At 47.7% G+C, this 270,732-nt stretch overlaps 7 protein-coding genes across 21 annotated transcripts in view; 4 read left to right on the top strand and 3 right to left on the bottom strand.

The window, feature by feature from the left end:
• Window positions 1-1,983, top strand: part of GNB1 (G protein subunit beta 1) — a 27,830-nt gene extending 25,847 nt beyond the window's left edge. Inside the window, exon 10 of one of the 4 annotated variants that reach the window (XM_084821530.1) lies at window positions 182-1,983. The gene's annotated coding sequence lies outside the window, so the exon portion shown is untranslated. Of the gene's footprint in view, window positions 1-61 lie in introns of all 4 variants that reach the window. The other 3 variants (XM_084821528.1, XM_084821527.1, XM_084821529.1) reach the window with 3 other exon arrangements.
• A 25,267-nt stretch (window positions 1,984-27,250) lies between these two features.
• NADK (NAD kinase) lies at window positions 27,251-99,462 on the top strand. Of its 5 annotated transcripts, none has more exons than XM_084821839.1 (12): window positions 27,251-27,275; window positions 49,577-49,775; window positions 63,957-64,040; window positions 74,834-74,963; window positions 78,220-78,328; window positions 78,732-78,817; window positions 79,610-79,712; window positions 83,504-83,658; window positions 84,174-84,273; window positions 85,713-85,870; window positions 87,232-87,314; window positions 88,088-88,600. In XM_084821839.1, exons 2-12 carry the CDS (start codon window positions 49,594-49,596, stop codon window positions 88,236-88,238), a joined length of 1,341 nt encoding a protein of 446 aa, XP_084677965.1. In that variant the 5' UTR covers window positions 27,251-27,275; window positions 49,577-49,593; the 3' UTR covers window positions 88,239-88,600. The 5 variants fall into 5 exon arrangements, with proteins under 5 accessions (XP_084677965.1, XP_084677966.1, XP_084677967.1 ...); XM_084821840.1 differs by having other exon boundaries at window positions 27,252-27,275; window positions 49,581-49,775; XM_084821841.1 differs by lacking the exons at window positions 27,251-27,275; window positions 88,088-88,600 and adding exons at window positions 29,627-29,817; window positions 97,085-99,462.
• On the bottom strand, window positions 96,229-120,685 carry LOC146335333 (uncharacterized). 3 transcript variants are annotated; one of them, XM_084821845.1, is made up of 9 exons: window positions 120,611-120,685; window positions 118,123-118,243; window positions 115,929-116,082; window positions 109,156-109,301; window positions 106,201-106,377; window positions 104,980-105,096; window positions 104,454-104,540; window positions 99,541-99,688; window positions 96,232-99,045 (listed from the first exon to the last, which is right to left on the bottom strand). In XM_084821845.1, exons 1-9 carry the CDS (start codon window positions 120,655-120,657, stop codon window positions 99,014-99,016), a joined length of 1,029 nt encoding a protein of 342 aa, XP_084677971.1. In that variant the 5' UTR covers window positions 120,658-120,685; the 3' UTR covers window positions 96,232-99,013. The 3 variants fall into 3 exon arrangements, with proteins under 3 accessions (XP_084677970.1, XP_084677971.1, XP_084677969.1); XM_084821844.1 differs by having other exon boundaries at window positions 96,229-99,688; XM_084821843.1 differs by lacking the exons at window positions 96,232-99,045; window positions 99,541-99,688 and having other exon boundaries at window positions 101,795-104,540.
• Window positions 120,686-121,503: 818 nt separating this feature from the next.
• On the top strand, window positions 121,504-148,688 carry SLC35E2B (solute carrier family 35 member E2B). 2 transcript variants are annotated; one of them, XM_084821846.1, is made up of 10 exons: window positions 121,504-122,079; window positions 122,217-122,320; window positions 131,040-131,551; window positions 134,881-135,016; window positions 135,966-136,093; window positions 137,499-137,619; window positions 139,922-139,975; window positions 140,987-141,059; window positions 143,065-143,210; window positions 144,262-148,688. In XM_084821846.1, the coding sequence occupies exons 3-10, from the start codon at window positions 131,209-131,211 to the stop codon at window positions 144,506-144,508; spliced, it is 1,248 nt and encodes a 415-aa protein (XP_084677972.1). In that variant the 5' UTR covers window positions 121,504-122,079; window positions 122,217-122,320; window positions 131,040-131,208; the 3' UTR covers window positions 144,509-148,688. The 2 variants fall into 2 exon arrangements, with proteins under 2 accessions (XP_084677972.1, XP_084677973.1); XM_084821847.1 differs by lacking the exons at window positions 121,504-122,079; window positions 122,217-122,320 and adding an exon at window positions 129,561-130,029.
• A 754-nt stretch (window positions 148,689-149,442) lies between these two features.
• LOC146335331 (cyclin-dependent kinase 11B) lies at window positions 149,443-184,910 on the top strand. Of its 3 annotated transcripts, none has more exons than XM_084822071.1 (20): window positions 149,443-149,517; window positions 151,652-151,779; window positions 153,732-153,847; window positions 155,203-155,327; window positions 158,332-158,470; window positions 161,560-161,696; window positions 165,993-166,109; window positions 167,435-167,530; window positions 167,638-167,793; window positions 168,927-168,992; window positions 170,006-170,175; window positions 171,571-171,661; window positions 172,554-172,675; window positions 174,591-174,696; window positions 174,813-174,934; window positions 175,489-175,596; window positions 177,045-177,161; window positions 177,586-177,734; window positions 180,229-180,418; window positions 184,418-184,910. In XM_084822071.1, exons 2-20 carry the CDS (start codon window positions 151,669-151,671, stop codon window positions 184,508-184,510), a joined length of 2,331 nt encoding a protein of 776 aa, XP_084678197.1. In that variant the 5' UTR covers window positions 149,443-149,517; window positions 151,652-151,668; the 3' UTR covers window positions 184,511-184,910. The 3 variants fall into 3 exon arrangements, with proteins under 3 accessions (XP_084678197.1, XP_084678196.1, XP_084678198.1); XM_084822070.1 differs by having other exon boundaries at window positions 170,000-170,175; XM_084822072.1 differs by lacking the exons at window positions 158,332-158,470; window positions 161,560-161,696 and having other exon boundaries at window positions 170,000-170,175.
• Window positions 184,911-187,876: 2,966 nt separating this feature from the next.
• MMP23B (matrix metallopeptidase 23B) lies at window positions 187,877-214,828 on the bottom strand. The gene is made up of 8 exons (XM_084822073.1): window positions 213,979-214,828; window positions 207,507-207,652; window positions 205,234-205,373; window positions 202,156-202,323; window positions 197,143-197,307; window positions 192,940-193,050; window positions 190,996-191,122; window positions 187,877-189,730 (listed from the first exon to the last, which is right to left on the bottom strand). The coding sequence occupies exons 1-8, from the start codon at window positions 214,147-214,149 to the stop codon at window positions 189,556-189,558; spliced, it is 1,203 nt and encodes a 400-aa protein (XP_084678199.1). The 5' UTR covers window positions 214,150-214,828; the 3' UTR covers window positions 187,877-189,555.
• A 14,457-nt stretch (window positions 214,829-229,285) lies between these two features.
• Window positions 229,286-270,732, bottom strand: part of MIB2 (MIB E3 ubiquitin protein ligase 2) — a 90,466-nt gene continuing 49,019 nt past the window's right edge. For all 3 annotated transcript variants that reach the window (XM_084822023.1, XM_084822025.1, XM_084822024.1), the window contains 16 exons: window positions 260,132-260,238; window positions 253,751-253,945; window positions 251,709-251,851; window positions 250,705-250,812; window positions 246,498-246,602; window positions 244,190-244,352; window positions 243,509-243,642; window positions 242,168-242,316; window positions 240,412-240,568; window positions 239,119-239,273; window positions 236,665-236,791; window positions 234,410-234,637; window positions 233,583-233,761; window positions 232,203-232,393; window positions 231,603-231,668; window positions 229,286-230,279 (listed from right to left, as the gene is read on the bottom strand). In XM_084822023.1, the coding sequence (XP_084678149.1) occupies window positions 230,038-230,279; window positions 231,603-231,668; window positions 232,203-232,393; window positions 233,583-233,761; window positions 234,410-234,637; window positions 236,665-236,791; window positions 239,119-239,273; window positions 240,412-240,568; window positions 242,168-242,316; window positions 243,509-243,642; window positions 244,190-244,352; window positions 246,498-246,602; window positions 250,705-250,812; window positions 251,709-251,851; window positions 253,751-253,945; window positions 260,132-260,238 (2,449 nt within the window). In that variant the 3' untranslated portion in view covers window positions 229,286-230,037. The remainder of the gene's footprint in view (window positions 230,280-231,602; window positions 231,669-232,202; window positions 232,394-233,582; window positions 233,762-234,409; window positions 234,638-236,664; window positions 236,792-239,118; window positions 239,274-240,411; window positions 240,569-242,167; window positions 242,317-243,508; window positions 243,643-244,189; window positions 244,353-246,497; window positions 246,603-250,704; window positions 250,813-251,708; window positions 251,852-253,750; window positions 253,946-260,131; window positions 260,239-270,732) is intronic.

Below are 270,732 nucleotides of genomic sequence, written 5' to 3'. Positions count from 1 at the left end.
TTGGTGGCAATTATGATGTTGTAAAGGCCTAACACACCTTTTTGTATGTGTTCTGTGTCAGAATAGCGGTGGACTCCACACTGACTGGAAGACTTTTCCAACGGTTGAAAGTTTAAAATAATGTATCCAATCCAACTATACTAACTTGGACACCCCCCACCTCTCCCCCATTCTTACCCAGCCACCAAAAGGCAAGATCTTTCAAGTCTCCTGTTGCTGAAATGAAGAGCACAATTATCTCTAAAAGAAGAATTTCCGTGGTTATATACAAAATAGCAAAAGAAGTAAAATTGTGCATTCCTTTTGGGACCACTTTCTGTCTAGAAAACTAAAGAAAAACACACTTGTGTAAGCATGTCCAGACAAAAAAAGAGGAAAAAATACATTGTGAAGCAAACAACTTTTAACTTTCACTGTAGTTTAAAAATTTCAAACCATTGATCTGGTTTTACTGACTTTATGAGTTGGGGGTGGGAGGGCCTTGTTTTAATCTCACTTTCAAACTTTGAAGTCGTGTTTGTAGCAGGATCGATATCTATTTTTTGTCCATATTTCCATTTCCTTTCCTTTTTTTTTTTTAAATGCAGTTTGCTTTTACAGTCAATTGTTGAGCCAAGACAAGGGAGTCCAAGCCCAGATACTTCTGGGATTGTTAATGCTGTAAATTTAGTCCCTGAATTCTTTTTTTATTTCTGTCTTAGTGTCACAAATTGTTGCACAAATATTGCATATATAGGATAATGTTAAGAAGTAAGATAACCAAGCACACGCTGTACATGGTATTGAATGTTTGTTTGGAAAAAAAAAAATCACCTTTTATGGGTAACGAAATGCAGACTAGGTTTTTTCCACCCCACCTCACATATCATTCTTCCATTTTTTTGCATAGTTTGGATTTCTAATGCCTAATGGGAGGCAGTTTATAGCCTAACACTACCCCAACATCTCAACAAACAAGATTCTTTGGGTTGCGGGGGGCGCGGGGAGAGAGTTGAAAAGAGAAACCTGTTCAGCGCTTGGCTATTCCATCAATTCTTTGTGTATGAAACAATGTACAAATTAATGTTTTTGAAAATAATGATCATAAACTTTCTAAGTTAAGCAAGAACAACGGAAAGAGAAAAAAATTGTTTTGGTTTGCCATACTGGGTTGGATTACTCTTTAGAATCGCATGCTGTAGAAATGCTCGAGTGCATATGAGACTAATGCGTCCTTATATGTGTTTTCTTTCAAGAAATAACCTCTTCATTTTTCTAAAAAGAAAAAGAAAAAAAAAGCTGTAACCATTGCTGATCTCATTTATTGTCGCTACTCTGTGCATAACAAAAACCTATGAAGAATGAAAAGTACCAAGCTATGCACATCTTGGAGTAGTGTGATAAGTCACTATTCTTAATTTTAAAGAAAGCAAGAAACCACCTGTTTAAACAATTGCTGTAGATTTGATTCTGGGGTGGGGAAGGGAGGGGCCTGTCACTCCTTAAATTCCTGACAGCCAGTTGGCTCTAGTCAAATGAGCCCTTTTTATCAGATTAGGTTTTTTCCCCCTAACAAGAAGCCTTTCCTGGCTTTGTGTTTTGAAAATGAAAGGAAAAAAAACCCTAAAGAGCATTTGAACAGCAAATTGTTTTGTCAAACTTTGATTCTCCCTTTCACTGTACCAGAATTTCCCCTCCTTTGCTGCAGCAGTGGCTTTTATCCATTTTGGGTTTTTTTCCCCTCTCTCTGCAACATTCTGTACAAAATGTGCTGTAATCGTGTGTTTTTAGGCCTGGATTTGGCATTTCAAATTTTTTAAAACCCTCTTCCCCACCCTACCCCTCTCATGGATCTATTCTCCATAGAGCTTTCTCCACACCCTTGTATCCTTCACCTTTTGTATTTAATTTTAAAGTCAGTGTACTTCAAGAAAGCTGGATGCAAGATAGATACTATATTAAAATGTACTGTTATTTAAGATGTAATAAAGCAGTTTGACATGACTTGTTTTTGGCCGCTTGTTGGCTTTCCAGCTTGAAGCTGGGGTGATCATGGCTCCAAGCTGGCGTGTGTGAGTGTGTTTTAAAGCATAGGGGCTTCGTTTATGTTTCGCTGTGCGCGTGGCACCAGTGGGAGCTGGGATGGGCCCTGACACCTTGGAAGGAGGGCAGGAACCTGCTCTCTGCCCCCCTCCCTCACAGCCAACGTGTTCCTTGACATCCCCTCACCCTGGTGTTTTCCTCAGGTACCTGCTTATGTTAACATATACACATTTGACCCCAAAAATGAGTGTTATACTGATGTACGTCATTAAAAGCAACTCTTGTGCATGTGTTACTCGTTGGAAATCGGTTTCCACGTGCCCACATGTAGACATGCGGGTGATAATGGAATGAGTTCATTGAAACAGGCCTTCCGTCACAGCTTCACTCTGAAGGGGGGGGGGGTTGTTAGCAGGTTTGGGCTGGCTTTGGGGAGGGAAAACTTGTTCAGGCCTGTTTTTCCCTACAGAGAAAAAGGTGTTTGCCTAAATGTTGTTTTTAACAGCCCCCCCCCCCCCCGCTATTTCATGACTTAATTGCCCTAGGAAAGTACCTCTGAACTGAATAGCGGGATTTCAAATCCTGTCACGCCAAACTTTATAAAGTTTGATATCTGAAGCTGTAGTGCACGGTTTAAGCACTTTACTGCACATCTTCCCCCAAGATTGTAGTTTCATAGATAACGGCTTTTCAAGCCCTCACAGTGCCATACATTTGCACCTTGGAAAACTTAACATTTTCTCTTGCCAAGTGCTACATTTTAAAAATTTTGGGGTTTGCTCTTATGATTTCTCTCCTCTCTACCAGCGTGGAATGTTCTTGCATGTCAAAATGGGCAACCTCTAAGTATTTTGTTGGTTATGTGACTAGCTCCCTTTCAGAGCTCTCCAGTGTACCACTTGGGCAGAGAACTCTCCCCTCACCATCTTTATTTCTTACATTTTTTGCAGTGAGATAACTGCCTTAATTCACTACCCAAGGATGCCTATTGCTAAGGTTAGCTCTGCACTCAAGAATTGCTAGTGTGCATTTCCCTAAACTCTTTGCAAGCAGGAGTCACAAATCTGAATTAAGTGATCCCTGTATAGGATCCCTATATTAAGTGATCCGGGGAGAGAGCGGAGGACAGGAAGGCCTGGCGTGCTATGGTCCATGGGGTCACGAAGAGTCGGACACGACTGAACAACAACAACAAATATAGGATTGGGATGGAAAATTCCTCCAGTTGTACTAGCCAATGATCAGGAACTAGGAGTGCATTGGGTAATCCCTCTGCATTGTCTTTGAGCCTCTGCCATAGATGCACTGTGGGCTGGCTTGGGTGGTTTGTTCTGTTGGGGGGTGGGGGCAAGGGTCATCCTGCTTGGATGATGTCTTCCTTCCAATGCCAGTTGTATGCATTTATGCCCATCACCTGCTGATACACTCACCATTCTTTTGTAGCTCTAATCAGGGTAATTTAAAGAAAAGTGTAGTTAGGGTGCAATCCTATGCATGTTTAGACAGGAAAAAGTCCTACAACTCCCAGCATGTTCCAGCAAGCATGCATGGGATTGCTCCCTTAGTGTAACTAACGTGCTAAATGAACTTGCAGATACGTTCACCGATAAAAATCCCTGCAGTTTGAGCTTGATAAAGCTGGTGCTTTTTTTTTAATCAGTGGAAGGAGAAAGTCCACCTCCTCGGGAATAGAAGTTGAGGCAATATGCAGTTCCCCCCCTGCTTGGCAGGCTGAGAGGTGGCAAGGAATAAGGCTTTGTCCCCGATTGGCACATCAGTGAGGGATTCTAACATCGGGCCACCAAACAGCATCTTGTACATGCATGCAAGCCATCACCTTGCACTCTGAATGCAGTTCACGTATCCTGTGTGTATATGTGCATGTGTGCATTCTTTGTGCGTCTGTGTGCAATTCCTGGGGGCTCTTGTCAGAGGGCCCATGCTTGGGTGTGGGCCCTTGGCAGGTGCCTGACCATGCCTGCCCTTGGCACCAGCCCTGGTTCCCCCAACAGTCAAAATTCCAAATGTGCCCCACTGACGCTAAAAGCTTTTGGGCTTCATTCGGCCTTCCAGCACCATCTTTTGGGTTTTGGAGCTCATCCCACCTCTGCCTTGTAATTAGGTTCTGGGACATGTTACTTTTCCACCAGTTCGCCTCCTGGAAAATGAGTGTGTTGCGACTGGCCGTGACCATTATGGCAGCCATTCTATGAATGGGCAAGGACCCTGTGGCAGCCATTTTGTGAGAGTGCCCTCTAGTGCCAGTTCCAGGTTTTTTGAGGGCCCTTCGGCGAGATACCCACAATGGGGCCCCTCCCTCGGTGATCTGCCTTCTCAAACAAAGCCCTATGAAGAGAGACTGAAAGAACTGGGCAAGTTTAGCCTTGAGAAGACTGAGGGGAGATAGGGGAGCGCTGTTCAAGTACTTGAAAGGTTGTCACAGAGAGGAAGGCCACTGGAAAATGAGTGTGTTGCGACTGGCCGTGACCATTATGGCAGCCATTCTATGAATGGGCAAGGACCCTGTGGCAGCCATTTTGTGAGAGTGCCCTCTAGTGCCAGTTCCAGGTTTTTTGAGGGCCCTTCGGCGAGATACCCACAATGGGGCCCCTCCCTCGGTGATCTGCCTTCTCAAACAAAGCCCTATGAAGAGAGACTGAAAGAACTGGGCAAGTTTAGCCTTGAGAAGACTGAGGGGAGATAGGGGAGCGCTGTTCAAGTACTTGAAAGGTTGTCACAGAGAGGAAGGCCACTGGAAAATGAGTGTGTTGCGACTGGCCGTGACCATTATGGCAGCCATTCTATGAATGGGCAAGGACCCTGTGGCAGCCATTTTGTGAGAGTGCCCTCTAGTGCCAGTTCCAGGTTTTTTGAGGGCCCTTCGGTGAGATACCCACAATGGGGCCCCTCCCTCGGTGATCTCCCTTCTCAAACAAAGCCCTATGAAGAGAGACTGAAAGAACTGGGCAAGTTTAGCCTTGAGAAGACTGAGGGGAGATAGGGTAGCGCTGTTCAAGTACTTGAAAGGTTGTCGCAGAGAGGAAGGCCAGGATCTCTTCTTGATCATCCCAGAGTGCAGGACACAGAATCATGGGCTCAAGTGATGGGAAGCCGGATTCCGGCTGAACATAAGGGAAAACGTCCTGACTCTTAGAGCAAGATGACAATGGAACCCATTTCCTAGGGAGGCGGTGGGCTCTCCCACCCTGGAGGCATTCAAGATGAGGCTGGACAGCCACCTGTCAGGGATGCTTTGACTTGGATTCCTGCATTGAACAGGGGATCGGACTCGATGGTCTTGTAGGCTCCTTCCAGCCCTACTCCTCTGTGATTCTACGATGGCCATTGTCACCAGCTGCTCTTCCCCTCATCCTCTTCCTTATCATTGCTACCACTTGCTTGATGGGCAGAGAGTAATGAGCAAGTAGGCAGTGGCATCTGCTCACCACCGCCACTGTTTTCTGGGCCAGAGCGAGAGGCGGGTGAACAGACCTGTTGCAGACATTTTGTGAGAGCACCCACGATACGCAATGTTCCCAATGTCCCCACCCAAACCAAAAATGTTGGGAACCCCTGGGCTACTCAGCAGACAATACTGGCATGGACAAATCGTTTGGCCTGGTGGAAGGCAGCTATTTAATTTCCCCTTTGGTTAGCGATGGAACAGCAGATCTGGTTTTCGGCAAATGCAATCAGTGGCAAACAAGGCTCTTGCTTGTGCGGTGCTCCCAGAATGCTGGATCAGCATTCGTGTCTTCCTTTTTTTGTAGACCTTTGCTTTCTCCTGTTGAGCCAGCCTCCCTTTCTTTCGCATATGATAATGACTTAACAATTGGTTCAGTTTTTAGGTTTAGGAGGTTAGACAGCACAGCGATCCTTTATAGCAGGAATGTTGAACTTCTTTCAGCCTCTTCTCCGAGATGCTCTTGGGAGCCACAGTGCAGTGGTGGGTGGAGCCAAAGGAAGAGGGGTGTGGCCAAAAGACCCAAATGACAGGCATATTTTAGCTTACAGCCCTCACTGCCAGTAATTAAGCTGTAGGAGAGGAGAGCCAGTTCAACCTTTTAGAACAGGGAAATGCACAAAAACTAGGAAACCACCCAACAGTCTTTGGTCGGGGAAAAGGGAAGTGGTGGGCATGGCTAAATGGGGAACCCCTAGTGGGGCATATTCCCCCCCCCACTTTATAAGCTATTGCCTGTGTGGCTATTCTATATCAGTCTAAAATCGAAGTTAAAAAGCATATTAATGCCCCAATGCTTACTTTGGAGTAAGCCCTGTTGTACACCATAGGACATGCTTCCTGGTCAACATGCATAGGGTTGCACAGTAAATGACCACACTGCCTTAAATATCAACAGGAATTAACAGAAGGCCACATCCTCACCTGGGGGCCGGTTGTAACACAAGAGGCTGAAATTTGCAGGCTCACCAGCCATTTTGTGCATGCACAGATTTCACCTTACTCTTCATTTGTTTTTCAGAAGAGCATGAATCGTGGTGGTGGTTTTTACACGGCCGACTCCCAAAGAGAGACAAGTCGTGTGTGTGTGTGTGTGTTTAATGCAACTGAAAACCAACATGGTGGCGCTTTCAGGGTGCAGCTTTTGGGGTGTTGGGCTGTGGGAGACAATTTCAAAACAAAAGGGCTCCTTTCATCTCCCTTTAATTATTCATCCGCCATTTGCTTCAGATTAGCGCCACCTGACATCCTTGACCCTAGAAGGTGGATCACCTGGAGAGCAGGAAGTGGAGAGCAGAGAGTGTGTTTAATGCAACGGCTCTCTCGCTGGCAGCATTCTCCTGGGAGTGCACAGGCTGGAAATTACGGGTCCAAACCTCCCACATGCCCATCGCCGCCTCATCTTCCCTCTGCAGCCTCCCTTTCAGCGTCAGAACAGGAGGTGCTAATATTACCTCTCCATCCGCACAGTGGCGAAGGGACTGCATAGCTTATTGGCAGAGCCCCCGTTTTACATGCAGCCTGCATGTCCCTGGCTCAATTCCTCGCTTCGCCAGTTCAAGGATCAAGTACCAGGGGATGGAAAGGATCATTTTCTGCCTGAGACTCTGGAGAGTGGCTGCCAGTCAGAGCAGGCGATACTGGGATGGACGATGGATGGCAGCAGAGGCTGGTGGTTATAATATCAGTGGGGCCAATCCGCTCTGGGTTTGAGTCAGAACTCTAACGGAGCTATCCAAGGTGCTGAAGCCTACCCCCCAGATAGATTCAGCACCTTGGGTAATTCCTTTGGAGTTCTGACTGGCTCTGATTGAAGCCTGGAGCGGCTTCACCGCCCCACTGACATCGGAGTCACCAGCCTCTGGGTGAGGATGGGCGCACAAGGAGTCTAAGCTGGTATAAAGCAGCTTCCAATGTTACTGCAAAGTAAACCTTGCTGCCTACGACTGAAATTTGGGGAAGGGCCACAGCTCAGTGCTGGAGCGCATGGAACGCCCCACACTCAACCCCCCACATCCGTAAGGATCAGGTGATGGGAAAGAAAGCTCCTTTGTGGCCAGAGAGCCGCTGCTGCTCAAAATGGAGGGTTGGCTCTCGACTAAAGCATACTCAGAGTAGGCCCATTTAAAACCAACAGGACTTGCGTTAGATGGGATTAACTACCGTCCTATTGATTTAAGCGGGTCTACTCTAAAAACGTCTAAGGGGGCAGCCGTATGCATGTTTAGACAGAAAAGAGTCCAACAGCTCCCAGCATGCGCCTGGTTGGGATCGGGACCTGATGAAGACGGAGCGTTCTGTGTTCAGGTTTTTAGCTGGCTGCAAATGTTTATTTTACTGACACCTCTTTGTACTGTTTACTGCAGGGGTGGGCAACATGAAACCCTCCAGGTGTTTTGGCCTGCGACCCCCATGATCGCTCACCATTGGCTATGCTGGCTAGGGCTGGTGGGAGTTGTAGGCCAAAACTTCTGGAGGGTCATAAGTTGCCTGCAGCCAGTTCAGTGCCTTATTTGCCTCGATAGTGCTAAAACAGACTTTCCAGACCCGATGCCCTCTAGAGCAGTTGGGCTACAACTCCCATCATCCCCAGCCAGCATGGCCGATGGCCCACAAGTCTTCCCAGCCCCCCCCCGCCCCCGACACATAATATTTTATTGTAAATCCTATATATTGAAAGCAAACTCAATTCTCCGAGTGTGGATCCCAGTGTAACCAAATCAGCACCATTCACAGTCAAGGTGAAGGTATCGGCCAAAAAAAAAAGTCTTTGGGGGGGAAACCCGGGGTGGGGGAAGTACCCCAAACCAGCCCAATATCAACTAGGTTCAGTGGCCATGGAATGGTGGCTGACTTGAGTTGTGGAGAGGGGCAGGATGGAATGTAACATTGTGGAAACCGGGATGGCTGGCTGGATCACAGAACTGGAGCACTTGACAGCCCTTTTTGTAGCCGGTTACATATTTCATAGCTAAGATATTCTTTAAAATATTTTCTGTCCTAAACCCTTGTGGTGGTGGGGGGGGAGGCAAATGAAATACAAAATACAAAATAAACAGCGAATGTTTATCACAAGGGCTGCATTTTACATCGTCCTTTGGGCATCTTTTCTTCCACCAGCCTGCTGTTAATAAGATGGGACCTGGTCCATCAAGAAACAGCATCCTCAGGGCAAGTTTTGCAGCTTTGGGTATCTATGTGGGGTTTGGGGGGTGGTGGGGTCGTATCCATTGTCTCTTGTGAGAAATCTAAGTCTAAAACTAAGCACCAAAGGAGAGAGGGTGAAGAACAGGACACCGAGAGAGAGCCTACGTGTATGACTGGTGATTTGCCGGTGTGAGTCATCCCTCTTCAATATGGAATTATGTGTTTTCTTATTCAAACTTCTCTCTGAGTTCTCTACAGTTCCTTAATTGGTTTCCAGAATGATTGATTTCTTTATGATAGGGCAGATGGGGTGGGGAGGGGGAAGAGAGAAAATAACTGAAAAAACAACAGCAACACAATTTGGTGCATTATGAATTCTGGATGTGCAGCTCAGTTTGGATGCTGGTGAGTTTCACGTTTGCCTTTCAAACACTTCCTTGTTAGATTATTTCAAGCCTGTTCTCCTTATAGTTTAGGAAAAATGCAGTTTGATGTGGGCAAAATTGTAACAGAAGGGTTTGAAAGTGTTTTCCACTCAGAAATTATTGCTGATTAACACGCATCCAAAATCTGCCAAAACACAAAAGCACGGGAACAACCTCAAATGTGCATTTCAAAATGGTGGAAGTATGCTAATCTGCAGGTAAGTGTAATTTCTCCTTAAACTCAGTGACTAGTAGTCAATTGCAGAGGTCTAAGAAACATGCAGGCCCAGGAACATGGTATTGCATTTATACATGATCATATTGTCTATAATAATAAAAGAGGATGTCTCTCTGTCTGTCAGTACCATAGCACCAAGACTGTACAACCTAGGCATCTGAAACTTGGCATGCATACTAAGGGGATCCTAGGCATGTGCCCCTCAGGGTTGTTTTTTTAGGTGCATTAATTTATTTAATTTTGGGCTGCATTAATGGAAGTATAGCTTCCAAATCCTGGGAAGTACTAGTTCCCCTCTACTCAGCACTGGTTAGGCCTCATCTGGAGTACTGTGTCCAGTTCTGGGCACCACACTGTGAGAAGGATGCAGACAAGCTGGAGAGGGTTCAGAGGATGACAACAAAGATGATCAGGGGGCTGGAAACAAAGCCCTGTGAGGAGAGACTGAAAGAACTGGGCATGTTTAGCCTTGAGAAGAGAAGACTGAGGGGAGATAGGATGGCGCTCTTTAAAGGTTTATGATTCTGTGATTCTAAGTCCTTGAAAGGTTGTCACAGAGAGGAAGGCCAGGATCTCTTCTCGAGATCCTGTCCTTCCTCTCACTAGTAACCTGTAATAAAGAAATACAACTGTTCACTAGTAACCCGTAATAAAGAAATACAACTGTTCGATAATGGAACGTCTTCCAGGCAAAGCACTTCCAATGAACCTATTCATCACAAGCAGCCTTCGTACTCCGCTGTCAAGCCATCGTCACGTCTGCTGACTTGGCAGTTACCAAAAGCGGCTGAACAAGGCAAGCCACCCCCAGCGCTGTCTTGGGCACCACGTGACACCTAATCATTTCCACAAGTCATGCAGGAGCTGGGGCTGGCCCAGACATTTTTGGCCAGGATCTCTGACCTTTCAGATACCAGCCAAACACTTTCAAGCGCTTGCGTTAGAACAAGGCACGTCCCGTGTTTTCCCACCCATAACCTTTCCTTGTAGGTGACGAGTGCTGAGCTTGTCCTGCTTAGCCTGGGGACAGAATGGCAAGTGTGACAGACCACAGCCGGGTCAGTTCCAGGCTTCCCGGCCTCAGGTCAAGGGTAGGCATGGTGGGGCAGCTGCCGAGGGCCCACCCCCCAGCAGGGGCCCCATGACAAGTTGCTCTTCCTTTTCACCATGGCGCCTCTCGCTCTGGCCCAGACAATGGCGGTGGCGAGGAGAAGGAGCAGGTGGTGCTGCGGCCTCCTTGCTCGCTGGTTCTGCCCGTCAAGCAAGCAAGTGGTGGCAATGACGAGGAAGAGGATGACGAGCAAGAAAAGCTGGTGACAAAGGTGGTGAGAATGTCGACTCATTGAGGGAGGAGAATCATGGAAGGTGTCTTGACCCAGGGCCCTCAAAGCCTGGAGCTGGCACTGGAGAAGGCCCTCAGCAAGGTGCTTCTGGCAGGCCCCCTCTTCTATGGCTTACCTGGCAGTGGCAACGAACAGCTGCGGCGCTCTCCATTTTAATTTCCCACAATGCCCTGGGGCAACACTGCATCAAGAGCATTGTGGGAAATTAAGATGGCAGCCGGCTCTCAGGCAAATGGAGCGTGGTCTCCTGGAGGCAAGTGTCAGTGCCTTGCCAGGGTACTGGGGGCCCTGGCAATTGCCCCAGGGTGCTGTTTGTTGGTGCCAGGCATGCCCCCTTTTGGGGAGGTCTGGCTGGGCCCCCTTGGTTTGCTGATGCTAATGCTCCCCGCTTGTCCCGTGCACGGCCAGAGTTTGCCAGCACAAGTGCATTACTGTAGCACGCAGGTGGGCCTTTGCAAATCTACAAGGGTGGATGCTTGCTTGCACAAGGCCAAAAAAGAGGCCAAAAGGAGCACCGCTCTGCATCGTATTTGCATATGCTAATTTATATGGATAGATGCAAATTTGGATGGAAGGACACTAAGTAGAAATACAATACATCTCACCATAGTTGAGAAGACCTGGACCAGGTGGCCTCTGCTTGCTCTGTCTGCTGTCCAGGTGTTAACTGTTGATGGGCCATTTCAATGCCCTTCTGTCTAGGGTTATATACAGCTCCCCGACAGGGCACTTAATGCAGGCTTAATAACATTTCTATCCCACCCTGTATCGTTAAGATCTCAGGGCGGCATACAGATAATATCACTGTAAACAGTGTAAAACAATAAATAATTTAAACACCTAAAAACATATTAAACTATTACACGAGCTAAAACCAGTTAAAATCTAAAACAAAACAGTTAAAACAATGTGCTAGGGAATGCATTTAGCTCTCAAGGGCTTTGGTAAAAAGCCACATTTTTACCTGGCGCCGAAACGAGACCAATGCCTGCACCAATCGGGCCTCCAACGGGAGGGCATTCCACAACAGGGGTGCCACAGCAGAGAAGGCCCTCTCCCACGCCCTACCATAGTGTATGTCTCGTACTGGTGGGACGCAGAGGAGGGCCCCTCCAACAGATCTCAGTTCTCGGGCAGGCATATATAGGGAGAGGGTGCTTTATTCATGATATTATTATATTTAGGGTGCAATCCTATGCATGTGTAGACAGAAAAAAGTCGTACAACTCCCAGCATGCCCCAGCCAGCTATGCTATAAATTGTAGGATTTTTTTCTGTCTAAACATGCATAGGATTGTAGGACTTTTTCTGTCTAAACATGCATAGGATTGTAGGACTTTTTCTGTCTAAACATGCATAAGTCTGTGCCCTAATACATTGTGTGCCTGAATGCAACAAAACAACATATCAGATCAAACAGCAAGTCAGATGATATACCAAGGGTGGGCACCATCTGTGCTTTGGGGATCTTCTTTGTTTTTGTTTTACTAGAACTGTGAAGTCTACTAACCAGAGCCAGATGCAGAATAGTGGCTTCTACCCTGAAAGGCGGCCTAGAAATATTTTAAATAAAATTAAATAAATTGTGAATTCCCTTGTGGGGAGCCGGATTCCAGTCACCAACCTTGGTCAGGCAACAAAGCCCCCAAGCAGAATTTCTGCTCCAAAACTGTCCAGACATTCTTGGCTTGTTAAAAATAAGGAGGAGGAGACACAGGTCGGGTAGTAGGAGCTGCAGATGGAGCAGTAGAAGCTATTTGGAAAAGGAAAGAACAAAAAAGACAGGCTGGCCCACAATGCGAAGAGGCAGATGCCAAAATTAACCCTGCGAAAAGAGAGAGAGAGAGAATGAACCTAGAGTGTGCTTTGCTCCATTCAAGCGGATTGGAGAAGGGTGCATGTGTGGGAGAAAGGTGACAGGGGATTTGAATTCTCCTCCTGAGAGCGGCCACCAGCCATGTCTCGGAGCAAGCAGAGGCTTCTAGCGCTGTCAGAACAAATGAGCATCAGATGCATCCCTGCCACCTGGTCTCAATACATTATTTAGGGACTCTTCCGTGCTTGAATGGCCAGGCAGCTCCTGGATGGGAGCAGAAGGTGAGAGCGTTTCTCCTGAGGAATATGTGTGTGTGCCTGCCTGTGTGTGATATATAGAGGGAGGGCGCTGTCTTTGCACTAAGGTTTACCTGTGTGGGACCTAAATCGCAGTCCTGTGCACATCCTGTATATTGAGATACTGCTATTACAGGTTGATGTGGGGACTGGAGCAGAATGTTACAGCGTGGCATGGTCCTGATCAAGGTTCCAGCCAGCCGCACCCTTTTCCTGGGCACTCCATTACATTTTCCTTTTCCCTGGTTTTCTGTTCTCCCCCTGCCCACCCCTCTCACAGACACTCTGCAACCTGTAGCCACTGAGCATGCTTGTTTCTCATTGGGCTGGGGGGGGGGGATGTTTTCCCCACTTTAAGGGATATTTTCCTAATTTTGTTTTACTTCTGCAAAACTTCCAATCATGCCAATACCTCCCTTTTGTTTCTCAGTCCCCCTTTTTGACTATGCAGTCATCATAACGCAGCACCTGAATTTGCCATTAGTATAAAAAGGTACAATCCTATGCATGTTTAGACAGAAAATGTCCTGCAACTCCCAGCAATGCTGGCTGAGGCATGCAGGGAACTGCAGGACTTTTTTTTTCTTTCCCCTAAACACGCATGGGATGGCACCCTAAGAATGTCTTGCAGAAATCCAAAGAGGCTTTCTCGGAGAGCAGACCCAAAGGTTTAACAGAAGTCCCCTGCTGTATTTGGGGGGTGGGTAGGAAAGGAGGAGGGGGAACTAGAAAATAGTGCAATCCTATGCATGTCTAATCAGGAGTTCGCTCCAGTGAGTTCAATGGGACTTACTCCCAAGCAAACCTACCAACGAAATGAATCAACGAAACAAAGCTGAGGATGCAAAAGAATCGTTTTACGAAATCATTTTTCCTTGCACTACCGTGTCAATTTTGCAATTTTTTTAAAAAAATCAATCACTGTTTTGTAGTCTGTGGGACTACAGTTCCCACCATCCCCATCAGCATAGTCAATGGCTGTGCTGGCTGGGAACAATGGGGTTTATAATCCAACACCAGGCTGGGGGAAGACTGAGCTATATCGCCTCTCAACATCTGCATAACTTCCTTCCTCTCCTTCCCGCCACTCTAGGCCTCCAAGGTAGCTTTTACAGCGACATAAAAAAAATATCTGTTACTGTAAAAACACACACCTACACTCAAAATGAATGCATACTGCAGCTAGTAAACAATCGCTTATACATAACACACATGAAATGCCACCAAACACTTCAGCAATTTTTTTGTGTTAAAAGTTTTTGGTGCCTAAAAAGAGAACGGTGTCGGCTGATTTGACTGACAGCAGGACGACCTGGCTGGACGTTGGCATTAGATGCACCTTTTTGATCCAATCCAGCATGGCCGTTCTCCTATCTCGAGCAGGATTTGCTAAGCCCTCCTGTTTTCTTTTGCACATGGTACCCTATTAATTACTTGGCCTTTTTGGCAATGCCTTCGCTGGTTCCTCTGGTCGGTCCTTGCCTTACGAGATCGCACGCTGGACGTTACTCCAGGAGAAAGGTTGTGATCTGGCACCGGCATGGTCTTGCTCCACGAATAGACTTTCTTATTCATACTGGAGAGGATGCTGCACGAGGAGGCTGGGCGGCAGGGAAGAGCTGACACCAACTGTAAATAGCCAAGATGTGGAACTTATGTCTTCCTGCACGGTTTCGCTTTGTGGATGGGGAGCAAATATGCCAGAGAGCCACTTCTGCCACCTGCTGCCCAGATGGGGTATAGCAGCCATGAGTTCAAAACCCCCCATCTCAAGCTAACCCTTCAACCCCAAAGAGTCTTCATACAACCATAGGGTGGGAAGGGGCCTACGAGACCATCGAGTCCAAGCCTCTGCTCAGTGCAGGAAGCCTGGTTCCCAGGCAAGTACCAACCAGGCCTGATCCTGCTTAGCTTCCGAGATCGGACAAGATCGGGCGCATCCAGCCCTTTGCTCAACGTCATAGAATCACAGGGTGGGGAGGGGCCTACAAGACCATCAACCCCCTGCTCAGTGCAGGAAGCCTGATTCCCAGGCGGTCTCCCATCCAAGGACCAACCAGGGCTGACCCTGCTTAGCTTCCGAGATCAGGCGCATCCAGCCCTTTGCTCGTACGCTTGTCATGCCTCAAAGGCTACCACATTTATTATGGCATAAACTTTCGTGGACCAGAGTGCACCTTATCAGATGGGTGAAGTGTCATCCTAAATTGGCAGGCATACGGATGTACGCACATAGTTTGGCATCCGATGTAGTGGGCTAGCTTCCAGTTCACAAACGCTGATGCCGCAATACATTTGTTAGTCTTTAAGGAGCCAAAAGATCCTCGGGGCTTGGCTTCATAGGGGATTTGCTGCAAAATGGGAGCATTTTGCAGCAAACCACGGAGTGGCTTACAACATTAAAATTACAAATAAAATCATATACTTTAAAAAAACAAATAAAAAGGAAATTGTTGTCAAGAATGGATCGTCCTTTCCCTTTGCAATCAACGCCACAAGGAGACAACGCTTCAGGCTAATACGACTTTATTTTGCTAGAGACTGGCCTTTCTACAAATGCAGATTCAAGGAAACTCTCAGACTGCCCCCAGGCCCTAACAACTAATCAACAATCTCTAAGCAGAGGAGACGAACCAGGGGATAGAGAAGTTGCTGGCAGTTTGGGTATGAACCCTACAGCCCAGCTAGGGTGGTTCCCTCCTACATTGGCTTCCAAGAGTGACTATCCTGGTGGCCCTGCCCTGCCCTGCCGCAGACTTTTCCCATTTAACTTTGCGACGCGCCCTAGTGTCTCTCAAGTCACGCCCCTCTTCCTCCTTCTCCTCGGAAACTTGAATTCCCACAGTGGAGCGAGGGGGCAGCGACTCAGCCATCTGTTTGTCAAGACCATCGGAGGAAGCCCTCCCAGCATCTTGGTGCTCTAGGGAGGGTCCCTCCCCCATGCCTTGATCTAGCAGTTCTAATTCTGACTCAGAATCGGAGCTGTCAGACATCTGAAAAGGCTGGGAGTCATCTCTGACTATAATACACTAAGAGAAAGTGGCTTCCCTAAGGTAGGGGTGGCATTCCATTTCAGAGAAGGTCTCAGGGGCCACATTCCAGTGGCGGCCAGAGACAAAATGCCAAAAAATGGCAGCGAATTTTAGCTTAAAGCTCTTGCTGACAGTCATTAAGCCTTAAGAGAGCCACAGTAGTGCACACACTGGTAACTTCCCGATTAGACTACTACAATGCACTTTGCGTGGGGCTGCCCTTGAAGACTACTCAGAAGTTGCAGCTAGTACAAAATGCAGCAGCTGGACTGCTAACTGGAACATCTCATAAAGATCACATAACACCGGTTTTAAAGGAATTGCACTGGCTGACAATATGTTTCCGGTCAGAATTCAAGGTTCTGGTGATGACATTTAAAGCCCGAAGCGGCTTGGGAGCTCAATATTTCACGGAGCACCTCCCCCTATATATGCCTGCCTGAGGACGGAGATCTGTTGGAGGGGCCCTCCTCTGTGTGAGACATACATTGTGATGGGATGTGGGAGAGGGCCTTCTCTGCTGTGGCACCCCGGTTGTGGAATGCCCTCCCCTTAGAAGCCCAACTGGCACAGACACTGGTTTCATTTCAGCACCAAGTTAAAACATGGCTTTTCACCAAAGCCTTTGAGGGTTAATTGGATTCCCTGAGTTTGCACACTGTTTTATAGTTTTAGATTTTAAATTGGTATCAGCTAGCTTAATGATTTAATATGTTTTAGCTATTTAAATAATTTATTGTTTTACACTGTATAAATTTATTTTACCTATATGCTGCCCTGAGATTGTAACGATCTAGGAAAGGAAAGGAAAGGAAAGGAAAGGAAAGGAAAGGTTCCTCCTGTGCAAGCACCGAGTCATTGCTGACTCCTAGAGGGACGCCTGCCACTGCCTTCCCCAATCATGACCACCTTTCCCCCAGCAAGCTGGGTACTCATTTTACTGACCTTGGAAGGATGGAAGGCTGAGTCGACCTGAGCCACCTACCCGAGACCCGGCTTCCGCTGGGATCGAACTCAGGTCGCGGGGAGAGTTTCGGTTGCAATACTGCCGCCTACCACTCTGCGCCACACAAGGCTCTACGATCTAGGGCAGGATACAAATGTTCTAAAAATAAATAAACAAACAAACTTCAGCCTTTTAGAATGGGGGGAAAACTGCACTGGGAAACACACCTTTGGAGGGCAGGTGTCACCACTGGGGCCTCTCCTAAACTTTAGTTACTGAGAGTGAGAGCTTTAAGCTAAAATATGCTAGTTTTGACCCCGCCCCCTTTGTCTTCAGTTCCACCCCTTTTGCATTTGCCCCCACCCACTGCTGGAATGCAGTCCCTGAAAGCGTCTCCAAAATGGAATTTCAGGCTAAAAGGGGATCAATACCCCTCTGCTCTAAGTACATGCGCTTTGGATTGAGCACGTCTCTTGGAGTCAGCCCCACTGAACTCGATGAGAATTGCAGCCATGTTGTCAATGCGTAGGGCCACATTTAAGAGGCAGAAGACAGAAAGTAGCCCCATTTCAGAAAAGCTGTAGCATACTCCTAGGGGAGCTAAAAGCAATAACTAAAACGCTCAGCATGGTTGAAAAACGAGTGGCTGTTATTACCTCTTGCGGCAGTGAGTTGCATGAGTAAATTATGTAGTGTCTGAACAAATACTTTTTTTCTTCCCTTCTGCCAAATTCACCGAGTGACCCCAAATTCTAGTATCGGAGGGAGAAAATATCTGTCTGTCTCTCTCTATCACAGCCACCCCCAACATTTAGGGTGGTTAAATAAAAAGGGATTGTGAAGAGCTCCAAAAGGATGTCTCCAAGCTGAGAGATTGGGCATCTAAATGGCAAATGCAGTTCAATGTAAGCAAGTGTAAAGTGATGCACGTGGAGCAAAAAATCCCAACTTCAAGTATAGCCTGATGGGATCTGAGCTAGCGGTGACCGACCAGGAAAGAGATCTTGGGGTTGTGGTGGACAGCTCACTGAAGATGTCAACCCAGTGTGCGGCTGTTGTAAAAAAGGCAACCTCCATGTTAGGCATAATTAGGAAAGGGATTGAGAATAAAACTGCCAACATCATACTCCCCCTATACAAATCGATGGTGTGGCCACACTTGGAATACTATGTAAAGTTCTGGTCACCACACCTAAAAAAAGAGATTGTAGAGCTGGAAAAGGTGCAGAAAAGGGCAACTAAAATGATCAGGGGGCTGGAGCATCTCCCCCATGAGGGAAGGTTACAAGAGCTGGGATTGTTTAGCTTGGGAAAAAGGTGGGTGAGGGGAGACATGATAGAGGTGTACCAAATTATGCATGGTGCGGAGAAAGTGGATAGGGAGACACTTTTCTCCCTCTCTGAAAATACTAGAACCCAGTGGGGCCATCCCATGAAGCTGACTGGTGGGAGATTCAGGACAGAGAAAAGGAAGGACATCTTCACACAGCACAGAGTTAAACTATGGAATTCACTTCCACCTGTAATGATGGCCACCAACTTGGATGGCTTTAAAAGGGGGCTGGACAAATTCCTGGAGGAGAAGACTATCAATGGCTACTAGTCCTGATGGCTCTCTGCTACCGCCAGTATTAGAGGCAGTATGTCTATGTACACCAGTGGCTGGGGAACATGGGCGGGAGGGTGCTGTAGCATTCATGTCCTGCTTGTGGGATTCCTGTGGGCAGCTGGCTGGCCACCGTGTGAACAGAATGCTGGGCTAGATGGACCCCTAGACTGATCCAGCAGGGCTCTTCTTATGTTCTTAACCTGTTGCCCTCCGGCTGGGGAAGGCTGCTTTATCATGCCCCTCATTCTTTTTTCTGTGTTGTGTAAAAAAGAGGTACAATAAAGCAAACCGAAGGATGGGATGCGTGCTGATCCATTACGTCCACAAGGGGGAGCCCCTTCAACAGTATTTCTTAGATTTGTCCAAGGAATAGATCAGCACACAAATAATTTTGGATTTTTCTTCCATTATTTCTTTGCCCCACCCCAAAGACTGAATTATTTGACAGAGCAACCCTGGCCAGGTTTACACGGAAATAAGTCCCACTGTGTTCAGTGGGTCTTGCATAGGAAGTGTGCATAAGATTGCAGCCTTACATTTAAAAGACTGAAAGTCACCAGGGATATGAAACAGGAGGGGGGGAGGTCAATGTTTGCGGTATGGCCATGATGGGGACGATGCAATGAACATGGACTTGAGCACGCTCCGGGAGAGAGCGGAGGACAGGAAGGCCTGGCGTGCTGTGGTCCACGGGGTCACGAAGAGTCGGACACGACTGAACGACAACAACATGATGAGGAAGAACTCAGTGACTTCCCCATGGGAAGTCGTAGTGTTTTAAATCACTCCTAACCACTAGACTACCATGCCTTTTGAAGAGGATTGTTTCTTGGTTTATTATTTATTTGTTGCATTTATATCCCACCTTTTTTTCCTCCAAGGAACCCAAGGTGGTGTGCATAACCCTCTCCATTTTATCCTCACAACAACCACCCTGTGAGGTAGGCTGGGCTGAGAGTCTGTGACTGGCCCAAAGTCACCCAGAGAGCTTCCATGGCCGAGCGGGGACTAGAACCCGGATCCCCCGACTCCCAGTCCAACACTCTCACCACTACGCTACGCTGCCTCTCAAAGTATAAATGGGACTATGACTAAACTTTAGGGAAAAGTTCCTGAAGGTATTAGCCAGGGATCTCCAATCGGGCGTCCGTAAGTGCCTCCGAGAGCACCTATGAAGGGGTTTCCAACATGGTGCCCCTAGGCACTCAAAACTTTTATTATTATTTGTATTTTTTTAAAAAAACAACAACAACACTCAAATCCATATCAAGGCACTCTGCTGCCTGAAGCAGCACTGCCCTCACCACCCCCAGTCATGGTGTTGGCCAACTTGTTTCGGCACCTGACGTGGAAAGTCCCCCAAGCGCCTCTTCCATCTTGTCCCATGGAGAGGTCCTTTGAGACTCACAACAGATGCTGGTAGCACCTAATAGTAGTCAGAACAAGGCAAGAAGAAAACAGAACATGGACAGTTCCACAAGGGTCCTGCTGGCTGGACTGCTGTCCTAGAAGGACAATAGGAGGATGTTATCTCAGCAGGGAGCTAAAGCCAACCGAAGCCAACTGACAAGATGTAGTGTGGTTGTCTCTGATCCTCAGGAGGCACTGCCTGGACTCTTAAAGGCCTGGTTTTGTCACCAGAGACTTCTGCGAGAGGCATTTCAGCCTTTTGGAATGAGAGAAAGTCTCTTCTGCAAAAGACTTCTGGGGACTTCTGCTAGGTCCTCATCCTCTGAGCCAGAAGGTGATGGCAGGGCAGCATCCTCTAGTCTGGCGGGCCCTCAATAAGGCACTGATTGTCCTGTTCCAGAGGAAGCAGCCTGTGCCTCGACTCTTCAGAATCCTCTGCTGCACACTGGAAGGTCCAAAGGCTGGGGGTCACAACACCCCTCCCTGTTAGTACAAAATAACACAAGAATAAATTAACTAGCCAACCATTTGCTGCCCTTTCGCAACACCTCAGACCGGTTGCCTGAGCCAGCCACCTCACTCTGCCTAATGGCAGGGCCAGACCTGCTGTTCTCACACCACAGCTTTCTCTTCCCTTTCCTCCTGCATATTGCTGAATGCTGCACGCACAGGATCCCTTTGCTCAGCATGAGCGAGCTTGCCAGCTGTGTGCCAGGAGCAAGGCGAGGCAGCAGCCTCCATTCGTCTCTCCCTCTCCCTCTTGGCAGCTGTATGGTTTGGGTCAGCCCCCCCTAAAAACCTAGAGCTGGCATTGGTCTGTGGCTGCAGTCAGGAAAAGGAAACAGCCAAGGGACTTTGAGGCTGTGACAGCATTAGCCATCCCCCTTACACAACAGAAAGGTCCAAATTTTTTAACAAACCATAAAAAGTCTTAAACATGAGAATCAAGCCTACACTACGCTCTGCATCTAAGGCCCTCCTCCGAGAGCCTCCTCCGAGGGAGGCTTGGAGGACAGCAGCAAGGGAGAGGGCCTTCTCGGTGGTGGCCCCCTGTTTCTGGAATAATCTCCCTGACGAGGCCCACCTGTTGCCAACATTGTCATCTTTTCAGTGCCAGGTTAAAACTGCCCTCTTCTCTCAGGCGTTTGGAAGCACATAACAGTCTCTTCGATTGTCTCTGGCTGATCATTTCAAATTGTTTTTGATATATGGTGCTGTTGTGAGGGCTATTTGTTCCATGCCATTACATGAATGGTTTTATACTTTATATAATGTATTGTAATTTTTTTTAAAATTTTTGTGAACCGCCCAGAGAGCTTCAGCTATGGGGCGGTATAGAAATATAACAAATGAATGAATCAATGAATCAAGCCTAAAAGAAGTTAAAATAACTGTACATTCTGGAAGTGTCACACAACGGCTATGGCCTGTGTCTTAAGGAGGGGGCTTATTTTATTAGTCAGAGCACCTAATCCCTTTCCTGTAGGCACTGTGCAACAAGAAGGATTTGGAGCAGGCTGGGCGAAGCTGCTTTGCTCGTTTTAGAAACCAGGAGGCAATAAAGGTCAGAGACTTTATTTTGTATTTCATTCTTTGGGATACTTCCCCCCCACACACACTTTTTTTGGTGGTCCTCTAAGCCTGGGAAGAGCATTTGGGTAGGATTTCAAAAACGCCTGTGATCTCAACCATCAGGGGCAGACAGGTATAAAGATAGGTAGAAATGAAAAGAATATTAATGCAATGAAGAGGAGAGGCTGAGATGAGGAGACAATGAATGATGATGTTAAATACATTTGCAGCCTCTCAGTTGTCTGTTTCTGACAGCTGACTGATGAAACCAGCACTGTTTAGCATTTCCAGAAATGAGCTCCTTTGGTGTTTGGGTGGAGTTTTCTTCCTATGTTCTTGGGGTATTCACTGAACATTGCAGGTATTTTTTTGAATATTTTCAAAATACGTGTTACCTGTATATTTGATGTTTCATATTTCATTGTTATAGATACTTGATACCGTTTAACAGCCAGCATGCAATGGCGTATAGATTTGATGGCTAGCATGCAATAGCGTTTAGTATTTGACTGTATTTGATAGTGGGCATATCATGGCATTTATAATTTCAATACAGTTCAGTTGACTTGTAAATTACCCAGGGAACTTTTGTTATTGGGCAGATCCAGACATTTTCATGCTCAGACTAGACCCACTGAAATCAAGTTGGTCATCATGACTAACATATGTTCCATTATTTTCAATGGGTCTACTCCAAGCATGACTAAGGGTGTAAGCCCATGTATGTTTAGGCAGAAAAAGTCCTATAACTCCCAGCATTCCCCAGCCAGCCATGCTGGGAGTTGGACTTTTTTTCAGTCTAAACATGCGTAGGATTCCACCCTAAGTCTGGATCCAATCCAATGAAAATAAATACTCTTTTACACAATTTAAGTAATGGCATCTGCACCTTTGACAAGTGTATCACATACTCATCACTCATTTAATTGTTTAGAATTAATTATTTGGTGTGTATGTGGAAGCATTTGTTATTATTTAGAATTGATGTGTTGGACTACAACAGCCACTCTCCCCAGCCAACATGGCCATTCTTGGGAAGCGAACAAAGCAGGGCATGAAGGCTGAGTCCTCCCTCGTTGCTTGTCTCTGACATCTGGGCATCATCTGTCTCTGTGTACGGAAGCTACGTAGAGCTGCCATGAACCCTCCTCCCTGAAATTCCCGCTCAGCTGTGAAGCTCAGCCGGTGACCTCGGGCCTGTTACTCCCTCTCAGCCTAACCTGCGTCACAGGGCTGGTGTGTGTCTGTGAGTGTGCAAGCAAGAATGTCTGCTGCCTCAAGCTCTTTGCAGGAAAGGCAGGACGTGTGTGTGCGTGTGTATGTATACACATATACTTGCCAGCTTAAGACCAGAGGTAAAGCTATCTCAATTCCAGAAAAACGTCTATTTCTGCTTCATTGACTACGCTAAAGCCTTTGATTGTGTGGATCACAACAAACTGTGGCAAATTCTGAAAGAGATGGGGGTACCAGACCACCTTACCTGTCTCCTGAGAAACCTGTACGAGGGTCAAGAAGCAACAGTAAGAACCGGACATGGAACAACCGATTGGTTCAAAATTGGGAAAGGAGTACGAGAAAGCTGCATATTGTCGCCCTGCTTATTTAATTTATATGCAGAGTACATCATGAAAAATGCCGGGTTGGATGAATCACAGGTTGGAATTAAGATTGCCGGGAGAATTATCAACAGCCTCAGATACGCGGATGATACCACCCTAATGGCAGAAAGTGAAGAGGATCTAGAGAGCCTCTTGTTGAGGGTGAAAGTGGAGAGTGCAAAAGCTGGTTTGAAACTCAACATTAACAAAACGAAGATCATGGCATCTGGCCTCATCACTTCCTGGCATATGGAAGGGGAAGAAATGGAAGCAGTGACAGATTTTATTTTCTTGGGCTCCAAGATCACCACAGATGGTGACTGTAGCCATGAAATTAAAAGACGCTTTCTCCTTGGGAGGAAAGCTATGGCACACCTAGACAGCATAGTAAGAAGCAGAGACATCACCTTGCCGACAAAGGTCCGTCTAATCAAAGCTATGGTTTTCCCAGTAGTAATGTATGGCTGTGAGAGCTGGACTATAAGGAAGGCTGAGCGCCGAAGAATTGATGCTTTCGAACTGTGGTGCTGGAGAAGACTCTTACGAGTCCCCTGGACTGCAAGGAGGTCCAATCAGTCCACCCTAAAGGAAATCAACCCTGAGTGCTCATTGGAAGGACAGATACTGAAGCTGAAGCTCAAATATTTTGGCCACCTAATGCAAAGAGAAAACTCTCTGGAAAAGACGCTGATGCTGGGAAGGACTGAAGGCAAAAGGAGAAGGGGACGGCAGAGGATGAGATGGCTAGATAGCATCACCGATGCAATGAATATGGACTTGGGCACTCTCCGGGAGAGAGCGCAGGACAGGAAGGCCTGGCGTGCTATGGTCCATGGGGTCACGAAGAGTCGGACACGACTGAACGACTGAACAACAACAAATTCCAACAACACCTGGGGGCCCAAGGTTGGGAAAGGCTGCCGTAAAGAGAAAGGAATTCACCAGAAGAAAATGTGACTTTGCTTAATTTTGGTTCAACGACCAATTACTGTGCCACTGGAATCACTACATAGCAAGCATACATAGGAATCACTACATAGCGGACACGACTGAATGACTGAACAAAAAGCTATCTCATGTTGTGAACTGCTGAGAGATTTTTTATTATATTCAGCAGTATATAAATGCCACAAATGATAGATAGATAGATAGATAGATAGATAGATAGATGTTGGCTTAAGCTCTGCAAAGCCAAGCAATTAAAAGCTAAGACTGATGTCCTAGCAGACGTGCCCCATGATTTAGTAAAGATGTTGTGCAATGTCACAAGCGGTGCTTGCTTACAACCCACCTTCCATGCACCCATACTTTTCCTGGGTCTGTCAGGACCAAATCCAGAAGGGGTGGATGGCATGCCTGGCACCAGCAAAGATGCCCCGTGTTGTCCTGGTCCTAGAGGAATTCTCCTGTGAGTTGACCCACGCCTATTTGTCGCTTGTAAGCAAGCACGATTGGTGATTTTGCTTAACATCTCACAACATTGGACTCGATGGCCTTGTAGGCCCCTTCCAACCCTACTATTCTATGATTCTAACATCATTACTGATCACAGGGCCCGTCAGTTAAGGCATCCGCCTTAGCTTCCAATTTCCTGGCTTTGTGGGCCTGGATCCAACATGAGATAGCCTTAACTCTAGTCTTAAACTGGCAGGTTTTTTTTAATCATTGAATTTCCCTGGTTTTTAAAAAGGGAATGTATTATTACAGGGTTCTTGAACCGTGGCTGAGAACTTCACCAAACTGATAAAAGACACATCTCCCCGACAAACCCGAATTAAGTACATCACTAGCTTTCACCAGCATTTGAAAGCAATATATGACATGCCGACTCTCAGCTTGGAGTAAAAAGTACAACTGTGTCAATTTTCAGCGCGTTTAGACTCTCTGTACCTGTGGCAATTTTTATCGGATCACCTTGAAATTTTGCACAACTGTAGATCTTATCGGGTAGATCATGGATGCCAAGTTTCATGTTATTAGAGAAACAGGTGTCATTTTTATATGCAGTAGAATCATGAGGCTTATAATGGCAGAACCAGCCTTAGGGGAGGCATTTTCAACCTTTTAGAAGCGGGGGAAACTGCATAAAAGCCGGAAAGCCACCAAATGGTTGGTGGTCGTGGGGTGCGTGTGGCTAGCTTGGGCCCCTAGACAAGCTGAATTTGGCCCTTGGCCAAATAAAGGTCTGGCTAAGACAATGCCCATCAGCAATCTTATGATAGTGAATATCATTTTCATTATGTAGTGGTCGGGGGGGACATGGCTAGTGTGGGCCCCTACACTGCATTAGCCACCCTAACTTCCCCCCTGCTTTATGCCGCCTTTGCCTGGCTGCCAAATCCCCATTTAAAGTGCCTTTAAGAATGTGCCCTTTGGATTAAATCCCGTCTTCACGTGGTTGAAAAGTTCCTTACCAGACTTCTTGTAAAACGTTTCTGGCATGGAACTAAGTGTAGACCCGTCTGCTGTAAATGCATCGGATCTTTCTAAGAATTGCCTTGCTCCAACAGGCCAAGGGTCTGTCCTGTTTGCAGCCAGATGCTTCCTTCCAGAAAAGCTCAAAGGTGACACACGAAGGCAACGTCTTGTCCTTCCCTACCTCAAGGTTCCAAAAACTGACGTTGGGGCAGGGGTAATCTCTTCTCCAGGGACTGGGAGCATAACTCCCAGAATCTCTGGCAGGAAACCAGCCCTCCACGCTGCTTCTATTCTGCTCGCGAGAATTCAAACCTGCATGTCAGCGTCCCTGCTCGATTTCTGACGACACCCCTAAGAGGTGGTCCCTGAGGCACAACTGGCTGATATTCTTTTAGATTAGTGGTACTCAATTGTCATCGCACCAGGTTATGGCTGGCACAGAGCCAATCCTGTCCCATAAAGTAAGGCTTCAAGAGTTCATTCCCAAGGTCACTTCTTTGGAACTGCCTAAAAACAGATTGCTGTCTGTTCAGCCGCTAGGCCTAATTGCCATTAATCAGGATAAGTGTTCATCAAACCTAGGAGTTCTCCAACCTCGGGAGACATCTGCGAGTCCCTGCACGGGCAATAAAACGCATTTCTTAGACATGTGTCTCTCCTGGAGAGGGAGGTTAGTGTCCTTTAAAATCAATAGCTGGCAGACAGCAATGTAAATATGTTTTCAGATGCCTCTTGAAGCTGCATGCTGCTGGAGAAGTGTGAGAGAGGGTGCCTTCAGTTGGAAGGTGCTACCAGTCGAAAGACCTGGTGGAGCTTTTTCCGTCTCTCTCTCCTTAACGGATTTTCTGTGCTAAGAAAAAAGACCGAGGAAGCAGTGGGAAGACTCGGGAGGGTTTCATCTGGAGGAATGTTTTCTGGACTCTTGAAATGCCGTTGAATGAGGAAGGGCAATTGCACGATAAAAGCCTCATCTGGAAGCACCCAGAGGCAGGTGGATAGACAGGCACAGAAAGAGAGAGAGAGAGCAAGAGAGAGAAAAAGGGAGAGAGAGAGGGAGAGAGATTGATCATCACTAGGATTCATTCTTCTAGGATGGGGAGTTGGCATTTCGCTTATTTGTAAAATATGAGCAACGTTTCATGAAGAGTGAGTGTATGGCATTTTGAAGTCTTGCGGCAGAAAATCCAAATGGTTCCCCCTGCCCACTCCCATGCTCATTATCATGGGGCACAAGCCAGGAAGATGCTCTCCTTCACAGATGTGATTGAAATGCACAAAGGTGCTTTCCCGCTCATTTCAACGAGACTTGCACTGATTCTGGTGGCTCAGGACCCCACATTTTTTGCTGCCCTTAATGGTTCCCCCAAATCTGCCATCTGCTGCAGCTGCCCACCTCTGATTTCACTGATCCACTTTTGGTCTCCCCCGGTCAACGAGGGGAGTATGTTCAGTGAGCACAGAATGCTGGCTGACTGATGCAGGGGGGCAGGGGATGGAACCTCCTGGAAGAGGGCATGGCTGGCTGCAACCCTGAACGGGAGCACTTCACGCTGCAACATTTTATTGCTGGTCTCACGTGCTGATGTTGTTGTTGTTAGCTTTGTTTTTTGGCAGAATTTCTGCCTTAAGATGCCCATTGTTGGAAATGTTCTACTGAAACTTCTAATGTTGCTCAACCTTTCTCTATAAGTAGTCATCACGGGAATCTATTTTCCATTTGGTCACCGTGTTTCCTTGTTGGTTAACTTCCACATTTTAATTCCCCCATCCTTCTGCAATATGTGTGTGGGGAAACACTTGACAAGCACACCCAAGTGTTTCAGAATGCCTCAGGCACTGTCCTACACACTTAAATACACAGCTACCTGTTTTTGAAGAAGCGCTTCATTTATAAAGAGGCAACAGGACCTGATGGTGCCTGGAAATCATGCCTACTTGTGAGTAACCCCCTCCACCCCCCCATATCTGAGATATATGGCCTGTGCTATTATTATTCATTGGTAAGGGGGGGGAATCACTCTGCATGTGGTCAAGGGCTCTCTTATATTAACCCCTTCACCAGCCCAGCCCCGGTTTTGAAAAATGAGCTTTTTGTCGTGAACATTTTGCTGAAGGAAAGAAATACAAGAGTGCCTCTGAGCTTGTGCAGAGTGCTCTAGAGCCCGGACACGTCTTTCTGGTGCTCCTCCTGCCTTTTCAAGTGTCACCCACGTGGCATGCGCGTCGAAGGCGCTCTCTCTTGCTCACTTTTCAGACTGGCCTTTCTCATGCGTGCGCAATAGCTCGACTAGTGCCTTGTGGGTTTCTCCGGAGAGATAAAAAAAATTTTTAGAGAGACCCACCCTCGTTGTCTTGATACGAAATTTCTGGGTTAACTTGGGGGGAGAGGTATTTTAAAATCTAGCTCAGGGCAGAAGTGAGACCTGCCCATAGAAATCAATGGAGACAATGCAGGATTTTTCCGTAGCTGTGATTGTATTTGAATGTATTTGCACTGGCAGGTTTATTTTTAACAACTTTAAAAAGCTACAATTTCCTCCCTAGAAATTAGATCGAACTTAGGAAGAGCACCAACTCTTCTCTTTGCTGTCCCTTTTGCTGGGGGTGGGGGTAGAAACGGCTGGGCTTTATGACAGCCCTGCAATGTAGACATCCCACTGTTAAAATTGCAGGTCGGCTGCGAGGGCTGAAGCTGCTTTGGATTTCCATCCCAAAATCCCATCCACAAAATTCCCCAAAGATCCTTTGAATTCCTTTCTTTCGGGATTTATTATTCTACACCTTCTTCTTCTCGCCTTTATTTTGTGAATCTTGTGTCAAAATCAAATAAAATTTCATGGTTTAAAAAAACCCATCCACAAAACTCCCCAAAGATTGCAACATGCAAATGTATGCAGAAGACTTGCACTCCCTTGACTTTTAAATTTTTTTTTTAAAAAAAATCAAAATACATATATACATAACATTTTCATTTGACCCTAAGATCGTTTGACCCATAAGACCCTAAGACTCTGTAAGACGAACAGAACAGGAATTGCGCTGTTTGGTGTAGCTCTGGTGTGCGCTCAATCACATGCTAACCCTCTGGATTTCTTCATTACTCCATCTCCATTTCTCCATTTTAGGGCACAGTCCTATGCATGTTTAGACAGAAAAAAGCCCTACAATTCTCAGCATGCCCCAGCAGCTGGGGCATGCTGGGAATTGTAGGGCTTTTTTCTGTCTAAACATGCATAGGATTGCACCTTGGTTTAATTTTAAAATATTTATATCGCGTTTTTCCTCCTTGGAGCTCAAGGCAGCTAGCTACAAAGACATTGAGGGCACAATCCTACGCATGTTTAGACAGGAAAAAAAAGTCTTACAACTCCCAGCATTCCCCAGCCAGCAAGGCTGGCTGGGGAATGCTGGGAGTTGCAAGTCTTTTTTTCTGGCTCATCATGCACAGGATGGCACCCTTAAGCATTGCTAAATGGTGATATGGTTTTATGTTGTACCTTGTGGTTTCAGTTTTTGTGAGCTGCCCAGGGAGCTTCGGCTATCGGGCGATATAGAAATGTAATAAACAAATAAACCTTTATGTATGTATGTATGTATGTATTTATTTCAATTCTATTTCTTTATTTCAATTCTATACCGCTCAATAGCCGAAGCTCCCTGGGCAGCTCAACAAAAATTAAAACCACAAGGTACAACATAAAACCATATCACCATTTAGCAATTTAATTTCACAAAAATTAAACCCCCAAAGCGCAGGGTAGAAAACTAAACTAAACTTAACATTAGAAAACCGAACACATCCTTCCCCCGTAACATAAAAACCAGCGAACATTCAGAAAGGAAAATTACAGAACAGCAGCAAAAAGAAGCAGGACTTGGTGGGGCCATCTACATTACAACTTTAAACTGGTTTCAACCCTGTTTTTAGTGGTGACGGCTACCAGGTACAGGGATTCTGAAAGTTGTAGCTCTAGGAAGAGGGGCCGCTTGGGCAGGGGATAGGGGTCTCTAGCAAAGAATTCTCAGCGGCCTCATGAAACCGCAGGGTCCCTTCAGATAAACCGGGTTGAAACCGGTTTAAAGTTGGAAGGTGGATTGGCAGACCCGGAAACCGACCCCGCGCACGAGTCTAGAGAGGCGCCGTAAGTCTATGGGCCCCCTCTCCAGCGCGGTCCAGGGACGCGCCGCGCCGACGCACACTGCGCATGCGGGGGACGCGCGCGCGCGCGCGCGCGCCTCCCCTCCTCCCCGGCTCCTCCGGGGGCCCCCCTCGGCCGCGCGCGCATGCGCAGTGCGGCCCTCCCCCTCGGGCTGCCCGCGGAGAGGCGGGGGCCGGCGGCGCCGCGCCTCTTGGCGGCGCTTGCTGGGCCGGCGGAGTTGCCGGCGGGCGGCGGGCCGGTGAGGCTTGGCAGGCGGCGGCGGCGGGCGGCGCGCGCACCTGGCGAGGGGGCGCGCGGGCGGGGGCGCCCGGCGCGCGCGGTGAGTGACGTGGCGGAGGGGCGGGGCCTCGGGGGCGGGGGCGGGGTGCGGGGGGGCGAGGTGTGGGGCAGGAGGGGGCATGGGGGGTGAGGTAGAGAGGACGTGGGGCAGGGGGGGCATGGGGGTGTGGGATAGAGAAGGTGTGTGGCAGGAGGGTGTGAGGTAGAGGGGGCGTGGGGCAGGAGGGGGTGTGGGGGTGTGAGGTAGCGGGGGCATGGGGCTGGAGAGGGCGTGGGGTAGAGGGAATGTGGGGCAGGAGGGAGCATGGGGAGTGTGGGGTAGCAGGGACATGGGGCAGGAGGGGGCATGGGGGTGTGGGATAGAGAAGGTGTGGGGCAGGAGGGTGTGCGGTAGAGGGGACATGGGGCAGGAGGGGGCATGGGGGGTGAGGTAGAGGGGGTGTGGGGCAGGAGGGTGTGAGGTAGAGGGGACGTGGGGCAGGAGGGGGTGTGGGGGTGTGGAATAGAGAAGGCGTGGGGCAGGAGGGTGTGGGATAGAAGGGACGTGGGGCAGGAGGGGGCATGGGGGGTTAGGTAGAGAGGACGTGGGGCAGGAGGAGGCATGGGGGTGTGGGATAGAGAAGGTGTGGGGCAGGAGGGTGTGAGGTAGAGGGACGTGGGGCAGGAGGGGGTGTGGGATAGAGAAGGTGTGGGGCAGGAGGGGGCATGGGGGTGTGGGATAGGGAAGGTGTGGGGCAGGAGGGGGCATGGGGGTGTGGGATAGAGAAGGTGTGGGGCAGGAGGGTGTGAGGTAGAGGGGGCGTGGGGCAGGAGGGGGTGTGGGGGTGTGAGGTAGCGGGGGCATGGGGCTGGAGAGGGCGTGGGGTAGAGGGAATGTGGGGCAGGAGGGAGCATGGGGAGTGTGGGGTAGCAGGGACATGGGGCAGGAGGGGGCATGGGGGTGTGGGATAGAGAAGGTGTGGGGCAGGAGGGTGTGCGGTAGAGGGGACATGGGGCAGGAGGGGGCATGGGGGGTGAGGTAGAGGGGGTGTGGGGCAGGAGGGTGTGAGGTAGAGGGGACGTGGGGCAGGAGGGGGTGTGGGGGTGTGGAATAGAGAAGGCGTGGGGCAGGAGGGTGTGGGATAGAAGGGACGTGGGGCAGGAGGGGGCATGGGGGGTTAGGTAGAGAGGACGTGGGGCAGGAGGAGGCATGGGGGTGTGGGATAGAGAAGGTGTGGGGCAGGAGGGTGTGAGGTAGAGGTGACGTGGGGCAGGAGGGGGTGTGGGATAGAGAAGGTGTGGGGCAGGAGGGTGTGGGATAGAGGGGACGTGGGGCAGGAGGGGGCATGGGGGGTGAGGTAGAGAGGACGTGGGGCAGGAGGGGCATGGGGGTGTGGGATAGAGAAGGTGTGGGGCAGGAGGGTGTGAGGTAGAGGGGGCGTGGGGCAGGAGGGGGTGTGGGGTGTGGGATAGAGGGGGCGTGGGGCAGGAGGGGGTGTGGGGGTGTGAGATAGAGAAGGTGTGGGGCAGGAGGCTGTGGGATAGAGGGGATGTGGGGCAGGAGGGGGCATGGGGGTGTGGGATAGAGAAGGTGTGGGGCAGGAGGGTGTGAGGTAGAGGGGGCGTGGGGCAGGAGGGGGCATGGGGGTGTGGGATAGAGAAGGTGTGGGGCAGGAGGGTGTGAGGTAGAGGGACGTGGGGCAGGAGGGGGTGTGGGATAGAGAAGGTGTGGGGCAGGAGGGGGCATGGGGGTGTGGGATAGGGAAGGTGTGGGGCAGGAGGGGGCATGGGGGTGTGGGATAGAGAAGGTGTGGGGCAGGAGGGTGTGAGGTAGAGGGGGCGTGGGGCAGGAGGGGGTGTGGGGGTGTGAGGTAGCGGGGGCATGGGGCTGGAGAGGGCGTGGGGTAGAGGGAATGTGGGGCAGGAGGGAGCATGGGGAGTGTGGGGTAGCAGGGACATGGGGCAGGAGGGGGCATGGGGGTGTGGGATAGAGAAGGTGTGGGGCAGGAGGGTGTGCGGTAGAGGGGACATGGGGCAGGAGGGGGCATGGGGGGTGAGGTAGAGGGGGTGTGGGGCAGGAGGGTGTGAGGTAGAGGGGAAGTGGGGCAGGAGGGGGTGTGGGGGTGTGGAATAGAGAAGGCGTGGGGCAGGAGGGTGTGGGATAGAAGGGACGTGGGGCAGGAGGGGGCATGGGGGGTTAGGTAGAGAGGACGTGGGGCAGGAGGAGGCATGGGGGTGTGGGATAGAGAAGGTGTGGGGCAGGAGGGTGTGAGGTAGAGGTGACGTGGGGCAGGAGGGGGTGTGGGATAGAGAAGGTGTGGGGCAGGAGGGTGTGGGATAGAGGGGACGTGGGGCAGGAGGGGGCATGGGGGGTGAGGTAGAGAGGACGTGGGGCAGGAGGGGCATGGGGGTGTGGGATAGAGAAGGTGTGGGGCAGGAGGGTGTGAGGTAGAGGGGGCGTGGGGCAGGAGGGGGTGTGGGGTGTGGGATAGAGGGGGCGTGGGGCAGGAGGGGGTGTGGGGGTGTGAGATAGAGAAGGTGTGGGGCAGGAGGCTGTGGGATAGAGGGGATGTGGGGCAGGAGGGGGCATGGGGGTGTGGGATAGAGAAGGTGTGGGGCAGGAGGGTGTGAGGTAGAGGGGGCGTGGGGCAGGAGGGGGCATGGGGGTGTGGGATAGAGAAGGTGTGGGGCAGGAGGGTGTGAGGTAGAGGGACGTGGGGCAGGAGGGGGTGTGGGATAGAGAAGGTGTGGGGCAGGAGGGGGCATGGGGGTGTGGGATAGGGAAGGTGTGGGGCAGGAGGGGGCATGGGGGTGTGGGATAGAGAAGGTGTGTGGCAGGAGGGTGTGAGGTAGAGGGGGCGTGGGGCAGGAGGGGGTGTGGGGGTGTGAGGTAGCGGGGGCATGGGGCTGGAGAGGGCGTGGGGTAGAGGGAATGTGGGGCAGGAGGGAGCATGGGGAGTGTGGGGTAGCAGGGACATGGGGCAGGAGGGGGCATGGGGGTGTGGGATAGAGAAGGTGTGGGGCAGGAGGGTGTGCGGTAGAGGGGACATGGGGCAGGAGGGGGCATGGGGGGTGAGGTAGAGGGGGTGTGGGGCAGGAGGGGGCATGGGGGTGTGGGATAGAGGAGGTGTGGGGCAGGAGGCGTCATGGAGGGTGTGAGGTAGAGGGGGCGTGGGGCAGGAGGGGGCATGGGGGGTGAGGTAGAGGGGGTGTGGGGCAGGAGGGGGCATGGGGCTGGAGGAGGCATGGGGGGTGTGAGGTAGAGGGGGCGTGGGGCAGGAGGGGGCGTGGGGTAGAGGGAATGTGGGGCAGGAGGGAGCATGGGGAGTGTGGGGTAGCAGGGACGTGGGGCAGGAGTGGGCATGGGGTAGAGGGGACGTGGGGCAGGAGGGGGCATGGGGGTGTGAGTTAGCGGAGGCGTGGGGCAGGAGGGGGCATGAGGATGTGAGGTAGAGGGGATTTGGGGCAGGAGGGGGGCATGGGGGTGAGGTAGAGGGGACGTGGGGCAGGAGGGCGTGTGGGGTGTGAGGAAAAGGAGAGGGGGCAAAAGAGGGGATTGGATGTGAGGAAAAGGAGATATGGGGCAGGAAGGTGCATGGGGTTGTGAGGAAGAGAGGATATGGGACAAAAGGGGTTGGGGAGAGGGGAGGGAGTTGGGAATAGGGCATGTGTGTGGGCTGAGGGCAAAGGAAGGAGGCAGGAGGGGGAAACAGGTATCGGGGTTGATGGATGATTATGGCAGAGAAAGGGGGATATGAGGTGTTAGGGCAGAGGGGAACAGGGGGCTGTGTGGACAAAACGATGGGTATGTGGTGGGTGCATGGGGGGCAATAATTGGAAGGGTGAATTTGGGATAGCAGGCAGAGTTTAGCTTCTAAACTGAGAAGTGTATGGGCTCAGTTTTGCTTGGATGTCATGCATCTGTCCTGGAAATGCACACGCCTAATCGAAGTATAAGTGGGGAGAGAGAAAATCACTTTGTACATGTTCAAGGCCTCAGTCTTCTTTCCCAGGTTCCAGAACTAGGCCCTGGCAATGCAGCTGTGTGGGGGTGGGCGTTAAATGGCAAGAACTGTGGAAGTGCAAGAGGGTCTGGGAGTTGTGGAGGCCCTGTGATGTCAGGCGAGGGGAGAAAGGAAGGTGAATCTCAAGAGGAGAGAGGTTCTTAAACGAAGCGGAGGTCCCGCACTTTTGTGTGGTACAGGGAGCTTGTAGGAATAATCAGTTGGAAGGCAAGGGGAGTACTTTGGGTTGTAAGGGGCCAAACGGACCTAGGATGTGTGAAGGTTGTTGTTGTTGTTCAGTCGTGTCCGACTCTTCGTGACCCCATGGACCATAGCACGCCAGGCCTTCCTGTCCTGCGCTCTCTCCCGGAGCGTGCTCAATGTGTGAAGGTACAAGGCGGTAATTTACAGGTGAACTGCAAAGGCCGCATATGAGGAAGGGTCTGCAGAGAGAAAGTGGAGTACAATGCATGAGGGAAAGGGGATGAGGAGAGATCTTGGGGTGTATGGTGGAATTGGGGTGTTATAGAGGATTGGGGAAGGGAATATGTAGTGGAGCCTAAAGATGTGCTTGGAGGTTGAAGAAACTTTTGTCTATTTTTAACTTTTGGCACAATTGAGTGGATTTCTTACATAAATCAAGAGGTGGAAAAGAGCCACACAACTACATTTATTGATGTTTTTAGTTGGCTCAGTTTCTTATGCTTTATCCCACCTCTGCTGTGGGAGTCTTACAAAGTCTGTTCTAATTTTACTTTCCTAACTGTTAGCTGTAACAACAGAGGGCTTGATAAGTTGAATTCCCTCATTGTTGCAAAAACAATGAAAAGTCCTGTGGATAAAACTCAGTTTTCATTGGTAAATATCGGTTTGATCAAAAGTTCCTTTTTCAGAAAGGTGGAAGCTTCACAGAGGTAACGTGTAAAGTCATAATACAGTATGGTCTCAGTCTAATAAAAGTTAATACAAACAGGATAAATTATGTAATAAGGATACAAATACATTCTCGAAGGAGCCAAAGCAGATTTATTTCCTAATGTGTGTTAAGGATAAAAAGTACTTAAGTAGCTTTTCAGTATTGTAGATAATCACCTAGACAGAAATATACCAGTTTCAGTGGGTCTTTTGTAGAGTTCTTAATAAAGAAAAAGAATAAAAGAAAATAAATACAAGAAAAGAATAAAATTAGCCAGCTGCTTTCTGGGCTCCTATTCAAATTGCTGTAGAAAAGAGTATGACCAACTGATTCTATCTCTCTGATTCCACAGAGACAATGGTGTTCATTAAACAGAATCTTGTTAAATTAGCCAGTTAGCAAAGCAGAGGCCAACATGTTAAAACAGCATAAATGCTCTCCTGTATTTGTAGATAGTTAATGTTTGCAAGTATGAAGCTCTGGTAATTCCATATTTTGAAAGATGATTTAAAGATATTGAGAGCAAGATTACCAGCTGCTGTTCTCAGATGGTGTAAATCTAGGGCTATTAACTTCTGAATGACAGAGAGCTGAGCCTTCTTTAGGTCATCGTTACCCAAGACCTCAGGAGAAATCCAGCAAATGAATCAGCTTATTCATAACTCACAATTTACAGAAAGGCAAAGCTAAAATTGGTGATAAATTGTCTACATTACACAGAGTGTCCAGACCGGTCCTGCTTTTGTTGTTCACTCGTGTCCGACTCTTCGTGACCCCATGGACCATAGCATGCCAGGCCTTCCTGTCCTGCGCTCTCTCCCGGAGCGTGCTCAAGTCCATATTAATTGCATCAGTGATGCTATCTAGCCATCTCATCCTCTGCCGTCCCCTTCTCCTTTGGCCTTCAGTCTTTCCCAGCATCAGGGTCTTTTCCAGGGAGTTTTCTCTTCGCATTAGGTGGCCAAGATATTTGAGCTTCAGCTTCAGTATCTGTCCTTCCATTGAGCAGTCAGGGTTGATTTCCTTTAGGAGGTCCTGCTTTAGTATTGGGAAAATAATGTTTAAATGCATATCCGGTAGCATTAAACCATGTTTTGGAGTTACGTGCACAAGTCTCTGTGAGCCTGAGCCAAAGCCTTGGGCTCTCATGCTTCTCCCTCCGCACCTCTCTTCCCATGTGGCCAAGAGGAAGAATAAATTGTGATTCAGTTTTGCTTTCCCTGATTCTCTGCTTTTCCTTACTTGTGAACCAGGAATTGTAGTTTAAAACAAACTCTTATTCAGTGGCCAAACAAACCAACAACAAACCCTGGATTGTTTTGCTGGCTTGTTTAACAAACAAGGGTTTGTTTTAAACTGTGGTTCCTGGTTGATACATAATCACAAGCCAGGAATCGTAGAAAGTGAAACCGACTCATCGTTTATTCCTCTTCCAGCCATGTTGGGAGAGGGAAGTGAGGTTAAAACCTCCCCCCGCCCCCGCGATCCTGATTGGAATAGCTATTTCCCCAGTGCTATTGGTGGTGGAGAAACAGTGATCCCAGTTGCATCAGATCAATTGCGCTTTGAAAGGGGGAATGCAGGGAGAGTCATGCCCCCACATCCTCTTCCCCAGCATAGTTGTGACACCTTGACGTGGGAGGGGGTATTGGGGGGAGTCACCTTGGGCACAGGTGGCCACTGAGGACCACATGACGTCAACAGGCCATGGGTTGCCCGCCTCTGCTCTAAATCCTGGCTTAGCTTTGTGTGAACCATCGTGTCACGTTGACAGTTTGTCACCAATTTTAAGGAAATAATTATTTGCACATGGCATAATATAAATAGGCTTAAAATAACCATTAGTATCAGCTTTTAGGAAATAATCAGGATGTTGCTAAAACTGTAGCAACCTAACTTCTGATGTAGATTCTTTATGCATACTGGTGGTGGGAAGAGTCTTAGCTGCTGCTTTGACTGTCATTATATACATCAAATATATTTAATTATATTAGAGGGGAGGGGCCATAGTTCAGTGGTAGAGCACATGCTTTGCATGCAGAAGATCCTAGGTTTGATCCCCGGTATCTCCAGGTAGGGCTGGAAAACTTCGTGTCTGAAACCCTGGAGACCTGCTGCCAGTTCTGGGCCAGATGGACCAATGTTTTTCTTTTCAGATGGACCCTTTTCTTCATGACAGTTTGGTGAGGTTGACTGAGAGATAATGCCTCGATTCAGACATTAAACTCAAGCCATGGTTAAAAAAGCTTAGTTATTAAGCCTGTCTGAAGGAACAAACTGTAGTTTGCGATCAGCCAACCAAACAGAATCAACCTGTGAGTTGTGCTACACTTTGATGTCTGAACTGACAAACTTATCTGGAGGAAACAGGAGTGCTGTAAGCTACGGTTTGCCAGTTTGTATTTTTGGAACCTCAAACCATGGTTTAGAGCTGCTCATCTGCTTCTGATTTCCATCCTCTCAGCACTCATACTGCTATGGTACAACTACATCCAGAGGTAGAGTTGTGGCTGTAACTGTAGTTTGTTGATTCAGAAATCACACCAAACCACAGTTAGCACAGACTACTAGCTCTGAAGCAGGGGTGAGCAAGAGATGGTCTTCAGCCTGCTTTCAAACGCATTCAAGCGTTCTGTTAAGATCTCGGACAAGAGCAATCTGTCCGTTCCCCAGCAGCTGGCTGGGAGGGGTGGAGGAGCGTGGGGAGAGAGAAGGGGGCAGCAGAGAGAGAGGGTACGTGCTGAACTCTCTCCACCACCCACATGCAAACCCTGATAAATTACTCCTGAGGGAATGCACCCCTTGGCTGAAAAAAGGTTCCCTACCCCTGCTCTAAATGACTAGTGCAAACCATGTGATGAGATGCCCAAATAGAGAAGGGAAGTGCAACTTGTGGGCCTCACAATATTTTGGCCTGCAGTTCTCATGATCTCTCATCACTGTCTGGGGCCAATAGGAGTTTTAGATGAGAACATCTGGAGGGCCGCAGGTTGCACGGTTTAAACCTGATTCTCCTTGTTGTTTATTCGGTCAGTCGCTTATCCAGCACACCTCTCTGACAGCTGAGAAGCAGAGGTCTGAAATGATCACAGCCATCACCAATTTTGGTACGGTTTCTGGTTTAAAAAAATGTAAGCTGAATTCCAGTAGTAGAAGAAGAAAGAATGAAAAAACCTCTTGCAGGTTTGTTTCTGTTAAATGTCATGGCTTCCTCCATAAGGACGGAGAGGCAAAATAGGTTTAAGGATGCTCTTAAGAATTAAAAAATGTAACCACAATTAAACAAATGTTAATACAATGACTAATATAACTTACAAAGTTTAAGTGCATTTTAAAAATAACTAATACATATAAAATTATAAAAGAGCAATGAATTAACAGTCCAACATTTTATGTACAAACTTAGCAAGAACAATACTAGTTTCCAAAAAAGGCTATACTGATGCAAAATATCCAATCTCAATTGCGTTTCCACCTGACAGGTCTTCATCAGTGGGAAAAAATAGAAACCATAATTATGGCCCTTAACTCAAGAATCGGTTCAAAAGATGAAATTCTCAATATGGAACCAATGAATCTTAACTGTGCAGATTCTCTGTTTCTCATCCTGCGGTTGGTATCGAGATGCATGAGGGGGGAAGGGAAGCACACCATTCCCCCCCGTACCAGAGAAAGATGGATTGCTTCTGTCTGGAGCGTCCGTATACCATTTGTTGTTTATTCGGTCAGTCGCTTCCGACTCTTCGTGACTTCATGGACCAGCCCACGCCAGAGCTTCCTGTCGGCCGTCGCCACCCCCAGCTCCCCCAAGGTCGAGTCCGGCACCTCCAGAATATCATCCATCCATCTTGCCCTTGGTCGGCCCCTCTTCCTTTGGCCTTCCACTTTCCCTAGCATCAGCATCTTCTCCAGGGTATCCTGTCTTCTCGTTATGTGGCCAAAGTACTTCAGTTTTGCCTTTCATATCATTCCCTCAAGTGAGCAGTCTGGCTTGATTTCCTGGAGTATGGACTGGTTTGATCTTCTTGCAGTCCAAGGCACTCTCAGAATTTTCCTCCAGCACCACAGTTCAAAAGCATCTATGTTCCTTCGCTCAGCCTTCCTTATGGTCCAGCTCTCGCAGCCATAGGTTACTACGGGGAATACCACTGCTTGAACTATGCGGACCTTTGTTGTCAGGGTGATGTCTCTGCTCTTAACTATTTTATCAAGATTTGTCATTGCTGTCCTCCCAAGAAGACAGCAGAAGTAAACGTCTTCTGATTTCCTGGCTGCAGTCAGCATCTGTAGTAATCTTTGCGCCTAGAAAGACAAAGTCTGTCACTGCCTCCACGTTTTCTCCCTCTATTTGCCAGTTACCCATCAGCCTGGTTGCCATAATCCTGTGGTTTTTTTTTAGGTTTAACTGCAACCCAGCTTTTGCACTTTCTTCTTTCACTTTCGTCATGAGGTTCCTCAGCTCCTCCTCGCTTTCAGCCATCGAAGTGGTATCATCTGCATATCTGAGATGGTTAATGTTTCTTCCAGCGATTTTCACTCCAGCCTTGGCTTCATCAAGCCCAGCACGTCGCATGACGTGTTCTGCATACAGGTTGAATAGGTAGGGTGAGAGTATACAACCCTGCCGTACTCCTTTCCCAATCTTTAACCAGCCCGTTGTTCCGTGGTCTGTTCTTACCGTTGCTACTTGGTCGTTATACAGATTCCTCAGGAGGCAGACAAGATGACTTGGTATCCCCATACCACCAAGAACTTGCCACAATTTGTTATGTTTAAATCTAACACTTTATCCGTTACACCACTCTGTCTTCTGGAGTTCATAAAACTTCAGTGGTTAAGTGAATTTGAAAGTTAAAGGCACTCTGGTCTGCTTACATTTCTGAATAAATAGTGCAAGGGAAGTAAATATAAAATTGGGATATGTGCTGGGAAGCTGTCTCATTTGGGGAAGGATAAGAGTGAAACTTCATTCTTGCATAATCTGAGCTATTGGCAGCAATGTTTCCTGTTTTTCCCTTCTGTGTAAATAAAAATTATGTAATTAGTAACTCGATTAAGAAACTGAGCCTGCAATGCTTTCAGCAGATCAGCCTTTACTGCTCAGTTCTAATTATGCAAACAACAGTATGCTCTAGCAGAGGGGTTCAGGGCCTTTTTTAGCCTGAGAGCCAAATTGCATTTCAGAGAAGCTTTTGGGAGCCACATTCTAACGGTGGGTGGGTGGGGCCAAAAGGAAAAGGGGGCAGGGCCAAGGTCAGGGGCGGGACCCCAAATGCCAGCAAATATTTTAGCTTAAAGCTCCTCCTGCCAGTAAGTAGGCCTTAGGAGAGGCATTCTGACCTGTTAGAATCACAAAAGAATCTGCACAAAAGCCAGGAAACCACCAAGTGATCAGTGGTTGGGAGAAAAGGGACATGGCCCTTTGAAGAACCATGGCAAGGAAGATTGGGACCCCTGGAGTGCTGGATTTTGTCTCTGGGCTTGAGGTTCTCCATCCCTGATCTAGTAGATAAAACTGAATTTGGGCCTGTAAGATCTAAATTCAAGTTCTACCTTTGCTGTAGTGTCACTGAGTGACCTTGGCTAAATCAGTGGCCGTGGCCGCACATCATTTTAAGTCATGAATTCCAGCTTAATAAACCAGAATGTCAATTTGCACTGTGATTTCTGAATCAGCAAACTATAGTTATAGCCGTAGCTCCACCTCGAAGTAGCTGTACCATAGAAGTAAGTGCACGTAGCCTATTTGCGTGTGCATGTAGTCTGTTTGTTCCCGCTTTGCCTCTTCCTTTACGTTTGCCATTAAACAAACCATCAAAGGGAGAGTGCATCTTGTGACATCCAAAGCAGGGATCCTGGTTACTAGCTTATCCCAGCTTGTCTGGGAGCAACAAACCAGGATCCCAAGTTTTAACATCACAAGAAGTCATCTCTCTTTCTTGATTGCTTTAGCTGCTGTCACAAGGAAAGGCGGAGAGAACAGGCTGTTTCCACTAGCATGCTGTGCATTCATAGTAAACCAGGATAAGCCAGGAATCCTGGTTTATTATTCTGCATGAATACAGCTACTGTGTCTTGGTTTCAGATCTCTCTTATGTGAAATTAAGCTAACAGTGGCTGAATCAGAGGATTATGAAAGAGCGAACATAGTGTAGTCGTTAAAGTGCTTTAAAGTAATTTGTCTATGATAGTGAGAAGCCAGGACAGCATAAAGTAGAATATGCATTCTAGCTATCACTTGCATTGTCTTCTCTGTGCTAGACAGAAATGCTTGGACTGAATGGTTTCTTAGAAAGTGGTATGTTCGCATGTATTATTAATTTTGTAAAATACTGAACAAAACATTTCATTTGCAAAGCGAGGGTGAGATAAAGTGCCTGGTTGTTCTGCTTTCTCAATGTACCACTGTCCTGTTGTGGTATGAGTTCTTAATAGGCTGACGTCTTATGGGGTAATCGAGTGCTTCTGGCCAATTAATGATGGCATGAACAAATGCTAGTCAGAAACACTTCAAACTCTCCACATGACGCTGTATATTGTGTGATGCTGGCACTCTACTCTGTGGACACGCAATCTGCCACATCAGATGTCCTGACAGTTTAGAATCAGAATCATACACCGTACAGCAATCTGCCATTTGCCAACTGCAATTTATAACCCTCTCCTTACGTTACAAGATGGTATGGTACACTCATGCTATATAAGGGGCTTCCTTGACCTCCTCTGGCACAATCCCTGCTTTTCTGTGATATTACTGTGTCACACAACACAGTAATTTTCTTAATGTTGTATTTAACGTTTTAACTTTGGTAAACTGCCCAGAGAGCTTCGGCTATAGGGTGGTATAGAAATGTAATTATTATTAATAATAATAACAACTACTACATCTGTAGAAAGCTACTGCTGAAAATATCTTGTGATCCAGTTCTGCCCACAGGTGTATGATGTGCAACCTGAACTGAAATTTTTTCCAGATTTTCCTTCAAATTTCAGCCCACTATTGTGAACTTTAAAATCCTTTTGGGTTGCAAGAACTCTGGACTACGCTCACCAGACCAAAGAATTTACAGAGAGAAAATGTGCCAATTGTATTTGGATGGTAGTGGAAGCACAAAAGCAGAATCTTGAGACGTTCACACCACTGCTTTAGCATAAAGTCATTTTAAGTAAATTGTCACCAAAGACAAGTGGCTACCATGTCATGCTCTTAATGTATAGCTGTTTGGGGGACACTCAAGTGCTTGCTCTTCAGTGACATGATTTAGACTGGGGTATGCATCTTTAAAACTCGATGAATGAGACTTGTTGTGAACTGCCCAGAAAGCCTTGGCTGTTGGGCAGTATATAAATGTAATAAATAAATAAATAAATAAATAAATAAATAAATAACACTTCTGGTGAGTTTTGATGCTGTTTCAGTCACATGTGTCTTCTGTAGGTTGATACCACATTCTTTGGACTTTGCATAATACTTTTGCAGATATGATCAGATGTTGCTTTTAGCGTCAGAACATCAGTCTTGCCACTTTAATCAGATATGACAATACTGAACTCATAGTGTTCTATAAGCTTGCGTTTGATGTATCTTCTTTTGTGGATCGTCACCTTCAAGGGATGAACCCATCAGTGATATGGATTTTGTAACGCTTAGCTGTTCTTCATCATTTGCTTCTAAGTAACTGCATGTTCTCAAAAATGCTACATGGTGCTGTTTGTTACTGTCATGTCCCACATTCAACTTTTTGGCCGGACGTTCATTACTTGCAAACTGTTTTGGGTGTTTTTTCCATTGCGGAAACTTGTGCTCCAGTTTTGATATAGCATGGAGGCTGGTATCTGAAAAATCAGATGTACTGGCCAAAAATGTCTGATATGGCCCCAGCTCCTGAGTGACTTGTGAAAATGATTAGGTGTAACGTGGTGCCCAAGATGGCGCTGGGGGTGGCTTGCCTTGTTCAGCCGCTTTTGGTAACTGCCAAGTCAGTGGATGTGACAATGGCTTGACAGCGGAGAACAAAGGCTGCTTGTGATGAATAGGTTCATTGGAAGTGCTTTGCCTGGAAGACGTTCCATTATTGAATTGTATTTCTTTATTACGGGTTACTAGTGAATGGACCGGGCTTCGCACAGGTTTGACTAGCCCATCGTTTGATACAGCAAAGTCCTCAAGCAAACGTTCGCAGCTGTCAGTTGGACACATCTGAGTGAAGGCATGCCCTCTGTCCCCCCTAGGCATGTCCTCTGGCCCCCCTAAGCACAGCCCCTGCCTTGGTGCAGCCCTATAGCCCACTGAGGGAGGGGTCTGTCCACTCCATTCCCCCCTGGGGGGGTCTATGCCACAGTAGGGGGAGGGAGGGAGAAGCCATATGACTTTGTCTCTTGGCCTACTAATCTCCCCTGGCGTCAAACTATCAACTGTAAACCTATGTGCTGGCTAGGGAAATTTGCCACCTAGTGACTGGAAATGTAACTGCAGGCTTTTAAATTAATTTAAATCAATGAATGCACTTAAAAAAACAAATAACCCTGAGGTGCATATACCTAAGATCCCCTTTGTATGCTCGCCAAGTTTCAGGGGTCTAGGTTTCACGGTCTTGGTGCTATGGTGCTGACAGACATACAAACATCCTCTTTTATTATTATAGATAATATGGTTATGTATAATAAATGCAATACCATGTTCCTGGGCCTGCATATTTCTTAGACCTTTGCAATTAATTACTATCACTGAGAGATTGCAAAATTGATAAAATAAAGATTTAAGGAGAAATTACACTTACCCGCAGATTAGCATGCTGCTGTGTTTTTGAACTGCAAATTTGAGGTTGTTCCCATGCTATGTTTTTGGCAGATTTGGGTATCTGTAATACCAATCAGTAACAATTTCTGAGTGGAAAACACTTTCAAATGCTTCTATTACAGTTTTGCTCATGTTCAGTGCTTTTTCCCATATCTTTCCTAGAGTATTTGCAGAGATTGTGCAGAATGTCTGCTTCTTGGTGTGTGTTTTTTTAATAAGTCCATAATAGTTATTTAATGCATGAATTTATGAGGATGAAACAGCCTAGCACAGAACTATTGACATGAGCTGGAAGAAAATAGCATCACTTCAGGGCTAAGATATATTAGGTGTGAGGGTGGGGAAGGGAGCAAATAATGAAGTAATGTACCCTTCCTTGTTCACATAATTCGGTAAATTCTACTCTTGCATAGATAGGTGTTATTTCCTGATCAGCAACCTTTGGCCCCCACCCATTCTTATTTTTTTGTAGAGTTCCTTCCTCAAAGTACTCATAAACCTGCACTTCTCAGTCTGTATTGGAGATAGATTGATCAGGGCAAGATAATTAGTTAAATGGTATTGTAGAAATGCTGTAAAAACTCAAAAGATGCCAGTTTCCATGGGACAGTGCCAGTGTTTGTGGTCAGGCACTTTCAGAAACATTAGTAGTTAAGGCCAAAATCTATGCACAACAGTGGTGAAATTTTAAAAGTCAGGATGCTTCCTTTCCTTTCATACACCTTTAGCTCACTCTTCAGCCCTGAAGGGTTCTTAGTTGATCATATATCAAAAGGTTTAGACAACAATAAGATTACTAAAGGCACAGTCCTGTGGGGATAAACGGCTGCCTCTGAACTTATTTATTTATTTATTTATTTATTTATTTATTTAATTTCATTTCTATACCGCCCAATAGCCGAAGCTCTCTGGGCGGTTCACAAAAACTAAAACCAAACAACACTCAATAAAACAATTTAAAATATATAGAACATTAAAACCACAATATAACAATACAACCACAATAAAACCTAGCAGCAGTACAGGAGTTTAAAATACAGATTTAAAACAGCAAAGATAAAAATTTAGAAAGCTAAAATGCCTGGGAAAATAAAAAGGTCTTCACCTGGCGCTGAAAAGAGTACAATGTAGGCGCCAGGCGAACCTCACTAGGGAGCTCATTCCAGAGCCGGGGTGCCACAACAGAAAAAGCCCTCCTCCTAGTAGCCACCCGCCTCACTTCCTTTGGCAGGGGCTCACGGAGAAGGGCCGCTGATGATGATCTTAAGGTCCGGGCAGGCACATATGGGAGGAGGCGATCCTTCAGGTAACCTGGCCCCAAGCCGTTAAGGGCTTTGAATGTTAACACCAGCACTTTGAATCGGGCCCGGAAATGGACTGGCAGCCAGTGCAGCTGGAAAAGTACTGGCGTAATATGAGCTCGCAGGCCAGTCCCTGTTAACAATCTTGCTGCCCTATTTTGGACCAGCTGAAGTTTCCGGACCATTTTCAAAGGCAGCCCCACGTATAACGCATTGCAGTAATCCAGACGAGAAGTTATCAGAGCATGGATAACTGTAGCTAGGCTATCTCTGTCCAGATAAGGGCGTAGTTGGTATACCAGCCTAAGCTGATAAAAAGTGCTCCGTGCCACTGAGTTCACCTGTGCCTCAAGTGACAGTTCTGGATCCAAGAGCACCCCCAAACTACGAACCTGATCCTTTAGGGGGAGTGCAACCCCCTCCAGAACAGGTTGAATATCACCTAGCCGGGCAGACGAACCACCCACTAACAGTACCTCCGTCTTGTCTGGATTGAGTTTCAGTTTATTAGCCCTCATCCAGTCCATTACCGTGCCCAGGCACTGGTTCAGAACAGCCACTGCCTCACCTGGTTTTGATAAGAAAGAGAGGTAGAGCTGGGTGTCATCCGCATATTGATGGCACCTCAGCCCACACCTCCGGATAACCTCCCCAGCGGTTTCATGTAGATGTTAAACAGCATGGGGGATAGAATAGAGCCCTGTGGAACCCCATGGCACAATTGCCATGGCACAGAGCAATAATCCCCCAGCACCACCTTCTGGAATCGGCCATCCAAGTAGGAGCGGAACCACTGTAGTGCAGTGCCTCCAACTCCCAACTCAGACAACCTATCCAGAAGGATACCATGGTCGATGGTATCGAAAGCCGCTGAGAGGTCCAGGAGAATCAACAGGGTCGCACTCCCCCTGTCCCTCTCCTTGGAGAGGCAACTGTCTATCCAATGCATGGTGGGAGGAGTGTGGAAGGGATTGTCTCCTCCGCGCTCCAGCTGCCCAGCATTTGCAGCTAGACGGCCGATTTCGGCTGTCTAGCCGCGGGACCTCGGAGCGTGGGGTAGGGAGGCTGGACGACACATAGGAAGTGTTGTACCTGCACTTCCAAACGCCCCGCCCCTGGGAATGCCCCCTTTCCCCCACTCCACACTGCCTTCCGAGCGTGGAGTGCAGGGACGATACACACTGCCTATGAGGCGGTGGGGAGGCGGTTCTCCAGGAACCGACCAATCCTGTGGCTGTCTAGCGGCCATAGGATTGTGCCCTAATATGCTCAATAACGATAAAACCTCCCCCACCCCACTTCGATAGCCCAGAATCGCAGGCTTTCAACATTAAGCCTTGAAGATAAGTTTAAGCTAGGAAATGCGGGAATATAATTTAGGGGAGATGTTTTCTCCTTTCTTTTTTAAATGACGTGTATATGACACCCCAGAGAGGAATTCCAAAGAGATGGATAAAATAAAAAACCTAAGTCAGCCTTCTTGAGCCTGGTGCAATGTTGGACTACAGCTTCTACCATCCCCAGCCATCTGAATCTTCCCCTGTCTTTCTTCCCCACACTCCTTCACTGCAGGCACATGTTGGCCCAGAACTGCCCAATAACTGGAAGTGTCTGAAGGACAGGGCAGTATTCTGCTCTCTTCAGCCATATGTTGAAAGCAAATCCCCCACCCTGCTTTGTCTTATCAGCGGCGCTTACACGTAAATTCACGTAGCTGCTTCTGTTTCCCCTAGTTTGCTCCTGAAATGAACAGGCTTCTAGTAAAGAGTAAATCCCAAGCAAGCAGAAATTAGTTCCTGCTTCCTCTGTCACCTAAGGAGATTTACCTCAGCTTGTTAAACAGCCACTTGTTTGGATACCTGGGGCAAGTTAGAATAACCCCCTGGTGACCCAGCAGAGAAATGTTTCCAAGTTTTAAAATAATTGGTGGTTCGTTGTGTTCTCAGCCGCCCCCCGGGATGTCAGAGTGCCACCGATTATTTACGTGGGTTTGTATAGCTAAGCAAGCCAGAAAAGTCTTCGTTGTCTCCTGAATTGTTCTCAGCTGCATGCTTCTCCTTGTGTAACATCTGGCCGGGCACAACCTACCTAAGATGAAAGTCCCCGAAAGCCGGAGATTGGCTTATACTTAGAGTTGCTTTTATAAGAAGTAAGTTAGACAAAAGGCTCAGAAACCATTGGGAACATCTCGTACCCTTTTCTGATCAACTGTTTTCAAAAACCCTGCGGGCTGTGTTTGGTTAAACAAGGGCTGAAATGTATGCAGAGATTTAATAAGATGCAACTGATATTAATGCAGTTGTTCATGTGGGGAGGTGGTGGGGGGAGAGGGATATATTCCAGGGAGGAAATTGATCCAGGAGTGGGCACAAGCAAAGGCACTTTTGCTGTGCAACCATCCAAATTGCTTTGCTTAAACATGGAAACTGCAGAGAGGCAAGGAAAGTGCAGGAGTTTCTGGGCCACAGCACTTCCTTGCCAGACTGGTTTTTAGGATGGGGGAACGCCTGAAATGCCCTGTTCTAGTTCTTTTCTAATGCTGCTGTTGGATTGGTACCCTAATCAATAGACCCTATGGCACACACAGCAGTAAGCTGCATGCCTGTCACTGTATGCAAGGATTTTGTGTGCTTGTGTGCCGAAGAGATGGCTGCTTGTTTGGCATGGTGGGCTTGGAAGGCTGAGAGGGTTTAGAAGAGGACCTGTTGTTGTCAAGTTTGAAAGACAGGTTTATTTCAAGATACGCCAATGGAAATTTTTTGAAAGTTTTGGTGCTCGCCCAGTGATAAGAGTAGCAAGCATGCTAGCGTAGGAACTACGGTGCCCTGCGATCATTTTATTTTTCCCTGAATTCACTGCTTACTCTTCTCCCTACCCCTACATCCATGGGTATAATAATATACCCGCACCAACTTATGATGGCGCTTTCTGCATCTGAGGAAGCAGTCTCTAGTCCACAAAAGCTTATGCCATAATACATTGGTTGTTCTTTAAGGTGCCTTCCATTTTTGCTGCAACAGACTAAAATGGCTACCCCTCTAGAAACTCCGAGAAGCACAGCTTTCATGGGGATAGGGAATAAAAAGCACTCTAGTGTTTAACTATTAAAGCATTATGTAGAGGTACTAAGATATACACTCTGTATTTTCTTTGTGTTTATATCCTGCCCCATTCTGATGGCTGGGGGTAGCTAAAATGGGTATTACTATATATAGATCCATTGTCCCCTTAAGGCAGCCTTCCCCAAGCTGTTGCCTTCCAGATGTGTCAGACTACAGCCAGGATGTGCGTCAAGGGTGGGCAAAGCTGAGGGCCTTTACCCCAGCAGGGCCCACTGGTACCAGCCCCCAGGAGTGGCTCATCTGTTTCACCATTGCATCCCACTTGTTTGCCTGCCTCTTGCTCTGGTCCAGACAATGCTGGTGGTGAGGAAGAGGCGCAGGGGATGCCGCGGCCTGCTTGCTCCCTGGCTATCTGCCTGTCCAGCAAGTAAGCGGTAGCAATGAGGAGAAAGAGGGCTAAGAGCAATAGCAGCTGGTGGCAATGGTGGTGAGAAGGTCGATTCACTGACGGAGGGTGTCTTGCCCAAGAGCTGTCAAAAATCTGCACCTGCTACAGCTCCCAGGTAACATGGCTAATGAATGATGGGATCATAGTCCAGCACGTCTGAAGGGCGGCAAGGCTGCCTTAACATCTCAAAGTAGACACAAAACTATATTCTTAAGTGATGGTCTATTGTATGGATAGTACAGGGGCAATATATCTCTGGCTATCAGGTCCTGGGAAAAACAAGGGAAGGCTCTCTGATGTGAGGCAGAAAGGTGAGAGCCAAGGTGTACCTACCTTGCTACTGCATATAGGGAGCATGTGACTGACTGAAACAGATACATTGGCTTCTAGTTTGTTTCCAGCCCAATTAAAAGTGCCAGTGACAAGACGTTGTCACAGAGAGGAAGGCCAGGATTTCTTCTCGACCATCCCAGAGTGCAGGACACGGAAGAATGGGCTCAAGTGACAGGAAGCCAGATTCCGGCTGAACACCAGGAGAAACTTCCTGACTGTTAGAGCAATACGACAATGCACCCCATTCCCTAGGGAGGTGGTGGGCTGTCCCATACTGGTGGCATTCAAGATGAAGCTGGGCAGCCATCTGTCGGGGATGCTCTGACTTGGATTCCTGCACTGAGTAGGGGGTTGAACTCGATGGTCTTTTAGGCCCCTTCCAACCCTACTATTCTATGATTCTATGATCTTTGAAAGCCCTTTATGGTTTGGGGCGTAACTGTCTTCTCCCATATGAACCTGCCCACCTGTTGAGTTCATCGTTTTTATTCATGGTTTTGTTACATTTATTGTATGGTTTTATTGTATTGTACACCGTCCAGAGGACTTGGACTGCTGGATGGTTTAAAAGTGCAATGAATAAATGAATGCCCCTGGCAGGGCATGCTGGGAGTTGGAGGACTTTTTTCTGTCTAAACATGCCTAGGATTGCACCTTAATTTTTTTTAATGTTTGCTGTACTTTTTCCCTCTCTCTGCAGTTTTTAGTGAGTTGTGGCTGCTTGTTGTATGTGTTGCCCTTCAATTGTTTTTAAAAGTGTGTTACTATTTTACCTTGCGTTGTTGGCCACCTTGGGTCTATTGAGAGGTGATCTATAAATGTTAGTGAATAAATAAACTGTAGGAAACAGACTGTTGGACTAGATGGACCTTGGCTAAGATCCAGCAAAGCAGCCCTTCTGTGCTTTTGAGCTTTTCATGATTTTAAAATTTAACACCCTCCCCTTTCTTTCCAAGGAAGTTATTTTCCCAAAATGGAGATGGAGCCAGAAGCCTTTGGCCCCGCTGGAGATGACCCGAGCTCAGAATCCAGCTGCTACCACTGCGCTGCATGTCGTGCTGATGAAGACCGGAGTTGTGCCGACTCCATGCGGGGTCGGTCAAAGACACGCAGCTTATCTGCTTCCCCAGCCCTGGGCAGCACCAAAGAGTTCAGGTATGAAATGAAGGCATGATTTTGAATCATGTAAGTCAAAGACTGCATTTGGACAATCCTACCTAGGCTTATGGTTGTGCTCTTGGCCTTTTGGCTGTACACTCTGCCGTTTTGCTCTTCTCTTTGAGCGAGTGCATGAACAAACAGAGAAGTCTTCAATTAACGATAGTTTCCTGTTTCATCCAAACTAGGAAACTCTGCTCATCGGCTTTGGAACACACAGGGTATTAAACTGGTTTGAGGTTGGTTTAATATCCTGGCTTGTTTTAACCATGGTTTCCTGGTTTGGACAATATGGGAAACTTCCTAGTTTGTTGGCTCCTGCCATGAAGGGGCTGTGTGCATGGGCAAGAGGCTCTCGTTCATATCTCATCTTATTAAGACTCAAACGAGATGTGATCGTTTGAACTCTCCCTTAGGCATCTGCTGGCAATTAGGCCGTGTTTATACAAATGCCCTGGGACAGGAAAAGTACCTTGAGAAGAGTCCCCTGAAAGTCTGAAGAGCTATTCTTATGTTTAAATCAGCTCTTCTGCGTTGCTTGCAACCTGGTTTGCCCTCTTCTTTATTCACAAGGCTGTCTATAGGCCACGATTCTGTGGAAGCACCATGTGTGATATGGGAAAGAGTTGTCATTTTCCTGAGAATTTCAGCTTTCATTGTTTAAGTTAAATACCAAGTTCTTAGCTGTTACAGTCAAGACGATGGTCTTGAGAGCGTGTGGGCAGGCTCTGGTGAAATCATTGAAGGCAGAGCTGATGCTGAATAAGATTTCCAGCGATCAGGGCGTGAGGCTTCGGTTACCTCCATATACCTCTGTGAATCTCCCCTTGATGTCAGGAGCAGAATAAATCATGTGCAGCAATAAAAATGGCAAAATTAGTTTATGCAGAGTAACTTAATTGTCATTGCTTATGCAGCTGGGAGAATTCAGTTTTTCTTGGTGCAGGACTGGCCTTAACTTTGTTGGAAAATATTGTTTATATGGTGTTATTAATGTACGAGGGGCTTTACAGAGTGACTGAATAACAGAGAAGTCCCTTTCCTGAGGAGTTCACAGTCTAAGGGCACGATCCTATGGGGATGGCCATAAGCCTCTGAACTTGAAGGCTTATGGTCATCCAATGCAGAGCGGGAAGAGCAGAGGAGACTATCACTCCTCTGTGCTCCCCACATTCTGCATTTTTGCTAGACAGGTGTTTTCACCCGTCCAGCTAAAGCATCAGGGAGTGGGAGGGAAGGAGGCTGGGGGAGCCTGGGGACATGGCATTAGCCATCCCCTCCCCGCCCACTAGCAAGCTCCTTTTCCCTTCCCTCCAAAGTCGCCTTTGAAGAGGCAGCCGCCATGGTTCTCTCTATGCCAGCGGGAATGGGGAGGGGAGCTTGGACTCCTGGGTCCGGGTTCGAAGTGGTGTGTCTGACCTCAGATCTAGCAATCTGAACTATCATATCCCCCCCAATGATGTCCAGGGGCCATAAGATTGCTCTCTAAATTTTGACAGAGCAGGGACATAGATGTTGAATAAAGGAGAGGTTTGGGGTGTGTGGAATGAATATGAGCAACTGCAGGTTAGATGTGGTTCAGCTCTGTTTGACTCGCATGGCAGCTAGACAGTCTTAAGTACCAGTTTGTCTTGCCCAGTAAATAACAGTCGTGGCGTTTGAAGTACCTTTTGCGGTTTCAGCTGTACGGTGACTAATGATGGTATAAAGGTAACTCTTTGTAAATGGAGTTGCTTCACAACATGCAAGTACTGCCCATGGTTTCATTTGTCTTGCAAGCCTAATGGCTGTGAAAGTTCATCACGTGGATAGTGCGGGCTGACAGCAACTTGCAGAGGGATTATTGCTTCAGTGCTTTAATGTCCCTGCAACAAGAAGAAAGGCACCACTTGAAGGCCGAACTATGTGCCACCTCTGTACCGCTTGAGAGTATGGAACTACTTTGCAGGTAGAATTTAATCTCATCTAGACGATGCCTGCAGTGTGTAACTTAGCGCTTTAAATAAAAGCAAGTTGAAACCTGGATCTCCTAGGCAAGTAATCTGGCTATGTTTCAACACAGCCTGGAACATATCAGTGCTCATTTTTTTTAAACACATCCACCTTTCTCCTACCTGTTTTTCCTTTTCTCTCTGTTTTGCCTTCCCCTTCGGTAATATTTTTCTTAAGATAGTTTAAAACAGGAGTGGGGAATCTCTTCTTTTTCTGTTGAGGGCTGAATTCCCTTGAGGGCAACCTGTCATTGTGCAGACCCATAGCAAGAAGTAAGACAGGTCACCCCCCCCTCTCTCTCTTCCATCCCCTTTTCTTTCTCTTTTTCTGCCATTCCTTTTTCTCTTTCACTCTCCCGCCTCCCTCTTCCTTCCTTTCCTGAAGGCAGTCAGCAGAGGGACAGATCACTCGTGCCAGAGGTCTGAATTGCTTGCTTGCAGAGGGCTTTAGAAATTAGACTGAGTGCTGCATGAATTAGGCTGAGGGATGTATGTGGCACTAGGGATTCAAACTGCCAAAAAAGAAAGAAAATGAAGTGGAGATGTGGGGTGCGCGCGCGCTGGTACCACCCACATTGGCTGCAGCCCAGTTGTCAGCCGAAACCCACTGGTTGAAGACCAGTATTATTGGGGAAGATGGTGTGTTTGTCTGTGTGCACTCTTGGACACCGCGGTGCTTGTTTATAGAAAACCTAATTCCAGCTAATGTAATTGGGCTGCTGTTTTTTAATGCAGAAGTTGACACCAGCCCATTCTTTTGTTTGCCTCAGTCTGAATCTAGCCCCTGCCCCATTTCCGAGATCACTTTCCCTACTCTATACTTCTTGAAACAAATCGAAAGGGAAAGGGAGAGAAATTGAGAAGTGAGAGAAGAAATAATATGCAGTTCAAAACAGATAAAAGGGAGTGTTGCAGTCATTGGATGTAGCAAGGCCAGAGATAAATAGACAGGAGTGAAAGCTTGTGAAAGCATAATAGAACATTATTCCTGCTTCTGTGTCAGCGCGGCAGGTGTGTCTGTGAGGGACAACAGCGCATGTTCTTAATAAGTAAAAACCGTCTAACTTCTCTTCATCAAACCAGTTTAACCACCCTTGCAACATCTAAGAACATTAAATCTAGATCAATCTTGCTAGCTGGGATCTTGCAAAAAACAAACAAACCATGGAGCCATCTCCTGTGACACTCCCTCTGGTACCCCGAATAGCACGTTGCCAAACTGTTCCTTCAAACAGTCATGAGTGATCCACCCACTTTTCCTTTGCTGTTCCTGTAGGTTCTTATCAGATCTCTCTTTTTGAGAGGGTGATTACATAATCAGGGTTCAGACAGACTCACTTTCCTCAGGCTGGTCCGTTCCAGATGTTTTGGACTTCAGCTCCCATCAGCCACACCCAGCATGGCCAGCGGTCAGGAATCCTGGAAGCTGTAGTCCAGAACATCTGGAATAGAGATATGAAGGTCTGGAGAAAATAAAAAAAAATGCAAAAATTGCTACTATTCTCAAGGATATACTTGGAGGATATACCACGATGGAATAGAATATAAATAAACCTACAAAAGTTGATAGCCTGCCAACAATATTTACTAGCCTGCTGGAGGCTGGCAAAGGAGGGACCAAGAGCTCTATTCTTCTTGCCCACTGCGTTTCTGTGCCAGCCCAAGCACCCTGTCCCTCCTCCACCAACCCACTCACTTGCCTGCATGGAATTCTTTGTTGCCTGTGGCTGCCAGGTTGGTGCTTAAATACAAGGATGGTATTCAGTGAAATAAATAGAGGTTCAGGACACTTCATTTCCTTTTCAGTCATTGTGATGCTTGTAGCCTTCTCCTGTGCAGGTTTACTCAGCCGGGCCTCATTAAATTCAGTGATGAATTGAACTGAATTTCTTAGGGCGCAATCCTGTGGGTTGCACCTTCAATGATCATTAGCCCTCGAACTCAGAGGCTTATGATCATCCTCTGCAGAGAGGGAAGAGTCAGAGAGGCGATTTTCACCTCCCCGCCCTCCCACCCTGAAATTGTCACGAGATGGGCTTTTTTGCCCATCTCGCTGGGAAGTTTCAGAGGGGGAGGGAAGGATGCTGGAGAGACCCTAAGATAAGTCATATCCTGGCCTTTCCAGTCTCCCCCCGCCCTGCCTACTGACACGCCCCCTTTCCTCATCCTCAAAGTTCCTGACCTTGGAGAGCAGCCGGTGCAGTTCTTCCCATGCTGACCCGGGGGTGGGGGGGAGCTCCGATTCCCCCCTCCGAGGTCAGAGTGCTATCTCCAACCTCGGATTGGGGAATCTGAAATATCCTGTGGCCCCTCAGACACTGTCTAGGGGCTGCAGGATTGCTCCCTGAGTCACCTTTCTCTTGAAGACAACGAAATGATCAGAACATACAAAACGTAAAATAGCTAAGCACAATTTTCATTAAAATACCAGAATATAATAAAACAATTAGAATATCAGTGCAGACCATAACCTGCAATTCCAGTCATGTTCATTCGCAAAGAAGTGCGCATAGGATTCTAGCCTTGATGATGACATAAGAAGAGCCCTGCCGGATCAGACCGAGGGTCCATCTAGTCCAGCATTCTGTTCACCCAGTGGCCAACCAGCTGCCCATGAGAAGCCCACAAGGAGGACATGAGTGCAACGGCACCCTCCCATTGGACATACTAGTAACCAAATTGATAACCACTCCTTCATTACATTATATATAGCATGGGTGGGGCATATTGTGTCCCCCCCAGAGACTGCAACACCCATGATCCTTCTCCATTGGCTATGCTGGGTAGGGCTGATGGGAGTTGTTGTCCAGGAACATCAGGAGGGACACAAATCCCCCCCCACTCTGAAACAGCCTTCCGCCACCTGGGACTCCCTCAGGTGTGTTGGATTATAACTCCCACCATCCTCCGCCAGCTGGGGATGATGGGACTCGCAGTCCAGCACATCTGGAGGGCACCAGGTTGAGGAAAGCTGCTCTAAAATTAACTAGCCGTTTCTGCTTGAAAATGCTGAGATGCCCAGGGTGTTTCTAAAATCAGGTAAGAAAACGTTGTTTACAACAGTATTGATAGTTTCCATTTTTATTAACTGTCATCAATTTACCATGCAGTGTTGAGTCCTACACATTATACAGTTCATGTTCTTAAAATCTGTAAAGTAAAGTGACGTTTGAGAAGAGAATACTACAATCCCCCTCCATTTGATTTTCCACGAAAAATGGAGGGAGGGCAGTTCCCCACCTCCCCTCCTTGGCCTCGAAATGTTTACATCCCTAGAGGTCAGCTGCTGTGGAACCACATTCACCTCTTTTTGGGCGGGTCTGCAGACTTCTTTCCTGGGCCCAGCTGGGGGGAAACACATTCTCCGGGTTTTCAGTAGAAGCTGGATTTGTGCAGTGCTGATTTGCTGGCCCTTGTGTGTCAGTCATGAAGCCGCCGCCGCCCTTCTTAGAGCACGGCTATGTAACCTGCTGATTGGCTCTTGTCTCAGTCCTGAAGTCATTCCCCCTTCTTGTTGTTCAGTCGTTCAGTCGTGTCCGACTCTTTGTGACCCCATGGACCATAGCATGCCAGGCCTTCCTGTCCTCCGCTCTCTCCCGGAGCGTGCTCAAGTCCATATTCATTGCATCGGTGATGCTATCTAGCCATCTCATCCTCTGCCATCCCCTTCTCCTTTTGCCTTCAGTCTTTCCCAGCATTAGGGTCTTTTCCAGGGAGTTTTCTGTTCGCATTAGGTGGCCGAAATATTTGAGCTTCAGCTTCAGTATCTGTCCTTCCAATGAGCAGTCAGGGGTGATTTCCTTTAGGATTGACTGATTTGACCACCTTGCTGTCCAGGGGACTCGAAAGAGTCTTCTCCAGCACCACAGGCTAAATACAGTGCTGACTGACTGGCCTTCTTGTATATTACTGACTGTAAACAGAAAAGAAGTGGAATTAATAACTAGTGCGATGAATGTGTGAACGGATAAACATGTAAAGAGCTTGAAAACAGACACAAAGTGGACAGCCTACCGGAAGTATGGAAGGTGGGCTGAAGGTGACAGCGTTTCATATGTAAGCTGCGTGTCCCTTGAGGACCAGAGCTCACCTGCACAAAGCCTTGCTTGGCCTGAGAGCATCTCAAGGCACACGTAGATGTGACATGCAGCAGTGTGTAGCATCCCCCCCCCCAGTTTAACCCAAACAAACTCAGAACTAGGAAGCTGTGAGTTTGAGAGGAGGAATTCAAGGCAAGCAAGCTGCTTAGACCTTCTTCTAGCTGCTTTATTTGCTCAATATCCCCCCCCCCGCAAGTTTTTTCTCTCTCTGTGGGGGAAAGTAGCTAGGGAGAACTTTGAACAGGGAAGCATGCATCTGGAACTCTCAGGGAAAGCAGCTACAGGAGGAGATGGTGGCAGGGGGAAAGCAGTGAGTGATGAGAAGGGTTTAGCACCTTTACTGCGAATCAACCCCTCCTGACACCACTTGGAAGTGGAACGTTGCATGAGATGAACCGTTGGGCCTGACCCTGCAAAGCAATATTCCTGTGTTTTTAAAAGCCAACCAGATGTGTTGGGACTACAGCTCTCATCATCCCGGCCAGCACAGTTGGGGAAAGCTGGCTTACATGTTGATGAAAACAGTAAACAAAATGAATGATGTGAACAAGATGGTAGGCAGAGGAACCTTCTTACATACGCAAGAGTTTGTGGCAAAGAAAGTGAGACCCTTCTCTTTAGCAGTGCCTGTTCTGAATCCCACCCCCACTCTGCCTTGCAAAATATTATCTTCATTATTTGCATTAATCACACAAGCAGTCCTTTAAGTCCAAGAAGAGTCCCATTCTTCAGTCCCACTTTTGTTGAAGTTCTGTTCCATAATAACCTGTGAACACCGAGATGAAGATGGAGGCATGTTGCTCAGGCACAGAAGCTGTCTTAGTCACTGTGACAGTACCAGTGATGATGGTGGTATAGGTATTTATATAGCTTTAACTGTGTCATCGTGTTACTTAAGGGATAATCTGTGATGATCTTCATTGCAGGATGACTAGAATAGTTATGGTATTGCTTTCATCCTCGTTTGAACAAGAATCACATCCTCTAGTTGCCGTAATGAGCATTATCTTATGACCAGATGCATATGATGGATACTACAGAAGGGCAGAAGCTGGTGTGGGATGCAGAGTCAAAATCAAAGCTTTCATTCAAGAAGCTAACAATCAACAACCCCCTCTAGGTCTTATTTATTTATATACTGCCCAACAGCCAAAGGTTCCCGGGGCAATTCACAGAAATTAAAACCACAAGGTATGGCATAAAACAATATAAAGTATGAAAGCTTAAAACTGCAGTATAAAGTACAACCAGAATAAAACCTATCATCAATGCAGAATTTAAAATACAGATTTAAAACAGTTGAACTAAAAGAATGCTAAAATCCTGGGAAAATTTAAAGCCCTTCACTGAAAGGAGTACAACATAGGCGCCAGGCGAAACTCTCGAGGGAGCTCATTCCACACCTGGGGTGCCACAGCAGAAAAGGCCCTCTTTCTGGTAGCCACCCACCTCATTTCCTTTGGCAGGGGGTCCCAGAGAAGGACCCCTGAAGATGATCTTAGAGTCTGGGCAGGTACATATGGGAGGTTTTAGAATTGTAAAGATTGGTTTTCAGGCAGACTTACCTTATGGCCACAAAAGTTACTAGCTTGCTTTTTTTTTTTTAACTAGTCTGCTAAGAGGCTAACCATACTGGCTGAGGAGGAGGGGAAGCCAGCATGGAAATGCAGGCTATTTTTTTGTTTTTGAATCTGCTACCAAGTGGACGGGTAGCAGATCCATCCCTCCTTTGTCTACCTGCTCAGTTCCCGGTGTGGAATTCTTTGTTGCCTGTGGCAGCCAGGCGAGTTGTTAAATGCAAGGCCCCAGGAACCAAGCCTCTCATGAGTGGCCAGGCTCCATGATAAAGTTGGTGCTGTCTAGGAATAAGTTTATGGTTATAGGAACATGTGGTCAATTATAGCTGAAGCATGACACTGGGAGAGTAGTAACATTAAAGCGGAGGTGCAGAGCCTATGGCCCTCGAGGTGTAGTGATGCCCACCAATTTGGATTGCTTTAAAAGGGGGTTAGACAAATTCCTGGAGGAGGCAGCTATCAATGGCTACTAGTCCTGATAGCTCTGTGCTGCCGCCAGTATTAGAGGCAGTATGGCTATGTACAGCTTAAGAAGCATTGCAGTATGGCTTAAGAAGCATTGCTAATAACAAGGCAGCAGGAGATGATGGTATCCCAGCTAAACTGTTTAAAATCTTGCAAGATGATGCTGTCAAGGTGATGCATACCATATGCCAGCAAATTTGGAAAACACAAGAAGGGCCAACAGATTGGAAAAAATCAACTTATATCCCCATACCAAAAAAGGGAAGCACCAAAGAATGTTCAAACTATCGAACAGGGGCACTTATTTCACATGCTAGTAAGGTAATGCTCAAGATCTTGCAAGTAGACTCCAGCAATTCATGGAACGAGAATTGCCAGATGTACAAGCTGGGTTTAGAAAAGGCAGAGGAACTAGAGACCAAATTGCCAATATCCGCTGGATAATGGAGAAAGCCAGGGAGTTTCAGAAAAACATCTATTTCTGTTTTATTGACTCTTCTAAAGCCTTTGACTATGTGGATCATAACAAATTGTGGCAAGTGCTTGGTGGTATGGGGATATCAAGTCATCTTGTCTGCCTCCTGAGGAATCTGTATAACGACCAAGTAGCAACGGTAAGAACAGACCACGGAACAACGGGCTGGTTAAAGATTGGGAAAGGAGTACGGCAGGGTTGTATACTCTCACCCTACCTATTCAACCTGTATGCAGAACACATCATGCGACGTGCTGGGCTTGATGAAGCCAAGGCTGGAGTGAAAATCGCTGGAAGAAACATTAACAATCTCAGATATGCAGATGATACCACTTTCATGGCTGAAAGCGAGGAGGAGCTGAGGAACCTCATGATGAAGGTGAAAGAAGAAAGTGCAAAAGCTGGGTTGTAGTTCAACCTCAAAAAACCCAAGATTATGGCAACCAGCTTGATTGATAACTGGCAAATAGAGGGAGAAAACGTGGAGGCAGTGACAGACTTTGTCTTTCTAGGCGCAAAGATTACTGCAGGCGCTGACTGCAGCCAGGAAATCAGAAGACGTTTACTTCTTGGGAGGACAGCAATGACAAATCTTGATAAAATAGTTAAGAGCAGAGACATCACCCTGACAACAAAGGTCCATATAGTGAAAGCAATGGTATTCCCCGTAGTAACCTATGGCTGCGAGAGCTGGACCATAAGGAAGGCTGAGCGAAGGAAGATAGATGCTTTTGAACTGTGGTGCTGGAGGAAAATTCTGAGAGTGCCTTGGACTGCAAGAAGATCAAACCAGTCCATACTCCAGGAAATCAAGCCAGACTGCTCACTTGAGGGAATGATATGAAAGGCAAAACTGAAGTACTTTGGCCACATAACGAGAAGACAGGATACCCTGGAGAAGATGCTGATGCTAGGGAAAGTGGAAGGCCAAAGGAAGAGGGGCCGACCAAGGGCAAGATGGATGGATGATATTCTGGAGGTGCCGGACTCGACCTTGGGGGAGCTGGGGGTGGCGACGGCCGACAGGAAGCTCTGGCGTGGGCTGGTCCATGAAGTCACGAAGAGTCGGAAGCGACTGACCGAATAAACAACAGAAAATGGCTATGTACACCAGTTGCTGGGGAACATGGGCGGGAGGATGCTGTTACACTCATGTCCTGCTTGTGGGTTTCCTGCGGGCAGCTGGTCAGCCACTGTGTGAATAGAATGCTGGATGAGATGGACCCTTGGTCTGATCCATCAGGGCTCTTATGTTGTTAGGAGTACCACTCCCCTCATCCCTTACCATTGGCTGTGCTGGCTGGGGCTGATGGGCATTGATATCCAACAACATTTGGAGGGTTCTAGGTTGAGGAAGGCTGATCTGAACTATTCTGTTGGCGTAGTTTGTGTTTCCTGATAAGTTCCATTTGGGTTTATGTATTTCTTGTATCTACATTTGTGTGCTTGCATATATATATGTGTATGCATGTGACTATGTGCGCGCGCACACTTACAGGCTTTAATTTGCTTTGCATGTTGCTTTGGGCATGTTCTCAGCGGAAAAAGCAGCATATAAATTTAATGAAAACATGTGGAGCATTCTTTGTGTGTTTAGTCTTCACAGAACAAAAAACTTGGCATAGAGGTCTCTTTGCCCGCACACCCCACCTCACGCGGTCATCTGTTTTTTACTGTGATGTGATGTGATAATGGGAAAGCGCTGTTGTCTACTTCAAACGCACAGAGAAACAAAAGATCTGTTGTCTTAGCTCTGTGCTTTGCCAGGAGAGAAAGATGTGGTTCCTTGGAATGTGTTGGGGTGGGGTTGGGGAGTTAGGGTAGCAGCTGTATGAGCTAGAGTCCTTGGGAAGGTATCTAAGGCCACCTGCTTGAAGAGATGTAATTGCATAAAATTGCTGTCATCTCCATCTGGAGTGTGGTCCTCAAAAACCAGAGCATGTGCTCCAGTGTATATTCATGCCCTTGTTCCAGGCTTACCTGGAGATAATTGTTCTTCATCAGAGGTGACACGGGAATCGCTGTTTATGTCCCTAGTCACCTGTGGTGAAGAAAAATTGCCTCCAGGTGAGGAGCCAAAGAAAATTTGCTCTCTAATTTAGGATGTTGATGTGCCACATAGTTGTGTATTGGGCTTGTAAAAATAATGCTTGTGGGCGAATAACTTGTGATTTATAGATCTGCAAGGCAGCCTTAGTCATCCGTGATTGTAGGCTGTGTTTATGACACATTTTAATGTTGTGATGTAATGCAACTTGCTGCCTTAAGGCACAGCAGTGGAGAATCTCTAGAAGGATGCCTTCTTGGTGGTATGTAAATCTTCAGAAACTCAGCACACATTGGTTCAGACTACTGAACATTTGAAGGCCAAACCAAGAAGGCTGCATACCTGGGTCTTCAATGCCCTCACTGGGTCTTTGAAAACATTATTTGCATCTTAATGTGGGAGATTCTAATCAGGATTTCCCATGGTTGTTCTTTAGTAATTAGCAGCCAGACATGGCTGTTTTGGAGGACTGGGGTGGGAGGTAGGATTCACTCTCAGGCCCCCCTCCTGAAGCTGCTAAGCTCCACACAGAAAACATTCAGGTTCCCATGTGGACTGCTGACATGTTACCAGGTTTTTACATCTCTGTTCCACTTAATGCAGGGGTGGTCAGCTTGTGGCTCTCCAGATGTTGCTGGACTACAGCTCCCATCAGCCCTACCCAGCATAGTGAGGGATCATGGGAGTTGCAGCCCAAATCTATTTCTCAGAGGGCTGGATGTATTCCACAGAACCCTGAGTGTCAGTTGGTGCCAGTGGAAGGATTTGTCTCAGATAATTAATTAATTTCATTTCTATACCGCCCAATAGCCGAAGCTCTCTGCCATGTAGAGAGGAAATTTTCAAGGGCATTAATTGCCGTGTAGGAGGAAATTTTCAAGGGGCTTCCAGCAGGGGACTGAAGGGTCAACTTTCCCTTTCCCATATGCTGCAACCCCCCCCCCCCAATTTTCCCCTGCATGGCAGTTAAGTTTAGGGGGGTGGAAACCCTTTTTCCATTGGTTTGGATGATTTGGGTCAGGGTGCAAATTAATTTATTTTATTTGAGATGATTTGGATAAGATACTAATTGCCTGGCTTTGCTTCCTGTAAAATATCAATAAATCCTAGTGTGTGTTTTCTAAAGTTGCATGCATATGCAGATTCCTGTCCTTTGGACCTGGGCCCTGATTCTTTGAAGTGCCTAGCAACGCCCCTGGAGTAGACCCATTGGGATCAGTGGGACTTTAGTTGGTCGTGACTGACATAAATCCCATTGATTTCAATAGGCCCACTCCATGTATGACTAAGTCTAGGTCCAATCTGATGTGTTTTTGTTTTACTGTGTGCTGCAGGGGCTTGTGGTGATGTGGCAGCTACAGGACTCCTATAATGTCAGTTCTGCCCTGAAATTCTGCCCCTCTGCTGTGGTCTGCTGTATGTCTGCAGCCTCCTCGTGCCTTGATTTATGTTTGTCTCTAATTTTGCTGCACTGCTTCAATTATTTTTTGTGGTGTCACGGGCTTTTCATAGCTTGCGCATGCCGAGTAACACATTTGGGAGCCTCCTAACATCCTATTCAGGGGTATACGTGCTGCAATTCCACGACAATGCAGAATTTGGTATTGGGTGCATAATTCACTTTCCTGGCCTTTCAATTAAAACAAAAGGAAGAAACACGTTTTTATCCCTTATGGCTGTGGTGACTGGCTTGCCAAGATGTGGTCAATGCCTACTGAAAGCTCAGAACAGCGAGGAGTTGTTAAATGAGCTTCCAGTGTTTGCAGAGATGATTTCAGTGTATATCAGACATCGGCCCTACCTGCAACTTATGTTATGCAAAATAAGGGCAATTATGCAGAAAGGTTCAACTTATTCGGTATGCAAAACTTAGTGCGGGGAGGGGGGCGCACAGATTTCTGATTGACTGAGGGAAGAATTTTAATTCTTCTTTTTGTAGCTTCAGAGGGCACAGCCCTGATCATATTAAATGCACCTGCCAAGCTCTAATGACATAATTGGCCCTTGTGAGTGTGTGTGTGTGTGATGATTTATTTATTCTGGGGAATGCAAGATAGCTAATGAAAAGTGTGTCTGTCAAGTCATTCAAAGTATAGTTTCTGTTATGCAATTTGTGACTTTTTAGCATGAATCCTGATAAGGCTGTATATGGACTATTTAGTGGCATAACAGGAATAACATCCCCATTCCTCCTACAGGGGTACCAGCCCTGATCCTGCACCAGGAACTTGATTTGATCCAGTTCAGTTTGCTGTATTTCACAGAGCTGGGACTGTGAATCCATTAAATGAAATAAATATCCAAATGTAAAGCTTGAACGTTGAGCGGATAGCGGTTTGTTTTTCCCCAATAGCTCTCATTCAGCAACTCCTTGTGGCTTCTGAGGTTTCAGCAGCCATTGAGATCGTAAAGTTGTGGGAAGGGTTCTTTGTGTCTCTTCAATATTGTGTACAAAATCTAGTGAACTTTGCACGCTTAACATTATGAGAGCGATCCAACCGGAAGGATGCCATTTGAATCCCATTTATTTCAGTGTGGAAAGTATCGGTGGAAGTAAGCATTGGCTTTGTGTCTTTGCACATGTAGTCCAACACATTTGGAGGGCAACAGGCTGGGAAAAGCCCTAGTGTATCTGCTTAAAAGACTCTCCAGTAACAGTACTGGGGGAGACCTCTGCTACAGACCTTGGAAAGCTATTGCCAGTTGGAATAGACCATGGGCGAGCAGAAAACACATTGGGATCTACTGGTTTCTCATTCCCAACTGTTTAACAATGGCAGCAGCGAATTATTTTTCCCCACCTAAATTAGGCTGCTGCAAAGAAGAAAGCTTGGGGTTGCCAGGCATGGGCTTTTGTTTGAAAGGACTGCACGCTCAACTCAGTTCTGATATTGAAACAAATGTCTAAACTCGGAATGTGCTCAGAGGCACCCTGTTCTTTAGTTCCAAGCGTAAGTCTTTGGTACCCGGCTCTGGTTGGTGTGTCTTGGGGCGGGTTCTAGTGACAATGAAGGTAGATCTCACACACCTGAAGTCTGCCCGCTCCTGGAATTGCCAATACTGGATTAGTGGTTTGAATCAGTATAATGCAGCTACATATGTTCATACATTTGACTCTCCTGTTGAAATCACACCCACTTAAAATTGCTTAATTTGGAGCTGAATTGTGCCTTTACATTTTTACAATTATTTTAATTGATTTGTTACATTTATATCCCACATTTCCTCCAAGGACCCCAAGGTGGCATACATGATCCCCCTCACAACAACCCTGTGAGGGAGGTTAGGCTGAGAGCCAGTGACTGGCCCAAAGCCCCCCAGTGAGCTTCGTGGCCAGGTGGGGTCTAGAACCTGGATCTCCCAAGTCCCGGTCTGACACTCTAACCACTATACCACATTGGGTCTTATAATGCTTTTGTGCAGTATAGGCTGACACTGTCTTTTTTTAAATGTCACATTTGAAAATGTATTTACAAGAACTTTTAGATAATACAGGAACTAAGTTGTTTCCTTTTTCTTTCAGGAGGACTCGCTCCTTGCACGGACCATGTCCGGTGACTACATTTGGACCAAAAGCCTGCATGCTACAGAATCCCCAAACCATCATGTAAGTGGGAATGTTCCTGGTCCTGTTAATCTGATTCATCTCCTGCTGAACAATGAAGCCTAATCATTCATTCCTGTACATATGTACACGTACTGCCAACCTGCTCAGTTGAATTCATTCATAAATTTGGCTGCCCGTTTATGGCAATACTTCATGCTGCGTTGAAATGGGGTAGGTCTGTGAGCTTGCTTGTTTGAGTTTTTATCATTTAGTGGTTGCCATGTCTCTGCCATAAAATCCCTTATTTCCTGAACTCACAGTAAGGCTTTGTGAGTAAGCAGTGTGGTTTATGGCATCTTTATTGCTTTGTAAACTATGAACGATTCGTAGGCTTCCCCCATTTCTGTGGGGCACAGTGCATTGCCGTAAATGGGCAGTCAAGTTGCAAGCCTTTGGATACCACCATGTTCTGAACCAATGGAGGGAAACTATCTCTCTGAAGCTAGCAGGAGTGGATTGTTAGAGAGAAATTACTGTCTGATACTAGATCAGATATAAATGTACTTCTGTACTGTTTTAGGACAACAGAGGACAGGGATACAATCGAGGCTTTTGCTAAATTCTTCTTGAATGCTGTGAGAATAAGATCTCTTCAGAACTGATATTACTGTATATTTCCCAAATGTGTTTATAGACTCTTTGTATTTTTGTATGTTCGAAGTCTGCTCAAAGACTGTAATAAAGATGGTGATGACGAGGTGTGGCTTGTGAACAGGCAGTGACTACTTATATTGTGACTGTCATGGAATGCTGTGCTGTTATCCCAGTTCAGAAAGTGTTCTGGACACGTCAATCCAATTTTTGCCTTCTCTTGCACTCCAAGAAAGGTAGAATGATCTGCCTTTGAGTCTTAAATATAGGCTGTGTACTATCAAACTGTATCAGAAAATGCTGTCTTTGAGCATCTCAAATCTGATGTGTGTGTGTGTGTGTGTTATCTTTGTACACCCGCTCTGCTCGCTATGTAGTGATTCCAGCGGCACAGTAATTGGTCGTTGAACCGAAATTAAGCAAAGTCACATTTTCTTCTGGTGAATTCCTTTCTCTTTACGGCAGCCTTTCCCAACCTTGGGCCCACAGGTGTTGTTGGAATTTGTTGTTGTTCAGTCATTCAGTCGTGTCCGACTCTTCGTGACCCCATGGATCATAGCACGCCAGGCCTTCCTGTCCCGCGCTCTCTCCCGGAGCGTGCTCAAGTCCATATTCATTGCATCGGTGATGCTATCTAGCCATCTCATCCTCTGCCGTCCCCTTCTCCTTTTGCCTTCAGTCTTTCCCAGCATCAGGGTCTTTTCCAGAGAGTTTTCTCTTCGCATTAGGTGGCCAAAATATTTGAGCTTCAGCTTCAGTATCTGTCCTTCCAATGAGCACTCAGGGTTGATTTCCTTTAGGATGGACTGATTTGACCTCCTTGCAGTCCAGGGGACTCGTAAGAGACTTCTCCAGCACCACAGTTCGAAAGCATCAATTCTTCGGCGCTCAGCCTTCCTTATAGTCCAGCTCTCACAGCCATACATTACTACTGGGAAAACCATAGCTTTGATTAGACGGACCTTTGTCGGCAAGGTGATGTCTCTGCTTCTTACTATGCTGTCTAGGTTTGCCATAGCTTTCCTCCCAAGGAGCAAGCGTCTTTTAATTTCATGGCTACATTCACCATCTGCGGTGATCTTGGAGCCCAAGAAAGTAAAATCTGTCACTGCTTCCATTTCTTCCCCTTCTATATGCCAGGAAGTGATGGGGCCAGATGCCATGATCTTCGTTTTGTTAATGTTGAGTTTCAAACCAGCTTTTGCACTCCCTCTTTCACCCTCAACAAGAGGCTCTTTAGATCCTCTTCGCTTTCTGCCATTAGGGTGGTATCGTCTGCATATCGGAGGTTGTTGATAATTCTTCCAGCAATCTTAATTCCGACCTGTGATTCATCCAACCCGGCGTTTCTCATGATGTACTCTGCATGTAAGTTAAATAAGCAGGGTGACAATATGCAGCCTTGTCGTACTCCTTTCCCAATTTTGAACCAATCGGTTGTTCCATGTCTGGTTCTTACTGTTGCTTCTTGACCCTCGTACAGGTTTCTCAGGAGACAGGTAAGGTGGTCTGGTACTCCCATCACTTTAAGAATTTGCCACAGTTTGTTGTGATCCACACAATCAAAGGCTTTAGCGTAGTCAATGAAGCAGAAATAGACGTTTTTCTGGAATTCTCTTGCTTTCTCCATGATCCAGCGAATGTTGGCGATATGATCTCTAGTTCCTCTGCCTCTTCGAAACCCAGCTTGTACTTCCGGTAGTTCTCGGTTCGCATACTGCTGAAGCCTAGCTTGTAGGATTTTGAGCATCACCTTGCTGGCATGTGAAATGAGCGCAATTGTACGGTAGTTTGAACACTCTTTGGCGTTGCCCTTCTTTGGAACTGGAATGTAAACTGACCTTTTCCAGTCTTGCGGCCATTGTTGAGTGTTCCAAATTTGTTGGCATATTGAATGCAGCACTTTAACAGCATCATCTTTTAGGATTTTAAATAGCTCAGCTGGAATACTGTCATCTCCGCTAGCTTTGTTGTTAGTAATGCTTCCTAAGGCCCACTTGACTTCACTCTCGAGGATGTCCGGCTCAAGTTCAGTGACCGCACTATCCTGGCTATCAGGGACATTCAGATCTTTCCTGTATAGTTCTTCTGTGTATTCTTGCCACCTCTTCTTAATCTCATCTGCTTCTGTTAGGTCCCTGCCTTCTTTGTCCTTTATCATGCCCGTCTTTGCACTAAACGTTCCCTTGAGATCTCCAATTTTCTTGAAGAGATCTCTAGTCTTTCCCATTTTGTTGTTTTCCTCGATTTCTTTGCATTGTTCATTTAAGAAGGCCTTCTTGTCTCTCCTTGCTTTTCTCTCTGCATTCAGTTGGATATATCTTCCCCTTTCTCCCTTGCTTTTTGCTTCCCTTCTTTCCTCAGCTACTTGTAAAGCCTCATCAGACAGCCACTTTGCTTTCTTCCATTTCTTTTTCTTTGGGATGGATTGAGTTGCTGCCTCCTGAACAATGTTACGGACCTCCGTCCATAGTTCCTCAGGCACTCTGTCTATCAGGTCTAATCCCTGAAATCTATTCCTCACCTCCACTGTATATTCATAAGGGATATGATTTAGGTCATACCTGAATGGTTTAGTGGTTTTCCCTACGTTCTTCAATTTAAGCTGAAATTTTGCAACAAGAAGCTCATGATCTGAGCCACAGTCAGCTCCAGGTCTTGTTTTTACTGACTGTATAGAGCTTCTCCATCTTTGGCTGCAAAGGACATAATCAATCTGATTTCGATATTGACCATCTGGTGATGTCCATGTGTAGAGTCGCCTCTTGTGCTGTTGGAAAAGAGCGTTTGCTATGATCAGCCTGTTCTCTTGGCAAAACTCTATTAGCCTTTGTCCTGCTTCATTTTGTACACCAAGGCCATGCCTGCCTGTTATCCCGGTGATTTCTTGACTTCCTACTTTAGCATTCCAATCCCCTATGATGAAGAGGACATCTTTTTTTGGTGTTAGTACAACTTCCATAATCCCTGACCACTGGCCCTGCTGGCTGGGGAAGATGGGAGTTGTCATCCAACAACATCTGGGGCCGCAAGGTGGGGCAAGGCTTAAATTAAGTTTTCATTCTTGAATGTACAGGTGAGATTTGTCCGCTAGGTGTTCACTGAAATTCAGAACAGTTTCCCAGGGAAGAAGAAGCTTAGAGACTGGCTTATCCTTGCCTGAGAAGGTTGGGGGGAGCGAGGGGAGAAGCCCAGCCTCAATAGCTGCAGCTATACGTTGAAAGCACCAGTTCCTCATTTGTTCTGTCAGCAGCTATCTTTGTCTAGTCTGGGGAACTCAGCTGTTGCAGAAGCAAATGAGGAACGGAGCATTCAAGCCATAGCTACTGAAGAAGAGAGGCTTGTGTGGGCTAACAACAGCAGCTCCTACTCCTTCCTTCTCCCTCTCTTGCAGGCGCTAGCGAGATCAAGTTAAGTCTGTCCCCAGTTCCTTTCTTCTCCCTCTCTTGAGGGCGCTAGTCTGTCCCCAAAGCCTTTCCTGCCTTGGGAGACTGATTTGAACATTGATCGATGAGACCTGCCTCTCTTCCAAACAGCCAGAGGAAAGGTGTGAAATGAAGCTGAAGTCGCATTTGTCACTTTCAGCATTGTAAACCTTTGTCCAATGACTGTGTCATCAAACTTGTTGCCTGTTGCTTTAAAGAGAGGTTTATACCGAAATTTAGCTGGTCTAAGCTGTACAGCAGAGTTGTTGGTAAGGATATTCAGCCCTGTTTTTATCATCGCTTTTGGCTCGTGGATATCTTTCAAGGTATAAAAACATTCTGTTAATGTTCTCTCCCATGATATTTGCACTCTAATCTTTGAGTTAATAAACGTGAGTTAATCTTTCATGTAGTGGGAAGCCAATGGCATTGTATCTGTGTTCTAAAGCTCCTTTTAAAGTGTGCTTACGGCTTTTGACTTGGCAAATGGGTGAACTCTGCAGGCAGGATGTCAAGGAACAGCAAAGCATGCACTAGGAGAAGGACTGTAGCTCAGTGGTAGAGTACCAGCTTTGCTTGCAGAACGTCCCAGGTTCAATCCCTGGCATCTTCAGGTAGGGATGGGAAAGTTCCCTGTCTGGAGCCCTGGGGTGTTGCTACCACTCAGAGTAGACGGCATTGAGCTGGATGGATTAATGGTCTGAAGGCAGCTTCCTACGTTCCTATGTATCACTTGATGAAAGGTTATTTTTAAGCTAATGGAAGTAGCTGTTCACATACAGTCCAGGGTCTGACAGGAATTATAATTCTGTAGCAGTTGTATTTGAACTGGTGTGAGTTGTTCAGGGTATGGAAGTTGGCCTGAAATCACCCTTTGAGTTCATAGCTTAGGTGAGATTTAAACTAGGAACATCCCTTCTCTGCTTGTTGGAGAACGGGACCACTTAGAAAAGCAGTGTTAACAGGGCTGGGGGGAAAAAATCCCATGCACTCCTTAAAAAAATAAATCGGCCATAGAACCGATATTTGAGATAACTTCTTAATTGTGTGTATTTGACGTTGACTCCTTCAGTTAGTCATTTATTACGGTCGAGAACCAGGGAGACAATAGGGGCTCAAGAATGAGGTTTCTTGTAGGTGAGAAATTCTGAGAAACAGGCTGGAGAAAGAGAGCCTTGCTAGAGATCTGGAGACTTGATATACCAAGACGTTCCCATTTGAAGCTTTAAACACCCACAGGCATCATGATCTTTCCCCCAGCCTGTCCTGTTGACGTCAGGTCTCTGCTCTGGCAGAACTCCAGGACTTGCAAGGAAGACTCTTTTTTCTTTAGAAGCCAGGCTACAAACCTCTGAATGGGGCACTTCCCTGCCTCTGCCCTGGTGAAGGTGGTGATCAGGAGAGCTATGGTGGCAACCTGAGGGAGCTAGCTGGGGAATCCTTCAGTGGCACCTTGTCTGTTGCACAGCTGTGGTCTGGGTGATGTTTCTCGTAGTCCAAAGCCCCATCTGGATCCATGGGTTGTTCTTGGATGAACTCTTCACTGCCCCCTGTGGGCTGGAGGGCCCGCAGCTGCCATTTTACCTCCGAGCTGGGCTTGTAAGCACCTAGATCGACTCAGATTGGGTCTGGTTCTGATATCAGCATTTGAAACATTATTCGTCCCCATGAGATGTTGGCCTCCAGAAGACAAGGGCGCAACCCCCTCACCCTCCGCTTTACTAATTCTGGTCCAGAGAAAAGACAGAGAGGAACGTAATACAATGGGATTAAGCAACTTGGTCAATGCCACCTCGAACATAGAATGACGAGAGGCATTGTTAATATTTGATTAACGAAAGCACTTATTGATTGAAGCAACCTGTGTTCTTGAATTTTTCGGATACTTGTTTTCCTCCTCTTCAGTGTGCTTTAGGTGTGGTTTAACTTTCTAGAACAAAAAGGTGTGGGAGGTGTGGACGTGGGTCACTGCCCTTCTTCTGCCAGTTGCTTGGAGAAGTGATTGAGGTAGTGATTCCAAAGAGGTTGGCCCTTTCTTCCAAAATTGGTCTACTTCCTGCTTACCCCTACTCCACACTAGTAGCCAAGAGACAGATATTGGTCAATGGGTGACCACACAGATATTCTAGTACAGCATTCCTCAACCTGCTGCCCTCCATATATGTTGAACTACAACTCCCATAAGCCCCCCAGCCAGCATAGCTGTTGCTTGGCTACATCTGGAGGGCACCAGGTTGGGGAAGGCTGTTCTAGTATCTGTGCTTGCAGCTGTGCGTGGGAATCTGTGGATTGTGATGAAGAGACAGCAAAGGGTTGGGTTTTTTTAGCAGGGACGCACACGCACGCACCCCTCTCTTGCCTGCCCCAGTTCGCACTCACCCGCCCACTAATTTTGGCTCACAAGAGTGTGAGGAAATTATGCCAGGTGAGGAATCAGTAATGCTGCTCATCTGGAACATCTGGCAGGTGGGTGGAGGAAGACGTTGCCCCATCCAGAAAAATGGGTCTGCAAGGCTTGAGTTGAAGAACATAAGAAGAGCCCTGCTGGACCAGACCAAGAGTCCATCTAGTCCAGCATTCTGTTCACACAGTGGCCAACCAGCTGTTGACTGGGAACCCACAAGCAGGGCATGAGCGCAACAGCACCCTCCCGTCCATGTTCCCCAGCAACTGGTATACATAGGCTCACTGCTTCTGGTCCTGGAGGTAGCACATAGCCATCAAGACTAGTAGCCGTGGATAGCCTTTTCCTCCAGGAATTTGTCCAGCCCCCTTTTAAAGCCATCCAAATCGGTGGCCATCACTACATCCTGTGGGAGCGAATTCCATAGTTTATGCGCTGTGTGAAGAAGGACTTCCATTTATCTGTCCTGAATCTCCCACCAATCAGCTTCGTGGGAGGACCCCGGCTTCTGTTATTTTGAGAGAGGGAGAAAAGTGTCTCCCTACTCACATTCTCCACACCATGCATAATTTTGTATGGGGCTTTGGGGCTGCTTTAAAGCCGTGATGCTCGAGGGGCAGGACCTGAGTCGCTTCTTCCCCCAAGCCCTGTCTGCTGAGTTCCTGCACCACCTATCTTGCCACCCCTGAAGAGCAGGCCTGCCTACCGCTGGGGAACCTGTGGGTTAAGAGATTATCGCTGCTTATTCAACTTTGGACTTACATCATGTATTTTATCATCAGACTTTGGCAGCTGAGCAGCTTTTGCTCCTCCCTCTGGGCCGAGCTGGGACTGTACAATATAATGACAGCGTGTGGAGATTAGACCAACCCAGAGGCTTTTCAGGAGACTCCTAGAGCTTAGACGGCAAACGTAACCGGCACCCAGAACATCCAGTGAGACGGGCAAGTTCTTCTCACTTTGGAGAGGAAAGCAGCTGAGCATTTACATTTCCCAGGAGAGCTTCGACCTTCTTTAAAAACTTGTTTTTAATTGCATGTAGAGTCCGAAAATTATATTATTTCCCTCCAGTAAATGAAAGCTGCCTGTTCAAGCTGCTGGCACTCGCTTTTCTTTTAATAAGAGGAATTTAACAAAATCCAAGATTAAACTCGGGATGACAGCCGTTTGTCGCGTGATGGCGCACCAAGGCGTCTGGTGTTGATTAAAGCTTTTTGTAAACTGTTGTTATGCAAAAGGAACAACAGTAATATTTAAAAAAAAAACGTGTGTGTGCTCCTCCTTTCTAATCTGGTAGTTTCCGCATCAGTTTGTTAGAAATGTTTAGCTTCCTTTTACAGTGGACTTCTCGGTGAAATGGCAAAGTTTGTGTTCTTGTTAATTGGAGCAATTTGAAACAGGCTATCTGATTTGCGGGTGCAATGTTTTGTCTAAGGTAGCGGTTTGGCTTTTTAAAAGATTGTTTCGAAGCCTTTTCTGGTGTTGAGTGTGCTGTGTACCTTACTTGTGAAGAACACGATGAAGATTTTTCAACACATTAGTGATCGCCCATTCAGCAGTGCTGCTTGGAAGTGGTGAGTAGTGTGTGCAGAAACAAAGAGAGTTCATGTACCATGTATGTTGCAAGTAAACTTTTTTGTTAGTTTAGATATGGTTTTGGATATGGATTTGGATCACGGAATGACCTGTGGTTCTAAAATCTGACCCAAAGGCTGGGCAGATTGTGTTGAAATCCTACATACCTGTCCTGGTTCCAGGTATGAGGAAGGGGTGGTTTCTCTTCTGAAACCCCCTTTATTGCAAAAATACAAGTCCCTTGCTGGGCAAACAAGACTCTGAAATGGCAGAGTCCTGTCAGAGTGGCATTTTTTCTTTCAAAGTGCTTTTTCCCCCAGCAATTATAAATGAATCCCCAAAGGATTCCAGTGAGTTTCTCCTTAATTCCCCCCCTTAATGTATGCATTTTGCACTAGGATTAAATTTATTTTAAAACCTCTTCCTCTGGATTTCCCCTTTCACCTGTGCTGTTGATTCTCTAGCATTCTGCATGGAAGTATTCAGTAGTGCATATTATAGGAGCATAAAAAGACAAAATCAAGCTTGCTTTTTCTGCCCTAAGGCCATCCTGTCAGTTTCTTGGAGCGATGGGTGGTGGTGGTAAAGAATTTGTCCTGAGTCTTCCCACATCCAACACTTACTGGCTTTTTAGCTTTTGCAGAGCTAAAGTGGTGCTTCAGCTCAGTCCGCTACTTGTTTGCATTGCCAGAGGTGGGCGTAGAATTGGACATTTGACCCATGAAATATTGGTCAAATCATGGTCAAGTATTTTTAAAGCTTTAACTTGATTAGAACGACAAATATAATACTTTATCATCATTGACAGGGTTTGATACTTACGCTGCATTACGAAATCAAATTTCTTAACTGTTTTTAAAAAGTGGCAATGCATTTACTGTAAATGTTTACCACCACACAGTAAGGTTTCTAGAAATATTGATGATTTGCTAAGAAGTTTTTCTCTGTGGCTCGTGTTCCGGAACCACCGGTATTTTTATTTTTTTAAAAAAAGGAAATGAAAACAGAAATAAAGCAAAGCAACCACAACTATTAAAACCAAAGAGTCAATGACCTGCTTCACGTGCAGAGGAACAGAATAGCATTGATACATGGGCCAGTTTGAGGACACTTAGATGGCTCAGCTGAACTGAGTTTCTAAACTGTTTTTTTTTATTGTGTTTGTGAAAGAGCACCTGTTCAGATCCAGCTCATCAACCAAACCAGTCAGCGGTTGCCCAGGGCAAGTAATCCGTTCTTCTGAAGCCATAGCTGTACTGCTTAGGCTGTCCAGTGACACACTGCTGAGCGGGCAGGCAGTTGTGAGTGGCAAATCCTTTTGTTCGTATCTGGAAGATTACAAACAAATATATGACCTCTATATGGCCGTGGCAAGACTGTGCCTGCATCGTCCCAATTACCTGTAGAGCAGGAGTGACGTCATAAGGAGCCGTCCTTGTGAGCGTCGTCCATGCGCGTCTGGAAGACGTTGTCCCTGTTCTCACAGGGGTTCTGGGCTGCCGCTTGAGACACCGCTCTAGAAGTGGCGTTCCCCTCCTCTTGTGCAGAAGGATCCACACCCATCTCCCCCCAAAGGGCCCAGCTGCTCTTAGTCTTCCGGGGTGGGCTGCGCGTCTATGTTACTTGTCTCTGGGAGCTCCAGCTCTTCCCCTGAAGAGGATTCCTCCAGTGTGGGCATGACAAAGGGAGGGTTCAGTCCCCCTGCCTTCCTGCTCATGCGATACTGTAAAATCCCTACCACGATCTCTCAGCTTTAGGGAGAAATGGCCTGCTTTCTGATGACTCAGCAGCAGATCCAATTCTGCACCAGAAATCTGGTGGTGCCCCATCTAGTTAGAACCTAAACTCTGTTCCCAAGAGCCCTGGGTTCCCTCTGAAGCTTTCACGGATTCTGTGCTGGCAAGGTCAGTATGGGCAGATTTGCTTCACTAAAAGATGGCTTGTCCACTGTTGCTGATCTTCTCCTGTAATGCACAGCCAAAGAAGAGCTTGTGGGGAACTTCGAGGTCAGGCCAGCACCCTGCATGAACTGAGAGGGCAGCCTAGGATCCTTTGCATTGCCAAGGGGTTGCAGAGCAGATATGCAAGCAGGGGTTGTTCAGGAATGTGCAAAGGGCTTCCTGAGGACAGGATTTTTTTTTTTTAAAAGCCATGGTTCCTAAGCAAATAATCTTTGAACTGCAGCCTTCATGTTAGTATCAAAGTAATCTTAGCGAGATGCTTTCTGAATTGTTCTGTTTTGGTATGCCAGAAGAAGAGGAAATCTAAAACAGATTTTAACACTACAAACTTCCTACATTGCAGCAAAATGGGGAGTGGAAGGGAAAACAAAGAAACACATCGTAGTCTTCATTGCACAATTTTGGAATGTTGAAATGCCAATATAAGTTCATCAGTCCAGAGAATTTCATTGGTTATACCTCTGGCTCTTGAGCAGAATCAAATTTATAAAAGCCTTTCCTGGAATATACCAGTTTGGGCTGCCAGTGAGGAATTCCATGTTTACATTTTTTTTTTCCTGGGAAATCAATTCCCTGCTCAGCACATCAAGACAATGGCTACACTGAACATTTTCTCCCCATTGTGCTAGTTTTGCACGGTCAAGGAGTTGTTTTTTTACGTGATGGGTGGTAGTAATTTAAACGTATGTGACCTGCAGCTAAATCGGTGCACTACAGCAAAACCTTGACCCCTTTATCTGAGAAATGTGTAAAAACTGGCCCACAATGCTCTCCTGAGGTGTGTTAACTTGTCAGTCTCAAAAATTGCAACCTGTTCTCCTGGCTCTGTGTTTGCAGGCACATTCAGGACCCAGCAAGCCAGCGGTTGACATGGAACAAACCTCCAAAGAGTGTCCTTGTTATCAAAAAAATCCGGGATGCCAGCCTCCTGCAGCCCTTCAAAGACCTCTGCATCTATCTCACAGAGGTAAGCTGAATGTCTCTGCCTTGAGAACCTAGTGCCAGGACTTCCCTAAGAATCTTAGTTTTTTCTTTAAAGAAAAAAGAAAAGCGTCTTGCTCTTATGGTTGCAAAGATGTAACTGGAAGCTCATGGACAATGCTGAAGAAAGCTTCTTCAGTGGCAGGGCTTCCAAGGTCTTGTGAGTTCCTTGCCTCTTCCTATGATAGTAAAAGCAGAAGAAACTATGCAAAGAAGAGATATCGTACGTATTTATTTAACTTGCATAGTTTATACAGAATACAGGACTCAGATTGTTGTAGAACATGTTTTTCAAATGGGTGCCAAATTGTAACTTTTATTTGCATAGAGTATGCCCAGCCTAGCTTTCTTCCCTTGCTGCCCCATTGAAGCCTAAACGGGCAGCATCTTGGGAAGGCATTTTGTTTGTTTGTTTGTTTGTTTGTTCAATGACATGGTTCTCTGGGCAGTTCACAAGCATAAAAGTAACAAAATACAATATTAAAATACAACATCCTAAAACAAGAAATTGCAGCATAAAAATTTTCAGCAGAGAGAAATGAAACTGGTTTCACAGCATGACGAAAAACCACACTGAACATAAAACAATAGATTAACATTCAAGATGTTAAAGTCACGGATTTTAGAAGGGATGGAACAATTTTTTAAAACGTCTTCATCTGGCACTGAAAGGACCGCTGGGAAGGCACCAGGTGAGCCTCTCTAGGGTGAGCATTCCATAACTGAGGTGCCACCACTGAGAAGGCTTTCTCCCGGGTAGCCGCCTGCCTCACTTCACTGGGGGAAGGCACACCCTGCAAGGAGATCTCAAGGTTCAGGAATATGCGGGAAAGTGTGATCCTTCAGGTACTCTGACCTCAGTCTGTTTAGGCCAGGGACGGGAACTTGAGGCCCTTCAGATGTGGGTGAACTGCGACTCCATCATCCCTCACCATTGGCCAGGCTGGCTGGGGCTGATGGGAATCGGAGTCAAGGAACATCTGGAGGGCCACAGGCTCCCAAGCCCTGGTTTCGGGCTTTGAAGGTCAAAACCAGTGCTTTGAATTGCAAAACATTTTCTTTGCACGTACCAGGTTTCGCTTTTCTTTGTTAGAACAGCCTGTTCTGCTCCCCAGCCTGTCTCTCATACACGTGGCGGGTCTACATCACAAGTGGGTTTGTCCTAGGGATTCCTGGGAAATCTTGCTCCCAGCAAAAGAAGGAAAGAAGCAGGGAAAAGGGGAGACATACAGACACCTCTGTTTTTTGGTTGTTTAAAACCAAGGTGGAGGGAAACCACCATATTGGGTTGGTTTGCATGACATGACAGTCGTGTCATGTGAACAGTGGTCTGCTGTAGTTATTTAACCCACAGTGGACTGTCATGCCATGCAAATCATGGTCTGTTCTAGGGTTATGCGTGGGTCATTTAACCCAGGGTGGGCTGTTGTGTTGTACGAACTGTGGTCTGTTCTAGGGTTATATGAGGGTTCTTTAACCCTCTCATATTTCACATTTGCTAGCTTCACATGACGTGACAAAGCCTGAGTGGGGACTGGATATGCAAAATGGCAGCCACACGCACTTCAGCCTCACTGTGGGTTAAATAACCCGCACATAACCTTAGATAACTTCATGTGACACAACAGCCCATCTTGGGTTAAATAGCCCACGGTGAGGCTGCAGTGTGTGTGGGGCACATGCAGGCACTATTTTGCCTATCCATTTCGCGCTCGGGTTGTCGTGTCATGTGAACCCAGCAAGCATGGGCTATGTGAGGATTAAACTGTAGAACAGACCATGGGTTATGCAAGGGTTGCTTAACCCTCCCATAACCCATGCTTGCCAGGTTCACACAACTTTGGATATGCGCAGCGGCACCTGCAGCTGCCGCAGCTCGTCATGGGTTAAATAACCCACGATGAGCCCTGCTGTGTCATCCGAACCAGGTCATTGTGTTTTGCACATGTGGATTCTTTTAAGTAGTAACAAACCAATGACCAAGTAAAAGAATTAGTGCCATTTATTCCCTACTTTTCTAGCCTAGGAAGCATTTGTAGGAAAATGTAAAACAATTTCTTAAATTAATTCCAAGCTGCCTTGAGTGCCATTTTTCTTTGCAGAAAGTCAGGGTACAAATCAAATCACTCATTAAAAATAAAATCTGTCAAGGCTCAACTACATATCCTGTCAAGATGAGTTTGGGGTGGTCATCAGGAGCCCTTAGCTATCACAGTAGAACTGATCCACACTGGAAATTAATGTTAGGTGCCTGTGTGGGTGTACGCGTAATCAATAGACATGTGTGCAAATGCGATAGAGTTATGAGCTGCTAAATGCCAAATCACTTTTTTTCTAAACGAGAGGGCCTGGCTTTGAGATGGCATGGACGGCAAGCTTCGGTTCTACTTTGGAAAGCACGGTGCTGTCAAAACACTGCATATTGTACTTTGCTTACTATATGTAGCCATCACCTTTAAGTCAGTACGACAGGACAGGTGTTTTCAGAGTGTGTGAATGAATGAATACACCACACAGTAGGCAGAGAAGATCCTTGAGCAATGTATAATAATGGGAGTGGTGAAGAAGAGAGTGAGAATTCGAGGTATGCAAATACGTAAGTGTCCTTGTTTTCATCTGGCAAATGTGGAAGAGCTAAGAGATCCTTCCACCCTAAAGGTTAAGTGCCCTTTGACAAATTCTCATATGGGGGTGGGCAGGTGACTTCACTTCTCTGTTTCCCATTCTCCAGATACTGCTTCCAAGGCCAGAAAGATTCTGACCTCCTAGTGGAAATAATACTTGTGTTAAGCACCGGCCCAGTAGCCATAGGCAACAAGGAAAGCCATCCCATGTGTGAGTGGGCTGGATGAGACAGGATGGGGTGCTCTATTCGCCCTCTTTTGTCCCCAGCAGTGGGTTGCTGCAAGAGAGACGTAGCTCTGCCAGGCCTCAGCAGGCTAGTAAACATTTTTTGCAGGCTAGTAGCTTTCGTGGGCTTATTTTTAAGGCTAATTTATAATAGTTGCCAAGGCCTTACAGGGCATCTGGGGCATGGATTGGTATGAGATTGTCGGTTTGATGCAGATGGGTTGCAGAACCACCATGTGGTTCTGAAGGATCCCCTCAAGATCCTCGTTGCCTTATGAAACGGCAATATGGCCACAGTATTACAGGAGATCTTCATGGAGACTGTGGTCATCAGGCCTGTTTCCATTGCGTTACGGTACTTCACAATATTTCGGTGTCTTCTTCCCCTTCAGGTGAACAACATGATTGTTTATGTAGAGAAAAAGGTTCTGGAAGACCCAGCCATCATGAACGATGATAGTTTTGGATCAGTGAAGAAGAAATTTTGCACTTTCAGTGAAGGTAGGTACCATGTCCATATCTAAATCTTAAATCTTTCTGCTTTAAGAGGTGTGCTGCTGGTCAGACCTAAGAGGAAGACCTGTCGTATGCCTTGGAAGGCTGTCCTCCTGCAATCTAAATGTGTAGTTACAGGCTGCAGTGGCTCAGTGGTGGGTCAAAGGCATTCAGTACGTGTATGGAAGTACTCTTCTTTTTTAAATATCCTGTTCTGTCATACTACTTTAAGAAAAGTATGGCCCCAAATGGTAAGGTTGGTGCTAAACGGGCATGGTTCAAGGAAAGGATCGAGCGGAAAGACCCTGTGATGGATCTTTTTTTCTGTTTACACCACTGCCTGTTAAACTGATAGAATTGGAATTTAAAATAACCTCCTGTTTGTTTGTTTTTTAAATTTCCTCCTTAGACTATGATGATATCTCCAATCAGATAGACTTTATCATCTGCCTGGGAGGAGACGGGACCTTACTTTATGCTTCTTCACTTTTCCCGGTGAGCTTGTAATCAGCACCTTTTCCTTGCCCAGTGTATTTTTGTTGTTAAGTCTGCTCGCCGTCACAGCTTGGAATGCTACTGACATTTGTTTGGGTGTGTGTCCATTTTGCCCCTGTGCCAGCTTTCTTTGTTTTCCACACCAAGATATGCTTGGGTCAGTCTCCGTCCTGTCCCTTTCCAAATGCTTGGGGTGGATAATGGTGATTTAAATATAAAGTGTTGGGAGTGTGTGTGTGCGTGCATGTGTGTGAGTGAGTGAGTGATTAAAAAATACTCAGTTAAATTAAAAACAACAACATTTAAGGTGCTGCTAGCTGGGGAATGCTTGTATTGTAGGACTTTTTTTCTTCTAAACTTGCATAGGATTGCACCTTTATTCTTCTTAACGTATGGGGAAAAGCCCCTTCTAAAATTAAATACAAACAGATGCACATAACTCAGGCTTGTCCACAGTCTGCATGCCTTTGGTAAACAGGGGTTGCCTTGACCGTGCAGTGAAACATCACCAAAGTTGGCTGTTATTTTTTCTTTTAGGCCACCAATTCCAGACATAGATATGTGTGAGCAGGCGAGGTGGGATGCTAGAAATGTGTTTGGGCTAGTAACGTTTGTGGGCTGATTTGCAAGCCAGACTAAACGGACATCGTTCGTTCGGCCTGTGAGATTGAGCATAGAATTGGTAAATGGAACACGCCTTGGCCCTGATGCCAATGTGAAGGGCACACATCGACGAGTGTCATTTGCGTGGTGTCTGGGCGCTTTTGAAAGCTGTCCTTTTCTTGCCCGCAGGGTAGCGTGCCTCCGGTTATGGCTTTCCATTTGGGGTCGCTGGGATTTCTTACCCCGTTCAATTTTGAGAACTTTCAAGCCCAAGTCACTCAGGTTATAGAAGGTAAGCATTTATGCCAAACCATTTGATGATACGAGCAAAGGGCTGGATGCGCCTGATGTCATTTGGTCTCAGAAGCAGCCCTGGTTGGTCCTTGGATGGGAGACCGCCTGGGAATCAGGCTTCCTGCATGGAGCAGAGGATTGGACTCGATGGTCTTGTAGGCCCCTTCCAACCCTATGATTCTATGACACCTCCCACAAAGGGAACGTAATGCTGGCGTTTGATTAGCAGGGCAGAAGCAAGCTATTCTACTTGGTCCTCCACCTTTTGCCCGAGCTCTCTCTGGCCCCAGCCTAATACCCTAATCCACCCTATCCCAACCAGGTGCTACCCAGATGTGTTGGATTTTGCTACACAGATGTGTTGGATTTTTAAACTCCCATCCATTCCCAGCCAGCCTGGAGGGCACCCAGTTGGGGAAGGCTGCTCTAGCTACTACACCACAGAAGGTCTTGATTTCATTTAATTATGCATGCCATAGTCTACATCCTGTCTTTCTGTGTGCAGGACACTCATGGGAGCTTTTACTGGCAATGCCATCAAACCTAAACAGGCAGTATGAAATAACATCCATAAACAAATGGCAGCCAATGAAAACCTCTTCGGAGGCTTGTCTAACTTCTAAAAAGCTTGCCAGCATAATATAGTCCAGGGGTCTCCAGCACAGCACCCATGGGCACCATAGCGCCCCCAGTGGTGTCCACGAAGCTCTCCCTTCCCTGCCCTCTTCACAAAAATGGTTTGAAGAAAAGCCTTGGAAGATGTTAGATCAGTCTCCTTTCTTTCCCTTTCTCGCCTCTAGCCTTGCTCTTTCTCTCCCCTCTACCCCTTTGCCTTGCTGTTTCCCCCCGCCTCCCAGCCTCTAGCTTTGCTGTTCCCCCACCTCTTTAGCTTACTGTTTTCTCCTCCTAACTTCTAGCCGTGCTCTTTCTCTCCCCTCTACCCCTTTTCCTTGCTCTTTCCCCCTGCCTCCCAGCCTCTAGCCTTGCTGTTCCCCCCGCCTCTTTAGCTTACTGTTTCCCCCTCCTAACTTCTAGCCTTGCTCTTTCTCTCCCCTCTACCCCTTTTCCTTGCTGTTTCCCCCCGCCTCTTTAGCTTACTGTTCCCCCCAACTTCTAGCCTTGCTCTTTCTCTCCCCTCTACCCCTTTGCCTTGCTATTTCCCCCCTGCCTCCCAGCCTCTAGCTTTGCTGTTCCACCACCTCTTTAGCTTACTGTTTTCTCCTCCTAACTTCTAGCCTTGCTCTTTCTCTCCCTCTACCCCTTTTCCTTGCTATTTCCCCCCGCCTCCCAGCCTCTAGCTTTGCTGTTCCCCCACCTCTTTAGCTTACTGTTTTCTCCTCCTAACTTCTAGCCTTGCTCTTTCTCTCCCCTCTACCCCTTTTCCTTGCTATTTCCCCCTGCCTCCCAGCCTCTAGCCTTGCTGTTCCCCCCGCCTCTTTAGCTTACTGTTTCCCCCTCCTAACTTCTAGCCTTGCTCTTTCTCTCCCCTCTACCCCTTTTCCTTGCTATTTCCCCCCTGCCTCCCAGCCTCTAGCTTTGCTGTTCCCCCACCTCTTTAGCTTACTGTTTTCTCCTCCTAACTTCTAGCCGTGCTCTTTCTCTCCCCTCTACCCCTTTTCCTTGCTCTTTCCCCCTGCCTCCCAGCCTCTAGCCTTGCTGTTCCCCCCGCCTCTTTAGCTTACTGTTTCCCCCTCTAACTTCTAGCCTTGCTCTTTCTCTCCCCTCTACCCCTTTTCCTTGCTGTTTCCCCCCGCCTCTTTAGCTTACTGTTCCCCCCCAACTTCTAGCCTTGCTCTTTCTCTCCCCTCTACCCCTTTGCCTTGCTATTTCCCCCCTGCCTCCCAGCCTCTAGCTTTGCTGTTCCCCCACCTCTTTAGCTTACTGTTTTCTCCTCCTAACTTCTAGCCGTGCTCTTTCTCTCCCCTCTACCCCTTTTCCTTGCTATTTCCCCCTGCCTCCCAGCCTTTAGCCTTGCTGTTCCCCCTGCCTCTTAGCTTACTGTTTTCCCCTCCTAACTTCTAGCCTTGCTCTTTCTCTCCCCTCTACCCCTTTGCCTTGCTGTTTCCCCCCGGCCTCCCAGCCTCTAGCTTTGCTGTTCCCCCACCTCTTTAGCTTACTGTTTCCCCCTCCTAACTTCTAGCCTTGCTCTTTCTCTCCCCTCTACCCCTTTTCCTTGCTGTTTCCCCCCACCTCCCAGCCTCTAGCCTTGCTGTTCCCCCTGCCTCTTTAGCTTACTGTTTTCCCCTCCTAACTTCTAGCCTTGCTCTTTCTCTCCCCTCTACCCCTTTTCCTTGCTATTTCCCCCCTGCCTCCCAGCCTCTAGTCTTGCTGTTTCCCCTGCCTCTTTAGCTTACTGTTTCCCCCTCCTAACTTCTAGCCTTGCTCTCTCTCTCCCCTCTACCCCTTTTCCTTGCTATTTCCCCCCCACCTCCCAGCCTCTAGCCTTGCTGTTCCCCCTGCCTCTTTAGCTTACTGTTTCCCCCTCCTAACTTCTAGCCTTGCTCTTCCTTTTCCCTCTATCCCATTGCCTTGCTATTCCCGCCTCCCTCCTAGCCTCACTATTTCTCTCCCCGACCCCTCTTTAGCTCACTTTGGACTAGCCAGCCCGCCCCCCCCCGCCCCGTGGCAGCCATTATGTAACTGGCCACATCCTCCATGAGAGCTGCTTTATGCTGGTGCCCCCAGCAGTTTCACCAATTCCTAAATGTGCCCACAGATCCACAATTCTTGGGGACTCCTGATAGAGTCTTTACCACCCACCTAAAAGTAGGCAGTGATGGGGCCAGGCATTGAGGGTTGGCCTTGTTGGGCAGCTGCTGGGGCCCACAGCCCTGGAGGGGGCCCTTCGCTGACCACTGGAGCCTCCTTTTGCTCAGATTAGGGCTGCAGAGCCTCAGACCCGGAAGTCAAATCCTGTCCTCCTGAGCTCCCAGTCTGGGCCTCTGATGGTCACACCTCCTTCCCCTTTCCCCTGACCTCCAGTTGTTTGGTGGTTTCCCGGCATTTGTGCCATTTTTAAAAGGTTGAAATGTCTGTCTTAAGGTGTAGTTCCTGGCAGGAAGAGCTGTAAGCCAAGACAGGCTGGTATTGTCACATTCCCTTGCGCCCCCCCCCCCCCATGCACACACAGAAGAAGAGAGGCTTCAGTCTCACATCTTTAATTCACTATCAACAGGTTCATTACAGATGCAAATCCCCAAGGATTCTCAGGCTACAAAGGAATAACAGCAGGGAGTCCAAATGGGAACTATGATGTCGCCAGCAGTTTGAACAGGGACTTGCTGGCTAGAATAACTTAGGGAGGGAAACCCCTCCCATCCAGTGATGCTCCCCTACGCCGACCCTCACGCATCGCCAACCAGGTCGACCGTCTGAGCTCCACCTCTTAACTTTTCCCACTTCGCTCTGCGCCGCAGTCTAGCATCCCTCAGGTCACGCCCCGCCCTCCTCCTCCTCCTGGATTCTCACGGAGGCGGGGGTCTTCAGGCTCAGCCATCTGGGCGCTAGCATCCTGAGAAGCACGCCTGTCCATATCTGAACTGGCTGGGGAAGATGCCTCCCCCGGTTCTGGCTGTTCCCCTTCTGAATCTGAACTGCTAACTATCTCCATACGCTCAGAATCAATCCTGACAGGTATTTTGGCTGTGCCCCCAGTGCCCCATCCCATTTTGCGGCCCCCCCGAAGGTCTCTCCAAAACTGAATATGGGCTTTGGGCTAGAAGAGGTTCGACACCCCTGACTTCAGATGGCACCATTTAATTTTTTTTTTTTTTTAATTCCACCTTGTAGGCAACGCAGCGCTTGTTCTCCGAAGCAGGCTTAAAGTGAAAGTTGTCAAGGAGAACAGGGAGAAGAAAATGATGCTTCAGAATGGGATTGAAGAAAACGGAGTGATGTCTCCTAGTCTGGAGAAAGAAATGTTCAAGCAAGCCATTCAATATCAGGTTGGTGGGTGGAGTGGCTCAAGCTTGGCTTTTCTTCCTCTTTTATACTGCATGTTGATAAGGACGGGGTGGAAGGAGGGAGCAGAAGAATCTGTTTCCTTCCTAAAATGACATTCAGTCTGAACTGCCTTCGTTATTTATCGGAATGAGTTTGTATGGAGGCTTTTTTCCTTCCTGTATTTTTCCTGTGATAGAGAGATGATAGATAGATAGATAGATAGATAGATAGATAGATAGATATACTATATGATATAAAGAACAATATAATATAGAGAGGGAGGGGGAGAAAGAGAAATTAATGTACTTGTAAAAATGAAAGGAGAAGTGATGAAAGATGTAAAACATCTTCGACTGTTTTTCCCCATGTGCTGAACGTGGCTTACACGTGATAAAACATCCAATTATATGAAATGACGAATTTTCAAAACTACCCTGACCAGAGTTCTAGGTGACTGCATCAAATATTTGACTCCTTACATAAACGTTGAATTCCAAAACGTGTTTCCTGTTGATAGGTCCTGAATGAAGTTGTAGTGGATCGAGGGCCTTCATCATACCTTTCCAACGTGGATGTCTTTCTAGATGGGCATCTTATAACCACAGTGCAGGGAGATGGTAAGTCAATTCTCTGTATGCCAGAAAACAGAGGGCCGTCTGCTTGACGTAAAAAACACACATCAAACAACTTAGGAAATGCAAAGGGGAGATTGAATGTGGGCGTTTTGAAGTGTTTTGGTCGTTTTATATGATGGTAATAACTTGATTATTTATTTACAATATTTGTATACCACTCCACGCCCAAAGATTTTGGAGTGGCGAACAGCAGATAGGTTAAAAGAATAAAAACACTGTGTTAAAATAATTACTTCAAAAAAAGAAACAGAAACAGAGTTTTGATCAAACCACGGACAGTCACTCAAGGAAAGCTTCCTGAAATAACAATGTTTTCAGGAGGCATCGGAAGCAACACAGCGTTGGTGCCTGCCTGACCTCCAAGGGCAGGGAATTCCATAGGAAGGGGGCCACCACACTGAAGGCTGCTCTCCGGGTGGACTCTAGTGGGGCCGTAGGCCCATGTGGAACTGCCACGAGCATGCCCTCTGATGACCTCAGTGCCCGGGGGCATGCTGGTGGTGGCTGGTCTGATGACCTCAGTGCCCGGGGGCATGCTGGTGGTGGCTGGTCTGATGACCTCAGTGCCCGGGGGCATGCTGGTGGTGGCTGGTCTGATGACCTCAGTAATAACGATGCTGATTATCGTCTTTAGCATTCTTGAGCATTTATTGGAAGCTGCCCTATAGCGAGGCCGATGGCCCATCTAGTTCAGCATTGTTCCGATTGGTCGGCTTTCAGGCAGAGGTGTTTCCTAGCCCTACATAGATAGACATGCTGGGGACTGAACCTGGCATCCCTGGATAGCAAAGCAGGTTCTCTGCCCTTCCCCCCAGTGGTCCTTCAGAGCAGTTGACATACAGTAACAACAACCCTGCAAGGTAGGTCAGTATTTTATCCCCATATTATATGTAGAGTGGGAAACTGACTTACCTAAGGCCACTTAGTGATAGAGGTGAGATTCAAACCAGAAACTTCATGTTTCACTGGCTCTTTTGTGTTCTCCTTGTTTTATCCAGCTCTCTGGGGGCTTTGCTTGACATTAAACCTCCGTGATTGTTTGACATTAAACCTGTGACATTAAACCTCCGTGATTGTTTGTGCACGTAAGATGAGCTGCTGACCCACCAGGCGGCCTTGGGCGAATCTCACCCTCTCTTAGCCTTGGTGCCATGTCTGTATAATAGGAAGAGCAGTAACTCTGCCTTGCCAGCGTTCATTAGAAGGCAGGCCGGTGCAAGATGTGAGCTGGCAAGCCAAACTCAACCCTCTAGCCATGCCCTATACGCACCAGTATTTGCAATCCTGGGCCAGCAGGAAAAAACCGCAAGCGTCTGCACAGCCCTTGGGTTGCAAGTCCTGTTATGCGGACTGTTGTCTGCCCTGAGCGTAAAGAACAGGAGAGGCTGTAAATGTAAATTGCGCTTCCTCCCCTCCCTCAGGTGTCATTGTCTCCACTCCGACCGGCAGCACGGCGTACGCAGCTGCGGCGGGCGCATCGATGATCCATCCAAACGTCCCTGCCATCATGATCACCCCTATTTGCCCTCACTCATTGTCGTTCCGGCCCATCGTGGTTCCTGCTGGAGTGGAACTGAAGGTGTGTCCTTAATTACTTTCCTTTAAAATAGAATTTAAGAACCAACATACACAGACCTAAGCTGTTTGTTATGTAACTAAAACATAGCACTGGCATAAAAGCCGGAGTTATTTCCCTTCATAAGCAGGAAGATTGCGGAATTCTTAAGTAATGCCCCCAAATATGTTGACATTCTGGAGAGATCAAATTCCAGTGAAGCAATTCATGGCTTAGATGGAAAGACTGCAGCTGTTGGCTCTAGGCAGCCACTTCCTCCACGCTTCTCAAGGTTGGCAGTTGAAGGGCCACGCAATGCCCAGGTTTCTGATTCTTGATTCAGAGCCCCTTATTTTGTCTTGTTTAATAACCTGCCCAAGACATGTAGGGAGCTCCTTATTACATTTCTATACCACCCAATAGCCAAAGCACACTGGGTAGTTCACAAAATAAAGCTTAAAATCATACAGTATCTAAAAAGTAATGCTTAAAAAAGCCTTAACAAACTTTAAAGCAACAGTAAGAAGCAGCAGCAGGGACAAAATCTAAAAAGCATTAACATCATCTTAAAAAAACCTGAGCGATTAAAAAGCCTGGGAGAATAAAAAGGTCTTCACCTGGTGCCCCAAAAGGCCAGAATGTAGGCGCCAGGCAAGCCTCTCTGGAGGGGGCATTCCACAGACGGAGTGCCGCCACTGAAAAGGCCCTGTCACCTGCCTTGGCTCATTTGGTGGGGGCAGGTTGAAGATGATCATAGGGGTTCGGGCAGGTTACAGTGGGAGCTGTTGATCCTTCAGGGAGCCTGCCCCCTATCATCTTCGTATCCCTGTCATCTTTATATTTTGCATCGCTACCTCACTCTTAAAACAAAATGCGGCAGTCCATCATGCAATCGGGCATAAACTCATGTTTCTCTTTCCTCCTATGGTTGAAGATAAGTGTGTCAGCAAACATCTAAACAATGATAAATGACCCAACTGTGTACACTCCCAGCTTGCATGCCACTGAGATGTGAACGGTAAACTTTTGAGTTACGTGATCATGGCTACGCTTTGGCAGTTTTGCTAGAGCGTTGTATATCCATTGCAAACTCTGTAGCGAGGGAAACGCCTAAGAATGTAAGAGGCCTGCTGGATCAGACCGTAGGCCCACCTAGCCCAGCATTTTGTTCCTACAGTGACCACCCGATACTTCTGGGAAGCTCTCAGGCAGGACATCACTGCAGTGGCACCCTCCTGCCCGTGTTCCCCAGAAACTGGTATTGCCTCTAATACTGGCGGTATTAGAGGGTGGTAGCCATTCTACCTCTACCTTTCAGAGGTGCCTTCCTGTTGTAAGCTAAAGCTTTGAGGTCTTGGAACTCCTGTGCTTTTCTCCCTCTTCAGATCATGCTGTCTCCTGATGCCAGGAACACAGCGTGGGTTTCATTCGACGGACGGAAGAGGCAGGAAGTCTTCCATGGGGACAGGTGAGATTATTCTTCTGACTGAGTTGCTGTGGCATTCCGGAGAGCATTCAGTGCTCTCCGCTGACACTCAGTAGCTGTGAAGGAGCAGTAACGTCCGATTCAGCAAACCTCCACCTCATCTAAAACAAGCTGGTTCCCAACGTTCTCCACAATCCATCACACTGTAGTGCAACTAAGGAACAGATCCCAGAATTGGCTGAAGTGTTTATGAGCAGGCTGTGTTCTTAGTAGCGGGGAAGGGCAAGGGCTGTGTGGAAAAACTCCCGCCACCACGCACACCCTGCCCCCACATCTCATCTGTTTCTGGCCATTGCCATCATAACGGGAAGCAGAGCAAAAGCCAGAATGCAGCCAGCTCCGTTGCCTGCAGAACAGGAGTGGTGAGTTGGGTTGTAGGAAAGAAGTGTAACTCTCCGTTCCTCTGCTGCTACCCATCAATACTTGATGGGCCTTTAAGCATCCATCTTAGCATTCTGTCACCCTCTAGCTCTGCTTCTCCACTGTGGCGCCCTCCAGATATGTTGGACTACAACTCCCATCATCTCCAGCCAGCATGTAAGGCTGGCCAGTGTTACTCCCAGATGACAGATTTTGTGTGTGTATACGCTGAGGCCGGGACCATAGTACAAAGCCCCACCCAGTAATTTAATGGGAATGGTGAGATCACACCCCAGCCATCTAACAGCTCCCCACACTTCATTAGCTTTCAGGGCCAACTCTCCTCCTTGGTTGGATCTGTACTAATTGAAGACGGATTCTTCTGTTTCTTGCAGTATCAGCATCACTACCTCTTGTTACCCTCTCCCTTCGATCTGTTTCCAAGACCCTGTGAGCGATTGGTTCGAAAGCCTGGCTGAGTGTTTGCATTGGAACGTTCGGAAGAAGCAAAATAACTTTGCTGTTGATGAGGAAGAAGAGTTTTGAGTGCTGGTGCTAGCAGAAGCTCACGGGAGGAGCTAACAAGTGGCGTTGCCCCTTTGTACAAATGTACTTTAAGCCTGTAGCTACTGGGAGTAGACCAATATATATAATATATATAATTTTTTTAAAGATAGCAATGTACCTCATATCAGTCTGTTCTGCTGATGACCAGATATCATGTTATTTTTCTGTCTGTGGGGAGAGCTTGAGATGAGAGTAACAAGCAGAGGTGCTTTTTTGTCAGGCAAACGGAAATGTTTTGTTTGTAAACGTATGACACGTTTTCTGAACAACGTGTTTTCTAATAAGAGGTTTTTGCAGAAGCCTTATTAAAACAAATGACATTTCCTTGCACTTGTTCCCAATATTGGCCAATCCACCCATTTTCTTACCGCTGCAATTTCTATGGATCAGGCAAACATTAGTTCAAGCAGCACTTGTCAGATCTGCAGTTCTGTGCACTTACAACAGGGCATCCCATAGGCAAAGCAAGGAGGATCAATAGTACATCTCCTGCTTATGACTTATTTTTCCGTCTTCGACTTAAAAGAAATGTGTTTTGATGGCTGCTTGGATTTATTTTTATTTTTTTCACTGTCAGTCTGAGTGTCTTCCTGCTGTCATCACTGACATATTTTTGTGCTAACTTCATTACATCGCCTTGATGAAAATCAAAACAAGCAGGTCTTCTAAAACATTTTTGGCATCATGGAGAATTGTCCAGATGAACCTTCTTGGATCCATACTCTGGCGGTAACAGCTGGATTAAGGATTGTAATGGCTTCTCCCATTACATCTGAAAGGGGCTGGAGTGCTTTTGAGAGTTGGCTGAATCTGAAGATGCAGCCAGATGTAGTACAGGAGGGAGTTCTGTGAACGTCCTGTTGCCTAAATGCTGCTTGGACGGATGAGGGAGATGTGCAAAAGCACTCGTGCGGTCTTGTCCCTTGCACTGGAGATGTTTCTAGTGAATTGTACCAAATCCATACAACTATGGGGTGCGTGTGTGTGTGTTGAAATACCACCCTAACATGAAAAACGTATTGGAATTCTTTAAAAAGAAAACTGTTCCATATATATACATACGTACATAAACACACCCACTGATATGCACTGGGATTTCAGCAATTTCCCAATGGCAGCAGTTCTCGCTGTAGCGGTTGGCTCTTTCAAAGACTCCCACAAATTTTGGGTGCTTCTTAAAGTGGCAGTAACGGATGCAGAGCAGACATGGTGGGGCTCAGACGCTCCCTCTTTGACAGCCCTCTTAGCTCCTGCCTGCATGGGCTTCCGCAAGACCTCTCGCAGACCATTTCCAGCTTCTTGAAGTGGCAATAACGGATGCAGAGCAGACATGGTGGGGCTCAGATGCTCCCTCTTTGACAGCCCTCTTAGGTCCTGCCCGCATGGACTTCCGCAAGACCTCTGGCAGACCATTTCCAGCAGGGCCTTCCACTTTCAGATACTTTCTCCTGCTTGCTCCACTGTGCACGGAGGCATCCTGTTACATCAGAACCAGCCGGAGAGGCGAGTTTCATGATGGCTGCTGGTGCATGCTCCTGGTGTCCAAGTTATTGTTCTGAAGCTCAGTTTGCATGTGTGTCCTTAGAGTGAGGATGTTTTTTGGTGTCGTTAAAATGCAGCACAAGAAGCAAGCACATATTAGTGACCCAACTGGCCTTGAGTTGCCCTCCCCTTTGGGAATGCAAACTGGCCTGGTGGTTGTCTTCTAAACGCAACTACAGCTGTTTGGGATGGGGCCGCACAAAATGACTCTTGACTCTAAACTGCCGTGAAGCTGATGGTGCTGAAACACGGGCCATCGTGTGACAAGTGTCCAATCAAGATATTACATGAGTGTCCAATCGGAAGACCAGGAGACATTCCTAGCCTAATTGCTCTGGTGCCTTCAACACACCCTGTTTATTTTATTTGTTTAGATCTTGTCATTTTTTTAAGCTGTCTTATGCATGTACATATTTTTAACTGTACATGGCTTTTACAAAAGAAGATAAAAAGGGAATTGTTGAAAATGCAGAGTCTGTCCAATCACTCTCCTCCCTTGCCACGGGGGGTAAGATTGTGTTCTATTGTGACTCAGGCTGGGGTCTACACTTGCAGTGGAATGAGCTTGTAAAACAGCTTTTAAATGGGCTGTGCCCCTTCAGATGGCTGGCAGGGGCTTCCAGCTTTGAATGCTTCCCCCACATTAAAAAAGAAAAAATCCTGCATATAGGAAACGGACAGGACAGGAGGGAAGTTGGTAACCCATCCTTGCTAAGGTGTTTTTCTATGTGAAAGGAGTGTGATGTTCTTCTGTCTTGGTTTTTTTTCCCTTTATTAAGGGGGAATATTCAAGTGTTGTCTCCTCAGTTCATTCTGAAGTGGGACAGTCCATTCTACCACCTCTTGACTATATCAGTTCATTCTGCTGCATGCGAGTAGACTTTGATGTTTACGTCGACATTATTTGCGGTGTCATCTTCGCCTGCTCCCCGCTCCTTACATGAGCAGCACTTTGCTTCTGCAGAGTTCTTGAGAGCTCAGCTAACCTTTGTCTGTGGCACAGATTTGACGGAAAGGAAGGATGGGAGATGGAGGCAGTCCGCATACACTAAATAAATTAAATGGAGTTCTGTCAGTGTTTCGTGGCTGTCTTAATGTTAGGGGAATAGTGTGTATAATGTCAGTGAACCATGTTCATTGTTAAGTGAATGCTTCTCTTCCTCACCACAACCCTGCTGATATTGCCCTTGTCAGTTTTATTTTGCACAGAGCAAATGTCAGCTCTTGGTAGTAGTGTCAACTGCACTAAAACCTGTGTGTGTGTTAAATGTATTTGTGTAAAAGAGAATCTTGTAAATATTTTGTGTACTAGAATAGGGGTTTGGGTTTATTTGGTCTGAATGAGCAAGAAGTTGTGAGCCCTGCCTTTCCCTTCCCCTTGGGAGGATGTTCAGGTATTTAAATACTTCTTTTCACTTGAATTATATGATAGGATTTTGTGTTATCACTGTCTTTAAAGTGATGGGTTTTCTCGATGGCAAGGGTATTCTGTTTTTGAATAGCATTCTTAATTCCTGAGCTGTAGAGATGGAGCTTTGCTTTAGAACAGCTTTGTAAATGAGCCCACAAAATTACTAGCCTGCAAACAATTGTGCTAGCCTGCTGGGAGCTGTCCGAGGAGGGACAAAGAACTATATTTCTATGCTGGGTGTGGAGAAGGGGACGCCCTTCCTCTAGCAGTCTACCTGGTTTCTATACTGGGCACGGAAGAGAGACAGACTGCTCCATTCCTCCTCTGCCAGCCTGCTCACTCACCTGAATTGTTTTTCTTAAATGCAATAATTAAGAAAAGGGACAGAGTAAAAGCCTTTTGTTTTTGTTAATATGAAGTGGGCAGAAGGATGAACTAGGATAAGCAAAAACTCTTTTGCAGTTGAGGTGACAAGGTCAAGTGAGCTTAATTTTGAAGATTTGGGAGTTTTCTTTTTAGAAAACTGATTGTCCCACCCCAAATGTTCAGCGCCTTTTCTAATAACATTTTTCAGGATATGTAGAAAGTCTGATTTTTTTTTTTTAAGTAGAGTTTTGATATGCCATCTCCCTGAAAGATCTGTAATTACTTCCTCCAATCTAATTCAGCTGAATCATAAAATCTTACCATGCACAGGCGTATGCCATGTTGGATCCTGGTTAAATGGCTTCTTCAGCCCAAAGGCAGCCAGATAGGGGAGCAAGCCAGGCCTATCGAAACGGCTTGTCCAACCATTTACAGCCAGGGCTGTAGACCATTAACATAGCATCCAGAATGTGGTGATGGGATGTAGCCATGTCCCTCATTTCCAGTATGCCATTGCCATAAGGCAGTTCATCCAAGCCTCTTCCATTCCCTATGGTCTAATGCTGGGGACAGCTATCAATCCCCAGTTCTGTGGGGAGGTGAGGATGACAGGCTGGCATGACAGAGTGGAGGTAACTGCCATCTCATTCTGTGGTCAGGCACTGAGCCAGCAGACCTGTTCAATCTTGTGCTGGTATTTAGTCTCTCCCACTTCTTCTTAGCGTAGCAGGTCATTGGAAGGAAACTTATTCCTGGTTTGTGAGCCAATTTCCATTGAGCGTAAGAGTGCCAGAGTAAAGCCCAGAGAAGCCATATTTAAATGTTAACATTAATGATGCGGCTGCCGCTCCTTCAGGTCATCCCCTGCCTCTTGCACGGCACTATTTGAAGCCCTGCTTGGTATATCAGGTAGGGGAAAGAGGGTAAGCCGAAGAATTAGGGAAGGAGCAAGGGTGAGGCGTCGAGGTTAAAGCCAGGTTCTCTCTGTTGCAGCCTGAACTCAACACCAGGCCTTAAAATGAAGCAGCAAATTTGATGTTTTGTACATCGCCTTCGCTTCCTCTAAGATCTGGTACATTCTGCTAAATAGTCCGAGAGGCTTGGATTTGAGCCTGTTTGCTTCACCTGGCGTTAGATGTGCAGCTTCTCCTTCTCTTGGCAGATGAATTAATGGCGGAACTATGAGCCTGCAAATCAGCAGCTCCCAGGAAGTTGCTGTTTGGGAGACTGACTGGAAGGCAGGAAGGCACTCAAATGAGGGCATGATTTGCAGAGCGTCGTCTCATGTGCTGGAAGCATAACACACCAAGCAGTCCTCTAGAAAGAACATGTCACGGGCTTGTTTCTTAAAAGAAGCTGCTCTAGTCCAATGTGACTTGGCTGTGGAGAGGTCTCTCCTAACAATCCAGTAGCTACCATCTTTTGCATGCTTCCTTCTTGCATCCAGCATTCCCCTGCCCAGCCACGACCCTTTCCTAAAGATTGCTGCTCATTCCCAGCATCCTGAACCATGGCAGTGGATGCAGGAGAGAAGGGGCTGGGTGGCGGAAAGCTATTCGGGTAAAGAGTTTGGTGGGTCTGAGGCCCGTTCATTGTGCATCAGAGATCTTGTTGATCAACATTTTTCCCCAATGAGGTAAATCGTCATTTTACTCGAACTTGGCCCTGCCCAGAATTCTGAACTTTATAACGAAAAATGCCTAACGTTTCATATCATGAATGCTTTGAAAACTTGTTAAATATTGCTGAGAGCATATGACTATTTTCCAGATCTTTTCAATAAATCTTTTTCTTTTTCCACAGTTGGTGTTGTGCTGTAGCATGTTTTTTGTGTTGGGGGTGTGTGTGTGTTGGCCATCCAAAGGGCATCGAAACATGGTGACGAGAAGTGTTGGACCTGCAGGCAAAAGGAATGGAGCTTTGCTTGTTGAGCTCAGGGGTATCAGTGCTTGTTAAAAAAAAAGTAGGGGGGAGAATTTAGGACTGGTCCTGCTGGAGAAATGAGCAGTGGTACCTAGTGTGCTCCAGATGTCTTGGAGTACAACTCCCCTCAGCTCCAGGCAACATGGCCAATGGTAAGGGATTATGGGATTTGTAATCTTAAACATCTGCATGGCGTCAACAGGTTGCTCACCACTGCTCTAGTCCAACGCTTCCCAGCAACGGCTAAGCAGTTGCTTCTGAACAACGTTCACCCTCGTCTTTTGTCCCTTAACAACTGGTGTCCAGAGGTGGACGGCCTCTCAATATGCGGAGTCCATTTAGCTATTTATATCATATGAAAGCTGTATTCGTCTTTTATAATAAAGAAAAAAGGAATATATTTGTCAGCCTGACACACACCAAAACCCCTCAGTTGTCACAAGTCAACTCTGAAGAGCAAGAACACTAAGAAACATACAGCAGGGAGACCGTTTTAATCTCCTGGACATGGTGCTGCACATCTTTTGAGTTCCTGTTTGTAGGTCAACTTGAGCACTTGCGTAGAACACAAGGGAGTTGAACAGGAGCTCATAAAGAAATGTGACTGTATTAGTTGGGCTTAACAGAGATTTGGATTTCTGTGTACATTATAAGGGTTCTGCAAACTTCTGCTGTCCTCTTTAAGAAATCTGGAATGTTTCCTTTTGGTCAGCTTTGCAAAGGCTTTACTACTTGGCTTTCACCAGTTCCTCCTCAGGATCTGGCAGAGCAGGGTGCCACTTAATAGCAGATGCCATTTTGTAATAAAAAAGCTTATAAGTTAGTTTCCGCGTGGCATCAAACACACTTTTCTCTTATTTCGTCATCTAGCATTGGAAGCTTGTGACCATCGACATATATTGGGATGTTGATTTTTCAGAAGTCTTCTGAAAGTAAAGTTTACAGGATAGAAAATCTGTTTCCTACAGCTTGAAAACACTTTTCCCTCCGAGTGGGAGCTATGGAGATAACTTTTTAACCATACCTTGAATAAAATGTGGTAGGGCTACCTCATAAGGACATAAGAGGAGCCCTGCTGGATCAGACCAAGGGCCCATCTAGCCCACCATTCTGTTCACACAGTGGCCGACCAGCTGCCCACTGAAACCCACAAGCAGGACATGAGTGCAACAGCACCCTCCTGCCCATGTTCCCCAGCAACTGGTGTACATAGGCCTACTGCCTCTGATACTGGAGGTAGCACATAGCTATCAAGACTAGTAGCCATTGATAGCCTTCTCCTCCAGGAATTTGTCTAACCCCCTTTTAAAGCCATCCAAGTTGGTGGCTGTCACATCTTGTGGAAGTGAATTCCATAGTTTAACTCTGCGCTGTGTGAAGATGTCCTTCCTTTTCTCTGTCCTGAATCTCCCACCAATCAGCTTCATGGGATGACCCCTTTGGGTCCTCTTATTATGGGAGAGGGAGAAAAATGTCTCCCTACCCACTTTCTCCACACCAGGCATAGCTTTGTACACCTCTATCATGTCTCCCCTTACTCGTCTTTTCTCCAAGCTAACCAATCCCTGCTTTTCCACCTTCCCTCATAGCAAGGCTCCCTCGTTGTACCTTTCTCTCATACCTCAGGCTCGGGGGCCAAATCCGGAGGGCCATGCCCCCTTGACTGTTGGGTGGTTTCCTGGCTTTCTAAAGGGTTGAAGTGCCTCTCTTAAGGCTTAGTTACTTGTAGTAAGCTAGAATGTATTAGTTAACCCACAACTTTAATATGGCCGCCAAGAACTTCTCCAAAACTGTATTTGGTCCTCAGGCTGAAAGAGCCTTGGACTAGCCCAGGCTATTTCAACCTGGTGGCCTCCAGATGTGTTGGGATTGCAACTACCCCCATCCCCAGAAGCGTTGCTTGGCTGATGAGAGCTGTAGTCCAGCACATCTGGATGGAACCAGATTGGGGAACTCAGGGCGTTTTCTGTGGTGGCCCCCACTCTGTGGAACTCCCTCCCTAGAGAACTCCGCCATGCCCCCTCTTTAATGAGCTTCCGTCGTGCATTAAAAACGTGGTTGTTCAGGCAGGCATTTGGGGTGGGTTAGGCTATTTTGGAAAGTGTTTTTATTGTAGAATTTTATTGTTTTAAACTGTTTTATTATATGCTTTGTACATCGCCCAGAGTGGCTGGGTGACCAGCCAGATGGGCGATTGATAAATTTAATAAATAATAATAATAATAATGGGCAAGGTTATAATGGCCAGGAGGGTAGGGGAGGTGTGTGGGTCCAGTTCATTGTTTGCAGGTTGGCCACCCTGTTGTAGGAGATTAAAGGCGAAATCCCATGCATGTTTAAACAGAAAAAGTCCTACAACTCCCAGCATTCCCCAGCCAGCTATTCTAGAAATGGTAGGATTTTTTTTCAGTCTAAACATGCATAGGATTGTAGGACCTGTTTCTTTCTAAACATGCATAAGTGTGTAGGACTTTTATCCCTTTTTAATCCCTTTAGGGTGCAACCCTATGCATATTTAGAAGACGTCCTGTAATGTTTGTAGTTTAGAAGAAGTCTTGTAACTCCCAGCATTCGCCAGCCAGCATTCCCCAGCTGGCTGACTGGGGAACGCTGGGAGTTGTACGACTTTTTTCTGTCTAAACATGCATAAGATTGTGCCCTAAGTAAAATGTTATGGGGGAGGCTGTCTGTAAAGATTGAGGGTGGGAATAAAAATATTTATCCTTCTCCCACATCCTAAAAAGCAAAGGTTATCATTCCAAGAGGCACAGTATTAATTTATCACAAGCCTACCATGATGTTGCTTCAAAAGAGTGATGTTGTTGTTGCAGAACTGCAGGTGTTTGAATTATCTCTGATATAATGTGGTTGGGGAGGGAGTTGTTACAACAAAGTAAATAAGAGTGATTTGGAAAGGTATCTTAAAAATAAATAAATTGTGTAATTCTTTCAGCAGAACTACTGGGAGGGGAAGAGAAGAGCCTTCTTTACCCAGCTTGTGGGCTTTTAAGAACAGCCAGTTGGCACAGATGAATGAGTATTGCGTATGTCCTACAATTCAGTAACCAATTATAAAAGTAAAGACAGTATGCATATTCCATTTCCCAAATATGAAATTGCCAGCTGCCTTAGAAAAATATTTGTTTGGCTGCATGCACAGCTATGGAATACAGGGGTCGTCTCTCTGATGCAAGATTTATAAATACGTTACTTGAGATTGTCAGGTGGTTTTTTTTTTTTTTTAATGAACTCTTTTCTCTCTGGAAAGTTGTGGTAACCCCCCCCAGCCCAAAAAAACCCCTCTAACTGGTGGCATTGACGCTTTATTGAAAAATACAAGGCCAGTAACAAACCTCTTAACAAATTAACAAAGCTTTAAAATTACAGTATTAAACATTTCTTAAAAAAAATAAACAAAAACTCACTGCTGTGAAACAGCACTTCGGTTAAGACACTCACATAGCCAGGACTTGGTTATTTTGAAAGAACAGGACCAAAAAATATATATATATTAGAATTTGGGAGAAAGCCAGCTTTGGATGCTGAGGATTTTTCTAACGTAAGAAAAATTATTTGGATTTAGCAAGAAATCAGCCATGCTAATACAGACACAAGCAACTTGCTGTAGCTTTAGCTGGTGGGAGCTGGAGACGTCGTCCAAGTGACTGGTGGTGAACAGAGGCTCAAAGAAGAGTGAGGCCCGGATCCATGTTTTCATACACAAGGGTAAAAACACAGCCTGTGCTTCCATGGGGTGAGTTGAGACTGCTTTACTATTGCAGCCTTGCTGTGCAGATCGTAAGCAGATGAGGTTCTGTGCTACGGAATGATGCTGAACAGTTCTCCATAGTTAAGCAGCCTAAGCGATTTGTTGCCTTTTCCACAAAGCGGGGTGGGTACGTATCTCCCTAGTGCCAGACTGTATCTCCAGTGCCAGAGGTGGACTGGCTCAGAGAAAGGCCAGGATTTACAGCTGGCCACAAGCCAACAGCCGCCAGGAAGATCAGAGCCAGAATCAGTGGCTTGCGTGGCCCTAACCTTCCCGTGACATGAATTCTGTCTCTGCTGCATTGCAGAGTTGGGTGTCGGGACCAGGGGGGATTAAGTGACCTCTTAATCCACGCACCCCTTCCTTCTCTAGCCATTGTTGTCTCAGGCAGAGGTGGGCAGAAGGGAGATCTTCAGATGCTTGGGACTTTTAACGCCCAGAAGGCCCCGCCAGCACCGCCAATGGTCAGGAATGCTGGGAGTTGAAGTCCAAAACATCTGGAGACCTACTTTGTGCCTACACCTGGCCTATGGCCATGATGGCTCTTGACCACGCGCTCCCCAAATTCTGGAGTTGGCTCGGGAGGCAGGAAGCTTCTCTGCATCTTTCTTGCAAGGAGAACATTTTCCCTTGTCCTCACTGTTCACATCTCATGGGTCAGCCACCCTTGGGCTGCTGTCTTGTGTGTGCCCCCGGCCCTGACATCCCAGAACTGAATGATGGGGCACAACCAGAATGAGAGGCACTCCTGTCATCGTCTCTCTGACTCTCTCCACCAAAGAGACAGGATCACAAGCAATGGTGCAAGGTGAGTGAAAACACACATCCTGCAAACTCAAAGGGATTTCGTACTGCTGAAGCCCCGTGCACCCTGTTGGCAGTCGGTATCGACAGGGCGGCTCTGTAGGGGATCTAGGTACCTGGAAGATGGCTGTGGCTGAATGCAGGACAAAGTCCCTGTGCAGTCTGATCAGTGTTTCAAACTGAACACAGCCATCTGGGCAGAGATGAGTGCCTGGCAAATCGGGCTTGCAACCACAGAGATGCAAGGATGCGTCCCTCAAGCTAGGCATTTCACGGTTCTACGTGGGCGGCAATGTGAGCCCAAGATGCTGTAAAGGGGCTGGCATCTTAAAACAGATACCCCTTTTTTCTGGGCAAGAGGGAGATGAGGGGGGAAAGAACAGCGGCCCCTGGTTGCACGTGTAAGATCACAAAAGAGGGTGCCCAGTGCCAAGCCAGGCTGCTGAATTGCGGGTTGCCCAGGACCACTGATGTCTAAGCCCACCCGGGTCAAAACGCCCAAGCTGAACTAATTTGCATGCAGGATTATGGTGAAGGGAGAGAAAGCAGAAAAATGTATCGTGAGCGGCAGCACCCACCTGCAGCACACGCCATGCCAAGAGGGTGGCACAGCAGCTTTTCTGAAGGCAGGACAAGGGCTGATGTGGTATTGATCTTGTTTTTTAAAACAGGAACAGTGTGGTTAGGTTGGGAATCTGGCGTGGTCACAAGACGTGAGCTGCTTGGCCAAGGTCGCCCAACCAGAGACAGAGCCCTGGCGACGAGCCCAAAACTTGGAGGGTCGTGTGGACGTGTCCTGATTCAGCTTCGTGGTCAAGCCCCTCTGGCTGGTATCTGCCCTTTGGCCTCACTTTCCCACATGAAGGCGGGGGCAGATCTTCCCACACACATTTCCACTCTATAAGAGCACCGCTTCAGACCTGGCGAGGGAGATCCACTTCACGAATCGATCCTTCCATAGGAAGAAAACACTGCGCAGGAGGGAGACGGAGAGGGGAACATTAAAGAAAGGGGATCACAGTATCGCTAGATTTTTTTAAAAATTTGCTAGGAAGAAAGGGGATCATTAAAGGGAACGTTTAAGGAAACAAAGAAAGGGGATCACAGTATTGCTAGATTTTTTTTAAAGCTTGCTAGGAAGCTCTTTGGGATCAATGGACAGAGGTGTAGTCTGCCTTAACTGCTGATTGGTGGCCTCTTCACCAATCAGAAGTCAACACACACCCTCCACTATTTCGATGCTACTGCAACATCTATGTCTGCTGTTCATACGAATAGGCCTGCTGGTCTCAGCTTCCTCTTGCTCTGCCCAGCCAGATGTTCCAGTGCAATCCATGCACAGTTTGCACACGACAAAATTTACTCCGTGTTGGCCCTGTCGGCTTTTCTATGTGTCATCCTGCTTTTGCATGTTTTTTTTTTTTTTTGCTGGTACATCCACTGGTTTAATTGCCTCAAATACTCACTCCTTTCTCTCAGCCCCTGCCCAAAGCTGCGGTAGACGTGGAACAAAGCCCAGAACAGCACGCTTTTGATTATCACGGAGATACAGGAACAGGTGATGACAGCCGCTTCCAGCGCATAGGAATTCCCTTGGCCCCACTCTTTGCCGACCTGGGGACGAGGAGGTGAGGGAGCGGGGAGGGGAAAAAACCCACATTTGACATGGAAGTTCACACTTGGGGTCAAAAAACGAGCAGAATGGAGCAGCTGGCATTCTCTAGTGCACCCAACGTTGCAGCTTGAGACCTGGGGGAGACTGGATGTGCCTTCAGGAGAAGCGATGCTTGATTTGGGGAAGGGGAGGGGGAGAGACAATGGCTGCCCCACAAGTGTGTATAACCAGATAACCCCGAAAAGGCTACAGAGAGCATTTTTGTTGATGCCAGGGGAAGATGACACCGTTGTTACGTGGTGTAGGCTTGGGCTGGGACTGGGGAGACCTGGGTTCAAATCCCCACTGAGCCAAAAAGCAGTCGCTCTTCCTGAGTCTAGCCTACCCCACAGGGCGGTCGTGAGGATAAAACGCTGTTTTAAAATGCTGATGTTGCCTGTCGCCTCTCGCTTTCCCAGAGAACGATGGCAATCCCTTGACCACTCTGCGCACCTTCTTGTCTTGCACACCCACTCACGTCGCCCGAGTAGGCCAGTGTGACCTCTCCTGTAAGGCCAGGCTGCTTTCTGTATGGACGTGTTTTGGAGGAGCTGACAGATGCGGGGATGAACGCAAGAATCCTTTGGGATTCCCTCTGCCGTTGCTGCTGCACTTCCTTGAGATATCAAAATCCCGCTTACGGATCCCTTCCTAATACGGGGGAGGGGGCACATTGGACAGTGCAGCAACTCTCCCATGTCGAGTGAGCTGAGCTCCCTGCAGTGGATGAACAGTGCGTTCTGAAACAGCCAGTTTTGTCTGCATACGGTGTAATAAGCCCCCCACCCCATTAGAGTTCGTTAGGGGTCTTGCGGTGCCAACTCTTCCCCCCCCCCCAGCAGGGCTGTTTCTCTGGAAGGCTGAACAGGGTGGCCGCCATGGGCCCCAAATTCTAGGGGCACCAAAACGACCCCCTGAAGGTGGCAGTGGGGCCCCACTTCCTCCCCCATGCTGGCCACCCACCCCTCCGCACGCCCAGAGACGGCAGGCCCAGCCGATCTCTCGCTCTGAGGCTCTCCCAAAGCGAGACATCGATCAGGCGGGTGGGCGGGCTCTCTGCACAGCCGGCTAGGCTCAACCGCCGTCCTTCAAGCAAGGCATTCTGGGCGAGGCCACGATGAAGAGTGCCTGTGCTGCCGCGGCACAGGCAGCCTCCAGGATCACCTCACCCAGAATGCTCCACTTTTAAGGAGGGACCCCTTGAAGCACGGTGGCCAAATACCCTCTTGACTAGGGTGCTAAAATACCTAGAGATAGGTCTGCCGCAAAGAATTCTGGGAACGTTACAATTGGAGTACACTTGGGTTGGCTAGCGAAGCAACAATGCCTCCTTTTGGGTACATGAGAAAAGGCATTCTGGTGGGGAGGGGGGCACCATGCAGTCCCTGTGCTGCCGTCGCCTTAGATTGGGCCTCAGACACGAGAGGGGAGTGGGTTGAAGTGCGTCCTGTCCTCTCTCGTCAAGCTCTGTTCCACCCTCAGTTCGCTCTCTCTTTGCCACCGGGGAGCTCTGCAGCTGATCTTCCTTCCCTGACGTCTGGCTGGCGCTTGGACACCTGGCTTACAGGCTGGACAGGGAGCCTGCCCCATGATCACTGCCCCCCCATGCGTTTCGAGCAGGGAAGGAGGTATCTCGGTCTCCGTGGAAGCTCTCCCTCTTGGCTGAATTGCCAAGGAAGCCAAGCCATCGTTGTCTCTCTGCGGGTCATGAGGATGGCCTGCCCCAAAGGATTGCAGGACTCTCATGGCTGGGGCCACATTTGGGATTTTGGCCTGATGGCTGGCCTGGATTGGGGGCACCACCATCATCCCCACCCGACCGCCTGGGCCGCATTAACTACATCACAGTCTCTGTTTTCAAACCAAGCTGTCGAGTGTTAAGAGCTCATGAAGCTGCTTTATTAGATTTTAGCCTTGAATATGTGATTTCAGCGGAAGGGAAGAATCGAGAGTCTTTCACTGAAAGGGAAGAAACATGCTGATACCGCCTTCTTGTTGGTCAGTAGCCCTGTTTGGGTTATGTTCCTGTTGGCATTCGCTAGTTGAATTCATGATTAGGATATATGTTGTGTTTTTTTTTTTTAAAGAACACACACAACAGGATGGAGATTGTAAGAGGAAACGGAATCAGGGGAGATATGGGACCGGCAGGGGGGCTCTCCTGGTTTCCATGCCTTTAACATAAACTATCTGTGAGTGAAAGGCTGCGCTATCCTTCTGCCAGAACAGGACCCCCCCTCCCCCCCCCCCATTCCTGGAACCTCTCTGGTATCATCTCTGCAATGCATTAAAAAAAACAAAAAGGAGGGTGTTGTTGTGTCTGAATTTTCTCTGTTTTGCCTTGCCCGGGGGAAAAGATTCCAGGGCACTCTGACATGAAGGACATATGGCTTCTTCCCAGAAGCCCCTTGGATGCTCTGACCCCTAGCCCTGGATGTCTGCCAAGGGCCAGTACGTGGGAGAGTTTGGCGCTCAAGGAAATCCACGCTCCTGGAATGTTCTGAGACGGGTTAACGTTCACTCCTTCAAAGGCCTACCTCAAAGGTAACGGAGAGAAATCAGAAATGCCCAAGAGACACAGGCAGGTAGCACATTTATCTCAAGGACATTTGAATCAAAGGAGACTTGTTCAGTTTAACTCAACGGGGGTTGGGTAGGATTTATAACTAGCCCTATTGTTTTGGGGCGACATTAAATTTGGCTTCTCCATGGCCCAGTTCAGATGATCACCGAAACCACGTTTTTAGGTGACTGGGAATGAGCTGTGGGCTTCTGCGCTCCCCCTGCCCTCTTTGTGCAGAAGAGGAGGAGCGGGAAAGCACCCACTTTCACTTCAGAACAAACCACCGTTTCCTGTTGTGTAGGGAGTCGGGGAACTGTGGTTTGTTCTAACCCAAGCTAGTTAACAAGCCAAGATCTGAAAGCACACTTTGATCCCGACTTGTTTTAACTCATTGAAGTTAGAACAAACCACAGTTTCCCCAAGTTCGTACGCAGTGGTTTAAACAAGATGAAAGCGGACTTGCTCGTGGCGAAGCAGACTGTGTCAGCCTGATGCTAGCCGCGCTCTCTTGCTTTCTGACTCTGGCCTATGTTCGATTTCTTAGGCCAGCTGAGTTTAATCATGACTACATTCCACTGAAAGCCAGGGAATGGGACCAAGTCCCAGTCTGAGCCCTGTCACAACAAGAAACTGGAATCCTGCAAATTTCAGTAGGAATGACTTCCGACTCATTTTTTCTGGATTCTGCTCTGCATCGTTCATGTATGTCAAGCTGCTTTATGTACCAGTGTCCTGCGTTTAAGATAAGGTTTGTTTTAAAAAGAGCCGAAATGCTTGCGCGGTCTTGACATTTGGGCTCAGAAAAACCTAAGAATATTAAGAGTTCTGCTGAATCAGAACCTGTCAAAGTAGTCCAGCATCCTGTTTCCAACAGTGGACAGCCAGAGGATAGCGAGCAGGGCATGCATGCAACAGTCCTACCCTGAAGTTTGTCCCTCACTATTCGGTATTTGGAAGCCCACTGTCTCTGAACAAGGAGGTTCTATTTAACCATCACCATCAGGGTAAAAGCTGTTCATAGACCTCTCCTCCTCTTCCTCCCCCTCCATCAAGTTCCCCAATCCCCTTTTAAAGCTGTCTAAGTCAGTGGTCATGATCACATTTTGTAGCAGCAGATTCCAAAGGGGCCTTAATTTAGTGTATCTCAGCCCTTAATTTAGTGGATTTTGCTAAACCCCAAAGGAGTCTCTATCTTGGCCCTTAAGTCATTCCACGAACTGCAGGTTTAGCAAAAATGTCTTACACAGGAAGCTTGCTTGCTTTCATACCACAAGCTGGCCTGCTGCCCTTCACAGGTTTTGGACTATACCTTCCATCATCCCCTGCCATCCCAACTCCTGCTTTGAAATCAGATCCACATCTGCCCCACCCTCCCCCAACTTCGCTTTACCTGTCCTGCAGCTTTCAGAACAAGATTACTGGAAATTCGAGGAAGTCTTCTGAATGTATTGAACCAAAACAAAGCACCCTAAGGCAGTTCAAACAAAGTAGGATTCTTTTGCTAAATCCAAAGTGATCCCTATCTCAAGTCTCTCAATCCACCAGCTGCGGTTTTAGCAAAAATATATTGCGCAGCACAATCCTGTACATGTCTACTCAGAAGTAAGCCCTATTGGGATCAATGGGACTTACTCCCAGGAAAGTGAATATAGAATTGCAGGTTTAACATGGCATTAGTGTCTTAGCAGGAAGCTATGCAGCAAATCCCTTGCTATTTATAGAGTATTGCTTCTTATTCTTTTACCTGTCTACTGTCCAGCCCTGAAATCACAGGGACTAGCAATTCTATTTTTAACGGGCAAATTTACACAAGCACCTTTACATGGCATGTAAACAGTGTGTTAGCTTTTCAGGCGAGGTGGCCAGTGATGTGCTCTCAAACATGAAGCCCTTTGCTTCTGATCTACCCCTACAAATGCACAATTAAACACAGCTTGGGCCAGCAGGGGCAGGTGGCTCCGATTTTGGCGGGGCTGGGCACCTGCTCCGCGTTTCAGCCAGAACTCTAAAGGAGCTCTCTGAGGTACCGAACCTATTTTGGGGCTATGCAGCCGCACGGAAATCAGCGCCACCGGCCTGTACCAGCTTGGGCAGCGCCTTGAGGGTGGAAGACTTCTCTCTGCCCTTCTTGTTAAATCAACAAGTCCTTTGGCAAGACTTACTGTGTAAAGCAGGTAGGCGAGATAAGCCACTTCAGGTAAATTCTGCGTAAGAAAAATCCAGGCTAGAGGTTTTAACTCTTTTAGGATCTGGAAAAGGAGAGCAGAAGCCACGCTGAGTAACTACACAGTCATGGATCGGATTGGTGGAGCCATTTCATAGAAGGGCAATTCGCATCGTTTAGCTATATACATCTGGCTTCTCGTTAAAGTAGCATATGATCCTCTCCCAGCAGTTCTCATATTTACCCCATCAAACTTCTACAGGGGGCAGATCAAGGCCAGATGCTTCCCATGCTGACGGAGCAGGGGCAAATCTAGCACAGTCCCTTTTGAGTACAGGTGGGATGGGGCAAAGGCAGGGCGAGCAGGACGCCCTATCCGTGTTCCACAGGAGGCAAAGGAGGCATAGCCCCTTCTCCATATAGGTGGAACGTGGGCAGAGCTGGACACGGGTTTCTACGGGGAAGTGTCCCTGGCCCTCTGAAATGCCTTTTGGAGCACCACGGTCTCTTCAGGGGACACTCACAGCGACGATGCCACACGTGACTTTCAGGACGGCCCAGAGAATCCCGACTGCCAGGAAGATGCTGTGCAGGACCGAGATCTCCCGGATGGTGGTAAGCAGCAGAACGCACAGGCAGAGCTAGAAGGCAGAAGACGGAAGAGGGTGCAGGGGAGACGTCTTGCTCCTGCTGCTTAACCTGGACACTTAACTGGACCCTTGATTAGCTGTCTCCCTTTCCAACAAAGTTAAGCATTTCATGAACCATTCCAGGGTCTTTGATGGAAGGAACACAAAATGTTGCAGTGTGGAGTGCTCCTTTTCAGGGTCCCAGCTAGCCAGCCACGTCTGCCTTCAGGATACTCCCTTCCGTTCCTCCCAGATGTTCCAACACCCCCCTCCAACTGTCACCCTGCATGTTGTGGCCATTGACGTGCCCCCCAACACTTTTAAGGGTTTTTCCCTTCAAGATTTTTTGGTACTTCCGCAAACATTGGGGCTCCCCTAAGCGTGCTGATATCTTTCTTTGGCGTGGGCGGTACACTTTTGGCTACATAAGCAACTGCACACATAGCCCGAATATCGGAAATAGAGTGAATGAGGTTCTGAAAAAGCCTGCAGTAGAGTCCTCCAGAGACTGCACCACACTGGAACTCAAGTGAGTAATGGTATGCCTTACATCTTACATATACAATTGACAACTCACTGCTCGTAGAAAACTAGCATGTCAGGGGAAAGGGCCCTCATCTGGCCTTCTCTCAGATGTGCTAGTTGCAGTTTCTCTCAAAGGAGCATTCAGAGATCCCACGTGTGCACACACCCATTCTAACACAGTGCATCTCCAAAAGACCACAGAACATACCACTGATATTTTTGTGAACATGTTTAACAAAACATTTCATCCCCCTTTCTTACATTGGTTTTCCAGCTCTGCATGAGTTGCCTACAGTGTTCCTTGTCAGCAGAAAGGCAGTCTCAAGAAAAATATTAACGGTTCTTATATACTTCGCAATTCTACTGTTCGATCAATAGGTTGAATCTAATGTTAGTCCTAGTTAGAGTAGACCTGTTGAAATGAACGGGACTTAGGCTCGCCACGACGAACTTAAGTCTCGTTCCTTTCAGTGGGTCTACTCCAAGTAGGGCTAACACTGGACGCCACTCCATGGGGCTGATGTAGTTAGACAAAGATGGGGGAACAGGCATCATATCCAGATGGCGACCTGGTTTGAGGGCTAGGCCTACCTGAGCCTGGAGGTCAAAGGTCAGCATGGAAAAGCAGAGGTTCAGCATGAAATACTGGGCCTGGAGGCTCTCCAAGGCCCCACCCACCCGGAAGGCCATCATGCTTTCGCTCTGCATCAGGATGACGGCGCAGATCACGTCGAAGGCGCCGACCAAGAGGATCAGGACAAAGCGGGCCTGGGGGGGGAGAGGAACCAGACGGTCAGAACGAACCACCCTCCCCGCCGCACCCTTGCAGTGTCTGAGGCGCCTCCATCGGTCTAAATGGGTTTGACGAGGGAGCAGGGGCCAAGCGCGGGTATTTTGCTGGTTTGGGGAGAACGGCAGGGGAGACGGGAAGAAGGAAGCCAGCGGAATTTACGCTCCGGGTCCAGTGAGGTATTCTGAGCCAGCTGCTTGGGAAGGTGGAGAGGACCGGTCAGAACGGGAGCCAGGATTCAAATTCCATGTGGGTACGATCATGAGCAGGGCTCTCGACAGGGGAGAAAATAAGATCTGCCCTTCTCCGGAATAATGTGCTCCTCCATGCTCCTTGCTTCTCCCAGCATGCACTGGGCTAGCCATCCCCAACATGGCGCCTTCCAGATGATGTGTTGGACTACAACTCCCGTCCCGGGGATGCTGGATCCAAAACCTCTGGAGGGCGCCAGTTTGGTGAAGGGCGCACTATGTCTCATTCTCCAATTGCGCCCTGCGGGAGGAAGGTGATCCTTCCACCAAAGGTGACCTGGAAATGATTGGGAGTGAGCAAACCAATCCTTGGTTAGCCACATTTTCCCCTCCCTTCCCAGGCCAAAGTTATTATGCACCCTTCTTCAAACAGTAGTGGCCATCTTAAGGCTCAAGGGTGGTTGGGAGGAGTGCATCACTAGAAGCGATGTGGAAGTACAGATCAGGATTTGGTGACTTCCTGACCTCAGTCTGAGGTGAAGTCAGGCACTGCAGGTCTGCCTTGCTGAAAGACTACTAGCACAATGGCAGTTTCTGCCTACATTTGTTGTCTGTTATAGTAACACAAATATTAGCCTATGATTTCTAGGAATGCTATTGGCCTAGCTAGACATGAAACTACTGCTTAAAAACAGAAATACTGGCCTGATTGAGACATAATAGGAAATTACATTTTCCTGTTATGAAAAAGTGCCGTGGCAAGACTTAAGCACCCCCACCCCCCTTTCAGAGCAGGGCACAAGTTTGCAGTTTGCAACCACAGTTTCCCATTACATCTGAACATGGGAACAGTTGTCTGTACAAGCCATGATTAGTTATAACCAACCAGGCTCAAACTGTGGTTTCCAATCCTGGTTTCACCACTTGTGGTTTGAACAAACCAGTTTTCCACATTCAGATATAAACAGGAAATGGCGGGTTGTTCCAAGCGGCAAACCTGGCTAACGGGCCAGGTTTAAGGAATTAGTACTAGCGTACAAAGCCCTATACAACCTGGGACCAGGATACCTGAGAGAGCACCTTATTCTTTACCAACCTGCCCAGTCACTGAGGTCATTGGAGGGCATGCTCCTGGTGGCTCCACATGGACCTGTGGCCCGGTTGGAGTCCACCAGGAAAAGAGCCTTCAGTGTGGTGGCCCCCATCCTGTGGAATTCCCTGCCTTTGGAGGCCAGGCAGGCGCCAACGTTGTGCTGCTTTTGGCTCCTCCTGAAGACACTGTTATCTCGAGAGGCCTTCCCTGAGTGACCAGCTGCAGTTTATTAAGTTCAGAATCTGTTTGTTTGAAATGTTTCAATTGTTTTATTCTTTTATCTTGTTGTTCACCGCTCCGAAATCTTTGATGTGGAGCGGTATATAAATATTGTAAATAGATAAAATAAATGTGCAAACTCTTCAGTGCAACTCCATACAGATCTACTCAGAAGAAAGCCCCATTCAGTTCAATGGGACTTACTCCCAGGTATGTGCATAATGGGCTTGCATCCTAAAACATTCTCCCCTGGAGCATTTAAGGAGGGTGCGGGGTTGAGGGTTGCCATGGCATATTCTCATAAGAGGAAACCATGATTATGTTTGTACACGTGGTTTATATATAATTACATTTCATTTTTGGTCAGATGAAGCGAAGATTATTAAATTGGGATTTATTAATGTTAAGGATGTCAGAGGAATCCATCCAGAAGGTGAAGTTCACTGAGCTTTCAGCAGCCCGGACTCTGGGTCTCTTACCCATGAGGTGGTCAGACTCAACCTTCACCAAATCAGGTCAGCTTGCAGATTTTGGGGGTTTCCCCCCTTAAAATGGCCACTTACGCCAATTTCTGCCATTCATGCAAATTGTGGTTCCATTTGTGTAACTTACACAACTTGCGGCTGTAATTTGCAGAATTCGCACAAATTGTGGCTATAATAAGCTTACTTTTGCACAAATTGCAGGTGCAATCTGCGCAAAATGGAACATATTACAGTTGCAATAACTTCCAGAAAATTTCTGTAACTGGCAATTTTAAGGAAAAAACATCAAGGAAGTTCCTGGATTTTGAGAAAAAGCCTGCATCTTGGCTTGCAAATGCACGCTGAGCCAGAGGCTCTGAGGAAATCAGGCAAGCCCCAAAAGGGCTGGATTTCCCTGCGATGGCCATCCCTGGTTAATGTGAAGTGGAAGGGAGCAGTCTCATATCTATATCTGTGTGCGTGCATTGTTAGGAAAGTGTATTACCCTCGTCTTCACTTTTCTGTTCTTCCCTCTTCCTTTCTTCCCTGCTTTCTGTCTAGAGTGTAACCTCCTTGGGGCAGGAACCTCTCTGTTTTGCTTACGTCACTCTGCAAAATGCCAGGTACACTGATGGGGTCCAATAAAAAAGAGAGATCGTCGTCATCATCTCACACATATGACCCTGCAGTGGTCTATACAGGCAACGGTGTCTGACATGACCGTGCAATATATCACAGGCTCTCCCAGGATGTTGATGTCAGGCGAGGACCTGGCCACCGGACACTCACAAGCAACTTTGGCTTCTGCTTGGCTGACAGCACTGTGAAGTTGACGACAGAACGCAGCATGACCAGCGAGATGGAGAGGACAAAGACAATGAGCTCCTGGCGGTTCTCTTGCAGGATTCCCCGACTCACATAGTAAATGCAGAAGACTGCCAAGGAAGGGAGAGAGAAATCCATCAGTGGCCGTCCGCGTGGGGGGATGAACATCTCCCGGGCCGAATGGGAAGCTCAACGCAGATGTCAGGCGAAGTATTTCTTCATTTTTATGATATTTAAAGTTTAGTTAGATTTACGGCGTTCCTTTATCTCCAAGGTACAGGGTGCAAGGAACATCCTGCCCTTGGTTCATCCATCCTCAAAACAACAAGCCTGGAAGGTGGAAAGCTATTCCTGGCTTAAAGGCGGGAAGTGGAGGGTGGGTGGTAGCGGTCTGCCCAGGGTATCCTCTGAGGACAATTTTGCATAAACACATCACAAGAGCTCTGCTGGATCAGACCAAGGGTCCATCTCATCCAGCATTCAGTTCCCACAGTGGCCAACCAGCTCATAAGTAGGGCATGAGTGCAATAGCACCCTCCCACCCATGTTCCCCGGCAATAGGTATTCACAGGCACACTGCCTCCGATGCTGGAGGTAGCATATAGCCATCATGACTCGTAGCCATTGACCTGGAGAGTAAGAGTGTGCTTCAGGAGTGAGGAGAAGTAACAGAGGTGCACAAGGGATATGTTATTGTTGTCAGAGGCCATCCAGGAACTGGGCCTGCCGCCTGCCAGTTGCCTCTCTACACAGAGCCGGCCCTTCCATTAGGCAGAGTGAGGCAGCTGCTTCGGGCAGCAGATGCTGAGAGGCTGCAGCAAGGCGTTGGACGAAAGAATGGTGCGCCAAGCAACCTGCCCTGTGCTCCCTAAGTTAGCCTGCTGCTTTCAGGTATGGCCAAGGATGCCGTTCCATTGTCAGTGCTGAACACAGATTCAACTGCCAGTCCAGTAGCTTTTTGTACATGGAATGGGAGCGGGTACCATCTTGTCCTTTGCCTCAGGCGGCAAAAAGTCTTGGGTCGGCCCGGTCTCCAAACCTTCATTTTCCTGCACAGAGATCATCCCCGTACAAAAATGGATGTGAGGAACACAGGCTGGACTGAGATGTCATCGGGGATGTGGGCTGGCGCAAAACAAAGAGTGGTGCACCTCTTTCTCTTCAATGCCCCATAGACCCAACCTCTGACGGGGCAGCACGGCGCTACAGCAGGGCTGGTGAACCTCTTTCAGCCATTGGTCGCCGGGGGAAAGGGGAGGTGGTCATCTGGGGAACCTGGGGTTCTGCGCATATGCTGCAGGTTTGTGCTACCCCAAGATGCGGTGATGGCGGCCACCTTGGATGTCTTTAAGGGAGGATTAGACAAATCCATGGGGATTGAAGCTCCTAGTCACAGTGGCTATATAGACCTCCAGTACTGGAGGCAGTATGTCTGTGTAAACCCGGTGCTGGAGAACACGAGCAGGAGGGTGCATTTATGCTCACGTCCCGTTGCGAGATTCCCAGAAGCATCTCTTTGACCACCGCAGGAACAGACCGCTGGACTAGATCGACCTTTGGTCTGATCCCTCCTGGTCCCCCTTTCCTTGCTACCAGCAGCCAGTGATGTGGAGCAGGGAGACCCAGAGGGCAGTGACATCACACGACTCCTGAAGTCGGGTGTCATGGGAGAAGAAGGAGACACGGGGCTGCTGTTTTCAGGGGCAGCCCTGGGTCCGAAAGCTGTCAAAATGCCCCATCAGACAGGAGAGCCTTCTGTTCACGCGCAATAATGCCAAACGTCTCACTGGGCGCATGCAAACCCTCGGGTACAGTCCTGGATCCTGGCCTCTTTGCCTGCCTGTGTGCTCTCTCTCTATCAAGCTAGTGATCTCTTAAGCATTTCAGGGCAGCAGAGCCTATTATTCAGGGAGGAGACATGAGTTCTTGCTTGGTGATAAGAACAAGAAATGTTTCCTTTCTGTGGCTTCAGCCAGAATCATATCACTCCCTTATCTAGGGATTGCTGCTAATAAATCTATTGAAATGTAATTAACATTTAGCCTGGATAATGTTAAAAGCTGACATCCAATTATTTATAATGTTATGGTACCTGTGAAGGTAATCGTTTGCTCTTAAGATAGGCCTGTACTTTACCTGTGTTGTTAGTATGTAATTATGGTTTTATATTGCAGCCTTGCCCTCGAGATGTATTGGACTACAACTCCCATCATTCCAAGCCAGCAGGCACACTGCAATTCCATGGGAATTTGAGAAAAAGCCCAAAATGTGGCCACATCATTCATTTAACAGAGAATCTCAGCTTCAGTTTTTTTGGTAGCTTTTTTTTTAGGACCAAGTTTCCAGCATCCTAGCCAGATATGCTTGAAGCATGTCAGAACTGCCAGCTAGAATTTGAGACACCAAAGGGGTGGCTGAACAAGGCTCCTTTCCTGTTCCTCAGGATTAGCAAAACCAGAAATTATGATGAAATACATTAAGCACAGTACCGAGCAAAGCACATTATGCAAAAGGAGAGAAACAATGCAAAAGATTTCCAGGTTGCGGAATTCCTGATCCAGCTTGCAGAATCCAGCTTTTCTTGGCAGAGAATTTGAACTAACTGGGTGCAGGATTATAGCTGCTTTAGCATACATGGCCTCTGCTGTAGCTTTAAGCAATAAATATGTCTTTATCAGAGCCAGATCACTGGTCCACTTAGCTTAGCTTGTCTACTCCAATTGTCTGTTGCTATGGCCACAGGCGTTTGGTCCTGGGCCTCTGACGCCAGTTGCAGGAGAGGCAATTTATATACGTATTCATTTTTTTAATCAGTCTATCTAACTAAAACATTCATACCCTGGCTTTCCACCCTGAAAGGACCTCATGACAGTGGAATCCATTAAAATAACCACATGAAGGATTCTAAGGACAATCTGTCTGGAAACAGACAGTACAACAAATGGAACCAACAGCATTGTTAAGACAGCAAGAGGGGTGATGGTCACTTGCCAAAATTACGGGAAAACAAAGCAGTTTTGACTCGGCCCTGAAAAGAGAACGGATAGACATCTGATGGATATTTCTGGGAAGGGGTGCTGAAGAATTCAGGTGCCACCACGGAGAAGGCCCTATCTTTAGTCCACACCTGCCTATACTCCAGTGAACATGGAAAACTGTCTTAGGTCAGGTCATATTACTTGTCTATCTAGCCCAATATTGCCTACTCTGACTTGCAGAGGCTCTCCAAAATCTTAAGCAGGGGTTTTTCCCCATCACCTGCTACCTGACCCTTTTTTAACTGGAGATGCTGGGATTGAGGCTGGGACTTTCTGCATTCAATGCAGGCACCGTGCCACAGAGTTTTGTTTTAATTAATGGACTCTGCCAGGCTCGTTCTTCTTGCCCCTGCCATGGTCTGAGGCAATACTAGACAGCATCTGACGCTTCTGCCCGATCTGTTCCTTGAAACCTGACGGCATTACAGTCCAATTGCCAAACACCTTGGAAGGGCAGTGCCTATGAAATATGAACCCATCAAGGCCCCCAAGAGCCGATTCATGGTTTGATTAAAGAAGACTGGCAGGGAAATAACTCATAGTGTTCTATGAGAGAGGTGGAATTGTTGGCATGGGAGAGATGAAGGATTGGGTGTTACTCAATTGCATCTTAGCTGAAAAGGCCCAGGTGGCATGGTAGCACAGAGCAAAGAAAAGTCTCTAGAGGTGGAGGAGAATTTCATCTGGACCACATTTTTAAGCAAGCCAATCTAATTCACAGTTCCTGGGCTAATATGCAGATTGGAACACAGTTATTCTTTGGACTGCACAGTTCTCTGAATTTTGCAATGCAATTCTTGGCTCACAAAAGCATACAAGAATCTGTGTAGACATAGTGATGGCCACCAGTTTGGATGGCTTTAAAAGGGGGTTGGACAAATTCCTGAAGGAAAAGGCTATCAATGGCTACTAGAGCTGATGGCTACGTGCTACCTCCAGTACCAGAGGCAGTGAGCCTATGTACACCAGTCGCTGGGGAACATGGGCGGGAGGGTGCTGATGTACTCATGTCCTGCTTGTGGGTTTCAGGTGGGCAGCTGGTTGGCCACTGTATGAACAGAATGCTGGACTAGATGGACCCTTGGTCTGATCCAGCACGGCTCTTATGTTCTTAACTGTATTAGAGAAAGTTGCATAGAAGAATGCATATATTGTGGAAATTGCGTATGAAAGGAAATTTGAATTTTTCTCAATTAAAAAAGAAATTGGACTGATGTAGATACTGATATGATCAAACACATGCAAAACTGACCCAGAATGGGAATACAGCCGATTTGTCCATTTCTACTTAGACTGACACACAGCCTAAACTTTTGGTACTAAATGGAAAGCCAAGGCTTTGTATGGACAGAGATATGGTTCAGCTCTATCTTTCAGTCTCTATGGTGGGGTCCCCAACGGGGTGGGGGACGCATCTGGAATGTTGAGGGTCTTGTGGGCGCTCTCACAAAATGGCTGCCATGGGGTGGGGCTTGCCCATTCACAAAATGACTGCCATGGTGGGCAAAGCCGGTCATAGAATCATGGAATAGTAGGCTCTCCCACACTGGAGGCATTCAAGACGAGGCTGGACAGCCATCGGTCAGGGATGCTCTGACATGGATTCCTGCCTTGAGCAGGGGGTTGGACTCGATGGCCTTGTAGGCCCCTTCCAACCCTACTATTCTAGGATTCTAAGAGCCAATGTGTTAGGATGATACCCTTTTGGGTGCTATGACTCAACTGATGGATTTGGAGAGGCAGAAAAAAATCAAAAGACCTTTCCTATGCAGGAAATGGTTGGGCTAGAGATGCCACCTGCTGGCTGAATACGGGATTGCCCACCATTTGGGGGGCAAAATGGAATGGGTTCACAGCAGCAGAACAGTTTGACTGGGAGGATGGGAGTTGCAGTCCAGCATATCTGGAGGGCACCTGGTTGGGGAAGGAGGGTCCAGAGAGTCAAGTTGTTTGCATGAGCCTGGGAGACTTGGGTTCAGATCCCAGCCGAGCTCTGGGTAGGGCAAGGAGGCCCAATGGCTCTTTTTCAGACTTGGCTTTCTGACTGCAAAACGGAAATTACAATGATCTGAATCACTGCGCCCATTAGAATGTGAATGATACGAAGGTTGTGAAGAACGGTAACTTCATCCTGGTGGTTTGTGGGCAGGGGAGAGACCGTGCTCTGGGTCACAACACCCCAAGACCTGAACTCAGAGCAAGGCCTTCTCTGTACTGGCCCCTAATTTTACAGAGACAATCAAGTACTAAGACCTGTCTTATCATACCTATGGATATAGAAAAAAGCTTTGTTCTTAATTACTCTTCCTGAATTCCATGGGACAAAGAAAATGTCATGGACCATGACCTTCACTCCTCAGAAGAAGACGCTCCAGAGTTAACGGTTCTGGGGGACTCGGTTACAGAACAGCGTTACGAAGCTTCCACCTCCTCAAAATGCAGTGCTCCAGGAGGACCCCAGGGACCTGCCCCCCACTTCATCCAGATGAGGTCGCATTGCTCTCCTTAGGCTCAGGATTCCAGCCATGAAGACACTACTATCCCACCACCACCGCCACACCAATGTAGCCTGAGGCTGCTAAACCAGTTCAAGCCCCTTTAAGAAAAAAGGTTTTAGTCAGTATGTAGGTGGGACTAACCAGTCTAAAGTAAGCCAAGCCCCTACTTAAGGCTCAGTCTCGAACTGCTGCTTGTTGGAGTAACATGCTCTCCATGGTGCTGTCCTGTTCCCACGTCCCTGATAAACCTGACTTGCCAAAAACGTTGGTAAACCCCTGATTGATAGTGGAAACCTGTAACCCAGAACTCACCAGTACTCACCAAGCCCTTGCCATAACAGAGTCTGAACAGAACATGAGCCGGGTGCCAGCTCCAAGTCTGTGGCAGGGGGGACTTGAGGAAGTTACCCCTAGTAACCCTCAGCCTTCTCTGAGTAGGCCCATCTCATCCTTACCATGTCTCCATTGCCAATCATTTGCCCTCTCTTTCTGTGCCCAATCTGCACAACCTTCAGGTGGACAGGCTCAGGCAAGCGGAGAATGCTGCTTCATCTTCTCACCTTTATCCCTGCTTGCATACTTGGAGAGGGCAAGTGAGAGGAAAGCAGCAGCAAGGAGGGATCTCCAAGGGTTGACAGTGGGCTCCCATTCAGGGCTGCATGCCTTGAGAGGTGCCCAATAATGCTAAACCTTGGTGCCAGCCCTGGCAGGGACACAGAGGTGGGGCAAAACTGGACTTGTGCCACCACTGGTAGGACCAACAGCATCGCAGACAGGGGGAAAATTATGCCCCACTCAACTCTGTCTGCATCTGAGGTCAACTTATTTTCCTACTAAATTACATGGGACAAGGCAACTGGTCTTGTATTACTGGGGTGGGGCAAAATCTTCCTCCCTCCCCCTTGGACAGGGGTGAGGTCAGTGCGGGTTTACCGGCTACTGCAAAGATGCCACCAAACGTACCTCTTGACCGCCTCCCCTTAAACGAATGGCTGCCATTGCTTAGATGGTTAGGTTCTTAGTTTGAAGAGGGTGCAAAATGTGGGATGGGCACAGCCCCCAGCGAGTGTGAGTAAGCGACTGTCAAAAGTGTTCCCATACACAGAGATCCACATTTCCTTCCCCAACCCTGTAAAATACAGGCCTTCTGCCTGCCGGTCATAAGACTGGGCATTCTGCTGGAGAGATGGTTATTCCTTACCGACTCCAATTAACTGAATGAGAGAGACGGTGAAGTTCTCATCTTTTTGCAGGACGAGGTTCTCTATGGTTAATCCGATGACACTCAGCAGCGAGAGGATGGTGACGCAGAAATAGATCTTAACTGGAGAGGACAGTTCCGACCACGGTTTGATCTGAAATTGGAGTGCAGACACATGTTCGCCCAGCAGCTTTGCAACCAGGTAAGACGAGGGCATTTTACAGCTGGGGCGCTGAGCCTCTTTCAGCCCAGGGGCGAATTCAATTTAGGAAAAGCTCTTAGGGGCCAAATTGCAGGGGTGGGCAGGGCCAGGTTTCTGAGGGCCCTTGGGCATCTTGCCCCCAATGGGCGCCCTCCCGCAGCGGGTCTATTTTCTCACTGCCATTGTCACCAGCTGCTCTTGCTCAGGATTGCTGCCACTTGCTTGCTTGACAGGCAGAGAGCCTGGGAACAAGGGGGCGGGGGCATCTCCTGCTCCCGCTCCTCCTTCTCACCACCGCCCTTGTCTGGGCCACAGCAAGAGGTGGGGGAACAAGCAGGGTGTGATGGTGAAGAGGAGAAGCAAGTCCAAATGGCTCTCGTCAGTGGGCCCCTGCTGGGGTGTGGGCCCTTGGTAGGTGTCCGACCATGCCGACCCTTGACGGTGGCCCTGGGCAAGGTCAAAATACTACAGATACCAGCATATTATAGCTTAAAGCTCTAACTGCCAGGAACTCTGCCTTAGGAGAGGCATTTCAACCTTTCAGAATGGGGGAAAAGCCGCACGAAATCCAGGAAACTACCAAACCATTGGCGTTTGGGAGGAAGGGAGTGAGACAGGGGAAGGAGTCATGGTGGTCTGGGGAACCCCAGAGAGCCTGATTGGGAACCCAGGTGAGCTAGATTTGCCCCATGGACCCAAGGTTCAACGCCCCTGGTTTACAGCAATCCTGTAAGGTAGCCCACAGTCCATTTAGCAGGTTGAGGTGGGGGTAAGGCTGACAGAGGTGTATGATAACCCTGCAAAGTGGTCCACTGTGTTGAAATGTTGCCAGGGGAAGGGAGCCAAGGCAGAGAGTGGTTAACAACAACCCTGCAATGTAGTCCACTGCTAGCATCCCCATATTGTCTATTGGGCTGGAGTTGCAACCCTCCATTTGCCCACACACACGCAGACACGCTTACACACCTGTTCTTCCAACAGCCTTACAGATGTTGTTAGACTCCTACTGCCATCAGCTCAGCCAGGTGGCCAATGGTGAGGAGGAGGAGCTCACCTACACCTGGAGCACTGCCAATCCCCCCCCCCCCGTTCTAGACCTTTCTGTTGCTAGAAAAAACTTGAAAATCTATAGACAGAGCCCAGCGGTGCTCAAGCAGTCGCTTGTAATGACTGCTATCTGAAGTGGTTTGGAAACAGACTGCAATCTCACTGCCGTTTCCATGGCCGTTTCTCTGTGATCGTTACACAAGAATTAACATCCTGGGAGCTTTATCATAAACTAGCAAACGCGGCTTGTGTTTTGTAAGCAAAGCGGCACGTTTCTGGCTGCTACTGGAAATCGCACCTTCCCCAACCCAAGGACCGCTAAAGTCTGCAAACGGAGAGTTCTAGTGTTCACTGGTTATATCACAGATGCGGCTTAGGTTCCTTGCAGGCTGCTATTATGAAGTTAAGCACTCGGGGCCTTTGAACTGAAAAAACACAAGAACGCCCCACTTTCAGGCTTTTGTAAGGAGTCAAGGAATCCTGGACTACGTGTGTACCAAATGTCAGTTTCCTACCTACTGCTCTTATTACCTTTAGACTGCACCATCTATATCAGGAAAGAAGCTTTGGCCTGCAAGCTGCTTTTGCTGTTAACTCTGAAGAGGGTGTTGAAAGGCACAGAATCAAGCTGTTGGTAAGATTCTGAGTGTGGATGCTGCAGGCAGGAAAGCTGCTTCCTTGTGAGTAGACATGCAAAAGCTTGGTAGACTGAGTCTATATACGTGGGTTTAGAAAGAACAGATTTCACAGGTGCCTGCTCCAAGGGGGTGATAATTTAAAATTGACACAGGAAACGAAATGGAGGTAGAGGAGGGACACAGAGGAAGGGTAAACAGGAGAATAATAAGTGATTACTGCAGCTTGAGCAAGCAAGATCCAGGCGCTGCTCTATGTATGATATGTACAACTGAAATTAATAGATATCTATGAAACTCAGGTACTTACAGGGCCGCAAGGAGTTGGGATGAGTTCTTGATGTCTTGGTGTTAGATTTGGCAGTGAAGAGCTTACAGCCTCATTTGGCAACGGAGGGTTTAGAGTCCCCTCAGGAGGAGAGAGGAGAACTCTGTGGGGGAAAAAGACAGGAGAGAGAGAACATCTGGAGGTAAAACCAAATAAGATGCAGTGGCTAGAAAATATTACATACAGATTTGGGAAACCTACCAGGTTCACTGGACGGCCGTGGACGAACTGGGGTTGACTTTTACTGACCTGACTTCAATTCAGCTGTGCCGAAATACCCCCCTCCCCATGAAGGCTCCCTTTTCCTCAACTATCAATACCAGCAGTCATTAAGAACATAAGAAGAGCCCGGCTGGATCAGACCAAGGGTCCATCCAGTCCAGCATTCTGTTTGCACAGTGGCCGACCAGCTGCTCACAGGAAACCCACAAGCAGGACATGAGTGCAACAGCACCCTCCCGCCCATGTTCCCCAGCAACTGGGGCACATAGACATACTGCCTGTGATACTGGAGGTAGCATAGAGCCATCAGGACTAGTAGCTATTGATAACCTTCTCCTCCAGGAATTTGTCTAACCCCCGTTTAAAGCCATCCAAATTGGTGGCTATTACTGTATTCCAGTAGGATGTACAAAGGGAGACGGCATGGGAAGGAAGGGCATTCCACCAGCCCTGATGAAAAACTATTTAATTTTTTTCCCACTTCCCTCCCCATCTTTTTTTCCTTGTGTGCTGTATCCTTTTAGGTCACAAGTCTGCAGGAAGGGAATGTCTTTTACCAATTGCATGTAAGCCACTCTGGCAGCCTTTTGGCTGTGGAGCGGGATAAAAATGCTTTAAGTAAATAAAGAAATTTATTTTATTAAGCGGCCAGAATTTATTTTTATTCATTATTTTTATTTATTATTTAATTTTAATTTAATAAATTTGTATTTATTTTATTTTATTCTGGTCAGCGGCCAGACTTGGAGACCATAAGGGCAGGAAAAGCCTTCCTTGGGGGTCAGCGCACAGACATACGTGAGATGCCACGCAAGAGTAGCGGCAGCTTCGTTTGTAGCGATGGGCGTGCAAACACACGCGCGCCTCCTGGGTCAGGGTCCACTCTGAGGGACCAGCGCACTCTCCACCAGGGGCCTCAGAGTCACCAATGCCTGATCACTGCCATAGGTGGGAATTATCAGTGCAAGGGAATGCTAGGCTCCAGGCCAGAGTTGTAACCCCTTAAGGGTCTTCACTAGTCAGAAGGGGGCGGAGGGAAGGACTTTGGAGGAGTATATAAGGCAACCTTCCCCACCTTGCAGCCCTCCAGGTGTGTTGGGACTACAACTCCCACTATCAGCCAGCATGATGGGAGTTGTAGTCCGGAGAGCACCAGGATGGGGAAGGCGGCTCTGTCGCCTCACATGGCCGGAGCACGTTGTTAACTTGGAGCTGTCTGGTTTTTTGTGTTTCGCTGGCACGACCGGCTACCGGCCTACACTGCCCTCTCGTGCCTGGTCGGCTTGTCGTGTGCAGGCCCGGACCGCGGAGGTGACCAGCTCCGCTTTTGCAGGGCGCAGGAAGGGAGAGTGCGCGTATGTCCGTGCTGGGCTCCAAAGTGCGGTGTCAGCGGCAGCCCAGCTAACAGCAGAGTCCGAGTTTCTCCCTCTCCACAGAACTGACTTCCTGCTCTCTCCTCTCCTCTCCTCTCGTCCCAGTCCCTCGTCGAAAATGGTACAGGCCAGGAAGGGGTTCTGCCGCACGTTTTTGTCGCACGTCAACCCCAACAATGTCGCCGTCTCGAATCGTAGCAGTCAGTTCCAGAAGAGTAGCTGGCATTTCTCCAGACTTTGAAAGGGAAAGGGCTGCGTTGTTCTAGTCCCCGCTTGGCCAGGGAGCTCACCGGGTGGCTTTGGGCCACCGACTCTCAGCCTAGCCTGCCTCACGGGGTTGTTGTGAGGATAAAACGGACAGGAGGAGGCCGCCTGGGCGGAACGGCGGGATAACGACGTAACGAATTGCGGCACGGAGCTTGCACAGGCAAGAGCCCCTCACCCGGTGCGTCGTTAGGGTGATGCTGCAGCACAAGGAAGGCAAGGGCTTGAACTCCCCCATTCCTACATGTCAGTCAAAAGCTAAGTTTCTAGTCCTGCTGAGGTAGCGGCGACACGTTCTATACAGGTGTAGGGGCGTGCCCCCCCCCATTAAAAATAAAAATCCGACTTTCCAAAGGGTCTGTAGGGGAGCTGCTAAAAAAAAAAGGTCCTGGCAGAACCCAAAGAGCTGGGAGGGGAATGACGTCAGCGGGCCGTGATGACGCCGAGGCGGCGGCGTGACGCAACACTGACGTCACGCCGCCGGGCAGGGAGGCGGGGGCTCCGCTAGGGAGGCAGGGCGCTTCCCCGCTCCTCGCCAGCCCAGCTAGACAGCCCCACCCTCCACCCCCGGGCTGGCTACGGGTCCCCGCGAGGCGCAAGGCGGCGGCTACCTCGTATCGGGCGGCTCCATGGCGACGGCAGCGGTTACATGGCCCATGGAAACTCTGAGGCGCGCTTGAGGGGCCGAGACCATAGAGAGCGGCGGAAGTCTAGAGCGACGCCGCTTCCGGTGAACGCGAAAGCCGCCATTTTCGGTCGCCCTGTTGGCGGCGAAACTCATAGAGATAGAAAAGGGTAGAGTAATACACACGCTGCCTGGGAAAAAAGCGGGGGTGTTACGGGTAGAGAGAACAAAAACATAGAGTCTCTTGGAAAAGCCGTGGGATTGTATTTTATTTTGAAACACGGTTCACCAAATCAAGGCAGCACACAGGAGAAGGTGCACTGCGTTGAAATGGGGACTGGGCAAATTCATGGAGGGGGCCAAGTCTATCCATAGTGATCAGCCGGCATGGGTCTGTGGGTACTCCAGGTTCAGGGGCAGTCTACCTTTGGATCCCCAGACAGACCATGTATAATCCTAAATGGTGCACTTGAGTTCAGTAATGATCTGACAACAGTCATATTCGCAAGAGAGCTTCCCCTGAGCATTTGCAGACTGCCGGATGCAACCGTAGTTCGCTTGGCGGAACTCTTTTTGTGGAACTGATGGTTAAGGTTTTCTCCGCTATCGTTTGGTTTGGAAACCCTTAACAATCTGTGTCATTAGGGTGATGCAGCAGCGCAAGGAAGGCAAGGGCTTGAACTCCCCCATTCCTACATGTCAATCAAAAGCCAAGTTTCTAGTCCTGTTGAGGTACAGAATCATAGAACAGAATCACGGAATAGCAGGGTTGGAAGGGGCCTACAAGGCCACCGAGTCCAACCCCCTGCTCAAGGCAGGAATCTGTTGACCGCTCATATGGCCGTGCAAGTAATTGTTGAGTTCAAGTGTCCCGTTTAAGATGATCAGTGGTTGGTATAAAAGGCTAATCATTGCTCCAGTGTTCGGTTCCTTACACGTGGAGTGTTTGGGGGCTGAATCAGTTTCTTGGGAACCGTGCTTTGTCTGTTAACCCCCAATTAATGCTGTCTCAAGCAGGGAAAGCATGATCAGCCACCGCATTTCCTCCCCATCTGGGACGTGCTACGAAGGGGACGTATGAACACAAAGAAATAAGACGTGTACAAACTGAGATAACCCAGTAACCCCATTCCTTCCCCAAGGAAACGCCTCAAAAGGAAATCCGCGCCGCTGCTAGGTTTTATTCTGCCTGTCCGCATTGTTATTTTGTGGTTTTAAGCTTCTGCGTTGCGTACCGTGTTGCGTTGCGCTCCGCGGCTTTAATTTTTGTGAGCCGCCCGGAGAGCTTCGGCTGCTGGGCGGTATAGAAATGAAACGAAATGAATACGTGATAAAATAAAACGCAGAGAATCGCACACGTCTGTGCGGGCGTTGCGGCTCCCCGGAAGAGGGGGGCTCGGGGTGAGACGCGAATCGCACTTCGCACGCGCCCAGAGGCACGGTCGACGGCGCAAGGTTTGGAGTGGGGAGCAAAATGGGGCAATGACCTGGATGCTATGCATGAGCCTCTTGAATGAGATCGTTCAGCGGCAACAAAATAGCCTCTTTCTCACCGCCCATCTTTTGTTTTGTTTCTTGCTCCGCCCGGTTAGAGGAGGAGTCCTCTGCGCATCAGACAGGCCTCCCTGGCCGGAGGAGGCGGCCGTGATCATGGCTGCGGAAGAAGAGGACGAGACCCGTCCATGGGGAGAGGCAGGTGGGTGTGTTGGAAGCTGTGCCTGTGCCATTGCATTGCATTGCATTGCATTGCATTGCCATCCGGGAAAGGGGGGGGGGCGTTTTGCAAGAGATCATGCAAGGGAGAGAGGTTGCCGGAGTCATTTGCAAAGCTTAGCCCCGGCGCCTCCTATTTGGGCACCAGGATTGCAAAAAAGAATATTTGTATGTTCAGAAACCGGGGGTACGGGGGATGGTCTTTGGATTATTCATTTTGGGGAAGGTGCTGGAACTATTTCTAAATGTCTGCTGGGGCTCATCAGATCTGGATCCACCGCCAGGATTGCTGATTTATGTCTCTCTCTCTGTGTAGAGCAGACATATGGTGCTGGGGGTGTGGGGACTTGAATTCTCATCGGTTTTAACCAAGGAGCATCAGTCCAGGCTTCCCGGGTGGTTGGAAGCAGAGCTGTGGTAGCCTTCTTTGACTTAATCCTAGAAATGAAACAAAATGACTTTTGCTTTCCACCTAAGACAAACCGATTCAGGCTTTTGGGAACTAGAGTCCATTTCACTGGATGCACACGTGCGCGCGTGCATTTTCAGCATACCTCTGGCACTATCTAAATTATATACACCCACACACACCCAGTCTAACTATTCTATTTCAAGCTTAAATGAATACAAGATCGTTGGTGATAACACCATCATCCTAGCTTTGCTATGTAAATTAACCGCTATAGAGGGACAAAACACACACACACACACACACAAACCCCCCTCGGTTTAGGTTCAAGCCTAAACAAATAAAATCAAAGTTCTTGACAAACTCTGTTTCAGCAATTTCCCGCTGGAGTCCCCCTTTGCAACCCCTTTGTCAGAGAACCCAACAAAAGTCGTGTGGCATCTTAAATACAGGCAAGTTTATTCTCGCATATCTTTTCGTGGAGTTGAGTCTGCTTCATCAGATACTTGAAGTGTTACCTTTACTTGGCAGGTGTACACACACTGATGTGGAGAAAAAGAATGTAAACTACAGGGTCAACTGGCAATGAAATTCAAAAAGTATAGTCTGTGACAACTTAATTAAAGCTGAAATGTATGCAAAATAAGCACAGTGACGACTCACAACAGCACTAACGGGTGATAACTTGTTCTTAATTTTGCTGTGTGTGATGTTTTAAAGTTTCTGATTTGTTCTGAAATTTTAAATTGTAAGGCATCTTGGGGTTCTCCTTGGATCGAAAGGCAACTTAGAAATGATTTTATAAATAAAGATAAATCGTCCTAGCTTTCCTATGTTAATTAACTCTTGTAGAGGGACAGGAAATCTCTGTTTCTGTTCAAGCCTAAACAACTAGAATCAAACCTTGATACATTCTAATTTTCCACTGGAATCTCCCTTTGCAATTCCTCTCTTGGACAATGGCAGCGTTTTAGATCAGCAGTAGAGTACCTCGCAGATTAAAAAGTTCTCCCCCTGATTTCTGAACGTTGCCATTTCTGATGCCAGATTTATGCCCATTTATTTGTATTTGTGCTCGTGTGTGTAGAGAGAGATTGACCCGTTTGTCCTATGAGGAAGGCAGAAGGGCATTGCTGGCCATTCATTTCATACGTCACTTTCAAAGATGACGCTGATGTTAATTAACATCGTAAAGCCAGAGTGATCACAAACTGGTGATCAATCGGTCACCGTCTGAACTGTTTTAATGCCACTGTGCTTATCTTGTTTATGTTTAAGCTTTACATAGAATTGTCACAGACTGTACCTCTTTTTTGCATTCATAGAATCATAGAATAGTAGGGTTGGAAGGGGCCTACAAGGCCATCAAGTCCAACCCCCTGCTAAATGCAGGAATACCACATTCTGTGGTGTTGGCCATGCTGTTTGCTATTATTTTTCTCCGTACCGAGCAGACTTCAGGCTCGTGGAATCTACTTTTTTTTAGTAGAACCCCAAGACCCACCGACTGGAACCTGGTCCCAAAGTCATAAAATTAGAATTAAAACATTCTGATTTGGAGTACCAGAACTGCATTGAGCTCACAGTCCTTTCACACACAAAGCCACTCCTGGGCCTCATCTACACCAGGCCTTTACTCCGGGGTGGGTGCGAGTCGAGGTCCCTCGTGATAGATGACGCAGTCGTGACTTCGCAGCCATCTGTGGTTTTCGCCTGGAAAATACGGAGTTCCAAGGAGTTGTTTTACTGCGATATTTTGGATTTGCTGCGGGTTTCACCGTGGTTTGGGCCGTCTTTTCCTTCCCCGAACCGACTTCACATTTTGCACTGGGCATGTTGTAGGCGTGCGCAGTGCCTGCGTCATTCTGTGACGCCCCTTTACTCTCCCCATCCCTTCGCAACTGCGCAGTTACCGAGGCAGAGAGGGGCGTTTTCATCTATTTATTCACACTTTTGCACAGTTGTGCAGCTTCGTATCTTTGCAACGGTTGCTTTTGGACTGGGCTGGGGTTGGGGTGGTGGGGGAACAACATCGCTCCGGGCACCATTTCGGAGTGATGGCTAGGCATGTAGCTCTCACGTTTGTGAGGGCAAACCATTGTGAGAGTCTCAGGCTGGGGAACAGACAAACTGATGGTGCGGAAATGACGGAGCACAAAACACCCACTTTTTACCTAAAAAGGGACAGAAAGACAAAGCAGAGCCCCTCAAATACAAAACAGTCACTGAAGTGTCACTCCCACACACTCATGGGACTGCACAGCTGCGCATTTCAGTAAAATGGCAAAAAAAAGGGCACGGTGTGCCTGTAAGGGCAGTACATCACGAGTGTATCGCAGGGCATGCTGATTCGAAGCTGCATGGCTGCGCAGTTGTGATGGCGTGGGTGGGTCAAAGCGATGCCATATAGATGGGGTCCTGGTTAGCCCAAGCTTCATTTCAACAGAATAATTTAATTCTGGAAGGGGTAGGGGAGTAATTTTGTTTCTGCTATCATTAAACAATTGGGAGTCAGAAATCCTTGCTGATCTAATGCAGATCACCCAGAGATGATGTCTCAGTAGATCTGGATCAGCCTTCTGTCTATCCCTGCTCTATACCTATATGTATATATTTATAGAAGGTGTGCGAAACGTGTGGCCCTACAGATGTTGTTGGATCACAAATCCCGTCAGGCCAAGCCAGTATACCTAGTGGTGCGGAATCATGGGAATTGCCGTTCAACAACCTCTGGATGGCCACATGTTTCCCATCCCTGATTTATAGCCGAGATGGCGTTTCTAGCATCTGACGAAATAAACTCTAGTCCGCAAAAGCACATACCATAATAAAACGCGTTAGTCTTTGCGCAAGACTCTTTTGTTGTTTTTGCCACAAAAGGTGCTCTAGAGCACAGTTCCACTTATGTATTTATTATTATTTTGTTATTCACATTGATATACCGCTTTCTGCAAAAGGCATCAAAGCGGTGAACATGAAATACAACGGCCCGAAAACAAGAACAAATATAAGACGGAAAACAATGCAATGCGAATTGATCAGCAATAAAACCGCACATTCTGCAATGTGCTACAAACCATACTGGGTCTGTGGGAGAGCCTGTGTAAAAAGATGAGTTTTAAATAGACATCTCAATGCCCGAACTGTGGGGGCATGTCTAATGTCACTTGGGAAAGCGTTCCAGAGGGTGGGTGCCGCAGGAGGAAGTGTTCTACTTCAAGCGCTCCTGAGGCAAACCTCAGAAATGCTCCCTCTGATGATTGCAGAGATCTGGCAGGAACGTAAGGAGTGGGGTGGTCCCTCATGTTCTTGGATCTGCCCCAAAATCTCCTCGCAGGGTCAGGATTGCCTCTGTGTGTGTTTGTGTAGCCTGTTCTTTATTAGTACCAGGTAGGTTAGGCCGAAAAAGAATGACCGGCCAAAGTCCACATAGGCAGCTTTGTATCTGAGTGGGGATTTGAACACGGGCCTCTTGAGTCTTAGTCTGACACTCTCGAACACCACATTGGCTTTCTGAGTCTCAGGGAGGTGGAGGAGGGAGGCAGGTAACTTACTTACGTCAAGGCGGGTCACCCTTGCTTCAAACTATTACCACTTTTGTCGGATGCATGTATTATGGTGCTATGTCAGGGATGCTTGTGACTTTTCTGAGCCCCCCCCCCCCCCGAAATTGTATAGGTAAGGTGGGGAATATGGCAGTATTCATAAAAGGAGCGTTCACTTAGTGGGCAGGTACAAAGTCTCGTTGATGGGCAGTGAATTGGCTCGAGAATCAAGAAACGGGTCATACCCTTGTTTCCATAAAAATCACCCTCCTGGATGGGACCCAAGGTCAAAGCAGCCAGCCAGAGATACCCCTGGGAAGCTGATAGACAGGCCAATGAAGTCTATGCCTTGTTTGTCGTCAGTATGTGGTATGCACAGGTATGCTGCCTCTGAATTTGGAAGTTTCATTTAACTGTCATGGCTAATTGCATGCTGGCAGACCTGCCCACCGTGTCTTTATCTAATCTTTGTAATAGCATACTAACGCCCTGTTGGATCAGACCAAGGTTCATCCAGTCCAGCATTTTGTTTTCATACAGTGGCTTGCCAAATGCCGAAGGGAAACATACAGGCAGGGTGCAACAGAATCCTCCATCCCGTGCAAAACCCCCCTTCCAACACGATCTCCAAAACACCCCATCATTCTACACCCTCACCCCCGCCAAATCCAGAAGGAACGTCTGACCAGGAAAATCCAGTCGTCTGTGGTGTGGTGCAGTGGTTAGAGTGTTGGGCTGGGACTCGGGAGACCCAGGTTCTAGTCCCCGCTCGGCCATGAAGTCACACTGGGTGACTCTGGGCCAGTCATTGACTCTCAGCCTAACCCACCTCACAGGGTTGTTGTGAGGATAAAATGGAGAGGAAGAGGACCATGTGAGCCACCTTGCAAGAGGAAAAAAGGTGGGATATAAATGTAATCATCATCTCTTCCTACTTCTCATTTTCAAGAAGCCATTGCTGGCTTTGGTGGCTTCTTGTTCCACCACTACCCCTTTCTGCGACTCACCCCGTAGAAATAAGGGGTTTTGTCTTTTGTCGGAGAAGCTCCGCAGATCAGAGGATGCGGCTCAGTGGCGGATCACTTGCTTTGCATGCAGAAAGTCCCAGGTTCGATCCCCGGCGTCTCCAAGTAGGGCTGGAAAAATTCATGCTTGAAACCCTGGAGAGCCGCTGCTGCTGCTAGTCAGTGTCGACAGTACTGGGCCAGATGGACCCATGATCTGACTCAGTATAGGTCAGTGTGGTGTAGTGGCGAGAGTGTTGGACTGGGAGCCTGGAGGTCCGGGTTCTAGTCCCCACTCGGCCATGGAAGCCCACTGGGTGACTTTGGGCCAGTCGCAGACTCTCAGCCCAACCTACCTCGCAGGGTTGTTGTGAGGATAAAATGGAGAGGAAGAGGATTATGTACGCCACTTTGGGTTTCTTAAAAGAGGAGAAATGGCGGGCTAGAGATGTAATAAATAAATAAAATAAAAGGCAGCGCCCTATGTTCCCCTTTGTGGACAGACCCATGCCTCAGCATGCTGAAAGCCTTCGCTTTGCATGTAAGTGATCAACACTAAGTAAGGATTTCTAAGTGTGAAGGACCCTGTTTGACCCTATTGCGCTGTTATTTTGAATGCAGCCCCTTCCCCGTCTTTCTATTTCTCTTTATTTTGAATCTTTAATAAAATTATTATTATTATTATTATACATGTATATATCTCCTTATTTGCTATAAAGCCATCAAGGTGGCATACGACAATGTAAATCAACAAAACCTTAAAGCAATCAAAACGAGAACATTCAAAACAGCAAAGAATTAGACGTCCGTAATGTAAAAGGCTAAATTAAGGGCGCAATCCTATGCATGTTTAGACAGAGAAAGGGCCTACAACTCCCAGCATTCCCCAGCCAGCAGGCTGGCTGGGGAATGCTGGGAGTTGTAGGCCTTTTCTCTGTCTAAACATGCATAGGATTGCGCCCTAAAAAGATGTGTCTTCACACCCTTTCTAAAGGCCAAGAGAGCGGGGGCCAGCTGTACTTCTTGGGGGGGTGTGACTTCCACAGTTAGGGTACAAGAGAGCCTCTGTCCTGCAGCTCTTAATACCCCAGCAGGTTCATAGTGAGACAGGCGCTCCTTTAGATAACCGGTTCCTACGCCCTTTAGGGCTTTCAGGGCTTAAAGCAACACCTTGCATTGAGCCTGGAAAGCAATTCACAACCTCTACTGCTCTTTCATGACAGCTGCAGCGTGGCCCCAATTTGCCTGTTAGCAGCCTAGCTGCCACGCTCAAAGGATATATTAGAGTGAGACTTACAGGCTAGTAGCGTCCTTTCCCAATATGACACCCTCCAGATGTGTTGGATTGCGATGCCCGTGCTGGCTGGGGATGCTGGCAGCTGTAGTCCCACCCATCTGGAGCCCCAGGAAGCCTGCCTTATAGAGTCTGTCTTGCCCACGAGCTTCACCTGCTGTTGACACTCCAAGGGTTAAGGGAGCACAGGCCAAGAGGCTTGCTGTATTCCTGCTGTCTCCTTTGCTACTTCTGGGGAAACTGAGTCAGTGGCTGTTCTGCGTTCCGTGCATGCCGCCTTCATCTCCTTGCAGGAAAGGAACACAGGGAGCCAGCTTACACCTAGTCGGGTTGTTGCGCTGTCTGTCTCAGTACTGGCGACACCAGGGGTGGGCAGACGTCTGATCTGGATCTACGGATAGAACCTGCTCTACTGCGTGATCTTGTTAAAAATTGTTCTCCAAGGGGCGAGCGGGTCCGACAGGGCGGGTGCCCCCCGGCCCTCAAACCCTTTTATTTGAATCTGACTTGCGTGACAAAGGAGTTTGGACTCAGAGCCGTGCTTTTAACAACATCTGCTTTCCGATCTTGCGGACTTTGGCTTTATGGGAAGCAACTCAACCAGACCGGTTTTGATAAACAAAGTCTTAGCTGAGTTGGGTTTGGAGGCTGCCATCAACTTGATCTCCTCTTTCTTCGTTTGTTGGGTCCTTCAGAGCTTTGTTGTTGTTCAGTCGTTCAGTCGTGTCCGACTCTTTGTGACCCCATGGACCATAGCATGCCAGGCCTTCCTGTCCTCCGCTCTCTCCCGGGGCGTGCTCAAGTCCATATCATTGCATCGGTGATGCTATCTAGCCATCTCACCCTCTGCCGTCCCCTTCTCCTTTTGCCTTCAGTCTTTCCCAGCATCAGGGTCTTTTCCAGATAGTTTTCTCTTCGCATTAGGTGGCCAAAATATTTGAGCTTCAGCTTCAGTATCTGTCCTTCCAATGAGCACTCAGGGTTGATTTCCTTTGGGATGGACTGATCTAAAGCTGCCCCTCTCTTTTCCACATCACACTGACTTGGAAAGAGGAGAGGGAGGCAGTGTGCCTTAATAGAATTTACTTCTGTTTTTTTTTTAAATTTCCAGTTGTTTCTAATTTTCCCTGATTGATCGAGGTCGATTCAGTTTGAAATGTTCCTTTTTTGGTTAGAAACGTCTTCTGCAGCACGGTGACCACAGAACGTTGCTTTCGACTTCCTCTATTGTACTTTTTAAAAACATACATGCACAGATACGCTCTGGCAAAGACGGGAGGGAGACGTGTTCCAAAAGACGTGGCGTCAAATCACAGGCTTGTCTTTCTCTCTCTGTCTCGATGCCAGTTTAAGAGCTCAATAAACAGATTAAAGTCTTGCAGGAGGTCGGCTTCCCCGTTCTGTTTGTGTGGTTCGAGGATGAGCCAAGGATGTTAGAGGGTAAATATTTCACAACATTACCTCTTAATGTATTTGTCAGGAGGCCAATTTTGGTTGACCTGCTGTGGTTTTCTTGTGTAGAATCTTGAAATGGGAACTAGGACAAAAGATTATAATTGGTGATGTGAGTTTTCTGAAGGCTGTGAATCTGATAATTTTCTGATGTTCTATACCTCAAAAAAGGGTCCCTCCCCACCAAGAGCCAAAAGTATATCAATTGAAATATTTGATTGTTGGTGGGGCTCAATAAAACATACTTACAGTGCAATCCTGTACGTGCCTACTCAGATGTAAGCCGCACTGAATTAGAGGAGACTTACTCGCAGGTAAGTGTCTATAGGATTGCAGCTTTAGACTGCAATACTGTACACCCTTACCCGGGAGTAAGTCCAATTGAATTCAGTGGAACTTACTTCTGAGTAAGCAAGATGCGCTGTTAGCGTGGTTTAAATGAGATTTTCAAACTAATGCAACGCTTTACTTGGAAATGCATATTTTCTGGAATCTTTTAAGATGACAGCTCAACAACAAACGTTTCCCTCATTTAAAGGTTAAGGGCATTTTTTGAGGGCACTGAAGATGCACATACTGAGTTTAGCAGCGCTAAAGAGCTGTGCGTGTGCGTTTCTGCAGAATCTGTATATGTGTGCCATTTCCTAGGGACTGTACCAACAAACAAAAACAATTACAATTTTGAAGCTGCCCAATTTGACTGACATTGTATTCATTCGTTATGTTGCTAATTAATTTCATGGAAGAGTGCCTTTTAAGAAATGGGACGTTTTCCACGGAAATATTCTAGCAGTGAAAAAATTTCCATTAGGAGGAGTCTTCTCGTCCACATCACAACGTATATCGTTAGGGCTGAGCTGAATTTTCGTGGGTGAACCTTTTCGTACGAGAGGGAGTTTCAGGGGACCCAGAACCACGAAGGAAATCTTTCATGCCTTAGCAGTGATTTTATATATAAAGCTTGTTCTTCCTTTTTTCTTTCTTTTTTTTAAATACAGGGAATGGAACGGTACTCAGGCAAAAGCATCTAAGGTTATCTAAAGAGGAGCTTTGTGGGGGGACACCTGCGGACTGCTGGAGCTAAAGGATTCGTCCCACTGAAGCGGAGTTCTCCACTTGCTTGATGCTTGTTGGTTTCAAGGCCAAACGCCGGTCTCGTCCCTCAAGATGGCTGCCCTCACAAGCAGCCAGAGTTTGGAGAACGCTGGTGATGTTCCTGCCACCTCGCCTCTCCTCCCAGAGGAGAAGCCCAAACACAAAGGCCTTCTCCAGTTAGGCTCCTTCTTCAGTGCCCGGAGCGAAAAGTTCGTCATCGCGAGGAGCGACAGTGTGCCAGAAGAGAATGTTTTGAAGATTACCATCACTGAGACCACCGTCATTGAGTCGGACTTGGGCATCTGGAACTCCCACGCCCTCATCTACCTCACTTTGTGGTTCTTCTTCAGCTTTTGTACGCTTTTTCTTAATAAGTACATCCTGTCGCTGCTGGAGGGGGAGCCAAGCATGCTGGGTAACTATGCGATGATTATTTTTTCCCTAACAAAATAACAAAAACCAACATCCCGGCTTTGGGCCAGGGTTCTGCTTTTCCCTAGGTTTAAAAACAAACTGTGTGACAACCTGAATTTTGCAACCTAGATATCAGGCAAGGGGAACCTACAGCCCGCAGGCCAGATATAGCCTGCGTGGGATCCGCATCTGGTTCCGCATCACGTCTTCCCCAGGCTCTGCCCCCTCTCCTGCTAAGGAAGCGCTGATTTCCAGTCAACAGCTGATCAGACAGAAGAGCATCTCCCTGCTAGGAAGAAAGGCCAAGGCCTGGGGAGGAAGCTGCTGAGCGACACAGTCCTGCTTACTTCTGAGGATTGCCCTGCGTACTTCTGAATAGACATGAAGGCCCTGTTCACACACGAAAGGGGGAAGGTGGTTAGGGTAGCTACGGAGCAGGGAGGGTTGGGCTAACCAGGACGCGCACGCCCGTCGCACGAGCAGGAACCGTGCTGTGTGCTGTGGTTTGCTCACCCACCCATGCTCCGTGGTTACTGTGTTGTCGTCCTGGCACCGCCGCTGCTTACCCCAGCAGCCGTCATGCTGGGAAACGGTGCGTGCTGGCCGCTACAGTCGTCACAATGTGACGGCGACCATAGAGTCTGTCCACGCCACCTAGAGCGTCGCCGGACACCGTCTCTGTGATCGCTGCGTTTTCATGCAGAGCGGCTGTTTTTAGCAACGGGGGTCCCGCCACGTGACACAGTCAGCGACCCCTGACCCCCTTCACCCCGCTGTAGAGGGGTGGCTAGCTGGGGTGGTTTCCTAGCCATTGTGGTGGGGGTTTTGACCCCACACACGACACGCGAAGCCACCGTGGTTCTCTCCAAAACGCTCCCCACCGTGGCCTGGCGTGACGTCTGAACAGGCCCGAAGGGTCTTGTCCTGTTTGCTTGTGAGTAGACATGCAGAGGCTTGGTATTTGGGATGCTATTTGAAAGTGCTGCTGAGTGATTCAGTCCCGCTTACTTCTGAGTAGGTTTAAAACAGGTAAGAATTGCATTTTGGGCCCACCCACGTTCTCTTTGGCCCCGTCCCCAGGTGGAATGTGTGGCTACTGAGACCTTTTCAGGATTGGTCCTAAGACTGAACATGTCCCACACCCCTGCTGTGTAAAGTATTAAAAAAGAACGATGCCACCCTAAATTCTATGCTGTTGTCTCAAATGGAAACCAGAGCATCTTACAATACGAATTAAAATTGAATTGCGACAATAGAACCAAGCTACAGACGATACAGGCTTTAACTTGGCATCTGGAAACATTCAGCATTGGGGCCAGGCTGGTATCCCTAAAGAAGATGTTCCACGAAGTTGGCACCACGACCCAAAAGGCCCTGCTCCTTCCAAATACCTGCTGTACCTTAGTTAGTGGGGGAATCCAAAACGGAGGCTCAGATGTGCCAAGTGAGCACATTTTTCTGACTTCTTTTGTTCTGCATTGTTTACTTTGCTTAAAAATACTTTTTTTTACGCTTTTGCATCATTCTCCTGCTTCTCATAGCAGTGGGAAAAGGCACGCTGATGCACAGGAGACCAAAGCAGCCTTGTAAATCAGCCTGCAAAATTTATTGGCCTGCAATTCTTTTACTAGCCTGCTAAGAGGCTAGTAGCCTGTGTTCGGATCCCCACGCAGCCTGAGTGAGGTTCAGCCAGTCACTCTCTCTCAGCCTGGCCAACCTCATACGGTTGTTGTGAGGACAAAATGGGGAGTGGGGAGCCATATATGTTGCTGAGAGTGCCTTGGAGAAGGACAGGATTTAAATGGAATGGATGAATGAGGCTGCAATCCTGCATAGACTCACCTGGGAGTAAACCTCATAGAACTCAGTGGGGTTTACTTCTGAGTGCACATGCATACAATTGCACTCTTAATGAATGGTTTTGGGGGTGCCAAATTTCCCTAAGTGCAAGATTCATCCCACTGCCAGCCAATGCATGGCACGGTGGAGCCCGGGGGTTTGTGTGTGTTGAAAGAGCATGCCAAGCCCCAAATTTCTCTGCAGTTCCTAATCCCTCCCTCACCGCAGCAAATCCGGTGCCTAGGCCCTAGGAGAAGAGCGGGCAACTTGTGGCTTTCCAGATGTTTTGGCCTACAACGCCTGTCAGGCCTAGCCAGCATAGCTAATGACAAAGGATGCTGGGAGTTATAGGCCCAAACCTCTGGAGGTTGCCTTTAATTTTGGACTCTCCTTGGGGCTTGACTATGGGGATATTTGTGATGAGCAGAGAACAATAGAGCAGTGGTGTAACGGAGCCAGGTTTTGCAGGGACGCAGGACTGGCATTCTTTTATCAGCAGGAACGCTGATGTCATCTGCCACCCCCCTCAGACTTCCCTGTTCCTTCTGAGCTGAGCCGCAGTCGCCACAGTAGCTGGGCAGAAATGAACTTTCCCAGCAGCAATATATTGTTCCCTGTTGCAATGCAAAGTATTTTGGGGTGGCTTGGTCTGGAATGGGCAATTAAGACCCAGGAGCTTTACAATAGGCCTGCTCCTGCTGGCAGTGAAAACTGCCGGAACTGGTTTGTTGATATGGGTCAACACAGCTGCCTGTAATTTTGGACTCTGCTCGGGGTCGTGGCTTCGGGCACGCTCGTGATGCGCACCTCCGCTTCACAGTGTACCGCTACGCCACTGGGAGCAGGTGCGTGCCGTCCTCTTGCTGGATGAGGAGAGAGGCAGGTGAGGATGCTGTGAAGGTTTGAGGCCTACAGAGGCAAAAGGAAAAAAGGTCAGGCTTAGAGGCCTGGAGTTTTTTGTTGGGGAAGCGGTATCCCTGAGAGGAGTAGTTTCATTTCCCCGGTTAAGTTTCATTTTCAGTTCCCCAGTTAAGTTTCATTTATTTAGGTTTGAAACAGTACTTTCAGTTTTGTGGGAGGAGGGTATTACAAGAGAGAGTCAGAAGACCAGAGCAGGAAGAAGCAGCCTGTAAAAGTCTAAGTGCAACCAGGGTAAAGGAACTTGCATTTTGCAACTTTTATTTTCTCTTAATGCCTTTTGTATCACTCAGCTCTGTTGTGTAAATACCTTTAGTTGTGAATCCTTGCTTTAATTTACCAGTAAACGACTGTGGTTAAATTCTGTGTCTAGAGTGTCAATCACCCCACGCCTACAGCCTAAACCCCATGTTATTGGAAAGGGGAAAGTAAAGAAGGAAGGTGGGGCTCTTAAGGAGGCAAGAGACCCTTAAGGAGTTGCTCAGGTGGTCCAGATCATAAGGGGAACTCTGACATGTATGCGTTAGATCCCTGCCTCAGCCCTGGTGTTCTCGTTTTCCTTCTTCCTTCCAGGTGCCGTTCAAATGCTCTCGACCACGTTCATCGGCTGCATCAAAATGTTTATACCCTGCTGCCTGTACCAGCACAAGACGCGCCTCTCGTATCCCCCCAACTTCGTCATGATCATGTTATTTGTTGGGCTGATGAGGTAAGGGGCAGGGCATCTTTTGGAGGGGAAGTGCGAGGGTCACTTGCTTGTTCATTCCTCGATTTCATTAAAAAAAAAAATAGTGCTCAGGGCAGCTAATTTGCATCTTGCGTTGCCTTGTACAGGTCATGGTGGCTAAAATGAGAAGCCCCTGGGGTGCTTTATATGTTTTTGTCTGCTGTTTCCTGATGAGCACAGCAACCAAATAGGCTGATAGGGGAACAGATGTTCAAGCATAAGATATGTTCAAGCATATCTTTGCAACCATAAGGACTAGGAACGTGGTGGCCCTTTTTTGCTTTGTTTTGTTTTAATGAAAGTGGAGATGATCAGGAAACTGAACTGTGTGGCCAATATTTATTTATTTAAAACATTTCTTGGCTGCCTTTCAGGGCAGAAGCCCTCCCAAGGCGGCTTCCAGCAATGAAATACATAAAAACAGTTACAATATTAAAAGCGATAAAACAACAATAAAAACCAACAATAAAACGAGCAACAACAGCATAGCAGCAGCAACAGCAGACATATCAAGAGAAGGCCATGGTAAAATAATACGTTTTCAAGGCCTTCTTAACAGCCTGCAATGACGGAACACGGTGGACCTCTGACAGCAATTTGTTCCAAAAGTGTGGGGCCACTGCAGAGAAGGCCCTCTCATTATGTGGCTTTTACTGAGCTTCTGCAGAGTCACAGCATATATGCAGCCCCCTTTGATGAGGATTGGCTTTCTACTGGGTCGACCCAGGGCTTGTCTTCTGGCTGGCAGTGGTTCCCTGCCATCGGGCTGAGTCCTTTCTGAGTCTAGTTTGCTCAGAGCCTTTCACCAGAGACACCTGGTTCACCTGGCATGCAAAGTGTGTTCTCTACCACTGAGGATAAGGTGGTGGGGGAGTGTTTATAAGGAAAATATGTTCTGTTTTCAGCTTCATTATTCCCTTTCCTTTCCCAGGTTTGCAACAGTGGTCTTAGGCCTGGTCAGTCTGAAGAACGTTGCGGTTTCCTTTGCCGAGACTGTTAAAAGCTCTGCGCCCATTTTCACTGTCATTATGTCCCGCATGATATTAGGAGAGTATACCGGTAGGTGTTGCAACAAACGAAGAGGATGGAATAATCGTATGCGAATAATGACTCTCCGAGTGCCGATCCTTAATGTGCTGTAGTATCATCCCTTCTATTTCCAAAGTTCGGGCATGAGTGCCGTTAGTCATGTGGCCGAAATGGCACCATCCATGCACAAGAGGGAGATATTGGAAGGCTTGGGTGGGTGGGTGTGGGGGAACCAAGAGATTTGCAGAAGTACAAAAAGAATCTTTAGGAAAAGAAACCCTAAGGGGGCAACCCCCCCCAAAAAAACACCCCAGTGAGGAGTGAGCATGCTCATTGGGCATGGAATCTGGACTGCACCGCCCATTAGCCCCGCCAACTTAGCCAACAAGGAGGGATGCTGGGGAGTTGCATTCCAACAATATCTAGAGGCCACCTGACCCCCATTCCTCATATATGTGCGTGTAGGGGAAGAGCATGCGCATGTGTGTTGCTGTGCGCTCGTAAGGGGCGAAAACATTGTGCACTCCTAGGCTTTAGAAAGGACAGGAAGGCCTGGCGTGCTATGGTCCATGGGGTCACGAAGAGTCAGACACGACTTAACGACTGAACAACAAGGCTTTAGAAAGGGTAATTGAGCTGTGTGGAAAATCCACCCTGTTCCCTGATCTGCTACCTTGTGAGTGTGTTGGGGGACACAGTTGTCTGTCACTTAAAGTCAGTGGTGTAGTGGTCAATGTTGACGTGTGGGCATTTATCATAGTGGTCCCCATAGCCACAATCCTGAGGAGAGTCCAAAAATTCAGGCGGCAGTGTTGATCCATATCAACAAACCAGTTCCAGAAGTTTTCATCTGCCAGGAGCAGCTCTTTTGTAAAGCTCATGGCTCTGAATTGCTCATTCAAGGCCAAGTCACCCCCAAATGCCTTACACTACAGCAGGAAATGTAATTTTGCACAAATTCAGCCGTAATTTGTGCAAATTGCTCAGAAATTTGCGCAAATTGCAAAACCTCCCCAAAAGAAAAATACGCAAAATTCCCAGAAAATCTGCAAAGAAGCCCAACTCAATGCAGACTGAGTTGGGCACCACAGCAGGAAACGAATCAAAGTCCGGGGGGGCGGGCGAGCCTAGGAAAACTCATTGAACTCCACCCCCCAAACGGATTTCTCCAACATCCCTAAGTCCAATGCATCTTGAGGGCACCAGTTGGGGAAGGCTGCGATGTGTGAACAAGGAGTCCCTTTTGTCCATCCGCGGTTTTAAGAAACAGGCAAGCCAGACTTAGAGCATGTCGGCACTGAGTCGACATGGAACCGCAACAAACGGAGAAATGTGATCAGCTGCATGAGCCTGGCCTGATTTTTAAATGCTGCCGTTTGAAATCTCTGTTGTTGTTTTTCTCCCTCCTCCTCCCTCTACCTCCTGTCGGCCCCAGGATTGCTCGTGAACCTCTCTCTCGTTCCTGTTATGGGAGGACTCGCACTATGTACCGCAACGGAGTTGAGCTTCAATGTTCTTGGCTTCTCGGCGGCTTTATCCACAAACATTATGGACTGGTAGGTACTCTGGAGGCTGTGGATGGAGGTGTGTGTGTGTGTGTGTGTGTGTGTTTGCGTGAGTGAGAGAACTTTACACATTACAGTTGCATTATCATACACTGCAACAGTAGCTGTGGGGCCTAAAAGCGAAACAAGGAAATACCTCATAGGTATGGTAGAGAAAGGTATAGCTCAAACGTAGAGCCCCTGCTTTGCATGCAGATGGTCCCAGATTCAAACCCCGGCAGCTCCAAGTAGGGCTGGGAAAGTCCCCTCTCTGAAAACCTGGAGACCCATGGCTAGACATTTTGTCAGGAATCTTGAGGGGTGGCAGAAGCCACCTACAGCAGGGGTGAGGAACCTTAGTTTTCCTGCCGAGAGCCACATTCTCTGGGGGAGTAATCAGGTGTTGCATGCTGGCAGCAGGCAGGGCAAAAGCCACTGGTGGATAGGACCAGAGCTGGAAGTGGGTGGGACCACTTCCTTTTCTCTCTATCTGCCACCTTCATTTCTCTCTCTCTCCTTCTGCCACCCCATTTCTCTCTCTCTCCCTCTCTCTCTCTCCTTCTGCCACCCCCATTTCTCTCTCTCTCTCTCTCTCCTTCTGCCACCCCCATTTCTCTCTCTCTCTCTCCTTCTGCCACCCCCATTTCTCTCTCTCTCTCTCCTTCTGCCACCCCCATTTCTCTCTCTCTCTCCTTCTGCCACCCCCATTTCTCTTTCTCTCTCTCTCCTTCTGCCACCCCCATTTCTCTTTCTCTCTCTCTCCTTCTGCCACCCCCATTTCTCTTTCTCTCTCTCTCCTTCTGCCACCCCCATTTCTCTTTCTCTCTCTCTCCTTCTGCCACCCCCATTTCTCTCTCTCTCCCTCTCTCTCTCTCTCCTTCTGCCACCCCCATTTCTCTCTCTCTCTCTCCTTCTGCCACCCCCATTTCTCTCTCTCTCTCTCTCCTTCTGCCACCCCCATTTCTCTCTCTCTCTCTCTCCTTCTGCCACCCCCATTTCTCTCTCTCTCTCTCTCCTTCTGCCACCCCCATTTCTCTCTCTCTCTCTCTCCTTCTGCCACCCCCATTTCTCTCTCTCTCTCCCCTTCTGCCACCCCCATTTCTCTCTCTCTCTCTCCCCTTCTGCCACCCCCATTTCTCTCTCTCTCTCTCTCTCTCTCTCTCTCCCCTTCTGCCACCCCCTTTTCTCTCTCTCTTCCCTTCTGCCACCCCCTTCTCTCTCTCTCTCTCTCTCTCTCTCTCCCCTTCTGCCACCCCCTTTTCTCTCTCCGTCTTCTTCCTCACCCAGTGGGCTGCTGTGGGAGGGAGAGGCTGCTCTCGCCAGAGCTCTACGCTGATCGCTTTGGAAGGCTTTTGAAATCAGGCCGAGGGCCGCAGGTTGCCCACCCCTGATCTGCAGTAACGAGCAAGTGAGGATAACGTTTCACTCCCTGCCATGAAAAAGCGCCACCTGCTGATTTCTCTGCATCAAGCTTCTGCCCAAGGGACAGGAGCCAGACAGGTTGCTGATGCTGTTTTCCAGTTGGCAGTCTCTCACGCCACCCTGTAGACAGAGTCACATTGTGCTTCACTGTCATGGCTGGCGAACTTGAGCCTCGGTAAAGCAGACATATTCACAACACCACCACTTGCCCTTTGGCAACCGCCAGACCGCCCCCATCAGGGAGGAGACTAACTCCTGGCTTCCTTCCATCTTTTTAAATGTTTATTTTGCCCCAAACTGCAACAGCTGTCTAAACTGGCTTCTGTTTCTGAGTCTGTTTCCTGGTCCCAAACATCTGCCATGTCCCACCCCCGAGTATTTCTCCAGCTACTTAAAATCGGGGTGGTGGATGGGGAGGGGTTGATTCCAAGCAGTGTGGTTGGAATAAGGACGTGTGTGTTAATTATTTTTTCTGCCTTGTCGCTCTCCTAACAAGCCGGAGGCATAAGCCAAGAACCAACCCCGGGTTTGTGATTCTGGCTCGCTGGGAGAGAAACAAGCCAGAGATCGAGGTTCGAGACATGAGGCTAAACAAACCATTTTTTTTAACCTATGTGCCCATTTAATTGATGGGTCCATTGATTAATCATATGGGTCTCAATCCATGAATTAACTAAAGGCACAATCCTATGCCTGTTTCAACAGAAAAAAGTCGTACAACTCCCAGTTGTAGGACTTTTTCTGTCTAAACAGGCATAGGATTGTGCCCTAAGATATCTTTTATGAAGTGATAGCCCTAGAAATTTGCCATTACAGTAATTCCACCTTCCCCCCTGTTTCTTCCCAGTGATACTTAAAAAATAAATGTGATTTCCTCCCCTCTCCCTTGTAGCTTGCAGAATGTCTTCTCCAAAAAGCTGCTCAGTGGAGACAAATACCGGTTCTCGTAAGTACGCATCGGATTACAGAAACAAAAACTCTCTGTCCCATTCGATGAATTGCCCTCGGGGTTGGTCATTGCACAGAGGCCAACTCAAGGCTGTGGACTTCTGGTGCGTCGTTGTTTTTTTGTAGATCAGTTGTTGCGAAGCCATGGAGTGATTGCCATGACGCCGTGAATTCTGGCCCAAGAAACCAGGATGTGAATGAGCAGGAGCAGATAAACAAACCAAGCAGGGATAGCTTTGCATGATGTCTGTACCCAGGATTATGGATTAATGCATAAGCCAGGATTTGTAAACTAACAACAAACCATGGCTTAAACCTGGTTTATGATCCTGGCTTGTCTGGGCACAGTTAACCATAATCCCAGGTTCAGATGTCACGCCAAGCAATCCCTGCCTGGTTTGTTTCCCTGCTCGCACAAAGGGAGGAGCAAAATCCAGCTGGCTGAATTTTCTGGCTTGTTCCAAAGCCACAAACTACAGTTTCCCAGTTCAGATAACTCGGGAAACAATAGTTAATGGAAGACCTCCTGGTTTGTTTGCAAGCTCCCGCAATGGGAGGAACGAAGCAGCTGCATATGTCTTCAAGAGGCTCATTCATATCTCAGCTTATTAAGCCAAGGTATGTTCATCCAAACATAACCACTGCCGGGTTTTTTTTTTACACGGAGAAAAGCTTTGTTCTGAGCTCTAAGCTGGTCTACTGCCTAAGGTAGTGGCTGATCGCTGCTGTCAGTAGCTTATAACCCCGCCTTGCCCAACCTGGCACCCTCCAGGTGTGTTGGACTGCAACTCCCATCATCCCCAGCCAGCATGGGCACTCTCGTCCAGCACATTTGGAGGGCAGCTGGTTGGGTAAGGCTGATCTGGCTGTATACTTTGTTTTCAAACTCTTAATGTCAGTAGTATCTCAAGTCTGTTACTTCCTGCTTCAGCTTTGTGACTCTTCTTTTTATCCCAGTCACACAAATTACGACTCATGTTCTTCTCTCTCCCCCCCCCCCCCGTTATAGTGCCCCAGAGCTTCAGTTCTACACGAGCGCAGCCGCGGTGATCATGCTTATCCCGGCTTGGATATTTTTCATGGTGAGCTGAGACTGGTGTTTTTCCTCACTCTGTGATCACAAGGGGGGGCTTATTGGGCACTGCAGAACTTGCAGTCGTGTGTGATGCATGCAGGCCAGCCAAAAGCTAATAATCCAGCGTGGACTGTATAAGACAGGGATGGGGAACATTTTATCCATTAAGGGCCGTGTTTTCTCAGGGGTAATCTGTTAGGGGCCATGTTCTGGGAGTGGGAAGGGCTGGAGCCAAATTCGGGTGGGTCATCCCGTCTCTCTCTCTCTCGGCCACCCCCTTTTTCTCTCTCTTTTCCTGCACCTCTTCCGGCCCACCTGGCAGGCTGCCAGGGGAGTGTAAGGATTGGGTACAGCACTTCTACAGAAGCATCTCAAGAGAGTGTGGGAACGGACTCAGAGTCCGATGAAGAAGAGGGCGAAGCGGTGAGGAAGTTGCCAAGGTTTCAGGAGACAGAGCAGAGAGACAGTGGAAGAGAGGAATCTTTCCAGATGCCAGTTAATTGGTTGGGTTCAAGCCCTACAAAACCTTCTCCATCTGGGAGAATACAAGATCTTACAGGGAGGGAGGAGTTAAGAGTGACAGACACCAGAATCAGATGTCGGGGAGGAGCAGCTTTGAGAAGCGAGGCACTCTGCAAGCTTGGCCCATCCAAAGAGGTCCCTAGGGGAAGACCGTTCCTGAGGGCAGGACTACAGAAGCCTTTTAGGTTTCAAGCCTTTTAGGTTTCGCACTGTGGGCCGGCGCCAGTTCCGTTGCAACTTTCACAGGAGTAGTGCAAAAAGATCTTCAGGCAGTCTGTGTCATATTGTGCAAAGCTAATTAGAGATCTTGGGTCTAGGCGGAGAAAGTCTGTAACCTGAAGCGCTGTTGATCGGGCTGATTCGCATAATAAAGGCTATTTGCCAAGAGATCTTTTGGCTTGGAAGTCGAGAGGGAGAGGGAGATCACTTTTGCCAGAGAGCTGAACTGACCGCTTGCAGAGGACATTTCCCCCTCCCCCTCCTTCCATCGCTCCACCCGTTTTGGCTCTCCTTCCCTCTTTTTCTCCTTCTTGTCTTCCCCCCACCTCCATGAAATTTAAGTAAAGCTTGCCCATTAACTAGCCAGGTCCTAAGCCATTTGGTTTTTTAAAGGTTAAAACCACCTCCTTGAATTGTGCCCGGAAAGCAGTTGGCAACTGGTGCGGGTCTTTCAGGATATGGTCCCGAAACCATGCACCAGTTAGCAGCCTAGCTGCCACAATTACCCCCAATCAAAGCTTCAAGGCACTCTTCAGTGGTAGCCTCACATAGAGTGCATTGCAGTAGTCTAAATGTGATGTAACCAAGGCAAAGATAACTGTTGCCAAGTCAGACTGGCTCAGGAAGGGTCACAGCTGGCACACCAAGCGTGATTGTGCAAATGTATTTATTTATTATTTATTTTATTCATTTCATTTCATTTCTATACCGCCCAATAGCCGAAGCTCTCTGGGCGGTTCACAAAAATTAAAACCAAACAGCACACAATAAAACAATTTAAAATATATAGAACATTAAAGCAACAATATAACAATGCAACCACAATAAAACCTAGCAGCAGTGCAGGAGTTTAAAATACAGATTTAAAACAGCAAACCTAAAAGTTCAAAAAGCTAAAATGCTAAAATGCCTGGGAGAATAAAAAGGTCTTCACCTGGCGCCGAAAGGAATACAATGTAGGTGCCAGGTGAACCTCGCTAGGAAGCTCATTCCAGAGCCGGGGTGCCACAGCAGAAAAAGCCCTCCTCCTAGTAGCCACCCGCCTCACTTCCTTTGGCAAGGGCTCACGGAGGAGGGCTGCTGACGATGATCTTAAGGTCAAATGCACTCCTTGCCACCAGCACCACCTGAAGATGCAGGGACTGTGTAGGATTAAGGAGCACTCCGGAGCTATGAACCTGATTCCTCATGGGGAGCGCAACCCCTTCCAGAATCTAAGCAGGCCTTTGCTTCCCAGTCTTAAGCTTTCTTTCCTCTCTCTCTCTCTTTAGGATGTACCAGTAATTGGGAAAAGCGGAAAGAGCTTCCACTACAATCAAGACGTGGTTGTGCTGCTCCTAATAGACGGAGTCCTGTTCCATCTTCAAAGTGTCACAGCCTATGCCTTGATGGGCAAAATTTCCCCTGTAACTTTCAGGTAAAAAACTCTGTGTAGTCCTGAGTTGAGATCTCTGTATATATCACAGCAGCTCAGGACCAATCTAAGAGACTGCCTTCCCCATATAGGCCGCCCTGGTCTCCGCATTTGTGCGTGTGTGTGTGTGGTATGCCTGCTGGTGTTCATTTGTCTGTAGTGTTTCTTCATTGTGGCACCCACCAAGTGGAATTATCTCTCCATTGAGATCAGCTGGGCTTCTAGCGTGGAATGTTTCCACCAACAACTTAAGATATGTTTGCTTGCCTGGGCATTAGCATTGCCAGCTACCCCTGGTTGTTGTGATGAGAAATTTTTATTGTTGTATTACTGTTTTATTGTTTGTTTTGATGGTATCTTATCATGTTTTTATCTTCTGAACTGCTTTGGGGTCATTATTTTTGTAACGAAAACCTTCATAGAAATGTTCTTAAATAAATAAATTAATAAATAAAGGTAAAGGTAATAATAAAAACGAAAACATATTCCAGTGGTTGATCTCCTGCCTTTTGACCAGAGGTTGGTCTCCCCGGCAGGCTGACAGTGCTAATTAAGACGGGAGGGCAGAAGAATCACCTGGTAGATCGTTGGACGATTTGCAGGAGATGGTGGAGGGTTTCCGACTCACTGTTGTTCAGCCGTTCAGTTCGGATTTATGAATATTATCTAATGAATCAAATGTTACCAGGGACAAAATTAATTAAACAGCGATCCATAAGAAACCAGCTTCCTTAAAACCGGACAGTCAACCTAACGAATAAAAATAATTACTAAATCCAGTGCTGCATGCTTTGATTACCAATAACAAAAATAAAGGAGCCACCCAGCAAACCAGGTGCGGTCCATATGTTTTTGGACTACAGCTCCCATAATCCCTGACCATTGGCCATGTGTGTTGGGGCTGATGGGAGTTGCGGTTGAAAACATCCGAAGGGCACCAGGTTGTCTGCTTCGGTGTGGTGTTGGATTGGGACTGGAGAGCCTCCCAGTAGAATCCAAAGGCTCAAGGCCTAGCCCTGCCTTCTCACTCGCTTCATTTCCTTGTCCCTTTCAGTGTTGCCAGCACCGTGAAGCATGCCCTGTCCATCTGGCTAAGCATCATTGTCTTTGGTAACAAGATCACCAGCCTCTCGGCCGTCGGGACGGTTCTCGTGACGGTCGGGGTTCTACTCTATAACAAGGCGAAGCAGCATCAGCAAGAGACCATGCAGAGCCTTGCGGCTATGGGATCATCTCTACCCCCATCCCAGAACGGAGATACTGAGCCACTCTTTCCCAAGGATCTAAAGCCGTATGAATGAGACCACCCTTTGTCCGTCCGCAGCAAGTTTGCCACAGTGAAGCTTGGATGTGTTTTTTTTTTGGAGGTCCTTTGTCCTGGCAGTCAACAGCACTTGGGGCCCATTGCAGTTGTGAGGCAAGGTATGTTTCGCAGGCAAGGACAACGGGAGATGAGCCAGCAGAAAGCTCTCTGAGAACTGGACATCTAGAACAGAAGAGTTGTGCTCGGCTCTTGACTCTATATCAAAACAAAACGCAAACGGGTAAGGAGGCCGCTTTGGGGTTCATCGTCTGCCAAAGCAACATGAAATATGGCGGGTTTTCCCCAGCGTCGGCACATGCACGGAGGGCCAAAAACGCGCCCATTGCAGGGTGCAGGCAGACATCTTTCACGGTGCCCGTGAGCTGAAACAACTGCGTTCTGAAAGGCCAAAAGCGACGGTCAGTTTCGTGATGCACTCGTGTGTTCCTTCCGCTGCCGCTCAACAGTTCCGAGGCTGTGACAGAGTGCTGACTTGCGGAGATTCAAACCAGCAAAGGAGATCAGTCAGGGCTCCACGGCCTCTTAACCACTAGCATGCCGGGTGTTGAATGTGCACCTGTAAACCCCCAAACCAAAATGCACGTTTGGATGGACCAAAACTAGGAACGGAAACCACTAGTGATCTCTAGAGGAAAAACCTCTTGAGATGTTCAGCAACTGATGAGATGACATCAGCAGTTTTTGACAGCAGTACACACACACACACAGTTTAAATGTCAATTTCCCCGTGAACTGAAATGTTGATAGGCACAGGGTGGGGAAAAACTTTGCACCAGGGATTGGGAGGGAAAGAATTTGAACCTCTTCATTTTTGATACTATACACGCAGGCAGTAAATAACTGACTCTTAGAAATGTAAGTTTCCTGTTTAATATAAGTCACTGAGTTCTTCTGGGAGGGTGTACCGAAACAGAATCAGAGGAGGAAGAGGCAGGATCTCTCTCTCTCTTTAAATATGGCAGAGTTGCTCCTATCTCCCCTTGGGTTAAAGGGTTAACGCACGAGATATAAAAGCAGGGGAGTGGAGGAATCAGTGCTCAAGGTTCAGTTCTGGATTATGACGTACAAACCTGGTCGGCAACTACAGCTTGGCTGGAAGACTGCTTTGAGAAGAGAGTGTGGGCTGGTGGGGCAGAGCCCCCCTCTCCTATCCCTGCTGGCAAATCCCATTAGGCACATAGGAAGCTGCCTTCTTATACCAGGACAGACTATTTGTCCATGTAGTCCAGGATAATCTCTCCATGGTCTTTCCTGCGACCTAATCCTTCTAACTGAAGAGGTTGGGGATCGAAGCTGGGGTGTTCTGCATGTTCTCTGCCGTTGAGCTGTGATCCCGTTTTTACAGCCACCACTTCGTCCATGTGCTCACGGCTCCTGGATTGGTAACTGAGGGTCAGATTGGACTCCCGTGTAGAGAGTGGGTTGCAGTTCAGCCTTGGAGTTAAACCTGAGTCCATTCACCTGGAGTGGGGAAAGGGCCATAGCTCTGTGGATAGAGCATCTGCTTTGCATGGAGAAGGTCCCAGGCTCAATCCCCGGCTTCTCTAGGTAGGGCTAGGAAAGAATCTTGCCTGAAACCCTGGAGAGCCATTGCTGCCAGTCAGCACCAATAATACTGGGCTAGATGGACCAAGGATCTGACACAGTATAAGGCAGCTTCCTGTGCATCCTTATTTGGCATTTCTTTGTTATGGGGGGCGATGGTGTTTATTTCTCTCTGCTCGTGGTGCACATCTGGTGATCTGGATTCAGCGGGATTGATGTGTTGAGAATATTAGTGAAATGGGGAAGGGGCAGGAAAGTGGGCTTGGTGACTGCCTTCCCCATTCCTACAATTCCACAGCTGTAACAACACTCCAGACTGTCATGTGTTTGTTTATTTTGCACGCAAATCTCCATCCATGAGGACTAGGACCTTATAAGCAGGAGTGTGCATATTCTGTGGTTTAAAAAATATATATGTATAAATCAAAATTCTACAGCAGAGACAGCAGAAGACTGCGTTCTGCGTGATGCAAATTAAGTGCACTTGCATATTTTCATTTAATTTATTCCATAATTTTAATTATGTTTTTCATTTGCTCTTCACTCTGGGAGCTGTAGGGCTTTTTTTTCTGTCTAAACATACATAGGATTGCACCCTAACTCCTGGGGAGGGACCACAGCTGAGCAGCAGAGCACCGGCTTTGCATGCAGAAGATCCCAATTTCAGTTCCTGGCATCTCTAGTTAAAAGGATCAGGTAGCAGGTGATGGGAAAGATGTCGCCAATCGAGAGTAGATGACCCTGCGGTAGATAGACAAGTGTATTGATGGGAGGCATCACAGTTAGCACTGCATAGAATGGACAAAAAACAAGAGAGCCCCACAGACAGGGGACTCCAAGCCCGCAAAATAGCAGCCACAATGGCAGAGTTAATAGGGTCAACTGTTTTGTATGATGGTAAATTTCAGCAGGAACATCTGTGCTTTGTAAAAGAAAAAAAAGTGGCACACCACATCACTTGGGCTGCCGCCTGACCTGATTAATTGCGCCTTAAGCGTCTTCATCATCAACCTCGGCTGATAAGCAGCGCAATCCTAGGGTGTCTACTTAGAAGTGAGCCCCATCGAGGTCGATAGGGCTTGCTCCAAGGGAAGTGTGGATAGGGTTGCAGCTCGTCCACATACATCTGACTATGAATGAAATGATAGTTCTAAAGGCGAAGGGGATGGGGAAGCATTCTTTGTTTTGAGATGATGTCCTGCCCTCCCATATTATCATGTATGTGGCATCTTAAGAGGCATTCCCTCCTACGTGTATGGGAGTGCCTCTTCCAAGCTGACTTTGGGTGACAATACTTTATAGTCATGGTTGTTTTTTAAATCCTCCCAATTAACGTGTGTGTGTGTGTGTGTGTGTGCGTGCAAACTTTTTAGACTGACCAAAAGGCTTTCAGGTGGTTCAGCTAAGCCATTAATGGACAGTAAACATGACAGTCCTAAAACCTCATAGAGAAACGCGTATGTTTTTCAGTGTTGCATCCTCAGATGGCCAGTCTCGGGATGAATGTAGTAATCAATAATGAAATAAGATTCTACGAGCTTTATTTAAAGGATTTTGGGGTTCTAGTAAAAAAAGAAAGAAGTCAATCCCATGAGCCTGAAGTCTGCCCACCCCTGAACAAATGGACCACTAATAAAATACTTGGTACGCTTGCCAAACTACAGTACCCATGATTCTTTGTGGAAAACCAAGCCAAGCCAAGCCAGGCATGGCAATTGAACCAGTTGACAGCTGCGATGTAGACAGGCTTTGGTGGTTTTTAATCAAAGATCTCCAAGGCTCCAATCTTATGTGCCTTGTCCTGGGAGTACGTTCCACTGGATACAGTCGGACATACTTCCAAGTAAAAATGCATAGGATTGCACTTCGTACCTCTGACTTGCAGAGGAAAAGCCTGCCATGTAGACGGTCCCTTGGACTTGATCCCCAGAAATAGCAAACGTTTTCTCTCTTCCTGCAGAAACTTGATGACAAACGTATCACTGGTGCTTTTGCGATGGGGCCAAACCTCACATGTATTGGATGCCAATATGAGACTGAAAATAAGATTATATAAAAACTCTTTGAGCATTCAATCTTCCAGTATTTACTTAATGTAGCACACCTGTCACCATCCTGGTGCCCTCCCAATGTGTCCAACACATCTGGAAGGCGTCAGCCTGGGAAAGGCGGATGTAGAATGCCCTTGTGCTTTTATCAACCAGCTTTCAACCATAATCAGCTCTCTGCAACTGTTGATGTCTGTTTCAAATCCCAAATGGATCGATCCTGTGGATAACCTTTTGTTACCTGTGTAAGAAGCAAACAGGTTACGGGATTTGTTTGTTGTGATGTGGTGTTTTTTTAATTTAAAGAAATCTACTCCTGTACTCCTGTACTAGTTCACTGTTTTCTTCATCGAATATTCCTTTGATAAAAAAATAAAATAAAAAGCAGCTCAACTGAGCTTTAAATACTTCTTTAAATACTGAGCTCTTTTATGAAGACTTCTCCTAAATGTTTTTCACAGTTATGCTGACTGGTAAAATTTCCACTGCTATATTTTTCTGTGGAACTGTTGTTTCCCCCATTTCTCGAAATGCATTATTTGATCAAATGAATTACCAACATAATGAATGAATTAATAACTTTGTTGCATTGTTAAGGCTGCTATCCTATACACACTTATTTGAAAGCAAGTCCCATTGAACTCAGTACGATTTACTTCTGAGTAGACATGCCTAGGCTTGCAGTGTATGGGCAGTATCGAACATTAGTCCTACATAGAGTAGACCCATGGAAATGAATCGGACTTAAGTTAGAAGTCTCATTCATTCCAATGGGTCTACTCTATGTAGGACTAACATTGGATTCTACCTTAAATGTTTTGGGGTTTTTTTGTCCCATTTTTTACACACGCAAGTGAATTAAAAAGAGCAGCATCTCCCGTTTTTGCAGCTGCCTTTTGGCGAGGGGCTTTTCCCTGCCTCCCCAATCACACCTACGCGCGAAACCTGGACTTCCCCATTGATTTCTATGGGCAGCTCGCCCTTCCACCCTCCCTGTATGTGGGGGCGAGAAAAAGGTCGAAGGAACCCGGAAGCTTGGCAGGCTCTGTCAGTCTAAAGGTCACACAAGTCTATGAGAACTCCCCCTTGAGATCTGTGACGTCTCTCACTTCCGCCTTGGAGGCGAGAAAAAAATAAATGCCTGGCGAGCCCGGAAGCGACCCGGACCGGGCGAGTCTACACCAGTGAAGATCTGTGGTTTTCGGCCTTGCTCTGGCATTCCAGCGCGAACGAGCCCGACCCTCTCGGCGGCAGCGGGGAAAATCCCCTCCTGTGACGTCACCTTCCCGCGCCGGAAGTAACGCGTGCGCCAGGCGCCGGGCTTCCGGGTACTCCATCTCCGGCAAGTGGGGTCGTGGAGGCGGCGGTGGCGGCGGCAGGGGCGAGAGGGAAGGTGAGGGCCGATGAAGCGGGCGAGCCGGCGGCGGCGGCCCCGGATTCCGCTCCCTCAGCCGTCGGGCCCGGCGGAAGAGCGTGAACTGGGGCTTCCTGTGGAGGGAGGCGGGCTGGCCTACCTTGCAGGGGCGGCGTGCAGGGTAGCGGCCTACCTTGGAGGGGTGGCGTGCGGGTGCGGTGTTGTTATTATCGTCTACCACACCGCCATTGTTCCTTCTTAGCAGTTATCCCGCCCTTCCTGCAGGAGCTCAGGGTGGCCTTTGTAATTTCCTTCCCTCGCTTCTATCCTCCCAACAACCCTGTGAGGTCGGTGGGGCTGAGACAGGCCGGGCGGCCCAAAGTGCGGGTTTCACCTGGGGCTTCCCAGTCCTCGTCTGTCACTCTCGTCATGACCCCAGACTGGCTTTTTGCGGCTGCAACGCGCAAAGGCTAGTTCATGGGTTGTGTTTTAAAACATTTTATCAGACTGCTGTGGTGCAGTTTTCCATTACTACCGTTATTATGTCTGCTGCTACTAAACTTCTATCCCACACTTAAGACGTTGCTTAAGGGTGCCGTCCTGCACATGTTTAGAGAGAAAAGCCCTAGAACTCCCAGCTTGCTGGGAGTTGTAGGACTTTTCTCTGTCTAAACATGCGCAGGATAGCACCCTCGATGATCAGAAACCCCCAAACTCAGAGCCTTTGCTAGACGAGCAAAAAAGCCCATCGAACAAAACCTGAAGGGCGGGAGGATGGGGAGGCAAAGACTGCCTCCATTGCTCCTTCCACCCTTCAGGTTTCGTTCCATGGGCTTTTTTGCTTGTCTAGCGATGGCACATCAAAGAGAGAGGGAAGGAGGCTGGCAGAGGCTCAGGATGGGTCGTATCCTGGCCTCTCCAGTCTCCTCACCCACTGGAACGCCCCCTTTTCCCCCTCTGTGAGGTCAATTTTTCCAGTCTCGGAGGGCAGCCAGAGCATTTCTTTCCACACTAGCTGTGAGCGGGAGGGAGGTTTGGATCTCTGACTCCCCCTTCCGAGGTCAGAGGTAAAGTAAGTAAATAGCAATTGAGGAAAATGGTTTGGTCTGTTATACTCCGATCTACAGAATTGTTCAAAACATTTCTTCCCCTTCTTAACACAGCTCTGCCTCTAACATGGCTAGCATTAATAATAATAATAATATTTCTTTAAAATTACAACACAAACAAAATAGTGTCAGCCACCATCGGTGTAGTCCGGCAGTCTTCAAGTTTTTCAGGCTCTGGACCTGCCTTTAACCCAAAGCTGCAATGGAAGACTTGCTTTTAATTGTTTTATATCTCATTCGTATGCATGTGTACTCAGAAGTCAGACCCACTGTGTCCAGTGGGGACTTTACCCTAAAAATTGCATTTAGGATTGCAGACTTGCTGTATCTGAGTGCTTATCTTTACTTTAGGGAATATGACAAAAAGGATGGAGTTTTGGTAGGTGTGGTTTACCAGGAAGGGCATGATTAAAAATGAAGATCTTATTCTGTGTGTGTATTTCAGGGTTGGGCAACCTGCCTCAAGAGCCCTCTGCAAGCAGTCAGTTCAGACCTCTGGCAAGAGTGATCTGTGCCTTCTCTGACAGCTTGCTGGGTGGAGGGGGCTGCGGGTAAAGGGAATGAGAGGAAAGAGGTTGGCAGAAAGAGGAGGTTTCTCTCAGCATGCGGTCAGTGTCAGATTACCCCCAAAGGAATGGTGTATTTGTGGCTTTCACTTTTTCTGGTTTAAAAAAATAACCTAAAGAAAAGGGTGATGGTGCTGCTGATGTCAACCACTCGTAGATATCCCAGCAGTTGAAGATAAATGGGAAGCTACTGCCAGTAAAAGCAAACAATACCGGGATAGCTGAACCAGTGGATTCACTTCTCTAAGGCCGCTTCCTACGTCTGTAATGATAAGCAAATAGCGCTTGAGTTATATTTTATGCTCTGGGCCACGCAAATTGGCTAACCACCTGCCTGCTTCATTTTCAGCTGATTGTAGCTCCCAGATGCTTTTCCGAGACAGGCCCGCGCATAGAGCACCTTATAGTAGCCCCAATCTGGACGCAGTTAGGGCATGAATGACCGTGGCTCATGATAGCATAGCAGCAGCCTCATCTGGTGGCTGTGTTCTCTCCTAGTGCCTTTTTTAACGCAAATGGGTGATGAAAAGGAATCTTGGAAAGTGAAAACATTAGATGAAATTCTTCAGGAGAAGAAACGCCGCAAGGAGCAAGAAGAGAAAGCAGACATCAAGCGCCTCAAAAATGTAAGCTTGCCACTTTGAAGTCAGTGGTACAAACATTTTATTTCTTTCCCCTCGGCCCCCCACCCCATTGGATCTAAGCTTCTTCTGGCGCTGTTTGGCTGCAGTCCAGTGCACATCAACTTGGGAGTAAGCCCTGTTGAGCTTAGAGAGGCTTGCTTCCAAGTAAAGATCCATAAAATGGGTTTTTAGTGAAGGTCTGTCGTGCTTCTCTATGCCACCATGTGAGCACCACCTCTGTTGCTGATATTAAAATTCTACCAGGACCCCTCCCCCTTAAAGGAAAATGGTGATTTAGCTTTGATTTCAGTGGATGCGAATATCTATGTTGACTAATCTATGCAGCTCATTTGACACCCTGATCCTAAATACCTTTATTGCAAGGTAAAACTAGTTGATGAAGGGAAAATTTGCCCAAGTAAGCATTATTTCATATTACGACTCATCCTTGTTCAGTCTATCTATCCTTGTTTTCGAGATCTTGTAATGTTGCTTATGGCATTCTTTGCAAAGACAACTGTTTTATATTATCTATTTCCTGGAGCTCTCTTTTAATTACATTGAAGTGAACATCCCCCAAATCTGAATTTATTTTTATCAGTGTAACCACACATCTATCTAGACTGCTAGGACATAATTGCTTTTCAGTGACACAAGATAAACAAACTCTATGACGGAGGGGAGGGTGTATAGTAATTTTTTTAAAAAAATTGAGCAGTCAAAAGGAGAGTCCAGAATAGCAGAATTATCTTAATTCATGTGAATGACAATTAAAATATACTCTTAAATATACCAGATTAAGCAAGAGTGATATGAATGGAATCTGCTGCCTTTGGACTTCTTTATTGTGTTATAATTTACTATGCTATCCTACACACCTGCCTCCTCCCAACCTGGTGCCCTCCAGATGTTTTGGACTACAACTCCCAGCATTCCTGATGGTAGCCGTAGTCCAAAAGGGCACCAGGTCAAGAAAGGCTGCTATATATGCTTAGCTGGACACAAGCGCCATTTAACTCCATGGGCTGTACTCCTGAGTAGACATGTATAGGATTATGCCACATGGACCAGTGTGGGCAAGGTTCAAAGTGCGGATAGCCTGCCTGCAGTGAGGATACAAGGTTGCCCAGTGGGTGACGTAGTGGCCTGAGAAAGTTGTGTGTGTATGTCCACATGTTGAATGTAATTCAGATGCATGTCTGTTTGCATGTTACACTTAAATCTTGCCTTCCCTCCAAGAAGCTCAAGGCTTGAACCATGATTTGAAGTTAGCTTGTTTGAAATTAACCATGATTAGTGTTAACCACAGTTTGTCTAGACAGAGGACTGGAGAAACCACAGTAAACACTTCCAAATGTACTCCTCCCAGCTTCGTGGGATAGGGGAGGGAAGACGCACATGAGCCTGAGACCCCCTGCAGCTTGTTCCTGCTCATGCATGTCGCACTGAACCATGGTTTAGGAGGATGTGCAGCCACAGCGGGGCCAGAAGGGAGACAGGTGCCATCTTGTTCCCTAGCTCTCTCCGCTTGTCCGAACTGCCCAAACATATTTGCACACAACGCTATTCTTTCAAAACAGGGGTAGGCAACCCTCCAGATGTTTTGGACCACAACTCCCACAATTGCTGGCCACTCTCCATGCTGGCTGGGGCTGATGGGAGTTGTAGTCCCAAATATCCAGAGGACCCCAGGTTGCCTATCCCTGCTTTAAAAGAATCTCACCCTCAACTAGCATAGTTCATTCGTTTTTTTCCTTTGGTAATTATAACGCAGTAATAGATTAGGTCTGCCTTGCTTACATTTCATGAACGTTCTTTCTCTGCCCTTGCTTTGACAGGGTATCAGTGAAAAAAAAAATGATGAGCTACTAGTTTTCACTGTCTCTGTTTAAGTTAAAGAGCAGTGCAATTCCTGAAAAGCCAAAATGAATGTGTGTTTTCCTAACCCATCATAGTCTGATGATCGGGACTCAAAGCGTGATTCCCTTGAAGAGGGAGAGCTGAGAGATCACCGCATGGAGATAACTATCAGGAATTCACCTTACCGGAGGGAAGATTCTATGGAAGACCGGTAAGAAAGCAGCTAATGCGGAGGGGGGCGGGGATATAATTTTGCTCTGCTTTTTAAATTACTAGCAAGATCTTCAGCCAGAACAGGCTCCTAGAGCAGCTCATACAGGTCAATAATAAAGCAGTCCCTGCCCTCGGCCTTACAAAAGACACAACACAAAAGGAAAAGGGATTGGGAGGGAGGAGGAAAAAGCAAAACTTGGGCACCAGTTCTTTGTTTCAGAAATTCTTATAATGACCAGCTGGAGTGGAAAGAATTCAAAGAGAGGAGTAGGCAAAAGTTGCTTGTCTCTCAGCTGAGTTGATGGAGCCTTCCTGCTTCCCTTTCCCTCCTCCAGCCTGATGGAATGGCTGCTACGAGGTGACAGTTGATGGAAGGAGGGAGGGGCCTGATGAAGGTGGCTTCTCAGCAGAGCTGATGGTGCCACTCCTTCCCTTCGCTCTCTCTGCTGTCTAGCCTGGGTGCAAAGTCTGATCTACTAGCTGCCCTGGGAGCTTTTTCGGCTGAAGGGCAGAGTAAAAATGCATTAAATGAATTAATTTATAAAGCACCCCAAATTCATTAAGCACTTTCCACTTGATTAAAAGAAGGCAGCCCCTGCCTGCAGCCCTCCCATCTAAAAAACACAACACAAGAGAGGAAAAGGGTGGGGAGGGAAGAGGAAAATAAGTCAACTACCAGTTCTTAAAGTTACATAGTTCTTACAGTGACCAGCAGGAGCAGAAACAATTCAGGGAAAGGGGGGAGCCACATTGGAGCTGGTCTCTTGGCAGCGGTGATGGAATGAAGCCTGCCGCCCCACTTCTTCCTCTGCTGCGGTTGTGTTTCCAGACAGTCCTTTTGCTGGTGGGTTGCTCACTTGTGCATTCCCAAATTCATTTTTGTAGCCCTTTGCTTCCAAACCAGTTCAGCATGATGTTCTTTGCCCATTCAAAGAGAGTTGCTTTCTTTCTGTTTTTGGTTTCAGGCTCTGAGTGTGTCGCAAATGACAAATGTAGGACCGAGCGGGTTAATACCATTTTTGTATGCTGGGGCGTTACTCACTTCTGTGAATTTGTTATATTGTTAAATCTAAAAAGGTATCAGCCTGGTTGGTGCCTGAGCGGGAGAGTGTCTGATGGCCTCGTGTGACTGCCCTGAGCTTCCTGAAGGGAGAGTATGAACTTGGGACACCATCCAGCCAACTTCAGCCCCTTTCGAATCCCCCCGATTTTGAGGGTTACTCTCCCACTGAAACCAGTGGGATTCGAAATGAGCTTAACTCTGGCTAGATTGCACCCTTGATGAGTAACAGTCGGCTCCCATAGTCATGATTCCTTCCTGTTTCCCTCCCCACCTATTCTTGCGCCCTGTAGGGGAGAGGAGGACGACTCCCTGGCTATCAAGCCTCCCCAGCAAATGTCACGAAAGGAGAAGGCCCACCACAGGAAGGATGAGAAGAGGAAAGAGAAGCGGCGTCATCGCAGTCACTCGGCAGAAGGTGCTCAAGTCCCTACTTTGTGTTCCTGTATTGGTGTCTTGTAGCTGCTTGTCCAGTATATGGTGACTGGTTGATTTTGTTATGTGGGGTGGTCTCCATCACCCAGCACACAGTACAGAGTTCAGTTAGGGCTTGCCCGTTCTGTGCCAAATGTTCTACCTTCATGTGACCCTTTCAGTGTCAGTTGGTCTGCTGAGGAACCCCAGCATGTTTTAGGGTGTACGCTCAGTTCATGTAGAAAGATGGGGCATGAACTGAGAACGCACCTTAGAGCACAAGTAGGCAGCAGGTCCATGACCACCACTGGCTAATTTCTGGTGGGCCTCCTAGTACCTGCTGGTCACTGGGATTCATGCAAAGAATGCTAGACTAGATGGATCGTGGCCTGACCCCACGAGGAATCTCTTTCATTTCTCATGCAAGAGGGCAAACTCAAGGTATTGGGATTAACACCTTTCATAGGGCTGACCGCAAGATCGCAAAGAAGCGAGCCAACTTTTGAGTTCAGCCGAGTTCTTCACCAGGCTGGATGTTGTACGGCAGGGGTGTCTTTCGCCCTGAGGGTGGAATTCCACTTCAGAGAAGTTCTTGGGGGCTGCATTCCAGTGGTGGGCAGGGCCAAAATATTTCAGCATAAAGCGCTTACTGGCAGTAACTAAGCCTTAGAAGAGGCTTTTCAGCTATTTAGAATGAGGAAAAACACTGCAAAAGCCAGGAAACCACGAAATGCTTGGTGATTGGGGGGAAAGAGGATGGGGCCAGAGGAAGGGGACATGGCCATCCAGGGAGCCAGGCAGACTGGATTTGTCTCACGGGCCTGGGGTTCACCACCCCTATTAGACAGTAACTGCTGGCATTGCTTCTCTGCCATTGTCACCTTTGGTGCAGTCTGAGATCTGTTTGCACCTAGCACACCCTAACCTTACGAAGTCACAGAATCATGTAGTTGGAAGGGACCTCAACGGTCACCTAGCCCAACCCCCTGCTGCTACAACATCCCTTCTAGGTGGTCATCCATCCTCACCTTAAAAAACTCTTAACGAGGGAGAGTCCACCTCTTTCTGTGACGATCTGTTCCTCTTTTGGAACAGTTCGTACCATCAGGAGGTTCTTGATAATGTTTAGTTGAAAATGTTTAGTCTTGCCTCTTCCATTGTAAAGAATATTGCAAACTGTAAACTGGGGCTTCCTCCTCTTACCCAGTAACACCTCCTCCCCCCTCGTCCCATTTATATGTTGTTAAGCAGAAATATCCCACCTGAAGAAGAGTCCGGGCAACCTCTGAATCTTGCTTTGTGATGTTTCAGTTGGACTTCATGAAGGATTTGCCCTGCTGTTGTTTGGATTCCCCACCCCCCCATGGGCCAACACGACTATATGCTGTTTTCAACATGCCTTGGTTATGCCATACCTGATAAAAGACCATGAGCGTGCAGTCTTGTGTTTTTGTTTTTTAAAATTTTAAAGTTTATTGTTGGACCCCAGGGTTTGTGGAAGTGGTAGTAGCAGTAACAGATAATAAAACAATAATTAACTACCAAGATGGAAGCCAGCCAATCCCGCGCTGGTGTAGAACTTAACCAATGCTTGCCTGTAACGGTACGTTGTAAGAGATAGTAGCGTTCTTCTAAGGCGGTTAGTCTGCCGTTTTTAATCTTATTGAGGAAGCCTTGAAAGCTTTTGAGGAAGCACTAATGTCTTCAAGAACTAGGGGTCCATACAATTTGTAACATAGGAAGCTGCCTTTTACTGATTCAGATCATTGGTCTGTCTGGATCAGTGTCTAGACAGTATATTTCTTTCTTACGTTTCTATACCGCCCAATAGCCGAAGCTCTCTGGGTGGTTCACAACCATTAAAACCACAAAATGCATCATAAAATACAATATGAAATGTAAAAGTTTAACACCACGGTATAAAAGTACAAACTGAAATAAAACCTGGCAGCGATGCAGAGATTTAAAATACAATAGCAGGTTTAAAGCAACAGCTCTAAAAGACTAAAATGCCTGGGAAAATAAAAAGGTCTTCACCTGGTGCCGGAAAAGGTACACCATAGGTGCCAGGCAAGCCTCTCTGGGAAGCTCATTCCCCAACCGGGGTGCCACAGCAGAAAAGGCCCTCTTCCTGGTAGCTACCTGCCTCACTTCCTCTGGCAGGGGCTCCTGGAGAAGGACCACTGAAGATAATCTTAGGGTCAGACAGGTACATATGGGAGGAGACGATCCTTCAGTATTATCTACTATGACTCGCAGTGGCTTTCCAGGATTTCAGACAAATGTCTTTCCCAGCCCTGTCTGGAGACGTTGGGAACGAACATCGTGCATGCAAAACATATGCTCTGTCACCGAGTTACTGGCTGTGGATTGATAGACCACTTCAGCTGAAAGTAAGATAAGAATTGCCTTGCTCGGTCAGACCAAGGATCCATCTTAGCCTAGCATCCAGTTTCCAGCAGTGGCCAGCCCAATTAGATGCTTCCAGGAAGTTCAAGAACAGTGTGTGGAAGTGGTGGCTGTCCATTGTTGTCTTTCCCCAGCAGGTCAGATCACATCCTGTTCTTTCAGTTAGCGTGCATGGGTGAGCTGTCAGAACACATATGCACTAAGGCATAAGAGCAGGATCAAGTCAGGGATGGTCCATCTAGTTTAGCATCCTGTTTCCAACCGTGGTCAGCCAGTGGACACTCACAAACTGGGTGCAGAACTGATGGCTATTCTCTGTTGTTTCCGCCATGTCGTGTTCAGAGATTTACTGCCTCCATGCGTGGAGGTTCTATTTAGCTGTCACGGCAAATAACCATCTATAAGACACATTCACGAACCTATTTTCTTAAAGCCATCTGAACTAATGGCAAATCTTAGCCATGGCACTTTGCAAAATTTGCTTTGCAAAGCACAACGAAATCTGTGCTGCTCCTTTGTTCCTTTGCTTTTTTACGACTCCAAATGGATTTTGGGAGGGGGGTAACGGTTTGGCCTTTTCTTTGTATCTTTATTATTAGGGAAGCATGCTAGGGTGAAAGAGAAGGAACGCGAGCATGAACGTAGAAAAAGGCACCGAGAAGAGCAGGATAAGGCCCGCCGTGAATGGGAGAGGCAGAAAAGGAGGGAAATGGCTAGGGAGCATTCCCGGAGAGAGAGGTAAATCTCCCCCACCTGAGCCAAAATTTCCTCCCCAGAATCTGCTTACAAGGGGCTTTACTTGGTCAACATAACAACTCTCTTGAAATTTCATTCAACATTGGATACCTTGGTTATGTGCTTATATACCTGCCACTAAATAGCTGTCTGGAGGTAGTGAATATGAACCTCAGAACTGCAGAGACGTGATAATTGCTTAACAACCTAAACAAACGTGTCTCTGGTTTAACAATGCAAGCAATGGTATGGGCGGTACAGGGTTGTTAACACCAGCATGCTATGTAGGCTACAATTCTGCAGAAGAGCAGAAAAGATGCAGACTATGCTGTTGGCTTACGGAGTTCAGGTTCCTAAGAATATTGGCTTATTTTTTTCAAGCAAGTTTCTAGTCCCTGGGATTGCAGAGAGATGCTTGAAAAGGTGCATGGGCAGTGCTTGGTAAAACTTCGGAAGCTAGAGGCGTAGTGGGGTAAGGTTTGACTTGGCCCTCAGGTGGGGCTTCAGGGTTCTGGACAACTTCTCACAGCAGCCAAAATTATGCAATATGAGATGAACATTGGGCAGGTGTTGCTTAACTGTCTCAGTTTGAGCAAAAGATGGCTGGAGGATGCAGCAGAAACTGGCATCAAGGAGAATGGCGGTTTCTGAATTCGGGATGGGCTCAGTTGAGTGCCTGCCTTAAGTAGGGATGGTATTAGGAGAGTAGCAAGAAATTCCACAAAGGAGAGAACAGTGTGGCGAGAACACTTCAGTGACATTGTCTATTGTGGCTTCTTCCTCCGTGTGGGCCGTGCACACGCCCGTCACTCTCATAATCACCCACTCTGCAGCGTGGATTGGCATGTTGTCCGAATTCGACACACGATGGGTTGGGGGTGGCTTTGTACCCACCCCACAATCCAGAATGTGCAGTAGGGGTTGCAGGGTGGCTACGAGGTCACTCACCCCTGCCACGCCATGCACAGGGTTCGCGCGACACGCCAGCCAGCACTGCAGCACGGGTGATTATGTAAATAACAGGCAGGAGGAGAAGCCGCAATGGCTTATTTCCCCCCTGCGATTGTCTGCACCCTGCCATTATCTCAGCCACGCTCTGATCACACGGTCCTGAGCCGGTTGAAGCCAAGCAGATAACGGACCTGCTCAGCAGAACTTCAGAAGCCCCCTGTTAGCTGCTCTTGAGTTTTCCTAATGGAAGTATTGGGATATAAGTGGCATGCTGCTAGGTCCAGAAACCTACCTGGCCCAGAACAGTTTTCCAAGCCTGCCTGTCAGCACCAATATTACGTTAGCTGTGTGTGGCTTAAAGGAGCCAGGTTTTTTCTAAAGCATCCTTGCCTGCTTACCTGAAGGCAGTTCTCACTTACCCTAGGTGAGTAGGTGAGTGACTGCTCACAAGCCTAAGGCTAAGAATAATAAACTGTAAGCTGCAAGTTCTAACTGGTTTATCACTCAGCTTGGTTTGAAAGTCAACTTCAGTTGGTTAGGCTGAGAATAGTCTTCATTTTTTTGAGACTCTTTTGCAGCTCTTTTGCTGCGATTGTGTTACTACAACAGGGAACAAAGAAGAAGGTGCCCTTTCCTTCTTGCAGTGAATGGCGTTTGTGAACTTTTTCTAGCTTTTTATTTTCTTGGGCAACAGTAGCCATGATTTGGGCAACAGAGTAGACTTGCCCACTCTGAGGCACGGATGGAGCTGTGGTAAGGATTGCTCCTTGGGCAGAAATCTAGCAAAAGCATGTTATCATGCGATCGCTTGCACAGGGTTACAGCAGAAACCAAGCAGTACCTAGGTTTCAGCTAGGCCAGTGACCTGTCTCTGGCAGTTGCCAGCACGATGCCTTGGAAAAGTTCACAAACAAAACAAGATGGCAGCAACCAGCATGTGTTAATCAGAGGTACAGGCCCTCTGATTGACCATAATTTCCTGCTTGTCCGAACCTGGAAACTATGGTTACTTCAGAAAAATGAGGATATTAAACCAACATCAAACCACGATGTAATATCCTGGCTTGTTCCAAAGCTGGTAACCATAGTTTCCTGGTTCGGACACAGGGTGTACTTTAGGAGGACCCTGGTTGAGCCCAGCATATTTGGTTATAACTACCTTAGGGTCTCATTATTAAACCTTTTACTTGCATTTGTTAACAGAAAGCAATAGAAATATTTAGAAAAAAATAATTTCACTAGTGAACTCTATCTGTAAAATGGGTACATTTTTCTATCCTATGTTCTAAGACAGGCTAGAAAAATGTTCCCATGTTACAAATGCTTAAATTCCTTGATAATATATAAGGTCTGTAGTCTGAATAAGATTATGTGCTTGAGTTACGGGCTCTGCGCATATATTTGTAGTTCCTGGTTTGTGCTTAGAATCATAGAATAGTAGGGTTGGAAGGGGCCTATAAGACCATTGAGTCCAACCCCCAACATCGAGTCCAACAATGCGCTGGTGGCATATTGGATGATGGTAGGTTGTTAGTGGCAGCCTGATATCATCTGTGAGGTCGTAGCTGCTTCTTGAGTTAGAATCCCACCCCTGTTCAGACAAAACGGGAAACTACTGTTAAATGAGGACTTTCTGGTTTGTTTGTGCCATGAAAGGAGGAACGAACAGGCTCTGTTTGCAGGCAAAAAGCTTGTTCATATCTCAGCGTATTTTTAAGCCAAGATACAATTGTCTGAATGTGGTCATTAACAGTACTGGAATGGGGCTTTTTTTTCCTTGAACCAAAGCCCCCCAGAGTTACTTGTCAAGTCACTCTTGAAGCTTAGGGGAGCATACAAAGAAAAAAGTCAATTACGCTAGCCCGATGCAAGCCCTATGTGCAAGTCCAAGTCCCTTCTCAGACCCTGGCTGCGCTGTTCATGTTCCGTCTTGTGTTGGCGGGGATAAATAAAGCCTCTCCATGAGAAAATGTGGCCTGTGTGCAGGTATTTGAAGTGACTCTTTTGTGCCCTGAAATATAAATTGCCAAAGCCTCGAATCCCCTTAGAGAAAACAAAACACCAGATCACTCAAAATTGCCAAGAGCAATGATGACAGTAAGGAGGAGTAAAAATAACACGGGCACATGAAACTTCCGTAGGGACCGGCTGGAGCAGCTGGAACGGAAGCGGGAACGAGAGAGGAAAATGAGAGAACAGCAGAAAGAGCAGCGGGAGATAAAAGAACGGGAGAGGCGTGCCGAGGAAAAGCGTAAAGAACGGGAAGCCAGACGAGAGAGTAAGTAGCTTGGAGGGTAAAATGGGGCTAAGGGCTGCCTTACTTTCTTCAGATAACACTTGATCTCTTGGGGTGACGGGACGTGCTCATTTATTTTATTGTTGCATTTATATCAGCCTTGTAAATGAGCCCGCCAAAGTTACTGACCTGCAAAAAAACAACAACTTACTAGTCTCCAAATCCATGCTGGCCACAGAGAAGGGAAGCCCCTCTCCTCCATGGCCAGTGTGGAAACTCGGCCTACTACCCTTTTAGGCTAGTTTGAAAAAAGAGAAAAAAGGACTGCTACCAAAGCAGGCTGGCAGCAGAAAGATCACTTTGTATCCCCTCCTCCAGCCTGCTACATCTCTGTGATGGTCATGGAGGAAGGAAATCGCGTAGGTAGGTGGAGGAGGGATGTAGTGCTCTGTCCCTTCTCTCACCTGCATGGAATTCCTGGTCGCCTATGGCGACTAGGTAAATTGTTAATACAAGGCTGATTAATATCCTACAAACCTTCAGCGCGCAACTGCTCCCAGTGTTGAACATAGGAAGCTGCTATACTGAGTGAGACCCTTGGTCCATCTAGCTTAGTAATATCTGCAGTGACTGGGAACGGCTCTCGAGTCTTTGAGACAAGCGGTCCTTCCCAGCCTTACCTGGAGATGCTGTGGATTGAACCTGGAACCCTCTGAGTGCAAAGCAGGTGCTCTACCACTAAGCTACAGCCCTTAGTGTTCTACACCAGGGCAGTGTGGATTGGGGGCCTGTATTCTACACCTGGGTGGTATATTTGTCATGATTCCGTTGTCTGATAATTTGCCAAATCAATGGCATCCGGGGAAGAATTCTTTCAATAAAGGCGTCCCCATGCCTCCTTCAGCACAGATGGGACTGCACCTTCACATATAAAGAAGTATTTCTCCCTGCTGCCCAACTTTCCAGGACCCCCTTAGCTGTGTTTAACAGTGGGTCAAGCGCACATGTAGTAGGTCTCACCTCTCCAAGAATCCTCAGGCTGCACAAACAGAACAGAATCCATCAGCACCTGACAAGAAGGTGCCTTGATCTCAACCGTAACTGACCCAGCGTCAAAGCCCAACAAATAGAAGCAACTCTTACCTGCATTCACAGTGGAGTACCGAGGGCTTGGCCACTGCATTTTGCGGGGCAGGATGTAATTAAGTCATTTATCAATTGGAATAGCTCTGCTGGCCCACATTATGCAGGTACGGTGGTGACGGTGGACGGCGATTTCTTTTTCCCCATCACCACCACAGAGGAGGCCCTGCAGCAGACCTGGTACCCTCTGGGTAATTCAGACTACATTTCCTAGCATTCCTGACCACTGGCCATGCTGGCAGAGGTTAATGGGAGGTGAAGTCCCAAAAAATCTGGAGGGGACCCTGTTGCAGAAGTTTACCCTAGCCCATGTTTGTCACAAGTCTTCCTAGGCCATCACTCGAGCCATTTCATTGCTCCCATCTTGTAAAAAACAACCAAGGAGTTGACTGAGCTCTGCCAAGCAGGAGACGATGCTTAAGGGCGATGGTTCCATGTCAGCTGCCTAGGAAGCAGGACACGCCTCCAGAGTGGTCAGGAATCCGTTCAGATCCATTAATGTCTGGGGGTGGACAATAGTTGCTAAACTTCATACCTGTCCCAAGAGTGTCTCCTAACTTAAATGCTGTGCCTGTGCATCTCATGATCAGAGGTCCGACCAGGACCAGCGTGGCAGTGGCTGCCATCACACATCATGGCTGTTGTTGTTTTTTTAACTCTGGATTATTGTGAACGAGGGGGAGCAAGCGTGCTGGTTCCTGGCAGCTTGATCACTCCTGTTGCAAGCAGGAGGAGCTAGACAACCCAGAGACACTCCATCCTTGGGTTATTTATCATGACATCCAAACCCAGAACTCTGGGTTGCTGCAGGGGTTCCAGCTCTGGATTGTCTGTCCTCCAACGAGGAGTTCCGGGTTCAGGCATCGCAATAAACAACCCATGGACAGAGTGTACCTAGGTTGTTTAGCTGCAGCGGGAACGATCGAGCGGCTGGGAACCAGCACACTTGCTCGCTCCCGCTTGTTCACGACAGCCCAGAACTTAAGAAAAAATCTGGGTTGTCATGACGTGCAACCATGGCCAGTATGGAGTAGTGGTTAGAGTGCTGGGCTAGGACGAGGCAGTCCCAGGTTGAAATCCCTGCTCGGCCACGAAGCTCACAGAAACCTTGGGAGACTGGCTGAGTCGCCACCTCTCAATCTAACCGACCTCACAGGGTTGTTGTGAGGATAAAAATGGGAGCGGGGGAGATTAGTTTGCTCCTTGGAGGAAGGGCAGGATATAATACATTAAAAATGAATAACATATATTCTAATACGTTGGCCGCCCCTGCGGTGTCATAAAAAGCCTAAACCCACGGAGATTTTGCATGTGTCGCATTCTGCCTCCTTGCGTAATGGCATTACAATAAACCCAAAGAGTTCCATACTTTTTTTGCTGTGCTCGACTTACAGAGTGGCAGAGAGGTAGCTGAGCCCCTTTAATGCCCTGTATCTGCCCTTAGTTGCTTTTTTAAAAGAATGCTGTGTGGGGCGTGAGTTAAATAGTTAATTAGAATTGGGGATAGTCAGGAGGAGGGGCTTTGGGATTTCATTAAGGGCCCCCTACAACTCCCCTAATTAAAGCATTGGGTTTTTTAAATCCATATTTTAATACCCAAATGGGTATTGAAAATATTGAGGTTTGTTTTTTTTAAAAGGTATTGAAATGGCTATGAAAAATGTGTTAAGCTTTTTGCCCCGAACCTGTGTTGTTTCCTGCCCCAAATATTCTCCTACAATAAGGTAGTTGATTGTTGGTGGACTTTGAGCGTCACCCCCCCCCCCACCCCACCGTGCTTTGTCGTTTTTAATTTTAGGTTTTCAGTTTAAGGGCGTGAGAGAAATGAAGCGCTCCACATTCAAGGTGTGAATTCTCGTTTAGCAACACAACAGCTTATTTCTTTTAGCCATTCAGCGTTTTCTTTCTTCGTCCCTCCAGGAGGTACTGACCTGCAGCTTGTTGTGTGTTATTCAATTCACGATGAGCCTCTATGCCTGCGGGCGCCGTGTTGCATATCCAACCTCCGCTCAGGGGTTGTTGTGGCGTGCCTACCCGACGAGCACGGGTTATGTGAGGGTTAAAACAGACCCTGGGTTATGCAAGGGTTGTTCAACCCTTGCATAACCCACGCTCACTGGGTTTGCACAACACGACAACCCCCAAGTGGGGGTTGCATATTCAAAAGGGTGGCTGCACACACCGCAGCCTCGCCATTAAACAACCCACAGTGGACTGTTGTGTTGTGCAAACAGCCCCTCTGAGTTTGAAGGTAAAGGGACAGTCCTAAGATATCAGTGGTATGTGAGGCCTCCAATGCCCTGGGAGCCCTCAGACTCCTGATTCCATTCCCACAGAGTTATGCCCTCGCTAACATCAACAATGAACTCTTAACACAATTTCGTTTGTTTTGCATTAAATTGGAATCATTGTTGAATACATCCAGTTGTTTTTTTAGAACCATTCCCTCTGTTTCCAATATCCAGGCTGTGAGAGCCGTTACTCATGTAGCGAAAGCAGCACCACCCATGCACAAGGGGAAAGTATCAGTAGGCTTGGGCGGATCATAAAGTTTGCAGAAGTACAACAAAACTTTAGGGGAGAAAAGCCCTAATTGCGGGGTGGGGGTGGGGGATGACATCCCCAAACACCCCAAAACACCACGAGTGAGGACTGGGCATGTGTAGTGGCCACGGAATGCTGATTTGACTATTGAAGGCGAAAATGGGAAAGCTGGTCTTGGTGGGAGAAGGAATGGGATGGAGTTGCTGGAGTCCCATTCACGTTGCAGCTTTTCGTTGCAGTCCCACTCATCTGATCGCTAAAGTGAATGTTCCAAGTAGAGTTAAAAATCCAGTTGCTCCATGTGGCTCTGTGTTGGTATGTGCCAGTGGGCAGAGAGAAGGTCTCCTCTCAGTAGAGCTATCATTTATTTATTTATTAAATTTATTAATCGCACATCTGGCTGGTCACCCAGCTACTCTGGGCGATGTACAAAGTATATAATAAAACAGTTTAAAACAATAAAATTCTACAGTAAAAACATTTTCTAAAATACCCTAACCCACCCCAAATGCCTGCCTGAACAACCATGTTTGTAATGCGTGGCGGAAGCTCATTAAAGAGCCATGAAGTTGGTGTGAAACACGCAATCACAGGATAGGAGGGAAGCTTTCAGATCCATGCTCACAAAGTGGACTTTCTTGTGTCTACCAGTTTCAGCCCACCATAGAACGGTGCGAGAAGAATACGGGGAGAAGGTGAGGATCTGGAGCCGCAGCCCCCTACGACAGCAGAGAGAAAAACTTGAACAAGGCGAAATCAGAAAGCCAGGTAGCACTTTAATCTATATCGCTGTGGTTCTGCATGTGTCAGTGGGGACTCTGAATCCACTGCGGTGTGGGCGGCCAAATGTACATGACGGCTTCTGCCAGCGTCACTCTGTATTAGACGGAGGAGTGTTAGTCGCAGTCAGCCTGTGGGCAGGGGTCTGAACCAGCCTGCTGCCATTCTGTGGAAGGGACTGTCCTATGGAAAGGCTTGTGTTCCCGTGGGATGCCCTCTGTTCCCATGGCTTTCTCCCATGGGAACATAACATGCTACATGTAAGCTGCATAGAAACAGGGAGATTGTTCCAATAACAAATAGCACTCAGCTGAAATGTCCCTGACTGTCTCCCCTACTCCCTGTTTTGCAGTCATGAAAATGGAGGGGGAAGTTTGGTGAGTTTTCTGTCTAAACATGCATAGGATTGCACCTTTAGGGCCAGTGAATGTTTGAGCCTGTCAAGCTGAGCCCTGGTGAATTTCTTATAACCAGTGTCAAAGATATCCCTGGGTTTAGCAGATTAAGGATTATAGAAGTGAAGCAAATTTCTTGCCAGGAACGTGGGGTGTGGGAGATATATAGTGTAGGTCTCTTACCCTGAGGATCTACAAAAACCTGGGTCTGTAAACCCTGCTAGTTTACATAGTTTTCTTAAAATATTAGCCAAGGCAGCCGCCATTTTGGATTTCCCAGAATACCCAGTTCTGGGGGGCATTTGTGGGAAAGTGGGGGCCACCTTTCTCCCCTGCCCCCAAGCCCATCCAAACAGGGCATTCTTGGGAATCTAGGATAGCAGCCCCCAGCCCAAAGGAGCTTGGAGGAATTCTGGTAAGTTCCCACCACCGCTACTTTGAAAATGTGAAAAGTGGAGAGAGGGTTTTGCTGCCGATCCCTCCCCCATTCAGGTTTTCAAAAGTTTGTCCTAACATTATTGCAAGCCTGCTTAAAAACACGTTGTGAAGCCTTTCTTAGGAATGTGCCTGGGGGATTGCTGTCCCTGGGCAATGTCATTTCCTGGGAAATTTTCCATTACCTTTAAATAGTAATGGTCAGCTGATCAGATTGTAGCACGCTTGTATTTTGTACACAATGTGTTTAAAAGGATGCCATATTAATTGTATGTGCTGTATAAATATCTCAGGCCCCCCCCGGGGGGGGGGGGCGCTATTCATACTGACTTGGGTGACTTCACTCAATAGCATATGTTTGCCTTATGTTCTTTAGATTTTTAATAGAGCAATTGCAACAAACAACATTTGGCAAATAAAGCTATCATTCCTTAGTACATTTGAGAAGTGGGATTTCTCCCCCCTCCCCATTTTTTCTTTAAGTTAAAGAGGAAAAGCCAGAGGAGAGAGACCCTCTTTCAGATCTACAGGACATTAGCGACAGCGAAAGGAAAACCAGCTCAGCAGAAACTTCATCAGGTAGCCACTGCTGGGATGTAAAGAACTGCGGGTTCCTTAACTAGCATTAGCCCTGTTTGATTGGCTGAGTGTTTTGTGCTGTTTTCTGTGTGTGGTGTTTTCTGTAGGGGAATCGGGATCTGGTTCAGAGGAGGAGGAGGAGGAGGAAGAGGAAGAGGAGGAGGAATCCAGTAGTGAAGAATCGGAGGAAGAGGAGGAAGAGGAGGAGGAGGAGGAAGAGGAAACGGGAAGCAACTCTGAAGAAGTGTCTGAGCAGTCAGCTGGTCAGTGGCAGAAAGTAACTCCTCCCAAATTACATATTTCTGCTATGCACTCTGGCATTGCTATTACTACCAGTAGTAGTACTCCTATAGGTGGGACTGGCAACAAAATATTCCAGTGTGGAGTGCGCCCTGTTCAGGATTCCAGCAGCTCCATTCCCTTCTCCTCTTCCTCAGTTTTCTGTCCATTCCCCCTGCCCGCCAGCCAGCCAGCCAGCCAAAAAGTCAGGTGCGTTCTGTGCCAAATGAGCATGCTTAGTTCTGTTGGGCCCCTTTTAGGAAGTTCTCCCACTCCCAAGGGTTTTTTTTCCTAAAGGGTTTTTTCTTTTGCACTTTGGCAATCCTCAGGGTTTCCCTGCGCCTGCAGACGTGTGGTGAGGGTGCTGCCATTTTGGTTACGCAAACAACGGCACTCACAGCCTGAACGTCAGAAATAGAGGGAACGATTATGCCATCGATATGTATGGCACTTTACAAAGCCACAGAAGTCTTTGCCCTGTGGAGCTTACAATATAGTTTTAGACAGGGGTGGTGGGGGGGGGGGGATACAGCAGAAGCTAGAGTAACAGAGGAAGAATGTGGGCCACTTTTTTAAAAACAAATCTCAGCTGCTTTGGCAAAAGGATGTCCTTTGTTATTTAGAGGTTTTCCTACATGTTACACAGACTAAGAGCGCAATCCTGTGCATGCTTACTTGGAATTAAGTCCCATTATATTCAGCACAGGTCAATCCCAGGTACGTGTATATAGGATCTCTATGTAAAGTGATAGAATTCTGGGCAAGTACCACTTCAGATATGCTCCCCATATTTGAAACAAAGGAATGTAGAAAATTAGCACAGTCCCTGCATGTTGAAAACTACCATATCCCTTCCTCTGCTCTGCTAGATTACTACATACAGGAAGGGGGCTTGGGTTTTTTTTTTTTTAAATAGGAACATTCAAAAATGTAACCCACCACCACCACCTGCAATCCACAATGGTGTAGTTCAGAACTCCATTATCTCAATCTGTGTTGTGTGTAGGAGAGCTTTTAGTTTTATTTCTAACATGGATTTCCTTGATGCTCATTCTTCCCAATTTTTCTAACATGGATTTCCTCGATGCTCATTCTTCCCAATTTTTTTGTCTTGCAGAAGAGGTGAGTGAAGACGAAATGAGTGAAGAGGAGGAAAGGGAAAACGGAGACCACATTCCAGTTGGTAAGATCACAAGTGCTCGATTTGGCTCGGTATAATCTCCCTTTTCTGAACAGCCCTGTTGTTGTTTGCACCCACAAGTATCTTCAAAAACAAGGTGACGTTTAGACTTTTAGCCTAAGACTATCCAGCCCTCTCGACATCAGCACAGCCAAACCAATGACCACTCTTCCTGCCCTGACACGCTCTGATCTAGAAGCATATTAGCTACTTTCTCCGTCGGCTTGGAAGATGCATCCTTATTTTTTGCTATGATGAAGTTTTATGATTGTACTGGTAGTATGAATTATTAATTATTATTTAGTATTGTGAATTGTGCATTATTATTAGCTATTATTGCACAAAAGCATAGAAGTAACAGCTTCCTCCCTACACCCCCCCAAGAAAAATATTAGCAGCTGATGAGCATGGATGCTGTTCTGAGTGGCAGTAGGTTCTGGAGAAATGCCGTAAAGGAGAAATGCTGCAGCCTGTATTTAGCTTTCAGAACTCTCTGCCGTGAGACATGGTAGTTAGTGGTCACTGACTTACGTAGCTTTAAAAAATGGGTTGGACAGATTCACGGAGGAAAGGAGGACTAAGTGTGGTGTAGTGGCTAGAGTGTTGGACTGGGAGTCGGGAGATCCGGGGTCTAGTCCCCACTTGGCCATGGAAGCTCACTGGTTGACTTTCAGCCAATCACTGCCTCTCAGCCCAACCTACCTCACAATCACCTACCTTGTTGTTGTGAGGATAAAAATGGAGAGGAGGAGGATAATGTAAGCTGCCTTGGGTTCCGTAAAAGAGGGGAAAAGGCGGGATATAAATGGAATAAATAAATAAAAATTAATTAATTAATTAAATAATAAACGTGACAGCCCAGTGGAGCCTCCATGGTTAGGGGCAGTATATCTCTGAATACCAAATGCAGGGGCACAGGGCATCATGGTGTTCATGCCTTGCTTTTAAGCTTTGGGAGAGGATCCCCAAATGGCCGCTTGCTTCCACGATTTGATTCTAACGTTTTAAAGTTACAGAGTCGAGGTTTGACCGGGATTCCGCAGGGAGTGAAGGTGAGGAAGAAGAAGCTGGAGAGGGCAGCCCACAGTCTAACGCCATGACGGAGGGAGATTATCTCCCCGACTCGCCCGTGTCGTCGCCCGTGGAGTTGAAGCAGGAGCTGCCGAAGTACCTGCCTGCCCTTCAGGTTAGGAGAGCGTGGTAGAGCCCGTTTAAACTCCCACCCCTTACATTTCCCAGAATGCCAGTGGCCAGGCCAGCGGCGTCACCTGCTCTGCTCTGAAAAGGCTGGGGCTCCGCGTACATCAGGGGGCCTCCAGCCTTTTGGAGCCAGTGGGCACGTTTGGAATGTTGAGAAAGGGGGTGGGGCTTTCCCATTCATAAAACGGCTACCACAGTGGGCGTGAATTGGCAAACTGGCACCTTCCAGATGTTTCGGACCGCAGCTCCCATGATCCCTGATCAGTGGCCATGCTGGGCGGAACTTATGGGAGTTGTCCAAAACATCTGGAGGCAGGGCTGGCCCTAGGATGCACAGCGTCCTGGGTGAGGAGTACCTTTGGTGCCTCCCCCCGCCACCGGTCAGCTTTGCAGGGCCACCCAGAGGGTTATGGGGCTTGGCCTGGTGCAGGTGTGATGGTGGGGCCCCTGTTGCTACCCCCTACAAGGACCCATGCATTTGTGTATGAAACTGGGGGCCACATGCGAGAATTATTGCGTGCACAGACTATTTAAAGTGCTCAGTAATGTTGCCTCAAATTAAAGCTGTGTTCCACTGATTTTTACGTAGCACAAATGACATCAAAGTGGAAATTGACAAAGGAACATACTTCAAAGCTAACTGAAGGAAGTTAATTTCTGCACTTAGTACCCAAACAACCTGTAGAACTTTGAAGAAACGGTTACAGACATTTGCTTTTTGCCAGCCTAGCTCACTGCAGGTAGTACATTCAAAAAATTCAGCCACTGAGCTCAGTGTGGCTACCCCCTCAGCTCAGCATGGCTCCCCCCTCAGCTTGGTGCTCCAGGCAACTGCTCAGCTCGCCCACCCCTAAGGCTGGCCCTGTCTGGAGGGCACCAAGTTTCCTGCCCCTCCTTAAGCTGGTAGGCTTGATCAGGTCAATGCACTCTGCTCTCGGATGGAGGGTGAAGGATGGGGGACAGTTGACTTTCTAGACCTGTGGGGCAGGTCTTCTCCAGCCAGGATCCTCAGAGGCCAAACCATTCATTGCCTTTGCTCGAGCCACGAGGAGTGACAGGAGTGTACACAATCGCCATTCCTTCCAGCTTCTGATGAGCTTCAGCAAATGCGATTCCTCCCCCTCGTCGTCTGGTGGCTCTTAACATGTGCTCGGAATAAAGCACCCTGGTGCCCTTTAAAACGTAAATTAACAAACCAAGTTTTTAGTCCTTGTGGAAGCGAAAAATACAGTTGCAGTTGTGTGGTGAATTCCTGGCAGTGGGAGGGGGTTACTTGATCACGGTGCGTGAACCCTTACCCTTCCACATGGCTCCTAGAAACAGGATAAATTAGGAAAACCCGGAGAAAACGTGTCCATTTTTGTCGCCTCCCTCTCACTAGGGCTGTCGTAGCGTGGAGGAATTTCAGTGTTTGAACCGGATCGAGGAGGGAACGTACGGAGTGGTGTACAGAGCCAAAGACAAAAAAACAGGTTGGTGTTGCTTCAGCCATGCCCTGTTAGGGCGTTAGGAGCGTGGGAGATGCACAATACAGGTCAGATCAGAACAGGATTCCCTGCTCTGATTGGCAGCAGCTCTCCAGGGTCGAAGGCAGAGAAGGTTCTTTCCCGTCATCTGCTTCCTCCTGGGGGCCACAGCATTGAACCCGGGGCCTTCTGTATGCAGAGCAGTTGCTCTATCACTGAGCTCTGGCTTGTCCCCAAAAGCATCCCTCTGGTATTAGTACGGCCTGAGACACCTTCATCTTACACTGTCCCACATTTCCCCTGTCTTAAAGTCCTGTCTTCTGTGGAGGTCAGGGTGGCCTCCCCCAAGAACAGGGCCTTTTTTGTTGCAGCCCCAGGGCTTTCTACAATACTCTGCTTGGATATCCTCCTGGAGAAGAGTTAAGGAAGTTCCTTCTCATTGCGCGTTGTCCCTCCCCGCCCTGCTGATTTTTGTCTGTGTCTAGCTTTGTAGATCTTACGTTTCCATCTGTGTTTGCTCTTTCGTTATTTTGAGGCCCACCTGCAGGAGGTTGCCACCCTAAATTGTAACCTGCTCCTTGGAGGCGCCATGGTTGAGTGGTAAAGTACATGTTTTGCAAGCAGAAGGCCCTGACTCAGTCCCTCCCAGTTAAAAGGCTATCTTGATACGCATATGTTGTTCTTCTGCACTGTTACTTGGCTGTTCCCAGCCTCGGGTCTCCACATGTTGCTTCTTGTTAACATCATTAGCTATGGGGCTTCTAGGCTAGCATTGCGTGATGTGACTCTGTCCAAGGCCCATCTGTAAAATGGGAATAATAGTGACCCACCATGCAGGGTCGTTGATAGGACCGTCGGGATGTATGTTGTCAGAAATAACCCTGGGCATTCTTCACAGATGAGATTGTGGCCCTGAAGCGGCTGAAAATGGAGAAGGAGAAAGAAGGTTTCCCCATTACTTCGTTACGGGAAATCAACACCATATTGAAAGCTCAGCATCCAAACATCGTCACCGTTAGGGTAAGGCCTCCAACGCTTGATCTCCTTGTTTTGTGGCTAGCTGTAGCCCTGTCTGGGCATCCTTCCTCACATGATTGTAATTGCATGAGGGGGGAGAGCAGAATCCTACTCGCTGCCCCTGCCCCCGATCACAATCCTTGTTGCTCAGTCTCGCTGCCGTTCACACATTGGGGGGGGGGGGGGTCTGAAGTGAGGAGCCTACTGTACCCACATAGGGTTCCACATGATCTAGAACCCTGATTGTTCAAGGTTCCAAGACCCAAAGCAGACATTATTTTAAAGAGGTACCTAGCAACTATGTCCTTTTTCATTTTTACTCTAGAATTAGGTATTTATTTCATTTCTGTATCGTCCAATAGCTGAAGCTCTCTGGGCGGTTCACAAGGATTAAAACCACAAAGCGCAGCATAAAACCATATAAAATATGAAAGCTTGAAACCACAGTATAACAGTACAGCCAGAATAAAACCTAGCAGCAATGCAGAGATTTAAAATACGGATTTAAAACACCAGAGCTAAAAGGCTAGGAAGCTAAAATGCTGGGAGAATAAAAAGGTCTTCACCTGGTGCCGGAAGGAGTACAATGTAGGTGCCATGTGAACCTCACAATGGAGCTCATTCCACAGCTGGGGGGCCACAGCAGAAAAGACCCACTTCCTGGTAGCCCCCTGCCTCACTTCCTTTGGCGGGGGCTCCCAGAGAAGGACTGCTGAGAATGATCTTAGGGTCTGGGCAGGCACACTTTGGAGGAGGCAGATAACCTGGCCCCAAGCCATTAAGTGCAGGGGGCCCATGTTAGACCCTAATGACTCATTTGCAATATAAACTACAGGTGTGGGGGACCTGAAGCCTCATCCAGATCAGGAGCACAGCAGGAGGACAAGTTAATGCTCCCTAGTGCGGCCCCCCGCACCCTTAGCGTCTGAATCCAGATTGGGGCCGTGCACTTTAGAGCAGGGGTGTTGAACCTCTTTCAGCCTGAGGGCCAAATTCAGTTTCAGAGAAGCTCTTGGGGGCCACATTCCAGTGGTGGGCGGGGCGGAAGGCAAACAGAGGCAGGGCCAAAATAGCAAAACGTACCCTCAAATGCCAGCATATTTTAGCTTAACGCTTCTACTGCCGGTAACTAAACCTTAGGAGAAGCATTTCAGTCATTTTTAAAGCAAAATCTGGGGCGCCACCAAACGGATGGCAGGGGGATGGAGCCAGGGAAATGGAGTAGGGCCACATACACAGTCCCGGAGGGCCGGATATGGTCTGCGGGTCTCAGGTTTAACACCCCTGCTCTAGACTCAAAATGACTTCATCTTTACAGCAATGTCTGCTTTGGCCCCTAATCCCGTGGGAAGCCCATAGAGCAGGCTTTCCACCCCAGCACATGGGCTGGGTCTTCCAAGGATATGTTCGGCAGGCCAGGAGCTAGCAAGCACAGCCCCCACTCTTCCCCTCCCCCCGCAGGATGGTAATTATATGGGGGTGAAAGCCAGTGTAGGGCATATGCTTCCTTTCAACTCATCCACTACTACACTTTGCAGCTAATTGGCCATAGCAGACGTACCATCCTTGCTTACAACCCGCCTAGGTAGGACAGTTTCTGTCCGGCCCTCCCCGCCCCGCCCCCCCCGACAGCTCAGAATTGAAGGTAACCCCAAAACACCCAGTGACATTTAAAATTAGCCCATAGCGATTTGCTCTTGGCCTGCCTGTGGGGGAAAGCTTTTTGCAGCTGTTCCAGGACTTAAGACTGGAATGCGCTGTTAGGGGTTGGGAGTCCCATGGTCGCCTCTGAGAACACACCTCTGACATGCTGTTGGAATGTGACGTATGGATGGTATGGTCTTAGCCTCTGTGGTGGGGAGCAATTCGTCTCTGAGGCATCTAAGAATTGCTGCTATCTCTTGTTTTTGTTTCCTAGGAGATAGTGGTTGGCAGTAACATGGACAAAATCTATATCGTCATGAATTATGTAGAACATGACCTCAAGAGCCTTATGGAAACAATGAAGCAGCCATTCTTGCCAGGTATGGCCTTTCTCCAGTTCCAGACACGTGCTAAGTTTCTCCTGCTGGACTGGAAAGACGCAGGTGGCCTTGGTTCTTTCCCACCCCCTTGAGAACTTTGCTGCTTTTGTTTACAGGCGAAGTGAAGACGTTGATGATTCAGCTGCTGCGAGGGGTCAAGCATCTTCATGATAACTGGATTCTTCACCGAGACTTGAAAACCTCTAACCTGCTGTTAAGCCATGCTGGCATTTTAAAAGTAAGAGCTCCATCAGTTTTCTAGAGGTAGGGTGAGAGTGTGGACAGGCAAACATTTCATGGCGTCAGCTCTGCTCTGCATGGTAGATTTTGACCGGCCTGAATGTCCTTGGAAGTGCAACTCACAGAAGAAAATGTCTGCTTATTTTATGGATTTTCAGCGTTAAGAGCCCACTTTTCTATAAATTATTCTAGGCAGCTATCCAGCGCTGTGAGAGAACACTACCAACATTGGTGCCCTATTCTGAGGAGTCTGCCTTCATCCTTTGATATATCAGCATTCATGCTTCCCTTCCCACTATTTCTGGTGTTCAGGCAGTGAATGCCATTGAGTTTGAGAGGGGCTGATTTGGGGCTTCAGAAGTCCAAACCAGCACTTTGAAATAGGTCTGGAGACTCAAATGGCAGTCAGTGACATTGGTGCAAAATGTTTGTGGCACCTCCTTCCAGGGGCGTCTGTCTGGCAGCCGTTGGAAACAAGACATTGACCTAGTTGGGTCCCTTTGGTCTGATCAACACACCTGTCCTTCTGTTCTTGCCTTCCTCTTGCTTCAGGTTGGAGACTTTGGACTGGCTCGAGAATACGGATCGCCTCTGAAGCCATACACGCCCGTCGTCGTGACTTTGTGGTACAGGGCCCCTGAGCTGTTACTCGGAGCCAAGGTAGGTGACTCATAGGCTTGGCGTTTTAAGGCCATTAGTTTTCATTATTCCTTTGTTAAAAGCTTTTTTGGGGTGGGGGTTGAATGTTCCGAACAATTGATGAGCAGCGCATGCTTGATTGACCCATTAGATATAAAGTTGCATGGTTCGTGCTGTTCGTTGCTGACCTGGTGAACATTTTTGTTTCCCAACTGGGATATACACTTGGGCTTCTTATACACTCAAAGGTCTGGTGTAAATGTAACTGGTCCTGATCTCTTAACCATGGTTAAGAGATCAAGCGAGAGCCGGTAGTGGTGAGAGTGTCAGACTCGGATCAGGAAGAACAAGAATCCAATCTCCGGTCAGCCATGAAGGTGATGGGTTTTTTCAGTCAGTGTCTGTCTCATCCTAGCCTACCTCATAGGATTGATAGGATAACAATGAGGGAACCGTCTACAGAACCAAATTCCTACTCAGCCATAAAAGTGTCAGAGTTGGATCTGAGTCCATAGAGCCCCAAAGCAGCTCTGATTCTGAGAAGGAGATACAATCCGTGGGAGAGGAACTCTCCCAGATTTCAGTGGCGCAGCTGGAGGGGGAGGGCCCCCCCCCGCTCACATTCCTGGGAGCGACAGTGGCCCTGGTATGGAAAGGGAGGGACAACTTGAGCTTTTAGACGCCAGGCGCAGGCACAAGCAAGAGGTTGCGGGAGCTGAGCTTAGGCGCTCAGCCCAATTGGCTCAACGTCAGCAGCTGCGCGCCGAGGCCCCACGGGAGAGGGGGAGATCTTCCCCTCCCACTCCTTAAGTTCAGAGAGTTGCTGCGCTTTTCCCCAAACGGAGACCAACTGATGTCCTAACTCTTAGAAACCCCCTAGTTGGCTGTCCCTTTGTATTTCCCCTGAGACTCAGGCAGTTCGTATCTGTAAGCTTCATTAGGTTGAATGGAATTAAAGCCTTGGAAAGCAGCCCTTTTGTCTGAGTGTTGATTCTGGCTATTTGGAGGAATTAGTAGGCAACAGGGACATTCCTCACAAAAAGCTCGCCTCCTGACCTCGGACCAGGGATGCAAAACTTCAAATCCAGGGGTCAGATTGGCCTCTGGGATTCCCCAGAGCTGTGTGGGTACCCCTGTGTCCGTCAGCTGTATCATGGATTACAGCCACACCTTCCCTCCAGAGGAAGTCCCTGCCCCATATATTGGGCCAAAGGGGGGCAAAAATCACTGCTTAGCTCTGACAAGCATGCAGTGGTGGCTGCCATCCAGTATGGCGGCTTTGCTTTTTGAGGCACGCTTCATCCCCTCTCGTGGCACACTGTGGGATTCCCTGGAGCCTTTTTCATCCCCCCAGTCCAGCCATTGTCACATGGTTCTGTCTGCCCTGTGGTACTGATCTGCCACAAGACTGTTGGTCCACGAATTTAGCAGCTACTTGGATTTCCCTCCCCTCTTCTTCTACCTTCCAGGAATATTCCACAGCCATCGACATGTGGTCTGTGGGCTGTATATTCGGAGAGCTGTTAACCCAGAAGCCGCTGTTTCCAGGGAAGTCGGAAATAGACCAAATCAACAAAGTTTTCAAGGTAAGCCATTCAGTGCCATCCCCACAATGGTTGTTTGGTTAGGCAATGATTGTGGCTCTTTGCATTGTAAGCAAAAAAAAGGCCAGTCCCAGCCCCTAAGATCATACAGTCAAAAGGTTAATAGCGGGGGCACAGTTTCCTCTCGACTTGATCGCAAGCTTAGACTAAGACAGCAAGAAGTGTTCCTGCGAGTTCTTTGGTTTCCCTTCCCTGCTGGTCAGTCAACGTTATTTTGACAGCTCTGCTTGCTGTGTGCAGGCAGAGGAGCTGCTCTTACACACAGACATTGGCGCCATAAGGTAATGTGGCTCTTCGTGATCCCTGTGACTCACACGTAACAGCTTCTGCACCTACGTGGGGCCCCCATCTCGGAACATTCTAGAACTGAGCCAGCTTCCTTACAGAGCTCTTTTCTTTTTGGAAGGATTTGGGAACCCCCAGTGAAAAGATCTGGCCAGGGTACAACGAGCTGCCGGCAGTCAAGAAGATGACGTTCACGGAGTACCCTTACAACAACCTCCGCAAACGGTTTGGGGCGCTCCTTTCGGACCAGGGATTCGATCTCATGAATAAGTGAGTAGCATCCTGTTCACGGGGCGGGTGGCGAGGGGGATGCAGTCAACATGGCAGCGAACCAGATGGTTGGCCTCCCAGTCTTCACCCCAGCCGACATGGCCAATGGCTGGGATTCATTGGGGGTTGGGTGGATTAGGGCCAGATCCTTACCCAAGTGGCATGATTTCCCTGCAGTTCCCATCATCCTTGACCATTGGCCATGCTGGCAGGAGCTGATGGTAGCTTGAATCCAACATCTGGAGGGCTGCAGGGTCCTCACCCCTGCTTTAGGCACACAGAATGCCCTTACCTCCTTGGTGTCAGCGTTGCGGCTTCCTTGGTCAGCTGCCGTGGCTTCAGTGCTCTAGCAGGACCTGCTGCTGATACCTGCCCTGCCTATCCCCCCTTTAAACTGTTTTTCATCCAGTGCACTGGGCAGCTGGGTCTGGGAAGAGCCATTTAATTTCCCACAATACCACCAGTGTGACTTCACCCCCAGGGAATTGTGGGAAAGTGGTATGAGGAACAGGTGAAAAAGGCTGGGTGTGTTTAACTGGGAGGAGAGGTCGTGTTTCAGGGGAGACACGATAGCGGTCTTCAAATATGTGAAGGGTTATCATGTAGGAGACGGAGCAGACCAGTTCCCTGTTGTTCCAGACTAGAACCAGTGTGTAGAAAGGGGAGGGAAGCTGATTTCAACTAAACCTTAGGAGAAACCTCCTAACAGGAAAAGGCTATTTGAAGGTGGAAGAGACAGCCTTGGCATGGGGCAGGCCCTCATTCGCTGGAGGTATTTAAGCAGAGGCTGGACAGCCATCAGTCAGGGATGCTGTAGGAGCAGGGGGTGGACTAGATGACCTCCAAGGGGATCTTCCAACACTGTGGTGTAGAAGGGGGCCTACCGGAAGGCACTTTGCCAACCCCCACCTGCAACCAGCCCTGTGCGCTGTCTGCCTTTCCTTCAGATTCCAAGCAGCAGAACCTCCGGCACCAAGGCAGAAACTTCTTTTGGTCATGGTGGTGGTTGGGATTCTCTGAAGTTAGAAGAAATGCAGGGCTGGGGGTGGCCATCCAAGGAAGCAAAAGTGAAAGGCTCCCTACCCGTGGAAGAACTGGCCTTCCGCTTCCCTGGATTGTAGCCATCATGCCATTGCAAAATCAAACCAAAATCCCACGCCAAGGATCCTACCACCTGAACGATGCAACTCTTGCCTGATTCCTTGTCCTTTTCATCAGTTCATTCTGCACAGTCTGAATCCTTTTTCTGTGCCAGTGATGGGGAAAGAGCACGTAGCCATGCAGGGTATGGAAATTCTGGGCCCTGGAAACCTTTTGCAGCTCCTCCTTGATAGCGGGCAGACAGACTCTTTGCCTGAGAACCGCTGCCGGTCAGAGTTAGCAGTATTGGGCTAGATGGGCAAATGGTTTGACTCAACTGCTTCTTGCACTTGGTGATGGTGGGCACAGCTTGGTGGTTCTTGCTTCTCCTCCCTTGAGCAAAAGCAGCAGTTAAGCATGAGAGGAAACCATCTTAACGTCTTACCAACCTGCCTGGTCACTGAGGTCATCACAGAGCATGCTCCTGGTGGTTCTGCATGGGCCTGTGGCCTGGTTGGCATCCACCTGGAGAAGAGCCTTCAGCGTGGTGGCCCCCTTCCAGGCAGGTGCAAACATTGTGCTGTTTCCTGTGCCTCCTGAAAACATTCTTATTTCAGGAGGCTTTCCTTGACTGACCAGCCACAGTTTTATTGGAATTGTTTCTTTTTTTATAAAAAAAAGTAATAATTATCTTATTTTGTATCTTTTATTGTTCACTGCTCCGGAATCTGTCTTAAATGTTGAAAATAAATAAATAAATAAAGAGAGAGAGAGAGAGAGAGAGAGAGAGAGAAAGGGCTCAGAGTTCAGGCTCCTTTGGTGCAGAATTCTGATTTCTTTTACATTTGATGCACAGCCCTGGTTACAGTAAGCCCCAGGGGATTGCATCTTGCGACAGAGATGGCTGATGTTCATGATTAGCATATCTTTGTGAGCAGCACCATTGGAGTCATTGGGCTGCTCTTCAGAATAACTGCACACGTGTGCAGCCACTTGTGGTGAGGCCCGGGAGGACTTCTTTGCCCCGGTGCTTCACCCTGGATGGCGCTGTGTGAACAGCTGTTCCACTGGAGTGCGAAGCGGCCTATGAAATGGCACTAAGTGAACATTTTGCAAATCTTCTTAGGCAACATCAGACTTCATGCTCACCCAGCCTTTTCTCCCCTGAGCTGCCTTGCTGCTTTTTTCCAGTACAGCAAACAGCTCTTTAAACATGAGGATTTGCAGTCAGAAATGCATAGTTTTGAGCCCCAGTAAAAAAAGTGATTTCGGGAAGGCTTCTGCCCTGCGGCAGTCGGTAGCCTGACGGTTGGTGTCACAGAGTAGGGGACACTGTTTTGCCCCCAGTTCAAATCTTCTTTTAAGGCATTTTTTGCACCCTCCTTACCCCTTAAGCTCTTACCCTGATTTCCAGATTCCTGACGTACTATCCAGGCAGAAGGATAACTGCTGAAGATGGCTTAAAGCACGAGTATTTCCGAGAGACCCCCCTGCCCATCGACCCATCCATGTTCCCTACCTGGCCGGCAAAAAGCGAACAGCAGCGAGTCAAACGTGGGACGAGCCCACGGCCTCCGGAGGGGGGGTTAGGATACAGCCAGCTGGTAGGTGCTGTTATAGTCAGCAAAGTCCTGTGCAAAAACATTTCGCCATCCTGAGAGCGGCCGGTTTTCATTTGAAAAGAGGCAACAGATTTTCTTAACCTTGTTAACACAGGGGAGAGAATTTCATGTTATCTTTATTTGATGGGAGTGGGGAGAAAAACCCATGAAGGATGACAGTACAGTTAAGTTTTAACATACAACCAGCTTTGAACAAACATTAAAATCCATACATAATATGGATGCAAAGTGATTATGTGGGGCTGCCCTTGAAGTTGACTCTGAAGCTGTAGCTAGTGCAAAATGCAGCAGCTGGGCTGCTGACCGGAACACCTTATAAAAATCACATAACACCGTTTAAAGGAATTGCACTGGCTGCCAATATGCTTCCGTTCTGAATTCAAGGTTCTGGTGATGACATTTAAAGCCCTAAATGGCTTGGGACCTCGATATTTGAGGGAGCGCCTCCCCCTATATATGCCTATATATAGACATATATGCCTGAGGACAGAGATCTGTTGGAGGGGCCCTCCTCTGCATCTCACCAGTGCAAGAGTGGGATGTGGGAGAGGGCCTTCTCTGCTATGGCACCCTGGTTGTGGAATGCTCTCCCCTTGGAGGCCCGAGTGGCACAGACATTGGTCTCATTTTGGCTGCAAGTAAAAACATGGGTTTTTACCAAAGTCTTTGAGGGCTAAATGCATTCCCTCAAATAGCACACTGTTTTAACTGTTTCATTGTTTTAGATTTTAATTGGTATTAGCTTGTTTAATTATTCAATATGTTTTTAGCTGTTTAAATTATTTATTTTTTTAATACTTTTTAAATTGATTTTATCTGTACACTGCGCTGAGATCCTAATGATCTAGGGCAGGATACAAATGTTTTAAATAAATAATAAAACAAAATAATATGTTCTTGTAATGCAGGGATGCAGGACCTATTTCAGCCCAAGGGTCAAGTTCTGTTTTGGGGATGCTCGCGGGGGGGGGGGGGGGGGCTGCATTCCACAGGTGGGCAGGGCTAAAATAGTGAAAAAGTCAGCATGTTTCAGCGTAAAGCTGCCAGTAACTTAAGCCTTAGGAGAGGAATTTCAGTCTTTTAGAATGGGGCGGAAAACCGAACTGAAGCCGGGAATCCGCCAAGTGGTCAGTGGTTGGGCGAAAGGTGGGGCCATGGGAAAGGGCGGCGCGATCTAGGGAATGGTTCTGCACCCGTCATGATGAGATGAGGGTTCAGTGAGCATGCCTGGGCCTCTGAGTAATCTTTAAGAGGGGGAAGTTGTTCCAAGAATGCCCCAGACTCCCCTGCCCTTCTGGCTACCTGCCGAGAGTTTCTGGCCTCATCTGGAAGGTCGTGAGCTGCAGAGTGAAGTTGTAGAATTCGGGGCTGTACCCCCGGGTGGAGGAAAACCATTTTCCCTCCACAGCCCCCCCCCCCCACATTCGGCCAGGCCAGACGAGATGACCTCATCAGAAGGAGGAGCAAAGCCCTCCTTGGACGCCTCCCCCCCATTATCTGACATTTCCCTTTGCCATGTCATCCTACAGCATTGCATAGGCCACAGTGTGTGATCCGAGCAGGGTTGGCCTATGTCTTCTCCTTTCCTCTTCTTACTCAGGGATGAGCTGCTGAGAGTCTCTCGGTCTTTTCCCCAAGAGCAGCACTCAGTGGGAAGGGCTGCGGCTCAGTGGTAGACCCCCTGCTTTGCATGCAGAAAACCCCAGGTTCAATCCCCTGCAACTATAAAACACCGAGAGCCAGCGTGGTGTAGTGGTTCGAGTGTTGGACTGGGAGCTGGGAGATCCAGGTTCGAGCCCCCTCGCAGCCACGGAAGCTCACTGGGTGACTCTGGGCCAGGCCCAGACTCTCAGCCCAACCTACCTCACAAGGTTGTTGTGAGGATAAAATGGAGAGGAGAAGGATTATGTTCGCCGCCTTGGGTTCCTTGGAGGAAAAAAGGTGGGATATAAATTGAATGAATAAATAAACTCCAGTTAAAAGATAGCCGGTGATGGGGAAAGACTTTTCTCTGTCTGGGAAACGGCTGCCAGTCAGTGTAGACAGCACTGAGTGAGAGGGACCAAGGGCCCGAGGCCACTGCCGAAGAAGAGATCTACAAGGCCTTTATTTACATTACTCCTGCGTAACGTATGGCCCATGAAGGCAGATCACTGGCCACCATCTTGTGGCCTGTCCGGGGCATGACAGCCATCTCCCCTCTTTTGTTTGTCCCTATTCCCAGACAGCAAAAACAAGTGGCACAGTGACCTCAAGCGTGGCCGTATCCGTTGGGGTCACTTGGGCAGGCCCGATTTAGCTGCCAGCTGGTGGCACCATTGCTTTGTTGAAGGCTTTAAGGATATAAGACATATCCGGGCATAAGGGATAAGAGTTTTTTTTGCTCCATTGTACTTCAAGTTACTCTGGGGCTGTTGAGGTGCAGAGTATTGACTGAACGCAGCCAGGTGGCTTGTTGAGGTGCAGAGTGGCTTATTTTCTCGAACAAGCCACCTTGAGAACCCATGGTTTGTTGTCGGGTTGTTCAGGGTGGTTAACAGGCCACCCTGGCTATGTTCAGACAACATGACAGCCCACCCTGAGGAAAATGTGCTGCATTCAGGCAACACGCTGACCACGGTTCAACAAACAACCCATGGTTCAAAACAACCCACACTCAACCACTGAGTATGGGTCAGCATGTTGTGTGAACAGCCCTACTTAGTTATAATGAACATTTGCCACTTTGCTGTCCATTCACCCAGTTTGAAGAGATCGTCCTGGAGCTCTTCGCGGCCCACTTGGGTTTGGATGGTCCTGACTAACTGGGTGCCATCAAAACTGGCCAAATAATTCACTGCTCACAACTAACTCCAGATCGCTTACCAAACATGTTACACAGCATCGGTCCCAATCCAGACCTTGCTTTGGGTGGGGGGGACATTTCTTCTTCCGTTGTAAGAATTGCCTGTTTATCCTTACTCTCTCCTTCCTGTGGTCTAACTAATCCATGCGCCATAAGAGGGCCTGTCCTCTTAGGCAGTGACTGCAAAGTTTGCACAGGAGCCTTTAGTTGATGGACTTTGTCCAACGCCCTTTTGGAAATCTTTGCCAGCTTCCCCAGAGCAACCGGCTGGGCGCTTGTCCAAAATAGACCAGCTCAGGCTTCCCTAATGTAATCCAAGGCATTCGGAAAGCACCACAACTCCCATCTCCAGCCAGCATGCTTGTGCTGGCCGGAGGGTCAACATGGAGCTAGGGCTCGATGGTCCTTGGCCAATCCGACAGGGTAACGTTGCGACTGCACTTGGAATACTGTGTACAGTTCTGGTCACCGCACCTCAAAAAATATACTGTAGTGCTGGGGAAAGGGCAGAAAAGGGCAACTCAAATGATCAAGGGGCTGGAGCATCTCCACTATGAGGGAAGTTTACAGCAGCTGGGATTGTTTAGCTTGGAAAAAGGGCAAGTAAGGGGAGACACGATAGGAGCGTGCAAAATTATGCACTGTGTGGAGAATGTGGATAGGGAGACATTTTTCTCCCCTTCTTATACTACTAGATCCTGGGGTCACCCCATGAGAATCAGGATAGATAAAAGGAAGGGCGTCTTTACACAGCGGATAGTTAAATTATGGAATTGGCTACCACAAGACGTAGTGATGGCCACCAATTTGGATGGTTTTAAAAGGGGATTAGACCAATTCCTGGAGGAGAAGGCTATCCGTGGCTACTAGTCCTGATGGCTCTATGCCACCTCCAGTATCAGAGCCAGTAGGCCTCTGGACACCAGTTACTGGGAAGGGCCCTCCTGAGCTTGTGTCCTGCTTGTAGGTTTCCCGTGGCCAGCTGGTTGGCCACTGTGTGAACAGAATGCTGGACTAGATGGACCCTCGGTCTGATCCGGCAGGGCCCTTAATGATCTTAACATTCTTGTTCCCTTATCCGCAAATGATGCTAATGAAATACTGTTAAGTTGGTATATTTGTCTTTGTCATCCAAGGGTGACGACGACCTGAAAGATACAGGCTTCCACCTCACTACCACAAACCAAGGGGCATCAGCCGCAGGACCTGGCTTCAGTCTAAAGTTTTAAACGTCCGGCGAAACAGCGCAGGAAGACGACAGCGGGGGGAAGCCAGAAGGAAGAGAAGACTTGGCTCTGCATACGAGCTGTCATGTCGCATCTTTCGCCCCAGGAATCCGCTACTCTTAATTTGGGGGCAGAATGTGGCCAGTGTGTGGAAGGCTCTTCCTGGGTCTGGCCTTTTGCATTCCATGTGGAATTAATCTGAAAAGCAAAGGACTCCTCTGCAAAAAAAACAAAACAATGCAGAACAATCCCAGCAAACTTGAAGTACATTTTTGGAACCGGTATTTTTTTTTTCCTTCTCGTTTGTATTTAAATCTTCTATTCTGGTTGGGGTTTGTTTTGGTTTTTTGCTTGTACATTTGTAGAATAAAAAGAAATGGATTTTTAATTGTTTACCCAGTGTAAAGGAGACTCTCTTTTCTTCACTAGCACCAGACTTGGGAATGGAAAGTTATTTGCACAATGACACCCAGATGTTTTTCTCCCCCTTGTTCTTGGTAGTGCTTTTTTTTTCTTTTTTTACACTGTGGGAGCCTTCCTCAGTTTCACTTTTTAAAAACTGAAATACATTTTCAGCAGAGGAGAGGAATAATCAGCTGGCTGTTTTTTTAAAAAAATATTACATGGGAAATTGTGTGATATGGCATAGAGTGGCATATCAAAATGTTTGGGAAAATGTGTAGAATCCAGTCGTCGATGGTGAATGTCTGAGAAATTTTCCAGCTGGGTTTCTAAACTCCCCAAAGGTGGGACCAGCTACAGCTGTGTCAGGGATACACAAAAAGACAGCTGTGTAGAGTGGTGGTTTTTGTGAGCTGTAGCATGAACTTTTCCCAAGCTCTTAGTATAACTACAGATTTATTTTTCTTGATAAACAACATTTCTCTCTCCTCTGCCCCCAAACGTGTTTGGGGAACTACTAGTCCATGCAGCCATTTCTTGGTACTTAAACCACCCCAGCTCGAAAGACGTGTATGTGTATTAGGGTGACTTTTGTGCCTTCCAGTTTTTAAACCTAAGAATGTTGGAAATCCTTTCAAGGAATTAGAGACTGTAGCTTAGTTGAAATTATTCCAATGCTTTCCCAGTGTAGGGATTTAAACAGAGAGAAATGAGCTGGTGGTACAAGATTCCCCTCCACCCCACTCCAATTTGCTGTTGCCTGTTGTGTTTGGTTTCTATCAAATTTAACCCAATTTTGGTTTGAACGTTCATTTATGTTGCCTTACTATTTTGAATCGGTATTGGCCCAAGCCAGTGATTTTCTTTTCTTCCTCCCTCCCCCCATTGATCCATTTTTGGTTTCCAGACGTTCTATTGCCTTCCATGATTGATTTTAAATGCCTCCTTTTAAAGCCAGTGAGGACAACTTGTGGCCCTCCCTCCACATGTTTTGGCTTACAACTCTCATCAGCCCTCACTATTGACTATGTCACCTAAGGCTTGTAGGAGTTGTGCCCTTCAAGATATCTTGGCCTACACGCTGCCCGCCTGTTTTAACGAGAGTAGATTGATCCACACCAATACACCCACCCATTCTCACATCTCGAGTTTTTTCTGATGGACTGACGGCTTCATCGTAGTAATTTAACCATGGCCAGGGGTCCACAAATTTCACACCCACCATTCCACCCCTCTGCTTTGCACTCATGATCTTGAAGTTGCTTATCTCAGTTTGCCTCTTTTCAGCAAAGGGTTGCTACTGGAGCAGAGAAATGTGGGTTCAAAGGTGTGCTTTTGTGTTGTAGGGGTCAAACCACCAACCCTCTGTTCTGCACTCATGATCTTGAAGTTGCTCCACCTATTATGAGCCCTGGCTCTGCTTAAAGTAAGTTGCTTCGTTCTCTGCCTCTGTGCTACGATACATCTTGTTCGCAGTTGTTAATCAGTGTATATGCGGGTGAGAATACCAACATTGGTGGGACTGTGGTGGTAGATATGAGCTCTGTTTCCTTTCCATAGCAAAAGATGCACCTACTACAGGATGCATGGAGACAGGGTGCATGATGACTCCAGCTACAGGTGAGCTGGTGTGATGTGAGGAGGCATAAATTCCCCAGTTGTCAGGAAACTCCCATCTACATGATAAAACTCAGATTTCTCCGTCAGGCGAATGGCATGGAGGAGCGTCACTTTTTCTGCTCTCACCTATCAAGGTACTTTTTTGATTCTGGCTTCAGTGTATTCTGAAGTGCTTTGCTGGAGAGAAACCAGCAGAAGGAAGTTTGTGTTTTTTTGTACAGTTGTAAATTTCAGAAGAAATACGTTGCAACTTGTATATAGCATTTTCACTTACGCTGTGTTTAGCTGCCCTGCTGGAGGCTGTACAGATACTTTATACGTGTTTACTGCTTAAATGTTTAGAGACTTGGCAGCATTTCTCTCCATTAGGTGTTAACATCTGTAGATACACAGATCCAGTAGATATACTATATATAACACATAAAAGACCGTTTCACCGTGGACTGGGTGACACATGATAAATTAAAACCTTTTTCTCATAACCGTTGCCCTAAATTGTATGCATTGTGGCTTTCCTTACTCCTTTACTGTCGTCAATTCCTTTAGTCATTTGTTGATGCTGGTCTTTGAACAGCTGGCCCTTGCCAAAAGCAGCTGTGAGCTGCTGTACGATTTTTTAAAGAAAAGAAATTGTGGCTTTGAATGAAGAGAACACCAAATGGAGGTTGCTCATCTCATTAAAAAACAAAACCCAGTATGCAGCCTTTTCAGTGATACAGAAAGCTTCCTGTTCCAAAGCTTAATAAATGCTGGAGTGAGAGCATCGTACCATGTTGGGATAAGTTTTTTATGAAATACAACTTAAGAAACACAGGACGTTGCCCTCTGTCCATTGGTGCATCCAGCACAGTACTGTCTGAATGGTACAGAGTAGATGTTGCCTATTGCTATAGCCCATCAGATGTTACTGGAATGTACTTTATATCATCCCTGACCGTTGGCAATGCTGCCTGGGACTGAGGCAAGTCGGATTCCAACAGCAGGAGGACCACAGGTTGACCTCTGCTCCAAGGTCTCAAGTTGAATTCTTCCCTCGCCCTCTTCTTGACTGGAGATTGTGAGGGATTGAACCCAAGACTTTCTGCATGCAAGACTTAAGTACTACCAATCACTTCAGTACACAGGCCTGGTTCCATAAAACCAAGAGGGTGGGGTAATTATAGGTCCGGAGGGATGTTAACACAAACGTGGAGCTGTCCGTTATTGTGCTCTCAACCTAATTACATCCTTGTGCCTTTATTTGGTCCATCTGGTTTCCTTTAAGAAGGCTTTGTGGACACAATAATTCTATGTCATTCAGGAAGAAAAATTAAGCAAAAGAAGTTCTAGCATGAGAGGGCAGAGAAGGGTGGGAAGCACTTTATTCAAACAGAAGAACAGCAGTAATTTACTGGTGAAATTCCTAGAGGATAAACTGTCCTGTAGCTTTCCAGAAGCTACATCCAGACAGAGGCTGAAAGAATTCTTCAAAGATGGATGATAAATAAGTGCATAGCACATGCAAGGAAGTAATTAACGTAGAAACTGACATTTTCGGCTTGCCTCCGTTGTCACAGAAAACAAATTACAGAAAGCAAAAAGAGGGCTCCTGTTCGGTACTCTGAGAATATGTGACCTTTATGGTACCGCTACGACCTAAGAGTTATATAGTGCTTTAACATCCAAAGTGCTTCATGTCTATGATCTCAACCACCTTGTAAGGTAAGTCAGTATTATCTGCAGTGATACTGCAGTTGGAGCAATGGAGATTATGGTGGCTACCACTTATGGCTGAAGTGAACTAGGGTCATCTTGGCTTGCATCTCGGTCCCTTCGCTAGCGTACGCTGCCTAAACAGCTTCACTTCCCAAATTGATGTCATCCACAGAATTGGAAGCCCCAAGACTCAGACACCTAAGAGTGAGGGCAGCTGTATCTGTATGGATACATATAGGTATCCATCTGTATGTACATGTATACACACATGTATATATACTAGGGATGTGCAGATCAACAGAACTCAAGCTTGCCAGCTAGTTCTCCACATTCCATCTTGAACTTGTTCCGACTCAAGTCCATACGGGGTTGCAAGCTTTGTCATTTTCATTTCGCATGAAAATCCGTGCATAATTTCATGCATATTTTTTCCAGTCGTACGCGTCAGTTGTGTGCATCTTTGAAATGCACGCATTCTTCTCCCATTGATTAATGCGCATTTCCGCACCTTTTCAAAAGTACACATTTTTTCATGCGCATCTTTCAAACGTACGCCTGCTGTCAAACGCATTTTGTTTTGTCCGTGAATCATATTGCAAAAGCTTGGAAACGTAAGGACTTCGAGCACAGATTTGCACCCAAGTCCGTGTTCGGTCCGGAATGTGCGAACTGGGTAAATCCTGATCAAAAAACGAACTGAAGCATCCCTAGTATACACGCACATGTGGACGCATGCATGTGCACCGCCCTATTCACCTGTTTCAGTTGAATACAGTACAAGCAAGATGCAAAAGATGGATGAGGCTGTGTATGCCAGTCCTGCCTCTTGTCCCGAGCCGTGCCCTGTTAATGGGAAGGCTGTAGCAACTAGTACCAGAACCAAGCTCTTAAGTCCTTCCACCCCAAAATCCACTCCTGGTTTTCCCTTCTTCACTCTCTTTTAGCAACCCAATTCAGGAGAAAAAAAGCTTTTTAGTTGTTGCTGTTGTTCAACGATTGCAAATTTCTGATCTATTAATCACCTAGAGATCTACCAATAGGTCTGCCATCCCCTGATCTAAGCAGCTACGGTCTCCAGAAAATCCAGGACTACAGTTCCTATCATCCCCAGCCAGTGTGGCCAAAGGGCAGGCATGGTGGAAGTTGTAAGTGATCATTTCTGGTAGAGGAAGTCCCAGTGTCCAAGTGACGAAAGTGGATGGTGGGGCTGTTTTTGTTTTGGAGTTTGAGATGCGTTGCTGAAAGTAAAGTATACACATGGCAGAGGGGAGGAGAGATCCAAGGTAGGATGGAACCATCCAGGTTACTGAAGTCCTTGCAAAGGGTCTCTGCTAATGCTTCAGTTTGACCCTCCAGGAATACGTGGTCAGGATCTTAGACTTTTTCTTCACCATGCAAGTATAGGTCCCTTCATTAATCGCATTCGCGATGATGCTCATGTGGTCGTTGTCAAGAAAAAGGTAGCCAGGATAGGAATATTCCAGTAACTCCTTCTCTTTATACCAGCTATATGGTAAAAAACAAGCGAGGAGGAGAGGGGAAGGGAGAGAGAAATCAGCTGCGTCAATATACACCAGGTTATATCTGCCAAACCTTTTTCGTAAATCCCCATTTAGGCAAATGGTGGCCATAAAGGAGCCATTTATGCAAGATTACAGCTTGTGTAAATGGGGATTTACAAAAAAGGCCAAACTACCATTTTTGGATAAAATGGTGGCTCAGCGAGGTATCAGGGAACCCACGGATCGCCCCAGGCAGACAGCAGCAGCATGCGGTTCGGGACCCAGTGTGTTTGTCCATCCCTAACTAGGCTTTATCCTGCCATGCACAAATAATACCAGGCTTTCCTGATTCGGAAAAAAAAACCCTGCTAAAATGGTTGCAAAGCATGGGAGAGGCCCTGGAGGATGGTGACGTTGTGTAAAGGACCTGCAAACTACTGTAAGGTAGGAATCATGACGAGCGCACAATAAAGGCCTCGTGTAGAAAGGCTCTTTGTGCAATTCAGCAGCAGAGAATAAAAAGGCATTTTCTCTCGGAACAGATCAGTGGCAAGAGTTTTATGGCTGAGATGAAATACTGTGAAAATGGGGGCAGGTATTTAATTAATGGAGTGGAGGTGGGGTGTTCAAAAGGGTTGCAGGAAGGCTTGTAACATGTAGTTTATTTTTGCCATCAGCTGGATGGTTATTGCTGCCATCCTTGCCCCATTTTCAGAATGCCCCTGGAATGACATTAGTACATAGCATCTTTCTGGGGGAAAACATTGCATCTGCCACTGGGGGTGAAGGACTATGGGCCTTGGTAGGTGCCCAGTCATGCTGACCCTAGCAAAATTTAAGCCCCGTCCCTGAGAAAAACTGTTCAGAAAATCTGTAAAGGTAAAGGTGTCCCCAACCAGTCGTGTCCGACTCTAGGGTGCGGTGCTCATCCCCGTTTCTAAGCCGAAGAGCCAGCGCTGTCCGAAGACGCTTCCGTGGTCATGTGGCCGGCATGACTGAACACTGAGGTGCACGGAACGCTGTCACCTTTCCCGCCGAGGCGGCACCTATTTATCTACTTGCAATTTCTTGCTTTCGAACTGCTAGGTTGGCAGGAGCTGGGACTGAAGACGGGAGCTCACTCCGTCACGCGGCACTCGGGTCTCGAACTGCTGACCTGCCGACCTTCCAGTCTGCAGTTCAGCGTCTTAACCACTAAGCCACCACGGCCCCATCAGAAATCTACATACAGACAAACTCTTCGAGCCAAAACCTAACCAAGATACTTACTAGACTTTGCCCTTTTTGTGAATGATCTTCCGGCCACATTGGAAGGTGATGTTCCTGCCTTCTGGGACGATCCTTGTTTTCATCCTTGGGGGAGGTGGAGTCGGTGCCATTGTTGGGAAAGGGAAATCTGCCATCAGAACAAGGAAGGGTATGGACCAAAACAAAAGACATGTTGAGCTTTTCTACACAAGGCTGTTAATTCGCTGTATCTACTTTCGGTTTCGCCATAGAATTGAAATGTGAACCCTACACAAAGAGTGTTTGCTTTTCTGCTACATAACCTCTAGGTGGCACTGTGATATAGAAGACTAGCGCAAACACACAAGTGGAAAAAAATTTCGCTTTCGCAAATAATACCGCATTTTCCCTGCAATAAAAAAAAAACTTGCCGAAAGTGCTGTTTAAAAACAGAAGCAAAACTGGCGGGTCATGTCATCCTCTAAACAGCCGTGAGCAGGGAATGACGAGTGCACGATAAATGCCTAGTGTAGAAAAGTTCATTATCAGCTTAGCTTTAAGGCTAATGATAAACTTGACACAATCCATTGTTATAACTGCCTGCTGTTTGTTTTGTTTTGTTTTACTAGACGTGGGTGTCAAGAAACTGCTTTGAAGACCAAGGAAGCGGCACAGTGGGAGACAGGATATAATCCTTTCCCTTTTTCCCTTTCTCCAATTTAAATCGCTCCCCTATTTGCTCCATTCTGCCCCCATGTCCATTAAGTGCCTTCCGCAAGCACAGACAGACATTTTGGAGGGAGGGGAAAAAATGGTGCCAGCTGCCAGCTGATCAGAGTTGCAAGCGTGCTCTAGTAAGTCCCCCGCCCCCTAAAATGTACACTCCATTCCCCAGAATAGCCAAAACGCCCTCCCCTAGTTTCATGGATGATGAATGGGGCCATGAAATTGTGGCAGGGAGGGCTATTTCAGGCCTACCCTAGTGAGTCTCAGAAGATTTGGCAACCCAAACAGGGAAGCCATGCTATTAAAAGCAATTCTGATAAAGCAGGTGTGGGAAACTTGTGGTCCTCCAGACGTTTTGGCCTATACCTCCCATCAGCCCTAGCCAGCATAGCCAGTGCTGCAGGATGATGGGAGTTGTAGGCCTAAACTTCTGTAGGGCATGGTCTGAAGGCACATGAGGCAACCACCTTGCTGAAGCTTAGCAGGTCTGGGTCTGGCCAGTGCTTGGAGGGGGGACCATGTCGCCACCTTGAGTTCCACAATGGAAGAAAGGTGGGATAGAAATTAATTAATTAAGCCAGACAGCCAGCCACAAGTTGCACTCCCATCCTATGGGCTTATTGTGGTGAAAATGGCAACCTGGGTCTGTTTGCTGTCTGCCAAATGATTGACAACACTGCCCACTGTAGTGAAATGTTCCAGGAGTCACAGTACAGCCAGCTTTCCCCAACCGAGCACCCTCCAGATGTATTGGACTACAACTCCCATACCCCCCAGCCTGATATGGGACTTGTAGTCCAACACACCTGCAGCGCGCCAGGTTAGGGAAGGCTGCATTACAGGGTTAAGTCTGAATGAAAGAACACCGGACGTAGAACGTCCTTGTAATGTTTGTCACCGTCCATGCAGGCAACAGCGGAGGCCCCAAAGAGATTCGTTTTTCAACAGCACAGTGGCCACGGGCGCTTCAGCCAACTCACAACCCTCTCTCTGCTTCTGAAGTTCAGAACTGTGAAACCGGCCCCAAACTGTTTCTCTGCCTTCCCAAACTTTGTTGGGTATTGCATCCCAAAAGTGGCTGGAGGGAGAGAGAGATTCACAGCTATCAGGAGAACATCACCTCTTCTTAGTGGGGCTGAGCCATCAGCCTGACAAAAGTATCTGTTAGGATATATATTACCGAGCATCTAGTGGCAGAAAGGCCGGATTTCTTACTTACACACACATACACACAAATATAAAGCAAGGAATATTCATTACCCACGCAGAAATTGCAGCTGTACGGACAATGCTTTTTCATAAATTTAGGGCGCGTCTTGCAGAAGCCTTTCCGAGTCCATGATGGACATACGAAGACTCTATCTTTACAGCCTAAAATAGGGGACATTTGAAAACAATAACCAGCAACAACAAACTTGAGATCAATGGGTAAAGGGGGTGGAAATACACATGCACAGATAAATAATCCCCAACCAATTCAAAAGCAGACTGAAGTCTGAACACTTGGATTTCAACCTGAGCTTAGTGCTATTAAAGTAATTGGGACTAAAAGGTCTTCAGGACACAATCCTATGCATGTTTAGGTGGGGGGGGGGGAGTCCTACAGGTCCCAGCATTCCCTGGTCGGCCATGCTGGCTGGAGAATGCTGGGAGCTGTAGGACTTCTTGCTGTCTAAACATGCATAGGATGGCACCCTAAATGTATCCCATCTCTCCAACAGCTCATGTTCGCTTTCTAGGCTGGAATAGTTTAAGAGTAGAAGCAGATGCACGTGTAGAAATAAACGTGCACACTGGGAATCCAGAAATGCACGCATGGTGCGGTATGGCTATCAACTTTCGTGGGACCTGGGTGGGGAGTCAATAAAATAACAACCAAAACAATAAATACAGCAATGAAAGTATCAAAATAATAAAATATTAAAACATTAAAAAAATTAAAGAGCCAGTACTGAAGTTAAGAGATTAAAGATTAAATGCCTCCTGGAGGAGGAAGGTTTAAACATATGCAGTGAAGACATCCGGTGGATCTCCCTAGGAAGGGCATTCCACCGATGGGGGGGGGCACTACAGAGAAGGCTCCGTCCCTGGGTGCAACCAGTTGCACTGTTGTGGACGGCAGCAGCCAGAGTAGAGCCTCCAAAGACGACCTTAGCAATGGGGCGGGAACATGTGGGATGTTAATGGCTACAAAAGGGTGGTGGTGGCTGTTTTGGGATTTGGGGGGCCTGGGGATTTGGGCTGGGCTGAAACTCGTCAGTTTAGTATGATGCTCCACCTGGCGGCTGCCACCATCAAAGAACCCGACAGCATCACTCTGGTGGTGGCTTCTAGGTACAAAACACAGTGGCCCCCAATGCCGGGCAAAGGGCTGTCATTTTTCTCTTTCAGAAGCCCTCACCAGAGAAATGTTATGTGCTAGCATTGTTCTTGGAGGCCTTTGGGAGGTGAGGGCTGCCAGCTAGCGCACCAACACACTGGACCAGCGGGTTTCGGCTTGCCCCACCACAATTTCATTGCCCCCATTTTGTCAGCGAACCCCCTCCAAATTTGCAGCCCAGCTCTGTGTCTGATGCTGGACCTCGGTTGTTTTTGGCCAGTCCAGAGGACAAAATCCAATGCAAAAGCAAAGACACTGCATAGATGCAACCGCCTAAAAGCCAAACAAAACCGCCAGCCCATTTTTTTCCATCTGAAACTGGCAAACTGATTCAGAGGTGGCGCCCACGTTTCAGATTTCAGCTGGCATGGCACTCGCGCTGCCTTCTGAAGGACCCCCAGGACCTCTGAGGGCAGCGGGGCGGGAAGGAACAAGAGATCTCAAAGCAAACTCTCAGCACTTTTGCCAAAACACAATTCCTGGGTCTCTGGGGGAAGCCACGGCTGTTTGAACTAGTACAAAAACGGGGATATGTTTCCTATGTAGATAGGGCCAACCTCGAAACAGGAAACCGGGCACTGACAACTTAACTGGCAGTCCAGAATATGTGCCAGTTCCCCCGACATTTCCGCAATCAAAGATGCTGTGGGATTCACGGGGTAAACCTTACTAGAGTACTAACACTGACCTGTGAATATGAATACTTCACAAGTTGCTCTATTAACTTACACACACACACACACACAGAGGGAGTATATATACCACCACCACCCATCCCGCATCAGCTATGGGTATAGTTGTAGATTGCACGTATACAGGACTGGTGTTATGGGTAGGAATGGTTGGGCACCTGCCCCAGGCCCACACCCCATCAGGACCCCACTGAGAAGAGCCCCCTGGAGTCGCTGCTCTTCGCCATTGCGACCTGTCTGTTCCCCTGCCTCTCGCTCTGGCCCAGACATCGGTGGTGATGAGAAGGAGGAACAGGAGATGCCACGGCCTGCTTGCTCCCTGGCTCTCTGCCTGTCAAGCCAGCAAGTGGTGGCAGTGAAGAGGAGGAGGACGAGGAAGAGCAGCTGGCGACAACTGTAGTGAGGTCAACTCGCTGAGGGAGGGGGCCCATGTTCCCCAAGGGCCCCCCAAAACCTGGAGGGGCATTGCGCATGTGGCTGCTGCAAGCGCTCATTTCGACACAGCAGCCAGCCAACCCGCCAGGCCATGAATGCACAGGCAAGCAGAGCGGGGTTTTAAAAGTAGGGTGCTTTCCCGGCATTGCGAAATAATGTGGAGATACTTAGGGGGCGATCCTGTGCATGTTCAGACAGAAAAGGTCCCACAGTTCCCAGCATGCCCCAGCCAGGACTTTCTTCTGTCTAAATGTGCACAGGATTGCCCCCTTAGAAAAAGAAACGAGAGAGAGAGAGAGAGAGAGAGAGAGATTTAGTACAAACCCCCAAAGGAAAAAAAAAAAAGCAAGCCACGACTTTGGTTAGCTTGCTTTAGGAAGATGTAGCCCCACCTTCCTGCACCCTTTCCTGGGAACGTGCAGAGTGCTGGGCTGGTACAGGGATCAAGAGACGGGAACACCAATTCAAATATTTTATACTCTACTCTAGAAAAGCAGGCTTGATTTCTGCTCTCCTCACCCCTACAGGCCTTATGGTGCAGCAGTGCTCTCTTCACGCCAGCTTTCCCCCCACCCCACCAAACCAAAAAAAGAGAGAAAAGAACGCTGTAAATACATCCTTTCACAGAATTTCAGTGATGGATTGAAAGCCTCTCATTTTCTCTGCCCAAGACGTTCTGATTTTAGGAGGCACAAATGAGAAAATCTGGGGGAGTTCCAGCCACGAAACGTCCGAACAAACGCCCTTACAGAAGACATTTGGTTTGTCTGCACAGATAATGTTGCCTTCGAGAGAGTAGAGTGGGAGTGAGGAACCTTTCTCGGTCCAATGGTTGAATTCCAATTTCGGCAGTCTCTCGGGGGGTTGCATTCCATCTGTGAGCGGGCCAAAGGCAGGGTGGTCAAAAGGTGATCCTGACCCAGTGAAGGCTTGCTCAGTGGTAAGGAAGACTGGATGGATCACTCACCAGCACTTCCAAATGGCTTCCCAAATGCCGACCCTCTGCATGCCTATTCAGAAGTACGGAGGGCAAGTCTCTGCAGGTCTACGCAGAAGTAACCAGGGTAATCCACTCGTTGCAGGACGAGCCTCAGGAGCAAACAGGACTGAATCACTCAACAGGCTCCTCTGCAGGTCATCTCGCTGGCAGAGAAATACTCTATCTCCAATCAGCTCTTGTGAGATAAGAGCTTTCCTTTGCCAGGAGAGGGAGCTGGGGAAGAATCCTGCAGCCCAGATGGGGAAGCCCCATAGGCTCTATTTGCCAGTGGGCCAGAGGTTCCCCATGCCCAGAGTAGAGGGAGAAATCAACGTAAGAGTGCAATCCTATGCGTGTTTAGACAGAAAAATCCTACAACTTCTGCTTCTACGCTTAAACTATTCCAGCCTAGAAAGCGAACATGAGCTGTTGAAGAGATGGAATACCTTTAGGGTGCAATCCTATGCATGCTTCGACAGAAGTCCTACAGCTCCCAGCATTCCCTAGCCAGCATGGCTGGCTGGGGAATGCTGGGAGTTGTAGGACTTGTCTCTGTCTAGACATGCATAGGATTGTGCCCTTTAAAGCCCTTCTACGGAGAAGCTAGTGTAAAGATAGGCAAGTGGTACCCATGGAGTTCTTATCTGCTCCCCCAATACAGCCTCCACTCCCAAGAGCTCCCCGTTATTGTGTACTCTCTCATTCTCTTTCAACTACATAAACCAAGAGACAGGGGAAAGGCTTTTTAACCTCCTCCTCCGACCTCCTCATCCCATGCTAAAGGGGAGCATCAGTGCTTTTTTTGATATCAGCAGCCATAACTCCAATCTCACCTCAGACCTATTTGCATGTGTCTAGTAACCAACACTCGTTCTATGAAGAGAACGAGCAAAGACAGCCCTGTTTAGCCATTGTTCCAGAGCTCACATCTTTGATCTTTCTTCCTAGCAGCCGCTAGCCCAAATGCTCTCACCCACCGTAAAGTCTGAAGATCCCCCACATCTCGTCCTGCGAAATGGTGTCTTTCCCAGTCAGCGTAGCATTGAGGTGCATCAGGGCATTTGAATCCAGGGAGTGCATGAGGCCCAGGGCGTGGCCGATTTCGTGGGCTGCAACGTGGACCAGGTCTGTCAGCCAGACACCTGAAGAAAGAGAGGAACGTTTTGTCAGTGTCCCAGTATTTAGCCGACTCACAGGCTAGGACAGCATGGGGTAAAGGAAGCTATCTTATACTATTTCCAGCTCATCTAGCCCAATATTTTTCTCATCACCTGCTACCCGATCGTATTTTAACATGCCGGGGATTGAACCTGGGGCCTTTTGCCTGCAAAGCGGCTGTTCAGCTACTGTGCCACAAGGCCCTTCTAGCCAGTGGAGGCTGTTAGCTCCAATGCCAATGGGGCAGTAAATCTGCTCTGGGTTTCAGTCAGAACCAGTCAGAACTCTGAAGGAGCTCTCCAAGATGGAGGCTGGTGGCTCTGATGTCATTGGGTCTGCGAATCTGCTCCGGGTTTCAGTCAGAGCTCCTTCAGAGTTCTGACTGAAACCCAAGGCGGGTTCACAGCCCCACTGACATCGGAGTCACCAGCTTCTAGCTTCACCCACCCAGCCAGAGGCTGCAATCCCAGTAATCTGCCAAAACATTATAATACATTTGCCAGGGGTGTCTTTCTCGTGGACCAAGGGCCCCCCCAAATTTGGGACCACAACGGCATTTTGGGAAACTGACAATATCTCAGGGGGAAGGGGCCGGGTGGGCGTCTCCAGGGGTTTAAGTAGTGGTTTCAGTTCATCAAATCAAGTCAAGACTCCAGGAAAGGTGCATCTTACATTACCCAAACCTCTACAAGGCCGCGGTCTGGAGAATATGAAAGCAGCATGAGATGAGTTTCAACAAGAACAAAAGAGGGGGCTTGCTGAAACCGATCAGAGGCCCAGGGACCCTCCGTTTCCAGAAAACACAAAGGGAATAATTGACTACCACTGTAGGGACCACCAGAAGGAGGGGAAGCAGCAATCCAGCAACCTCCATCCCGCCTGGATTCAGTTTCGGCTCAGAGTCCCCCTCTGTCCTGCTATCAACTGCTCTATCCAGCCCCATGACCTGCCAAACTTCATAACTAAGGACCTAATGTCCAAATTTGCTGCCCCCCGTTCCCTCCCAATCCCTTTTGTGACTTGTGTTTTAGTTTGTAATCCCACAGGCAGGGGCGGTCTTATTTCTGATCTTTGTAAGCTGCCCTGGGAACCGTTTTGACTAAAGAGCAGGGTAAAAAGGCTTCAAACAAACAAACAAACAAACAATCTTCTCCTTTTGCCCTCCAATGACTGGAATTCAGAAGTCTACTGTATCTCAACATGGGGGTGCCATTCAGCTATTGGGGCTTATAGCCTTTGGCAAATGGGACCTTCAACAAAATGTTGCAGCATGGAGAGCTCCTGTTCAGTGTGCCAGCCAGCCCGCGGTGCCCTTTTATGGGATATTCCATTCCGCCTGCCCCCCACCCCATTTTCCATTGCTTCCCAACAGCCAGCATTCTGTGCCCACTGTGCATGGTTAGTCTTCATTGGACTGTGGGTTTTTTCATCCTTGGGTTCCCCCCCCCCTGCCGCTGCCAAGATTTTTTGTACCTCTGCCAACCTCATGGTTCCTGTGAACATGCCAGTACCTTCCTCTTGTTTCTCGGTGGTCCTGTTTTGGCTACATAGTCGCTGGCACTCAGCACCTGAGTTTGGTATTAGAGGGAGTGATAGACAGGCTTGTGAATGGAGTGGTGATGGGTTTTGGGGTGGGAGGTGGAAGTTACATCTCAGCCCTATGATAAATGTATTTGAAAAGGCACAGAGACCCATGGCTCCCTTTACTTAATACCATGAACAAATATTTCAGCTACGCCTTAATTAAGATTGGGAGGGGAAAGAAAGTTGTTTTGGGGGCTGGATCCAGCCCAATGCTCAGTCATGATTTACATGATGAAGACGAGCCCTTGATGTTGCCAGAGGTGTCTGGTTTTCAAAAGCTTTCAAAGTGTTTTTCATTGTAAAAAGCACTCTCTGAAAATTATTTTGTTTTCTTGGCCCACAGTGAAGGTGTTGTGAAATGTGTGGTTCCTTGACAATAAAACCCCAATCTCTTTTCTCTCTCTTCCTTAATAGGAAATAGCTGTAGCATTTGCGAAGCTGTCAAATAAGGGACACACGGAAAGTCCTGGCTATCAAGCCAAAATGTTGATAGACATTCAGAGACTGGGAAACAGTAATTCACACCCACATTTCACAGTGTCCTCTCGAACAACCTCGGCTTGATGGGGATGTCTGCTAAGAGTGGGCTCCTTCTGCGGTCGCACTGCCCTGTATTTTATGGACAATGTCTACTAAAAAATGTCAGCCATCTAATGCTAGGAAACCATCAGCTGCATCAGAGGCTTGTAATGTAATTTTATGGGCTACTCTCGGCTTCCTTGCTGTGAAGAACTCTCAGATGCCTGAGGTTAGCAATTAGTTTGGTCAGGGCAGACATGGAGGGGTTGGTCTGTAAAGAAAAGAAAAGAGAAGAGGATATGCTAAGGGTGCAACCCTATGCATGTTTAGACAGAAAAACATCCTACAACTCCCAGCACAGCTGGCTGAGGGATGCTGGGAGTTGTAGGATGCTTTTCTATCTAAACATGCATAGGGTTGCACCCTAAATCAGCCCTCCCATACCTGGCAACCTCCAGGTGTGTTGGACTACATCACCCCAAATTGACATGCTAGTTGGGGATTGTGGGATTTGTAGTCCAACACATCTGGAGAGTCCCAGGTTGGGTAAGGCTATTGGGAACATACTATTGTACTTCCTGTGTTCACCACTCCGGAATTTGTTTGGATGGGGAGCAGTATACAAATGTTGTAAAGAAATAAAAACAAAAAATAAGGCTGTCCTATCTTATTCCCAAGTGGAGTGGTTGAAGAGTCAAAATTCAGTCATTCATGGCTCTTGGGAGCCCACGTGTCTCTCTGCAGAGGAGTTATCCCACTGTCCCTCTGTGTGATTGACTACTCAGGACAGCCAATCAGTCCAGGGGTGAAGGATATTTATGCTGCATCTCGACATCAGAAGAACTACGCTGGATTAGACCCAGGGTCCATCTAGTCCAGTGGCCAATCAGCCACCCATGGGAAACCCACAGGCAGGACATGAGTGCATCAGCACCCTCCTGCGCATGTTCCCCAGCAACTGGTGTACAGAGGCATGCTGCCTCTGGTACTGGAGGTAGCACACAGCCATCAGGACCAGAAGCCATCGACAGCCTCCTCCTCCAGGAATTTGTCTAACCCCTTTTGAAGCCCTCCAAATGGGTGGCCATCACTATGTCTTTGGGCAGCGAATTCCATAGTTTAACCACGCGCTGGGTGAAGAAGTCTTTCCTTTTCTCTGTCCTAAATCTCCCACCAACCAGCTTCATGGGATGATGCCCCTGGGTTCTAATATCATGAGAGTATGATGTGTGAGCACTCGTTCAATCGATCCCATTCCAGAGTTTTGGCAGGATTACAGGCAAGCCCGGAATGGTGACTCATACGGAGACACAGGGGACAAACTGAGTGCACGCACTCCTGATAAGCAACCCCCCCACACACACACACACGCAAACACATATTACCCCTCAGGGAATATGGCCCTGTGTAGAAAAATAGGTTCCCCACCTGAGGCTCTCTAAGAAGACTTCGCAGAAGTGATAAAACAGAGGGAAAGGGGCAGGGAAAGAAAGAAAACCTATTGTGGAAGGAAGAGTCCCTCATCGGTACTGAAAGGCCCAACTGCTTAGCGTGTCGAAAGGAGCCTTTTAAAAGGACCGCTCCATCCAGAAGCGAGGCGTCCTTCGCTGCCCACAAAATGGCCATGTCTGCCGAAAAGCTGCTGACAGAGGGTACCGAAAATGCAAACAGCCCTTTTTAAAAAAGAAGAAATGGAGAGAAAAAACAAGCACAGCCTCCCCTGCCGACAGCACAACTGCCTGGTTCAAAGCCAGAGGCAAGGGGTTACGCAAGCGTGGCTGCACAGCCCCACTGAGCAAGGCACTCCGAACCAGAGCTGGAAGTTACCCCGGAATCCGGAACATTCCACGAACGGAATTCAGCCAGCAGCTCACGTTGCAGGCATTTCCCCCCCTGTCGTCTGACAGAAGAGGGAGCAGAAAATGCTGTCTGATTTAATTCAACCCCAAGGAATGAAGGCAAGCTCTTAATGGATGGAGATCGGACTGCAACTCCTATCAGCCCCAGCCAGCATGGTCAATGGCTCATGGGAGTTGCCGTCCGACATACCTAGAAAGCACCAGCTTGGGAATGGCTGGTCTAAAGCAAGCTAACAACTCTTCTGCCCATGCCAAGCTGATTTTTTTTATTTTTATCTTTACTTTTTACATTTTTCACCCCAGCCAACCAGCATGAGCCTCACAGGTCTCCTCTAAAAGGGACACAGAAGTACTGGCAGGGATCTGCACCCTTGACGTTTAAAAATAAAATGAAACGAAACGAAATGAAATGAAAATCCTGTGCAAAAAGAAATGAGAGAAGCAACGAATCCTGTGACCTGCCAACAACAACCAAGTTAAGCACATATACAAGATTTATTCTATATGTTTTACCCTCTCATATATTTTTTTTTAATTTTGGTTTTGCTAGTCACAGGGAAGGGGCAAGACAACAGCCTGGTCCCTGCAACTATTAGAAACCTCTGATGCAGCAAGTGATATGGCTCACCGCCTTTGAGCATATTTTTGCACCCATGAGGGCTAGAAACATGTTTTAAGAAACAAAACCCGGAAAGCTGAATTCTGCATCAGTATCGTATTCTGCTCTTCTTTTTTTGCACTACTGCAGAATCACCGCATGCACCCGAGCCTTGATTATGGGCTTCTTGGGGAAATGTCTTGTGAAGAAAGGCACATAAGACGCACCAAACTTTCTGCGATAGGGTCTACTGACACAGCCAGCCCACTTACCCTTTTTCCAGCTGAACCGTGTGTTCCCCACAATCCAGTATTCATGGTCATCAAAGTGGATTTCGCCGGTCTGGGGGAAAAAGGCGTGAGCTAGCTCTCCTGTTGTTCCATCAAAACACTGATGGATGTGGGACTCCAAGCAATCTGTGTGGTTTATGGAATAGAAGCCTAGGAGACATTTCAGGCAGAAGGGAGAAAGTGAGAAAAGGTGGTCACAAAAGTACTTGTAGAAATGTATATACAGGGAATGCGAACGCTGGTGTTCTAAGCTGTGTGCGTGTACAAAAAAGGCAGCTCTCTCTGGGCGATTTGTACTAGACAGCTAAGGGGTTCTGAATCACAAGTGTTTAACTCAGGGGAAGGCAACCTTTTTGAGCTGTGGGCACATTTGTTGATTTGAGAAATTGTCCTGGGCACCACCACAAAATGGCTGCCACAGGAGGTGTGGTCAAAGGAAGCTGCCCAAAAGACTGAATACAAGGCAGAGGTGGGCATGAGCCCCAACACACTAAACATCTCCTCTATATGAGGCTTTTAAACCGCACTTTACTGAGGCTTCTTGTTTCTGGATTCTTTACGGGATTAAGCTCAGCTCCTTTACATGTGTTTCCCCCCCCAAGGTTTTTCTTTCTCTGCCTTTCTATATGTTCCATTATGCAACCACTAGGTGGCGCTGTGGTATAGGAGAATTGCACACATACACGAGGCTTCTATAGCACCACTGAGAAAAATACCAGAGTTTCCTAGTTAGGGGGGAAAACGTGATAATGGTTGCAAAGCACGGGAGAGGCCCTGGAAGATGACGACATCGTGTAAAGGACTCTCAAACTACTGTGAGTGAGGAATCACAAGTGAACAATAAAGACCTTGTCTAGAAACTTCTCAGCAATCTGTAAGAAAATGTGCTAATTTAAAAAGAAAAGTGGAGGGGATAAGACACCTTGGGGGGCATCAAGAAAGGTGCCGGGGGTGGGGTGGGGAATTGGTGCCCACTGGTTTAGCGAGAAAAATGTAGTGTCCCCCCCAATTAGGCAACTAAAATGAAGAAAGCTTCTGGGGGGTGGGGGAAGGAAAAGGACCATGAGCTTGATTCTGGTTCTGAAAACTAAATTAAAATTCCTGCTCTGTAGTAACTCAAATGGAAGATTTCTGCTTATATAAGCAGGTTACCCCCAGTGTATGGCTGGGATATGGTTCATGTGTAGCATATAGTGGCGAGGCGGGGGACGACGACGACTTGTGATTCTCCAGATGTTTTGGCCTTTGACTCCAATCAGCCCTAACCAGCATAGCTAATAGTGAGGTATTATGGGGCTTGTATGCCAAAACATCCAGACAAAATGGTAAAATGGTAAAAAGATAAAATGGATACTGGAGCCTTAAGTCTGACTACCCCCTGCTCAAAGCAAACCTCTGCAATAAAAAACAAACCCAACATGTATTTATTTTTTTGCACCTAGGAGAGATGAATTCTTCAACCTGCATAACATTTGCTAATCGGCAAACAAATTAACATGTATTTGCATACCTGCTTCAGTTAATAACTAAAGCGATGCCCCCAACTCCTGGCATTTATGCTCAGCTGCCCAAACCTGCTTCCTAGATTTCACCCATCCACATTTGCTCAGCTGCGTATCCATAAGGACTAGCACCTTGCCTGTCTAATAAACGAAAGATGAAAGGATTCTAAATCCTTTACCCAAAGCCATTAGGGGGAGGGGGAATTTGTACAGGGCCACTGCATAATATACACAGCCCCAACTATAAGCCTTATCGATGTTCAAGTCACAGTTCATTTTACCACTTCAGAACTATACCAGCTCATTCCAGCCTCATTCATCGTGTGTGAAAGAATTAGCCCCTCAACAGTACTGTATTGATTAAGAACATAAGGATGATAGAAGAGCCGTGTCGGATCACACCAAGGGTCCATTTCGCCTAGTACTCTGTTCCCACAGAAGCCAACCAGCTGCCTGCGGGAAACCCACAAGTAGGACAAGAATGTCTGTGTTCCTCAGCAAATGTCTCGGTGATAATAACAGAGCACACGTTTGCCACAAATTTAGCATTCGCTTCCCTTATCCTTCATTTCCGTTTCATTCTTTTGGTAAGAGAGGACGGTATAGCCGAGCGGGAGTTTTCGTTTGCTAATCTTTCAGCCTACTGACTGTAAGGTGCTCAGATACAGGTCAGTATTAAGAATCAGTGGGTACCCAGAAGACCTTTCTAACGTTAGCACAACGTGGCCAGACCGGAGACCCCAAATGGCTGCCGTGTCAGGGCCCTTATCTCTGCATCATCACCCACAGAAGACTCTGCCGTGAGCCAGGCTTTCCCCCCTTGGAGTCTGGTTTCAATCTCGCAACACACAATAAGGTTCGGCTCTTGCCTAAGAGCTGCTTCTTCCAGATCATCCGGGCGAGTGTGCAAATATCGCCGACAGCCGGACAGTGAGTCAAGGATGAATCCTGCCCTCCAGATGTGCCGGAAGCCGGCTCGAAGAATAATTGCACCAGGAATGGAAAACCCATTTCTCTCCGTTTTCTCCAAGGAGAAATCCAGCAAATGCAAATCCCCCAATAAAATAAAATAACGAAACCTGTTGGCCATGGCTGGTCACTTAGTGGCTGGCTAGGCATATGGTTTAGGGATGTGGAGGCCAAGATTAGAACTGCGAATCACATTTGGAGCAGAATTCGTTTATTTATTGATTTTTTTAAAGCCTGCGGGAAGAAAGGCTCAACTTTCTGGAGTGGTCGAAACCTGCCGGAGGGTCAGATTTCTTAGGGGAAACCATGTATTGGAGAAATGTGTGATAGTTGAACGAGATGGCAAGTGGGACCTGTAACAAAGTGCTGCAGTATGGAGTGCTCCCATCCAGGTTCCAGCCAGCTATGCCCTCTTTCAGGAGACTCTATTCCGTCCCATCCCCTCCACCGCCGCCATTCCCCCAAGGCACTCAATGTTCTGCTGCCACAGAACATCCCCAAGTCCTCATTGGGCCGTTTTGGGGGGCTCCTAGACCCCTTAGGGCCTTCCCCTCAGAATGTCTGTAAGTGGTGCCAAGGGGATGCCTACCGATTTTCAGATCACTGGGCGCGCTTGGTGGCACCTCCCGAAAGCTGAAGGGAGAGACATTGCTCCACATGCGGAAAGCGGCAGCGAACCCCTTCCTCGTCTGGCTCTGGTTGATGAGGTTTTTGGGAAAGGACAGAATCCTGCAGGGGAATACAAATAAAAAATAAACGGCAAATGTAGGATAATTTGCACTAGGAGACACCAAAAGGATCGTGGTCAGAAATGGCTTCTCACAGCCCCACCCGACTTTGGGAACTCCCCTCACCTGAAGCCATGCGAGCTTCCCAGTTATCTTTGGCCTCTAAAAGGAAGCAGGAAGAAGCTTCTACTGAGGGGTGAGTGTGTGAGGGGGCCATGATAGTGTTCTTCAAATACCTGGCAAGAGAACAAGAGTGGTTCTCTGTTGCTCCAGGGGGCAATGCTGGATCTAATGGGCTTAAGGTACAAGAGGGCAGATTTTGGTTCACCTCAGGAGAAATCTCTTGATGGTAAGAGAAGCTCAACGATGCAACCAGTTCTTTGGAAGGGTGGTTGGGTCTCCCTCGCTAGAACCTAAACAGCCGTCTGCTGGGGATACTCCACTGAATTTCTTCTCAGTCTCTCAGAACGAGAACAAAAGGAGCAGGATGCTTGATAGGAAAACGGAAGCTCCACCCCCATCCCCCCAGTTTAATAGCAGGTACGGAGCCCACAATCCCGGTCAGGTCTTCAGAAGGGAGCAAAGAGTTAAATCCCCTCTACCCACAAGCCAAGTTCCAGTCTGGGTTGGGAACCCTGCCCTGGCTATTTGTGGGGAAAAAATAACATCTTGCATTCAAAAGCAAACCACGTAATTAACGTAATGTGCTGTTTAGCTTATATACCGCTGAGAGAGTTTATTATATTAAGCGGTATATAAGTATTACTAATAAATTATTATTATTGCTAATAAATTAGCTCCAGCAGTCCCTGTTTGTCAAGAACTGCCTCTGTCTGCTGCTGCATGTCCTCATTTTTGCCTTTTGGGAAGACACCAGAGAGACATGCCATTTTGTTGTTAGGGTTCTGGATTAAATACCCCATGGACTAGATAGCTTCAGGCGTCATTCTGGCTTTTCCCAACCACCACTTTGTCTGAATGTTGCATTATTATAACGATGTATCCTTCTACAATTTGCTGTGAACCGCTTCAGGGTTTTTAAAAATGGGAAGCGGTATAGTAATATTATGAATAAATGAATAAATATCCCCCCCTACCACATCACGGGTCTACAGTTAAATAGTGGGGGTGAGTGGGTGGGTTGCATCTCTAGCCCAGAGTGCATGCATGGTTTCTCTAATATTCCCTTCCCCTCCATATGCATCTATCCATGGGGACTCCAACATGGTGTTGTTATGGCAGCGGTCCAGTTAATTATTTTTTAACTGGGCCGCCAGCATCAGAATGTAAGAAGAGCTGGATCGGACCAAGGGTCCATTTAGCCCAGCATTCTGTTCACACAGTGGCCAACCAGCTGCTTGTGTGAAACCCACAGGTAGGACATGACCACAGTAGCACCCTCTTGCCCATGTTCCCCAGCAACTGGTATACAGCATACTGCCTCGAATCCTGTAGTAACATATAGCCATCAGGACTAGTAGCCCTTGATAGCCCTCACCTCCAGTCATTTGTCTAACCTCCCTTTAAAGCTATCTAAATTGGTGGCCATCAGTACAATTTGCGGTGGCGAATTCCATAAACTATTTGCTGTGTGAAGACGTTCTTCCTTCGTTCTGTCCCGAATCTCCCACTCTAAAGCAAAGTGCTGCTTTCTACAACCATCTTCATTTGGGTTCAAAAGAATGGTTTTGTGTTCTGAAGCTCAGACTCTACCTTTGCCTTGTATTTCGGGTCTTGTTGGCACAATCCTATGCATGTTTAGACAGAAAAATGTCTCACATCTCCCAGATTTCCCAGCTGGGGAATTGTTGGGAATTGTAGAACATTTTTCTGTCTAAACATGCATAGGATTGTGCCTTAAGTTACTTTTCTTTTAGTCTCATCCGTTTGCCTCCTGGGAAATGAGGATTTCGTGATTGGCCATGCCCACCGTGGCAGCTATTTTATAAATGGGCAAGCACCGGTGGCAGCCATTTTGTGAGTGTGCCCATGACACACTTTAAAAGTTCCAAATATACCCACCCAGCACTCACATATATATGATATTGCATATTTCAGCATGACTGGGGCCCTATTTCGGATGGGGAGGGGGAGAGGAGAAAAGCCCATTTTGCCATTTCAAGAGCCTCCTTACTTGTAGGTTAGATTGAAGTGGTCCCACTTGAGTTCCGCCGGCGTGAGCGTGTAGCGTTTCTTCCGGATATGGGGATGAGGTGGGAACATGAGGTCTCGGAGGGCCGAGGGAACGCCACGAGGAAAACCGGGCAGAACGGCATCTTCCTTAAAAGGCAGAGCAACGGGTCAGAAGATTTTGGAGTGCAGCCCAACACATCACATCAACCTCCCATCAGTGTCTCTGGGTTTATTTCCATTCTGTGAATCCAACATGAGTCTTTCTAATGAAGCCTGTGTGTTGGTGTGTATCTGATTTCTTTTTCTGGAAAAGTCATCTTACTTGGCGTTGTGTGTGTGTGTGTTTTTTTTAACTTCTCCTGATTGCCATACAAGAATGGAACTCTACATAAGAATTCCAGTTTCCAGGGAGAACCAGGCATGCCTTTTGGAAGCTCACAAGCATGGCTTAAAACAAGGGTGTCGAACCTCAAGCCAAATGTGGGTCCTCCCACGTTCTTCAGAAGGACATGCCCCCTTCCTCTGACCCCACTTCCTTCCCCCCAACTGCCGATAGTTTTGCTTTTGCACACTTTCTCTCCCACGCCCTCCATTCTAAAAGATTGAAATGCCTCTCCTAAGTTTCAGGGCTTTTCTACATGAGGCTTTTAACCCGCACTTTTACCAAGGCTTCTGCTTCCGGATTCTTTGCAGGATTACAATCAGCTCCTTTTCCTGTGTTTTTCCCAGGTTTTGTCTTTTTCTGCCTTTGTACATGTATCATTACACAACCACTAGATGGTGCTGTGGTATAGCAGAATTGTGCAATTACATAAGAGTCTCATTCCACCATTTCTAAATGATATCACACTTTCCTCGATCTAAAAAAAGGCTGGGGAAATGGTTGCGAAGAGTGGGAGAGGCCCCAGAGGATGACAATGTCATGTAGTAAAGGACCCGCAAACTACTGTGAGTGAGCAATCACGAGCACACAATAAAAGCCTCATGTAGAAAAGCTCTTAGTTACTGACAGTAAGAGCTTTAAGCTAAAATATACTGATAAGTTTTGGTCCCTCCCCGTTTGGTGTTGGCTCTGCCCGCTACGGGACTGTGGCCCCCGAGAGCTTCTATGAAATGTAATCCGGGTGACAGCCTTCCCCTGTCTGTCCCCAGTGTGTGGTTCTCAGAGATATACTTTCCTTGTACATGGAGGTTCTATGGTCAAAAATTAAGAAGTGGCTCACCAAATGTGTAGCTGGGCTGAAAAAATGGGAGCCTGGTTTGGAGAAGTTGTTGAAGGCTACTGATTTAAAGTCAGGAAGCGGCAAGGGAGTGGTTTGCACATTGTATCAATCCAGAATGCCCTCTGAGTCATCCCTTCCCCTGCCAGGGTTCCAGAAACCTGTGTGGGTATCCAGGGGTCCTCCTTTACAGAGGACTGTCCTTTATTTGAAGGCCATCCATTCCTAGTCTAGTTTAAAGATGAAACAACCAAAACAAGAAAGAGCACAGGGGCACTGAAATTGTCCATCAAGAGCGAGCACATAAGGACATAACAAGAGCCCTGCTGGATCAGGCCCAGGGTCCATCTAGTCCAGCATTCTGTTCGCACAGTGGCCAACCAGCTGTCCACCAGGAACCCACAAGCAGGACACGAGTGCAACAGCACCCTCCCGCCCATGTTCCCCAGCAACTGGTGTAGTACACAGGCATCCTGCCTCTGATACAGGAGGTAGCATAGAGCCATCAGGACTATTAGCCATTGATAGCCTTCTCCTTATCACCTCTGGTCACAGGCTTCCCCAGTATGGTGATATGTAGTATTTCTGTTAAAACTGGAGTCATCATTTTAAAATTTGCACCTATACATAATAATTAGCACCTGCAATTTGTGTGCAACCCTGTGCCCCTTTTTGTCCTCTTTTTTGGCGATGGGTAACTGGCCACCCTAAGGGGCATTTTGGAGCAGAAAAGGACAGGCAAGGAAAGGGTTAAAAAACCCTTTCTCCCCCATACCCTCTCCTACTTTAAAATACCATAATCAGCACCAAACTTAAGAAACGGCTGGTAGGACTTTTACATTTGCGTGGAAGGTATATTTTGCCCCTACTGCTGTGTGCAAAGATGCCCCTGGATTACATGTGTATTAAACTTTGAAATTAGTACAGGGCTGGACCACTTGTGGCCCTCTTTAGCCTACAACTCCCATCAGCTTTAGCCTACAACTAAAGATGCTTTAGCCTACAACTCCCATCAACTCGAGGCAGCATAGCCAATGGTGAAGGATGATGGGAGCTGCAGGCCAAAACATCTGGAGGGCCACAAGGTGTTTATTAGATGGTCTTAGAACTGAAGCCGGGAACTGAGCTGGCGTACTTGACACGCTGTACTTAAAAGACCTTTTGCTAGGTGTCCTGTGTAGTTTCCTAGTCTAAACGGCCCAGATCAGATGCGTTCCTCCTGCCACATCGCACCAGGCTGTGGAAGCTGATCCAACTCCTGGCCTTACAGATTTTTCCAGGGAAGGATCGCGAGCCAGAAAAAAGAAAAGAAAAAAAAAGAGCCGGCCAATTAATTATAGTGCTTGCTTGACTGCTGCCAAACACACACCGGTTGCATTTAGGGTTGCCAAGTCTCTGGCTTTGGACTCTGATTTTGGGGTCCATTCTCGGGCAGTGACTTGAAATCCCAGGGCTGTCAGCTCAAAATGACTACCTTTGAATCTAGGAGTTTTGCAGCGGTGTTATTATTATTTTTGGAACAGTTCCTTTTAGAAAAACCACTCATTCTGAAAGGGAAAAGATTGACAGGTTTTTCTTCTTCGAGGTTTCTGCAAATTTCCGTTGGCAAACCTTATCTGTATTGCCTTACCTAGTCAAGCCTTCCTCAGCCGGATCTCCCCATATCGACTGGACTCCTACAAGATCCAGTCCCCTTAATATGTATTAATGTCAACCAAACTTCTGATAGGGGAGGCACTCCCCTCCTCCCCCCACCCAAGGATTAATTTACGCTTCTCTTGCATCCCAAGAGCTTTGCTTTTAGAACGTGTAAGAGTAAGATCCAAAAATACAATAGAAGAATAAAATTCCATGGTAGAAATTATTTTTAAGCAACAGAATTCCAATAAAAAGACGTGGCTGGTTAGTCAAGGAAAGCTTCCTGAAATAAAGATGTCTTCAGGAGGTGCCGGAAGCAACTCAGTGTTGGTGCCTGCCTGACCTCCAGAGGCAGGGAGTTCCACAAAAAGGGAGCCACCACACTGAAGGCTCTTCTCCGGGTGGACTCCAGTCGGGCCAAAGGCCCATATGGAACCACCAGAAGCATGCCTTCTGATGACCTCAGTGATGGGCAGGTTGATAAGGAAGAAGACGCTCTCTCAGGTATCCTGGTCCCAAGTGGTTTAGGGCTTTGTACGCTAGCACCAAAACCTTAAACCTGGCCTGATAGCAAATGGGCAGCCAGTGCAGTTTCCTCAGCAAAGGAGTTGCATGCTGAATAGGGGCAGCTCCTGATAATAGCCGAGCTGCTGAGCTCTCCAGCTTTCAGAGCAGCCTTAAGGGCAGCCCCACATAGAGCACGTTGCAGTAGTCCAGCCAAGAGGCATGCCATGCAACCCCTTGCATGATGTGCCTCTCGACTCATGCAGAGACGGCTCAGGCAGCCTCTCTGTGCACGGGTGCTCAGAGGGGCGTGTGTGTGTCACAGTAGCCTTCAATGATTTAATTGGTGTCATTTCTTTGAGTACGCTCACAGCTCTGTTAAGGCAAAACCACCTGGGAATTGCTGGTCTCCGCTGCCCTTCTCAACTTCCTCCTGTCCATGTTGCTAGCTGAAGGTGTTTACTGAATGGTATTTGATGGCTGGTGGCTACTAGCTACCGCGCAAACCCAGCTTGCTCGGTTGCGGAGCGGGGTGGCTTTGGAGAAAACAGTTTGGCACTTTGAATACGGGTGAGAGGTGGTGGTTAAAGTTACAAAACAGATTCCAGAGGGGCAGTGATGTTAGTCTCTTGCAGCGAAAGCAGGAAAGTTTTTGGGCACCTGAAAGACTACCAAATTTGTTAGACTGTTTGTTGTACGTTATATGTTACACTGAACGTTTCCTGATTAGATCATATTGTATTAATGTGTAGGTGTGAAGAATGGCCTACGGGATTATGATGAAATGAATTCTCATTATTTTAGTTTTATATATGTACACGTACTCTGGTTTCTCTTCGGATCGTATAAATCTTTCGCCTTTTGCTATATACATACACTGCAACCCCGTATGTGCCTACTCAGAACTAAGCCCCACTGAGTTCGATTGGATTTACTCCCCGGTAAATGAGTCTAGGATTGCAGCCTCACGTTTTAAAAATATACAGATGAGATGGAGTCTGACGCCGTTTCAATTTTGCAGCTAACTAGTCAGAAGGAACTTCTGTAAGCCAGAAGGACACGCTCCTTGCTTTTGACTAATGCGCCTATAAAAGACTACCTGGGCAATTCCATCTCCCTTATTCTGAGTTGCAAATCAAACCTGTGTTATTGCAAAAGTGCTTTCTCTCCTCGCAAAAGGAAGCCATCTCTGAAACTTCCTCTCACTTAAGGTAGTGGGGAATGAAAAAAAAAACCAGTATTAAACAACATAGATGTTCCTTGCCAATGCATTTATTCATATGTAGGTCAAAAGTCTGAGCTCACTCCCAAATCTGAAATGAAGTGAGCGTGAAGCTCGCCTGAGCTGGAAAGCTGAAGGTTGTTGGGCAAATCTGGGCTTGGGGGATCTATGTTTGGGTTTTTTTTTTTACCAGAACCCAGAGAGCCACCAACTGGAGCCAGGTGCAAAAGACATACACTTCGAATTACAGAATTCTGAGCCCGGGATTTTTTAATTTATTTTTTGAGTACCAGACCTGAACAGAACCCACGTTCGTTCCATGCAAAAAATTCCTCCTGGTAACCCCAAACTTTCCTCATTTCAGCTGTATAATTTAGGACGGGGGGTGGGGTTCATTTTGATGCTGCTCTTGTAAAACAAATCAGAAGTCAGAAAAACAGACAAATAAATACTGAATTTGTAGCGCTGCAACCATGACATCAGTGCAGGGGGGAGAGAAAAAGGGAACGAACCTTGGGATCCCAGTAAAAGCGTTCCGTAAGCTCAGAAGTGTCCTGGCCCATAATTTACCTTGGAATGGAATGCTCTATAAGAATTAGTTCATGCTCTAAAAACTAGCACCATCTCTGTGATTCTTCTATACATCTTGAGAGATACTATTCTCAAAGTGGAGAGGAAGTCTTCTGCAACCTTTTCCACTGGGAGAGAGTGTACACACACACACACACACACACACACACACACACTTCAAGTCCATTAGGACTTGAATAGAACTAATTCTATTAGTTCTATTTAAGAGAATAGCTTTAAGAGGCCACAAGTGCCTTTGTGATACTGCAAATCATGATAATCCTCACCTTCCTCTCAAACCTATTTGCATGCATAGCAACCAACCTACATATACTCTGGGGAAGGGATGAAAAACGAACGCACGCATGCAAAGGTGAGCAAAAAGCCACTCCACATATATTTCCACCATTGGGAAGGCACTGTACTACCCTTGTTCACTGGACAGACAGTGTGGTGTAGTGGCAGGTGTAAACGAGAGCTAGGGAAATCCAGATTCAAATCCCCTGAAGCTCATTTACTGATCTTGGGCCAGCCACTGTCTGTCAGCCTAACTCACCTCGCAAGGTTGTTGCAAGGATAAAATAGGGAGCGGAGAATAATAAATCCTATGCATGTTTACTCAGAAGTAAGCCCCACTATATTCAGTAGGGCTTACTCTCAGGTAAATGTGCATAGGATTTTGCTGTTAACCCCACAAGAACCTTTTTCTCCCCCTTGCTGGGAATTTAAAAATGAAACTGTAGAAATGTGAAACTTGAATTTTTTTCATCCTCCAGTCCAATAGGCAGAAATGCTGCAGCCGAGTTCAAATCCTTGAGCATTTGGGGGGAAATGTGAGATATAAATGTAATATATTGAGCTGGATATTGCTTTTTATTGCTATTGTAATGAATTAATAATAATAATAATACATAGTTGTTTTGCTGCTATGTGCTTTCATTTTTATTGTGATTTTATATTAATAGGATGGAAGCTGTCTTGGGTGGGCTTGGCCCTAAAAGGCAGCCTAAAACTAATTTAAATAAATAAACATAAATAAATAATCTTCCCATTTTTATCCTACAGGATGACACAGTCCAGAAGAAAGAATAGTGGGATGTAATGAGAGGTTCAGACCCCAGCTTGATGGGTGAACTTGGGCTGGTCACCATTTCTTAGTTTAACCTACCTCGCAGGATTGTTGTGAGGATAAAAATGAGGATGGGGAAGAACCATGTCCTTCAGCTTGAGCTCCTTGGGGGAAGGGGAGGATATAAAGGGCAGGATATAAATACAAAACAACAGCGATCAATAACATATGGAAAAAAATAGCCTCTTACCTGCCTTTGCTGCGTTTCTGTGGCATGCACATCTCCCAAAGCAGCCAATAGAATCAGGACTGGGAGAACGTAGAAGAAACTCAAGATGCATCGATATATATGATTTTTCTGCCTGTCAACTGGTAGGAAAAAAAGAGACATCCCTGCAGAGAGCTTTTCAATATGCTCCATGGCTGCCTTTAATTAAAACAATACAACGACAAGAGGAGGGAAGAGAGGAATAGAAATGTATCCAGTTTGAAAGCAGGAGGCAAAAGCCTTCTCAATACAGACTTGCAGAGTCTGCAGCAGTAGAAAACTGCTGGAAATTCACTAAACCATTTTTGGGGTAAAGGGAAAAAAAGAGCGAACGAGACGGAGCAGAGACTTTACATTAAACCTCCGTTTGACATGCCAAGCATTAAAAAAAAAACAAAACAGTCCCCGCCAAGCTGTATCGTATTACTGGGACTCTCTGTTAATGGAGAAAAGAGAGAAAGAGAGAAAGAAAGAAAGGGTGGGGGTAGCCACACCACTGTACAACAAAACAGCTGGGCTGGTGGAAGGGATGTCGCTTAGCCAGATGTGTTTCAGCAGCTGGATAACAGAGTCTGAAGATTTATGCAAACCAAAAAAAAGAAGAAAAAAAACCCAAACAAACAAAAAAAAGAAGGGGGAGGAAAATGGTGGAGTGGAATCCAGAAGCCCAGATTTGCAACTTCCCCTTGGAATATTTCATCAAGGGGATGTTCCATGTTAGGAAATACGTTGCTCATCAACAGACCGCTTTTAGGAGACAGAATAGAGAGAGACAGGGAGACAGAGAGAGAGGATCATGGCGTTGAGGACAGACAGAGCTTCTGCCTGTGGTCCTGCTTTGAGGTTTTGGAACCTTATAAAAGCATTACATTCAAAGGGAAGAGGGGATCGGGGACCTGGTTCACTCTTTGGGGGGTGAGGGTAGTGTAAATAGCTAAAAAGATACAATCTCACTACTGTCATGAACAATGGTTGAACAGCAGAGACCACAAAAATCCACCCCACCCTCTTAAATTAGGCTGCTGAAATCAAGGAAACTGGGGGGGGGGTAGGAGTAGGGGTGCGTGTGTGGGAGAGAGGGAGAGAGGGAGAAAGAAAGGATGGGGGTTGTGATCCAAGACAGCTGAAGGCCACCAGATTGGGAAAGTCTGCCTTAGGAGGAATTAAAATCACCAATGGAATTAAAATTTGCCAAGGACAAAAAGCAGTGTGGTATAGTGGTTCAAACAGTGTTTTCCCAATCCAGTGCCCTCCAGATGTTTTGGACTCCAGCTCCCATCAGCCTCAGCCAGCACGCCCAATGTCAGGAACACTGGGAGATGTAGTCCAAAACATCTGGAGGGCACCAAGATGGGAGAAGATGGTCAAAGAGCAGGGGTGTTGAACCTGTTTCAACTGGAGGGCCGAATTCCGTTTCAGAGATGCTTTCGGGGGCCACATTCCAGTGGTGGGTGGGGCAAAGGCAAAAGGGGCAGGGCAAAATAGGACAAAATGTATTTTAGCTTCCAAGAGGGGCATTTCAACCTTTTAGAACTGGGGGGGGGGGATCTGCACAAAAGCTGGGAAACCACCAAACGATTGGTGGTTGGTGGAAAGGGGTGGGGCCATGGGAAGGGGGTGAGGCCATCTGGGGAACAACAGAGGGCCAAATTTGGCCCTCAGATTTGAGCTTACCCACCCCTGGATTAGACGGCTGGGGAGACCAGGGTTCAAATTCCCACCCAGCCATGAAGCTCTCTTGCTGGCTGATCTTGGACCAGTCACCATCTCTCAGGGGCCTTGTAAAGATAACACGGAGAAGAACTTTGTACGTCACCCTGAGGTCCTTGGTACAAGGATGCCAAGACCTGCTCTGGGTTTGTGGGGGGCCTCCGTGTAGGATCGTCTTGGTGGGCTTCCCTCAGGGCAGGCCAGGGCCTCCGCAGCACGCCCCTGAGTGCTGGGGAGATTCGAAACTGCCACTGAAAGTTCCTACAATGCTTCAGAACACCCCCGACATAGTATCACTCTGGGCCACCGTAGGGGATTTTAAATGGTGGCTTCTACCTGCTCCAGTGCTGGTTGGAGATCTGGAAAAAAAAGGGGGGGGGGCTAGGACAGGCATCAACGTTGGATCTTAATGGTACCCTAGCAGTTGCCCTTGGATGCTGGCTGCTGAGACAGGCCCAGAGAGGTGAGATGAAAATTAAAGACTGTCATCAGACAAGGAGCCTTTCTACATGAGGCTTTTATTGTGTGTTTGGGACTGCTTACTCACGGTAGTTTGCAGGTCCTTTACACAGCGTTGTCATCCTCCAGGGCCTCTCCCATGCTTTGCAACCATTATTACATTTTTTCCTAACGAGGACAGTCTGATATTATTTAGAAATGGCAGAAGGAGAGTATTGTGTAATTGCGGATTTTTGGTATACCACAGCTCCATCTAGTGGTTATGTAATGAAACATATAGAGAGGCAGAGAAAGAAAACCCTGGGGGAAAAAAGCCCATGTAAAGGAGCAAGTCTTAATCCTGCAAAGAACCCAGAAGCAGAAGCCTCAGAAAGGTGCAAGATAAAAGCCTCATGTAGAAATGGCCACATAGAATAAGCCCCAGTGGTGTACTGGAGAGGGAACATGGGGGATTGTAGTTCTAGGACTCCCCCACACTGCTTAAACAGGATATAAGGTCATCTGCCGACACATCAGAGTAACTGATGGCTCTCCTTTGCTCTGGCAAGTGAATGAGGGGATAATGAGGCTTTCAAGTTTTAATACTGCCATGACAAGATCCAGCACTTCAAAATATAGCACCACATCCCTGGATCAACCTTTAACAGTTCTCTTCTTTTGAGCCCCCTTAAAATATAGATGGGCAGGGAATGGCCGCAGTTATTCTGCAGTGAGGGAAATGGGTCCCCCACCCTCCAGGTTGGATAGGGTCACACACCCCAAGGAGAGGATGGGCTGGTTTGTTTCAAACCAGTGAATAGTTTCTTGGAAAGCATGCTGCCTATTCCCCTTGTACTTTGAGGCGTGGTGGACAGAAACTGCTCCGAATGTGCAGCTGTGGGATGCTGGTTTGTGTGTTTAAAGTCAAGAGAAGCAAACTGTTTGTGCTGAACAGGACGGGGCCAAAGAAAACCTCTGTTGTTATGGCAGCAGGGCCTGCAGCAGCCAGGGGTGAAAAGAAAAAGGAAAATCAGATGGGGGAAGCTTGCCTTTTCCTGAGCTTGTATAGGTTTAATGCCTGAGAAAGGGCAAAGGAGAGAAAGATGGATCAAAGATGTCTTTCTTACTGCACAACCCGATGCACATCGCCTCAGAATGGGGGCCCATTGAGTTCAATGGGGCTTACTGGCAGGGAAGGGTGCATAAGCATACAGCTCTCTCCAGACTTACTTGGGAGGAAGCTCCATTGAAGATGCTAGGATGTAACCTCCGAGTAAGCATGCATAAGCCTGCACGGCTAACTTCGCAGCCTTTTTTTCCTTCCTCGCCAGGAGTGTAAAAACGAAATGGCGGAGAAGTGATACTTCAGGTCTTTGCGGCTGCAGCCCAATAGGCAGGGTTGCTGAAGCGGAATTCAAATCCTAGCCAAGCCCTTGAACTAGGAGCTCAAGACTGTGATCCTAGGCACATGAGCCATGTTCAAATCCTACGGAAGACACTTAGGTCTGAACTACTCATCCTGCAGAATCAGGTGGCAGAATCCTGAGGTCAGGATTCTGATCATGGGGGTGAGGCTTATCTTTGTAACCATAATAAGGACTAGGAACTTGCTTGTTTAAATGAAAATTGGTATTTGTCGCACTGTATGCTATCCCCAATTCCACACCAATATAGCACTTGCCCCAAAGAATGGAAAACAGTTGGCCCAGTTCTTAACTGACCCATACCGTTACTTTCTCCATCCCTTTTTGTGCATTTTTTTTAAAAAGAGGTTTGCTGTGTTTACATGCTTTGACACAGAGCCACAATAAATGGTATTATATAAAGCAGCACAACCGTCTATTATTAATTCTCCCACTTCTAATGAGGAGGGCTTTTTCTCTTTCTTTTTCAGTTCTCACATCTGGCTGTTTGACTTGGCTGCTTCTCAAGGATCCTTGAATCCAGCTCAATTTAATCTTGGACCCAAATGGGGGGAAAGTATTCCTAGCAGCCTGGAGCGGCTTCTTGGTACCATATCAAGAGCTGCAACAGAACACACAGCAGAAAAGGGAAGCCCTATTGAATGATGCAAGAATTTGCATCCTCATTTTCTGGTACGAAACCCTGGTCAAGCTTTATCCCCAGTTTTAGCTTTACTAATAGCAAACTTATTCTCCGAGAGTGGATCCTTATGTAGGGAAAACAGCACCATCCACTCACAGGAGGGAGGTACTGGTGGGCTCAGTTGGAAGAAGTACAAAAAAACCTTTAGGAGGACAAAATTGATGGGATTATTTAGTGACGATGCCTCCTGTTAAAAAGGCAGTTCGCAGAGAAAAACGAAAGGCAGAACAGAAGGAGTGTTTACCAGTCCCACGTGCGCACAAGGCTAAAAAAAGGACACCACACCCTTCTTGAGTGAAGAAAAGGGAAAATGGTTTACTCACAGTTTCTTGCCTAAAAATGCAGGTACAGCATATGTTTCAGACAAAGTTTGTTCAGTCCATTTCTTTGTGTTCTGTAACACTGGCAGGAAAAACAGAGCAAACACGAGTGCTCCCAGGACTGGTGGAAGGTCAGAGAGAGAGAGGAGGGGGGATGAGGGAGGAAGGGAAAGACTAGGAAACCACACTGTAGGCTATAGAGATCCTATGGCTAGCTATGCCCCAAATTCCCATGCATTAACTAGCTGGCTGAAACACTGCCCCCTTCCTGTGACTTGCAGACGGGGTTGCAATATTCCCAACACAAATGAAGGGGGGAAACCAGCAAATATGAAGCCTAATGAGGAACGAGCATGCTCAGTGCAAGAGGAATGCTGACTGAGTGTTGGGGAAAGGAATGGAATGGAGTAGGGCATGGCTGGCTGAATCCCTGTGCAGAGAGCACTCGAAACCATATTTTGCTGAAGGTTCTGCTTGTGCCCTTGAGTCGGATTCTTCCACTGTGTTGATGGGTTTTGAATTTGTTCTCTCTCTCTCTCTCTTGCGCAAGCCTCTCTTGCCTGGGGTATTATTCTCAGAATGCGCAGCAAGCCTGGAAACAAGAAGCGAAGAAGGCATGAAAAAAGCGAGCAAAGCACCGCTCCTTAGGTGCTTCCGCCATTTAGAAAGCATATTTGCAGCCATTTTACAAACCCCGCTTGCTGGAGAGCAGCCTGGTGTAGTAAGTACGAGACCGAGGAGACTTGAGTTCAAATCCCCACCTAGCCATTGGGCCAGGAATTCTCTCAGCCTATCCTACCTTGCAGGGTTGTTGTGAGGAGAAAAATGGGGGAGGGAGGAAGAAGCATGCGTGTTGCTTTAGGGTTCTTGGGAGTAACGTTGGACATAAATAAATAAAAGCTGCGTGAGCCAAAGACCTGGCACAGTACGGCAGCTTTGTGTGTTTACTGATAAATCAACTAAAACCTTAGGTGATTCAGCCTCTGTCAGTCAAAGCTCGCAGCCCTAGTTTTAATAGAATCAGGGTTGGAAGGCACCTCAAATGTCATCTAGTCCATCCCCCTGCCAATGCAGGAAATCGGCTGTTCAGCCTCTGCTTAAAACCCTCCAAACCAGGGGTGAGCAATTTGTGGTCCTCTGGATGTTGCCGGACTGCAAGTCCCATGATCCCTCATCATTGGCTATGCTGGCTAGAGACGATGGGCATTGTAGTTCAACAACATCCGGAAAGCCACACTGCAGGAGAATCCAAGACACTCTCGCTCCTCCGTCGAGCAGCTCATACCTTCAAGAAGTTCTTCCCCATGTTTAGTCGAAATTCCCTTTCTTGTCATTTGAACTGGTTGGATTGGGACCGGTCGTCTGGAGCAACAGAGGATAAATTTGTTCCACCATCTCTGTGACAGCCCTTCAGCGATGTGAAGATGGCTATCATATCACCCCCTCCATCGTCTCTTCTCCAGGCAAAACGTACTTTACTTTAACCTCTCCTCATCTTGGCCACTCGCCTCTGGGCATGCTCCAGGTTGCCAATATCAATATCCAGATGGACAGCTCCTAGCGCCACCAGCCAAAGGATGCTGGTGCAAGTTGACAGAGGATGTGCCTACCCTGCGGAAAGACTTAATTCCCACCACCATGTTTCCTGCCCATTTCTTTTTCCTTGTGTGTCGTGTCTTCTTCGGTTGTAAGCCTGTGGGAAGGAAATGTCTTGTTTGACTGATTATATGTCAGCTGCTCTGAGAACCGTTTTTTGACTGAGGATTAGGATAAAAATACAATCAATCAATCAGTGGCATTGTGCAGCCCTTCCATCTTTCCCTCCTCAGTGGAAGGAAGAAAAGACAGAACCAGCGGTGGGAAAACACAGGAAGGTTACAAATGGAAGTTGAGGTTCTCTGGACCACCACTCCCCTTGTAAAATTCTGTTTCTGAGGCAGGGCATTGCACAATAAAAGCCTCATCTGGAAGCAAATGCTGGTGCCTATGTAGGACTCCACACGAGGTCTGAACACAACAGAATAGCGTTACCATTACTTCTTATGATCTGGGCATTAAACAGCTGTTGATGCAGCCTAGAATCGCATCGGCCTTTTTAGCCGCTGCATCGCACTGTGTAAGGGAAAAGGGTAAGATATGAAGAGTTTGCATGACCTCAGTGAGAGCATGTTATAAACCTAAGCTAACGAAGGGAAAAGCTCCATCTAAAACCACACCACAGCTGTCTAACACTGACAAAATTCCTAGAATTTCTTCTTTTGCAGGACAAGATGTGCCAGAGAATTAAACACACAGAGAGACAACTCACAAACACATGTTTTCTCTAACAGCAGCAAACTCTATAAAAGACGCAGAAGAACAAAGATTGCTAACTAGGGCGGAAGTGATTGAGATGCAGGCACAAATTTTAAAAAAGAAAGGCGGGGGGGGGGAAGAGAGATAAAATTCAGACTGAAAGCAGCTGCCAGAAAGGAACTGCAATATAGTTTCTTTCTCTGGTTCTCCCTGCCTCAAACACACAATTTTACAAGGGCAGTGATGGTCCAGACATTGCTACCATTCCATTGGTAACTTTCCTGTGCTTGCAACAAAGGCTCGCTTGACACTTCGAGCTCCTCTTAAGTAAGGCACCAAAGTGACAGCTGCCCCTGGTGTTTGTCCCCAATCTTGGAGGCAGTACGCCTCTGCATACCAGTTGCTGGGGAACATGGGCGGGAGGGTGCTGCTGCACTCATGTCCTGCTTGTGGGTTTCCTGTGGGCAGCTGGTCGGCCACTGTGTGAACAGAATGCTGGACTAGGTGGACCCTGGGTCTGATCCTGCAGGGCTCGTCTTAGGTTCTTATGAGGTTCAGAGGTATACTTCCTCTGGACATGGGAGTTCCAGTCTTAGCTACATGCAGGGCCAGCGTCAAGGGTAGGTATAGTTGGGCACCTGCCTGGGGCCCACACCCCAGCAGGGGCCCACTGTTAAGAGCTCCCTGGAGTTGCTCTTCACCACTGCAAACTCCTCGTTCACCTGCCCAGGGCTGGCCCAAGACCCTTTGCTGCCCGAGGTGAAGGACAAGATGCTACAAAAGCTGACTGGCCTGGCAGATGCATCTGTCTTCAACTCTAATGATGGGACAACATTCTCCACTGAACCTGAAGGCCGCAGGCTAACCTAGGTGACGTAGACTAGGCTGCATGGACACAGTTCAATCCTTGAATACCTTGCTGCCGCCTCCCGGCATGTGCCATTGGTGGTGAGAAGGAGCAGGAGATGCCACGGCCTCCTCGCTCCTGGGCTCTCTGCCTGTCAAGCCAGTGGCAGCAAGGATGAGAAAGAGGAGGACCAAGGCCAGGTCATGACAATGGTGGTGAGAAGGTAAACTCACTGAGGGAAGGGACCCACTGAGGTTGTCTTGCCCAAGACCCCTCAAAAACCGGAAGCGGCCACTGGCTACATGGTTCATGATTGCTGATGGACTTGTCCACCATTTATTTACTTGTTACGAGCGCATGGGGGCCACAGGTCAGTGGCAGAGAACATGCTTTGTGCACAAAAGCTTCCAAGTTTAGTCCCCGGCATCTCCAGATAAGGCTAGGAAAGAATTCTACTTGAAACTCTGGAGAGCCCGAGCCAGGCAGCATAGGCAATACTGAGCTAAGTGGACCAAGGTCTGACTCGGTATAAGGCAGGTTAGCTATAACAGTTTGCTTCATCAGGCCAATCACCCACGCTGGCTGGGGATGATGGGAGTTGAAGCTAGGTTTGGGGGAATTGGCAAACTTCCTTCGTCCAAGTTCTTCGAATTCCACCTCAGAGCTCGTTCCAACATCGTGTCCATATCAGATCGCGGGTTTGGTTTTTTTTCTCGCGTGAAAATGCATGCATGTTTTTGTGCCTATTTCCCCACAGGTACGTACCAATTGTGCGCATCTTTGAAACGCACACATTTTTCTCCAATCAATTAAAGTGCGGTCAGGTGCGTTTGTCAAAAGGGTGTGCATTTTGAGAACCCAAAAACCCAGTTTTTTTGTTCTGGGAATGGCAGGTGCAGACTTGATTGCAGATTGCATCTGGGTCTATGTTTGGTTCTGGGAGGTACGAACTGGGTATATTCTCATACATCCTTAGTTACAGCCCAAAACATCTGGAGGGCAACAGATGGCGAAAGGCTGAGGTTGTATGTCACCCTTGTTTGCAAGAGTCATGCTTCCAGAGAGTTCACAGTTCGCTGTTGCCAGTATTCGGTATTCAGAGATACATTAGCTTTGACCATGAAGGTTTCCATGTAGCCATCATGGCTAATAGTGATGGAAAGCCCTAGCCGTAAATTCATCAAATCTCTTTTCAAAGCCATCTATGCCAAAGAGAGTACGTGACATGGGCACAACATGCATACAACCATGCGTACAAGGTCAATGTGCATGATACATACTCCTAAGAAGAGGTGGTGGGGTGAAGTGGGGGAGAGAAGAATTAATATCAAGAAGGGTTCGAAGAGGCCCATGGCAAAGTGCCCCCTGGTGATCCCTCTTCTATCTTAGCAGGTCCTGGGGGCTGCAGTACTATGACTCAGAAACTGGGAGATGCCATTTTAATCACCCACAATTAGGGATGTTGGAGAAATCCACAACAGATTCAAATGAGTTCAGATTTCTATGATTCCGACCTGTGAATTCGGCAGTGGATTGGCTTTTTCCAAGTCACGTGGATAGCATGGACTTGCGGACCGTTTCCCCACTTTGGGGGGGATTTGTGCTAATCAGCATTAGCACTAATTCACATTAGCGGATTTGCACAAGTGTGCATTAGTGCTAGTGTACATTAGCGCAACTAGAACGAAATTCTGGTTAAAAAATTTGTTTCAATGGGCAGATGATGGAACTAAAGACACCTGACAATCTCTGAAACACAGGTTGGATTAAACAAAATCCATAGATCCCTACCCACAATGCCCCTTGATGTCATGTTACACTAGGGCAACTCAGGACAACTATACTCCTAGGTGATATTAAAGATCAGATCCCTAGAGATCCAGTGGTGATGGTGAGTTATACGTTAGTACCTTACAAGGATCCTCTTAGCAAAACCTTGGTGAACAACATACGTACTATCTCTGGTACAGTGGGAAAGGATTTGGACTACCGTGGTGATTAATAAAACAACGTTATAAGTTGCTATGGGAGGAAAGAATGAACTCCACTCAGACTTTCCCAAAAAAGTTGAATACCATTTATCAGTTCTTGGAATAGCTTCCGTCCAGGTGATCCAGCAACCTCAGATATATTATGTAGGCGTTAAGCTGAAGTATTGTCATTGGTTTGAGTGATGATACTGAGAAACAAAATAAATTATTATATAAAAAGGGTGCCTCTCGGTCATGCAGACGTGTTTTAAAAGGGGCGGGGAGCTCAGAGAAGGCTTCAGAGATGTTCCAGAATGCCACTTGCCCATGCTGGGCTGAATAGCAAGCACAGCACATTTATGAGTCACCTTTGCTCATATGTATGTGCGCACGCCCAACATCCAACCACACATGTAAAACCCCCAAGCTGGCGAGCAGGCAAAGGGCATCTACAGATTTAACATTTTCCGTGAATGGGCTAGGTTTCTTCAGCAAGGAATTCTTAAATTACAATTCCCAGAATCCTTTGGGGGAAGCCATGATGGTCCACTGCAGGTAAAGCAGTTCCCATGTCCCACCATTCATTGCTGGTATAAAAACGAAGGAAGCCATAGCATAGATATTCCCTCAGAGAATGGCTAGGGATGTTTTGTCTCCCTCTATCGGAAGTCGGTAAGTGAAGCGTTAATGATCCGTGGAAGTCGTGATGGATCCAGCAATAACTCATGGCTGTCCGCTAGGGATTTAGGCCTAAGCTAATACACCCACACACATCTTTTTACCCAATATTCCTTCAGGTAGGCCTCGAGCCCTGACAACAAGCTGCTAGTCCTAATTCAATGGGTGGGATGCCAGCTCCATTACACTCCGCATTTGGCAGAACTCCCCAAGCCACGCTAACAAAAGCAAAGCCTAGTTCTGGAAAAGAAAAAATAAATGCAAAAGGCTACAATCAAAAGGTAGTGGTTTACACTTGGAGATTCCACCACGCGACTTTCCCTGTGAGAAAACCAAAGACAAGAAGAGGACGGATTTGTGTGCAGAAGAAATGATGATTTTCACCAGGATTCTTCACAAAGAGTGTTTTGTTTTAAAAGCTGTGGAACAGTGGACAGAGAGAGGTATGGATCTGTGCATACTTAGGGAGCAAAAAAAGTCTGCAGAAATGCCCGTAACAATGTCTCCTACTACAATTCACTGGCAACTCGCAAATGTGTTCAGAAGGCTGTCTTTTTTATTCTGTGTCTATTAGAGCCTGTACAACAATTTGTTCTTCAATGTTTGGTTCTTTAACGTTGAAATCCTGCGCTATTTTAGTAATGTCTTGTCTCGTCCTATTTTACGGTCCCCTGAACAAGGCCTTAAAATAAAAATAGGCTAAAACGCATTGTGTGTGTTTTTCTTTAACAAATAAAATCTTTGTTTCAGCATCCTGCGCCATTTCTCTTCGATCTGTGGGCCCACTTCAGACGCTCGCTCTCGGGCTTTGGCACCTCTTGTTCTTTCAGAGTTGACGAAGAGCATGAGACGTCGCCATCCAACCCCAACCACGACTTCCCATGCCTCTGTAACAGGGCACGGCCCGCTGCGCTGCGGGCTTTTCTGTACTATAAAACCTGTCAGGGAGGAAATTCTCCCTGCCTCCGCTTCACAGCATGCTCACTATGCCTTAACCTGCCCTTCACAGCTGGGTAGGTACAGGGAACAAGGTCTCCAAATGTTCTTGGGTTCATTCAGCCGCTGGTACACCTTGCCCTTCCATTCAACGGAAGACCCATGGTGAGGGGACTGTTTATGCTGCAGAGAGGGGGTGGGACGAAAGATCTCCTAAAACTGGGTCACTGTCTGAAATGCCTGTCCCCCCGAGATATCAGCAGCTGTAGATCATTTTATCCTATTCAGTGATGCAGCCCGGGCTGGACTGTGGGAGCAAAGTCCCAGGTCCCAAACCCTGCCCTAAATAACCACTCAAGAGAGTGGAAGGTGGTGAGGGCATTGCAAGAAAACTCCCCCTTTGTTCCTGCAGTTCTGATGGTGCTATGATTTAAGTGAGTTTTAAAATGCAACGTTGCACACGTTCAGAGTATTATTATTATTTTTTTTTTAATCAGGGTTGGCAAATAGTCTTAGAGCGGTTCTAACATAACAAGCATAGATTGATGGGGGTGGGGGGTGGCGCAAAGAGAAATGTTAGTTGCGTACTTCGCAACAGAAGTAACGTGCAGCTCTTTGAAGCCCCCCTCCCCCCATAAAAGGCACAATCCTATGCGGATACCCGAACTGCTGAGTATTCAGTGCAGGGCAAAAGGACAGCGGAGGAAAGACAGCGATCTTCGCCTCTGCGCTCCACCCACCCTGCATTTCTGCTAGATGGCAATTTTGCCCGTCTAGCAGCAGCAGCACCTCGGAGGGGGAGGGAAGGAGACTGGGGCAGCCACCGGATAGGTCAGAGAGCAGCTGCCCCAGTCTCCTCCCCTCCCTGACCCCGGGAACACTCCCTTTCTCCAACCTTGGAGCCAGGAAACCAAACTATCCTATGAACCCCCCCCCTCCCACCGCCGATGCTGTCTGGGGGGCATAGGATTGCTTCCCAAGTCCAGGGTCTAAAATTACACAGCTACAATGCACTAGTCAGTACAAGGCAGCTTCCTGCATTTCTAATAGAGGGGGACACTGACAAAATGGTCAAATTGGTTCGTGGTGGCCAGACGGATGTTTCTGGAAAGACCAATAGCAGGCCTGAAAACAATAGCCCTCTCCCCCATAATTAGACTCCCAGCAACTGATATTCAGTGGTATGCTGCTACTGACTCTGGGGGTTCTACTTAGCTACCACAGCTAATAGACCTAGTTGATAGACCTCTCCTTTCGAAGCTGTCTTAGCCATGTTTCGAATACAACGTGACACTGAGCTTTTCTACACAAGGAATTTATAGCGTGTTGGGCATTCCTTACTCATGGTTCTTTACAGATTCTTTAGACAGTGTCGTGACCCTCCAGTTCCGGTCCTGTTTTTTAAGAGCACTCTTGCGTTTTTTGTTTCAGAGCGGGGGAAAACGGAGTAGTATTTCTGAAGGTGAAAGAAAACCTATCTTCCTACTTGTATAATTGTGCCATTCTGCTGCACCACAGTGCCACCTAGAGCTTATAGAGCAGAAAAGGAAATGCTGTTTGCGCAGAGCTCGGATCTCAATTCTGCGACGAAACGGAAAGTAGAGACAGCGGATTAACAGCCTCCTGTAGAAAAGCTCATTTTTTGGTTTATATTATTCATCTTGCATTTGCTCTTCGTTGGGAAGACCAAGGTGCTATCTGGGCCATGGAAGCCACTGCCACCAACCACCACCGGAAATCTTAATTCAGCCACCCTTCCTCCAGGGCTGGTGTCAGGGGTAGGCCTAGTTGGGCCCCTGCTGAGGGCCAGCACTCCTGCAGGGGCCCAGTGACAAGAGCCCCCTGGACTCGCTCCTCCTCTTCCCCATTGCAACCAGCTTATTCACCTGCCTTTTGCTCTGGCCCAGACAACGGTGGTGTTGAGGACGAGCAGGAGATGCCGCGGCCTGCTTGCTCCCTGGCTCTCCGCCTGTCAACAAAACAAGTGGTGGTGACACGTGAAACGTCCTGTCAGAGCAATACGACAATGGAACCAATTGCCTAGGGAGGCGGTGGGCTCTCCCACACTGGAGGCATTCAAGACGAGGCTGGACAGCCACCTGTCAGGGATGCTCTGACCTGGATTCCTGGATTGAGCAGGGGGTTGGACTCGATGGCCTTGTAGGCCCCTTCCAACCCTACTATTCTATGATTCTATGATGGTGAGATGGTAGACCCACTGAGGGAGGGTCCCCAATTGTGGGTGTCTTGCTCAAGGGCTCTCAAAAACCTGGGGCCAGCACTGCTTCCTACTTTGGAGACTTGCGCCATGAGGGCTAGAAACGTGCAGAAATGCAAGATCCTCAGGCATCTGCCATCCTGCACTCGAACAGACTTCAAAGTCTATCCGTCACAGGCCGTGGCTTGGCCTGGGTGCTTCAAAGAGGCACAGGAGGTATATCGCCCTCTTGCACTGTTGGACTCGGGCATCAGGCAAGCCATCAGGCATACCCAAAGGATATGGTTCACAGTTGTCAGCTTAGCGGCAGGTATGGCCCTATACCTGTTTTTGGTTCTGAATCCTTCCTGAATGTGTTGCTTTCTTCCAGGTGGTTAGTTTTACTCATTCCTTTCTTCAGGACATATAAACTAGCCCTCTGCAGGGCAGCTCCTGTAAACCTAGGGCATAATGGAAATGGAGAACTGGGGAATGGAGTACCTTGAAAAGAGGGCGTGGCTGGCACCCTGAACAGGAGCACCCCACACTGTAACATTTTCTGGCAGGGCTGACTTGTTTAAGAGAACACACGACACAGCCTTCCTCAACCGAGTGCCAACCAGATGTTTCTGACCACAACTTCCAGCATTCGTGACCATTCGCCATGCCAGCGGGGCCTGATGGGAGCTGAAGTCCCAAACGTTTGGAACAAGGTTGGAGGCAGGCTTGCAGTGTAGTGTAGTGGTGAGAGTGACAGACTGGGAGCCGGGAGATCCGGGTTCTAGTCCCCACTCGGCCATGGAAGCTCACTGGGTGACTTTGGGCCAGTCACAGACTCTCAGCCCAACCTACCTCACAGGGTTGTTGTTGTGAGGATAAAACGGAGAGGAGGAGGATAATGTAAGCCGCCTTGGGTTCCTTGCAAGAGGAAAAAAGGCAGGGTAAAAATGCAATGAATGAATGAATAAATCAATCATGCTCCCCGCCCCCCCGTGAAATGCACAAGGGAATGTCGGACTCCTTTTAGATCACGCGGCTCAGTTTGTAGGGGGTGCCATCTATGAACTGAGTTCACGTCCTGTTTAACAGCTCCCAGAATCCTTTGCAAGAGGCGGAGACCCCACGGCTGAGAGTCAGCATTTGAACGGGAGTCCAGGGAAGTCTGAAAACCACCAATCTAGCGCACAAGAAAGACCGCCCCGTTGCTTCCAGTCTTCAGTCTCTTGCCTGGATCTGCCCGACCTGCCGCACAATCGCACCCCCCTCTGAATTTCAACACGCGCCTCTAGCTAAATCCAGACATCATGGCAAAGCCTTCAGCTTCCCCAACACACAACAGGCAAACCAAAGTTCTGACCGGCACGTCAGAGTCTGCTGTCTGTCCCCTCCGTACAGAAGAAACACTTCACAAGTCCCTCCGTTCTTTGCAGTGCGGCAGCCCCTGAAGACAGAGCAGTGGTCCCCCGCTACGGCTCGGCCCATTTGCAGATGGCCCCAAACCACACTCAAGCTTCCAAAACCGTACGTTCGGGGCTTAACGTCCGAGCTGAGTGCGCGCGCGTATGGAGCGAGAGCGTGCATGCGGAGACTGTATTCAAAGCTGCTGGCCAAAACCAAGGGGGATTTCTTGTGTGTGTGCTTTTTGCTCTCCATTTCTCACTTTTATTGCAGCTTCTCAACCCCTTTTTTAAAATGCCTCGCAGCTGGAGAAACCAGCCCCTGACTTTGGCACGACGAGTCGAGAACAAGAAACTTGCTGCATATGAAAAAGAAAGACACACCCCCACCTGATAGAATATTTCTGTTGCCGTGTTATATTTTTGCCAGTAAACATTCACTACTTTACCTCAAAGGCACACCCCCTTCTTTCTCCCTCCCTCCCTCCCTCCCTCCCTCCCTCCCTCCCTCTCATACACACACAACACACGCACACGCACAATCTTTCATAAATTTCCACATATTGTGGCCCATAAAATCCTAGGGTTCTGTACCCCCCAAAAAAAGTTTGGTTGCGTGCTTACTCTCCTGTTGGCCCACCCCTTCTGCTGGAAGGGCGGAGCCCGAATCAAACCCCAACTTTTAAAGTGCAAAAATATTGCTTTTCCACGGAACGGAAGGAAACATGCCGTCTTTAGAAGATGATGTATTTCTCCCCCTTTTGAATCCGGATAAGGCTGTGAAGGAGAAACACCGTCCCCCTTGCCCCCAAACCACACCAATGCCATCAAGGCAATGGCGTCTCCATGCCAAAATTTGCAGCCCTGGTAAGCTTCTGTAACCAGCCCGTGTCGGGTCAAGTCTGCATCTCGCCTGTGGGCTGCTGTGGTCAATAAGGAAAAGAAAAAGTAAGCTGTACAGGGCATTTGGTCCCTGCTACACCTGTTTCCATACACACCCTGCTGACCTCTTGCTCCTTCACAGTTACTATAAACACATCTGGCCGGCTGCGAGTCCGAACTAAACCAAAGATGAAATAAATTCGAGATACGTTTTTTCCGGAGGGGTTGGATTAGCGATGGGGGTGGAGAAGTCAGAGAGTCACCCTCAAACAAAGATGTGTATCCTTTCGCGGATAGTCTGTCGGCAGATGGGGCACACGGCCAGGGCAGCGCTGCACTCCTGGCACGATCCGTGCCCGCACTGGAAGATCAGTTTGATTTGGTTGTCGATGCAGATGGGGCACGTGATGCGCTCCTCCATCTGCCGGTACCGGTTCTGGAGGTCCTCCATCAGCTTCTGCTGGTCTGTCGATTCCGAACAGAAATTGCACTCCACCTCTGAGCTATCTGTTCAAGGGAAGAGAGTAGGGGGGAGTTACAGACAGTGGCAGCTGGTGCACAACGGGTCTGGGGTGGTGGTGGAGGGCAGGGCAGGGCAGGGCAGGGGCTCCACTTTCTACTGAGATCACGCGCGGCCGTCGGCAGCCGTGTGCTCTGCCCTGGAGCAAATGTGTGTGGGGGGATTTCTCTGCCCCAAGTGGGTGGGGGAGCGGCAGTGGGTCGCTGCCCCACTCGCTCCAAATACAGAGCCGCCTGGAATGTTTAGCAGGGGTGGGAACTGCAACAAAATGTTGCAGTGCATTCCTCCCTCCTAATGGGAGCGCTCCTATTCAGGGTTCCAGCCAACCCTTCCTTCCTAGCAGGGCATTCCAGCCTCTCCCTGTGTTCTGGTCACTGTGTTCTGCTTTTCTTTTCTGACTGTCACTGTATATTCTGTGGCTACCAAGCATGCTCACTCCTCATTTAATTAATTAATTAATTAATTAATTAATTACATTTCTATCCCTCTAATTTTCCTCCTTAAGCAACCCAAGGTGGCATACACAATCCTCCTCCTCCTATTTTATCCTCACAACAACAGCCCTGCGAGGCAGGTTGGGCTGAGAGTCTGGGACTGGCTCAAAGTCACCCAGCGAGCTTTCATGGCTGAGTGGGGACAAGAACCCAGATCTCCCGACTCCCAGTCCTACACTCCAGCCACTGCACCAAACCGGTGTGTTGGGGGCGAGGGGGGGAGGAATGGGGAACTTGGTGCCTTAGTTATTGTTTTTTCCTTAAAAAGGCGTTTCTGGTACTTTCTTGTTCCCCTGACTGCGCAGAGACCTCCCTCTTGTTTCTCAGTGGCCCACTTGGGCAACAATCCTGTTGGCACTGACCACCGGCGTTCGCTATTAGAAGGAGTGACTTACACAGCAAATGTGAGTGTTCGAACGAATTGGTCAGGGGAACCCTGTCCCCTGTTGGTTCTGCTGGATCTTTGAGCAGCTCTTGAGACTGTCAGCCATGGCTGGGTCTTGGGAACAGCGTTGTTTCATGCTGGCTCAGATCCTACCTGGAGGGCCGATTCCAGCAGGCCGCTTAACATCTATGCAAACCTGCTGGGAGGGGCCCTCCGGGGTTGTGAAGCAACGTGCCATCAAGATGATGTCGGCTCTCCAGAAGAAACCTTCTCATCTCCTGCTTCTGTCCAATCTTTCTAGCTGGATGGAGGTGGCAACCGTCAGCGTGCAAAGCAGGTGTGTTTCCACAGGGCCCTCGCTTCCGATCCTATCAATATGCTACACTTTGGGACATTAAAAGCTGGGGGAATGGTGAGATCACAAGGCTGACCTTGCTTGAGTTTCTTGGTAATCGTCACTTGGCATTTGATGCATTTCTTCATCCTCCTGGAGCATTCTACGGACAAGGGGTGGGGAGGGAAAAACAGCTGAAACACAACACGGAGTTATTATCTCCCCCCTGCCACATTTTATTTTGTCACCATAAATAAATAAATAAATAAATACGAGTTCCAGTAAATGGAAGTCATCTTTCAAAATGTTAAGAGAACTTCTCCAATGTTGAAAGCTGGAGAAATTAAACAAAAAGTATCTTTGCCCAGCACTGGAGTTACATTAAACGAGGCACCAGATAAGCCTCCCTGGGTGAGGGCAGTGTTCTGTAAATGGCCCATCAGAACACTGCATCATTTCATATGCTAGGTCGAGGATGGGGAATTCTGTGGAACTGCAGCTTCCATCATTCCTGCCGCTGGCTAAAACTCATGGGAGTTGCAGTCCAGTCCTGGAGGACTATAGGTTCCCCACCCCAGAGACAGGTGAAGACAATTTCTGTTTAAAGGCCCCGCCCCCCTCCTGCCCAGCCAAGAAATCCAAACAGGAAGGGGAAGTCGTAATCTCTGGGATCAAAGGTTATATGCGGCAGTAATACCTTCACACACGATGCTGTGCTGACAGGGAAAGAAGTGGACAAGGAGAGCCAGCTCTGAGCAGACCAGGCACTCGGAGGGGGCCGCCACCTTGGCCACACTAAGGTTTGTCATGGTGTTTGGGGTCGTGTGAACTCGTCTCAGGCTGCATGTCACTGTGGAGCCCTCCAAGGAGTCCTGGTGTTCTCTGTAACTATCCAAACGAGACAGAGAAAGAAAATCAGATCTGAAGCTCGGGGGGTATTTTCTAGGAGCAGGGCCTTTTTAGGGGTTGCACCAACCTTATGGAATCTTCCCCTCCTGATGGAGGCCTGCCAGGGCCCCACACTTTGGTCCTTCAGGCTCCAGGTTAAGACCTGGCCCTTTAAGAAAGCCTTTAGGCCCAAGTGATTGAATGCTCCGAATGAATCATATTTATTGCAATCATATATCCTGTTCCGAGTGGAATACATGAGATAAATAAGTAATAAAAAAGGAAAGCAAGAGAACTGTATGATTTATCCAGTCTGACGAGGATATCCAGCCAGTTGAGCACATATACACAGAGCAATTAAAAAGACAATTAGCCACCTGCTCAGGAATATCCAGGACCCAGTCTCATAAACAATGCAAAGAACAGCCTGTGATAAATTAAAATGGCAGCTAGATTGGTCACCTGGCGCTGTGCAGAGCGCTGTTGCTCTCAACCACCAAGCAAGCCTACCAGGGCCTATCAACTGCCCCACCAGCGGTCTCTCTGCCCAGGACCCCATCAGACCCGAAGCTGGCCCTGCGTTCTGTTCTGTGGTTCCTTGAGGCTCATGGGGAAAGCTGGTAGCATCTGATGGCAGTCAGATAACAACAGGAAAGAAATAGGACCTCGGATAGCTCCAAGAGGGTCCTGCTGGCAGGAGCACTCTCCTATTAGGGCCATAGGAGGATGTCGTCTCAGCAGGGAACTAAGGCCAACTTGTCAGGCTTATGAAGCCTGACAAGTCCTGCAGTGTGGCCAGCTCCACCCCTCTTGGAGGAGCTGACTGGACTGTTAAACGGCCCCTGCCTGATTTTGTAGCCTGAAACTTCTGCAAGGCTGGGAGATGGAGGTTCTGCCGTGGACTCATCCTCCGAACCAGAGGATGATGGCAGGGCTGTGTCCTCCGACCAGGTGGGCCCCGAATAAGGCACTGACTGCCCGCCCCCAAGGAAGCAGCCTGTGCACACGGGAAGGCCCAAGTGGACGGCATGACACCCTGGTCGTTAAAAACTGGGCAGACTTCCTGAGAACATGTGGTGTGTTTCAGCAAAGCAACAAGGAGCGGGCCCCTCTGAATGAGGGCACGGTTTTGGTTCCAAGGACGAAGTCAAGGAGAGGTCAACTGTGGAGGGGGTGGACCTGCCCTTACCTGAATTTTTGGGAAAAGTTCTTGATAAGTTGAACGATGCTTCCATCCGAGACAAGGTCAAGGGGGGACTTGCCTCTGTGGTTGGCGTAGTTGACGTCAGCACCTTCTTGTGCCAAGTAGCATGCGATGGCAGTCCCCACGTTCAGCTCAAGGCTGCCAAGGAACCCAGATGCCTGGAGCTGAAACAGTGGGTGGATAAAGGGAAAGGGGAATTGTTTTAACTGCTGCAGGATGTAGCCCATGGTTCCACTGTAAAGCAAATACGCTCTGCAGGCATGGTGGGTCACTTGCTTGCCATTCAGTTCCCCTCTATGCCTGGAGCCACTCTGTGGCGAGGGAAGACAGGCCGCTTGTCTGTAACCAAGGATGGTCTTTCAGTGGCCACGAGGGCTGTGCATTCCTTTGAAGACAAACGGAGGAAAAAAGACCGAATCCCCCAAACCAACCCGAACGGAAATCAAAATGAAGGAATCCAAAGGGAAACTCAACTTCTCATCCAGTTTTTAAATTTCTCTTTGCGTTGCTCCCTGATTTAACTCCCCCCCCTCAAAATACTCGTGCCTGGAGACATCCAACGAAGCGGAACGATGGGAGATTCAGGGCAACGGGAGAAGGCCGGTGCGTAGTGAAGCTCGTTTGTTGCGGAGACGCTGGGAGAGTCATCCTGCTGACACACCCACCAGGGACCAACGGACATCGGTAGGCCATGCCCCTTTGACATCATTCGGCCCACGGAGGGCTGGGTGGGGTCATCCGTCCCCCCCGTACCCCGCCGACTCTGCTTCCCTGCCCTGTTCTAACAGAACAGCCGGGACTCTCTCGCTCACCTTGGAGAAGAGGCTCTCCTCTCCGTCTTGCTGTTCCTCGGCCACGATCAACATCAGGTGCTCTCTCTCCAGGACGATGTGCATGGCCGTGTCGCCGTCCTCGTCTTCGGCGTTGACGTCGGAGCCCTCACTGACCAGCAGCTGCACCATCTCCGTGTGGCCCTGCGTGACCGCTAAGTGCAGGGGCGTCTGGTTGCGGTTGTTTTTGAGGTTGACGTCACAGCGGCCCTGAAAGGAGAATGCTTGGTTGGGTGGTTGGCTGGCTGGCTGGTTGTTGTTTTTGGAGGGTGGTGGTGCTGGTGGGGGAGAACAAGGGCAGTGTTGATTGGCTAGCTGAGCATGTATGCCAATATTTTGGCAAGGGATGTTCAGAGCTGAATCAGAGGCTCCGTTCGGAGATTCTCTCCGCCCCGAGACTGGGAGTCCTCTGCTCGTTTCGGGACCTGAAGAAGGGATGGGGGAAATCTCCATACACCAACATCCTGAGGAGACTCCAGGAGAGGGGATAGGAGCCTCAGTTTGCAGCACGCCCCCTTTGCATGCAGTAAGGATGGGGGAAGGATTTGGGTTGGGCCAGGTTTTTAACCAAACCCACCTGATCCGCACTTATAAAGTCTGTATACCACTCAATATAATAAAAACATAGGAAGCTGCCTTATCCTGACTCAGACCCTGGGCCCATCCAGCCCAGTATTGTCAACACTGACTGGCAGCAATGGCTCGCCAGGGATTCAGGCAGGAATTTTTCCAACTCTACCTGGAGGTGCCGGGGATCGAATCCGGGACCTTCTGCACACAGAGCAAGAGCTATACCACTGAGCTACGGCCCCTCTGAGTGGCTTAAGTCTCTGAGCAGCTTAAATCTCTGAGCGGCTTACATACAAAAATATTTAAAGCCACTGTTTAAAATACACCATTAACAAACAATTACAGCCACAATAACAAAACTAGATAAATAAATAGGAACTGTATAAAAACAGTAAAATGGAGCAGCGCCGCGCTGGTCAGTTACAAGCCAAAGAAAGCTTGCATAAACAACTACGTCTTCAGGAGGCATCAAAACCTGTATAAACCTGCCCAGGCCCTAAGATTGGCTGCAGAAACCCTGCTCAAGGGTGCTGCAGCAATAAGGTGCGTCAGGTGGGCAAGCACGAGAGACAGGGTCTTTTTTGCAGTGGCCCCATCCTTAGGGAATGCCCTTCCACAGGGAGTACACTAGGCTCCTTCTCTGACTGCTTTAAAAATGGGTTGTAAAGACCTGATCCTTTGAGTCTGCTTTTAATTAAATTGCTGATGGTCTATGTTTTATAAGATGTCGTTTTAACAGTCACTCATATTTTTCTATTTTTAATTTTTGGCTCATATCCAAGTGGGATGTTTTATGCTTCTGTTTCAACTTACTGTGTTATTATATTTCTGCTGTTTCATGCTTTTTTTGTTCACAAACCACCTTGGGAGGGGTTTGCTGTCAAAGGCAGGAGAAAATAGTTTAAATAAATAATAAAGCTTCAAAACGAACAACGCTGTTTGTTTAAGTTGTCGCAATCATTGCTTTTTTGTTAATATTGAGTTGAGATGCATTTCTATGTGGATATTCTAAAGAATATCCTATGCATGTGCAGACCGACAAAAAGTCCTACAACTCCCAGCATCCCCCGGCCAGCATGGCTGGCTGGGGGATGCTGGGAGTTGTAGGACTTTTTCGGTCTAAACAGGCATTCAACTGTGCCCTGAAACTTAAAAAGGAAAAATAGAGAAGAACCCCACCCCTCCACCCCCATTATGGGAAGGGAGAGGTATCTTTGCGCAACGCAGTGGGCCGTCTTAGCCTGGGTGTGTATAAACAGAACTATTTCAGAGTCAGAACTTTCCCCCCTCTTGCTTCCCCATTCTCTTTCCCTTGTGAGCCATGTCTCTTTGTATTGTAAGCCTGAAGGCAGGGTCTGTCTTGTTTTACTGATTATATGAAAGGTGCTCTGGGAACCTTTTTGACTGAGGAGCAGGAAAAAAATCCTGAAAAAAATAAACCAGAGAACTCTTTTCCGTTGCCTTGGACCTTTTCGGACATTTCGCAGAAGAAGCAGGAATGGTGGCAAGTTTGAGCCGATGGGACCTTTTGCCAGTCTTGGCCCCTGGCAAAACACCAGACTTTCCCACCCTTTTGGGACTGGTTCTAAACACTGAACCCAGCTCCCTGCCTTATAAACAAACAAACAAGCAGACCTCTTCCCCTCCTAATATTTCTCCAGATTTACCTCTTTGATCAAGATCTCTGCCACTTCTTTGTGGTTGTTCAGGGCGGCGAGATGCAAAGCGGTGAATCCATCTTCCTTCTTGGCATCTACCAATTGCCGGGCTCTCGCCAGGATCTTCTTGATGGCTCTGGGAGGTCAAAGAGATCAGAGCGAAGGGGAGGAAAAAAGAGAGCGCCTTAAGCACCAGTTGTCACAGAGGGCAAATGTACATTACAGAGACAGGCCTATTCAGCAGTTATAAATGTCCTCAATGGGAGCACTGGCTGAGGCACAGGCCAAAAGCCGTGAAGGAAGGAAGAGGGCGAGCGAGAGGTCTGTTCTTCTCAAAAATTGAAATCAAGAGAGGGGCATGAAAGCAGAGCTCCTTGGCTTTGCCACCGGTGATCTACAAAGAAAACAAAAGGAGGGGACGATACGAAGCAGCATTAATCCACCAAGTGACTCAGTGGCTCAGCACTGCAGTGCTTTTTGAACCCATGTTTTCACAACATAATAAAAGGCTGGGGAGAGGTCGCTTCAGCCCACCGACCAGATCTGTACTGTGCCCAGCTCCAAATTTATTAAACCAGGCCCTGATGGCCACACCCGTAACTCAGCTCAGTTAGAACAGGGGTGGGTAACTTGTGGCCCTCCAGATGTTTTGGACTACAACTCCCAACATCCCCCATTATTGGCTGTGCTATCCCTCACCAGTTGGACTGACTGCACCCCCGGAGATGAGAGGGGAAGCGGGGTCATTCTACAGCCCACTTAAATTTTTCCTCTTCCCTCCCCTTCCCTTTTTCCTCGTGAGTTGTGTCTTTTTAGTTTGTAAGCCTGCAGGGAGGGACTGCCTCTTTTGCCGACCGATTGTAAGCCACGTTTTTCGGCCTGAAGAGTGGGATAAAAATACAGATACAGGCCAAATATACAGATATAGGCCAGGACACAGGCGGGCCACAAGTTGCCCACTGCTGAATTAGAAGGATCAGGTAGCGGGTTATGGGACGATCGTGGGCAAGATGGACAAATATTCTGACAAGTCATGAATCAGCTCCCTTAACACCTGTCACGGCAGCAGTTCACTTAAAGGGATTAGAAGGGAAAGGGGGGGGGGCTCTGGGGCAGAGCGGGCTGCACGTGTCTCCCTTCCTGCCATGTTGCAAAAAGACATTATTTTTTCACCTCTCAGGAGCACATAGACATGTGATTTTTGTTGTGGATTAGCCACTAAGGGTGCAATCCTATGCATGTTGAGACAGAAAAAAGGCCCACAACTCTCAGCATTCCCCAGCCAGTACAGCTGGCTGGGGAATGGTGGGAGGTGTAGGACGTTTTTCGGTCTCAACATGCATAGGATTGCACCCTAAAGTGCCTTTAGAAGAGCCTTCTGCAACCTGGTGCCCTCCAGATGTGTTGGACTACACCTCCCAGCGTAGCTGGCTGAGGGATTATGGGAGTTGTAGTTCAGGAAACAGCAAGGGAGAAAGGCACAAATCATGTCACAAAACAGGAGAGAAAATATTCTGCAGTGTCTAGAAAAGCTTTTATTGGGCTCAAGTTGCAGCCTGACACATCTGGAGTTGGAGTTTGGCACATCTGGGGGGCACCAGGTTGGGAAAGGCTGCTTTAGAAACACGCTGCTTTGGGCAATTTAAATCTTGGATCCGGGTTGCTGAACACAGGTGGGATTCTTCCTCCCTGACTATCAGAAAGTGTTCACTGCCACCCCCCCATGCATAGGCCTCTCTCCAAAATGGTGCCCATGACACAAAAATGAAAGAGGCAAAGCCCTTTTGGATTCTTATTTCTCCTCTTCTGTCCACCTTCGTTCTCCATCCTCACTCAGAGGGAGAGAAACCTCACCGCAAGCACAATACAGCGATTTCTATCAGGACTAAAAAAAAAAAAAATCAAAAGGTTTCCTTCCCTCCACCCCACAATCCTTCTGCGGCGATGAAACATCATCGTGAATGTATTTATTTATTACATTTCTATACCGCCCATGGACCGAAGCTCTCCGGGAGGTTCACAAGACAAATGGCGCCCCTGTGTGGCCAGACATCTATTCTGCCAGAGCCCAAAGTGCGAAACATACATCTGACGTTGGTTGGGATGGGATTGAACATACGTGCCGGAGTGGTGGGCGGAACTGAAGGCAAAAGAGGCGAGGCAAAAGTGGTGGGGCCAAAAAATGCCCCTCCCCAGCATATTGTAGCTTAAAGCTCTTAACTGCCAGTAACTGAGCTTTTAGGAGAGGCATTTCAACCTTTTAGAATGGGGGAAAATTGCTCACAATCCGGGAAATTATTGGTGGTAGGAGGTGGAGCCAGGGGGAAGGGGTGTGGCTATCAGGCCCTGGAGAGCAGGATTTGGTGCCATCCCCGGCATCTTGCTTGGAGGAAGACCCACCAAACACTCCTTGTCCCCTTCCCAGCTCCAATTTTTAATGTTTACGTTTTATTTGTCGCTTACAGCTTGTTCCCCTTCAGAGCCGAATGGTGCAACAGGTTGAACCCTTGCCGATTCTGGATGGTGAAATCGATATTTGGGACTTCGGTGAGGGCCTCGATTATGCACTTGAAGTCAGCGGTGATGGCGTAATGCAGGGGGGTGTCGCCGTACGAATCCTGAGGGGGAAGAGGACGGAGGCTTAAGCGGTCCGAAGCTCACCGCACTCACGTACGAAGCAGGGGTGTAACGGTAAAAGGAGCTCGTGGCCGAAGAACCCTGAGGCCATGTCAACACCAAGCAGCTGCCAGACGATCGTGAAAAAGCGCGTTGCCAAGAGCTCCTGACATTTTGCTACCTGTGGCAGAGCAAATGGCACCCCTCTTCCTCACAAGTCAAGGTGCGCATTACCTCAGGCCAGCTACATTTTCTTGACTCCTGAGGCAGAATATCCCTCTCCCCTCATCCCGAGAACTGTGTCCAGTTCTGGGCACCACACTTTAAGAAGGATGAAGACAAGCTGGAGGGCAACAAAGCTGATCAGGGGATTGGAAACAAAGCCCTGTGAAGAGAGACTGAAAGAGCTGGGCACGTTTAGCCTTGAGAAGAGAAGACTGAGGGGAGATATGACGGCGCTCTTCAAGTCCTTGAAAGGCTGTCACAGAGAGGAAGGCCAGGATCTCTTCTCGATCCTCCCAGAGTGCAGGACACTGAGTAATGGGCTCAAGTGACAGGAAGGCAGATACCGTCTGAACATCAGGAAAAAGTCCTGACTGTTAGAGCAAGACGACAATGGAGGTGTCTCCATTACCTAGGGAGGTGGTGGGCGTTTCCACACTGGAGGCGTTCAAGACGAGGCTGGACAGGGATGCTCTGTCAGGGATGCTCTGACTTGGAGTCCTGCACTGAGCAGGGGGTTGGACTCGATGGCCTTGTAGGCCCCTTCCAACCCTACCATTCTATGATTCTATGACAGTAAATATGCAATGCTAATTAATTAAATACACTAACAATTTTGCTGCCCTTTCACAGCAGCCAAAACTAGCTGCCAACACGCTGTGCCTAACAGTAGAGCTGGCCTGACCCCGGAGTCCGTTGCTCCAAGCGTCAGAGACCGAAGTGAACCAGAAATGGAGAAAACTGACAGAGAGGAGGCAACATACAAGACAGGAGAGGGCTTGGCGACTCTCTCCAAGTGCTCCTTTGAGTGTCAAAGATGCTCTGCCCCGGTTTTGCGCAGGAATGGGGCAGACACGTGAAAAGAAACATGCAAAAAAGCCTTCTGCGCACAACGCGAACCCCGAACATAAAACCCACCGGCAGGTTAACGTCGCAGTTGTGCTCGCACAAGGCCTGCACGACCTCCGTGAAGCCTTTGTTGACGGCAATGTACAAGGCCGTGCACTTGGCGTTGTTCAAGAGGTCCGCGTTGGCATCTTTGCCAACCAGCACGCGGGCAATCTCAGCTTGGTTCCTGGATGACGAAAGGGATAAATAATGACAGAAAACCCTTACCACAGATATTCCCTCTGGTTACAGTTATTGACAAGCATTAACCTACTTAGGGGGAAAAGACCATTGCTCAGTAGCAGAGTGTGTGCTATGAATATCGGAAGTCGTGGGTTCGATCCCCGGCATCTCCAGATAGGGCTGGGAGAAAATGGCTTCATGACGATGTCATCACATAGCATCAGTGGTGCTGCCAGGATCGGACCACGGGGCGGGGGGAGGTCCATACCCTGCACACCAGGTTAAAAAAAGGGGGGCAACCTTACAAACTCCTGTCTAGTGCCAAACTGAGGGCGAAGACCTAAGGCCAAACTTACCAACTATGGTTTGCAAGGGACTGCAAAGCCAGGATGTCACGCTGGTTTGCAAACCACAGGTCTGTGATCCCCTGCTACACCTGCATTTGCAAACCACTGAAATCATATGGCCACTACTCCATCTCAAGAGGCTATTGCACCAGGGAGATGTGAGCTGCTCCTTCTCCAGTGGCTGCGGCCCCGTGGAGAGGGGGACAAATGTATGAAGCTGAGTGCTGAGCACGTGGGAAATGCAGCTGCAGTGGAAGAAGAGAAGGGAAGCAAGGCTACTCCGTTGGCTCTGCTGAGACACCAGCTGCCTTTGGCTCTTCCTCAACGGTCACCCAGCAGCAGCAGCAGCCTCCATTCCATAGGCCCACCTGAACTGTTTTGCTTTAGTACTATCCCAGCTGGCTGTTGTAAAGAACTGCAGCTTTAAGAACTCGTCCCTCAAGTTTGTTTTGTCCTCCTCCGTCCCCACCCCTTTTCCCGTCTGTGTTGTGTTCTTTAGATTGCAAGCCCCAGGGGAGGGACTGTATTGTTTTGTATTGAGCTGTAAGCCACTCTGGAAACCCTTTTGGCTGAAGAGCAGCCCCCAAATGCTCTAAAGAAATAAACAAGCGAAGAGCAGACAAACGGGTCCAAATCACGGTCCGCCCGTTGTTTGTGTGGAAGCTCAAACCACGCTGGCAGTTTTGACCATGCTTAGACCAAACGAGAGCTTGGCTCTCCGAACTGAGCCTTAAGAGAGGCATTTCAGCCTTTTAGAATGGCCGGGGAGGGGGGGGAACTGTGCAAAATTTATTATTTTATTATTATTATTTTATTATTTCATTTATTAATCGCCCATCTGGCTGGTCACCCAGCCACTCTGGGCGATGTACAGCATATAATAAAACAGTTTAAAACAATTAAATTCTACAATAAAAACGTTTTCTAAAATACCCTAACCCACCCCAAATGCCTGCCTGAACAGCCACGTTTTTAATGCACGACGGAAGCTCATTAAAGAGGGGGCATGATGGAGTTCCCTAGGGAGGGAGTTCCACAGAAAGGTAGGGAACCATCGAACGATCAGCGGCCAAAAGAGAGGTGGGCCACCCGAGGCTCAACACCCCTGCTCGACACTGACTGGCAACGTGTCTGCAAGGGCTGAGACAGGAGTCTCTTCGGTCCTACCTGGAAATGCCGGGAATCGAACCGGGCCCTTCTGCATGCAGCGCCGGGGCTCTTCCATCGAGCTGCAGCTCCTTTCAAGAGCCACCTACCCAAAAGCGGCGTAATGAAGGGCCGTGTCCCCTTCTTCGTCCCGCAGGTTAATGTTGGCATGGGCCTGCAGCAAGATCTTCACCACCTCCACCTGGCCCAGGTAAGAAGCCACCTGCAGGGCCGTCCTGCCCTGGTTTTTTATATCTACCTGTTGAGAAAACGGAGCCCCATTGGAACGACTGGGTGCCTCACACCGCCACCAGGACCACCGCCCCTGTTTACATGTGCAACTGTATGCCCCGTGAACTCGTCCTTTGGTTGTCCTCCCTTGTCATGCTTTGGTCCATATCGGGGTGGGAATGCTGCTGGACTACAACTCCCATCAGTGGGCGTGGCCATGTGGAGGCGAGGCAGTTCTGGCCCACCACCCCTGATGTGGCTTGGCTTGGTGGAGGCAGGGGCAGGGGGGACGGCTCAGCCCATGTGGCACGCCTCGGCCCGCTGGCGTTGCCATCTGCACTCTACTGGCCCCGTCGTCAGCGCATGCACACGGGGAGGCAGGACGGCGTGGTTGCGATGGTGGCCCTGGCAAGGGCAGGGCAGGCGTGCGGGCGGGGAACGCTGACTAGCATGCAGCGCTGCCAGGGCAGAGGAGCAGCCTGCCCGCCCAGTGTGAGTGGCTGGAGATGGGTGCAGGCGGGGTGCTGGGGCGGGGGCATGGTGTGCCCCCACCCCAGCACCCCGCCTCAAGAAAAACTGGAGCCTTCAGTGTAAACAAGTCTTGTAAATGAGGTGATGCAAGGAGAGAGGAAAAACTCTGTAGGATCTGATCCACACATACAAATAATCCCTTAATGGGATTGTACAGTGTGTGTGTGTGTGTGTGTGTGTGTGTGTGTGTGTGTGAGGGAGGGCGGGAGGGAGGGAGGGGGAAAGAAAGAAGGGAGAGGGAAAGAAAGAAGGGAGAATGAGACAGAGAGAGAAAAAGAAAGAAAGGAGGGAGGGAGGGAGGGAGGGAGGGAGGGAGGGAGGGAGGGAAGGAAAGAAAGAAAGAAAGAAAGAAAGAAAGAAAGAAAGAAAGAAAGAAAGAAAGAAAGAAAGAAGGGAGGGAGGGAGGGAGGGAGGGAGGGAGGGAGAAGGAAGAGAGAGAGAGAGAGAGGGAGGGAGGGAGGGAGAAAAGGGGGGGAAGAGAAAGAAAGAAAGGAGGGAGGGAGGGGGAAAAGAAAGAAAGGTAGAGGAAGGGGGAGGGAGGGAGAATTGACCCTAGGCATTGCCCCTTGATCTCTCCCAATTTCTGTGTATCGCCCAGGTACTTGTTGGCCCATTGATATGCTGAAGGGCTAGAAACAAACATAAATTAAATTTTTTTAAAGTGTCTCTCATCCACACCAGCGACTCGCCTTGTCTGAGTATTTCTGAACCAGATCCCGGACCTTGGGGGCGTTGCCATGCGCTGCCTCTGTGACCAGGCGGCCGGGGTTGTCCGATTCCGTCTTCTGAGAGAGCAGTCTCCCCAGCACAGAGAGCAGCGTGCCTGTTCGGGGGAAATGAGAGACATGATTCCGGGTATCCCAGCAGGATGAAGGAAACTGCCCCAGGGTGTGCAGGGGTGCCAAGGGGCTCTGTTTGAGCAGGCTAGTGTGGCGCAGCATGCCCAACTCTGGCAAATTTTCTGATTAAGGGAATTTAGTCTCTGCATCGGCCCTGGAGTGCGGCGCTTGCCTGTGATCCCACTGGGCCCCAACACTCCTTGCCGGGAGACAGTACTGCCATGTGTTGCTTACTCTGCGTCTTTCAGTCAACGCCTTCCTCCTGAGCTCTCTGCCCTTTTTAGATTCCCGGCCTTTAGCCAGCCCCACAAAGCTACCCTAGGCTGCAGGGCCCGTGTGAGGAACTGTAGAGACCTCTCTTCCCTTCACCGGTTCAGCTGCAAAACCATCCAGCAGCTGTGTTCCCCTGAGCGGTTGGAACATTCCTCAACATTCCTTGCCCTCGCACCAACTCAGCCAATCAGTGCCAAGCAATTCGAAAACACAAGTGCTATATAATAGAGATTATGGGTTTCCTCCCATGCTCTTCACTTTTAGATTCCTTAGCATCCTCGGTGGTCATGAGGTTAGCATCCTCTTCTCTCTGGTAGGCTGTCAGGCAGGCAGGGTTGAAGGTCCAGGACTGTCCCATGAACGACACCCGCAGGTCCCCATCTCCAAACACTTTGATCACCTTGCCGATATGCCCAAGGATCTGCCAGCGGGAAGGGGAAATTCATTTCAGAAGCAAGGGGGAGAACGACTTTCTATTGTTCACTCTTTTAATTCAGCCTAAAGGCAGACGAACGTGGCCCACAACAAAATACTGCAGTGTGGAAAGCTCCTGTTCAAGGCTGCAGCCGGCCAGTCATCCAAACCTTCTTTCAGGTTACTCCATTCCGTTCCCCCTCCCTCATCCCACCCCCCAGTCAGAATTCTGTGGCCACTGAGCATGCTCAGTCATCACTGGACTGGTTTTCTCCCCCACCCTGCTTTTAGGGGTTTTACCCTACCCATTTTTTTTATAGTTTTGCAAAATGCGGGGCTTTCCCAAGCCTGCTAATACCTCCCTCTTGTGGTGTGTGGATGGCGCTGTTTTGGCAACGTAAGAATTCAGTGGGAGAATGAGTTTGTTATGAGTATATAGGATCCCAAGAGAGCAAGCTTAGCACAAAGAGAAGCCAGGCACTTGAAAGAAAGGATCAAGGAGCTCAAGAAGACACGGGAAGGACTGTGGATCCTGCTTCCTTTTCTCTTGGCCACAACAGATACTCAAGGGGAAGAGAGGCTGTGATCTCTGTGCCTCCAAAAACACAATTACTCTGGACAGGGAGGCTGGGAAACACTGGTGTGTGTGTGTGTGTGTGTGTGTGTGTGAGAGAGAGAGAGAGAGAGAGAGGGAGGGAGGGAGGGAGGGAGAGGGAGAGGTCATATTTTTGAATTACCATTAAAGCAGTCACAATATTTTAAAAGTCTTTGTCTAATCAATGATTCAATCAATTTAAAACTGATACTATTAATCAGAATATGTTTGCATATAAATAAAGATGTTTTTAAAGGAAAAACCACACTTTGTTTTTAGATTGATCATCATGTATTGATAGGAAGGCATTTTGGGTTTTGTTTTTTAAAAAAGATGTATCTAATCAATTCACTGAGTAAGGCTGCAGTCCTAAGAACACCGTGGGACTTACTTCCGAGTAAACATACACAAGAATGAACTGTGAAGATTCCACCCCTCTTCCCCACCCTAAAGGCTTCTTGCTAGCAGGAAAGTATTATTAACACTTTCCTCCATCTCCCCATCTTCTGTGTGGAGTGAATCATGTTAAAAAAAATGCAACCTATCTGCCACATGTGGTCTCATGGAGCATCATCAGAGTTCTCTTATGCCTCCCTCCCTCCCTCCCTCCCTCCGCTTTAGCTGTTCACTTCCATGCGGGAGCCAAGACATGGACAACTGGGAGGGCTCTGCCAAGGCCTCTGTTGCCATTCACACAGGGCAAGATGTTAAAGAGCCCTCTGCCTGTGTCTAAGCTTGGGGGGAAGTGGCCCAGATACCTAAAAGGGCAAAGAGCTTTGCCAAAGCTTCTGTTGCTATTTGTGCTGGGCAAGATGTGGTTAAAGAGCCCTTTGCCTGTGTCTAAGCTGGGGTGGGGAAGCAGCCAAGGTACCCAATAGGGCAAAGGGCTCTGCTGGAAGCTTCCCTTGACATCCCCACTAGACCATGTGTGGTTAAAGAGCCCTTTGCCTGTGTCTCACCTGGGGAGAAAGCGGCCAAGGTACCCAATAGGGCAAAGGGCTCTGCTGAAAGCCCTCTGCCTGTGTCTAAGCTTGGGGGGAAGTGGCCCAGATACCTAAATGGGCAAAGAGCTTTGCCAAAGCCTCTGTTGCTATTTGTGCTGGGCAAGATGTGGTTAAAGAGCCCTTTGCCTGTGTCTAAGCTGGAGTGGGGAAGCAGCCAAGGTACCCAATAGGGCAAAGGGCTCTGCTGGAAGCTTCCCTTGACATCCCCACTAGACCATGTGTGGTTAAAGAGCCCTTTGCCTGTGTCTCACCTGGGGAGAAAGCGGCCAAGGTACCCAATAGGGCAAAGGGCTCTGCTAAAAGCTTCCTTTGACATCCACATTGGGCCACGTTTGGTTGAAGAGCCCTTTGACTCGTGTGCCAGCTGAGACACAAGCAATCAGTGGGTGGAACCCATCAGTCCCTTGGCTCTGTTTAGAACATGGCTCTCATGTTGTTGTTGTTTTAAAGGTTGCCGATCAGCGTTTAGATTTAAAAACACACCAGGAACAAAACAAAACACAGACTGGCTGTTTTAAATTACTATCCTGCCCTGGAATAAAAGCTCACTCACAGGTGACATCTCATCAGTCCACTCCCCGTGACCAGCTTGCAGCTGCTTGACCGTTTCCATATCGTCTATCACCCGGACAACATCATCAACCCAAAAGGTGTTGAGCTACAAGAAAAAGAAAATCAGAAGCTTGGGTGGGGGAGGCGCGTGAGAGGGAAGGAACACCGGAAGAAAACAAATATATATCTTTATATTAGGTAGCTAAATCCATAAAGCATTAACCTGGGAGAAGGGGGAGGAAAATGGTGGGTGGGGAGAAGCCATGTTTGGAATTTTGGTTAGAGATGCCATACACCAGCGTTCTCCAAAACTCTGGATGTTTTACAGTGAATGTCCAAAATTAGGCAACGTGTCGACATTCAACGCGAACACTGGCAACCCGATGGGTTTTTTGAGAATGTCTCAGAATTGACCAACAAATAAAATGCAGAATTTTTAAAAGAAAGGAATCTAAGGGTGTTGCCTTATACCAGGATAGACCATCTGGATTTCTGGGGTCATGTAGAAATGGGATGAGAGGACCTTCCTATCACCTGCTACTTGATCCTTTCATCTGGAGACACCAGGGATCAAACCTGGGACTGCCTGCATATAAATAGATACTCTACTAGGAATGGGCAAATCTGTCAAGCTCCATTTCATTCTCATTTTTCCACTGTTCAGTTCGTTGTATCTTGTTCCTGCATAAGATTACAAATTTTTTGTAAAAATATTTTTTCTCATCTGCATGAAAATTCGTATGCAATTTCATGTGCATTTTTCAAAATATACAGATTTTTGTGTGCACTTTTTTCAAGTGTACATGTATTTCCAGCATTTCTTCCAGTGAATAAAGTGGCTTTGTGCACATTTTTAAAAAATAGAAGCATTTCTTGTATGCACCGTTTCAAATGTATGCATTTTTGTTGCGAACCACATTGCAAATTTCAGGAAAGTATGGCTGTTGAAGTCAAAATGCATTTCAGTTTGTGTTTAGGTTTGGGAAGTGTGAATTTGGTATTTTGCACTGAAATTTCTCGTCCATTGCTATACTCTTCCACTGAGCTACAGTCCCTCCCCAAGTTACAAAAACTGCAGTGGCAGGGGTGATGTTATAAGAGTCCTTCAAACCAGCTGGGGATGAAGAAATCTGTCTATTTCTAGACCATGGATTGGATCCAGATGATGTCATACTCAAAGTAGGCCCACTGGAATCAGTGAGACTTCAGTTAATCACGACTGACTGAAGTCCCATTGATTCTAATGTGTCTACTCTGAGTATGACTACATCTGGATCCAACCCCATGTCATATATTTGCATTCCCTTTCTGGATTATGTTGCAAACTTCCTCAAGATACATACACGTATTTCATGTTTCGGCAGCCGGGAACTGTGTCACAATGTATGGAGAAGTGCAAAGTCGGGTGGATAAGTGTTTTCCCAACCCACACATTAGTCCGAAGGGTGTGGAAAAGGTCGTTTCGTATAGAGCTTTGCAAAGACTGAACCCCTCAAGCAACCCTTGTTACAGCTTCACAAGACACAACTGCTCACTCGGTGTTTCAGAAGGTGTGATACTAATGCAGTAATAATAAAAAAACATCACAGAGTTACCAGGGTGCAACATAATTACAACCAACTTGAACTGTGTGCTTCAAAAGAAAAAGTGTTTGACTGTAGACATGTTCCCTTATTCACTGGAACAGAGGATTTACTGGGTGATTTGTGGCAGTTCTCCAAGGGTTTCTGGTTCTGAATACTTTAAATGACAGCAAGTAAAACGGCAATAAAAACACCTCTGGCATGGTTTAGCCTTGTGCTGATTGCATATCTCTCAGTCTCGCTGTTCCTCATCTGTAAAATTGGCATACTAAAGGGTTGCTTTCGACAAGGTTCAGCTCTGCTAGCCAGTTTGGGTCGGGTTAGAACCCTTTCCACTGGTAACTCAGATGTAAAATTTGAATGTATCCTAGTGTGTGGTTCATGGGGTGGAGGAGACAATTGACTCCACCCCTTGAGCCACCATTTTGTCTCTGGCTCTGGTTTGGTAGACTCAGTAAAAAAAAACAAAAAATGGATCTCGCATGCCTGAAGCTCCAGACCAGGCGTAGGCAACCTGTGATCCCTCTAGATGTTGTTGGGAGTTAGAGTCCAACAACATCTAGAGGGATCACAGGGATCAGATCCAGCCAAAAAGGCCAAGGGTCAGGGGTGAATGGGAGCTGGAGTCTAACAACAACATCTGGAGGGCCACACCTTGCCGGCCCCTGCCTGAAGCAATAAAGCCAACGGCCGCTACAGCAAAAAGAAGAGGCATTCCGTCTCCTCCCTCAAACAGGACAGAATGCCTCCTTAAGACAGTACTCACCACACCATGCGTGTGGCTTGTCTAGGGATGGCGGAGAATTTCTCCCCGAAACTTCGGGGGGCCGAGGGCCAACGTGTTCGGCCCCCCGAACAAGTTTCGGGGAGAAATCCTCCGCACCCCCCCCCCCGGGACGGGACTTACCTTCACCGAATGTCCCTCCCGGTGGCTGGTCCGGCCGGCGGTTCGGCGGGTGTTCGAGCGAGGCGGGAGCGGCGGCCGGTCTTTCGACCGGCTGCCGCCGCCGCCATTGCAATGAAAGGAAAAAAAAAAAACGCCCCCTGATAGGCTACGTGACGATTCACGTAGCCTATCATGGCTAGATCTGCAAAGTCAGCCGTGATAGGCTACGTCAATCGTCACGTAGCCTATCACGGGTGACTTTAAAAAAAAAAAAGAGTGTACGGATAATTGCGGCCCCCATAGGGAGCCGCCATTCCCGTTCCTTATTTGGTCGCTGTAGTCTACGTAAACATTTACGTAGACTACAGCGACTAAATAAGGAACACGAATGGCGGCTCCCTATGGGGGCCACCATTCGCGTACGCGCTTTTTTTTTTTAAAGTCACCCGTGATAGGCTACGTGATGATTGACGTAGCCTATCACGGCTGACTTTGCAGATCTAGCCGTGATAGGCTACGTGAATCGTCACGTAGCCTATCAGGGGGCGTTTTTTGTTTTTACTTTCGCGTTCGTGGCTGGGCGAGGCGAGGCGCCTCCTCCCCGGCCTGAATTTCGGCCGGGCGAGGCGGGAAGCCTCCCCCCCGGCCTGAATTTCGGCCGGGCGAGGCGGGAAGCCTCCCCCCCCGGCCTGAACTTCGCGGGGGGAGGCGCGAAGCGCCTCCCCCCCACCGCGAACGGCCTTCGACGACAGGTAAGTGACTTTCGTCCACCCCTAGGCTTGTCTAGGAAGGGAGGGAGGGAAAGTAAGCCTTTTCCTTAGGAAAACTGTTTTTATGTAGGTTTGAACTGAGCCACCAATTCATGAACTAAGGTTTTATTCAGTCATAGGACAGCCCAAGTGTAAACAGGTGTCCTTCTCACCCCGCCACCCCAAGTTTTGGAAAGATGTTAGCCGAGAGAGCTTCGGCTGTTGGGTGGTATAGAAATGTAATAAAATAAACAAATAAATAAATAAATAAACAAACAAACAAACACTGACCATCACATTTAAGCGGTGGTCAATGTTTCACTGGGGTGTGCCTTTCTCATGTTTGCCTACATTTGTCGAATTTGTTCTGGAGGAATGCCGACAACCAGACACGAATGGAGACAGCTGCCGGATCTTGGACATTCATTGAAATAGGCCATGGAGGGAAGAAGCAGAAGTCTGTTCTGCCTCTTCTAAGAAGAGATGGGCCCACTCTTGCAAAAGATTCACCTTCAGCCAGCAAGATCAGTCCCAACAGACCAAACCAGAACTAAATGTTATCCTACTGGAGATGTGACCCTTTCCTACTGCTTCTTCCCCACCTCCACGGGAGATATTGCACGCTGTGGATCAGGGGCGTTGAACCTCTTTCAGCTCAAGGGCCAAATTCAGTTTCAGAGAAGCTCTCGGGGCCCACATTCAGGGCCAAAGGCAAAAGGGCCGGGGCTAGAGGTGAGGGGCGAGACCAAAAGACCAGCATATTTTAGCTTAAAGCTCTCACTGCAGTAACTAAGCCTTAGGAAACTGCAAAAACTGGGAACTCGCCGGTGATCAGGGAAAAGGGGTGTGGCCATGGAAAATGGGTGTGGCCATCTGGGGAACCTTGGAGGGCCAGAATGGAACCCAAGGTGGGCCAGATTTTGCTTGCGGGCCTGAGGTTCAACACCCTTGCTTTCAGATCCATCTCCGGGATGTATGAGCCGCACCCACCTTAGTCAGAGCACCTGGATGAAAGGTCCATCGGGTATCGCTGCTGAACTGGACTCTCACGTCTCCTCTGTCTGTGATCCTGTGCACAGTTCCTGTCTGGCCAATGAACTTTGGAGGGTGTGTTGGAGAGTAAGAGAAGAGAGAAAATGCAGTTAATGCTTCTTTTATACATATGTTTTGGAAATGCCCAATAGTTGCCTCCTTTTGGGAGGAAGTTATTATATGGATAAACTTTGTATTGGAAAGCTCTTTAAAATTTACTGATGTACATTTTTCTTAAAGTATTTATCTGCTTTTTGGAATGTAACACACAGTCAACATAAATGGATGTTTTGTGCCCTCTTGGCTGCTAAAAGACTGGTACTACAATACTGGAAGGATAAAAGCTCACTGCTTATAATGCAATGGATTGAAGAGCTAACAACACTAGCAACATTTGAAAGAGTGGTATATAGGCATCACTTGCGAATGGACTTATATTTGGATATCTGGGCTGCTTTTACTCAAATTTATGTGTAATCTATTCTTTTTTTCCTTTTTTTCTCCCTAGAATGTTGTAATATTTGAAACCGATGACTTTAGAGTATGTCGTTATATTTTCAGTTTGGGGGTTTTGTTATGTTTTTGTTTTTTTGAAACTCACAATAAAAAATAGATTAAAAAACAACTACCACCTGGGAGGGGGGGGATTAAAAGGTGGCATTTGAAAGCGGGAAATGCAAGGTCTAGTCTGGCATCTCCCACAGGGCCACTCAGAAGCTATAATCAAAGATGTACAACTGCGCACACATGTATGCCCTGGGATGGTTTATTTCCATGAGCTTTGCCAGAGTAGGTGCATCCCACCCCCCAGGGCACCCCCCCCCCGCCGTCTCCAGAGGGAACTTGCCCTAGGGACGGTCCAATGCAGGGCAGACGAAGCAAGAACCTCCTTCCTCAGCAAAGGATCCACCGGGAATTCGCTGCAAAGGAACACAGCGGCACACGTCAGATTTGGCTCCTACCTCAGCCATTTTTGGGTTCCAGCCCCCATGCCCTTCCTGCATCTCTCGCAAGATGTCTATGTCCAGGAGGCATTTCACTTTGTCCCCATGCTGGAACGGGTGCCTCTCCGTACTCTCCTTTTTCTGCAACTCGGCTGGCTTACCTGGAGAAAGCAGCCAGGGGTGTGGGGAGGGAAGGAACATCATTTGCTGTTTAAAAATACAGATGTGAAAACGTTTCGGCACAAAACGGAAGGCTCTCATGAAGTCTGCCTGGCAAGAGCTGGGACAACTCATGCGTTCTCCCTCTCGGAGGGACACAGATCCAAGCTACAGTTCTGATGCTGTGCCGGACTACACGGAGGGGCACAGGCAGCTTGAGGTGTGTGTGTGTGGGCGGTGGCGGGGGGGAGAGGCTGTACAGCAAGCTGACTCATTTTTAAAGCGAGTCAGTCTATCGGAGGGACATAAAAAGCCCCAAACAGAGCCCCTGGGTGACTGCGGCTGCTATTGATCCTGACAGCCGCTACAATCATCGGTGAAGAGCTGGCTTTGAGTCACTCTCTGGAAGCACCCATTTCTTCCCACAAACGAAGAGAGGAGCGAGGACGTGGTGACCAAATGCTCTAACTTTCAGGTTCCTTTCTACCGCTACCAGGAAGCAGCCAAGAGCTGTTAGAAAAGTATAACTTAGTCTGCTTCTGCAACTACCAAATGGAGGAGGGAGCCCACAGTTTCGGTTCTGCCTTCACCTGTGGGAGGAGCTGTGGCTCAGTGCGAGCTTTGGATGCTGACGGACCCAGATTCAACACTTGCCATCTCCAGGTAAGAGGGTCAGGTAGCAGGGTGATGGGAAAGCCCTCTCTCTGCCCAAGATTCCGGGGAGCCCGCCGCCATGCAGAGTAGGTAATATGGGGCTACTTGGAAAAATAGGCTGGGTTCGCACAACACGCTAACCCACATGCGGTGGCTGACTGTGGGTTGTGGTTGAACCGTGGGTTAGCGTGTTGTCCAAACCCAGGACATCTTCCGCAGGGTGGCTTGTTAACTATGCAGGGTGGCTTATTTTTCTAGAACAAGGCACCTTGAGAACCCATGGTTCGTTGTCAGGTTGTTCAGGGTGGTGAACAAGCCATACTGCATGGTTAACAAGCCACCTTGAGTAAAATGCCCAGGGTTCAGACAACACACTAACCCACAGTTTAACATACAACCCACACTCAACCACTGACTGTGGGTTAGCATGTTCTGTGAACACGCTAACAGAGAACATAGGAAGCTGCCTTATCCCCAGTTATATGCTCATATCAATTCCACCCATACCCTGGCTGGTTAACCACCCCGAACAAGCCGACAACAAACCACGGGTTCTCAAGGTGGCTTGTTGGAGAGAAATAAGCCGCATTGCATGGTTAACAAGCCGTCCTGCAGAAAATGTCCTGGGTCTGGACAACACGCTAACTCACGGTTCAACAAGCAACCCAGGGTTCAACAAGAACCCACACTCAACCACTGAGTGTGGGTTAGTGTGCTGAGTGAACCCAGCCATAGTCTCTACAAGTGGGAGCTGCAACAAAAATGTTGCAGCGTGGACTGCTGCCACCAAGTCTTCCAGTCACTCCATTCCATTCACTCTACCCGCGGTCCACAGTCAGTAGCCACTGAGTATGCTCAGCCCTTAATTAGACTGTTTTGAGTGTTCCCACCTCCATATATTTCCCCCCCCCGAAGATTTTTCATACGTCTGCACACCCTAGGATTCCCCCCAGCCTGCTAATAGCATCTGTGTGTGTGTGTGTGTGTGTGTGTGTGTGTGGTGTTGTTTTCGCTACATAAGCAACAACACTCACAGTCAGAACATTGGAAATAGAGGGAATGATGTTCCCACTTTCCTCTGAAAATCTAAAAAGCAGCATTTAAAAAAGCAAAAAGCTAATTCCCCAACCCATCCCCGAGTTGAAACTACACCCCAAACAGATTGTTATTAGAGACAAGCAGGAGACCCTACTTAGGCACAAGTTATATCGCATGGACCCCATGTGTAAAAATTAGCCTGCACGTACCCAACTTTGGGAGATGCTCCTTGTAATATAACCCCCCAGACGCTTCTGCAGTGCACTTCAGGTCAACTTTTCCTTTGTGCCCGACTCGGTACACATTCGTGGTGCCATCAGCCCACGTCACACTGGCCACGCTCCGCCCAGTCTCCACATCCCAGCCACGGATGTCGACCACTCGCCCGGTTTTGCCTTCGCCACCTGTTCGCGAGAAAGAAAGAAAAAAGTAGAAGGAACTCAAAGTTACAGAAATCCAGGCATACCAAACACCTGCAGATTCAGAGCCCGAAAGCATTTCAGTTGCCTGCTGACCACGTTTAAAAGAGTGGTATCCCAACACAGAAGCTGTACATTCCACACAGCTATGCGCATATGCAACCAGCAATGATGTGCTAAGCTGCCCTAAGCTATGCCACTGGGATGGCAACCGAACAAACCACAGCACTGTTTTATTCAGAGTTTGGAATGTCCGATTTTTGACTATCAAACATTTACTTAGAATGAGGCTGAGGAACCTGCAGACCTCCGGACGTTGTTGGACTACACCTCCCATTATCCTTGGCCACTGACTATGCGGGCTGGGACTGCAGTCGACCAACATCCAGAGGGTCACAGATTCCCCATCTTTGATCTAGGAGTTGTTCATCTTTATGTACATCTACCCTTTTTCTCATTACATCTCTTTAAGCCTTACGTTAGTTTACTTCTTTATGAGTAAGCGCACCCCCCCTAAGTAATATTATTATTATTAATAATATTTATATTTCTATATACCCCAGAGCTAAAGCTCTCTGGACGGTTCACAAAGGTTAAAAATGATTATGAAGTCACGAAGAGTCGGAAGCGACCGAACGAATAAACAACAAAAAGCATACATTGTAAAAAGTGCAAAACCATTTACACAAAAACATATAAACAGACAGCACACACACAGACAACATATATCTAAAAACGTTTTTTAAACAATCAACCAAAAACCATCCGGACCTGAGTAAAAACTCATTATATGCTGCCAAATGCCTAAAAGAAGAGGGCAGTTTTAACCTGGCGCCAAAAAAATAAAAAGGTTGATGCCAAGTGGGCCTCGTGGGGGAGATTATTCCAAAATTGGGGGCCACCACCGAGAGGGCCCTCTCTCTCCCTTGTTGCCTCCCTCTGAGCTTCCCTTAGAGGAGGCACCCACAGGAGGGCTTTGGATGCTGAATGTAGTGTACAGGTCGGTTCATGTCAGGAACTGGTATGGGGTGGTTGGAGCTGTAAAGCAATTGATCTGTCTATCTATCCGGAGACTGTTGTTTGCTACCGCATGATCTGAAGGTCTGATGGCACATGTGAGGCGGAGAACAGCAGCTGCCACCTCTCCCCGGCAAAGTGCAGGGGAGGGACATGCTCAAATTTTGCAGGGGATTGCAGGTGAACAGGAAGAAAGAGCATGGAGAAACTGGCAGCAGCAGCAGGGGATTTGGAGATCGGTACTGAGATCCCTACTGGAGTGTGTACCCTGGCAGGCGCCCGATTCTGCCGTCCCAAAGTGGGGCTTCCAAGCCCCGGGTTTGCTGCTGAACACGTGGGTGGCGGCGATTCAACCTTTTTCCTATCTTCCTCCCCGCACCCTTCTCGGAAATGAAAACGTTCAACGCTCTGATTCTTGGAGCTTCAACTTCAATTTGTAACTGACGCTAAAAAGGTACCAGGTGACTAGGACGGTAGATCCCGCCGAGACTTTTATTAGCAGATATGAAGCCCCAACGGCTTTTTTTAAAAAAATGACACGGAAGGAACAAAAAAAGCAAGATGCGTTTTCGTTTCAACCACTTTGCCCGGGGGGGTTTAAGGCGGCTTAGCCGCTGACATCTGCAGTCCGCAACCTCGGCGGCTTTTAGCGGCCACAAAGCCCTGAAGATTAGAATGAAGTGCAGAAAGGAAGGGCAGAAACGCAGGAGCCTCGCCCTCCGACAGGGAGGCAGGGATGAAAAGATCAAGAGTGCAGCCCGTCTGATACAGTGGCAGCATTCAATCCATCACGTCTCCTCCGTTCCAGCTCAGGGGAGCGGTGGCAATAACGCTGCATGCAACGGACCCATTCAGATCCGATCGCTTTACAAGGGGGAGGGAGAAGAGGGGTGCAGCCCCCCCCCACCGGACCCAGAATCTATTCCCCAGAGCCCTGAGCGTCCATTGGTACCAGTGGAAGGTTCTTCTCTTTTCTTCTCAGCTTGATTCCCAAGTAGCGGGCAATTTCACAGGGATCGCAGCTGGAGAAGGAAGGGTTAAACACTGCCCTCCCCACGTACTGTAACTTCCCCCACCCCACCCCAAATCTTCCCCTGCAAGGTAATTAAGCTTTAAAAAATGAGTTTTGATTAGGCTCCGGATCATCTGTGGCTGATTGTTGAACAAATTGTTTTTAGATATATGGCATCTCTGTGTGTTCTGTTCATATGGTTTTTACATAAATGCTTTTTTGTACTTTGCATAATGTGTTTTAATGGTTCTTAAGTTTTGTGAACCACCCAGAGAGCTTCGGCTATGGGGCGGTATAGAAATATAACGAATGAATGAATGAATGAAAAAAACTTTTGCCATTGGTTTGGGATGACCTGAGTCAGGCCGTGAATTCATTGAAGAATTTGTTTCATTTGAGATGATTTGGTTGAGAAATGACTTGGTTGGCTTTGCCTCCTGTGAAATATAAATAGGCCCTACCAATTATTTCTGAATTTGCATATATAGATATAAATCAGCACATTTTATTTATTTATTGCATTTATATCCCACTTTTTTCCTCTTGTAAAGAACCCAAGGCGGCTTACATTATCCTCCTCCTCTCCATTTTATTCTCACAACCCTGTGAGGTAGGTTGGGCACATGCAGACCGGTGTTTTATGGGCCTGGGTCCCAAATCTTTTAAGTGCCTAGCAATGCCCCCAAGAGAGAGCCTTAAAACTCTAAGGGGTCTATTTATATCTTCTTAAGCCGGGACCTTCCAAATGTGTGTGGCACCCTCCATCAGCCATGCTAGCTGGGGATGATGGGAGTTATAGTCCAACGGATCTAGAGGGCACCAGGTTGGGTAACGCTGCCATTGGCCCATCTAGGCTCACCACTGTGGCCCTGCTTCCTGGCCCTCTGAACACGTGCAGGGTTCATGCATGATTTCAGAACCCTGTGTGACCTGGGTTCTAAATTGCGCAGAGTAGGCTCCCCTTGCAGGCCTCCCCTGTTACAATACGTGGATGGTGACCGAGCAATAGGGACACGACAAAAAACACAAATTGTGCAAATATGACTGCACTGGGCACTTTTGCATCATTTGCTCAGTTCCAATCGAAGGGATTGTCTCCAACAGTGACCGGCCACATGTCCCCAGCCCCATCAATTCCATTGTGCAAACGACGCCCACCACTTGCACAACAGTGAATTAGTGCTTCCAGGGGCAACCCCAAATGAGCGGAAACATAAGGGAGCGCTAATTTGCCATTGCGTAAGCGGTGGGGGTCGCTTGCACAATGGAATTGACAGGGCTGGCCCTGTGCGGAACAGAAGCAGTGGTGAGCCCCACACATGGAAGGACAGAATCAGATACTGCCCAGACAATGCGTGTGGGAGAGACAAGGACTGGGGGTGTGAAGAACAGGGTATAAGGAAATACCCTAAAAGGGTATAAGGAACTGAGTGCGGTTGGGCCGTAGCCCATTGGAGCAGGCAGAAAATAAATCTGAATCTACCACAAGATCTACACTGGGCGGTTTCAGTAGATCGGCACGCGTTTCTGCCAGCCAATTATTTAAAAGGGAAAACACAGACACACACAGTCTTCCATCCTAAATTAGGCTCCTGAATGGAAGAGAGTTTAGGAGGAAAACCAGGGGGTAGAGATGGAAAGACTCGGAAAGTTGGTTTGGGTTCCGAAACCAAATTCTGGGCTGAGCATGTGCTCAGAGATACCCGGTTCCTTAATTCTAAGCATACACCTGCTTACCCTGCTCTTCTCAAGCCACGATTTTGCACCTGGCTCTAGTTCGTGGACATGTGGGTTTTAGTTAAAAACGCACACACCACATTCAGGACGCCCCCCCCCCCCATCCCCGCCAGGAACAGCAACTTCACACAATGCTTGATTCACTTACGGAACCTGCAGCCAGAGGATGGGGCAATAGCCGCGAGCTTCAATGGCTTTCAAAGCGGGACAAACTTTGTCCTCCATGGATGTCTACCAATAGTCAGAAGCCATGAAGGAACCTTTGAAGGCAGTAGGCATCGGAATTACCAATGGCTGGGACCAAGAGCAGGGGACTGCTACTGCCGTCATGTCCTACTTGCGAGCTTCCCAAAGGCATTTGATTGGCCACTGGGAATTCAGGCCTAGACAGACCTTTGGTCTGCTCCTGCAGGCCTCTCCTTACGTTCTCAGTTCTGGAAATCACTGGCCTGTCTCTGGGCTATAGGAACAGGCTATACTCAACATAGGAAATGGGGGACAGAAAAAGTTGAAACGTGGCCCTGAAGCTCAACACGTAAATAACTGGGACACCAGCTGAGGACCACTGGGTTGAAAAAGTGCAGATCAGCAGAAAATAAATGAAAGCACGCATGCCTGCAGTCACTATGGAACCTTCTCTGTGACGCCCTAACTATCTAAATGTATTTAAATACCAAGTTCTGCACCTAGGAAAAAGAAAGCAAATGCACAGTTACAAGACGGGGGATACATGGCTCAACGACAGTACAAGCAAGAAGGATCTTGGAATTGTTGTCGATCACAAGCTGAATATGAGCTAACAATGTGATGTGGCTGCAAAAAAGGCAAATGCTATTTTGGGCTGCATTCATAGAAGCATAGCTTCCAAATCCCAGGAAGTACTCGTTCCCCTCTACTCAGCACTGGTTAGGCCTCAGCTGGAGTACTGTGCCCAGTTCTGGGCACCACATTTTAAGAAGGATGCAGACAAACTGGAGAGGGTTCAGAGGAGGGCAACAAAAATGATCAGGGGACTGGAAACAAAGCCCTATGAGGAGAGACTGAAAGAACTGGGCATGTTTAGCCTTGAGAAGAGAAGACTGAGGGGAGATAGGATAGCACTCTTCAAGTATTTGAAAGGTTGTCACAGAGAAGAAGGCCAGGATCTCTTCTCGATCATCCCAGAGTGCAGGACACGGAATAATGGGCTCAAGTGACAGGAAGCTGGATTCCGGCTGAACATCAGGAAAAACCTCCTGACTGTTAGAGCAAGATCACAATGGAACCAATTCCCCAGGGAGGTGGTGGGCTCTCCCACACTGGAGGCATTCAAGACAAGGCTTATAATTATGATTATTATTTTGAGACTATGATTAGTAATATTCCTGTTTGGTTGATTTTAGCTTTATCATCATATACTGGCTGAAAAGCATTTTATGGCTGGGGGAAAATTCATAGCATGTTTCTTTGTTATAAATCTGAGAATATGTTACTGAAATAAGATGGATTACCTAGGCTGTACTGAATTGTAATATTGGCAATGGTATAATCTTTTAAGTAGAGTGATACTTGAAGTTTATCTGTAATATGTAATCGTCTCCTTTTCTTTTCTTCTTTTCTCTTAATACTTTTTCCTGCTCCCCTTGTTTTCCTGTTCTTTCATCTTTTGCCTTCTCTTTTCCTTTTATATTTTCTTTTTTGCTCTTCTGGTTGTTGCAGTGTCCCCAAGAACACTGCAATGTTGGAAACTTTGGATGGTGATTATGTTGGTATTCTTTATTTCATTTATAAAGATAAAAAGTAGAATAAAAATTAAGTCAAAGAGACAAGGCTGGACAGCCATCTGTCGGGGATGCTCTGACTTGGATTCCTGCACTGAGCAGGGGGTTGGACTCGATGGCCTTGTGGGCCCCTTCCAACCCTACTATTCTAGGATTTCTAGGACACTTTTGTAGGTGCAACCTGCCCTGTGCCTTGTGAGCTGAGCTCAATGATCAACAGTATCCCACTGTACATCTCTTGCTAGATTATCCCCCTGCAGACAGAGGAGAACTGGATGTCTGAATGCTCCCTCCAGGCAGAAAACAAGTATGCAAGGGAGAAGGGTTCAAGTGCAGACTTCCCCTCCCCCCAACTTGCTATTTTCAGAGTTTTGTTTTGTTATTAAGGGGTTTTTAATTATTAAATTAAAATAATTAATAATAATTTAATAATTATTAAATAATAATTAATAATAATTTGTTATTAATCCACCACTCACACCAGGTGGCTTGGCCCATTGATTTATGAATGGTTCCCCAAGGCGTGCTCTCTCCAGTCCACAAGGAATAGTATCTCCCCTCCTTTTGGAAGGAACGCAGAGATGTCTCTGAACTCCCTCCACCCACACACCACAGCAGGTCACTTTGAGAAGGAAAGCTCCTTACCGTCCTGGTTACCCCATTCCCAGTCGGGGCCCCGAACCACTTTTGCGCCCTGGAAAGTCCCCTTTAGCGTGATACGGGGCAGGTTCTGCCTTGGACTCACGGTGACTCTGCAAGGGGGAAAAAAGAAGGGAAGCCATACTTTTTAACCCACAGAACGCACCGACTGAACCGTAAAGCCTGATGTGGGCTCTGCTACGCAGGCAGCTGCTCCCCCCCCATACAATTATTCTCTTCCAAATCCAAATACCATATTTCCTTCATTTAAAAGGCCTCTCCCCTTTAGCATCCCACGGTTCAGAAGATTCTGAGAGCCAGTGTGGTCTACTGGCTAATGTATCAGGCTAGGAGTGGAGAGATGCGGGTTCAAACCCCCAATTCGGCCAGAAAGCTCTCGGGGTGACCTGTAATCAGTCACTCTCTCTCAACCTGACCTTCCTCACAGGGTTGTTGTGAGGGTTAAAAGGAGGAGCGCAGATGTCACCCTGAGCTGTTTCTGCGTGGAGGGACCTCTGGCCTCTCGATCCAGCCTGCCAAGACCTCCAGGGAAGCCCTGTCCTCCTTGGAGATAGGAGGGCGGGAGAGTAGCTCTGTGTAATACCTACCTACACACACACACACACACACACACATATAAGGACATCAGAAGGACCATGCTGGATCAGGCCAAGGGTCCATCTCGTCCAGCATTCTGTTCACACAGTGGCCAACCAGCTGTTGACTGGGAACCCACATGCAGGGCATGAGTGCAACAGCACCCTCCCGCCCATGTTCCCCAGCAACTGGTGTACATAGGCTCACTGCCTCTGGAACTGCGGGTAGCATTGAGCCATCAGGACTAGTAGCCACTGATAGCCTTCTCCTCCTGGAATTTGTCCAACTGCCTTTTAAAGCCATCCAAATTGGTGGCCATAACTGCATCCTGTGGTAGTGAGTTCCCTAGTTTAACTGTGCGCTGTGTATACACATGCACACACGGCCAAAAAAGTTCCATCACCTCTTCTTTCTCTCTCTCCTTCTCTCTCTCTCTCTCTCTCTCTCTGATACATTTATATCCTGCCTTTTCCTCCGAGGAGCCCAAGCCAGCATACATGATCCTCCTCCTCTCCATTTTATCCTCACAACAACCCTGCGAGGTGGGTGAGGCTGAGAGTCAGTGACTGGCCCAAAGTCACCTAGTGACCTAGAACCCAACTCTAACCAAACCACTACACTGGCTGTTTTTTAGAGGATGGGTCCAATTAAAGTTAAAGAATAGTACTACTTAAATCAAAACACACCGGTGGACAAACAGCCTAGGCACCTAGAAATTAGATGCTGGTACATAAGGTTTCTCTTTCTCTCTCTCTCTCTCTCCCTAGGAAGCACAAGCATCCACGTTGGGATTGTAGTTCAACATTTTTGGAGGGCACCAGGTTTGGGGAGACTGGTCTGGGGGTTGCCAGGCAGAGCATAGTGATGTCACAGGGGAGAAACATGCCATGTCATGGGTCTGCCAGCTTTAGACAAAACTGTGATACCTGGAGTCAGAGCTCAGGTATAGGGCCCAGTGCGAAACGGAGAGAACCACAGGTGGGGACACACCGGAAAATGGAAAAGAAACAAAGAAGATCTCATTTCATCCATCCCCAACGCTCCCACAGAAAAACGGAAAACAAAGGGATGGCGGTGGAGAAAGATGACTTCGGCAATACGATCTCTTTCAGAATGACAAGTGATTTTTTAAAGTGGAATAAGTAATGATAAGTCAACATAAGAGTACTGCAAAACTCCTAGAGACATTGGCACAAGCTTGTCTGCGTCCACACAATGATTGATGCACCACGGGGCTTGATGTACATGTACGAATGAGGCATTGCAGGTGGAACCCGCCCTCCCCAAAATGGTGCTGTCACATCACCTCCAACGCAACCCTTTTGACTGGAGTCAGTTCATGTATTTGGTTGCCAGCCGAGTGTGGAGAAAAATCAAGGTATGCATGGATGTGTGACCCAACTTCTCCCCTTCACCCCAACCCCAGCAAACCCATCTCCTGGGCTGATTTTCTCCAGCAACTCTACACACATTCTAATTTTGGCAATGCCCAATAATTGCCACTTTATGGGAGGAGGTTATTATATAGATAAACCTTGCATTGGAACACTCTTTAAAGTTTACAGATGTACATGTCCTCTTAAATTCTCTACCTGCTTTTGGAAGCTAACACACAGTCAGCACAAATGGATTCTCTATGCCTTTTTGAGAGCTAAAAGACTGATATTACTACACTGGAAGAATAAACGCTTGCCTCCTATATTGCAATGGATTGAAGACCTAACAATGCTTTCAACATTTGAATGGGTGGATACTTGTGAATGGATACTTATATAGATATCTGGTCTGTTTTTTTGTTGAAGTTTACGTATAATTCTTAGAAAGTCATATTCTCTCTTTCTGTCTCTCTCTCTCTCTCTCTCTCACACACACACACACACACACACACTTCTTATGGATGCACTGAAATTGATATATTCAAATCTATGTAGCTACATTTTTTTCTTTTCCTCTTTTTTGTTTTGTTGAAATTTCATGATAAAAAATAACTTAAAAAAGTGGGAAAGGGGCATGGCTCAGTGGCAGAGCCCTTGCTTTGCATGTAGAAGGCCCCAGTGCAACCCCCGGTGTCTCCAGGTAGTGTCAGATGTGGATCATCCTTCCCCCTTTGCAATCAACACTACAAGGAGAGAAAGCTTCAGGCTGTCACTACTTTATTTTGCTAGGAACTTGCCTCCTTACAAATGCAGATTCCAGGAAAACTCTCGGACTGCAGTAGGGCCCTCAACCACTAATCTGGGATCCCTAAGTAGAGGAGACAAACTGGAGGGTAGTGAAGTTGCTGACAGTTTGGGCATGGACCTTTCACGTCCTGACTTGCTTTGCAGTGATGCCCTTCCTTAGGGTGGCTCCCTCCTATGTTGACTTCCAAGAGTGGCAATCCTGGTGCAGTGCCTGAACCCTGCCCCCAACTTTTCCCGCTTTGCTTTGCATCGTGCCCTAGCGTCTCTCAAGTCATGCCCCTCTTCCTCGGAAACTTGAGTTCTCACAATGGAAGGAGGGGGCAGCAACTCAATCTGGGCCATCTGTTGGTCAAGGTCTTGGGAGGCCTCTCTCCCAGTGTCTAGGCTCACTAGGGTGGGCCCCTCCCCCCGCCTCTGATTTAGCTACTGCTCCCAACTGTGATTCAGAGTCAGAGCTGTCAGACATCTCAATGTGCTGGGACTTATCCCTAACAGGTAGAAAGATGAGACAGCAGAGGATGGGGGCGGGGGGGAAGAGACCATTTCCTGAGACCCTGGAGAACTCTGCTTATCAGAAGATGACAATCTTGGACTAGAGAGACAGACAGTCTGCCCTGGTCTAACAGAGCTTTCTATGTTCATTGCATTTGCTCACATCCAGTTACTGTGGCTTCTCCCTTCCCCCTCCTGCTGTTTTGCTCAGAGTCAGAATTAAGATTGGAAGCTCAGTGGGACAGAGAGCAATTCCTCCTTTTGCTTCATTTCACTCTCTAAAATATATTGCACTCACCATGCAATATATAGGATGCTATATTATTTATTTATTTAACGGATATTTCTGCCAAAAAGACGCTCCTCAAGGCGGCGAACGATAAAATACAGTTTAAAGACAAAATCTTAATGAAAACATAAGAAAACTAAATTGAAAACACAATTAAAAGCACAATGAAAGAAATAAACAAAGAGCAGCCAGCCAATGAAAATAAATAAAAAAAAATAATGATTTCTCTATTGAAAAATAAAAACCCTTAAAGGAATGTATAAAGAAAGAAATTACCTGAAGGATTAAAATGCTTCTAAAAAGCAGCAAACACAGAAGTCCACTGGCATAAAGCAGAAAAATAATATAGATGATCTACAGAGCATTATTAAAGAATGAGTATCTAAAAATATGGTCCCACGGCCCACACGGTTATTTTAAAGGATGAGCCCAGCATAGTTAGTTATTATTCCCTTGGAATCTCTGTATTTATCTTTTACTTCTGTTAGCTTAACAGAAAACAATAGTTAAATTTCAGTTCATTTTAATTTTTAATCTTTTTAAACTCATTTTATTTATATAATAATTAAAATATACTCATTTTATTTGTAGATTTTATTTATGTGGGGGGGTGTCTTTCTGTCTTCTGTGTTAACATTAAAATTGTGTGTGTGTGTGTGTTTATACATATTTTCCTCTTGCAAGGAGCCCAAGGCAGCTTACATTATCCTCCTCCTCTCCGTTTTATCCTCACAACAACAACCCTGTGAGGTAGGTTGGGCTGAGAGTCTGCGACTGGTCCAAAGTCACCCAGTGAGCTTCCATGGCAGAGTGGGGACTAGAACCCAGACCTCCCGGCTCCCAGTCCAGCACTCTAGCCACTACACCACGCCACACGTACACATTTACACACATATGCACACGCAGTTAAATAGTCTACAGCAGGCACTCGAAAGCTTCAGGTTGTTCTGTCGTATGTTTGTTTGGCTTGTCTCTTCACCTGGTCAACTAGCCCTGAGCCTGTGAGAAGCCACAATGTGATGTACCGGGTTGGGTTACATTTCTGAATTGGCGGTCCTTCCACCTTGCTGGAGGGGGGCAAGCAAGTTGTTTAATGGAGAGGGAAGAATGTGAAATCACATCATCTGTGGGGTGGGGGGTACATTTTTCTTGAGCATGGTCCTGGTCTGGATCATGCTGTTACCGTGCAACCGTATGGATCTCTACTGAACAGTCCCGCTGAGTTCAATGGGACTTACTCCTAGGTAAGTGTGTACAGCACAGGTGTTGAACCTCAAGCTCGCAGGCCAAATCTGCCCTCCTGGAGTTTCCCAGATGACCACACAGCAAACGTCGGCCATACGATAAACAGAGTGATTCACCCACCCTGAGCGTGCAGATTCAACTCTGCATTTGAAAGAAAGGCACCAACACCCAGAAGCTGGTGGCTAAACTAAATTTTGTTCCAAAAAGGTTTATAAACATCTAAAGGTGGGATAGAAATCCGTTACAGAAAACAAAATAATCCCTTCTTAGGTGTAGAAGCGACGTATGTCTCCCAGCTACCGTTCAGACAAAACCAAACGGAGTTGCCTCAGTTATCAAAGGTTTGGAAACGCCTCCATACATAAGAATTGAAGACACAGAGTCTCACTGATGGGGTGTTCCAGGAGTAGGCTCTCTGGCACCCTCCAGTTGTTTTAGACTACAACTCCCATGATCCCCAACCATTGGCCACACTGGCTGGGGCGTAGAGGAGTTGTAGTCCAAAACATCTAATTATACAATACAATCAATTCATCTAAGTGTAAAGCCCTAAACATTTACGAGAGGAAGCTGTGCCTAAAACCTAGACTTCCATCCTCATGCTTAATGCCAACTGCAATTTTGGGATGGCTTTTAACTTCCATCCCTCATCCTCCAATTTTCTTCTTTTCTCCAGCCCACTGTCGCAAACAGATAACAGATGGCACGGAAGAATTCAGAGTTTAAGGAAGATGCTGCCGGCGTGCCTGTTCCCAGCACCAGATCTGTCCTGGAGGACCAGTGTCGTTTTGTGTAAAGCAATTTCCTCCTGAATCTCAACCAGCAAAGGCCCCTCAAGAAATTTAATAGAGCTGGAATTTCTGGGTCAGCACTGATCTGAAAACGAGCATCTTCATTAACATTGTTATTAGAGGCAACATTGCAGCGCTTAAATGCATTCCCAGGATACTTCTGTAGCACTCTTAATAGCCTTGGTTGTTATCCAGTATTTGGAAGCAAAACAACAACTGCCGCCGCCGCCATTACAAGGAAAGTAAAAAAAACCAACAACCCCGTGATAGGCTACGTAACGATTAACGTAGCCTATCACGGCTAGATCTCCAAAGTCAGCCGTGATAGGCTACGTTAATCGTCACGTAGCCTATCACAGGTGACTTTGAAAAAAAAAAAAAAGCGCGTACGCAAATGGCGGCCCCCATAGGGCACCGCCATTTGCGTTCCTTATTTGGTCCCTGTAGTCTACGTAAAGATTTACGTAGCCTATCACGGCTGACTTTGGAAATCTAGCCATGATAGGCTACGTAAATCGTTACGTAGCCTATCATGGGGGGGGGGGGTGTTTTTTTTTTACTTTTTTTTGTGGCCGGGTAGACGGGGCGCTTCTACCCGGCCTGAATTTTGCCGGCGAGGGATGGGGTGCCTCCCCCCCGGCCTGAATTTCGGCCGGGCGAGGCGGGGCGCCTCCCCCCCCCTTGCCTGAACTTCGGGGGGAGAACCGAAGCGCCTCCCCCCCACCGCGAAGCAAGCTTCGAGAACAGGTAAGGGACTTTCGTCCATCCCTAAAAACAACTCAAAATTAGATTAAAATCCAGCAGGCACTTGGCTCAGGTATCATCGGCCAACCTCATTCTTCCGTCTTTAGAATCAGCAAGCTGCCAAGGAGATAACAAACATACTTCAGTTCAAGGTTATGGCTTGGTTACTGGGCCCAGAAGGAAACACGCCTGGTACCGTGCTTCTGAACAGGCTTGTTGGCATAAATGCTTGTTACGGATATTAATCTGAACGACAGAGGGATGAATCTTGTCAGTTTTGGCTTCTCTCAGTTTCTAATTTTTCCAGTCTTACATTCGGGTCATCTTGAGCTTTGCGAATTTCCCCAGTCTTAAGTTTGCTTTGTCCCAAACTTTTGAGATTTTTTTTAAAGAGTCTCCACAAAAATTGAAAAGCATTTTTGTGAATGTTTCTCCTCATACATGTATTTTGTATCCATTTTTTGCCTAATATACACATTTTCTGGCAAGCAATTTCCCTAATATTGCCGTTTGCTTTTGAGATTGTTTCAAGTTGTTTTAGATATATGTTTCTTTTGTGTATATTGTCTGTTCATGCTTTTTTTTATATGTAAATGGTTTTTTATTTCTGCATATTGTATTTTTTAATGTTTTCAATCTTTGAAATCAGAAGATGTTTACTTCTTGGGAAGACAGCAATGACAAATCTTGATAAAATAGTTAAGAGCAGAGACATCACATGGACAACAAAGGTCCGCATAGTTAAAGCAATGGTATTCCCCGTAGTAACCTATGGCTGCGAGAGCTGGACCATAAGGAAGGCTGAGTGAAGGAAGATAGATGCTTTTGAACTGTGGTGCTGGAGGAAAATTCTGAGAGTGCCTTGGACTGCAAGAAGATCAAACCAGTCCATACTCCAGGAAATAAAGCCAGACTGCTCACTTGAGAGAATGATATGAAAGGCAAAACTGAAGTACTTTGGCCACATCATGAGAAGACAGGATACCCTGGAGAAGATGCTGATGCTAGGGAACGTGGAAGGCCAAAGGAAGAGGGGCCGACCAAGGGCAAGATGGATGGATGATATTCTGGAGGTGATGGACTCGACCTTGGGGAGCTGGGGGAGGCGACGGCCAACAGGAAGCTCTGGCGTGGGCTGGTCCATGAAGTCATGAAGAGTCGGAAGCGACTGACCGAATAAACAACAACAAAAACCACCCAGAGAGGAGCTATACCAGGTGTTAGGCGGTAAATAAATGTAAATAATAATAATAATAATAATAATTATAATGATAATGATGGTAATAATAATAATAAGCATTGTTCAACATTATTTTCCTGAATATACACATTTTTGATTGGAGAGCTTTGCTGCAAAATTTGACAAAATGCAAATTTCGAAGGAGAAACTGAATTTCAGTTCGCATGGTGGTTCGAAAGTACGAAATTAGGTAAACTGGCATTAAAATGTGAAGTGAATTAATTTCTCCTCTACTTCTAATCTGAATTCATTAACAGTCAGGAGGGCTCCAGGCCAAAGCCAGTCTTGAACTCTGGACCCGAAGGGCACACAGGGGATTCAGTTTGTGCACCAAAACCAAGCTCTGGTCAACTTCAAGATAATCAGTTCAACCAGCAAAGATGCCTCTTTACAGGCCTGGGCTGGTCATGTGACACTCCTTGACCCCCCTAAAAGGGGGGGGGGTCCAGATCAGGTTTGCTCATTGCTCTGAGCAACCAGGAGACTTGTTGTTGTGTTCGCACATGACAGAGATTCACTAGATGTTGCTCACGTCCTTCAGTGTGTTTTGGTGGAGCCAATCAGGGCTAGAAACTTGCTTTAAAAGAATAAAAGCTGAAGACACTTCGGAAGGTCAACTCTGGTGCCCAATACTGCATTGTGCATGGCCCCCCTAAAGGGAAAAAATATGTTGTTCATTGTGTTTATCTCACCTTTGTTATCAGCACATTATGAGGTACTGAAAAGCAGGCGCCAGACTGATACAGGCCTAAGGGTGCCATCCTATGCACATTTAGACAGAATAAAGTCCGACAACTCCCAGAAAGCTGGGAGTTGTAGGACCCTCTTCCCCATCTAAACATGGATACGATTGTGCTTTAAATGAATCAACAAACAAATGAATAAAGCCCCTAATGGACACCTTGCAGAGGGATGGGAAGGGACAGCGAACATAATAGCAACTGCCCGACGCTGTCGGTAGTGACTCCTTGCCACATCCGCGCAGCGCTCTGCACTGCCACCTGGTGACTAAAAAGAAGCACACTGCAGCAAAAATCAATAGAATTGACTTTTACCGGGATTTTCTGTGCCCCTCTCCGCCCATTTGGGATGGCATCAGCAAGTATCAAAAGCTTAAAGGGCTTGCTGCTTAGGGACACAAACTGGCAGGATTCGTCCCTGTTGTCTTCTGCAAGACGTTTTTGGGAGCACGGAACAGGCGCTTGAGTTTTCCGGCCTGATTGTGGAAGAGGGGCGAACCCTCCCGCCAGCAGTTGAAGATACACTGCAATTTCTCCTTGCAGGTCCCGTTTGCTCTGTTTCTGACAGCGGCAAGCCAGATGACTCTGAGCGGACACGGGTGTAAAACAAACAAAGGCCGTCCCATGGAGCCAATTCACCCAACGGAGCAGTTTTCCCTGAATGTGATGCCATCCAAATGTGTTGGACTAGAACCCCCCATCATCCCCAGCCAGCAGGGGCACGCTGGCCTGGGATGATGGGAGTTGTAGTCTGACGCATCTGGCCAGCGCCAAGTTTGGGAAGGGCTTTGTTCCCTTTCCTTCCCCAGGTCTCCAACCACAATCCTATTATAAAATTAGGGAAACAGGGTAGCTCTTGGCTCTTGTTAGAGAGATAGAATGGCACACACGGGAAGAGCGTGATTAGTATTCCACCCGTACAAAAAGAGAGAGAGAGATTGCCTTTCTTCCCTTTAATAAAGCATTTTTCTAACTTTCAAGCTGCTACGTTTTCTGAGGCGGGGACAGGAGTGGCCAGACTTCAGGCTTGTGGGATCTGTTTTGTTTTTTTACTAGACCCCCGAGGGCCACCAACTGGAGCCATGTGCAAAATGGTGCCTCAAGAGTGTCAAGGGCTCCTTGGAGGCCTCTCTCAGTCTAATCCAGTAGCTAAGTCCAGACACAGACAAAGGGATTCCTTTCAAAGCTTTATTCTTCTTTTACAACTTAACAACTCTACTGTTTGCAACTAGATCTGAACAGCAGAGTACCTATGCCCTAAGTTGGAACAGTTGGTCCCCGTTTGAAAGGGAATCACTGGCAGACCCCTGAACGTAAGGACTAGGGAGAGTCCCTCCCCTTTTCCCTTGGATCCTCTGGGCGCAGCCGTTGTTTGCGCGCCAACCGGGCACTATGGCTCCTTTCTGCGCCCTCCATTTGGCGCCGCTATCTGCGTCGGCGTTGCGCGTCCACCAAGTCTACTTCCTGCGCTCGGTCACTCCCAGGACTGCTATCTAATCTAGGAATGCTGGTGGGAGGAATCTCCGTCAGCTGTGGGCCCTGGGAAAGAGGAGCGTGCTCCTCTCCCAGAAGCAACTGCTCTTCCTCAGAATCAGAACTACTCTGGGATTCTATGGGCAGTGTCCACCCTGACAAAGAGGGGGCAGAGCCAGATGCAGAATGGCAGTTCAGAGGGCGGTGCCAGAGCAAAATGTTGACCAGGCTGTGCCCCATGAGACACTGGGAAGAACCACATAGGAGTCCAAATCTACACCAGAATGGTGACAGATCAGGGATTCTAATACAAAATTTGAAAACCGTCCAACAGCGTCTCAGAAACACCTGGCTGAAGGCAACCAATTCCTGCTCCTATGTTATAGGCGACAAATGTAGAAGCTGAGAAATAAATGGATTTTCCTTACTTGAAGTTTTACTTGCTGCTGTTAGGAACCATGTTATTATGCTCTGGGTGTATCTGCCAGGATGCCACACGGGTGCAGATCGTGAGAACGGGCACAAAGCTCTGTTTCCCCAAGAATCTTTGCTTTTTTCCCACCCTGCTTTTTTTTTTTTTTTAAGCAAGGTTCTAGTCCTTATGGGCTGCAAAGAGATACTTTAAGTATCTCTAATACAAAATTTGAAAACCGTCCAACAGCGTCTCAGAAACACCTGGCTGAAGGCAACCAATTCCTGCTCCTATGTTATAGGCGACAAATGTAGAAGCTGAGAAATAAATGGATTTTCCTTACTTGAAGTTTTACTTGCTGCTGTTAGGAATCATGTTATTATGCTCTGGGTGTATCTGCC

This window comes from Heloderma suspectum, chromosome 15 (genome assembly GCF_057233095.1).
Source record: "Heloderma suspectum isolate Gila_16-S chromosome 15, 16-S_ref, whole genome shotgun sequence".
NCBI lineage: Eukaryota > Metazoa > Chordata > Lepidosauria > Squamata > Helodermatidae > Heloderma > Heloderma suspectum.
The sequence above is the reverse complement of the archived record's forward strand: the minus strand, read 5'-3'. Positions and strand labels throughout refer to the sequence as shown.

What these genes read in the sequence shown, in the direction of transcription:
- NADK (XM_084821839.1), top strand. Translation starts at nt 49,594, where the DNA reads ATGGAGATGGAGCCAGAAGCCTTTGGCCCCGCTGGAGATGACCCGAGC. An exon ending in ATTTTGCACTTTCAGTGAAG is followed by an intron (nt 78,329 to 78,731) that starts GTAGGTACCATG and finishes TTTCCTCCTTAG; the next exon opens with ACTATGATGATATCTCCAAT. An exon ending in AACCACAGTGCAGGGAGATG is followed by an intron (nt 84,274 to 85,712) that starts GTAAGTCAATTC and finishes CCCCTCCCTCAG; the next exon opens with GTGTCATTGTCTCCACTCCG.
- LOC146335333 (XM_084821843.1), bottom strand. Translation starts at nt 120,657, where the DNA reads ATGGGCCATGTAACCGCTGCCGTCGCCATGGAGCCGCCCGATACGAG. An exon ending in TCCCAACTCCTTGCGGCCCT is followed by an intron (nt 116,083 to 118,122) that starts GTAAGTACCTGA and finishes CTCCAATTTCAG; the next exon opens with ATCAAACCGTGGTCGGAACT. An exon ending in CCTTTGACCTCCAGGCTCAG is followed by an intron (nt 105,097 to 106,200) that starts GTAGGCCTAGCC and finishes TCTGCCTTCTAG; the next exon opens with CTCTGCCTGTGCGTTCTGCT.
- SLC35E2B (XM_084821846.1), top strand. Translation starts at nt 131,209, where the DNA reads ATGGCTGCCCTCACAAGCAGCCAGAGTTTGGAGAACGCTGGTGATGTT. An exon ending in TCCACAAACATTATGGACTG is followed by an intron (nt 137,620 to 139,921) that starts GTAGGTACTCTG and finishes TCTCCCTTGTAG; the next exon opens with CTTGCAGAATGTCTTCTCCA. An exon ending in ATTTCCCCTGTAACTTTCAG is followed by an intron (nt 143,211 to 144,261) that starts GTAAAAAACTCT and finishes TGTCCCTTTCAG; the next exon opens with TGTTGCCAGCACCGTGAAGC.
- LOC146335331 (XM_084822070.1), top strand. Translation starts at nt 151,669, where the DNA reads ATGGGTGATGAAAAGGAATCTTGGAAAGTGAAAACATTAGATGAAATT. An exon ending in GAAGATTCTATGGAAGACCG is followed by an intron (nt 153,848 to 155,202) that starts GTAAGAAAGCAG and finishes TGCGCCCTGTAG; the next exon opens with GGGAGAGGAGGACGACTCCC. An exon ending in GAGCATTCCCGGAGAGAGAG is followed by an intron (nt 158,471 to 161,559) that starts GTAAATCTCCCC and finishes AAACTTCCGTAG; the next exon opens with GGACCGGCTGGAGCAGCTGG.
- MMP23B (XM_084822073.1), bottom strand. Translation starts at nt 214,149, where the DNA reads ATGGAGCATATTGAAAAGCTCTCTGCAGGGATGTCTCTTTTTTTCCTA. An exon ending in CAGAAACGCAGCAAAGGCAG is followed by an intron (nt 207,653 to 213,978) that starts GTAAGAGGCTAT and finishes CTGCCTTTTAAG; the next exon opens with GAAGATGCCGTTCTGCCCGG. An exon ending in GGGGATCTTCAGACTTTACG is followed by an intron (nt 193,051 to 197,142) that starts GTGGGTGAGAGC and finishes CCCCTATTTTAG; the next exon opens with GCTGTAAAGATAGAGTCTTC.